The sequence below is a fragment of the Lathamus discolor genome, chromosome 4 (assembly GCF_037157495.1).
Source record: "Lathamus discolor isolate bLatDis1 chromosome 4, bLatDis1.hap1, whole genome shotgun sequence".
Classification (NCBI taxonomy): domain Eukaryota; kingdom Metazoa; phylum Chordata; class Aves; order Psittaciformes; family Psittacidae; genus Lathamus; species Lathamus discolor.
The window spans coordinates 98332265-98546212 of NC_088887.1; the positions used below are offsets into that span (position 1 = coordinate 98332265).

The 213948-nt window shown below is 39.7% G+C and overlaps 2 protein-coding genes and 1 long non-coding RNA gene across 7 annotated transcripts; 1 reads left to right on the top strand and 2 right to left on the bottom strand.

Moving 5' to 3' along the window:
• Positions 1-697: 697 nt before the first annotated feature.
• Positions 698-29021, bottom strand: RUBCNL (rubicon like autophagy enhancer). Of its 2 annotated transcripts, none has more exons than XM_065678230.1 (16): positions 28999-29021; positions 20598-20706; positions 18425-18533; positions 16019-16687; positions 12489-12574; positions 9153-9360; positions 8215-8319; positions 6608-6650; positions 6081-6213; positions 5414-5559; positions 4642-4706; positions 3318-3556; positions 2727-2788; positions 1882-2035; positions 1670-1760; positions 698-1177 (listed from the first exon to the last, which is right to left on the bottom strand). In XM_065678230.1, exons 2-16 carry the CDS (start codon positions 20667-20669, stop codon positions 1065-1067), a joined length of 2295 nt encoding a protein of 764 aa, XP_065534302.1. In that variant the 5' UTR covers positions 20670-20706; positions 28999-29021; the 3' UTR covers positions 698-1064. The 2 variants fall into 2 exon arrangements, with proteins under 2 accessions (XP_065534302.1, XP_065534301.1); XM_065678229.1 differs by lacking the exon at positions 28999-29021 and adding an exon at positions 21363-21460.
• Positions 29022-87703: 58682 nt separating this feature from the next.
• LRCH1 (leucine rich repeats and calponin homology domain containing 1) lies at positions 87704-211642 on the top strand. 4 transcript variants are annotated; one of them, XM_065678231.1, is made up of 20 exons: positions 87705-88145; positions 149817-149961; positions 152395-152521; positions 158210-158315; positions 158815-158951; positions 159461-159588; positions 161581-161665; positions 165587-165692; positions 166881-166993; positions 168631-168698; positions 169700-169786; positions 171713-171802; positions 171924-171960; positions 172649-172762; positions 175726-175773; positions 177170-177242; positions 187207-187316; positions 190000-190137; positions 192005-192082; positions 209068-211642. In XM_065678231.1, the coding sequence occupies exons 1-20, from the start codon at positions 87908-87910 to the stop codon at positions 209179-209181; spliced, it is 2142 nt and encodes a 713-aa protein (XP_065534303.1). In that variant the 5' UTR covers positions 87705-87907; the 3' UTR covers positions 209182-211642. The 4 variants fall into 4 exon arrangements, with proteins under 4 accessions (XP_065534304.1, XP_065534306.1, XP_065534303.1 ...); XM_065678232.1 differs by lacking the exon at positions 169700-169786 and having other exon boundaries at positions 87704-88145; XM_065678233.1 differs by lacking the exon at positions 171713-171802.
• On the bottom strand, positions 167547-198525 carry LOC136013814 (uncharacterized). Its single transcript, XR_010612398.1, has 4 exons — positions 198397-198525; positions 170356-170393; positions 170152-170268; positions 167547-167989 (listed from the first exon to the last, which is right to left on the bottom strand). It is a non-coding gene; the product is annotated as an uncharacterized LOC136013814 (long non-coding RNA).
• Positions 211643-213948: the final 2306 nt, after the last annotated feature.

Sequence of the window (213948 nt, forward strand, 5' to 3'; positions counted from 1 at the left end):
TGGTTTTAAGTACTCTGGAAAGAAACTTCTTGAGCAATGTACTGGGTGTAGGTGGCAAGGGGTTGGCAGTGGGGTGAGCTGCAGGGTGGCCTCCAACGGAAGTAGCCAGGACTGCCCCATGTCAAACACAACTGCTTCTAGCCAGCTCTAATGGACCAACTGCATGACACAGCTGAGCACCTCAGCTCTGAGAAAAGGTGCTTAAGAATAGAGAAACATCATGGAGGAGAAAGGGGAGTGAGAAACAGCAGTACAGGTGCCAATCAGTGAAGGCAGAGGGGAAAGAAGTGCCCCGGGCACCAGAGCAGAGATTCCCCTGCAGCCCATGGGAACTACCCCACTGGAGTATGTGGGTATTTCCTAAAGGAACTGCTTCTCCTGGACAGCCTGTACAGGAGCTTTATTTTCTCCCCATCACCCTTAGGAGGGGGAATGAGGGAGCCACTAGCAGCAGTGAGGTGAGCACCACCTAGTGAGGTGGGTATCTAGCAGCAGGCCAAGGTCAACCCACAACAAGTTGTTTCATACATACATTTAAAAGAAACTTAAAATTCATCAGTTTACATTAAGCATTTGCCAGAACAGAATTTCAGACCTGGATCTGCCTAAAGCTTGCAGAGAAGCTTAAAAGCTTCTGAGAGAATGATTTCATATTTTACCACTTCTTCCTATATCCAAAATGCGACACAGGCAAGGCTTTCGAACACTCATTTACTATCTATACGCTGTTTGCAGAATTACAGGGAAGAATAATTTTGAATGCAAAAATATAATATCAAAAATCTTACATACAAGAACAAAACCACACCAACAAAAGGCTGCTCACAAAATTAACATCCAGTCCTTCAGTCACCAGTTAAGAGGAAACTCCTTTAGAGTGAGTTTTCAATGATGATATTAAAGTCTTTTTTGCCTTCTTTTTTTTTTTACCCTTACCCCCCAAAAAGGAGACAACCATTAAAAATAGTAATGTCTAAAACAACATTATTTAATTCTTAGCCAGGCACCTGAAGATTTGGCTTTGAGTGTATTCTGAAATCAGCAGTCATCAGAGGAATCCAGCTTCATGGAGGCACCAGTGATGGAGTTTCTGAAAGTGTCCTTCGAGCTGCGACCCGCAGACATCTGGGGCAGCCTCCAGACTTGAAGCATGCTTTGTGAAAGCATGTTTTGCACTCTGTTCATACATACAACAGTTCAACATTCAGGAAAAATGAATAAAAATAAAAGAAGAATCAATGGCTGAGTTCCTTAAAGGATGTTCTATCTAGTTAACCCAAGTATAAAAAGTACACCAGGGACAACCACCACCACTGCAGTATCTATGATTAAACATTTTTGCAAGATTCACAGGATTTACAATGAACAAGATCTGATACAGCAGCAGTATAGCACTGTCCCATGCTCTCTCTCATGAACAGACCCAAAAAATTTAGCCTCCCCCTGAAGCCATAGCTATGTTCAGGCAAGTCCCTGGCTTTGCTCTCTGAATGCACTGACAAAAGACACCTGCCACAGTTTTCAAAGATACATGCTACCCATGGTATCCAAATACACATGCTTTCAGTGAAGCAAGTTCTCAATGTTTTCCTTCTGAAAACTTCTGAACAGTTTCACACACCAACATCCTCCCTAAGGAAGAAAGAAAAATGTTTGGTCCGGAACATACCTGTGCATCTTTTGCATTTGGCAATCTGATGGGGAAAGAGCAGATCTGCGCTCTGACAGAATTCACAGATAAACCCCTTCGCTTGACAGAGCTACAAGGACAGCAAAAGACTTGATTTATTTTTAATCAAAGACAAAAATTATTTGGGAATGTCGGCAGGAATATTCCTCACACTAGCAGCTGCAAGGACATCAAGAGCTTTGGCTTCTTACCTCACAGCCGTCCACATGGGAGGTGGAGCTCTTCAGAATGTCTTTAAGAAGAGGCAGTAACTGCCCTCGTTTGATCTTCACCAGATCATCCAGTGAGAAGAGATGCAGCTCCTCTGTCAGATGGCTGGGAATCTGTTCAAATTCTTTCAGTACACTGTAAAGAGAAAGGAAATTGAGTCACAAGAAGTTGCTTTTCTAGTATATTTGAAGAATAAGCCTCTTCTGCTTCTCCAGTCACCCAAGGATCACACAAAGCAAGTTCATGCTAAAGCCTACCTTACCTCCCAGTTCGAGATCACACATCTACCTATTAGTTATGCCCATAGTTTGGGGAGGTGAATACCACAAACCTTTAATTTACAGCAACAAGCATGGTCATGTTTTGGTATTTTCCACTTTTGGTCACTACTTTCATCTGAACATGTATATAAAATAAATTGAACTGAGCATTATGACTGATTTCCAGAAGAAAACTTTAAACCCTCAAGGAACACATTGGTTAATTTTCTTATTTTTTAAGACAAATCATCTTGCAGATATACAGGAGTACCTTTGAACTTTTAAGAATGAATGAAAACCTAAAAGAGACAGAGCAGGAAAGAAAATACACCTAAACAAAAAAAAACATTTAACATTTAAACCTAGATGTCTAAAATATGGTACAAGAAACAAAGCCACCACATACAACATGTTCTTCACTCAACATACGCATGTAATAGAAGGAAATTTTAATATCAGTAGAGAAAATTCTGACAACTCATTTAAATCTGCACTCAAATGTGTCTAGAGAAAAAGGCTACACATGCATTCTAACAAAATTTTTCATGCACAATCATGTCCCATACCTTTCTCCAAACCTGCAGGTTTTCAAAAGCTTTTTTAAATGAAAAAGCTGTTCTTGCACCTCCTACAAGATAAATGGGGAAAACAAAATTTTTAAATTACCAATGGCTCCATGTCAGCACACCAAGATGCTAGATCCAAACCTGTGTAAGAACAGGTGTCCCCTCAGCCAAAAAGAGAGCACATGACAACTTTAACCTTCAACAGAAACCCTTCCTCAGTTAGGAGGTACAATTCTTAGATGAGCCAAGGGTGTTTTCTCTAATGGCCCACAAACTTAAGAAGTCAATCAAAACTTCTGGAGCTTCCCAACAGCCAATCGCCAAGTAAATATTTATTGCAGAAGCCCAGCTCCCCTCATGAACTCAAATAGAAAACCAATGAGGAAACATCTCCCAACCTCTGGCATAAGTTGGAAACTTCTCCCTTCTTCTTCATCTGAGGGTGAGAGGGCAAATCCCAGCAGCTGTGACAAGTCTAAGTGCAGAGAACTCAACTTTGCATCTTTCCCACATACACCATGGCAAAGGACAACCTGCCCTAAGGAGTTCTCCCCACAGACCCACAAATTCCCAATAATAGGCCACACTTACCCTCACCCTGTCCATTTCTTTACTTTTTGTGTAGAGGGCTTTGTTAATACATGACACATTGAAAATTGGGTGCTGCCATACGCTGTCCAGGAGATGTTTGGAGAAGTTGCATACATAGTATTTTTTGAAGTCCCACTTCAAAAGTATTCGGGCAGGAATGGGAGACTGGGCATAGCTGTGGCAGCAGTCACAGAAGTATTTCCCCAGGTAGTCACAATAGCGGAGTCTCCTGATATATTCTGCAGGTAAAGAGCAATGAAGTTGTGAATATTTCTAATACTTACAGACAAGAGGTATGTCCTGTATGCCTATTCTGCCTAAATAACTCTGATAAACTGGACTGAGGGGCTAGGGATTATTTTTATAAGTAGGGGGTTTTATTATAGTAATAAACGCATGCACAAGGTCTGTACTGTGCATTAGAAGAGAAAGCTTTCCTCATTTCCACATCTGTCAAACTGATTATCAACATGAGATCAGAGAAACCATTGTCGCTTTACCTGCAAAAAGGAGATAAGATAAAACACACAACAAAACACTTCCACCAAACGGAAAGACAAGACAATCCTGGAGTCACACTTGTGTAATACTTTTCATGTAAAGAGTTTGTGGATTTTTCCCAGCTATATCAGCATCCAAGGTTGCTGACACTACGCAGGCCATCACAAATGCTGCTTTTTTGTGGCGGCAGCACAGGAAGTGTTGAAAGCCACTTCAAAGATTTCTTAGGTAAGATCTGGCTCTCAGACCTGTAAGTCATCATGCTTTCAAGCAGTTCTCACAAAATATCACAAATAAAATGTGATTAGAATTTTGTGATCAAGATCTAAAGGGAAAAAAAAAAAAAAAACATTTTCAAAAAGAGCAAAAGCACACTTCCTGTAAGCCTGCATAAAACTTCCTTAAAGTCTCTCAAAATATATCTTTGGAAATATGTAAATTGGCACAGAAAAGGATTATAAAAAGAAAACTTTAGAAGATATAACACCAGCACTATCCAGCCTGGAAGCTGGAGGCCTGGAAGCTGGAGGTTTTATTTCTTTTTTTTTTTTTTTAATAGCTTTTCCTGTTTTGTTGTCAATCGTCCTGAATTTTCACTGTGTATGAGAAGGACATTTATCAAGTACTGCATTCTGTCCGCAAGGAGAAATTCCAGGCAGTGGCAAGACCCCACTGCCTGTTTTACTGCAGGCACATCTAACAATGAGATTTTCCATTAGCTCAGATGATTATACAATGGTGATACATCTGTTGGTGAAGATTACAGCCTGATTAATAGCAATGGATTTATTAGGGGTTTTTAATTCCTTTCAGTAATACTTACTGCTTTCTATTGGGGTTCCACAGCCAACACACGTAAAGTTTTGGGCAGCCACCACTGCATCTCTCCTGAATACAGAGGCAAAGAGTTACACCTTTCAGCATGCAAAACACAGTTTAGTTAACATTCTCCCAAAGTGCAAGAGAACTAAACCGGCACCAGTGAAAGTGTCTAAATTATCATCAATTACAGCTTCTAAATGTGGCTTCTTGCAAAAATTAGATTATTTTCCATTTCTTAAGTTGGTGTCCAAACCAAGGAGGGGGTACAAGGGGGAAATCCACCTCTGCAACCAAAAAAGCAACCTGACCTGCAGCCAACAGGGAATTAGCCAGTTTGCCTACTGCGTGCATTCGACAGCACTTTATGCAGTGAGACAGTAGTTTCCCCAAACATGACCCATTTTCTCCTCACTTTCTGAAAACCTACTACCCATAAAATATCAGCAGGCAAGTGGAGAAACTCTGAAGAATATTCTCCAGATAGTCTCACACAATGAGATTAAGCATGCTGCCATTGTAACACCGCACAGTTATGTACTATCACATGTAAAAGTGCACATGCCACATTAATCAGGACGTGCCAAGAGAAGGGAAAAAAGATGCCATCTGCTTTCTAGCAAAGCTGGTGACAGACACTGCAGAAGGCTGTGCCATGCACTAGATCTAATCTTAGGCTCTATTCAATCACCCAGGCTCCCTCCATCAACTTCAGCAGATTTCAGACAAATCCCCATGCTGTACTAAATGATAATGCTCAGATGCCCTAAACTTACTTGAGTGAAGGGTGAATATTAAATATAATCTGTGATCTCGGTGGGGCCCAGCCAGAAGATCCTCTTAATTTGGATACAATCTTTATTTCTTCAGCCAGATTCAAACTGGACTCAAGCTCTCTTGGAATCTCTTCTTTCAGCATAGACTGTTGGAAGAGACAGACTGTTGAAGGTGAGCAGCCCATCAGTTGGACATGTGTTAAATGTTTAATACCCCAAGATTTTAAAGTTCAAGTTTCACTTGCACATAGTCTCCTCTCAGTTAAACCCCCTTGTATCATAGAATGATTAGGGATGGAAAGGACCTTAAGATCATCTAGTTCCAACCCCCCTGCAATGGGCAGGGACGCCTTACACTAGACTGTGTCACTCGAGGCTCTGTCCAGCCTGGCACTGAACATTGCCAGGGATGAAGCATTTACCACTTTCTCTGGGCAACCCATTCCAGTGCCTCACCACCCTCACAGTAATGAAATGTTCTAAAAATTTAGCTAAAGTAAATGAATAAACTGTAAGTACTCGAGGGTTTTGGTTTGTTGGTTTTGGTTTCTTTTGTTTAGTTTTTAAATGCAGCTTCCCCCTTTCCCTAACAGTGCAGCAGCTGCAGTGAGACAATGATTATTTGGAGAACCAAATAAAGAGCCTGCTGTTTTCAGCTAAGACTCACTCTCTGCTTCGATGAGCTCAGGCAACTAGATAGTTGAACTGCAGAGTCTGTCTGCAACCAGTGTCTTCTGAAAGCTCTGCACAACTCCTGGGCTGTTGCTTCAGCAGAATTGCTGACTGGTTCAAAAGATGATCTGAAAGTGAAGGAATACAGACAACACAGTGAAATACAATACAAGCAATACAGTGAGAAGTAGCAGCATGTCATCAGCAGCTCCGCTGCCTCTCCTGCATCCCTGAAGAGTTTTCTCCCATCCCTTCACTCCCATGCCCTTGCTTTGATACACCCACGTGCTCATATAGCCACAGCCACCAGCCTCCAGGGAGACCCAGGGACCAGAGAAACACTCTGCTAAGCCAAGCACCACAGACATTTGCCGTCAAGCAGCATTCCTTCCCCTTCCTTGGGAGGGCCAAATTTACCACTCCCACACCTTTCACCACCCCAGCCAGAAGAGCCACCGGGAAGCTGGCGCAGCAGAAAAGGTAGTGCCACCAGGCTATTACAGAAAAGATACACAGCAGTACCTTTCATCTGGGGTGACAGACAGATTTTCAAGGTCTTCAAGTTCTGTGGTAAAGGAGAAAATTTTATCACGCCATCTAAGAAACAAAGCTTCTGTTACTCAGCATTGTTTTACATCTACCTTCTGTGTTACCACAGTGTCAGCTTCAAATATATTCAGCTTTACAACACTCTTGCTGGCTATGGGAAATAACCTCAGGCCTAGATGTAAACAGGCATAAGAAGTCTATCCCCCCTGCAGATCTCTGACATCTGCTGATGAAGAGTACTCCCTGACAGCTATGCATCGTATCGTCACCTTAACCTCCCTTCAAGAGAAGGAGAAATGGTAAGGAGAGACTAAGTGCCTGCTAGTCCAGGTCCAACCAGAAGGCACTCAATATAAGTAATCACACACACAACTAGCAGAGTGCACACTGTTTTTTTCAGACACTGACAGATATTTGGAGACACCAATCACAAACATGCCAGCTAACGCAAGAAACAAGTTAATAACAGGTGAGATGAATGGAATTAAAGCATACACTTCTTAATTATGTTTATACAGACAAAATATGCTGATGCAGACAAAGTGTTCACATTGGCAGCATTATTTCTGGCCATGCATACTGTTCTCAAGACAAACGCTTCTCCATTCATACACATCAAAATAATGTGTGCTACTGGAAGTGCAGTTTTGGGACCTAGTTATTCATTATTAGAGTGGGGAATAAGGAGGTGAAAAAAACCCAACCCTCAAAAAAACCCACAACAAAACCCCCTCAACCTCTGAAATCAAAGGGAGCAATAAGAACACATTTGTTAACAGGACAAAATAAGATGGAGGTTAAATGTTGCTCAAGCTACTTTTAACAGTTTCTATTTTTGTAATATGTAAAAACCAGAAGCTAACCGAAGAAACTCAGGACTGTCCTGCACAGAAGCAGAGCACTGGTGACTGTAAGGGGATATAGACAACATTCTGCTCTAGTCTCAAAGCAGAGATAGGGCTGCCTAAAACCTAACCAACCTGTTTAATTTGGAAATAATCATGTCCTAAATTCTCTCAAACAATGCTGCTGTAGTTGGCTGAAGCTGTGCCTGTTTTACACTTTGCTCACACACATTCACTGGGTTTAATCCTTAAATATAATTTCAGTCCCTACATCGAGTTTGCATGACAAGGTTTGGCAGTGGGGGGCAACAATGGTGGCTTCTGTGAAGAGATGGCAGAAGCCTCCCCTATGCCCCAAGTCAAGTCTGTTTTGCGCATAACGGTAATTGGCGAGTGATCTCTCCGTCCTTATCTCAACCCACAACCTTTTCGTCATATTTTCTCTCCTGTGTCCAGCTGAGGGTGGCAGTGACAGACCAGCTCTGGCGGGACCCTGGCATCCAGCCAGGGTCAAGCCACAACACCCTCAAACCAGCAAAGATATTCTTTTATAGAAAGGAAATCCTGCAGTAGTCTGGTGTTTCTGCATGTGTTCTAGTAAGGAGTCACGCATACGTTGTTCTGTCCGTTTTCTCATGTTACTTCTCCTGCAGTAACATCTACTAAGTCAACAGATTTTTCCAAACAATGAAATAGATTCAGTTGAACAATAGAGTTACAATTTTAAAGTCTTACCAATAATTACATATTCATCCTCTGAGTCACTGTGGCAATGATATCTGGTAACCCCATGATGTGATGGTAGATGCACTGGGGAGGTGACAGGAAGCAGAGCACAGCCTGTTCAGAACAAAGACAACACCAGTTAAACTTCTCCAGCATTTATAGAGTAGCTGCCTCAAGTTATACTTGTATTTTACTGCACTTAACAAAACTTTAGCACGCAGCCTGTATTTACAGAGCCATTTTTACGTACACACAGAAAGCCAGTTCTGTCATACAGCATATCCCTCGGTTTCTTTAGCTAAGAAGCTTCTAGAGACTAAACCAAAAGCTTTCACACTATCAATGATGTCTCTCCTTCCACATACAAGCACACCACTCCTTTTTGCCCAGAAGTTATGTCACTTAGACTTCAGACTTATGTTGCATCTCAAAGACCCATATTACTCATGTCCTGACTGAGGCATTACAATGCCAGGAGCATTTACTATCTTGCTTCAAACTACATGCGAATGAATACTCCAGGCAGTTTCACTCAAATCAGTTACGTGGCCTGATCTGCATACTGCAGAATAAAGCACAGAAACAGCAAGCCAAGCTTCAAATCCTGCAAAAAGGGATTAAGCAGGAAGAAAACCAGCCAACTACAGGAACTTTTATGTGGAAAGTTGTGCTTGGCATGCGGCACTGAAACCTTCCATCTACGTTTTATTTATTATAATTAAGATTTTTTTGTAACATGAAAATGTGAGCATTCAACAGGAATAATTTGACATACAGGGAAAACTCTTGTGGCATAATGATCCCCAGGGCACAGAGCTCTCAAGAGACTCAAAGATAACAGAGGATTTGGTTCCAAGCAATGCCCAAATTCATTTATTTTTTTTCTTGCACAAAAATAAATGGCAGAGGCTGTCAGACAAGACTGCATTACAGACTAAGCAACTTGCCTTCATAACCACTGTCTGAAGAAGCAACAGAGGAATCGGACTTCTTCACTCCAGGGTAAGACGAGAACTCTGAATCAGTGTGATAGCTGCCATCTGATCCACTTGCTTCCTCCACACCCCAGGACTCTGCTTGTTGGCTTAGGATATTACATTTCATTTTTTCTAATGATGCTATAATCATATCTGCAACAAAAAAGTGTGCGTTTTCCTGGAAGCAGGATTGGAACCCTCATTAGTACACAGCATATTTTATACTTGTTCAAGAGAAAGTGAAATATACTTTTTCGGTGCAAGAAATAAAAAGGTAAGGCTATCTCACCTTTCATGCAAACACCAACAAACCCCAACCAACCAACCATCGCTCCAAGGGCAATTCAGAGACAACATGTAAAATGCTCAGATAAAAGTAAATTGTGTTTTCTAATCAAGGGCGAGACAATTATCTTACCCATCTATTAGATAAAAAGAAACTTGATTACATGCCTAATTGATGAATATGCATGCATTTCGGAGATACAATCTCCTAGTTACACTGCATTATTTAGCATGCAAGTGTGAATCCTGTTAACAGGATTTAATTTCAAGTCAGTGCGTATGAGCAGTTTTGCACACATGCTTAACATGGATGGGGCCAGAAGTGGCAAGTTTTGGAAAGACTGTAGATATTCAGGTGTTGGGTACTAGAGAAGTTAGTAAAATGCTTTCATGTGCTAAGAGTTAAGGCAGAGAAGTAGGGAATATGCAGTGAAATAGCTTACACTGTCAACTCGAGGCTGCATAGAAAGTCTGTGACAAGGGTAAACATAAGCAGAGCTCCCCTGGGATTCATACTGCATTAAATATGAAGTGCTTTCAAAGCTGCATTTCCCTGCTGGAAATCCCCTCCCCATGGCACCCCTTTCTATGTTGCCTGCCTGGATCACCCATTCTCCAGGAAAAGGGAATTAGTAAAAACCCATCTCTGGTACCACTGAGACATCCAGACAAACCTGGGGTCCCTGCTCCAATCCCTTGCTCCCTGTGATCTAACAGAGCATCCCACCAGCCCCACCTGAGCTACTGCTGCTGGCCTGGGCACATCTTCCCAGCCCAGGCTCAGCTCAAAAGTCGATGCATGTTGGAGAGATAGGTGCACTCAAGTGCATGGATGGAAACCCTGAGAGGGCCAGGATACTCCCCCACTCTCCCCTCAACTGCATGTGTTTTCATTGTGCGAAGCTAAACCTCCATCTAAAAAAAACCTGCAGTACCTAAGGCTAGAGATTCTGAATACAGAATAATTAAGGCTTTTTATAAAGTGGCTTACCCTCAGAAAATTGTATCATGCAACATCAGTATCCATGGTACCCTACAAGCATGAAGCTTGTAGAAGAGTAGCATAAAGACAAACATCAGGGTTTAGAAATAGCTAAAACTTAAAAAGCACAACAGACACCACTGCTTTCTTATCACTGTTTTATTTTTCTCAAAGCGAAAATGTACAGTGTTCTATTTTTGTCCATAGCCAAATGCATTTAGAAGAGATTGATTTCAACATTAGAGAGATCCCACAAGTCCCTGTGGGTGTTTCAAGAGACTTTCCCTTAACACCGACTAACAGCACTTGCTTGGTGCACAGTTTCTCCAGAGACAACTTTCATTGAACTTCAGGACACACTATTAGAAAAGTAAAGAATTAAGGAGCCTTTTTCCTTTTGGCAAATAAAAGAGACACATCCTACCCTGAAGATTAAAAAAAAAAGCCCATGTGGCACTGGTTAACCCCAAGACAGTGGCAGAGCCCCGCATATCCTGCTGATAGAAGCAATTATGAGTGTATCTGAGCATGCTGCATTGCAAGAAGATGGAACAGGATACAGGCACTCCTGTACTTAGCATGATTATCAGCTTTCAGCTCTGCCTGCTGGTAAGCCTGTCACCCTAGGAAGTAGTCCCACTGTGAAGCTCAGCTGTGACACACCAACAACCTTCTCACTTCTCTCCCACTTGCATCAGTGGGAAGTCCCTCCTGATTATCAGGCCCATTTCCTTCCTGGCACACAACTACAATTCTCAGACTTGCTGACACTAGTTTACCTTAAGTTTTCAGCCTTATAAATTTCAAAGAGATTATTTTACAACCAAAAGTGTTTGGTTTTGTTTCAGATGATTGGTTTTGTTTTTTTAAAAGGTAGCCTCACTCATAACTCACTGAGCTGTTGGTGTCTCTTAACCTGTAATCATGTCAGTCCCCAGTCATCCGCACAAGAGAGGTAGTTGATGTGAACTTGCCTCACTCAGTAGTTCTCACTCTGTGGTTTCTAATACACACACCCACCTTCATTGGTCTCCTGGGGCTGAAAGCATATTATTTTTGGTTCACACATCATAGAGAAACATCAACTCCTTTCTGAAACACCTTTTCACAAGAAGCAGTATCTAAAGGTAGTTTACAAATTTGTTGGTTTTGGTGTGCGATTTACCAGGTATTTTTTGTTTTAAAATGCACTTTAGGGACACCGAAAGCTTCATATCAAACGCAGAACTTCCCATTCAGCAAAACCAATGCTGCGCACGTTTTTGAAGCTCTTTTGTATTAAATGCTACTCTTTGCAGTAACTATAATATTAACTCCTCTTTTCAAACTTTTCAAAAAGATTAACATTTAGCACACACAGTTATGCGTGACAGCGCTATCTTCTCAACTTTATCTTTGTTTATAAGCTCAAGTGGACTGCCTATCTGGCCACACACCTAGTGTCATTTGGGTCCCTTCTCCAACTTAAAAACTATGAGAAACTGCTTAAATCACTGCAGATGTTACAGTTACTGTGCTTGTTATGTATATTGTCATTTGTTTTTTTTTTTTTTTTTTTACAGCAAACTCACAGGATCATAAGCACACACACAAAAAACCCCAACACCTCTCCCTATCTCCTGATAGTAAAAGCATGAGGTAAATCCCACCCATAAGCATGCAGTTGCAACAAATTCCACATAAATTCTAATGTAACTTTAAAGTGTCTATAATGACTGTAAAGTTTGGTCTCGAAGAATGTGTTGGAAAATGACAGAATAAAAAGTGGAAGTGTAGTGTTCTAAAATACTTCCATTCTTTTAAAATAATTAAAATATTTAACTAATGGATTAAGACCCGATGTAAGTGAAGCAGTAGGCATTCTAGGTTTGCAGGTTCACCCACAGAGGGGAAGAAGAGGGGAAATACAGGATTTCTAAAGATAGATCTAAAGATCTATCGGAAATTTCTGTTATTGAGAAACACCTCCTGTCATTTGGCTTTGCCACTATAAAATGGAAAAAAAACGACATTATGACAATAGTCTTTGATGTCCTCACCTTCTCCACATCTTCTGGAAGCATGCACATGTCCTGCAACGAACGATTCAAGGGTATAACACTGATGTTCAAAAGTGAAGTAGAACCTGGGGGTGTAACAAGAACTTTTATTAGTTATTTCTTTCTCTGCAGCTTCCAGGATTTGTACAGGGTGATTTCCAGAAAGCAAAGCAAACTTTCTTTCGCAAAACTTAACACCACTGGGCCTGGAGGTTGTAGTGGAAGTTAAGAAAAGAGATATCTGGGGAACATGTTGGCATTTGAGCTGCCCTGGCAGTCCGAAGCATGAGTAACTACCAGGGAAGCATGGTTTAAATGCCATGTTGTGACACCACCATCGTGCTCCCAACACCAGCCTTTTCCCCACTACAGCCTGGACTGCTCCTGACAAGCACAGTCAGAACGTCAGGCTGGGATTACAGTGACGCTCTGCAGTTCGCAACAGAGCCAGCTAACACTGCTCTCTGCTCATTCACAACTGCTGGAAGAAAAAAGAGCTGTCTGGGCTTGCAGAGATGCTTGAGCCTTAAAAGATTCCCTAAATCACTGCTGGCATCATGTGACTATAGCAAGTTTGGAAAAAACTTTGCCATTCTGTTTTCATACGTCTAGGAAATCTCCCTCCTGCATCCAAATGGATCCCATACTGCATGGCAATATGTACAACTGGGGCAGACATTAGCCACAGTACTCCCAGCTTTCCAGAATGGTACTTTTCCTGGCATTCGCTGCCAAGTAGGATGAGCATATGAAACAAAACTCAGGTCTGGGTCTGACGCAAAAATGGTCTGGTTGCCCTTCTGCTCCTGAGCACTGTTGCCTGGAGGCTGCTGGGGCTGGCGAAAGAACTCTCAAGAGCCACAGAAAGAGGTTACCTTGATGCATGTGCAGGTTAAAAGCAAGAACAAACCTTATTAACTGCCAGTGACACACCAGCCACAACAAAGCCCCCAGAAAACATCCAATTCAGACACAGGCTCTTCATTAACAATAACGAAAGCATTTCCAGAAGGTTGCATGAGGCCACTGGAGAAAGGTCTTTTTCATACTTCTAAAGGTCAAACAGGACCAAAAAACCCCAAACTATTAAACACCACTGAAAAAAATTTCTTCTGATTTAAGTCATTTTATGTTACTTTCTTATGTCTAACCAATTTTCTACAAGAAACAAAAGTGAGAGACCACCATCTGTGAGACAGCAATGGAAAGGATGACAAGTCAAGAGGTGCTCTTGTATAATTCCTGCCTTAAAATGAAGCATTTTATTTCTTTTTCAGTTTGCTATTTGCTTTTCCCATCCTCATAGTCCTGCACAATGAGACCTCACTCCCCTTTGCTCCAGGCTAAGCAGTGGTGAGTTAAATGGTTGGAAGGAAGAAGAAATGATGTAATGCATTAATTTTCACTTTGTACAGAACACAGACCAAAGTCTAATGCAGACAGAGCCCACCACACAGCACAGTGTCTAACAGGATCCTGGCTTATGTGAAGAGCACTCTTAGAAAAACCAAGGGCAAGACTTCTCCAGTCATCTGGCTGCCATATTCCTCCATTTGCTTCCTGAAGAGCCAGCAGCATTACTGACCCAGTGCAAGCTTGTGATGCATCCTATTTGTGCCAGAAGGTCGAGTCATGCACAGTTTATTTGCTCTTACACACGTGCCTCAGGGTCCCCTCTGACACTGGGAGCTTGGTCTGTGTTCTCCAGACCTGGCTAACCAAACCTGTGTGACTGGCCCCAGCCAGCTCCAACTGCCAGGTGCTGTTTCCTTCTCCCTGATGGGCACCTCTTAAATGCAGGGACCTGACACAACACCTAGCATAACAAAACCACTATAATCATAGCCATAGTAACTGCTGACGAAAGCCTATCCCAGATGACAAAGCTGTTGTTATTAAGAGCTCCCAGTTCTGCAATAGCACGTGCCTATTTCAGATCTTGTAGCCAACACGAGGTATTGGAGGAGCTATGAGTGAAGGAAGGACCAGAGTGAAGGAAGGAGCTAGGAAGGACCAGAGCTTGGAAGTGGAGCTCACTGGAGTGTCACCACTAGGACTAAAATTGACCAAAGGGGGAAGACAAAATGAAAAACCAAAACAAATCAAAACAAAACAACCACCCAGGCTTTGCCATTTTCATTCATAATACAAAGGACAGGCTAACTATTCTCTGCTGTTTGCCTTCTTCCCAGTAGAAAATCAGCTGCATCATCCTTCCAAGGCTCAGTATCTAGGAAGAGTACCAACCTTCTGATACCTGAAGGGGGTCTACAGGAAATCAGAAAAGGGCCTTTTTACAAAAGCATGTAGTGACAGGACAAGGGGGAATGGCTTTAAGCCGAGAGAGTAGATTTAGATTAGATACTTAGAAAAAATTCTTCACTATGAGGGTGCTGAGGCACTGCACAGGTTGCCCAAAGAAGCTGCAGGTGCCCCATCCCTGGCAGTGTTCAAGGTCAGGCTGGACCAGGCTTTGAGCAACCTGGTTTAGCAGAAGGGGGATTGGAACTAGATGATCTTTCAGGTAGGTCCCTTTCAACCCAAGCCATTCTGTAATTCTATGAATAATCCCTTAAATACTGATAACACCCTTTACAAAACAAAGATGCTTCATCTCACTGTAGCAAAGGCTGTTAGGTATTAAACACGACAGGATTGTTCCCTTATCCTAGCCAAGGGGCAAGGGCCCTGCCCTGCAGCCCAGAAAGGCCGGCACACCTCATGGAGACACACACAGCCCCAGGGCCCAGCCAGCTGCTCCAGGAAGTCTTGGGGGCACCATGCTGAACATCCCCACTGAACATGACCTCGCCTATAGGCCTGCGCCACCCTGAGCCGCCTGCCACTGCATCAACAGGAGGCACCCTTTGCCAGCAGCCCCCAGTTTGCGTCTCTTTGCCAAGAACATGTGGGTTATCCGTATGCTTGGTAAAAGATCCTGACCTGTATTGGATGGAGCTATGTGTCTCTGAGACTCTGGACACACTTGGAATGGGGAAGAGGAAAAATAGTCCTGCACTGGCACAAGCCAGTTTAATACTAATGAGAATGGATGTTAAAGCCCTGCCTCCAAATTCCCAGAATCAAAGGCCTCCCTCTCCTTCAGCTCAGACCAAACACAAGATGACCCAGCAAGCCCCCACGCCCCAATTAATCACTAGCGAACAACCAGATCCACACTGTGTGCTTCTGGGAAAAGGGTAATATTGAAAACAGGATGAAGGTGGTGCAAGCTTCATCCAGTGGATGTTCTACATTGCTCACAGCTCAGCAATTTTTACATTTCACTAAAGATTCTATATTACAGACGCATTTCTACATCATGAGACAGACTACTGCAAGCATGCGTGTTTCCTGTTTCAGGAACCACAGTCCAACTCTCTAGTTCTCCTTTGGTTTTTAAGCTCTTTCTCCCCTCTCAAATGACAACATTTATCTAATTCACAATCACCATAACCAAAGCCCATTTCAGTTACAGTTGTCTTTCCTAGCACAGAAATCTTAAAACAAAAATGGACTTGTAAAGTTACCTGTTTGATTGACTGGCTCTGACTGGGAACGTCTACTGGGAGAATTGCTGTCACTGTTGCTGATAGGCGCAGGATCCAAAGCATCAGGGTATGTCAACAGATCTGCTGGCTTATCAACAGTTGAATCAGAAAGAAATCCTGTGAAAGTCAGCTCCTGTTTGGGGGAGGTATAACGTTCTCTACCAGAATGCAAAACAGCCGATGTGACAGTGCCTCCTGTTAACGTCACCTGGGTAAAGCAGTCCTGCCTCAGAGGAGACATGTCTGAAAGACTGAAACTATTCAAGGAGGAAGCAGCAGGATCATCATCAGAGGAATGGGAACTAAAGAAAGTATCCAGTGAAGGTTTAGAGGAATCACAGCATGTGTTGTCCCAACATGCCTGGTGCCTTGTAAACCGAATGTCTGTTTGTGTACAGGCAGCGCTGTAACGTGCAGAATCACTGTCACTGTCATCATGGCTATCCCCAGCACTGCTTTCTTCCCACTGTTCCACATCACTGTCTGGATGTTTGGCTCCTTGCATTGTGGTCTGCTCCAGCACCAAAGAGGGCTTCAAACCAGATGCAGTTAAAACAGACACTAGAATGTCTTTGATAGCTTCAGCACTGGTTGGGTATGATCCAAAATTTCCAGCATGTCCGATCACTGCTGGCCTTGAATATTTGTCTGTTCAGGAAAGGGAAGAATGGAAAGATTAGGAAACAATCCTAAGAAAAGGTTAATTTAAAACGTAAAATACACATTTTTTACATATGTGAGGAGACAGGAAAGAGCTGAATTCAAACGCTATTCCTGCTGCCTCTTCCTGCAAGAAAGCTCGTCTTCTGCAGTCTGGAAGCAGTTCTGTCATTGATAAGGCTAGGTAATAAACAAACAGTAAATATGTCGCTGCTAGCCAAACACAATTAGTTAAGCTTTAATGGTGACTGGCATGCTCAAAAACATGATTGTTCTAAAAAACTGGATGAGTTACAGCTACTGGTACTGGTTCCACTGCCAGTAAAAGAGAAGGTCACATTATAGCAAGATATATAGAGGATCAATACAGCAGGAAGAAAACAAAAAATAGACAAAGCCTCACAGGAACTGCCATCATCCAGACAATGGAGAGATTAGACACAAAGTCTGTGTTCAAGAAGAAGCTATTGACCACATAACAATGAAGTTAACAACTGTCTAAGGAAGATAAGCAGGTTGTAAAACTCTAAGAATAGATACAATCAAGAGGATGCACTTCCAGGGCAAAGAACTCCTAGTCAGGTCCAGGAGGAACGATAAACACTGCTGGTGAAAAAAAACCCACAAAAAGCTATCAAGTCTTGCAGCCTACAGACTTTGCCCACAGACTGCTCCCCCGGATATCTCTCAATGGAAATCAGTAAACCTCTCCACAAGTTACTCATCTGGAAGCCAGCATGCACTCAAATTATATGATAAGAAAGTTTACTAATGAAGGTATCTAAACAAAAATCCCACATACTTGGGAAAAGCAAGTCTATATAAAGAGCAGTCCCTGTCAAAAGGCAGCTGAAAAAGTTATTACCAACATCACACATCAGCTATACTGCACAAGCTGCTAGCAATTCTGCTGTAGTAAAGCCAAGCCAAAATTAGCTGAGTTCATCAGCAACTGGGATCAGCCCCCTGCCAGATCAGGAGAAAGCTCTTGCAGAAATAGCAACAAAACTGCTATTTCACTGGCTGCATTTGCAAAGAAACACCTTGCCAAAGTAGCCAGCCATAGCAGTGTAAGAGCAGGAATAGGAAAATAAGAGCTAGCTGGCTTTAAAATATATTTTGATGTTTTCATTAAAATAAAGCAATTTTGGTAGCTATTGATATTTAAATTTCAGAGGAATACCTTAACCTGGGCTGCAGACTGCATGTTTTCTGTGCAAGGCAAAACATTTAGTCTTACTGTCTTCAACTTTTCTGTTCTGCTCTCCTACTGCAAAGCCAAATCCACCAAAACCCTAATTTTAAGCTACCCTCCAGAAATAGGTTAGCTCCAACAAAGAAAAAAATAAATCTTAAATTGTTTTGTAACTGATATTCATGTGAATAAATGCCATAATCTATTAAAATCTGAGAAACTACTTCTTGAATGAACAAAGATTTAAACTGCCAAGAAACATCTGAATGGTTCAGGTATTTTACTCTCAAGCATGCAAAATGCCAACATAACTAAAATGGCCAAACTACCATCTGAAAGGCAAAAACACCCATACTTTCAAATTGTATAAATACACCTTGATGTTGCCCCATCTTCAAAGCCAGTAAGCAAGGTTCTCTCTCGAACCAGACTATACTTGTTTAGTAGCACAACCATTGATAGCTTTTGCTACCACTACAAGTACCAGCAAAGCTCCCCAGAGGGAGGCATTTTAGAACAAACTGGCATACCTGAGAGAACAGATATTTGAGGTGTCCGAGCGAGGCAGCTAATCCTTGCTGAAGAATTTGAAGAATTTGCTGTCTCAGTGAAAGGCACCTTCAGGCATTCATGGTTTAACTAGAACAAGAACACAGAGGCAGACATTTGGTTATAAGACTGCAGTAGTCTGGTAATGACACTCACAGTCATCCCAGCAGGAAGAATATCATGCTAAGGTATGCTGACAGTCACCTAAACACTGCCTGTATTTCTCTTTGTCTGCAAATTCTCCCAGAAGCATGCACCATCTGAAAGAGCACTGGCATCTCAACTCTGCATGTGCATTTCACTCCAGAAGGTGGGTGACCAAAGAAAGTCTCCACCATAGGAGAGCCATGCATATGTTTAAGGCATATAGGAGATACAAATGCTGAATCATATGCCTATATATCTTTCAAAACAGCAATCATGAAGTAGAAAAGAATTCAAGGAATCACCAATCTGCAGCTGGAAAAAAGGGCCCATTTAGATGTATGCAAAACTAAACCTGTGAGGCCCAGACTCCACAAACACCTGATGCATGTGCTGCTTGATCTCCCAGCTGTATCGACTGGTGCAAGTGTGGTCACATAATCACATCTGCCTAATTTGGTAGCACATGCACGTCAGCAACACAGCTGACCCAGAACAAAGCAAGAAGTGACACAAATAGATAATACTTGACCTGGCATAGAGCCTGACGGTAGAAGCCGACAAAAATTCTCAATGCATTTGAACTGACTGAGCAGGTTTATACCAGATCAGAATTTCACTTAGTACGGACATGACGCTTACTGCTTGGTATTTCTAACCCCAAAGCCGGATTTACCATATTGTCAAACCAAGTTAAGCTGAACTAGAGCAAGCAGTTTAGCACAGATACCAAGGGGCTTATTCCAGCAAGAGAGTAGGATACACTCAGGACAGCAAAGCAACAGGTCTCCTCCCCAAGCTCACAAAACCTTGTGAGGGTCACATATTTGTTGGGCACGCCATCAAAAGGTGCATTAACTAACCTCCTGCCTTCTCCCCACTCATGACATGGGTGAGATGTCTCTATGCAGAAGCATCTCCAGGATGCCTCTCACCCTCCCCTGCACCCTGTGGTCTCACACAAAGAGAAGGGAGTTAAAAGGTGTGCTGTCCTCTGCCACTCTGTGCTCATCTCTACATTCCATCCGTGGGAGAGTGAGGAGACTCTGCAAGCAGATCTAGTCCAGATACCCTTCAGACTCATGGAAAGCAGAAGAAATTAAAACCAACAAAGAACTCCCCTTTTAACTGAAAAAAAACATTTCAAGCCAAAAATAGTATACTGAATTTCAAATATCTAGTGTTTGATTATGCCAGTGCTTAGAAAATACGCTCTTCAGTATCAGCACTTTTTCTCCCCCTCCATGCACTCATTTGGAGAAATGGCTTTATATATATAAATATCATATAGTTAGTATCACTGGGTAAAGTAGTTCTTACAGGAATTCGGTTCTTATCCATTACTTTTATTTTCTTTTTAATGGTCTTAATACCAGTTATTAATAAACTCTACTTCTTAGGACGTATCAAATATCACAACTTGACACCAGGGTACATGCAACTACTTTATCAGTAAATGTTGAAAGAGTCTTAAGATTTTATCTTTTTTCTTTTTAAAACAGTGCTCCCACCCCTTAGATCTTATCAGAAGCAATTAGTGTTCTGAGAATTTGGATAGAAAGATTCCCATTTACTTTCAAGATTGGAACTAGATTATCTTTAAGGTCCCTTTCAACACAAATCTCTCTATGATTTTATGTTACAATTTCAACGATATCACAGATTATGAAAGAGCTCCTGTAGTATTTAATTATCAAAATTAAAAAAAAAATCACAAACCAAGAAATTAAGGAGCACTTATAAGTAAATATTACAACAGAGGTGAGTGAAAAGTACCACAACATGCTGCCATAACTTTTAAACCCCACTTTGACGTCTTTCATAGCACAAACGAGTTAGCCTTTCCCCCCGTCAACATTGGGAATGTCTTTCCAACATTAACTCTAAAATGAAACCTCCAGCATTTAAAGTATTTACCACAAACCCTGACAAGTAAAAGCTCTTTCTTGCAAGAAGCTCCCGCAGTTAAGGGAAAACACTGAGCCTCCACTGCGTTGCCCTCTTCCTTACCTTTTCAGCGCTGGGGTGCTTGAAGACTCCCGATCTGCTATAGCTGGCCAGAGGTACCGCATGGAGAGACATGATGGGGCAGCATTCCTGGTTTGTTGTTTTTCAGCGCCTGGAAGCGACAGAGAGAAAGAATTACAATCGCCGCCACGTTAACCGCGATTCTCCATGTGTTTTCCAGGCTGTACATTTCATACTGGGAACTGTTTGCGGTCTTGGCTTTGGCACGCTTATAAGCTTACAGAAAAGCAGAGCTCAGCAGCAATGGAATTCCATGTTAAAGAAACAAGAATTTCCAAGGGGAAAAAAAAAAAAAACAACAAAAAAACCCACAAACAAACAGGAATGCCTACCACAGGCATCAAGGAAGGTATTGATCCCCTTGTTGTGAAAGGAAGAGAGGGAGCGGACTTGGCAGCGTCGGGCTCGGTAGCAGCAGAGCTGCTCCCTCCCCTCCACCGGTAACTGGGCAAGGGAAGGCACCGGCAGTGAACAAAACCCGGGCGCCGTCGTCCCAGCACGGCACTGGGAAGCCGCTTATCCCTTACCACGGAAGCGCCCAGTCCACCGGGCAGCTTCGGAGAGCATTAAACCCTGAGAGAAGCACCCCAACACGAACAACACCCCAACACGAACAACACCCCAACACGAACAACACCCCAACACGAACAACAACACCCCAACACGAACAACAACACCCCAACAGCATCCCGCCGCCCGCACCAAGCTCCCTGCCAGGTACCGGCCTCCCACCCGCAGCCGCCGTACCTGGCTCCCCCAGTATGCGAGCAGGGCTCCCGTACCCGCCCCTCACAGCACAGCTCCCGCAGCCTGCACTGCCCCAGAGCAGCCAGCCGCCCTCTCGAGACAAGAAACGGAGGCAGGCCCCGGGGCGGGGCCTCCGAGGGAGGGCGGGGCTCTGCCCGCAGCCCTGGCAGTGGTGAGGGGCGGTGCGGCCTGGCTGGGGGTGGGTGGCTCAGCTGGCCCGCCCCTCTGGTAAGGGGAGGGCAGCCCTCGGTGCCGCAGCGCAGCTTGGAAAGAACAAACCCAAACCACAACGAAAAGTGCGGCTCGGGACTCTGTTCGTCGAGTTTGGAGCAGAGGAGGCTGAGGTGCCGCCTCAGTGCGCCCTACAGCTGCCTGAGGAGGGGAAGGGCACTTGGTGACAGGACAAGGGGGGATGGCTTTAAACTGACAGAGAGGAGATTTACATTACACATTAGGAAGTTCTTAGTGTGAGGGTGGTGGGGCACTGGCACAGGGTGCCCGCAGAAGCTGTGGCTGCCCCATCCCTGGCAGTGTTCAAGGCCAGGTTGGACGGGGCTTGGAGCAACCTGCTCCAGTGGAAGGTGTCCCTGCCCGTGGCATGGGAGTTGGAACTGAATGCACTTTAAGGTCCCTTGAAACCCAAACTATTCTGTGATTCTATGAAACACTAGAACAGGGTTTCTGGAGAGGTGATCGATGCCCCAAGCCTGTTAGTGTTTAAGAGGTATCTGAACATGCTTTAACTTTTGGTCAGCCCTGCAGTAGTCACGCAGTTGGACTAGGTGATTGTCATAGGTCCCTTCCAACTAAATAGTATATTCTACTCTATTCTAAACCCAAACAAGTCAAAGATAAGACAACTGGGAGTGAATGGAGGGTGTTTCCTCAAGCTGGTGGGGGATAGAGGCCCGCAGACAACATGTGCAGGAACACCTCAAGGATCAGCTGTACGTGAGGATCTGCAACCAGCTGGCATATTAGAAATGACAGATCTAGTCTCATTTAGCTTTTAGAAAGGAATTGAGCCACCTGCCAGGCCTGTCTGTGAGTCAGCTGCCTTAGAGGGCTCACAGTGAGTAAGCTTCAGTTCCTAGTAGTTAGTTCAGGATAAAAATAAAGTGAAAGAATGCTGAGCTGTATTTGTGGAGCTGAAAAACTTGCTGATTGTCCATAAAATGGAATACACACACACACACACATATATATATATATATATATATACACATGTGCAGGAACTTAGGAAGTTGCAAACCATGAGGAAGTAGAAAGGAGGTAGAGTCCAGATGGTGCCATGCAGAAATAAGCAGAAGCAGTAAACAGAATGCAAAGCAGAGTTGCAGCTGACAATCTGGCTTTCAGATGCTCTGGAGTAATTGCCTACCTTTTTAAGCACAGATGATGACTTAGCCGGTAAATGGGGCAGTGGATTTGGACTGTGGAAACCTAGAGGTAGTTGTTGGCCAAGCTGTACAGTTGTTGCCTGAACTTGGTCTGGATGTGACTCTAAGCAACCTGATCAAGCTGAAGATGTTCCTCCTCCTTGCAGGGAGGTTGGACTAGATGACCTTTGACGGTGCCTGCCAACCAAACCTATTCTATGATTCTGTGTTATTCTCTGGTGTGTGTTTCTAATTCCCAGCTATGTAATGGTAATTTGTGAAAATGAACTCTACTTTTGGGATATACATTAATGTGGGGAAGAGCAGGCAGTAAGGTGGAAAAGCCTATAGGTTTATCTGTAGTACTTACTGAAACCTGGCAAAAATCCAGCTAGGGAATTTGTGCTTTATTCCCATAAAGTTTTCAAAAATCCTTGCATGAGAAGAATTATACAAATGGAAAATACTAAATATGTCAAAAATGCTGCACAGAAAGAACATTTTCATTTCTGCTTGGTGCTTTTTTTTCTCCATGCTGCGCTCTTTGTGTATATGTGTATTGCCAGGAACCCTCATATTGTGTCAGACGCTTTGCCTGGAATGTGATTAAAAACTTCTCTACTTTTTGCAGATAGCACCAACAGAAATCCTAGAAAACTGGACAGATACAGAATGACAAGGGAAAAGAGGAAAGAAATGCTGGACTGTTTTTAAAGTTGACAAGGGGGAAAACTCAACTAGGCCAGGGTACACCCAACTGGTATCTTGCCCTAATACCTGAATAACCCACACTGACGTAGGAAAACCGAGCCATTTTGCCTAGTGTATGCCAAAATAAAAAGCATCAGCAAAAACCTGCCCAAAACCTTCCAGCAGAATGTCAAAAACCAGAAGAGAGCTGTTGGAAGAAGAAAGGATTAAAAGCTCGCATTGTTGGGCTTCTGTGGAGGAATCTTCCTACTTCCCGTATCTTAGGCATGGAAGTAGCTTGGAAACTTCGGCAGTAGCCAAGATATACACCACAGTGAGATCTTTGAGCTATAAAAGAATAACTGAGGAGAACTGAAAGCAAATATCGCTGGTGTCTCTAATACAGATAATTTAAGTATGTTCAAGACATTGTTCCTGATGGAGGGCTAAGACTTCATGTTTGCATCAGACTGCCTGAAGGTAACAGGCCTTCTTTTTAAATCAAGGAGAGGAGTATTTTTTTATCACACAATTAAAATATTTCAACTTGGCAATTATTTAGAAAACTTTCTACAGAGAAGCCCCCAAAAGTGCTTTTTTGTTTGGTTGGGTTTTAAGTTTTAAGGCCAATGTTGCATAATGACTGAATTTTACCATTTGAAAGGAGTCATTATTCCTAATTCTCCAGGAAAGAGCTACTTGGAATGGGCTCAAAGTTAAAAATATCATCAATATGCTAAAAGAAGGAAGTCTAAAATAATTGCATGTAAAAACAAAATAATTACAAGGATAGGATCATTATCCCAAGCCAAAAATATACCCAGGAAATGGGTGGTCAGCTGACCCTCTAAAGAATTCCAGACATGCATCCAGTCAAAATACAAAACATGTCTGAAGATACTGGAACCCTGTCAGAGAATGACATCTTGTGACAGTGTCCTCAGCTTTCCCCACAGCTACTGGGCTGCTGGCCGTGCTGCTTCTGAGTGAGCTACCATAGCCTCTGTTTGCTGGTCAACCTTACAGTGCTGAGGCACATCTCCATCAGAGCAATGCACATCCTGGGTATTTCTTTACATTAGTAAGTTACATTAGTAAATGCTACTACAGCCAAAGACCATAATATCTTTGACAACTCATTTAATCCTAGTAGTCAACTTTTTTTATTGGGGATGGGAAGTATGGTACTTAGTAGCCAGATGGGGTTAAACCATGACATGGTAGTACTATGCAGCTGCCATAATTAACACCCATTCATGGTTTAGATGAGATTAAGCCTTTTTTAAAGACCCTATAGTGAGTGAAATGATTGTCATTAGAAGACAGAATCAAGTGTCCATCCACACATTCTTTTAAGCAGTGGAAATTGTGGAGTGGAGAAAAGGACAGAATGGAGCTGATCTCATGAGGAGTATAGCTGGGCTTGGGAGGTTAAGGAAAGAAAAATTAAAAGGCCTTGCAGTTTTCCATTAAAATCAGACTCAAAGGCTTTCCAGTACTGTCCATTTCAAGGCAGATGGGAAGACTTGGCATCTTGGGAAAAGGCTAATCCTTACAGCTATGAACCAAACATGAGAAACAGTTAAAAAAAACATCATTTTTGGATGTTTTTAATAGTAAACTCTGTACCAGTATAACTGCTGAGGCAAGGATTATACAGGTCATGTAAAAGTCAGTAGAATGCCGTATGAACATGTATATTTAAGTAACTTCTGGTTTTAACCTGCTGTGTAGCTCAGGAAGCAACTATTCCATATGTACAGCTAAACCGCCCTGCTCCCCCTCAAAAAAACCAAAACCAAAACCAAACCAAACCAAACCAATAAAAAAAACACCCCCATAAAAAAAACCACGCACAAAAAAAACCCGCAAACAAAACAAAAACCAAACAAAAAGCACACACACACAAAAAACCAAACACAAAACAAAGCCAGACCCCACAATAATCTGGAAACACAATTTGCAGAGCAATTTCCAAAGTGAAGTGTGTGTGGAAGGGTGGATTATGTAGAACAAGGGAGAAGGGTGAATCACACAGAAGATTAAAGACAGAGGAAATGGAAACACTTAAGAGCTAACTCTCAAATGTGCAAAGTCCTCTTTATGTGGGGTAGAGAGCCAAGCTCACACCCTGCTTGCCAGTGAGGGTGGTTTCCTGGCACAAATGTGTAACAGAGAGAAAAGACACTTAACACCGAATGTACTGCTCCATATCCCAGATGAGTAGATAGGTCGTGTATTTTCTTGGATTGCAAAACTGGCTTAAGAAGTCCTTGCCCTTGCTGCCAACTGTCATGTCTCATAATCATGTGTTCCCACATTTACACTGGAGCTTATTGCTCCTTCAGTTGCCAGTGCCACTGTAATTCAGACTACACATTAAAATGAAAAAGAAAAAGGTATTATAGCTTATTATTAAATTACATTACTTGGCAATCCAGTGTACAGCACAACTCCACAAGACTGAGACAGATGAGGAAGTGTGCATGTGAGAAGGAACAGCAGATGGGGCAAAACATGGGGCTGGTTGCTTGTTAAACCAGCTTTGTCATTAAAGAAAATGGATCAAGAAGCTACAGCTGGATTAATAGACTAGTCCCTTCTAGAAAGATGTTTTTTTCCTTCTTTGTTTTGCATATCACAGATACTGAATAACAGTACTGGGAAATAATTTACTCCTCTGACAAAGCTGAAGTAGCATATCAAATTATTTCACCTGCACTAAATAATGCAGGAAGTCACCCTAAGTAAAAACACTGAGAACAGTAGCTGCAAATAGAGAAAGTAGAAGATCAGGCAGGATTAGTCACTGCAAGTCATTAAAGTAGGCAAGCCTGATAGACACAGATTCTTTTCCTCTAGTCTTTGCTGGGAGGACTATGTGAAAATGTGAAGTCAGTGCACCAAACTTACATTAAAGTGTCTCCTTCATTTAAACAGCACAAAAGGACAGACATAGCTCTTTTTGATTCAAATGTTCAGCACTCAACAGGTAAGTGACAAATGTTTTATTGCCAGAGTCACAAGTTTGACTTCTGACGTCTGAACTGTGTAACTCCTGCATCGAAGAGCTGCATGATGAGGAAGTGACGCTTCATCTGTTCTAGTGAGAAGCAGTTCCCAGGCAACGTGCTGGAAGTATTTTCACAGGATCTCTTACGCTGCGAAATGTTAGAACGGCTGCTGAGAGAGTCCACTTGTCAGAAGCAGACCCTCAAAAGCTTCTGTGTCATAATGCTGGCAAGCATGCTGTAGAGTGTTCTCATGCCACTTCTTAAGTCTGAAGGGCTGCTCCTAAAAAAAATCAGTTTCTAAGATATGTCCTGGTGACATCTGCTGCTCATTATGGAAAAAAAAAAAAAAAAGAGGTAGCTAGGAAAGAGACTGTTGAGTGATGGAGCAGAAGCAAGAAAAGTGACATCAGACTGCAAAGTATTTTCAGTTGCTTCAGCTTATTTGCTGTTGCCTCTGTCATCAAGCTTCTAGTCATTATCTACATGGATAAGTACACAAAACATGAACCAGTTCAAGAAAATGTTCTTTTTTTTTTTCTTTTCTCCAGGCATTTTAGCCTCCAGGCTATTCTTCACAGTAGATGGTAAAGTAATTACAGTCCGTACATTTTATTTTGGTTAGCAATGTTGATGGAAATGCAGATGTTCACAGTTCAGTTCTCTGAAACAGATGACTAGTCATTTGCTTACTTCTCCCTTCCATTTTTAAACAGGAGTTCTGTTATTTAGACATGTACTGTCCTTTCAAATGTAACACGGACCAATCTGTGTGTCAAGCTTATTTTATTAACTTCTGCTTTACAGTATTTGCACCATTAAATTGTTTAACTAACCAAGTCTTTCAAAAGCAGGTGAAATTTTCTCCATTTGTTTAATTAGACTGGCTTATGAGCTGATGCAGTGTTTGTGCTGCAGGCAGAGTCAAGAAGTCTCACTTTTGTAACAGTGTTCACATACATAGAGACCCCTAGAAATTGTGAGGAGTGTATGGAGATATGGCTGTCCACCCAGACAAACCCGGTGGGAACAATCCAGTCAAAGGCTCCTTCCCAGAGAAGTTTTCCTGTTGTGATAGAACCGTCTCATTTATGTAATGAACATACTCTGCTCACACAATATTCTGGTGCTAAAGAGAACATAGAAATGTCAAGAAGCTCTTTCAGAGAGAGAAACTTTTGAACTCTCAAGTGCTTAAAAAGAGGCAGTGCCTACAGTGAGAAATAATATCTATTATTAGACCAGATGATGCATTGGTGAAGAACAGGTTGGCTTTTTATGGACACAAGAAGCCCTTCATCTTATTGAGTTGGTGGCCCAGTTCACAGAGCCTGAATTTCTTCCAAGGCCATGATTGCACAAGATGAAAACTGCATCTAAAGCCCAAGTTACAGGATCAAAACCGCTGCAGGCACTTGACACAAAGTGGTACAAACTCATAATCCTAGCTGAAGTGTAATACATGTTTTGCAGAGACAATTTTGTCCAAACAGATTTTATGGTCTATCAGACACCAACTCTCAGCCCCCTGGGAGCACAGCACTGGAATAAACACCATCTCCTATGCTCTAACATGATAGAAGTGGTAATGTGTGTTTGCACTTCATGTGGATGAAGTTTGTACTCTTGGGTGATACTGCAGCACAAATCCTGCACCAATGAATGAGAAAACACAGTCTAAAACCAAAGTGCTTGTGGTATTTATGAAAGGTTTTTCATTCTAAACAAAGATGAATTGTGCACGTGCACACACTGAAATCCTGTGCTATTTCTCAATGAAGTGCTGGTTTTAAAAAAGGTAAACGAACCCGGCAGTAGTATGCTGAAACTTTGTACTTCTGACTAGAGATGAAAAAACAGCCTTGTGACCATCACTGAATTTAGTAATAACAGAGAAAGACAGTTTTGGGTGTGAAAAAAAAAAGAAACACATTTAGTGAAGCTCACATCTGATAATGATACTTTTCTACACAGGGAAATTTATCAGAACATCCAAACAGGCCCTGCTGTATTTCTACAAATATCGGGGTAAATGCAATAGAAGAGCATTATCAGTATTGCTACAGAGCTAAATTCCTCCCCCATAGATGCATTTGCATGATCTGGGCTAATGAATATGCTCCTCTCTGCCTTGAATGGCAGTGAAATGCTGCTGGAGGAGGAGAAGAAGAAAAATCCAGAATTATGAAGGAATTCAGAATTCCAGGAAGTTTGTCTCAGGGAAGAACTGTATGAATACCCCTGTATTTAAGGTCTGTATTTTTGCCAGTGGGAGAAAGGTAGAATTTGCTAGCTCCCATCACAGCAAAAATCTGCTCAACCCACAAGGTTTTACTCACAGGGATTCATTAACAGTTGGCCAATGATTTATTAATGTCACTTAATCACCTGACAGTCGGTGCACTTATACATTCAGGATCAGTATCAGCAATACAACAGATAACCTAGAATATTAACAAATACCTGCAAATGCCTGAACACCCTTCTATGAACAATCCCCCAAGTTTCAACCCCCTCCCAGTTTCACAGAGCTACAGGCACCCATCACTCACATACCCCGTGCTGATGATGTCTCTCCCTGTCGGGCCAGGTTTCTCTTCCCTCACCATGAACTTGCATGCTTTGTTTAGACTTCTTTGTGAAGTTGACTGCCGTTTGTTGGGTTTTTTTTTTTCCTCCAGAAGTCTCTTGGTAATTTCCTGGTTACTATTTAATCCAGCTGATGGCCCTCTCTTAAGCAAACTTGATTATTGTTATTTTCCTCTTCAGCACAACTTGCTTTGGGGCAAACTCCCCTTGCAGGTGTTTTAAGGGACTCTGTTCATCCACGTTTTTCCCACTCGTGTCCTGTATCACTTCAGCAGCTGTTACCCACCTCATAGCGTTGAGATAGGGGCCATGCACATTGCCCCCACCTCCCAGATGAGGAGCCACACATTTCACCTATCACCTCCATCACCATTTCTGAGCCACTGGTCCCCAGCCAAGCTGGCACTCATGCACACATAGGATGCAATTCTGTTTCCCCTAAGAGGAAATAGCTAAAAGAAATCAGAAACCTACACTGTAGACATCTAAATTAGGCTCCCAGTTCTAGCCTTTAAAGAATGAATACTTTGTTTAAAGCGTTTTACTAAATGGGAAAGCAGAAATGAGGCTGGCCTGGTTTGTCATGCATGGATAAAGCTAATTGCAAGTGTGTGAGCTGCATACTTCATGCTGTCTCTCCCTTACCAAGATGCACCATGAGAACTTGCTTTCCTGGTGGCTTATATAGTGACCCAACTTCAATGAATTTAGTTACAGCTCTGATTTCCTTCCACTTTTCATTTTGTGCCCCAACAACTTCTGTAACAGCTATTTGAGGGATCTAGGGTTTGGTCTTAAAGCATCCTGCAGATGGTTGCCAGGGGTCTGTAAGCCAGTGCTTGCTTGCACTCTATTGGGCTCCCTTAATTTCCTTGCGAAACATACAGCCTCAGACCCTAGTTTCACATTTGGTAGTAGCACTGCCTAAGCTGCTTTACCAGCTTGGTTCTTGCCTCTCTGTTCATGAGTACTCGTTCCCACCTCCTCCCCGAACTACTTTTTTAGCAGGTTGTACATCTAGGTAGTGAACCAAGTGGTGGAATGCAGACAGCTTGGAATGATTCATGAAAATGGGGTTGTTTTCCAGCCAGATCAGTTTACCATGTGGCTGCACACACACGCCTGATTTGGCTCAATAAAGGAATAACATGCGTGAGAATTTGCAAGGTGAACAGGAGATCCATAAGGCACTATTACCATTCAAAACAGTGTCTTCGGGACCATGTCCTCTGAGGCCATAAATTTACTTATATGAATGAGAAAATCTTGCTAGGGATATTTCTCAGGTGTTGCAGCCCTGCTAGTGAAGCTCCAGCCGTGCCTGTGGGATGAACTGCACAGGACTTTTCAACTCCCAGACATTTGGAAGGGCCACTGGAGAGGTCTGGCCCTGCACAGCTCTTGAGCTTCTCAGTCCTGCTGCTTTCAGGAGGAGGTGACATCTGGCAGCACTGCATGGGTGGTCACTATCTTCTCAGGGTTCTAAATGTAAATTCTAATTCTATGTATTCTATGTATAAATGTAATTCTAATTCTATTAATGCTAAAAGTAATTTCTGGGAGCACACAGCCACCAGGTAGCATGCTGCATACCTAGTTCATGTGATCTGGTAAAAAAGGATGTAGTGGTATATAGCAAATGACCATTGCAGCAGCCACACACTTACGTAAGCAACCCAGGGCCTGAGCATTTACTGTTTAACAGCTTCTTCTGAGATGTATTTTATAACAGTTGCCTCAGTATTTACTCTTGTTTAACCCCATTACGACCATTGGAGAGCTGAGCTGTAACTCCAAATTGTCACATGCCCTGTAAAAGGTAGACCACTTTTTTTTTTAATGTATCACTGACATTTCCACTTAAATACAGAGCTAAACGTCAGGGGATAAATATTTAGCAGCAGCAGCCTTCTGCTTTCCTCCCTTAAATATCGATACTGTTTTGTTGCTAATTTGAGCAGGTCATAGTGATTTTCCATATGTATTATTTTCTTTCAAAACTGCCCTCTGTCAAAAGAAAACCATTTCCATGAAATCATGGTAATTTTGCTAACAAATTAGTGGCCTCTTTTCTTGCTTGTTGAAGGAAAAAGAATGACAAAGAATGTCCAAATTTCAATTTAATTTTAATTTCATTTAATTGAGATAGCATATTAGGCACTACTGTTCTTAGTACCAAATCAAATCATTTTCTTTTTCTTCTGCTGCACAAATGAGAATATCAGCTGCTTCTAATATTGCTGCATGAGGCTACATTGCTTTTCCAAGATATTAAAACCAGCTGGTTTTCAGGCCAGGTCTGTAGCTGAAAAATTCTGCTGATATTAGATGGATACAGCTAAACTGAAAGAAAACCTTCCTACTGTGTATGTAGTTTATACCAGTGAAACCAAACCCTGGAACCCACCACCTACTTCAGACCCTAAAAATCACCGAACCAGTTGCATCCTGATCTGGTATAAACTAAATTTAAGAAATCAGGTTTCGGACTGTCCCACCCTAGTGTAGTTTTTCACTCTTGTGTGTTAAACTGTGTGAGTCTCGCTAGATATCATGGCCACATCTCCTATCTTCACTCTCCACAGCTGCTTCAAGATCCCTTTCTGGGCAGCTTTTCAAAACCACCGTCAGAAACCTGTGCTAGCAGGACTTCAGCTGGCAAAATCCTTCAGTCCAGATAAAAGCTAAAGTGCCTGTAAGATGTAGGACAACCAGTTAGGAGAGAGGTTCTTTCACAACACAGAAGAGGGAATCCAAGTGTCTACTTAGTTATTTGCCAATTAGACATCAATTTGTAAATCCGCGGTGGGTGGTGCATGGCAGAAGTTGGAGGAGTAAAATACCGGGTGTGCCCAGGTTGCCAGATGAGTTTGGCTTTGAAGTTGTTGTACAAGTACAGGCTTGTCACTGAGCTTCACTGTAGGGTTCATCCTGGCTGTGGAGTCTGCTGGAAACAAAATTTAAATAAATCCCAAGAGTCATTAATAAGACCTATGCAATGGCCAAAAGCCAAACCAAATCGGCTCTTCATTTCACAGCGCCAACCAGCACAGAAAAAGAGATGAGGGGAAGCTGATAGCTCTTCAGGGGAAACTTCATTCAAACTGTGTGTCTTGCAGTCTGGTTGTCTCCTTATTTACACTATCTGGATGCATGTAGGGATTCATGTAGGGATTCACGGAGACAGCTAGACCTATGTGGGTTGTAGCACTGAAAAGCAGCACCAGTAAATAGGGAAGAAAGCTTTGTGAAGGAGGGCTTGAGACTGTGTTATTTTCAGAGCATTTAACATTTAGAGTGTGTGAATTATGCTGAAGATTGGACTACTGGTAGGATTTTGTAGAATCACAGAATGTTTGGTGTCAGAAGTTACTTTTAAAGAACATTTAGCCCAACCAGCTCCAGTTTTTGGAAAGGGCAAGGTTGAAGGGAGTGGTATATTTCCTTGAGCTTAGGACAACTGGCATTAGCTGGAGAGAAAACAGGCCACCTTTTGCATTTGCAGTCTTTTAGCAGTTCTTAGAAATGTACTGCAGCACATTATTAAATACATTAACCACAAGTGGGTTTATGTCAATAACTAAAACCTTTGAATCTGCAAATTCACAGCTAATTGACACCTGGGTAGGACTACTTGAAAAAGTCGTATTTGCATTTGGTTGCCCATCTGAACAGCTGAAAAAACAAGAGCAACAGTCATACTTTGTTTGTCAAAATATTAAATGTTAATAGTTCAGGTTTGCTTTGCCTTTCTCCCCTCCCTGGGAACTGGAGAAAATGCTACCTTTCAGTTACAACGAAGCAAAGAGCCAGGCCATGTTCTCAGGTACGGATCTTACTGAGAAGGCTGCAGGTCTGGTGAGTGCAGTTTCTTCCTCTTTGTACAAGGTCTCACACTCTGTGCTTAGCTTGGAGTGGAAGGCCTTCAGCACCAGGGTCTGGGTTGCTCTCACCTGTATGTGCTTGGTCTCCTTCAAATGAAGAAGTAATGTGAAACAAAAATTCAATGAAAACTCCAAAACACAACAAGTTGAGTCTGTAGCTTAGCTGTCAGGGACGTCACATGAGGGAGGGGATACTGGGAGTCAGCGCTTGCTCTGAACCATACACAGTCTAAAATACTTTTAACAAGAATTCCTCTGTCAAGGATTTGTTTGCCTCTGCTGTATTAATGGCTGAACAGAGGAGAGACAAAAGATATCCTCAATTACTTGAGAGGGTATTAATCTGTTAATGAAGGATCCAACATTCGACAATGAATTTAGTGAAATCCAGTGACAGGACTTGTTTCAGTGTATCCTACTCTTGTCTTATTTATAATGCTGACCTGCTAGGAGAGCTGCCTCTCCTCATGAATCCTTCCCTCTCTCTCTCATTCCAGTTTAGTTTTGATTTGGTTTTCTACCTGGTTATGTCTGTAGTGCTTTTGAACAATTCTGATGTGCAGGCATCCTACACTTCTTTCAAAGGAGGAGTAATTTTATGTGGTGCATGGAAGGAAGCCTGCTCTTCATACGCTTGCTTTTCCTAGTTACCTCTTAAGGCTAAAACAGTCCACAGACTCCTCAAAGAAAACTAATGATCTAGTTTGAATACAGAGATCTTAATATTCATAAATAAGCCTAAAGACTTTACTCAGCTGGGAAAAGAGAAGCTACTTGGTTCTGATATGACTTCTGTGACCACTGAAGTCCTTGAAGCTGGAGGAAGTCCTGGCAGACGGCTGTGCTGCTTGAAGAGACCTGCACTGTGGTAGTGTCAGAAACATGGGAGGGTTTCATAGGTCACCAAACATCCCTGAAGTACAATTCAGAAACCACAAATCCCTCCATATGATGGAAAAAAATTGTTGGCAGTCAGGAGCTACGAAAGTGAAAAGTAGTGAATTGTCAGTATGCAGGGGTTATTTCAGGCGGAAAATATAGTTATGTTTTCTTGCAATCTCACAGGCATCAAGCCGAGGTATGATTCTGCTCTCAATGAAATCAGTGGATTTTTTTTCTGTATTTGAATACCACAAGTAAATGCAGGGTTTGTTCTCTTGCCTCTGCCATACAGTGTTTGCTACATCCTCTTTTGCCTATTTTTTCTATTCACTATTTATTTAAATTATTTATATTTATTTTCTTTCTTCCCTTTGCTTGACATTTTGATTCCTTTTAATAATCATAGAATAAACCAGGTTGGAAAAGACCATTGAGATCATCCAGTCCAACCCTTACCCCAGCACTGCCAAGGCCACCACTAATGGATGGCACTGAGGGCCTTGTCTGCACCATGTGTGATAACTAATAACATATGGGTGCACACAAAAGAGTCACTCTGACTTCATGGAATGAAGCCCTGAGTTACAAATCTTGATGTATGGAGTGAAATAACTATTCTGCAGCATGCTGCCAAGGCTGGTGTTGTGGGGAGGTTTGGTAACCTCACTCTTGGCCAAGGCTTCCTGCTATTTTGGTATTTTAGCTGTGGTGAACCATCCCCAGCAGACCAATATTTCAGAGAATGAGGTTGACGTATATTAAGATAAAAGCCTGGCCTCATGTCTGGCTTGCCTGTGCAAATGTTACCCCTCAGTCCTACCTCATATCCTGCAGAAAACCCCAACTCTTGTGACTCCGTGATAGATACCTCAGGTCACCTCCAGACCTGCTGGTGTCTCTGACAACCCTATCAGTTGTCACTGATGGCCAAAGACAAAAAGGCTCTTAGGCTTCATGGGAACAAAAGCCATCCCACAATACTGAATGGTTTGCATTATCAGCTGAGATCCTGAATGAAACAAATCACTGGGCATAATTAATATTGGAGGCAGTAGCAGCAGTATAGGCTGCTTCTTGTTGTGGAGGCATGTGAGTGCAGAGTTCCCCCATCAATTTTAAGCATTGCTTAGCAGCAGCGAGATACATGTTAATAGCTGAGAAAGAATGTGCTAGATTTAAGGAGCTGATAACTAAGCTAGTTTAGGCATTTATAGCAGTGAAAGGAGGAATTAATATTTGAATATTAAAATGAACTAGGTAGCTAGTTAAAATAGCATTTCCAATTACTGCTTTCCCAGAGAGGGTAATGAGTTCTCCAAAAGCCTTTCTGTTCTATTTTTGACAAACCCCACTTTGTACAGGTCAATTGACTTAGGTGCCTAATCAGTCTGTGCAATAAAATGCACTGGCATCCTGAGAATAGAAAGTATGCCAGTGTTTCCAATTTTATTTAGTTAAAGCACTAATTTAATCAGAGAGCACATAAAGAGAGCATTATGCAATGCTTTACCCGCTGTTGCAGATAACTTGATTGCAGTTGCAGAACAGCTGATGTCAGTGGGGTTAGTGTGAGATCATTAGAACGTCCATGTAAAAAAGCATACCCAAAAGCTGTTCCAGGGCCATGTCTAAACTAAACTGATATCTTCCTCAGACTCAGCTGGGTGACGGACGGAAGGAAAGGAGGGAGATGACCATGGCAGCCTCAGATGAGACAGATTTAAGCCATAGTGGAACGGTCACTTTTTATTTCATGCTGTGTCCACTTGCTTTGGTGGGTGAGCGCTTGGGAGTGCAGAGCTCTGGGTTCTAGCCCCATGCACGGACAGTGCACGGACTTCCCCAAATTGGAATTTTGAGGTTGAGAAAGGGGAAACATCTAAGAAGGAATCCTCATACAGACACAGAAATCATAGAATAGTTAGGGTTGGAAAGGACCTCAAGATCATCCAGTTCCAACCCCCCTGCCATGGGCAGGGACACCTCACACTAAACCATCCCACACAAGGCTTCATCCAACCTGGCCTTGAACAGTGCCCGGGATGGAGCACTCTCAACCTCCCTGGGCAACCCATTCCAGTGCCTCACCACCCTAGCAGGAAAGAATTTCCTCCTCATATCCAATCTAAACTTCCCTGTTTAAGTTTTAACCCGTTACCCCTTGTCCTGTCACTACAACACATCCTGACTTGTAGGTCATTAATAACATATGCTTTCAATTCCAGCAGCACAAGCAGAGTCTGCAAATACTGCCCTCTGATACTGACACAACATTTTATTTATTGTCCTACATTTCACACATTGCATTTTGCTTTCATCCAAAATACTGTTCTTTACCTATTCTAAAGTGGACATTGGATATTCATTTTCCCTAGAGAGGCTACTGGAGTTGAGATGCTGGTGGTACCTGGTTTGGTATCTTGTAGGCTGGCGAGTACATGGGTGGACAGCCCATTGGAGTTCTGCCCCGATTAGTTGCAGGGGAGTCAGAGGCAGTGCAATGAGCCGGGCACTGAAACCAACCCAGCCCATGTTGCTGCCCGGTGCCAGGACAGTCCGCTGTGTCCCAGACATCCCGTTCGGACACCCAGGGCGCGCACACCCCCCGCGTGACCGCCACCCTCCCCTCACCGCACGGCTGCCTGCGGACCCCCGACAGCTCCAGCGCGCCCTAACGGCACGCGACGTGCCTGACGGCCGTGACGCACTTACAACGTCACGGAAGAGACACCTCGTCGGCCGGCCGCGCTTGCAGCGGGGGAGCGCCCAGCAGAGGGAGGCAGAGCCCGGCCCTGCGGCGGCGCGGCGCGGCGCGGCGGGGGGTTCACAGAGCAACCGTGTGCTCTGCGGGGGAGAGCTTCGCTCTGCAGAGCAGCCCCAGCTACCGTCCGAATCCAGCAGCTTCAGCGTTCTGAGGCAGATCATAGAAACATAGAACAGTTAGGGATGGAAAGGACCTCAAGATCATCGAGTTCCAACCCCCCTGCCATGGGCAGGGACACGTCACACTAAACCATCCCACACAAGGCTTCATCCAACCTGGCCTTGAACACTGCCAGGGATGGAGCACTCACAACCTCCCTGGGCAACCCATTCCAGTGCCTCACCACCCTAACAGGAAAGAATTTCCTCCTTATATCCAATCTAAACTTCCCCTGTTTAAGTTTTAACCCATTACCCCTTGTCCTGTCTCTACAGTCCCTGACGAAGAGTCCCTCCCCAGCATCCCTATAGGCCCCCTTCAGGTACTGGAAGGCTGCTATGAGGTCTCCACACAGCCTTCTCTTCTCCAGGCTGAACAGCCCCAACTTCCTCAGCCTGTCTTCATACGGGAGGTGCTCCAGTCCCCTGATCATCCCCGTGGCCCTCCTCTGGACTTGTTCCAACAGTTCCATGTCCTTTTTATGTTGAGGACACCAGAACTGCACACAATACTCCAGGTGAGGTCTCACAAGAGCAGAGTAGAGGGGCAGGATCACCTCCTTCGACCTGCTGGTCACTCTCCTTCTGATGCAGCCCAGGATACGGTTGGCTTTCTGGGCTGCAAGCACACACTGAAGCCAGCTCATGTTCATTTTCTCATAAACCAGCACCCCCAAGTCCCTCTCCACAGGGCTGCTCTGAATCTCTTCTTTGCCCAGTCTGTAGCTGTGCCTGGGATTGCTCCGACCCAGGTGTAGGACCTTGCACTTGTCGTGGTTGAACTTCATAAGGTTGGCATCAGCCCACCTTACAAGCGTGTCGAGGTCCCTCTGGATGGCATCCCGAGGTCCTTGCCTTGGGAACCCGGGTGGTGAAAGCTTGCGAAGGTGCCAGAGTTGTCAATGCTCCTACATGTCCAGCAAACCAGCCTGTCCTCAACATGTAGCGCTTGAACTCAAGTCTCCTGTAGTGGCCCTCATGTTACTTCAAACCATCACTGAGATTGTTTCCAACCTGTGAGAAAGAGGAGTATGTTTGCCAAACCTCAGTTTTACCAGCTGCTCACATAGACCAAGATGTATCGTGCCAGTTTGGATTCTTTCATTATAGACAAAGATCTGCCCAAAGCCATTCAACTTCAGAAGTTTTGAATCTTGAGTACTGACATCTGCAAGATAAGGAAAGGGGGACGCATAATAACTGTGCTTTTTAAAGGCCAGCTAATAGCCTTTTTCCACTTTATGTCAGAGGAGGAGGTACGGAGATCAAGACTCAGTATTGTTATGGCCTGATATTGCAAGGGTGAATATGCAGAAGCCAATGCAAGGGTGAATATCCAAAAGCCCATAAGTAAGCAGGAGAATAGTGAGCCATTGTGCTGATATTACTGGCAGGCAGGAGAGAAATGAGGTCACCTGTTTCTTGTACCTCAGCTGCTCTGGCACAGTTTGCTGGAATCATTGCCATTTCCCAGTTAAAACTGTCATTCACATATGAAACTGGGATGTTTGCAGAAAATGTTACTCCCTCCAAATTTAGACTTGATCTACATCCTACCTAGACATTTTGTTTCAGTCACAAGTATGTTGAACTACATCATGATGTCAGCCTTATCAATACTGAATTTCAGGAGAAAAAAGCTTAAGAGGAGTTCAGGTGGAGTAAAGGAGAATATCCACAGGGATAAATACCTTTCTGAGCTGGCAATGGTGTAATAAGGAGATTTGACATTTGTAATGACAAATAAGGAGTGTTTTATGGGGAGTTATAAAGACAAAAGCAGCATTCAGATCATCCAAATCTGGTGCTTGCATTAAACTCAAGGCTTAAAAATAATGCACCTGGCCCCAGCAGGAAGATCTGGAACTCCTTATTTAGACTTACAGGCTCTCTTTTCCTGTTAATGGAGGATAACAGGTACCTCAGAAGCAATATCTAGAACGCTTGTGTGCAGGGAAGGCCCAAGGAAAGAATAGCTGTTAGGAAACACTCATCACATCGCCTTTCTGCAATGTAAGAATCAAACTCTTGGTGTCCTTTTGAGGAAGGTTTCCTCAGTTTTAAAATCAGAGTGAGATAACTAGAGAGGTGCAGGTGGCTGAGGATGTTGTCTGACTAGTTGAAGAGTAGACATTCATTTTAACAAGTTCCCTTCCTGCTTAAATGCAGTGCCCAGGGGTATCTGCTAATGTTCGAGTTAATGCTGTTGTCCTGTTCAACAGGGCAAAGCAACCAAGCTCAGGCCCCTCAGCTGAAAAAAAGGCAGAGAAAGTTTGGCTTTGGGTCACTAATCATTTAAGGGCTGCTTAAACACGAGGTCTCAGGCCCTTGGTTGGTTTGGATGGTACTGTGGTTACAATACCCACCCTCCTTAAGGTAACCACAAGTTCCAGTGGGACATCTGGCCTAGGGCAGTGTCATTTAACTTCCTCAGGGTAAGCTGTGCCTTGAGTCAAAATAGTTAAAATCAGTATAAAATATGTGTGAAGCAGGCTGTACTGTAAATCCAGTTTATGAATTTGCCTTGGCTCAGACTCAGATGCAAGGGCCCTGGCTACAGTGATGTTTTCAGGCAAATCAGAAAGTGGCCATCCTTTGGATAATGTTTGTTGCCTTGTTCCTATGAACAGAGTTATCTGAGTCCAGTGAAATATTTAATAAACTCAGTTATGTTATGAGTGGTAAAAAAGCACTTTTTTTTACATGTTCTGTGGGAAATAAACCATTAATCATTCTCAGATTCATGGAAAGTAGAAAGGGATGAAGACCAGTAAGCTTATCTCTCTGTCTCACGTGGCAAAAAATATTCTCTGTGCTTTGTTTTGATTATTTAGTCCAATCTTGTTGAATATTAGAAACACAGGGTATTATGCAAGATAGTACATAATCCAGCATATTTTTCTGCTAATGTAATTTTCTCTTTCTTTAGTTTAACTTCATTGCCTTGAGTTACACGTGTTTCCACCACTGAGAAATCCAAAACCATCCTGTGTTCCATGGGGTGGTGTATATGTGCATATAGTACATTTATTTACATGTTCATGTGTCCTTCTAGTGAGTAAACTTTCGATGGCTCTGCTGATATCTGTGGAAATGCCAAGTTTTGTGAGAAATCTAAACTGAGGTGCATTTGGCCTGGTTGTCACAGCTGAAGCTGAGCAGTGAGAAGTCTCCGATTGTGTAGGAGCTGGGGAGAGTAGGAGCAACAGGTCCATGCGATTCACTGAGGTTTATAACCTTGACTGAGCATGCTCTCCACAGCCGTGTACCAAGATGCCCAAGCTCATTTCTTACAGAGCTAGCCTCAGTGCAGCATGGTTTATCAAGCTCAGCTTTACACTAAATCAGCTGTATGTCTTCCAGATCCAAGGAAAGCTACATTTTCAGGTGTTGTGCCTCTAATCCAGTAAAACTGATTGGACCTGAGTTGTTGACACATGCAATCAAGTGCAGTTAATCCTTGAACCAGGTAAGTCACTCAGGAGTGCACAACAGCTGAGGACTTCCAGTATTAAGACTAGCAGCTAAATACACACTTCTTGTAGTTCAGGCTTGTTTTCATATGCAAGCTTTCATCTCCACCAATGCTTTCTACACCACACACTATTCAACTAATGCAGTCACTGGGCCCCAGACCATTTCCTTCCAGTTGTGACCTAAATGAACTGTTTTCTTCTTTCAGTAGTCAGGCAGGTCCTGCCTCTCCCTGCTCTTCCTGTCCGTGTCCCAACATCTGAGATCAGTCCTGTTTTAGTACTTCTGAGCATGGTATTTATATAGAGGAGGTCCAGGTGAGAGCTGCTACTTCTCCTCCTCCTTCTCCTTCTCCTCCTTCTCCTCCTCCTTCTTCTCACTATTATGTAGGCTGCCACAGATACAGCGAAATATCTTACTAGCACCTCTGGGCCTGACACTCAGGCACTTGAGCTTAAGACCAGCACATTCAAGCATGGGGTACTCCCCCCGCTTATAGATGCACCAAAACAGAAGCCACCAGTGCTGAATAGCTGTGGGTCTTCCAGTAGTGTCTCCTTGAAAAACACTAGGCTTGAATTAGGTGCTTAATTCTGCTCACTGAACTCCTTGCCAGAAAAGTGGGAATGTGTATAAGGGAACTTCATCCTTGGGGTCTTTACATGGGGAAAGGTATTGCTTTACTTCACATAAGATAAGGTCAGCATGAATACTGAAAGATGACACAGTCCATTCAGCAGACATGCAATGGTGTATCCATGTTTCACTGGGCATAAATTTATCCTGCTGCCTGACCAAACAGTGTATAGCTCAGTATTATTGGCCAAAGAGCCCTGTACACATTGGAGTATCCAGGTTGTACTGTAGGAACCTGATGAGAGAGCAGGGCTGTATTGCAGTGAAACAGGTCCTTAGCCACAGTTTCTCTTCCCAACACCACGTCTGTCTGCCTCCTCCTTTAAGCAACAAAACAGCTTGTGTGGCTGAAGTGCAGAGCAGATTATTAACATAATTTGAGTTAAAGAATAACTAAAAAAAAAAAGAAAAAGGTCTATTTTTAAACCGTGGTCATTGAGCTGATCCTGTTTGCAGCACAGTCCTTAAAGCAGCTGCCCTGGCACAACTGAGGGGAGCATGAGCTGCAGCATGTGAGTGGGAAGAAAGGGGTTGATATAGAGACAGAAGCAACATTTTTAACCAGTTTTGCATTGGCAGAGATGGTTTTCCTGACCAAGACCCTCAACTTCTAAGGGTTCAACTGCCTGCTCTACACTGATGCCTCTAAACTTTTCCCACACAACCTTGATTATTGTGAATTTGAGGAGATTTGCTGAACGGTGCAGTGCTGCCAGAACAAGCCATTGCTTTCCTTTCTGCAAGAGGAGTATTTTGAAGGGGAGGGTGAGAGAAAGGTGATCTGAGCTACTGCATTCCTTATATTCTCAGCTGTTGCTCTTGATAGGGGTTGCAGGGGGGGCAGGGATGTGGCAGCTCCCTGCCTCTGAACACAAATCATCTGGGAGCTGAGACTGTAGCTTGTTCACTGGTGACACTGGGGGCAGCCCAAGGGAGGAGAAGGAGGCTGTAAAGCTGAGGCTGTAAAGCCCTGTCTGTTCCTTTCCTCGTGTTCTGTGCTTGACACAACTGATTTTAAAAAACTGGACAGGCCCAGGAAGCCTTGAGTTCACATTCCTTAACTTCAGGAAGAGCAGCTCTGCTGTGATTGCACCACATGTTATCCCTCAGCCTGGCCTTTTCAGAGCACAAGATGCACTCACAGTGTACAAGAGAAATGACTGAACAGGGAATTGCAAATAAAGAGAGGATCAAGCTCTGTGCACTAAATCCTGAATGCTGATGCTAAACACATTTTTCCTTAAATGGATCTCATTTGACTTTGTTGCCTGCAGGCACAGCTCTAAGGGTGAAATTAAGATATTAAGCAAAGTCTAGGATGCAACAATAAACTTTTCAGTCATGTTAGTGATAATCATGTGGTTAAGCCACTCTCCAAAGTCACCCTCAGTAATTAAGAAACATACTTAGCCCATAATGGAGAGCTAATGGATTAAAGTGATGCCTTGTTGCACAGTGGTTTGACTGTGTGCGGCTTCTTTCATCCTAAAATATTTCAAAATCCTTGGGCTTAAGCTTGTTACTATTGCAGTCAGTGCTGAAACTGTGACAGACTGTCCATCAGCAGAGAGACCTCATAATGCCAGCATTGCTGAAGGGGCCTCCCTTCTGGGATCCTCACTCCCCAAACCCATCAGAGCTGAATGCCTGAATGAAGACTGCTACTTTCATGCCAGTCCTTGTTCCAGAAGCAGCTTGCCTGTTTTGCATTCATCTGCATAAACAGTCCTCAAAGTAGGGATTAAATCGGTTTTCTTCCCTTCTGGGTGAGTCCCTTAATCCTTGGACCACAGCTACTCTTGTATTCCCTCTTTTGTTGTCCCCTTCAAGTCTCTAGTCTTTGCTGTAAAGCAGGACAGCTTCACAGGGCAAAGCAGGGTCTTCCTAACAGGTGGGTGGAGAGATGTGGGTCTGAACCCTCTGGCTTAGTCCTGTTGGAGAGAGATTTGGCTCCAAGTTCAGGACTCTGCTTTCTTCTCAAAAGCCTAGGGTCCTATAGACAAGATGTTGAAGCACTGAAGATCAGAGCACCTGAGGGCCATTGTGGTTCTCACTCCAGGTTAGTAGCTGCTTTTGCATCCTCAGCTTCTGTCTTCTCTGAATTAATCCCCAAAGCACACAGTGAGTCCATTTAATCTGGTCAAGAGTCACGCTGATTTCCAAAAAAATCTCTGTCATAATTTAGTCTTTTACAAATTTAAAAATCAAAAAGACACAGCATGAAATAACTGATTTTTTTTTTTTTTTAGGCTAAGAAATCTGGATTTTCCAACCTTATCTGCAGCTGAGCAAGTCTGCAAGAGGAAGACTTAATTTACCAGAGTCTTAAAACAGACAAACACTGCTGATCTTTCTTTATTATTCTATCTACATTTAACAATCTCATATAAATTAATTTTATAAAACTCTGGGTTAATAAGAACTTTGGAATTCTGCAGTGTTCACAGAAGCCCTCAACCACTTCTGAAAATGAGAGTAAATTAAACTTAATGGTTCATTTATCCTCAGTATTATCCACCCATTTCAAATACGACTTAATGTGGAGACAATGGAACTACAACACTAGATCATTACACAGGATGCTACGTGATCTTTCTCTCATTTTGCAAGTTGGCTTCCAGGCCCATGTGCCTCCACCCACATTTCTGAAGCAGATCAGAAGTGCTTGGAAGGCCCAGCCTGGGACCATGGACCACGGGCTTGCCCTGTTGAGGAAGGTGTATCACTGATGAGAGAAAAATCCATCATTTATTCGTGCTCAAATGCAATTTACTACCAGATGTGAAAGACTTATATACAGTAATTTATTAGTTAAACTCTAAAGGTGTTGATAGGTCAGCAAGGCCCTGCACAGTGATACGTCCCCAATAATAGCCAGAATTTATTAATAATGGCGTAAAGCCGAAACAGAATAGCCACATCCCATTCTGATTTACTAGTCTTCCAGTAAAGTTTAGAATCAGTTAATTTATGTATTATCTATTGAATCATTTGAATTCTCAATCGCCATAAATGCATATGCCCTTATCTACCAGTTTAATGAATCAGCATTCCAAAATCCTAATTTTAAAATGTCTCTTAGTTCCATTGTAGAAGAAGTAGAATTCTCACAAAGGATTTGCAAGCAGCTCCACAGATTTTGTGTTATTTCTCCTTCACCTCATCTTTAACAATGAATACAAGAAATACCATGTATCCAGGGAACAGGGTAATTCTAAACTTAACCAGATTGCTGTGGCTGTTTGCCGCTGCTGCTGTCATTCATAAAAAAGAGTACTTCAATGTGCGGATGGTGCCACTGAATTCAATGGGGCTGGTGATTTTGAGCAACAAGATACTCCAGGGGAGTGTGGCAGACTTTACCCAAGGATTGTCTCAGCTTCAGGACAGAGACAATGTCTAGCTAGACAGCACATACAGTCTCCATCTCAACTGGCAACTGTGGGCACTGCTGTAATACATATTAATAACAATTTTGTTGAAAGGTCTTATTGTAGTCTTTGATTTGCTTTGGCCCAGCCACATGAAAGGACATCCAAGTAAGAACAAAGAGTACAGACCATGGCCAGGGAAGGAGTCAGCTAGTTAGGAACATCTAGGGCCAAGAGCTGAGGGTGCCAGTAAACCAGTCTGGCATCTGATACACATGGCTCATTTGAAAGAGACTGTTAAAAACCACAGAGAGAGGAGAGCCAGAGAAATTTTGAGGAACTGGAAAACATACCTGAAATAAGGCAAAGAGAACACATCTTCTAGCATCACAGGAATAAAATGAAGACATGAGAGCATTGCACTGCCTAAGTATCCTGACTGAAAGAAAGCGCAAATCTTTAGGAGAGCAAGGCTTAACAGAAACAAATGGCTCTAATTTAACTAATTTAAACCAACAAGGGAAGTTTAAAAGTGAAGCAGGGGTTTTTACATGAGGTCTCTCACTATTGCAACAAGACACAAATGAAAGAGATTGATGCCTCTTTGCTGGGGTCTTGAAGTGAAGTCTGAAGTGTGAATTGCTTGTCTTCTGTGGAACCTAAAACATTTCCCAGGATTTCAAACATAAAGTTCAAAATGGATTCAAACAAAGGATCTTTTGTGTTTTGTGTTTTTGTGTGCAATGTGCACTAACCCACAGATATGTGAGTTATTTGACAGTGGAAACTCTTTCTTGTTTGCTCACAAAGACCTTTCCAGAATTAAGGGTCTTCCTGACCGAAGTTTCACTGAAACAGAAAGTTTTCATGAAAATATTAAATCTTTTTTTTTTTTTTTTTTTTTTTTTAATTAAAACAAAACAAAAATGAACCCTCCATTGAAATGTTCCCAATGTAATGAAATAAATCGATCTCAGCGTCTTGGATTTTCAGTCAAGAAGCACAATGGGGCAGATTTTATCATGATTTATGGTTTGTGTGCTTTCCCACTACCATAAACTAGTATTTGTGTACTAAATGACATCCTGATGTATTACACTGGGTTATGTTCAACAGCTTGACTTTTCTAACTTGCTTCATTTAAGTCTGAAGTTCTCGCTCATTCTCCAGAGCACAGATGTGGAATATCAGCTGAAGTTCTCTCCTTCCTCTGAGGAAAATTTAAATCAGGAAGAATATGCAGTATTTTAGTTATCTTTCTGAGATACAAATTGTTGCTGTTGAGGAAGACAGTATTGAAGGAGGATGTAAAGGGGCAGAAAGGTGATGAATGTTGTTTTAAGAGGTATCAAACAATGCCTAGAAGAGGAATGTTGCTTTTTAGCAGCTGCACTGATAAGCCTACACAAACTATACAGCTGGGAGATGACTCAAATTACAGTAATCCATCAGTTTGTTGCGATTTCACAGGCAGGCCATTTCCTACAGGACTCAACTGATCAGCCCTGCTCTATAGCTTGTTTGCAGAGACAGAAATGGATTCCCACCAGCCCTTGACCTCTACAGTCATGCAGGGGCTAAATTCTAGTGATCACAGCGCAGGGAGTCCATAAGAAAATGTCCAAGTAAAAATACGGTGGGAACCACAGGGAATAAGCAGCTGAACTCAAGTGCGATGCTGTGAATAAAAAACCTGGTATATGTACGTGCACTTAGGGCAACATTATGCAGGAGCAGGGAGGCTGTTTTCCTTTGAACTGATCCTGCTATGATCATCACTGAGCTTGGTTTGGCCTAGCAGGTAGAAGGTAAGCTGACACTAAACTGTAGAAGAGTCCCTGTTTTCAGGAGCAACAAGTCCCTAGCTGATTTTAATGGCTAGAAAATGTCAGTCTAACTGAAGGCATCTTTTAGGCTGTCCTGACTTACTGTGGTGGCAGGGAGGGTTTGTATTTTACATGCTTGTCTGGTGCATTTTGATCCAGGAGAGTATGGAGCAGGGCAGCTCCAGATGCACAGTCACGCATCTAGGGATATGAAACAAGAACCAGCCCAGGGAACACCATGACATTCAGAAGAAATGGTCACAGTGGTCTTAAATGTCATTGCTGCTGGGTGTTGATAACCTATGTTATCTGTGGGTGTTACCATAATGCCTCTTCCTGCATACCTGTTGTGTTTCTTTGGGGAAAGGTGGTGCTACAGCATGCCCCTATCCTGTGCAGGCATCTTCTGAAAACAGGCTTCCACCCTCACTATGATGGTGGAGCCATCTAAGACAGTGTGGCTAAGAAAAGGCCAAATCATGTTCCTGTGCACACAGTACCAAGAAGAATAACAACAGGTTACACATTCTGAGGGCTATTAAAAAATAAAAATTCAATCATTCCAGCTCTGCTTAAATTGCTTCAAATAATTTTAGCAAGAGGAGAAACACAATGCGGAGGATGTCAGAAGCCCTCCCTTACTGGGAAGAAACACACACACGCAATATGGGTAATGTGGGGTTTGACAGATAGAAATCTCAGATATAAATCATGTCTGGTCGACTGCTCAGTGTCGCCTTTCTGACAGACATGTTGATAGGGTTTATCTATAATCAGGAAGATATCCCCAGGCAGCGCCTCTGCAGGTCTCTCCTTCATTCTGAACAATTAGAAGAAAACAGTCCTCTTGCTTTACTAGTTAAAAGAAGAGAGTCTGGGAGAAATCTCTCTGAGAATATTTGCTGAGATATTCTGAGAATATCTTTGCACTTTAATGAACTTAAAAACTTCTTTTTGGTTCCTCTCAGGTGCGAGGATGATGCTGCAAGTTGGAGCCGAGTGAAAAATACGAAACACTCAGCTCCTCTACCAAATTCTCACTCTTGTTCCTGGCAATACTCTTGAAAATAGTCTCCCTGAGCCAGAACCTAACTTGGAGTGAGGTGAGAAGCAGAACTAGTGCACAGATGGGACGGGAGCTGTGGTCCGTGTGGCCTGTGTAGGCATCCTGTGTGTGGTGTGTGTAGGCATGTGATGATGAGTGTGGGGACATCAGTGTGAGAGGGAAATGGAGAAGGAAGAGCGATACCAGCCCTTTTGGTTCAGGTGAGCCCAGCTGGATGGTGGAGAGTCTCCCTTGGGAAACAATGCCCTCTTTCTTATGAGGAAGGTTTCAGTGCCGGAATGAGCAGAGCATCCCCCACCACTCTGAGTAATTCATCTGCTGTGGACTGCTGCAAGAGACTGCGCTGAAGGCACAACAACCCTGAAACCAAATCAGTATCCATGTTTTATACAGCAGCTTAGCATATAACCGAAGACCAGGCTAGCTTAAGTGAGCAAGGACACCTTGTATTGTTAGTGCTCTGCACACTTTCCCACTGTATTTTACAACAGCAGCATCCTCTGGAGTGCACAAAATGCAGTATTTCTGTATTTACAGTTGTGTAAACTCTATCTATTCAAATAGATTTCCTTGAAGCTTCTCCAGCTTTCACCGCACTGAGCTATAAAACAGAATAACACAACTAATCACAAAATCACTTAAGCTGGGAATGATTATAATTTACAAAAGGTGTATATCTTTCAACTTGCGTGTGTTTTGTGCCAGGACCATATATATTACTCATAATACCAAAATTAGCGCACAGTCACAGGCAAACAAGACAGTAGGTGTTCTAGATCCACATCGACATACACAGCCACAGAAAAGGCTGTGAAAGGTGCAGCAGCATCCTGATGGATTTAAGATTCTCGTAGAAACTGAATTTCCTGTGCACGTTAATTATCAGTGTTTCTCATATATGCTACTGGTAGCTTGAGATACTAAAGAAGGCGTGCCAGCATTAGAATGATTTACATCTCCTTTGATTTTCGTAGCACCCTGGTTATGTATAAATCACGTCATATAAACAAAACTGAGAAAAAATACGAGGAAGACCATATTCTGATGTAACAGACTTACAGCAAGAAATACTGTGATGATGACAGGTGGGTTGTTTTGGTTTGTTTTTTTTTTACTGTGTCAGTGACATGTGGGCTTTTATTAGGTTTGGACTCTGAACATTCAATTTGCCCAAGCCAAAGGGCATTTATAAATATATAGGCAGGCATTAGCCATGAGGTGGAGGAACATTTTTCTTGTATAGCACCAGCATAAGCATCAGGATGACAGATCTATTTAACATCATGCCAAAGGGGGAGCTAGTTTCTTCTGCTTTGACTGACTTCAGATGGGCCGATTTCAGCCCTCAGTTTATATAGTCACAACTCTGCTGAAGGAAACACAAATGCATAAATGTACCTTGAGGAGAGACCACAGATCGTCACCTCATCATAAAATGGCCTGGTGAGATCATCTGGTCTGCAGAGCCATTTGGGGCAGCTGAAAGCAAACACAGATTTCTCTTTCTCACAGACTAAGAGAAGACTATCACTGTAATGAGAGAGTCCATGTAATAAGAAATTGCTTTCCATTCTTTTCTTTCCATTCTTTTTCTGCATCACAAGTTTGTGGCTCCTTTCCAATGGTCTCATTATGTGTAATCCAACATTTTCCTTGCCACTGCTGTCCCAGGAAGGCAGCACACTGCTTGGTCAGCAAGCCTTGCATGTGAGTCTGTGTTACTGATGAACCAAAAATGACTGACTTTTTTGTGTGGGGAATCTATGTGGTTGTCAGATAGCCAGGACAGGTTGCAGCGCTGGGAACACTTCCCTCTAATTTGTCTGTCCCAGGCAGGTGCCTGGTTTGCTCTCAGAATGGACATAGTCCTTCTGTTCCTTTCAGTTGTACCACCTGTGGCTGTGGAGGGCCTCACATCTCTATTATGGGGGTTCGCTAAGCCCCCTCTCCAGAGGCAACACACATCTGGCTGGAGGTGCACATCTGGCTGGAGGCCACATGTCTGGCCAGTGGCACTTCTTTGCAGCTGTGTTTATAACCAGAAGAGTGCATCCTGGAACCTCTGAGGGAGGCTGAGCAGCTGTGGACATCACAAGCAAGGATCCATCCAACAAGAGACCGCACCAGATTTCATTCCTCTGCTCCCTGCCTTCACCAAGCCCTGACAATGCATAACACTCAGTTATATATTTTGTAAATATATAAAATGATATATTTATATCTCAGTGGCTTTGCTGTTGGAGCCTTATTAATGAAGCTAATGAACAACCGTAGGTTATCTTGACTGGAGACCACTTCATTTCCCACAGACTCTCCTGTTATAGCTCTGTGCACTTTATCTTGAACATACATTCATGTGTAAGCAGTACCCATGAAACCAAAGGGTCCTATGTTTCATCCTATGTTTATTTCTATTGTTCATATAGAACTGGTTTCAAGCACACAAAATGTGACAAGATCAGTTTGAAATACATTTCCAGGAGGCTTTACCTTACTTGAAAGAACAGCTAAGATTATCCTCCATACCTTGCCTTTTATTATCTAGAGATAATTTATCTTGTGCAATTATTAGGGGATAAATACTGGGGTGAATAAGGCACTATAACTGATATTGCTCCAATATGCATAGTGTATAGAGCAAATTAAGAGGTTGTAACCAGAGAGAAGACTGATAACAAGGAGAGATGATCACAAGAGGAATTATTAATGGGTGAAATTCTTGATTTTTTGTTGTTGCTAACAGTGAGGTAGCTGTGGCTGCTGCTATAAAAGTATTAGCTGTAGTTAACCGTGCACACCAGGCTGACATGACTGCAACTTAAATAATATTGGTTCCAAGGCTGTCCAGGAGTTGATATGATACAGTCTGAAAGGATAAAAGTTTTCTGTGTTGTCCTCAAATCTGAACTTCTTTTTCAACTGAGTAAACAGTGGAGATATGGTTGAATGCAGCTTCTTTTTCTCTATGCTTTCAACTAAAAATGTCCAATAGTTTTCCATACACCATTCCAGGTGTATCTTGATGGCGGTTATCTCCAGCTGCATTAAAATAATTTTGAAATACTTTCCTAGCTCTCTAAGCAAAGAAATTCTTTCTTTAGCTCTTAGAACGTTAGATAACCATTTCCCAGCCTCTCCTTCTTGAAGGATCACTTGGATGCAGTAAGTTTAATGTGTTTTTCACAATGTGCCACAAGAGTTTTTTATTATAATCTTAAAATAAATGATCGTACGATGCATGGCCTGAAGTTAATTGTATCATGCATTTATTGAGAGGTGAGTCACAAGATACAGTTGATAGATCTTCGATCTGAGTATAGATTTTATCTAAAATACTTTTTAGTGAATAAAAAAAAAATACTTTTCATTACATTTTAATTTCAGTCCTCGCTCTAAGATGCTTTATCTGAAAAAAACACCCAACCACTGACTTTCAGGACACTGTAAGTTCTGAGTGGCTTCAATCTGATGGAAAGCTGATATGGCATATTTGCATAAGATTTACTGTAATCTGAGAGTCTCAGCACACCTGCTTGAATGCGTTTCAGGAGTCTTGTATCAGGAGATAGGCTAAATCCTGCTCCTCTCATGATCTTAAACCTCTCAGAACTCATGATGCCATTTCTACTTCAGACACAGACACGCTTAACACTTTTCACAAGAGAACCCATTTAAACCTGCATAAACTTAAGGCTTCAAACTAAAATAATTTTAGCTTTTCTGGGAAGAATTGCATTAACTGATTTCAAGACACAGAGGATAAGTTGAAGTGTCTCAGAGCAGGTAAATGATGCCCTGAAGCTCATGGTAATTTAGCTGGATATTGGAGATTATTTGAAATGCGTGCTTGAGAGACACATCCATGATTGAAGGGAAAATATCATCTCCCTGAAGTAATCCTGTATCAGTCATGGATTGCTCACAAGAGATGAACACATGTGCCATGGAAACCTACACTCATCCCTGCCCCAAATGGGGCTCCCACATGTCTTGCTCCACCAAGGCCCCATTCCCCTTGCCTGCCTCCTGCCAAGCACATCTGACCCCAAAACCTCCTACAAAGCCCTAATCACTGCTCTCTGCTCACTTCCGCAGTGAAGGAAAGGGTTAAAGGAGGAGAAACCTTGCAGCAAGGGTTGGGTGAACCTCGGCAGCAGGATGCGGGTGGCCCAAAGCCACCGGATGCTGATGTGGGACCTTGAAGTGGCTGGCAGGACCGCCGGCTCACTTCCTATGCTGTGCTGCTTGCTGGGCTGCAGCGTTCAGCCGCTTGCCACTGCCAGAGCAGATCTTAAAATAAAAAGAGAAGCAAGGCTTTTTTAGTGTGCTTATGCAGTGCAGGGTGGCACTTGCTATGCAGCCGGGTTCTCTGCTGTGTGCAGTCAGCTTCTGCCCTGTACGAGCAGAATTTTCTCATAAGGAAAAATAACCTACAAGATATCAGTAAAATGCCATTTCTAAACAAAACTTGGCAGGGGATTCAGGATAAGGTACAGTGCTGCACTTAATCTTTTTTCCAAAAGAATGGGTTTGAAATTAATGACCCCTGAAGCACATTTATTGGCTCCGTAGGAACAACCAAAACATCCTTCTTTTTTCCTTTATTTGGAGACAAGGAGGGAGGTTTGCAGCACTGATTACTTCCATTTCACCACTTGAAAGACAATTCTGTGATTCATAGGAGATTATTTACATGCTTTTTTTATTTTCCTGACTTAGAAAATTTACTTTGGGCTACAGGGGCAGGAAGCAACTCCTGCAAATATTTTAGCAGAGGTTGTGGTTTGTTGGCATTGCCACAAGCACAGGTCCATCTGCAGGCAAGGGCTGTGCTGTTTGCAGCGTGACTTTATCTTGAAGTTGACATGTGACCTGCCCAACCAAGCCAAAGTGTGATAAGACTCTCAACGTGATTTAGCAGCGCAGGAAGAGGGAAAACAATGATTGTTTTTGAGAGTGTCAGGAAAAGAAACTCCGCTCCACTCAACTTTTTTCTTTTTGAAATTGTTTTCCAGAGCAACTCAAGCTTTAAAAAAAAAAAAAGCGCTTGTTCTCAGTGTGAATTTTTCCTGTGGGTAATTACCCAGACATACATAAAACTGGGTCAGTGGTTCCTGCCCTTTCCAAGCCATGTTTGCAGTTACTGCATTTCTGCCAAACTTTTCAACATTCCTCATTGCCTTCAAGTGGAAGAACTGTGGCAAATCAGACCTGTATAGCTCTGTCGCTCCCAGCAGCAGTCACACTGCAAACACAACTGTCTCAGCAGCTACTCCGACAGTTTTTGCTAATCTACAATTGCTGAGACATGGCTGAAAGCTTGGCCTCCAGTCTTTGTATCTGTCAGGGTGATGTGAAAATACATCCAGTCAAAGCTATGAATGCCGAATGATGGGTACTCACAGAACCCAGTGAATGGTCAGAACAAAATGTTGATGTCTCTTCACGATGACAGGTAGTGTCGCTCGATGAACTTGGAGTGCGTTGGTGAAGTATTTTAAGGCTTCTACAGCAACACGCTCCACTGAGTTTTAAGGACATTTTGCTAATGTTTCTCTGAACACAAAGAATAACTTTTCTACCCAACACTGGTCATACTTCTTGCTGGCTGAGGTTGTGATCATTCCTCTTAAAACTCTTTGGGCTCATTACACTCTAGGAAAGATGGTCAACATTCACCAAATTAGAAAACACTTGCCAAAGTCAAACTCAGCTCAGCAACAGCACTATTGCAAGAACAAGTCATAAGGGTGGGTGTCTATGGGTATGTATGTACATATGTATGTATGTGTGTGTCAAAAGAAGAGATGTCTGTAACTGTTAACATCATTGCAGGATAACAGCGGGTATATTACAACCTATAAAGCTGAACTCTGTAAGCTTTTCCCCTGACAAGATCAGTATCCTTTTAGGGCAAAGAGAAAGCAGTTTGGAAAAATGTATTTTCCACATCAGGACTTGAATCAGTTCTTCCATCAGTGATACATCATTCCTGCATGTGCCTTCTACTCTGGCTCTTTCAAGGAGGTCACCCAAATGATATGGTGTTCTCACATTATAGCTTCGATAAAATGATACAGCCTTGGAAAGCCAAAGAATATTTGGTTCCTTACAACAGCCCCATGGCCTTTTCCCGACTCTGCAGCCCTCCTCTGCAGAGGATCAGTCCCTTATGTGGTATGTGCGCCATTTGCTTCATATGCAGGGGGAAGCTGGATTCCCATTGCTCTCCAGTACAATGTATCACTCTTGTGCCAGTGTTGGGTTCACAGCTCTTCAGACAGACACGGAGTGAGCTTCCTATAAACCTTTGAAGTCATGATCTGAAGCATAATGCTGGCAGCAAAAGCCAGGATGTGGGAAGCAGGACCATGGGACACCGGCACCCTGCTTTTCTGTTTAACTAATAGGTCACTTCCTATTAACAGTAGGGTTACCTCCTACAAGCAAATCCATAAATTGTGCTGCCCAACAGACACCAAGTTGAGAAAGCCACCTCTGAATTTAAGAATTGAGTCTTCAGCTATGCCACCTATTGCTCCGTACGCTATTTGTTATGCTTGAATCTGTGGAATTTGTGAGCTCTTTTTAGCCCATCTCGTAAAAATAATGTCCTGGATGATCAAAGCTCTCCTTTGATCTGCAAACCCCTTCCTTTGTCCTGAGGCACCACTCTCAAACACCTCAAGGACATCTGCTAATGAGCTTGAAATGAGCCTGCGTTTTGCTGAGCAGAGCTAGATGGACAAGAACAAGCAACCCTCAAGCCAGTTTGTGTAGTAACACACTGGACAGTTTTTCATTTGCCTTAACCATAGTGAGGGCTCTCAGGTGCTGCAAGACATCTTGTCTCCAACCTGGCCTATCTGAAAGAGAGAAATTTGTCCCAGGATTTCTTCAGTTGTCTTCAGTTGTCTTCAGTCCTGACTGACAACTCCAGTTACTGTGATAGGAAACAGTTTTCTGTCCAGCAAATCTTGGAAACCCACCTTCATTATGGCCAGACTAACCTCAGACTATTCTTTCCCAACAGAGACCTCGGTATTACTCAGGCACAGGTTTCTGCTAGTCTTCAGCTTGGACTGGTGGAGGAAGCTTGGATCATGCACCAGGGTGTATGAATGCTCTGAGAATTCTCTGTCTTAGCTACTTCTATTGCTCTCCTGGTAGTCTGTCACATGTTGATGGGAAAGTCACATTCTTCCTGGGAAGCATCCTGACATTGCCTGTCAGGGATAACTAGGATTTTTAGATGCCTTAATCTGAGCTCTCTTTTGCATGTGGGTCCTTGCAGCTAAGCCGGATGCAGACTGTAAGTGTGCAGGGACTAGGTGTGAGGAAGCACACCAGGTTTTTCTAGCTTGGCCAGCTCAACTTGGGTTTAGGTTTGCCAAAAATTACCAGTCTTTGCTGCAACCTGACACCACCCCAGCATCTCCCTGTGGTGGCCTGAAGAGCATATGGTCCTCAGGGAGAACTGAACTGGGGACTTGCCATAGTCAACACTCTGGCATCTCTAAAGTCTAAGAACTGGGTTTCCTTCACCCAGTCTATAGAAATGACTGGGTGAAAGAAAGAACCCCAACTATGTGAGATTCTCACGTTATTTAATGCTGCAAGTAATAGGCAGACTTCTGGTGTAAATGTGTGGGGCACTAGCAGAGGGCTGGAGAGTTGCATGACCAGTAAATTCCCAAACTTGCAACATTAATGAGATTGAGAACCTGAATCAGGAAACAAAACTGAAGCTCAGAAGAAAACAAGAAGTAAAATTCTGTACCTACAATTTGGCTTTTTTGGTGCAAAGAAAAAAAAAGTGGGATCTTAGAGACTTTGCAATATCCTGATCATTCAGAGGGAACAAGTGCATGGTCTTATGGAAAAGTGCCCATGCACAGACATGTGGCCATCAGTGTGGCAGCAAATTAGTAGGGCACGTATGTCACATAAAGAGGTATCAGGCAGATTCCACGATTCCTGGAGTTTCCAAACAGACCATGGTCAAGACAGTAAATGGAAAAGAAAAAAATCAAAGTGTAGGTCAAAGGCCAAAGTCAAAGTAAAAATCAGACACCCCATCCTTTTGATGCAGAGACAGATATTGCAGTGCAGAAGAGAAACACCTGGAGATTCATTAATGACTCAGTCACCAAATCTAACGTGTTTCCAGTTCTTCATCTTCCGTGTCTTAAGGTTTTCTCAGTACCAATGAATGCCATTTTAGACATAAGGATGTGTAGCATTTAGGCACAGATATTTGTAGAATATTATTAAGCCTCTGTCACTAGTTTACATCACTTTCTCTCTTTGCTCTCAAATTTTAGGGGTGTCACAGATGTGAGAGTTTTCCTGGGAAGGAAAACTTGGAGTTAAGCCCAGGCTAAACAAGTGGCTTGGATATGAACAGTATTCCTGCTAGGTTTACAAGCAATTTATTCGATTAGTTAATGGATTAAATATGATGGTTTTGACTAGTCTGTATGGCAATCAATTAACATAATCCTATTCATATTTTCATCAATGACCTGGATGAGGGAACTGAGTGCACCATCAGCAAGTTTGCTGATGACACAAAACTGGGAGGAGTGGCTGACACACCAGAGGACTGTGCTGCCATTCAGCGAGACCTGGACAGGCTGGAGAGTTGGGCGGGGAGAAACTTGATGAAATTTAACAAGGGCAAGTGTAGAGTCTTGCATCTGGGGAAGAACAACCCCATGTACCAGTACAGGTTGGGGGGTGACCTGCTGGAAAGTAGCGAAGGGGAAAGGGACCTGGGGGTCCTGGTGGATAGGAGGATGACCATGAGCCAGCAATGTGCTCTTGCGGCCAAGAAGGCAAATGGCATCTTAGGGTGCATTAGAAAGGGAGTGGTTAGTAGGTCAAGAGAGGTTCTCCTCCCCCTCTACTCAGCCTTGGTGAGGCCGCATCTGGAATATTGCGTCCAGTTCTGGGCCCCTCTGTTCAAGAAGGACAGGGAATTGCTTGAAGGAGTCCAGCGCAGAGCCACAAAGATGATTAAGGGAGTGGAACATCTCCCTTATGAGGAGAGGCTGAGGGAGCTGGGTCTCTTTAGCTTGCAAAAGAGGAGACTGAGGGGTGACCTCATCAATGTTTACAAATATGTAAAGGGTAGGTGTCAGGATGATGGAGCTAGGCTTTTTTCAGTGATATCCAGTGATAGGACAAGGGGCAATGGGTGTAAACTGGAACATAGGAAGTTCCACGTTAACATCAGGAAGAACTTCTTTACTGTAAGAGTGACAGAGCACTGGAACAGGTTGCCCAGGGGGGTTGTGGAGTCTCCTACACTGGAGATATTCAAGGCCCGCCTGGACAAGTTCCTGTGTGATGTACTGTAGGTTACCCTGCTCTTGCAGGGGGGTTGGACTAGATGATCTTTTTAGGTCCCTTCCAACCCTTGGGATTCTGTGATTCTGTGATTCTGTGATTCATTTTGGTATGAGCTTATTTCTGTGTGTGTATTTGCACTTCACTGAGCAGCAGCTTCAAGTCCTGCTGAACCCTGGTTACTTGAGTCACATCAATCCATATACAGATCCCAAATCCAAGACAGACTGCTGAAATCAAGCATTTTAATGTTTGAGCAGTTAGGTGGTATTAGAAAACAGGTAAAAGGCCCAGTGGATATAGGCAAGTTTCCTCTAAAGACATATTTAATGTTTAGAGGGGAAATTCCTCCATCCCTGGTGGTGTTCAAGGCCAGGCTGGACACAGCCTTGGGTGAGATGGCTTAGTGTGAGGTGTCCCTGCCCATGGCAGGGGGATTGGAACTGGATGATCTTAAGGTCCTTTCCAACCCTAACTATTCTATGATTCTGTGAAATTATAATAAAATTGTAGATACCTGAACCTGATGAATAAAACATTATAGGAGCAGTTTATACACATATATACAAATACATACACATGTATACATACAGGTCCTTTATTGTTGGGGGTTTATATGTATGTACATATATGTGTCTATATGTCTATGTGTATGTGAGCAACCTCATCTAGTGGAAGGTGTCCCTGCCTGTGGTAGGGGGATTGGAACCAGATGATCTTTAAAGTCCCAAACCATTCCGTGATTCTGTGATTCGATGATTCTATGGTTTTATGGTTTTATGTGTATGTGTATACATATGGGGCAGTGTCTATGTCTTTGTTCTGCTGATGCTGTTAGGTAGGGGCTAGTGAGCAAGCACAACTTCTGCAGCATCCCACCCTGTGGGATTGGGAGGGGTTGGCAGAATGCCCCACTAAGGAAGCTGAACTGCTCTGGTGTGGCTCCAGTCTGCATCTGGGCAGCTGCAAGCACAAGCAGGTCAAGTCCTCTCTGTTTGATTCGGCCTCTGAGGCATGCCCTGAGTCACAGCATCTGAAGGGCCTAGAGATCTCTGCTTCTAGAAAGATCATGGGGCAAAACCCAGATGTCTGTGTTGGACTTAGGCCCCCCAAGGTGTCCTTTGCAGCCAGTGGAGGGTCCTTTCCAGCCGGTGGAGATCAATGGGCACTCCAACAGCACAACTTCTGACCTGTCTTAGGGTGAAATGACTCATTTTCTGAAAGTATGTGGTTCTCACCACTGAATAAATGGGAAGTGAGTGTAACTAGCTCGATTATTCGCTTCTTACATTTACTTTGGATTTGTCTACATTCGATCAGATGACAGAGAATTCTGTGGTGTTCCCTAAACAATCACTGGCTTTCTGCAGAGATGTGTCTGGAGACAGCAGCTGGAGAAAAGCATAATTGTTTGAGGGTACACAACAGATGAAGGCAGCCTGACCGTTTCATCTCTGCATCCACATAATTACATAAATTTAACCAGAAATGAAGCGGTTTATGTTTAATTTTGCTTTTCATTCATATACATAATCCACTGGTAGACAGGCTCTTCTAATCCTCTTGTCAGTGAGGGCTTTGTGGGTTTATGTTCTCTAAGATGATATATCCTAGCAACACCAGAATTAAACTAACTGCAGAGAGACAGGGAAGCTGCAGGAATGTCCAAGTTATTGGACATTTACCATCATCTGATTAACACATCAGCTGTATGTGAAATTTCAAAGAGGCCAGCGGCTCAAAGACGCATCCTACCATTTCTAACAGTCATATTTTCAGATCCCTTTGATGTTATGCTAATTGGTAAAGACACTCTAACATCATTACACAGGTAGCTCTGATAGTTTGAGGGAGGACATGTAAGTAGCTAACAGGGAGAGATGCTTCTATTTCTCTGAAGGCAAAGAGCTGCTCCACTCATGCTGATTGTTGCATATCTCTTGGTATGTGAGCTCACAGGGGAAGTTTTCATTTTAATAACACTACTTGTAACTCAGCTAACTCCTTTAATGCCAGCTCAGTTTTAAAGAAGGGGAGGCAGGGTGTCACGCTTCCCGGTGTGACATTCAGTCATGTTCACTGATAACCCCCAGGCATCCCTCCAAAAACATGTGTCACAGTTCCAGTCTCCTGGTGCCTCCTTTCTTTAGGGTGTTTCCAGCCCTCCCTCATCCCCAGGGCAGTGTAGGAGGGAGCTTGTCCTCCCTTACCCAAAGGGGTTTGGTGCATCCTGGTTTGCCTTCCTGCTCTGCCATCCTCCTGCTAACACTGGTGGCTCCACTGGCCTCTCCCTCACCCTCTCTTTTCCTTCCTGCTGCCTGTCATGATATTTCTGTTCACTTACAGTCTGTAAAGATGATGCCAACATTATTTGGGACTGAAGCCAGTGCTGAGTTAAGACAGAAGTTATCTTTCTGCTGGGAGGCAATAATTCCACCACCGATGAGCTGCTTTAATGCTGATCGGGGCAGTGGATATCATGTCACATGGCATTTGTCCCGTATTCTTTGCTAGGTCTCTGATTTCCCACTAAAGCAATGGTCTGTGCCCATGGTTGCATGTAAGACACCACATAGTTCTGGGACTGATTGACTTCTTCAGCATCCTTGGATGGCTGCAGAGAGGCAGAGACTTGTAGTTGAAAGGAGGGGTTTGCTTTGCTTTATATATATATGTGTGTGTGTGTGTGTATACATATATATATATATATATGTGTGTTTTATCTGAAAAATAAGAAAAAACCCAAACCATTCAAGCACAGTTACTTGCTTATTAGATTATATCTTCTGGAGGTCTGTGAAACACGTAGCCTGAGTTCACACAGCATTCCCTATATATATGCTCCAACCCCTGCTTGATGCCTTCTTATGGGGAGTCACAGGCTGAAATAAATGAATTTAAAAATAAAGGCCATATGAGAAGTTCACCAAATCAATGTAACTGTTCTTCATCATACGATTAAGTCCCAAATTTCAGAATACTGGGAGTCTATGCATACATTAATACTATCAGTTTTCTATATAACATCCTGCTGTATCTGCAACGTTACCAGACCACGCTTAGAGCACATATACAGCACATAAAACAGCATTCTGGTCAACAGTATTCTGGTCAACAACATATAAAAATGATTGATATAATCACTCTGTGAATGATTTGTTATTTATAAGAAAATTCTTATAAAATTTAGCTTGCTAATTTATCTCTACCATTACGATATTTGGCATTTTGCCACTACTTGGTATGGTCTGATTCTGAGAAAATCAGAGCTTTTAAAAGATCATTTTAAAAGGCTTGAAGCATTTCACGGGAAGATGTGAAAATGCAAATTAAATAGGAGCTAATGCCTCAGAAATGAGAAAGTAAATTGAAGAACCTACCATTTATTAAAAGACAACCAAACCCCAAAACCAAACAAAGAAAAACCTTTCATGGTTTTCAAGCCTGTTTCCTACTACGTGGGGGTCTGATACACGTGGTTTAAAATCCTGGGCCTGACGATTTTCGTAAACTCAAAACCTCAGAATTAAAACCTTCTGTTGTACTCCTTCACTGAGCCCCCTGCCTGCACCATGCTGGCAGCGTATTTTTTCCAGGAGTGTCACAACTCACTGTAACAGCATCACGCTTTCCTCAGTTCCTCACCTCTTGCTGCCTTCTTTTTCCTAGTGGTGTGAGATGCTGAGCACTCGCACTTCTCCTAACTCCTTCCCCTTTGCTTTTCACTTGTTTTTTTTTTTTTGTTTCTACAGTTGTTTGCTTGGACTTCTCCCTAGGATGTAGCTGCAAAGAAGCAACCAGTTGCAGAATTATGCTAAGGCAGCCCAAAAGGGGAAGGGATGTCACCAGCCCAGAAATCCCAGGGAGCTGCTGTGGCATTGTAGGCAATCCCCAATGCCCTTACCAGCTTCTCCTTCCCTGCCACAGCAGCCACCTCCTCCTCTTCTTCAGCTCTTTGCATTGTTACCTAGGCCTCACGGACAAAGTAGGCAGACCCCTCCTGGCCTGGTGGAGGGGCTGGCATGTTGGGGATTAGGGCTAGAGCTCTGAAGACCCCTCCAGAAAGCAGTGCTAGGACAGCTGTCCTGCTTGTGTTGCCATTTCTGTGTCCATGCAGGTAATAGCATACATCACATTTCCTCCTGCAGAGCCACAGTTGCCTTCCCACTGCCCATCCCCTTGCCCCTCCAGCAGGCAGCGCCATCCCTCCTCTCCCTGGGTCACATGCTTTTGTGTCCTGCTCTTGTTTGATAACAGTACTAAAAGCAAATGGTTAGACGGACATAGGGACAGATATAGGCAACTAATGCAACACTCCTGCAAATATTTGTCTTAGTTTTCTAAGGGAGTGGCTTTGTCCATACCAAGGTCTCTTTCTGTTACCAGTCAAACTGCCCTGCCAAAGAAAGCGTTCAGAGAGGTGGGAAGAGGTGCTGGCCCTGCATGACAAGCTCTCTCACCCTCACTGCTGCCAGAATTCTAATTTGATAGATGCTGTGAATCTAATTGCTACAGCACTGCACTGGCTTCTTAAAGCCTTTGTTGCAAGTTTTACAGCAGTGTTCCTGCCAGCATGTGCATATCACTAAAATGCTGTTTTCCTCTGATTTTCTGCTTTTCAAAGGAGGGCAAGACTGCCCTGCTGTGACTGGGAACAGACATGAAAAGCCCCAGATTCCTTCCTGAAATGAGGTTTGAGGACAAAACCAGATCTGACTACTCGTTACAGTGGAGCTGGCTTCTTAGCGCAGGATTTCCACAACTGAGCATACAAAGTGTGCTTTGTAAGGCCAAGGTGAAGGTAGTCTTAATGCAATACTGTTTAAAAGCACATCTCTACTGTTCCAGATGAAGTCCAGTCAAATAAACTGCACTAATGCAGCAGTCAGCAGTAAGGGAGTTTGGAGATGCATGTTCGTCTTCTATTTGAGTGGAAATCTATGACTATTTTCAGTTCAGTGCTTGGAAAATATCTGGATTAATCCCTGGCATATTCAGTGTGGGATACTGGAGGTCTGAGGAAAGATGTTCGATAGATGCTTCCATGCTCATTACCCCAATGGCAAAAAATTATTCAATCATCTCTGCAAACCTGTACCTGAGATGAACTCTTTGTACTCTGCTCTTGTGCCCTCAGCTCAGTCCCTCCACTCTTGCTCTGCTCAGGGGTGCCAGATCTGAGCAGCCCTACCTGTTTCATCCAGACATGGAAGATATTTGGGTAAGAGTGTAGCTCATCTCAATTGCACTCATTTTGCTTTCCAGTGTCTGTTCCTTGAAGGCAGGTTGTCATTTAGCTGTTGATCGCCACACCAGAAGGAGTTTCATTTCAGAGGTAGGAAGTTTCGTGCCTGCGTATTGAGCGTACATTGAAATCTCTGGAAATTAAAATCACCAACCAACTACAGTGTTATTTTCTAACTAAAATACATGAAATGAACTAAAATATCATCTCTCTGCACTGCAGATCTGTTTAATATTCCTCCCTTATCTGCAAGCAGAACTCCTACTGACATCAGTTGGAGCTTTATATGCAAAATACAGTAAATAGCAGTGTCCTCAGAATGCAAGCAGAGAGGAGCAAGAGGAAAAACTTGCAGGGTAGGCACCCAAGATCAAGGGTCACCACTGAAAACTTTGGATGTGACCTTTCTACGCACTGCTTTCTTCCTGTGACTAGGGTTTGCAGTAGCATACGGATAAATTCATTTAAACTGATTTGAATGTCTGGTTCATCCAGGTATAATAGAGCATCATATAATGGCTTGTGAATATATACATAAACTTATCCTAAAAGAAGGTCCCAACAGATGAGAGATTTGAATGCACACCTGACACTCAAAATGTATCCCATGGGATTTTGCTTGTGTTGACTCATGGTCTAGTCAAGTGTGCGAGTCATGATAGTGTGCATCATGCACCCCAGCACACAACCAGGATGACTGTTGTGTGTAAAAATAGCAGGAAAATGTGAATCTGCTTGTGAGCACGTGAATCAAGAGCTGTGTGTGAGGGGAGGTGGGAAGCAGCTGTGCCGGCGTGCCATGTAGGGACTGCTTTGGGGACCCCTGATCTGCACAGGAGGATTGCCTTTGAAGCACTGATGGGGCTCTGGAGGCAGCTGTGCAATTTCCTGCTGTTGAACACCTCTGACATGTCACAGCAAACTTCTGCATGAAATGCAGACGGAGTCTGTGTCAGCCTTAGCAAAAGATGATAAGAGGTGTTCTGGTAGGTGTATTAGCAGGGAGCTCCAAAACCCCTCCTTAAATGGCAGTCCTGGTGTCCTCTCTGCCCTGAGCTGAAAGGAGCAAGGTTGTTGATCCTAAGCCCTCGGCAGTGTGTGTGCTGGGTAGCGGGAGGAGAAATTACATTGATTCTTATAGGAGACTGCTACAGGGTCATTTTCTGTCTCTGCACATCACCACCTCTCAGACTTCACCCTTGAAATCCAGCAGCCCTTCCTGGTGGTCCCATGCCTGCTGACTGAATAGTGAGCCATGGTGAGGGTGGTCATCTGCTGTCCTTGTTGCTGCGCCTCTACCATGTGGTTGTTTCTGCCAGGCATGTGTGCAGGGGAAGACAGGCTCCAGCTGGGATAAGACCATGGCAGGTGTGAAGGCTGCACCATGGAGAACCAGCACCCCATACGTCAGATGCAGCCTGGGTATACTGAAGCTATTTGTTGAGATGTCAAGTCCATTTCCTGAAATAGAATAGTCATGGCAATGTCTATAGGTGTCTACAGCCATTTTCAATGCATATTTCACTCAGGTTTATTAAATAGGCCATTTTACTTCCACCCCTCTAAGTGGAGGACCTACACTGTGACTGCTGTGGGGTGGCACCTGCAGAGCTGATCCTTACTGACGAATGAGCCGTGTTGCAGCCATGGTGTCCTATCTCCAAGAAAATTGCCTGGAAGCCTTCCATTATCTCCTGATCCTGCCCTCCATCCCAGCAGCCAGCACAGCCCCAATCTGATCAGAGAAACAGGTTCTGCAACTGTGAGGCAGTAAGGACATGCCTGGAGTGCCTGTGTTCTTGTCCAGGAAATCCCATGGTTGCTAATGAGTCCATCCTTCTACATTTCAGGAATAAAATAATAGAGGGAAAGAAAACCAACTTTATGTTTTTCTCTCTCTGTTAGTTACATAAGATTGCCCCTGTGCCATCTGGGGTGAAGGAAGCATCTTTTTCTGGGATAAAAAGGTAGGCAGGAATGTTCTTTAGAGGAACACAGAGATTTTAGATTTCCCTACCCAGACCATTCTGGTTCAGCTGGGGCTAGATGAAGGTTTGCTTTGAAATTGGTTGGGAAGCTATGGAAAAACTCCTCTTTCTATAGGGAAAACTCCTGTTGGCTCTAGAGGGAGTTTTGCATAAATGTAGCCAACAGGACATGGTCCAGAGAAGATGAAAGTTGTATGCAAACAAATTGCATAGTATCCGTGAGACCCAGAGTGGCTTTCTCCATACCCTGTGACAGATGCAGTAGCTGCCCAACAGGATGCGAAGCTCATGGTTCACAGATGTATGTGATAGATCATGCTAAAACACCTGCTGCGATTAGTTGGCTTCTGATGGGAATGTAACAAAACTGGAAGAGCCAGATCAAAATCTGCCAGCACCAGGGAGCCGTGAGCCTCCTGGAGCATGCAGCACAGGGAGAAGCATCTTGGGAGGGAGTGTACAGCTGATGGAGGATAAGGGTAGGGGGAGTGGGGAAGTGTCCTGATTCCAGTTCCTATTTTGAGGGTAAACCTGGCCATTGCGATGCTCAATATGTCAGTTCCGAGCTGCACAAGCTCAGGATGGCTGTGTAGAGGTGTTTGGTGTGGTGAAGGACTGATGGGTGCTCTAGCTCCTGGCATCACCCCAGTGAAGTCAGTACCCTGCCAGTATGGGACGGAGCATAACCAAAGGGCCAGCTCTGAGAAGTCCCTGGGAAAGGCTGCTTCCCCATGCCTTGCATGGGACATCTGTGGTACCTGAGTACATACAAACCCTGCACCATTGCCTTAGTAAAGACCACTGCTCTTCCTATAAATTCAGTCATTTCTTTAAAAGGCACCTTTTCTGCCTGATCCAAGACCACACGGTGCCAGTGCTCAGTGGAGGGCAACATAAAATGTTTAAATAGCTCTGAGGATCACTTAGTGTCAAATACATTTTTGGCCCTGTTGGAGGAAAAACCCTTCCCATAGCTTTCCACCACCCTGGTCTGCTGGAGCTGGTGCTCTCCTGCTTCTGTGGGCTGCAGTAGGGGTGAGTGCAAAGCAGTCTTCCTCCTTGTCCTGTGATAGGTGTTCCTCACTATCACTCTTCCCCTTCATCAGCTCATTTGGAAAGACAGAGAGAAGCTGAAAATGCTTCTTCAATGATTTCTTTAGCTTGGAAGGGGCAGTAGCTGTCTGTGACCCTGTGGTTGCCCTTTTCTCCCTTCACCAGCCCTGGGGCAGAGTGTGCAGAGCCCCAGAAGCCATGGGGATGAGCTGGGTGATGTCGACTTGACAGAACATAGAGTTCATGTTGGGAGAAAAACCATTGTACAGAGTTGCTGACTATGTCAGAGCTGCTGCAGGGGCTTGAGTGGAGGAGGTGGGTGCACAGCACAGGGCAATGGGAGGATGGACTGGGGAGGATTCAGGGAGCAGAGCGGATATTGTGGCAAGTGTATTAGGTTGTCAGTTCCTTACTGGGCTCTTGAAATTAATTACCAGGTGAAAGAGTGAGCCAGTAAGGACAGCAATGTGCCAAGCCCTTCATACACACACACATTGTAAGAACAGGCTGGCAGTACCTTGGTCTTCAGAGAACACCAGATTCACCTTGTCTCTCATTTCTCATTTATACGTGACTTTCAATAGATGTGGTGGGCTTAGCAGGCAAAGGCAAGAGTTTTTCTTGCAATTTCATCCAATGTACTCCTCAAGATAGGCAATATAAATGCAAAGTGGGGAAGAATATCTGGGAAGGGAGTGACAAAATACACCCTCACAAGATGAAAAACAGGTTGTCAGCAACTGCTTAAACACAACTGGCTCCCACTAGACATTGGCAGCTACAGAAGGGAAAAAAATCCAGCGAGATTAAAAAGTGCAAAGAGTGAAGGGATTTAGGATGACAAGAATGATGGGGTGGGATAGGTGGCACTGGAAGCTATCAATAAATACTTTGACTTTATAATGGACAGCAGGCATAAGGAGGTTGTTTCAGGATGGATTTTCATGTTCTTACCATGATTAGTATTGGGCCCGATGTGCAAGTAGGGAATCCTGGAAGCTCTGGCTTTCCTGCTAGGCAGATCTAGAGGGATGGTGAGGGCTAGAAAGAGAGAGAGAATTGGGACGTACAGATGGCAGCATATAAAATGAGATCATCTCTGTCTTAGAAATGCCTTATTTTCTCCTTTGCTCATAGAGATGCCACTTCAGATATAAGCATCTCTCCATAAAGATGTCAACTCACACAATCCCAGAGGATGTGGCCCAGGCAGAGGTAGATGTGGCCCTGGTCTCACAACAGAGACCCACCAAAAGGTTTTGTCTTGCTTTGGTGTAGACAGAAACTTCTGACTGTTGCTGTGTCCTTGCCACCACTGGACAAATGGTTTGATTGCTTCTGCATTCACCCCCTTTCAGTTGAAGTGTGTCAGGCTTTAATAGGAAAGGCCTATTTATTATGTTTTTTAAACTAACACAGCTAATTTTGACTGAATTATGTTAAGGAACAAACTCATGGGCATATGAAACAGGCAGAGAAGGTGGTAAGCAAGTGCGACGAGGAGAGAGGAGTCACTTGGGGCCCAGTTCAATAAAGGCCATCCCACAAGCTCATGGAACAGCAAGGAGGACTTTCAGTCCCAGCTGCTCAGGGGAATTCCCTTCTCTGGGATGGTGGGTGTTCTCCAGCAAGTGTAGAGCACAGCCAAAATGCGCGGTTGATGCTTGCATACAGATGCAACACTTGTGTCAGCCAAGGAAGTTTTGAAATTGCAGTCTCTGTAGGCAGAGATCATACCAGGATGAATGGGGACTGACCAGTTGTTTCCAGCATTGCTGCTCTGGGTTTGGGTCACAAAGGCCAGTTTTAGACATCTGTGTCTCCTCTGGATCTATCATTTGGTAGATACATAATGATGCAATATGAGGGAGCCCAGCCTTTGTGCTCTGCTCCTGTTCTCCAGGAATGGCACGGTTTTCACTTTCTGTGTGTTTGTCAAGCAGATAGAACATGTTTTTGCAGTCGCTTGCAAAAATTAGGGGTTTCAACAAGTAAATTTTAATTTGTACTGAGCTGAGATTAGAGAAGATTAGATCTGTGCTGATTTGCCACTTCACAAACATAAATAAAGACCCACATTCTCGAGCTTTAGCCCATATGCAGCCAACAGTAGGGAAAAAAAAAAAAAGGAGCTTTTGATGAGTGAACTTCAGGAACTTTTAAGTACAAAATAAACCAGTAAAACGGCCCAAAACACCAGGATTTAAAGGAAAGATTTGGACAATAATTAGCTTTATGATCTGTCATTTCGTTATATAATTTTTCACTGTATCTCACAGACTGGAGTATGTTTTCAGTGGCCTCTAAACTTGCACACTTCAGTGGCAAAGCTTTTGAGGGTGAAGAAATAATGATGAGCAATGTAGGTTATCAGAAAGGTGGGTTTCAGTGAATGAGCTGGGACATGACCTGTTGTAGCCAATAGACCCCTCTGCTAAAATTATTACAGATCCAGTTTAGTTTACATTTACAGCAATGTTAATTCATGGAGATCAGTGGAGTTCAGTTAAAGTTCAGTGAAAGTGAAGGGAGAAAGAAGCCCTTTAAGTATCCTACATCTCATAGTCCTTTTATCTGACAGAGGCATAATAATATCATGGCACATTCTCGGTTTTTATGTTTGTTGAGCAGATGATAATACGTTCCCATAGCAGCCTGCAAAATTTAGGTATGAACCCTTGATTCAGCTTCAGCTGTGACTGAAGTTGTTTCAACATGGGCATATTATGATTTAATAAGCAGATCAGTACATCTCAGCTTTTTGAATTAGCTTGTGGTTGGCTTTAGAGAGGTGGGGCAAAGAGCAAGGAAAAGGCAAAATTATCTGTCATACCACAACATTCTTCGCTGAACCACTGCTTTGAACCAGTATCTAGATATTAGTTTTTTATCCTGGTTTCACTTCTGGTTCAAAAAAGACTTAATTAAAAATAAATAAATAAATCAGGTTTAAAAGCATCTTGAGAAAAGTACAAGCTTTTGGTTTTGCATTTTTTTTTGGGGGGGGGGGATCAATCTACAGCTCAAGTTTCTCAGTTCTGAGATTTTATTGCTATGCAATATATAAATATATATATGTAATATTATAATATAGGAATTTATGTTTATCTCTTTGGCAGTGCCACCACAGTACAAGGAATTACCTTTGATTTCCCAGCTAGTGCATTGCCTATGAGGGAGAACTTGCTACTGTAAGAGGTCCTGGTGTTTGGAGCTAGAAACAGTCTGGAGCCTAGCAAGAAAACTTCCCGGTGGGAGATCCCTAAGGCTGAAGTATAGCCCTGCCTCCTTGCATCACTGCTCCCCACCTCCAGTCCCACTGAGTGCCGCGGGAGCTCTCACAGTGTTGTTCCTGCCACCGGCACAAGGCCCTGGGGAAAAGCTGGAGCTGCCGGCTGGCAGTAGCTCCCATGTGTAATTGTAAACCTCCTAGAGTTCAGAAATGTTTCAATGAAACAAAGCAACTGGTTCTCTTTTGTTAAGTCCTGCATGTTTAAAAACAAACCAAAACAAAAATGAAAGGTGAACAAAGCTCAGAAAGCCTTTCACAGTCTGGCTGGGCATCCTTACTGCAGGGAGGTGATCCTTCCTCCTGTCTGCCAGCAAGTGTTTACAGGGCAGCATTCAGACGGAGGCAGTTCTTACTCCATATTCAGCCACCTGAAGCTATTCTAAGCAGGGTAATTTTTATTTGAATGTAAAGCTGAAAGTTGCTTGGAAAAAAGAAGCCAAACAGAAAACTAAGAATGAGATACATTTGAGGCAATGGTTGAGAATACAGATAGGTTACCAAGGGTTATAATGAAACACAGAGCTAATTTCCTTATTCACAAGTGTACACAGCAAACCAAGAAAATTCAAAGTAAAGAATCAACTCACCAGAAAACAACCTAAGCAAAACATGGCATTTTAAGGAATATTATAGCTAAGGCACCTAATTAATCTTACCTCTGTCCTTGTAGTGGGATTTGGCACTCCCTGTTCTTATGAATTATAAATGCAGCAACGCTTACCACAGGTCCACACCATTGGTCCAAGAAGCATCAAACTAGTTGTTAAGCAAAACAGACTGTTCCTTTCTTTGTTTCCTGTATATGTAATGCTAAGCTACGGCAGTTTTAAGTACTCATTTGGAGATTTTAAAGTGCTATAAGAATCCAGACTAAAAAAAATCCCTAACTCTGCTGATAAAATTAATCTGTTAGGGGGGCTACATGGCATTCCAGCCAGCAATAGTCACAGGGTAGATCTCTCACAGTCTCTTGCATGGCATAGTCGTGTGTGGAGGGCTAAACTGACAGCAGCTTTCTCATCCACCACCCTGCTAGCTATTTGTTCTTCCCTAAACCGTTTTTTCTATCTTCTCCTCCAGTCCAAACACCCAGTCTGACTTCCTTCCCTCAAACATGAAATGAAGAAAAAAACAAAGATTACTATAAACGTCAATCAACTCCCTTGTGTGGCTCAGTGCATGGCTGCACAGGTAACTTGGGGAAGGAAGGGTAGGACTAAGCTGTCACTTACACTGGAAGGAGCTGCTCTTCAAGTCACTCTGTCACTGTAATGGCTCTTTTTGGCATTGCAGCCAAAAGCAACCATTACAGGCTTTTAAGGCCAGAAAGTAGCTGGAATATCCCTGTCCCTTGGTGACGCTCGCTGTGCATTACATTAAATACAGGAGGAGATCACATTCCGTGGAGGCAGCCTTGCTGTATGTCTACCTGAGGGTTGATCTTTGCGGCTTTCCCTCCTCATGAGATATCAAATGAGCCTTGAGAGGCTGTAGATGAAGCATAGCTGGGGGAATGATTTAAAATGTCATTTAAATTGTAGCCATGCCTGGTATTGCTAAAGCCCAACGACAGTTGCTGTAAAGCTGAAGGCGGACAGGACATTTTATTTGCTTCTCAGTCCTGTAACTCCTCCCTTGAAAGCTGCCCTGAGCACCTTAATCGCCAGATAGGAGGTGCACTGTGGCTCAGGCTTAGCTCCACAGGGTAAAGCATCCTGCTTTCCTTACACCTGACTTGCATTACAACACTCAAAAGGTAATAAAACACTTTGATGTTGCCACATATTGGAGACATGCAAGGCTAGCATACAGTGCTGGTGTAAGAAAGATAAAGAGTTAGACAACTGCATGCAACTGCAAGATGCAGAGAGGCAGAAGGACTCGAAGCTGCTCTGCTCCTTTCTGGCAGTACTTGATTATGTGGTGTGTGGCAAAGTTTCCACAGATGCTTTGTATTGTATTGGAATCTCACAAAAATTTCTACTTCATGACTAAGCCATTTACTTCTCTTTATATTTAGAATTTCCTTCCTTAAAGCTCTTTACTGCTTGCATCTGATCCTAGTGGGGAGGTATTTTATGTGCCTTGCATTTTTGCTACACTTAAGGTTTCAAAGATCCATGAACTACTGAAACTATTTCTTCCGGAATGCCTTTAGCTTAAATTTCAAGCTAATATTTTTATGCAATTTGGAGATCATCACAAAAAGCAAGCTTATGGCTGTCTTGGACCTTGAAAAATGTACTGAACAATAATAAAAATAACCCTTTTATGGCCTTTCCCCATCCTACAGGCTGCTGCACAAAAAATAAAGGAATTACTTTCTTTGTTATGTGAGGGTTATTAAACCACTGTTGTCTTTTTATAAACAGGAATATGGAAACGGTGTTCTAGTTCTCAAAGCTGGAAGCAATATTGTTGATTCTGGCCAACAACATCAGCATCATTTTCTCTGCCTATATCTTGCTTGTGTTGACCTCACCTTTCTACTGGAGGCAAACAAAACCTGGGTGTTTTTCTCAAAGTACCTGATAGATGGTACTTAAAGGAGACTTTTATCATGTAAAGATGAGCCTAATCAGTCATACCTCAATACCTTTTCAAAAGCAGCACTAATTAAAAATATAGACAGACAAGCATTCAAAGGATGATAGAAGATAACTGCTTTTAAATTGCCCAATCTCTGCCATCATTTTCAGATTCTGATGCATTAAGCTATAACCTAGCATGCACATAATCCATCTTTTGCAAGATACCAAACATTGGAAAATCTATTTCTATAACCTCTTTTAAACTGCCTCATTTGAAACAAATGGGTTCTGAGTCACTTTCATTGAGGAATTAAATGCTATATTGTTGTCTCTGTTAAAAATTAACAAGAGATTATCAGTACCCAGGCTCACACTTCTATTGTTCAGAATGTATCTGTGTTCACACTTACTGATAAAAGACACAGACAGTGGAATTAAATATTATGGAAATACAAATGTTAAGCATCATTTCCATGTGTTTTGGCAGTAATTGACTCAGAGCTAAATTGCTATCTCTAGATGTCTTTCTGCTTGTATGCTATAAACTGTGCTCTGCAGTTCTGCTGTGATAGAAGTCCTGCTCTCTGACCTCCCATTTCTGCAGAAGGTGTTCAGCTCATGGACATCCGTACTGCTGGAGTGGGTGGGACATCACCTACATTTAGAGCTCCAGAGGTGGAAATGTAATGAGAAAGGAGTTATTGCAGGGAGGGCCGTTGTTTACTCTCATATCCTTGTGTCACTGGAGTAGCCAGGTAGTGGAAGAGCAGCACCTGACACCAGGGTTTGTCTTGAGGTGCTGGTAAGCAGCAGCTCTGCAAAAGGCCTAATCTATATAGACATGTCCAGCAAAACGGTATCGCTACAGACTTGTGCCCAATTGTTGTTGTTGTTGTTATTATCACTATTATTTCACACTAGACACTTGCCCTTTGTTAATAGCTGGAGACTGAATGCATTCCTAAAGTTTATGTAAAACTAATTGCTCTGGGACTACCTACATAACCAACTTTTTAATTTTTATACAGAAGGATAGCAGAGGCCAAGGAACATCATGCGCAGGAAGTCAATTATGAATCAGGAACATAAGTCACCTGTCTTGACTCCCAGCTCTTTCAACTAGTATTGCACAGTGTTTACTATTATATTTGAGTACCTCTTCTTTGTGCTTAAAGATTCTAAATGTCAAAGTACACTGTGAGTCTTAATGCAACAGATTAGATCCTGAGCATAATTGCTGTATGATTTAGATTTCATCATCTTACTATGACCCACTTTTAAAGCATATGCCTACACTGCATTCAGAGCGGTAAGTGCAATGCAGATGCACTGAAGTGACCTTGAATAGAAGCACTGAAGTGCTAAGAATAGCTTAGGTGCCTGCAATCACCCTGATACAGCATCAGCCAGCCCAAGCCAAATTACTTTGATCGTTGAGTGGGATTGTGGATCCTACTTAGTGGGCACAGCAGAGTTGGGCAGAGAAGAGCTTTCTCCTTCCATGAAAGACAGAATTTACTTTCTCACATATCTACATCAATATAAGATGCTCATCATGACTGGGCATCTTCTCACCGGTGGTGTGGGAGATAGAACACAATCTCAACTCAATCTCTTGTTTCTGACACCAACACTGTGGAGTCCTCACTGTTGTTCCAAGTTGAATTATTCAACCACTTTGTTCCAACTATTCTGAAGCAGTCTGAATTGCAAATTTTCTTCTTGCCACACTTTTTTTTTCTTTCCCAAAGAGAAAATCTTTTTTTTTTTTGATAAATCAACACACTTTCAAAAGAGGTTTTCATTCCTGAAGCTGAGCACTGTCAGCCTATGTGGAAATGCAGTGTCAGGGCACTGCCAATTGCATATGTTTTAAGGGAAGCCGGTCACTACAGCGTTAGGGTGGGACATATCAGAGCTGGGTTCTGCCACTTATTCTGTGTCTTTGGGCAAATCATTTCAGGAGAGAGAGAAAAATAGTACAGAAATGGTTGCTTAATTCCTGCTTAAGGACTCCTACTAGTACCTTTGTCTTGCTCTTCCAGATTTCTCTTTGTAAAATGAGACTTCCTGTCCTCACTGGGTTGCTATCAAGAACTCAAATATGGTGTGGAGTAAAAGGTAAAAGGTAGTTGAATTCCCAAGGTAGATAAATATAGTAAGTAAAATCAGGACAAAAACAACCTGGTAAATATTCTTGAGATTGTGGCTGCCTGAGAAGATGCTTCAGCTCTAGCTCTGGATTTGTATTTCATTTAGGAAGCAATTTCACAAAGGAGGCACAATAACATGAGCAGAATCTGATATCTTTGGATAAGCAACCTAGATCTATATTAATGGGTGGTTCAGACCATGGGAGGAAGCAGAGGGCTCTCTTGGATATAGTGTTAGAAAACAACAAACTCAAACAGCAGAAACAACTTTTACTCCAATAGCCAGTAAAACATAGTGGAAATACTACCATGCACACTGCCAAATATCTCTGTAACTTTTATGATCACTTCCTTAGGAGACCAAGGTGCATTTGTCATGAAACGACAAGGCTGATTTAGGAGCCTTGTCTGTTTGCTGCTGATATCTGATGAGCAGAGACACCATTGCCACAAGGCTGTTGTTCAGTGAGAGATTCGTTATTTCCAGCTCTTATCAAAACATAAGATTGGGTTTACTAAGTCAGACCTCAGGTCCACCTATGTCACTGTCGAATCTCCAACAATGTCTGTCAGTAGATACCTGGAGGAGAACATAAGAACAAGACAAATACAAAGGATACTTCTTGTCAATAATCTTCTGGCTATTTCCAACTCATAGACTTCCTTAAAGGGAAGTTTCCATATATTACAGCTAAAAGTATCTCTGCTCTTCCAGAAGAGTAACTGAGCTTCTAAGAGGAGGAAAGGTTTATAAAAAGTAAAAAGTGTTTCCGAAGAGGCAGACAGAAGAATCAATGTCATTGTGTGAGGATTTTTGTTACTGCTGTTGTTTAGAATTTGGGAAAGGGAGTTATCTAAAAATAAAAGCCTTTTGTGCTCAACTCACACAAAATGGGGCCTGAGCTGCACTTGGTCATGACTGGTACAATTCTCAGCTGGCTGAAGGAGCCCAGCTCTGATGCACTTGAGCATGTAAGAGAATTATATTGATGCACATCTGCTGCACCTTAATGCTGTTATTATTTAGTGACTACAGGAACATAGAAAGTGAACTTCCCATCCCTTCTTTTCTTCTCACTTTTGGATTTCTGTCCATCTGTGTAGTTACTGTAATAGAAATCTTAGAGTACAATGCTTTGTCCCAAGTTGATAATTTCTAAAAGTTTCTCTCATTTCCTATTCCCTGTTCGCTCTTTCTGTTCATAACCTTATAGTATTCTCATTGTTATTCATTTTCTTACATGTGTTAGAAATAGATTCTTGGTTACCATATTGGGGAGTGATATATAAACTCAACTAAAAGGTACTGAGGTTTTACTTCCCTTAGCTTTCTGGTGCATTTTATCTTTTCTTGAAGTATTTTTTAATTAGAAAGTCTCCTTTCATAACATCATATCTATTGTTACAAAGCTGTCTCCAAAAGCTCCTGAGCTTGTATTCATCTCAGCACTTCATCGGTGCTATTAGCTCTCCTCAGTTCCCCAGACCTTTGAGTCAAATGTCCATGTATATGCAGTGGGAAATAGAAGTAAAACAAATCTGTTAGATACTTAATAAAAAATTTATAGGAAAGCAAAAATTAAAATTATTTGTATTAATAGTGGCTGTGTCTATTGTTATTTGTCCAATGCTTTCCATGATGAGCTCCTGTTCTCTGTCGCTTATAACTTTGCCAAATGGTAACAATTGGGAATAAAAATTTCCCTGCAGGGCATCTGCTTATTTAGCTGAAATTTAAGTGCATAAATAAAACAGTTAAGTCACTTCCAAGAATGTGGCTAGAAAATATGTATTGTTTTGATGATGTTAATTTCTGTCTTTCATTTGGAAACTCTAGTTGGCCCCCATGGTTTATAGGAGGCACATGAAACTAACTGAATATGACTTCAGTATATTTTGTATCTTCAGAAAAATGAACCCAAATATGAGCAAGTTATAGACCTTTTAGGGGAAAAAAATGCAGTTATTATATGCCTTGTAGATCTCTGCTGCAGCTGTGAGCCAAATACCTTGGAGTGTCTGTCTGAACTGGACACTATTCCTCCTGGACTCTGTAGTTACAACTCCAAGCTACCATGGCCTTGGGTCCTGTTTTTCCTGGCCTCTCAGCATCCCTCTTTTTCTGGCTGTTGGTAGTTGTTTGGTTTAAATATAGGAAAGAGCAGAGCTAGAGCTTGGTGACTTGTGAGCAATTTTGGACAAGGAAAGAGGAATGGGAGAATAGTGAAATAAAGGGAGATTTGGACAGGGCAAGTAAATGTAGGAGGCTGGGACTGAACAAGGAGACAAGAATAAGAAGAGGTGAAGCTGGGAGGAGTGGGAGCAAAAGAGGTCAAATTTGAAAGGGGCTTGGGAGAAAAGCGTGTGGCTACCCACACATGATCCCCTGCAAAGTCCCAGGGAAAAATGTGAGAAGGGCCATAGACTTTGTATAGACCATGGATAGTTTTAACTCTCACCTGTCCTAGACAGTGAGAGTTGTCCCCTGAGAAGACAATCACCTATCAAAAACTCTGTAATGTTCTGCAGACTTGTTCTACCACTTGGTGAGCCAGTCAGCTCTAGCCCTGGTGCTGACCCTTCCTTGTGAACACAAAATCAGGGGGCAGGGAATCAGTATTTTCAGGTTGTTTTTTTGGTTGTTGTTTGTTTGTATTTTTTTTTAATAGTTAAAGAATTTCTCTGCTCTCCTACCTCCTCCCTTAAGCATTATTACAGAAGAACATGGGGTTTTGTTACAAAATCAAATATTCAAAAGGTATGAACTTCTAGAGTTAATATAATCTCTGTGACTTTAATTTAACTGTTGGCTCAGGCTTTATGTTGCAGTCTCTGTTTATAAAAAAGAATTAATGGCTACACTAGAAAGCTTCAGTTGCCTCAGGGCCAATGATCGGTATCTGATTACATTCAATATGGGCAAGCACTGCACACTTGCCACCAATAGAGTTTGTGTATTCACTATCCTGAAAATTAAATTCCTCAAGCAAGAGTAAATTATGAGCCAAGTGTAGAGAGGTAAAATATAGGTAGAAGAATGAAAATAAATACAGGAATTTATTTCAAAGAAGTTTATTTGGATGGAAAAATGTCAAATTTCCCCTTTTGTCAAGGAGGGACTAAACATCAACCCTGATTCAGTGGCAGAAGGAAATCAGCTGTTGAAAACACACAATTTCTATAGAAAAGAAATAAGAACAATCCATATAAGTAAGAAATTATCAACTGTTGAAAAGAGGCAATTAAAGATTTCAGGAAAAATATGCAAATGACAGCTAAGGATAACATGAAAGCATTCAATTATTAGGAACAATGATGACATCATGGCAATCGTGAAGATCCTGATGACTGGGAAAAGGGAAATATAACCCCCATTTTCAAGAAAAGGAAAATGGATGATCCAGGGAATTACAGACCAGTCAGTCTCACCTCTGTGTCTGGCAAAATCTTGGAGCACATTCTCCTGGAAGGCATGCTAAGGCACATGAAAAACAACAAGGTGCTTGGTGACAGCCAGCATGGCTTCACTAAGGGGAAATCCTGCCTGACCAATTTGGTGGCATTCTATGATGGGGCTTCAGAACTGATGGACAGGGGTAGAGCAGTTGACATCATCTACCTGGACTTGTGCAAAGCGTTTCACACTGTCCCACACAACATCCTTGCCTCTAAACTGGAGAGACATCAATTTGATAGGTGGACCACTCGGTGGATAAAGAACTGGCTGGATGGCCGCACACAAAGAGTTGTGGTCAATGGCTCAATGTCCGACTGGAGACTGGTAATGAGTGGTGTCCCTCAGGGATTGGTGTTGGGACCGGTCTTGTTTAACATCTTCATCGCTGACATGGACAGTGGGATTGAGTGTGCCCTCAGCAAGTTTGACGATGACACCAAGCTGTGTGGTCCGGTTGATACGCTGGAGGGAAGGAATGCCATCCAGAAGGACTGTGACACACTTGTGAGGTGGGCTGATGCCAACCTTATGAAGTTCAACCATGCCAAGTGCAAGGTCCTAGACCTGGGTTGGAGCAATGCCAGGCACAGCTGCAGGATGGGCAGAGAAAAGATCAAGAGCAGCCCAAGAAGGACTTGGGGGTGTTGGTCGATGAGAAAATGAACATGAGCCGGCTTCAGTGTGTGCTCGCAGCCCAGAAAGCCAACCGTATCCTGGGCTGCATCAAAAGGAATGTGACCAGCAGGTCGAGGGAGGTGATCCTGCCCCTCTACTCTGCCCTCGTGGGACCTCACCTGGAGTATTGTGTGCAGTTCTGGTGTCCTCAACATAAAAAGGACATGGAACTCCTGGAACAAGTCCAGAGGAGGGCCACAAGGGTGATCAGGGGACTGGAGTACCTCCTGTATGAAGCCAGGCTGAGAAAGTTGGGTCTGTTCATCCGGGAGAAGAGAAGGCTGCGTGGAGACCGCATAGCAGCCTTCCAGTATCTGAAGGGGGCCTATAGGGATGCTGGGGAGGGACTCTTCGTTACGGACTGTAGAGATAGGACAAGGGGTAATGGGTTTCAAAGTTAAACAGGGGGAGTTCAGATTAGATATAAAAGGAAGAAGTTCTTTACTGTAAGGGTGGTGAGGCACTGGAATGGGTTGCCCAGGGAAGCTGTGAATGCTCCATCCCTGGCAGTGTTCAAGGCGGGGTTGGACAGAGCCTTGGGTGGCATGGTTTAGTTGTTTAGTGGGAGGCGTCCATGCCCATGGCAGGGGGGTTGGAACCTGATGATCTTAAGGTCCTTTCCAACTATTCTGATTCTATTCTATGATTCTATGATTTTAGACCCATCACTAGAAACAGCAGGTAAATATGATATCCGTGATGCAGAACAGGCAGAAATACTACAAAAATTATTTATTCAAAATAGAGCAGGGTTTGTTCTTGCATCCTAGAAGAGTCATACAGAACCTTCAACACAAAAGCAATTAAAGCACCTTGGAATCAGAAATAAATTTCATTAGACTGGGAAAGTACTAAGTCCATGTCAGAATTCAGAGGGTGTTAAAAGCCACTAATTATAGGCTTGTTACATCAATTATAGGCAAAATGACAGAAAAATGACATGGGGCTTCAAAGAAACTGACATCTACAAATATAACCATTACCCATCAATATAGATTAATGAAAAGGAGTTATTGTAAAGCAAGCCTTATTCCACACTTCAGGAATTTATATAGTTGGCTGGTAAAAAGTACTGTAACTTATTTAGATTTATTAAGGCTTTTGACTTAATACTGGGTGGTGTTCTGTTGAAAACTGTGCTAGCCAATTTTCAGTTTTTATTTAATTTATGTTGCAAACACGAAGTGCATCTACTATGTAGCCTTTAAATACATGCTGGTCTTGAAGTTGGTCTTCTTCCTTAATCTGGTTAAACATCTGTGGCCTGACCAGTCAGTATGTATGTGAAGCACTAGGTAATTTGGAGATGCTGTGAATGGAAGGAAGATGCAGTGTTGCTGTGGATAAGTGCCCAGCATATGTAAGTAAATACCTCCAACACAGCCTGGGGAAAGCGTTTTGCAAGTTTTCTGTGTATTTTTCCCCCTCCCTGAATCCCAGTTTTAACAAACTGCAGTGATTGGAATCCGGCACACTCGGCATAACCATCCACAGAAAGGCAGTCCAAGGAGGTCCTATAGACGTGTAGAAATTTGTCCCATACAAAAGATAAAGCCATATGCACTTAAGAGTCTGGACCAAAAGCTCCCCGTGCTCCAATGCTGATGGGCAGTGCTTGCTCAGATCGATGTGGAGCCATGTGACTTGTCATGTAAGAGATGTTGCTGCAGTAGGACCTGCTGGCCTGAAGGACAACTAAATGGCCATAGATGAAAGGCATGAGGAGCTTGATGCTGGTTTGTGTGAGCCTGAGCTGTGCTGTGCTATACACACAAAAAGGTGATTTATGATTCAGACTAAAACTTATAAAATGGCTTATGAAAAATGCCTCATGGACTGTTATATTTATTAATTATAGAGAAAGGAATATATTACATATTGGGGAATATGTTATCTAGTAATTACAGAGAAGGGAATCTTGTCAGAGCAGAAGGTATTTGCATTACCATTGCAATGACCCTAACAACTTCACACCTAAATATGTTGGGAAAATGAATTGGTTCTTTGCAAGCATGGAAAATGCAGAATGTTTTCGGGAAAATACTTTGCTGGGGTATGGGGAAGTGCTGGTCACAATCTCTAATTTCTATTTTTTTTTCCTGTAAAAGTAATCTTTATCCCCTGACTGTCGTGTAAGAGCTTTCCTGTCCAGTGCTTTCCTTCTTACTTTTATTTTTCCTTTTCTTCAGAGTACTGAAAGCATTTATTTCACTTTGTTTGCTAGCTGGTTTCATCCTTTCTAAATAGCTCTCTAGGCTTCCATGAAACAGATAAAAGATATACCCTTGCTATCTATATGCTCAGATGAATTCAAGTAAAGGTAGCAAGATCCCCAAAACGGTTTTCTCAGGGGCTTCTGCTGTTTCTCTTTCATTTGTTAGAACCACTGAAGACCAGTAATCTTCATTACTGCTTGGGTGTTTTAGTAATAGCAGTGTTTTCAGTGCTATAGGCAACACATGGAAAAAACATCCCTGTTCTAACTGCTACATGTAATGTAGGCTGTACAGGCTGCTGTGTGTTTTACATATTAACAGAGATGTACAGATCACAGATGGGGGGATGGGTGGAAAATTGCTTTTCCTTCCCCTTCTCTCCAAGTATGTTTCACTTAGCTCTGCCATTTCACTGTTCAGCTCCTATTGTTAAAAATAGAGTGTGAAGCATTAATTCTAAGAAAGCACTCGGAGGCACAAGGCTCAAACAAAACTAGGAGAGAACAGAAAAGGACATTGAGGTAGGTGTCCTTAAATGAATGCACATTGAGAATATAAGGATGTGTGCCATTAAGGGTGGATTCTTTGTAAAGCTGAGCACCCTGCACTCATCAGCTTCTGCAGCAAGGGAGGACCTGCCAGAATCTCCCAGGAGCCAAAGTGTTGCAAGGATTTGCATCCCTGGGCACTTCTTTGGCCTTCACTACATGCAGGGTATGAAACTCTGCAGCTAACTGGATTGCCTCCATTTTGTCATGCCCAAAAGCAGGCTGTAACTTCACCTGCCACTGAGAAGGAAAAGCAATCCTGTTAGGTGTGCGTTGCCCAGTCCAAGAGTGTTTATCTGGAGGAAGAGAGGGAGCTAAAAGGAGGAGTGCTGCCTGCCCAGCACTGCAAGAACCTGGACTTACCCTATGTCAGCAATTTTTGAGCTGCCTTTGGCAGTCAGACTTAACTAGGAACATTGCATACTATTTCTTCCCAAGAGGAATCTATTATTTCTATTGTGCTCCTTGATACTATGCCTCTTACTTCATTGTATGCACTCAGTCACCAAACATGCAAACCTGTGTGTATAAAATATGATTTGATACTTATAATGCAAGACTTTCTGGCCAGTAGCTGTCTTCTTGCACAGAGTAGTGCAGTGACGCTCTTGTTTAATAAGTATATCCAGCATGTTTTGCTTTAATAAAAACAAGAGGAACTTGCCCTTAACAACAATCAGCTACTTTGGTTTTTACAAGTATCATCTTTGGCAAAGATTGTGATGCTCTCTTATAATGGTGTGCATTGAAAAAGGACAAGGAAAAGGGATAAGTCACGTGCCAGAGTTTGAAAGGAGGATGCAGAGAAGAGTGCCGTCTTTCTAGCAGGGCTCGTCTGAGCACTGGTGGCTCCCACCCAGCTCCTGTTGTGTTTGGGCAGTGATACATAACACATGAAGTTTTGGAATGGTAGAAGATTCACAGCCCATATTCTGATTGCAGGATCCAGATCTCACTGAAAGGCAGCAGGAGTCTGCTTTGTTAGGGTCCTGATCACTTCCCAGATGATGCAAGCCTGCAGCTCACTGCTGGGAAGTGCTTTCTGCTGCAGGTGGAGTAGCAAAGCCATGCATGGAAGAGCAGTTCTCACCTCTTCTCAGGTACCCTCAGTATACCCACTGCACTGCATCTCACTATGTGCTGCTCTCCAGGGACCCAGTTCACAAGTTGGGAGCTAATGTTATGTGACTACAGGATTGAGGTTTTGTTATGTGCTGGAAGAATACAAGACTGCTCTAAACAAAGTGTTGTATTTTGTAATAACTGGGAGTAAAAATACCTCTAGAATATTGTTTATAAACTGTATTGGTATAGAGTTATTATAGTTATTTCAGATGTGTTAGTGACTTTTGATGAAACAAGTCTTTTTTTTTCTCTCAAATAAACCAGACAGTGCTATATTTCTTGGTAGTTATGTTGAAATTATTGTTGTTGGGATGTTTAGTATGAATTGCTGAATGCCTTGATCTTTGTGAAAGAGATGAGTATAAAAGTTGCAGCTACACCATAGACTTTGATCTTGATTCTTTGCTGCTCTTTTTCAAGAGCCATCCCATAGTACTTGTAGCATAGCAGTCAAAAGGCAAATGTATATTTAAGTTACTTTTGAGCACCCTAGGATCTGACACTATCAGCTGCTCTAGCATCATGCATGAATTAGAACAGAATTGAAGGCTGCTCTAAGGCATTTTCTTTGTGTATCATACAGCCTACAGTTCTTGAAATATGAAGTATGTTGGGTATCCCCTTCCTAATCCAGCACTTCCCTTGGCTGCGTACCAAGGCAGCATTCCCCCATGGGCCAAACCCTGCCTATCTGTAGCATATACAGCTTCACTTCCATTAAAAGTGGTTGAAACAAAGTGATTAACACTGAGGGTCCACGTGACCTTGCTCTTCAACAGGCTGCTGCATACTGGCATACTGCTGATGGTCAGGGGCTGTTAGGACATTCAAGGAGGTTACTCTTTTGCTAGTATCCTGCTGGTGCTGTTATTGCACATAACCTTTGCTTCAGTGCGCCTCGGCGCATATTGGAAAGCAAAGATACCCCTTAGGAGTGAAATAATACCTTCTTGGTAAAGAGGTGGTGGTGGTTGCAATGATCCATATTTGTGTGCATTATCAAAGCATTATATCTGGCTATTAACATGTTCTTGGATACAATTCCTCACTTAGGAACTGCATGCATGCTTTTTTCCCCCTAGTAGCAAGTTTGTTTATATCAGAAAGGTGGCTTGTGTGGTTAGCAGGAAAAATATACGGACTTGTATTCTTTCGTTTCCACTGCTGCTTTCAGCTTTTAGGCCTTCATTTTCACCTTATATATCACAACCACTTACCAGGCAGTATTTCTTTTTGGTCCCAGTGTTTTTGCTGTTTCTAACAGGGACATGAAGCATTTTACCTGCTGTCTTTCCCATTATCATGAACATGGATCTTACAAAATCTTTGCCTTGTGTGCTCCACCTAGAAACCAGAGTTCAGCTGCTTGGCTGATGTCTTCTATCTTCTTCCATTTTCTGGATTTTGCAATAGACTGAGGACTCTGTATTTCTGTTTCAGTTCTGTGTTAATAATCTGCTGTGGGTAGGAAATCAGGTTTGCATAGTTTTGGGTTTTTGTTGGGTTTTTTTTTTTTTTTTTTTTTGAAACAGACATATAAACTGTAGTATTTCAACAGCATACTCTGGAGGCATTGTGAGACTGCCAACAGCGTTTCTCTCTGTAAATGCTGCATCATTGGTAGTGACAATAACCAATTGTCTCCTCTATTTTTATTAGAAGACAGGTTATTTCTTACTAGGGTAGCTTGTTCCTCTACCAGATACTGTTTCAAACTTTTGCAAAGGCAAACTCTTGCAAGACATTCATTTCCCATCTTAGGTATGTCTTTGTTTTACTGATCATGGTGCAAAAACCTACTGGCTCTTCCTGTTTCAAGAGCAAGGCTTCCACCCCAGTTACAGCCCCCTGAATGTCTGCTGAAGTTGTATTTCAGCAGTAGATTCAAGGTAAGCATTGACCCAGTTACCACTCTATCACATTGCATGTTTCAAGGTCATCAGAGAAACCCTGCCAGTTTACAACTGCTAATAGTCTTTGAAGTAAATTAATGCTTCAGGTATGGGCATGTTACTCTGTTGCCTTTAAATGTCTAGTCATGTCAAGTGTTTCAGGCTACTAAGCTTCATTTTGGTTTCAGTTTTTACCCTTTAGTCTATTTTCATGAGGTCTTGGCTGAGAGCTGAGCTTTTGGTCATGGTCTCTTGCAGCTTCTGTCCAGCTACATCTGCGCCTGTACAGCATCATCACTACCCTGAAAGTGAACTTGCCAAGACATCTAGCGCACACAGTTCTGTTCAGGATCCGTCTTGTGGCAGCTGACCCCCAACAACTATCACTCAGGTGTAATTTGAGCCTGACCGTCCATTGGGTCTCAAGACACAGCAAGGGAGATTTCCTGAGCTCCTAATGCTTGCCATGATCAGTCACCAAGACCAAGAAGGGCTCCTTTGTCCATAGCAATTAAATAATTGTGTCCCCTTATGTAATGAACTTGTTTGTGTCTATAAGAGAATGAGCCTTGTATGTTTTCTGAGCAGTGATCATGCTGCTTACCTACTGTCTGAGCTCCTGCTTTACATATAAGCTTCCCTCAGCTCCTGCCTCCTAGCAATTAATTGCTCTCTTCCTTTTTCCTCCTTTTTTTTTCCCCTGCTTGGTTGTCTGTGAGGCAGGTGCTATATAAATGGATTTTTCTGAGCTATTTCCTGATATAGCTTCCCCACTCTTCTAACTCTCTTCACCAGCTTTGCTGCAAGGAAACTGCAGAACATTGTCTGCCCTGTGTAGGCTACTCATTCTATTGGTGTGTCTGCTATGACCTGCTTGTCTGAGGCATGCTGTGAGCATGTTCAGAAGTCTGTGCTAGAATTGAAAGGAACATCTTCTGTGCCACATGAAGCTTCGGTCTACATGCTTTTTCTCTTGGGATTCATACAATATTTTCCCTTGTCCTGATGCTGTTATGGTCATGCTACCAGGGGTGTATGTGTCCTTTCTGAGTTCTGACTGCTGTTTTGTGTAGCACCAAATGGAGGTAGCCTTGCAAGTTGAGTGATGCCCACTTTCTGTTTGGCATTAGACTTAGTATTTGTGTGTTGTTTCTTTCTTTGCACCAGACAGCTTGTCCACCTTGGATATTCACTTACTTTGGTGTACCCTGACTGTGTATCAGCTACTCCATGCCATTGCCTCTTCAGGACTGTCTTGGAGTACACGGAGCATGAGGTACCTGTGTCTGTATGTTGAAGTAAAATGATGCTCTCCTACTCCACACTGTGAAAGTCCCATGTCCAGTGCAGCAGAGGTACTCCACACTGAGGTCGTGTGCTAACTCATGAGGCACCGGCTCCCTGCACTTAAGTCCTCACCCAGCCCTGATCTTCACAAGCCATGTGGGCCTTGTTGTTTGCCTCTTTTCTGAAAAATTCAATCTGACTCTAAGGCTCATGGTCTTCCTCAGGTATGGTACTTTCCGTACATCTCTGATAAGATTTTTCTAGTCACAGCCGCTATGTGTGACCCAGTTTGCAGAATGGTCACCCCTGCAGTCTTTTCCTTGTGATGCATCCGTAAGTCTTCCTTCTGCATTCCTTCTCTTGTCTGCTACACTTGTGTCTGCTCTCTGAAGAGCGTCCACTGTCTTCTTTTCCTTCCAGACTTATCTTTTAAACTCCTCTAGATCTCATTGAAGATTCAGACAAATGTAAATACCATCACATAGGAAGTAGGGGGATCAAGGATCAAGCTGGGGGCAAGGAATAGAAGGGCTGCTTGCAATGACAGCTTGCCACTAGCTCAGCTTAGCTGCTGTGCCAGGCTGTGTGCACACTGTGATCTGACCAAAGTCAACAGCGTGATCTTTTACATACATCTGCATGGGTAGGAAACCGGTGCTGCTGTGATTGATCTTTTTCTGTAGTGCTTCCAATTTCTTGTCCTTTGTATCTATAGGAACGGAGCTAGATCTGGCATAGCACTCTGGCAGAGAAACTCAAGGCAATACAGCTTCAGTGCTTCCTTTTTTTTTCTTTTTTTTTTTTTTTTTCCCCACAACCTTGATAATGTTAGCAGCCTTCAGAGTGCTACTTCCAGGACTTCCTACACAGTATCTGATAAGCATGGGTCATGCCTGTGTTGCACCTCAGCTGCTTAGATAAAAAAGAAGTTTAAAACAGACTGATTTATTGGTGTGTGCCCATGCATTGCTATAAGGGGGAACCTACAACTTTAACCCCTGCTAGACCACATACAACTGTAGCTGTAGCCTGTCTATACTAGCTGTCCTGATGTTGGTGTCTTAAGTGAGAATGCTGGGCTGATTTATCTGCCTCTGCCAGCCATGGGCCCTTCATGCTAACCCAATGGTATAGCTGAGTTGGGCAAGCTGTGCCTGCCTGCAAGCAGGGCAGCCTGATGGCTTCTTGGCACCTCAGGTGCCTCCTGCAAAGGAGGATAAGTTGTCCTTCAATGAGATTGAGAAAGGTATTGCTGCTAGCCCCCCTTACACAAGATGCTGTGAATCAAATCCCAGGACTAGTAGTATGGTGTGAAGACACCGAAGAGCAAAAAAAACCTCTTTGCTTTCATCAACATCAGCACTAGAAATAATTTTTTTCTTACCAGAAGTGGGGGAGAAAGGAGCATGGTGTTCCTGGTAGAAAACTTCCCAAACATTACCAATGACAGACCTGTTACCTGACTGTAAAGAGCTGATGGTGGAAGTTGAGTTCTGCAGATACGGTGTTTAGTTCTACGTTGCTAGTTTCAAAATAGAGTTCCATGATGTTGGATAATTTAATACACAGGAAATCTCATGTGCAAAGTCATTTACTAAGTTATAAACCCTATGATATTTCAGACTTTGCTAAGTGTAAAAGAATGTAGTACCTGTTTCATTAAACTTGCATTAAAAAAATTAATCCATTATAGGGAAAGCCTAGCAGTTACTCTTATTCACAGTTTACTCAACTTGAACTACTGCTCATCAACACTTTAAATGGCTGAGAAGATGTAGCCATTCATCTGTTTCTTTATGCTTTCCAGTAGCAACACCAAAATTGCACGCAAGCTGGAATTAAGCCTTTTAATAAATCCAAAATGTGCTGTGATTAGCGGAAATTTTTGGAGAATACTATCTTAATAACCCATAAAAAAGCTTTGCCAAAAGTAACCTGACATTGTGGCACCACTGTTGTGGTGATTTCCTCTTCAGCTAGGGGCTGTTCCAAAGAATGGTGTCAAGAATTGCTCTCTGGTGCACCCAACTTTTTCTTGAACTAGTAGGCCACTGAATTTGCCATTGCAAAACACAGGAGCTTCACACCAAACATGAATAACTAGCAGTTGTAGATGTGAGGGGAGTTTGGGCAGAAGTTTAAGCTCAAGGCCTATATTTTAGGTGCCTCTACTGAGAGCATATTGTAATCATAAAGGACAAGTTTTTAATGGATACTATGATACTGTTATGTGAGAAGACCTACCTCTAACACCCTTTTTCCTTTTGAACCAGTGCTGTTTCTTGTTCTGACTGTTAAACTCACTATGATCTCTCCTGCTTTTCAGAAACTGAGAGTTATTTCCTTATGGCAATCTGTCTTCCTTGTCCTTGTAGCACTCAGTGGCTGAACTTCCTGGAGCCAGGAAGGCTTTGGTTTAATGTCAGCCACTGATCACAACACAGGGTAACTGAGTGAAATGTAATGGCCTGTAAAATACAGGTCATGGGTGATGACGTACAAGGCCTTTTTTAGCTTCGAACTCTGTAAACCCTGTGGAAGCATGAGGCCTCACTCCTCTCCCACCCCTGGACTCAGCCTTGCAAAGCTGCGGAAGAGAGGGGGAGAATAAACCAAAACCAACACCCTCACCCACTCAGAAAACGTTATTCTATTGTAAAGTGATCATCATCCTGTGCATGGTTTTCTGCTACACATCACACCTCTGAGGATCTCTCTTTGGCAGACTGTCCCCGAGGGCCATGCACATGTGTAAGCCAGCCTGTGTGTGAGAAATGAGTCACAGAAAGGCCTTCTGCAGGGCAGATGCTCCCCAGGGCCCAGCTCAGTGGCAACAGCCACTGCAGCTTTTAATTTTCAAACAAGGCCTGCTGCCCGAGCACATGCATGCTTGCCTGCACATGTGCATGGTGGTTTCACGCCACCCAACCACAAATTGCCGGCACAGTCAGTGTGGTGAGCAGCTGCGGGCGATTTCAGGAGAAGGGGCCAAAGAAGGTGGTGGGCAGACCTCCCGGGCTAGGCTTTAAAAGGGAACGCTGCGGGGAATGTTGTGACAAGAAATAGTGTGGCCAGCAGGGCCAGGGCAGTGATCATCGCTTGTACTCAGCACTGCTAGGCTGCACCTCAAATACTGTGTTCAGTTCTGGGCCCCTCACTACAAGAAAGACATTGAGGTGCTGGAGCGGGTCCAGAGAAGGGCAAAGAAGTTGGTGAAGGGTCTGGAGCCCAAGTATGATGAGGAACGGCTGAGGGAACTGCGGTTGTTTAGTCTGGAGAAGGCTGCTCAGCTGAGAACTTATTGCTCTCTACAACTGCCTGAAAGGTGGATTGAATGAGGAGGCAGCTGGTTTCTTCTCCGAAGTAACAAAAGATTGGAAAAGAGGTAACGGCCTTAAGCTGCCCTAGCGGAGTTTAGATTGGAAAAGTTTCTTCACTGAAAGGGTGCTCAGGCATTGGAACAGGCTGCCCAGGGGAGTGATGGAATCACTGTCCCTGGAAGTGTTCAAAAACCGTGTAGGTGAGGCCTTTAGTGACATGGTTTAGCGGTGGCCTTGGCAGTGCTAAGGTAATGGTTGGACCTGATGATCTTAAACGTCTTTTCCAATCTAGGTAATTCTATGATCTTAAGAAACCACGGAGGGCCAGGGCATTGGCGTTTGCACCTGAAGCAGGAGGAGGCCGGGGGGTGCACTGCGCGCCGCCGCTAGGTGGCGCCGCTGTGCCCGCCCCCGCGCCGCCCGCGGGCGCGGTGTCGGTAAAACGGAGGGGGGGGGGAAAAGGGCGGTGTGAGTCGGAGCATGCGCAGTGGGCGCGCCTCTTCCAGGCTGTTCGCCTCCGCCCCCTGCCTGCGCCGCTGCTCCCCCTCGTCGTCACGACGGCGGTGCCGCCACTATAGCGAGCGGGAGGAGGAGGAGGAGGAAGAAGAGAGGGAGGCAGGCAGGCAGGCAGGTCCAACGGCCCTCTCGGGTACCCCCAGCGGCGAGGCGGGCGAGGGGAAAAATGGCGACGCTGGGAAGCGAGTCGCAGCCCTTCCCTGCCACGGCTCTGGCGGCGGCAACGGCCGGGGTGGGCGGTGGCGGGTCGCTGGGCTTGCAGGCGCCGCTGAACCGCGGTCTGGAGCGGGCGCTGGAGGAGGCGGCGCACTCCGGGGGGCTCAACCTGAGCGGCAGGAAGCTGAAGGAATTCCCGCGCAGCACCGCCGCCCTCAGCCACGATCTCTCCGATACAGTGCGGGCAGGTGAGGCCAGGGGAGGAACTGGGGGCGCGGAGGGGGGGGCCCGGCCGGCATCTGCTTGCGGGGCGGGACGGGAGGGGAAGGTGGTTTTAATAGCCGGGGACCCGCTTTCTCCCTCCCCGCCCCCTCAGTCATCCTAGTGTCTTCTGTCTCCCTGTGAGGGACCCGCTTCACCCCTCCCCACCCTTCCACTCGACCTCCGTGTCATGAGGCATTCGTCTTCCCCACGGCACGTCCCTACACGGAAACCGAGCCCACTCCCAGCTCTCCGTGGACCCTATGCTTTCTTTATTGCCCCCCCCCCCCCCCCCCCCCCGCCTTGGTGTGTGAGGTAGGTGTTTGCCTACCTCCCATATGGCTGGATTCCTCCATTTCCCCCCCCGCGTTTGGTGAGGCAGAGGTAGCTCTCCCAAGGCACACTGGGGAAATGTGCGTGTGCATGTGTGTGGGGAAAATTCTTGCTCGCACCTGTCTCCTTCTCCCTCTGGGGAATGTGCGTCTCTGTGACACCCTTCACTGATCACTGAGGTCTGAGGTGGCAGCCAGCCCACCTTGGCATCGGTAGCAGGAGGAATGCATACATGTGTTGGGGTGGATACCTGCTCTTGCCACCTGACTGCTTGTAGGCAAACCTACCTGGCATGGAGGGGATAGAAGCTGGTAATGTAACCACATTAAGACTCTCATGTACCTCTGAACATGTCGCCTATAGATGAGACATATTCATAGGAACACTTCTGTTCTGCAGCTACCCCAGGTAGTGTGCTGCCTTTCACAAATGACACTTGTTCAATACTGGGGTTGACATCCACTCTTGTATCCTTACAGTCAGATAAGTTCTGGCTCTGTATGCATTGCAATCTTCCAAGACAACTGTGGAGAGAAAACACTGTCTTCACAGGCACTCTACATATTCTACATTGGGGGACACCATCATTACATAAATCTGCAGAAGGGACAGGCTCTTGCGTGACAACTGGGCAGGCAAGAGTGGTGAGGGAAGGTATATCCAGTCTGCATTTACCCTGCCCTCACATTCTCTTTCCAACATGAAAAAGGGCACACTTGCTTCTCACCTAAGGAGGCAGACCCCTGAAGAAGGTTATATCTGTTTTCTTGTCCCTATATTGCTAGGGGTTGGAACCTAATCCACTCTTTAAATAGTGCCACTTGATAGAACAGTAAAAACCTGCACTAGAAGAATATATTAGTGTATTCCTAAGATCTTTAGTGTACCGCCTCCGCATGCCCTTTTGTGTCCCCATTTGCCTGCTGAAGATACTTGTGTTGTAACAGCAAAGCGGCAGACAAGTAGTCACTTGTTCTTGACCCACAAAACAGCAGGTGCTATACCTGTGTGCAAGCATGTGATAACATGAACCTAAGCTCTCAACTACTCCTGCTCATGAGGGTATTTGTGCCTCCCGGTATGTGGAGACATATGTGCTGACTGCATACTTGTATCTATCCCAGCTATAGGGAACAGAGTAATGTCTCACTTGTGTAGTAGACATTGTATGTAATTGTCCTTTAGAGCTGTTGCTTATTTGCTTTTGTTGAATGGAGTTCACAATGGTCCATGTGAACACCTGTATCATGGAATCATTAAAGGAGAAATATGAAGGAAATTTGATAAATGAAACTGCCATGAATTGGTAGTATGTATTGCTATACTTGCCACTGACCAACTCAGTAGCAGATGTGAAAGGGGTAAGGCATGGTAGTGGAGCTGTATGTGGTTTGGAAGAATGACTTTTAGCTTGGCTCCCTAGCAAGACGTTTATTTCTTTTTAAAAAGTTACAGTCTAATGAAAACATGCTGTGATGCAAAATAAATAGTTTGGAAATCCAGAGAGTTAGCTTGTTTGGTTTGCCCTAATATTGATCTAAACTGTTGTAAAACAAAATTATGTACTGGAAAAAACTTTGTTTGGTGACTATAACATGTTAGTGTTTGTATATCGTGTGTGGCCTGTACAACCATGAGCATTGAGTTGTATGTATAGGTAGCACATGCTTGTTACATGCTTACTACTTCTAGTGATTTTTATGTTCAGAGGAGAGCTTAGGGAAAAAGTAGTGTTTGCTTTCAAGCATTAATATGCTTTTGTCAGAGTTTTCATGGAAAATATTCAATATGAAATTAAATGTAGAATGGGATTTTCATTCTCTTTTTCTTTGGTATAAACAGCAGCATAGAGCAGTCCATGTCTCAATCTCGTAACAACAGCAGCCCTTTTTTCACAGTACGTTTTTGGGAGAACCATGTGTTAATCTATATTTTTGTTTTTAACAGCGTGTTGCAACTGTTTGAAGGGAAATGTTTGCCTTGTGAGTTGTCCTGTGTTGATGCATTTCTGGAAAAGCTGTATTCCTTTTCATTTGCTACATTACATAAGTAGAATATATAAACAGAAGAGAGGCTTGGCTTAAGCCCAGGTTTCTGAAGCTCTTGGGGCAAACTCTTGATGGGAATTTTCTCTCTAGCTTCCTCTCCATAAATGTGCATAGTATAAACCCAGTACTTTCTTGTACTACTTGGGCTGTGTCCTTGCAGTGAGTGGCTTTTTATTTTTAGGTTTTGATGTGCTGACATGTGTGAAGCCCTGAAACTTTGGTGTTTGGGGTCGGGAGAGCCTTTCACTGTTAAAGGGCTGTTTTTTTTTTTTTTTTGTTTTGTTAGTGGTTTTTGGTTTGGTTTTTTTTAATATACTGACAGTGTATTTGCATTCAGAAAATAACAATCTATAGCTACTGTCAAATAAAACATTAATAAGCTTGTTTTCTAGAAAAGTTTGGAGTGCTTTAGGCAGGCCTGAAGAAGACTAAAGTGTTAAACTGTAAATTCTCTGTTCATGCATTTACGTGTTCTTTTTTTCCCAGAATTTAGAAATCAGATTTTACATAGCATTTGATACACTTATAAAAGGGATGTACCTTGGTTGCCTTTAATATCTGGGAGTGAATGGTTTGACTTTTCTAGTTTTTGTTGCACATTCCATTCTTGGCATGCTTTTTCTTCTATGTCTTTACTTTGCATAAAACATATTTTGCTTATAGAGACATGATAGGATGCTTTTCCTCAGTCTTTGCAAGTTTTGCTCAAGAGCTGAGTGACCTGGTCAGATGAACTTTCAAGCAGTGTCTTTGCACACAGAGGGGAGTTTGAATGGTGTACAGTACTATAAGAAGAAAATAAAACCTCTATGTAAAGCATCCTGAGTTTAGTCAGATGTTTAAAACCACATCAGTGTGGATGTGTTGCAAAAACCATTTCAAAAATAATAAATGCTATTCTTATCACTCTTATTACAGACTGAGTTATGCAGAAGGCAGTGGCACAGTAATTACATAGTTCTTAAGTAATAGCATGCAATTATATTCCTCAAAACCACTGGGAATGCTGGAAGCATGTTAGTTTATAAAAGAGGAAGAAAAAGCTCCAAAGCTGTTACTTAAATGTGTAACCATGGCTCCCTGTGTCACTTCTGTAGACTTTGGCTGTTTTTCTGAAGACAGATGCTCTCAAACTTTACTGGTGAATACCTGTTCCACCCATTTCTATTGTGTGAGTTAGGCATAAAAGGAAGGATTACTTGCTGCTGCTTCTGATGACATGAAAGTGAAGCAATAATTTTGTTTTCATCAAGTGTTAGATTGAAAAGAAACACTAATTGAAGTATTTGATTGCTAGTTTGGACACTATGAAGTTCTGGGAGGATATATATTTATTTTTTTGTGCTTTAGTTTGCTCACTAGATGAAAGATCTCCTACCTTCTGTGTTTTAAAATGTTTGTAAAAGGCAGTGCAGTCAGTGGTGGATACACCTTAGCCTGGCAGCATCTTTGAAATAGTTGATTGAATTGTATAACCAAGTATTTGTTCTCAGAATTGTTGAAAAATTACAGTATCACCTGAACAGCCTGAGAACCTGTAGTTTTTGGGTGCACTTAGCTTGAGTTTTGACGTCTAAGTGCTTCCTATGGGATTATGTAAAGGGAAAAAGTGAAAAATTAATGAAGTTACAAGTTGTCTTCCATCACAATTAAGTCCAGGAATGCATTTATTTGTACCCAGCAGTTTGAATTCCTTTCTGCTTGTCTTTCTGAAAAAATTATTTCTTGTCTTGGGGATTGATGCTGGTTCAGGTGAGATCCATTCCTTTCAGGAAATAATGATAATAATATCTTATTTCCTTTTTTTTTTCTTTCCCTTTTTATTAAATAAACACCTATGTTTGTTTAATAAAAAGTTTAACCAAGCCACGTGCAGGGTCCTACACCTGGGTCGGAGCAATCCCAGGCACAGCTACAGGTTGGGCGGAGGAGAGATTCAGAGCAGCCCTGTGGAGAAGGACTTGGGGGTGTTGGTCGATGAGAAACTTAACGTGGACTGGCAGTGTGTGCTCGTAGCCCAGAAAGCCAACCGTGTACTGGGCTGCATCAAAAGGAGAGTGACCAGCAGGTCGAAGGAGGTGATCCTGTCCCTCTACTCTGCTCTCGTGAGGCCTCACTTGGAGTATTGTGTGCAGTTCTGGTGTCCTCAACTTAAAAAGGACATAGAACTGTTGGAACAAGTCCAGAGGAGGGCCACAAGGATGACCAGGGGGCTGGAGCACCTCTGTATGAAGACAGGCTGAGAAAGTTGGGGCTGTTCAGACTGGAGAAGGGAAGGCTGTGTGGAGACCTTATAGCAGCCTTCCAGTATCTGAAGGGGGGCTATAGGAATGGTGAGGAGGGACTCCTCGCTAGGGACTATAGTGACAGGACAAGGGGTAACGGGTTCAAATTTAAACAGGGAAGTTTAGATTGGATATAAGGAAGAAGTTCTTTACTGTGAGGGTGGTGAGGCACTGGAATGGGTTGCCCAGGGAAGTTGTGAATGCTCCATCTTTGGCAGTGTTCAAGACGGGGTTGGACAGAGCCTTGGGTGACATGGTTTAGTGTGAGGTGTCCCTGCCCATGGCAGGGGGGTTGCGACTAGATGATCTTAAGGTCCTTTCCAGCCGTAACTTTCTATGATTCTATGTGGCCAGGGCTCTGAGCAGCCTGGTGTAGTTGAAGTCCCTGCTCATCGCACGGGGCGTTGGACTAGATGGCCTTTAAAGGTCCCTTCCAACCCAAAGTATTCTATGTATATTAGATTGCCATAATTTATCCTCTGTGGTTTTCTCCAGCTCCTTTATTAATGTAATTCTTCCTTCACTTAAGAGAATTATCCTAATTATAGCAGTAGATGTGCAGTTGATTCTACTTATCGTAAATGGAGGTTGCATTGGGAAGAACGTCATAGATACAGGCTACTTTGTGCTACTGCACAATTTCATGAACTGCCAATTGGACTATTGTTTAGAATTTGGTTATTATTTGGTCACTAGGGGAAACAAAAGATTTTATAGGCCCCTCTGCTTTTGAGAATATTCTCTGATAATTACTGCTTTGAATAGTTCATCATCTTGAATTTGTATTTTGGTTACATTGTGGGTTTTTTATATGAAGCTTGTTGAAAATCTTTCATTTTGCTAATTTTATCTAAACTCATATCAATAAAAATAACATTTTTAGTTATGAAAAAAAACCCCAAACCTATGTTTCTTCTCTTTATTATATAGTCAGACTCTTCCTACAAGCTTCCTGTGTTTATTTGAAGATTTCTAGCTTTACTTATTCTATCTCTAACACCAGTAATGTCCCAAGTGTATTAGGACAAGGAGGGAGGAAGAAATAAGTTTGTTTATCCTCACAAATGAATTGATTATTACACTGCATCCAAAATTTACGGGATGTAACTTTTTAGAGATTACTATATAATGTGTCTTTACAAGGCTAAAAAAATTAAGATAAACCCACTTGTATTCATTATTATGTATACAACACCATAATGTGGTCCATCTGGGCACCTCTGTTAATATATTCTAGTTGTGGGGTTTTTTTTGTCCTTTTTTTTTTTTTGTGATAAACAGACTTTGTAAAAGAGCTCTAAACTAAATTAATTTCTTGGGAGCATAGATGTGCTTAGCAACTTACAGCTGCAGAATACACTTACAAGCCCCTTTGGCCCTTTTTCTTCCCCAGGTCCGGCAATGTTCTTGCTTGTGGATCGTCTAAACATCAAGGCTGTTAACTCCTGTTGGAAAGAGTGTATTAGTTCTTCTGCTGCATTGAGTCTAGTCAGTTGTGCTTTTGAAAGTTACCTCTTGTCTGGAGATTTATGCCCCCATACCTGAAATGCTGTCAGTGACTTTGCAGGTGCTGTTAGGCTCTTCTCAGAACAAAATGAAGTTAATTAGCTCAGAGTGCTTTTTGTTTCTTGAAACAAATTAGTACTCAATTGCCTGGTTACTGTGTCAGAATGTGGCTTGTGTAGATTGTCTTTCTACCACTGACTCTGTGTGCTTGTCCATCTCCTTCCCCAGTGTGGTTTTATGTTGTTTGTTTCTTTTTTGGCTAGCCTGCTTTGTTTGTAGAGAAGCTTCAAAACTAGTGCAAGAGCTAGGAGGTAGGAGAGATGACAGCCTAGAAATCACATAATAGGAGTGTGAAACACCTCAGTTTCAGCAGGAGTAACCTCAGCTGTTTATTGAACCTCTACCCTTAAAGTTAACTTTCAGTTTAGGGTGGCTTTTTTTTAAACAGCTTTACCTAGAACTGCCAAAACTATGCTTGACCATGCTGTGCATGTAAATGGATGAAAACCTGTTGATTCTGTAGAAGTGTTATCACTTTGTGTCTTTGTGTATTGGGTTTGTGTGGCAAAGTTTTGGCAGCAGGGGGACTACAGGGGTGGCTTCTGTGAGAAGCTGCCAAAAGTTTTCCTCATGTTTGCCAACTCAAAGACAGACCTACTGTTGACCAAGGCTGAGCCCATCAATGATGGTGGTAGCACACCTGGGATAACATATTTAAGAAGCATGGTGGGGAAACACTGTGCAAGGGTAACTGTTGCCAGAGAGAGGAGTGAGAATATATGAACAAAACAGCTCTGCAGACACCAAGGTCAGTGCAGAAGGAGGGGAGGAGGTGCTCCAGGCACTGGAGCAGAGATGCCTCTGCAGCCTGTCATGCAGACCATGTTGAGGCAGATCTCCAGCTGCAGCCCATGGAGAACCCCACACCATAGCAGGGGGATGCCCGAAGGAGGCTGTGACACCATGGGAAGCCTGCACTGGGCTTCCAGAGTGGGCTTCAGGTGGAGGAGGCTCCTGATGAACCTGTGACCTTGTAGAGAGAGGAGCCCATGCTGGAGCAGTCTGTTCCTACAGGACTGCATCCTGTGGAAGGGACCCATGCTGGAGCAGTTTGTGAAGACATCTGTAGAACAGCAGAGATGGTGTGAATCTTAATACAGTTACTACCTGTAGAGTTTTGAATACTTTTATGTGAGGGGAAAAGACCAGGGTATAGAATTTGGTATGACAAAGTAGAACTGTGACTTAGAAGAGGAAGGGAGCTAATGACAATGTAATATAGGTTTGAACAAGAAAATGGATGTATTGAGCATTTCATTTAAAAGCCAAAATGTCATAAAAAGTGAAGATTTATGAATTACTGAGTGAAAATATATGAAGTGGTAGAAGTGAAAGAAGGAAAAGTGTATAAGCAGGGATGTGAGCTGTATATTCTTGATTGAGTGTAATGGCTTGGAATACTATTCTGCTATCTGTAAAACTGAGGAAAATTTATTGAGCAGTTGCATTAATAATTGTTAGAATTTTTTGAACAGAGAATTAGATAAACAAGTCAAATGACTTGACTTTAATATAAATGATGTTTACAGGCTTTATGCTACAAACAGCAGTTTAGAATTTATACTTTAAAAGATTAACTCTTGAATGTAAGTTTGGGAAGCTTAGCAACCATTTGTCTGCTGCTTACAGAGTTAAAAGAGCAGCCAAGATGGAGGGATGGTGTTTTGCATGTTAAAATGACCATTCTAGGAAGGATGAATAACTTCCTCAGGCCACAGACTGTTCATTCTGACTGCTTGGTTGTTGCTGGCTCTGTTACTAAGCATCTACTAGATTTCTGAACGTTCCCAAGCTAGTTAGATCCCAAATTCACAACTAAAATCAATATGATTTAAATAATTTAAATGTCACTTCTGAAACCAGAGAGGTATCTGCAACATGTTCTCTGAGACCAGAATTATGAAAATAGCTACTTATCTCTTGGGTTGAAAACTAAAGAGCCAGAAATGTTATCACAATATTCAGCATGCAAATCACTGTCAAAAGTGGAAATGGGAATTATGTTTCCTGACTTCTAACTGTCCTCTGCTGACTGTAATTTGCAAGGTATAATGCACACATCAGAGTAGTTCTTTGGAAAGGTACTGAGGAGGTAGGCTTCTGGAAGAATAATTAATTTCCCCTAAATTTGTGGGTAGATGTATCCTTGTGGGAGGAGTTCACTTCTAAAATTCTAAGGCTTCTCCCCAGCCTCTTTCCCCTAGGGGCATCTTGCTGGCCAGCTTGCCTTTTTATCTCTTTTCTACCTTGTATGGTGCAGAACACCATAATATCTGTAAACCTCTTAACTATTTAAAAATAGAAATTACTATAACAGTCTCTCGTCCTGTCCCAATCCGTAGGGGAAATAGTTTTAAAGTACAAAAAACCCAAAAAAAGTCAAAACTTGTGAGGCGATGATCTTGGCAAAGCCAAAGGAGAGTTAGTTTTACATTTAATTTGGAGCCGGATGTTTGCACTCACTTTTGAAGCTGCTTGGAGTGTTTCATGTTCAGTTGAGCTTGTGGGAATTCTGACTTTAGTTAAAAGCTAGCTGATAACTTTCATGATGCCAGTGTGAGGTAACTTTTCTAAGTGTGGTTAGAGGAGTTACTGGTAGTAGCTGGAGGTTTTGAGTATCGCAGTAGAGTTCTTGAATTGATACTGAGAAGCAAAACAAGAACAAAAAGCCGAGCACTGTGTTAAGTGACCTGTGCTGCTGAATGGATAAGGTTTTTCTGTTGGTTTTCTGTTGCTGGGTGATTTTATTCCTTATTGCAAGATTCAGTAATTGTGATACTGAGTCTGGAGAATGTGAACTTGCACAGGTGGTTTGCTTTACCTTGGTTTGGAAATACTCTTTGTAGAGTAGAAAGAATTATTTGTGCTGAAAAATAGGAAAATATGTCAGTAGATACTTGTCTGTTACCTTTTCTGTTTTTCAATACATGAATGTATTGAAATACTTCAGTTGCTTCCATATATAAATTCCAAATGTTGTAAAGATTATAAATGTTTTGTGTCTCCCTACAATTGTTTCTACACTTTCTTGAAAATCCTTTTTGAAGTACATGTTGCCAATATCAAAGTAGGCTTGAAATGCCTGCTTTAAAAATAGAGTTTTTGTTTCCAAAACTGCAGTGCTGTAAAATGCAACATTGGTAACCAATGTAATGTCTTATTTTTGGATTTCACTATATAGAGTAGTTAGGTGTTTTCTACTAATGCAGTCCTATAAATATTTCTTTCTGATAGAAGGAGGCACTGCTGGGACAGCTGACATTAATATGTGGGTGGAGGATTTAAAGTCTATCACTTTTTGAATGAAACTAAATTCATTAAAAACCATCTTGGAAGTATATTTAAACACGGCACATGCCTTGATTTCTTTATACTGTAGTTTATATTATAAAGTAGCATCTTTCAAAAGTAGCAGAGTAACAAGTGACAATTTCACTTTGATTTATTGTGTGTTTACAGACATGTCAGATTTTCTTAACATCTGAAGTCTGCATCTTTGGTTGTGCTATTTATAGTGGCAGCACTACATTAGACAGGCAAAAAGTAAAAATGAAAAAAGTTAGATGATAAATAAAAAACCTTCCACATCTAAACATGAACAGAAGAGCATGCATGATAAGTTGGATCTGTTGTTTTTGGTGAACAGAGACAAATAGATTCATAAAATGTTTGTGCAAAGATAAGTGAGGGGTAAAACTATTGACTACTTGACAGGTCATATCATTTCCATTGTTACATTATTGTATGTTGGATAGTGAGGCCTAGCTGAATTTATTCAATTCAGTCTTTTCCAGGCATGGCAAGTGTAGTAACAACAAAGCTGTGCATTTGTTTGGTAGGGAAGAAGGAAGAACATGGTGTCATTCGTAAGTTACATAATTAAAAAAATACAGACAGTGATGCAGACTTCTGGGGTGGCATTTCTGGTCCATGGTGAAAGGAGATTTCTCAGCAGTTTGGGGGAAGGTGTCCTGGTTATTAAAGAGCAGCTGAGCATGGTTAAGGGGAGAAGCTTAAACCCCGGTTTCCCATGCTTGTTGTGTGTTGTGTTGCTAGGGTTTATTTTTACTTTTTCTCTGGAGTTCATCCCAGTTCAAGAAAATTTGTCTTTTTGCTTTCCACCATGTGCAGTGTCATTTCCCTACTCGTTAAGTTTTGCCTGTGATCCCTGTTCCGAGATTTGAATCGCAGTCTGGCTGAATGCCTATTCTTTGCCTTACCAGCCAGTTCAGATTGCTTTGTGTTAGTGACTTTTTTTCTGGTTTTTTTTTTTTTTTTTTTTTTTAACCCTCACTCATACATGTCCTGTCACTTGCAAGTTTTACCAGAGGTGGTATTTTCTCCTTTTTAGTAACGTTGTTGAAGAAAGATGTATGACCAATATTTTTTTTGGGGGGGGGGGGAGGTCCATCTAAAATGTTTTGTGTTTCCATACTTTGTCTTATTTTAAGACCTTATCAGTACTGGTACATAGTTGTACACAACATCAACATATTTTTTCATTATATATAGTTCTTGATAGCTTTTTTTTTTTTAATCTTTCATAGGAAAATGATGCAGTTTATTAGTTTCTGCACATTTTGACAAAGAGAATGCTTTATGGAATTACAGATGTATTATAATGGATGTTTCCATTATCTGAATTTTCAAATTTGATGGCAAACTATCATGTTAGTTTGACAATGTGTAGTTTCATCCATTATTTTTCTGGGATATTTTTGGGGGTTGAAAGAGGCTGCTTTAAAGAAATGATGTATTTCTTCCCTGTCTTTGGAACTGCCATCTTTATTTTTTCATGTGCTAAATCAAATTCAACAGGAAAAGTGAAGATGATCTATTGCACACTCTTCAAAAAAATCTTAGATGCATGTGGAATGGACATTATGATTTGAATGAAAAAGATGAGCTAAAATAAAATATCAAATTCAATTTGCTAAAATTTTTGTAAGAGAATTTAGAAATAAGAGAGGCACTTATTGGAGTGAGTTCAGAGCAGGGCCACAAATATGATCAGAAGGCTGGAACACCTTTCCTATGAAGGCAGGCTGAGAGACTTGAGGTTGTTCAGCCTGGAGAAAAGAAGGCTCTGGGGAGACCTCTAGAGCAGCTTCGGGTGCCTAGAGGGGCTGACAAGAAATCTGAAGAGGGACTTTTTTCAAGGGCACGTAGTGACAGGACAAGGGCAAATGGCTTTAGATTGAAAGAGGAGGGGTTTAGATTAGATATTAGGAATAAGCTCTGTACTGTGAGGGTGATGGAACACCAGACTTCAGGTGCCCTGTACCTGGCAGTGTTCAAGGCCAGGTTGGACTGTGGTTTGAGTAAACTGGTCTAGTAGAAGGTGTCCCTGCCCATGGCAGGTCAGGGGTGGGAATTAAATGGTCTTTAAGGTCCCTTCCAACCCAAACCATTCTATGATTATGATATTGCAGCTATTACTGCTATGTTAAAATGTGCTGTGTGTAACTTAGTTCAGTCAACCAGTAAGTCACTTCTAAGGGTAGAGAAAGTAATCTTACGAGTTTCTTGTGTTTTGATTAATTTAAAAGCCTTTTATAAAATTGAATTGAGTGTTAATATAATGACTTTTGAGATTATTTCTAGTTCTAGTTGGTCCTAGCAGAGACCTTGTTCTATGTTTCTGTTAAAAATTACCTTGTAAACTTTGCTGTTTTCAGTGAGTTATTTCATTGTTCTGTAATGATGCAGGTTCTAACTGGTTTTACAGATTGGAAGAACTAAGAAACAGAAATTTTGAATGGCTTAATCCAGATCTCATAAGAGATAGAGGATAGAACTGTGGAAGGAATCCAGCTTTGGTTCTCTGACTTTTATGTCTCCATGAGGACAGCATAAGATATATTGAAGAATGTGTGTTGAGACATTTGAATTGAAGCTTTGTTCTGGAAGATGTTGGGATAGTATTAAAGACCTAAACCTTTAAGCTTTCATTACGTTTTGAAGTCCTGAGAGTGATTCTAGATGCATTAACACAGAAACAAAGAGCTCATGTTATAGCAGCATCTGGCACAGAAGCATGATAGCATGATTCAGAAATACTCAGTCTCTAAAAGAATATCACTATAGATTTGCAATCAGTTAGGAATTAAATAATATGTGAGTATTAACTTGAAACACCAGCATTTTGGCAAGAAGTGCTGTATACCCTCTGTCAGTTTTTGTATCCTTGTACATCTGGCTTCCTAGAGAACTGAAAAGGTTATTTTTGGCCTAGTGCCCAGGGCTAAAAATGGCTTCTGGAATCTTATAGCTCAGTTTGGGGTTGAACTGTTCCGTGTGGTAGTAACATAACTGCAGTAACTGGTAGTCTCACTGAAGCATTTTAGTTATGCACTTAAATGTTAAGCTGTGGGAGATGTGGCCATGTGATCCCTCCAACATCCAGTTTATCAGAAAAATTTAAGCTGTGTTTATGAAGCAATGGTAGCCTGAAAAAACCCTCCAGGCTTTTCTACAAGTACTCGTTAAAGGGAAGAAAGAATGAGTATAAGGTTTAGCATCTGCAGGGCAAGCTTCTAAAATGAAGTAATAAATCCTTATATTATTATGGGAATTAGTGAAGCACAAGCATTGCAGTTGAGACTATACATATGGGGAATAGAATGAGTCTGTGAAGTTCCCTTATGTTTCTATCCAGTATAATAGGATTTGCCTTTAAAAGTGGAAGAAAACACCAACCAAACCAAACTCTTCACCCAAGAAACAAGTACACCAGTTACTATATGTGAATATGTGCTTACAATAAATGTAGGTTTCTGAATGATTTCTGCATAATTTGGATGATTACATAACTTGGAGTTTGGAACAGTCAGGAGAATATTGAGAGGCCCATTCTTTAAAGCTGAAAAATCTTACACCCATATAAGGGCTGAAAAGGAGACTTACGAAAAGGCTGCGTATTGCTTCCCTCTACATCGCTCTCAAATCTGTTAGCTGTTTCCCAAATTTTTTAGTTGGATCAATGAGAATAATGAATAGTGCTGAGGGAAAATCGCACTTTACTGACTAGAATTTGTGTAAAGTGACAATTATATTCATTTTTTGTGGGTGAAGTCAGCATGGACAAATTCTGTATGAAAAATCAGTGTTGCTCTAGGCATAGCTCAAATGTCTATAAAACATTTGTTCTAAAATCTCCTGAGAAATCAGCCTTGGGTTTCTGGGTTCTAAATTTGCAGTGTAAGGTTTTGTTAATACAGAAGTCTGGAAATATGCCAAAATCAAATGAGTTCCGATCAACCTCGTGATCGCACAAATTTGAGATGGCCAGACCAGTGAATCACTGCTAATGTTTGAGAGCTATCTACTTCCAAAATTACTGTTTCTAAAAGACATTAATAAAAAAATATTTATGTAAAAGAATCATTCCAGTTCACTTCCTGTAACATACCTGTGCTCCATCTGCAGGAATGTTGAGTTTTGCTTACCTGGATTAACCAGAAACTTTGCCAGCTGTCTTAAATACAGCCATCCCTCTAAAGCAGAATCTTTTGTTTCTTGTTTTCATGGCTAACTAGTCTAAGCTGTTTACATTTTTTCCTTATACCCTCTAGCCAAATAGTTTTACAGAATGTTAGCTATTAAAAAATTATTTTTGATATGTTACTTACTGAAGATAAATCACCTTCTCAAAGTATTTGAAGAAATGAGACTGTTTCAAAAAATTTTCCTTCCTTGTCTCTAACTAAACCATTTATTTTTGAAACGTTGTCATCATAGAGAAATAAAAATATTTGCAGTTAGAAGGTACTCTTCTGCTTGTAACTGATTCAGCTGGGAAAAACCCACAGGTGTTCTGTGCTCAGTGCATTTATGTTATGTCACTGTGTATTAAATATTAAATACATTATAGAGGAAAAAAATTTCACTTGCTCTGTGCATAGTATGGTCATTTCAATATGTTTCTAAATCCTTTGATGCATGAGATAGGTAGAGCTTGAGTCAAGATGTGTGAAAGTGGGGACATATGCAGAAAGATATTATTTTATTGGTAATTATTATGATCAACTTGTTAAATTAAGGTCATATGAGAATAACCACTGCTCTTTCCTGTGGAAGAGTGTAATTTATTCCCTGGGAAGCAGTGTTGCAAAGAAAATAGTAGAGCAATAAACTTGTTAAAGTATTTTGCCTTATTAATGGAATCTGCTTTCTTTTAGAGGAATTTGTCTAATATCTCAACAATATATAGTCACTTCTGTTGTTCTTTACCAGAGGTATCTCACCTTATTTCATGCTGCTGTTTTCATTCTTGAGCTAGTAGACTATACTTACTGAAGCATGGGGTAGTTGATTAGTCTTAACACTAAGAGACTTTCATGTTGATACAGTTTGACACTCTTCTTAATACTGGCCATAAATTTCCCTGAGTCTTTGTATCTAGATCAGAAATTTATGGCTTATATGTGCTGTCTTGATTTTAAAGCATGCCAGTGATAATAGTATGATTAATTATACATTTCCTTTGGGAATAAATAAATGACGCACACTGTTTTGTATTTTAGCTTCAACTTCTGATCATTTGATCTTTTTCAGCAAATCCCCTGTATCAGTGGATACAGTTTTGCAGTTGTTTATAAATTAATTTTTACCTTTGTCATTAATGAGGTAAGAGCTTTGGTTAATGAGGGATAATTCCTATTACTCTAATTTAAGATGCTACTGCAGTTGTCCATTTAGCTTCCTGCTGAAAGGTACTGCCCATCTAAGCAGGGTGACAAGACTAAATGGAGATGAAGGTGGATTTAAAATAACAGGACAAGCCCTGAATTGTGGTGTGGAGGAGCTGTCATGTGATTCTGCTGTCCCCGTTCTTGAGAAGGTAACCACCAACAGAGGAGTGGAGAGCAGAGTTGAGGTTGCTACTGTCTTACATTGCCATAGTCAATATTGCAAGGGCTTGTGAATCACTCCTGAACAGACAAACCTTACTGGTGTTCTACTGTGAAATATGATTTCAGATCCCAAATCTCATCATGTCATGAATCCTCATAGGTTTGTTTGGTTTTTTTTGTTTTTCTTTTGTTTTCTTTGGGTTTTTTTGGGTGCTTTAACCTTTTTATTGTCTTTCAGTTATTAACAGCTTGAACTTGCTGTTACTTATAGCACCATTAACATCAATCAGTGGCAGATTTTATCAGCAATGGCTTTGTGTTCTTGAATGGAGAGTCTCAAAAATCTTGACTGATGTTGGGTTGTGAGGAAATGCATCTAAAAATTCCCATACCAGACAACTTCCTTGAAGATACTGGTCAGTTTCTCTGAGTAGATGTCAGCTTAACACTGCAGCCAAATCAAAATGACTGATGTTCTGGTATGAACAAATCAAAAAGGCTCTTCAAGTAGGCAGTATATTCCCAGGAGATTGTAGAATATGATTTGTTTCAGTAGTGTACAAGTTTTAGCTCATGATGGTGGGTTTTTTTAAAGATGTCAAAGTAGTCTTTTCCTTGCAGCAATTTTACACTTGTGCCTCCTTTGGTATTTTGCTATATGAATTACAGACATAAAAATGAAGGTTATTTCTAATGTTGCATCAGGTTTTAAATCAAATACAGCAAAAGTTGCTTTTTAATTAGGAATTCTTCCTTGAGTAGCCGTTCAAGAATAGATTGCTTGACAATTCTGTTTATAGAAACAGGATGTTTTGGTTTTACGAAATGTGGATTTCTTGGGAACTCAATTTGAAAAAGTGTTCGTCTTGCCTCCACCCTTGGTGGAATGCAGATGACATCAGATTTTTTTATGTACTGGCGCTACGGCCAGCCAGTACATAAAGACCAGCTTAAGAAGTGTCAATGACATGAAAGGAATTGCATGCTAAACAGCCTTACTATTTAAAGTGAATTGGTGGTATTGATTTCCAGATGAAATCAATGGTGATATGGTGATCATATCTAAGGCAATAAAAATCGGTGGGTTGGATTTTTACGTATAACATTTTAAGTATTCTAACTGACTGTGGTGTAGGTTCCACTTTAGATAATTTTGTGATGTTCCTACAACATATGTTTTCAACTACATGTCTTGTCTGGCAAAGCTGTGTTGTTCACTTCTTCTGGATCTCTTATCTGTGGTTTTCTTTCACATGTGATAATTTTGGTTCAAATGTAATTTTATTTTAGTGGTAACTCTTCCCTTTGGAAACTTATGGTTAAGATCATGTAACAGCTCTAAAATCTAGCTTCTTTAAACTGAGTATTTGTAAATTAAAAAGGCAAGTGTCAGTTAATATATGCAGTTAATATAATAAGGCCTTATTCTAACTTTGTATCTAAATTTTATGGGAGCATAGGGTAACTCGGGGTGGAAGGGACCCCTGGAGGTCATCTAGTCCAACTACCTGTGCAAAGCTGTGTCAAGTATGAACTTGTTCAGTCTGTTCTTGCCAGCTGAGGCATATTTTGTTTCGCTGAGGTATTCCCAATTATCTTGAACTCCCACGTATTTCTCCTGTTGCGAATGCCCAACATTTTTTTTGGTAAAAGAATATCCAAGGTGATTAGATTTTGTTTAGACACCTTTTGTCTGCTGATGTATTTACCTGTAAACCTACTTGTAGAGTTTTGCTCCAGTTGTATATTGACATAAATTCTGACATGCTATGCATCTATTACCAAGTGCAGACTCTCATTGCTAGTCTGTGCACGGAATACTGAAGAAAGGACTTAGGTTAATGCATTTTGAAAGCATTTTTACACTTTTAAAGAGAATATGGTGATCTTGGTTATAATTTTAAACTATTCTGGGTACATTGGGGGTTCTGCATTTGAAAGATGTTAATGAGGAACTTGTAGCACTTGAGACTGAAATGCTTAGTAAGAATAGTAGGAGACAAATCTGTTTAGGTTGAGATACCATTTTGTTTAGTTCCTCCCTCCACCTTGCCCTTTAAGTTCTGATTGCAACTATGGAATGCCTGTGTTTTAAAATTACTGAACTGTTTAAGTAATGATGGTAAGTTTTATTTGTTCTGGGTTAACCCCAGTAGGCAGCTAAGCCTTTTGCAGCTGCTTGCTCTTTCACTCCTTCACAGTGAGATGGAGAAGAAAATTGGAAGAGTAAAAGTGTGAAAACTTATGGGTTGAGATAAAGACAGTTTAATAGGTAAAGAAAAAGCTGCATGTACAAGTTAAGCAAAGTAAGTTGTGATGTGGGTTCTGGTTTGTTTGGTTTTTATTGGGTTTTTTTGGGTGGTGGGAGGATTTTTTTTGTTTCTTTTTTTTTGTTTGTTTTTAATTTGCCAGTTGATGCACAAATGCAGGTAGAGCGAAAGGTAGGCATAACTGAAGTTACTGGCAAAATCCCTTCTGTCTGATGAATCTGGGATTTTCCCTGTTCTGAATTTCAGAAACAAATGATACTTTATAGGGCTACATTATAGCAGTGCAGGGTAGCTTAGTGTATTCTTTTATCTGGGTAAACATCAGCCCAGGTTTATTCAACCTGTTTCCTTGGCAAGGTCTCCTGTAACCCTGCTGTATTTAGCCTGCTGTCAGCACCTGAGCTTAGTTCAAAAGGAGTTTCAGTATGTCTGTGTCACTGTGATTATTGTAGTAGTGTGAGTGTCTATACAATGTGACTTAGCATTTGAAGCTGTTGAAAGAATTATTCTTGCACACTAGCTAGTATGTTGTCTACCCTGTTATGCCTCCTTTTAAATTCTTACTTTCAAACTGTCTTGGGGAAACTGTAGTGCTGTATCAGCAGTAATGTAAATAATATGAGGGGAATTTGTTCTTGTATTCCAGTATCTGATTGTCAGAAAATTATCTAATGATATTTATATTGACAGCAATATATATTTTCATTGTATGCATTGTTGCTACTGTGTAACTTCATTAAATATGGTTTTAATATGTGGAAGTTTTCCTCTCCTCCCCCACCCAACTGGAGGAAGAGTATGATAGAAGACAAATACTTGTTTTTCTTAGGTTTCTTCTCTTTAGTTTCTCTAGCAAGTCACCAAAAACTGTAGCTGTTAAAAGCAAGACAGTTAAAACCTGTTCTTTGAATTTAATCAGATTAAAATCTGCAGGAGAATTTATCTGTGGCAAGATGATACCAGACTACTTTTATTAGTCAGCTATATATTAGTATAAAATGGTTCAGTAATGAAATACTTGAAGGCTATTCAGCATCACTGTTCTTACGTGGAATTTTGTTTCTGTTGTTGTATGATACCATTCGCTTGAAAAGCAGTAACATTTAATCAAGTGGTGTCTTAGAATATAGTTCTCTCAAAACTCTCTTCCATTAATAGAATTTTCTACTCTTTAATGTGGTTACTGATACATTTTCTACCTCATAAAATATTAATGCAACATCTAGAAGTATTTCTATTTTTTTATTGTCATTTAGTGTAATAATATCCATGAAAGGCTATAAACTTTGAGCAGTAGATTTCAATCTGAGAAGTGAGAACCTTCATGTTATAAATGGAGAAGTTGATGAATGGAACAGGCAGGAGATATACTTTCTCACTAGCAAGTTTCTAAATAAAGTTTCATTTGAATTCAAATTCAGTTGTCCTTACAGTAAGCTGTAAGCTTGAATGGAAAAGGAAGCACAGCGAGGATAGCAATTTAGTTTATATCCTTCATTGCATTTATATAGTTTGGTAACATCAGTATTTTCCTTGAGGGAATTATTGCTCAGTGTTCCGTAGTTTTCATTTAAAATGTTTGTCAGTCAGTATACCTGGCAGTAAATTAATTGGAGGAAATATTTATACAGTATCATTTGACTGCACCATCTGCAGTGTTTTTCGGTACTTTCCACTGGATTTCCACTGTGGTAGTAGGTAGTTTTTTAGACACCTTTTTTTCTTAAAAAACAAAAGAAGCCTTTGCTCTTGGACTCACATAAAACTACTGTGTAAACACTGGAGTGCAGATACACCTTTAGCTATTTTTACAGCAGTTTACTAATTTGGAGAAAAAATTGTAAGTTAGGTAGCATATATCTGTTATTTTGCACAATCGCTTTAGTAGGTAACTTGGAATGGCACAATCAATACATCTGTGCTGTATGTGAGGAGTGAGATGAGATGGCAAGGCTTAATCTTAGGATATGTTTGGAAATGTATCTATCTTCCCCTTTTTTTTTTCCCTCCTCTTTTTTCTCTAGTCTCTGTTTAACAATAATAAAACTAGTTAATTAGAAGAAGACTCAAGTCTTACTGCAAATACCTACTGGCCTTCCTCTGAGGAAGAATGAAGGGAAAAGAAAATTGAGCCCACCTCTTTATGCAGAAAAACAAATTCTTAGGTGTAACCTTTTGAAAAGAGGGTTCTCTAAGAACTTTTCTTTTTTAGTTGTGCAAGACAGTGGATCTGTAATTTGGAATGGTTATTTAATAAAGAAAAGTCTACAAAACAAACGTGATCACCTTGTTTTCGTTTACTTTGTTTTCAGTGGCCTGTGTTACTTGGAACTGAAACTTGTAAAAACAATTTTTAATACCAAACAGTAACTTTCAGCTCCTAACTGAAGGACATTGCATTGCACAAATAAATACCTTCTTATTTGTGACGGAAGGTAGTAATTTAGGACTCTTTGGAAAAATCTTTTGCTATTTTTATGTACCTTTTCTGTATGGAGTGATCTGTAATTGCCTACCTGATATCTTCCCTCAAGTGAATGAGATGAGTGTGAAACTCAAAGATGAACTAGTCGAAGTTAACAAAACAACCTTATGTTGGATACCACAGCCCCAATATTTCTCTGACCAATGATTTACAATATTACATATTTCTAGCAAATGGCATGTGTTGTTGTATAATTATATTTCCTAGAATGCTAATTTTAATTTCAGAATAAATGAATTGGCCTGTTTGTGCTTGTGTTTTTATTCTTGTGAAAGCTTACTTTGCCAGGACTAGTTGAGTCAGAATTTCTGAAGCTTGTCAGATAAGTTTTCCTTGTTTTGGTGAGACCACTGAATATGTTTCTTATGTGCTTGTAAGACTTTGATGGAAATTTAATTTATAGATCACTGTTACTTTTTATCCTTTATTTGTATGTGTGTATATATATATATATGTAGGTGTATCTTACTCAAGCATAGGCTTTCTAAGCCTTTGTAGGGTAAGTAGGGTACTTATTTGCCAGATAAAGCCACAGTTAAGGCATAATAATATATTTCCTTAACAAACTACTCCCTGGGGTAACTATCCACATAGAAACACATTTGTTTTTAGTTTTATAATTCTATGCAGGCAAAATACTTCAAATTACATTGGCTATTGAAATTACTGCTTACAGAGTTTTGTATAAAGCAGTTTCTTAAACAAGGATGCACTTGAATAAAGAGCTGCCTGAGTCTTGTGCATTGTATTCTCTCGTTTGCAGGGGTGTTCAAGCACTTGCCCATAGCCATGTGGGAGAATTATGTATGCACATATACACACTTCAGGCATATAGACCTAAAATTTGGATTTCCATTTTCTTGTTGCTTCGAGGAAAAAAAAAAAAAAATAAAAGAACATTTTTATGTCCATAATTTGAGCAGTAGATGTCTTTTTAGTGTAGTCATGGGAGCTTTTCAGGATCAGTTTTAGGAACAATTTGTGATTTATGCAGAATTATTTAGATAAGTTGCATATATATTTAATTCTGGACTTGGTTGTTAGAATACATACTTATGGAAGTATGTTATTTTTACAGTAATTTCTGCATGGTCACATTTTTATGTGTGTGTGTGTATGTATGTGTGTATATATATATGTATATATATATATACATATATATATATATATATATATATATATATATATATATATATATATATATATATATATACATATATATATATATATATATATATACTACTACCACTAGCAGACTTCTGTCCTGTTGAGTCAGACCGGGAGCAGAATGAGGCTGTTGGTGCTGCCTGTGTTTGTATGTATGCTCTGTGTATGTCATCATTGTCTGTGTAGCCAGTTGTGTATATATGTATATATGTGCTTCTGCCTGCTGGGAATGCATTTTCCACCTGACTACTGGTTGGACCTGCTTGCATGGAGCTGCAGTAGCTTCTCTTCTCTCAGGTTGTCCAATCTGATGGATACTTTCCCTTAATACCTCTTAATTGTGATGTTTCAACATCAATGCTTTCTTAAGGTTTCTTAATATGGAAATTGGAGAATATTGATTATAGATACAAAGTATTTGATGGATCTTGTGTATCAGCATTTACTTAAAAAAACAAGTCTTCTGAAGGAAGTGAATGAAATCAGTGTCTTGCGTAGACACCCAACACTTGTAAAATACAAATTCCGGCATAGGTGAGCGTGTTGACATGGAAAATTACTCAGTGTGGAGAGACTTCGATTTTGCTAACTTCTGTTACCCATTCATTTTGAAGTGATATGTTTTATTAAATACAAAGTGATTTTGAGTCTTCAGCAGTACAACACTGTTTTCAATAAGCAGGAAGCACGCGCATGACTTCAGTGTTGTGTTATAAAGCAGAAGAAAAACAATGTCACTTGAGTATGTGACATCCTTTTAGCCATCACCACAGTATTTTAAAGTTAGATTGTGTATGTCTGACAGAATAGGCAAGAGAAAAATTCTGCCTTTCCAGGGCTGTCCCTTGGTTTTGTAACATTCAGTATCTGTCTTCTTAATAATTTAATGAAGTATAACAAAGGTTACAGAGAATCAGAGTGATACAGTGCTGATACAGGTGTATCCATAGCTATGGTGGCTACATATATAAAAAGTCTCTTTGGACAGTCCTGATGTTTTGGGGCTGCAGGAATGGGGAGTACTGCAATAACCACAATGTGCCTGTAGCTTTGTAAAAGCAAGATATATGTAGGCTATGCAATTGAAATAAAAGCCTTCAGTGTAGATTAAGGTAGGCAAAACATTAAAGAATTGTATCAGGTATGTAACATTTGAGGGTGTGTAAATGTTCACTCAGTTGTTCCTTATAAATTCTTACTGAAACAAAGGTGTAGAGAACCTTTCCTGTGAACTTGTGTTGCTGAACCTTTCATGTCAGAGGAACTTTTTGCAAGTGTTTTGGATTTGTTGGAATTGGAGGCAGAAGAGATCTTGCACTGATTTTTTTTTCACTTTGGACAGTTTCTCTGCAACAGCGGTTTCTAAAATGCAAAATATTAATTATGAAAGCTTGAAAGTTCTATTGCACTCAAACTATTTATGGATCTTTGACATGAAACCTGAGGATTTCCTGAAAGAACATCCTCTTTCCTTTGCAACTACTAAAAATACAAGCGATAGCCAGAAAACAAACTCTCAGTGTTAAGCTGTTTTCCAAAGGAGAGCTAGACTGCCTACTGCAGAGATTCTAGAATTAAAATGTTTGTTTAAGAACAGGACTTTTCCTTTTCTCGTCTTGCCATTTCAGATGGTGCTCAGAGATGAATGTAAAAGCAGTAGCTGAATCCTGGGTACAAAGAGACTAAGTTTATTCAGGTAGAATTAAAAAGTTTGTAGAAGAATGAAGTTCTTATGAAAGGAGCAAACAGTAAAGATGTCAATTCCCAGTTTTTAAAGAAAAGTTGACTTGATAGAAGCTCTGCAGACTGCTACTTGTGTAAACTTGGTTCAGAAAATTTGTGCTCTTCTTTAGGGGACTGAAAAACTTTAAGCACTTTATCTGTATACACTTTTATTCCTTCTCACATTTGCTTTAAACCCACTGAGTGGGGCTGCTTCTCTGTGCTCATCTAAACCTGCAGTTTTTCCTTCTTGCTGTACAAGGGTGATTATGGTTGCAAATTTTGCAAAGCTTGCTGCTTGCAGAATTGCAGGTGAACTTCCAACAAGATAAGCTTGTTGGACAGCAGATACATGAGAATGATAGTAAGCAAGCATATGACTTCTGGAAGAAATGAAAGACATCTATCAATTTAAAGGTGAGAGGTGGTAATATGAGCTCATTATGGTCCACAAATGAGCAATGTCACACAAAACTCCTGTTTTTCACAACTGACGAAAGAAGTCTGTCTCACAAAAAGAGAGCTCCTGTGAAAGACTGCTTCTGAGAATGTCCCTGCAGTGGTGATTGAACCTTCCTAAAAATGCTTCAAGTCCCTAGTAGTGTCAGGTTTAGAACATCTGGAACATATTTTGCTGCAGTGACTGTCTTTGTAGCCTGTTACCCTACAATAACTGAATGTAATTTGGGCATAAATGATGAAGTTATGCAAATTTTATCTGGAATAGTAGTGATTGTAACTGCTAGAATGTTACTGTTTCTTTAAGTTCCAAATTACCTAAGAATCTGTAAATACAGCTACCTTTTATGTATATTGAGAGTTTGAAGATTACGTATGTATCTCAGCTGGACTTGAGAGTTGAGAGAACTTTTAATTTCAGAACTCACATGATCTGTTTATTTTTATTATGCCTGGTAGTAGAAGAAGATACTTTATTATAATTAATTTAAGCAAGGATGGTTTTTAAATAGGGGTAAATACATTGTGTTTTCAAAGCGAAGATAAGCAAACAAAACAGGTTAGTCCAACTCTTCTGTGTTAATAGGAACTTAAGAAACTTGCTATCCAGGGCTGTGAGAGTACTGAGTTGTGACTAGCTTTTGAATTATGTCAGTAATCTTTTACATATGTGTATTTATAGACATCAGAAGCAGTTGTATCTTACACCATGAGACACTATTGTTATGTAAGAAATGAGCAACATATTTTTCTTTTGTAATTCTGAATATTTTATTTTCACAGCTAATTCTGAATATTTTATTTTCACAGCTCATAAGCATTTTTGTTAGTGTGACTAAATGTTACGCATTTAGGGTTGTACCTGTCATGCGGTCTTGTCCACTCAAATTCATAGAATCATAGAATCATAGAATAGTTAGGGTTGGAAAGGACCTCAAGATCATCTAGTTCCAACCCCCCTGCCATGGACAGGGACACCTCACACTAAACCATCCCACACAAGGCTTCATCCAACCTGGCCTTGAACACTGCCAGGGATGGAGCACTCACAACCTCCCTGGGCAACCCATTCCAGGGTCTCACCACCCTAACAGGAAAGAATTTCCTCCTTATATCCAATCTAAACTTCCCCTGTTTAAGTTTTAACCCATTACCCCTTGTCCTGTCACTACAGTCCCTGACGAAGAGTCCCTCCCCAGCATCCCTATAGGTCCCCTTCAGGTACTGGAAGGCTGCTATGAGGTCTCCACACAGCCTTCTCTTCTCCAGGCTGAGCAGCCCCAACTTCCTCAGCCTGTCTTCATACGGGAGGTGCTCCAGTCCTCTGATCATCCTCGTGGCCCTCCTCTGGACTTGTTCCAACAGTTCCATATCCTTTTTATGTTGAGGACACCAGAACTGCACACAATACTCCAGGTGAGGTCTCACAAGAGCAGAGTAGAGGGGCAGGATCACCTCCTTCGACCTGTTGGTCATGCTCCTTTTGATGCAGCCCAGGGTACGGTTGGCTTTCTGGGCTGCGAGTGCACACTGCCAGCTGATGTTCAGTATCTCATCGACCAGCACCCCCATGTCCTTCTCTGCAGGGCCGCTCTGAATCTCTTCTTTGCCCAGTCTGTAGCTGTGCCTGGGATTGCTCCAACCCAGGTGTAGGACCTTGCACTTCTCATGGTTGAACTTCATAAGGTTGGCATCAGCCCACCTCACAAGCGTGTCAAGGTCCCTCTGGATGGCATCCCTTCCCTCCAGCATCCCTTCCCTCCAGCATATCAACCGGACCACACAGCTTGGTGTCATCAGCAAACTTGCTGAGGGCACACTCAATCCTACTGTCCATGTCAGCGACGAAGATGTTAAACGAGACCGGTCCCAACACCCGTCCCTGAGGGACACCACTCGTTACCGGTCTCCAGCCGGACATCGAGCCATTGACCACAACTCTTTGTGTGCGGCCGTCCAGCCAGTTCTTTATCCACCGAGTGGTCCATCCATCAAATTGATATCTCTCCAAATTAGAGAGAAGGATGTGGTGTGGGACAGTGTCAAACGCTTTGCACAAGTCCAGGTAGATGACGTCAACTGCTTTACCCTTATCCATCAATTCTGTAGCCCCATCATAGATGGCCACCAAATTGGTCAGGCAGGATTTCCCCTTAGTGAAGCCATGCTGGCTGTCACCAAGCACCTTGTTGTTTTTCATGTGCCTTAGCAAATTCTATCACGTATGTAAAAGCAACCAATGATTAGAAAACTTATGCTGTTCAAATGTGGTTTAGAACATTAGTTTGTTTTATCGCTTAGGACAAAACTCAGAATATTTGTTAGGATGTTTATCTAGAGTAATATTCTAGAGGATCTTCTTATGGCTAAACCGGATGGTAAGCCATTTTACTATTTGATTGACTTTCTTTTAAGTGTATTAAAATTTTCCTGGCACCTCCTCACTTGATACAAATTTTGAAGTAGTTTTAAAAGCCCATCCATCTTGTCTTGACCTCATTTGACTGTACACAGGGGAGTATGTTAATTTAAAAGTAGAGTGTATTTTTACTATATGTTTGAAATACTTGCAATAAACTTTTTATTTTACAACTGGAAACAAGTTTAAAATTTTATTTTACTTTTTTTTTTCATGGCTTGTTGAGCTACTTCTGTGCCTTGCTAGTTGAGATGCTGAATTTGCAAGGTTTTGAGCAAAAGGAATGTAGGAAAGAAGGTGGGTTCTTAAAGGTTATGTTAAGGTCTCTGACTACTTGTGGTTTCCTTGTGGAATTGTCTGAAATGAAGGTGAATGAAGATGTGACCACTGTGGAAACAGGAAAAAGCAAATAAAGGCATATGTTAAAAAGGACAACAAAACCTTCAAATAGCATAGCAAATGAGTATCCTGTGGCTGGCCATAATGAACAGATGAACCACAGCATAGAAACAGTTTCTGGATGTTGTTGATAGCCAAGGCTAAAATAAACCCTTCCTTTTGACATGTGATTTTTTTTTTTTTTGTGTTATATCTAAATTCACAGTAGAACTGAGCCTTTTTTATTATTGAGTATAGTTTTTTAAGAGCACATCAGAAAAGCAGAGAGAAAAGCATTCATTTAATTAGTCACAATGCTTAGCTTTTGCTTATCTATAAAGCAATGCAAATGACTTTTTAATTCTGAAAGAAATAGCAAATAAAATATAATTATCTTAGAACTTGTGGCCTTATCTAAATATGGGGTGAAAATTTTCTGTTGGAACTAAAAGTGAAAGCTAAGCAAGGATGATGTTTATTCCCTAACTTTGTATATTGTCTGCCATAGCAAAATTGTCTATATTGGCACTAGTTTATGGTCTACATTATTACTGTGACCTTTTTTTGTTCATCTGAATCCTTTTACAGCCTCTCTGCCTGATACATTGCCCTTAGGAAATAAGATGTCATCTTAGAACATACATCTGGGGAAGAGACAAATCTTGATTTTTTCCACGATTAGTCTGGCTTTGCTGGCATGCATTACTTGTCAGACAGGGGTAATAGAAGTCCCCCTGCACTTGAAGCAAATAATCTGTGATATCTTTGAAAAGGTAATTTCAATCGGTCAGTTGCTCTGTCGCTAATCCCTGTCTTGTAAAATAGACATAACAGTAATTTTTACCTGGCAGGAGTATGTATGATAAGAGCAAGTGTGATAAAGGAGGATAAACCAGTACCTCAGCACTCATGAAAACGTGTCAGCAAAATATAAGAACAAGTGCTGGAATGAATAGGGAATGATGGAATAAAGGTTGGAACTAGGAGTGGGGGAAAGATGGGGGGTTGTATCATAGTAGGTAAGTGTAGCATTGTTCCTCACCACCAGCTGCTTTAACAGCTCAGTGTAATTTTCAGCTCCATTAAGCTGTCATTAAGTTTTTCTTCTCACCTCTGATTTTTGATTTTTAATGTTTACAGTGTATTGCAAATGTATTTATTTAATCATGCTTAAATGCTTTAAAAATATATATAATACAATAAAAATGCTAACATATTGCTGAAATAATAACTAAGCTGTCTCAAAAGCTTGTTGCTTTTTGAGATTTTTTGTGTAAGGGTGTCTGCTAATGGCTGTTCAGATAGGCAGATAATGACAAGGTGGAGCGCTGAGCCAGCTTAATCTGTTTGAATCATCTGCTCCTAAAACCAGCAAAGGTGACCAGTTAAGCCATTATCCCTGTTGCAAAACCTGCCGAGGTGATTCACTAGAAGAAACTCTCTGCAATGCCAGGGAAAATGGGGAAGGAGAGCTGTAGAATAAAGGCACATAGAATGTTTTGTAATTGGGAACAGAACAAAAGAATTTCAGGATTGTACAGATTTGTTATGGGATATTTGAGGTAAGGGCCAGAGGTGGAAAGCAGAAGGATCAAAGCAAAGTGGTGAGGAAGGTATGGGGGCAAAATGAGAGAAGGAAGGGACATAAGGGGCCAGTTGCATTTAAGCAGGCAACTGGTTAATACTTTTGTCTACTAGCCAGCAAGCAGGGTGAGATCTGATAGACAGCAGAGGGACTGAAGTTCTGGGAGGTAGCTATTAGAGATGCTAGTGAAGGTTGTTTTTTTTTTTTTTTTATCCCTGTACACTGATACTTAGGAACAGGACTATCTGTGCTGTTGTTCAATGTGGTACTGTTCCCTTTTATTCATCCATATTTTCCAGCTGTTTCTAGAAGTGCTGTTAATATAAAACCTGTTTGTGGTGAGCCATATTATCTATAGCATATGTCTCTGTCCATTTGGAATTACTGCTCTTTTCACCTTGCTGGTTGGAAAGGTTCGTTATGGAGCAGCAGCTCTTATTGGCCAGGCAAGGGGAGCAGGGAGTCTGTGAGCCTCTCAGTGTACCATGTTTGGCCACCCTGAGAAATAACCTGTGGGGGATCCTTTGCAGTGTTTGACACTGACTTCAAGGCAAGTTTTCTATATCAGGATTGTACTCAACAGCACAAACCAAAATTTTCTGTGCTGGAGGCCTGGTATTCAAGAAATGGTTAACACCCTGAACTCTGCTGGAATTTGATATGCTCTCTGGGTGATTACCACCTCTGAAAGTCAGGGTACTTTCACTTTTGTATTTTAATATGTGCAGAGTCCTAACAACTTTCTCTCCATGACAATGAATAAACACTGTTACTAATTAAAATGTACATTTTTTTTCAGCAAAACAACTGAGTATTTTGAGTATTATTTTTTTTTTGTAGTCCTCTGTTAGTGCTGTAAAATTACTTAGTAGAAATAGATATAAAGTAATAATGAGGGGGGGAAGGTTGGGTGATTTTTAGGTAAGAGCATAGGAGAAACTGTTGCAAAATTGCTTTAACATAAACGCTAGTAAATGTGTAAACATGAGTAGGTAAAAAGTCTGTTTTAGTACTACTTCTATTCCTAGTTCTTATTTTCCAGCTGTTTCCAGAAGTGCAGTTAATATAAAACCTGTTCTCTGATGAAAACTGCAGGAAGTAAGTTTTCTGTCCAGGTATGCATGTCTTCCTTGCAATTTGTTGTTCAGTTGTTCGCCATAAGGAGGGCAGCTGATGAAGCCAGTTATCCAGAGGGATTAACCTGCTGTACACCTGATTTATGAAGAGCCACATACTTCAGGGGAAATAAAATCTGCAAAATGTAATTGGATATGGGGGGGGGAGGAGGGAAGGGTTATGGTTTTCATGGTTTTATAGATGGATTCTTCAGGGGCAACTCTGAAAATCAGTTTTCTCTGAAGAGAAAATAGCAGTCATAATTTTTACATTATTTAATCATTATTACATTACTACATTAATTACATTATTACATTAATTTCATTGCAAACATTTCTGAAAATGGGAGATACTCTTTGTGTGAGAAAAGCTTGTCTCCACACTACAGGATGTGCTTAGAAGTAGTAGTAGTAAATTTCAAAAGGCATTGCTGCTTATTAGGTTCCTGTTTTATTTTAACAAAACTTACCTGGTACGTTTATGGTCATGATTAGTTTTGTTAATAAACACAACGGAAGAAGTAGAGACCTCCTACAACATGATTTTTATCTCGGAAGCCTGGACAGTTTGTTTTATACTAGCTTTATGTGAAGCAGTATTCTTAGAAAGCTGTTTCTGAATTCGTAGAGTACTTAGTCATCTGCTCCTTCTGTAGCTTAAAATATAATGCTCTCCTGCTCCATTTCACTGTTTACTTTCTCTTTGTTGACTGAGTGTTGGGTTGTCATTCAGTAATGGAGAGAGATTAACTCCTTTGTCATCTCTGGACTTATTAAGTAACTTTCTTGTTGCATACTGTGACTGGATAGTATGCGAGGCACCAGGTTGCTTCCTCTAGATTTAGACATTCCATAATAAACAAACTGATAGAACTTTGCCAAGTACTATTGCAAGACATGTGAGTCTTACTAGCTCTAGTTAAGACACAAAACACTGTTATGGATTTGACAGGGTAAATGTCATCTGTAAGCATTGTAGAAATATCTGACTGCCAAGATAAGAGAGCCTCTTCCTTGCACCTTACTGATTTAAGACAACTCCTTCTAAGAGCAATGCCATGTTTTGCAGTAATTTACCACTTGCAGCTCAAAGCAATGATTTTCAAAGAACTTGTTTGGAGCCATTCCTGATGGATGGTTATATTCTGTTTCGTATCTGGGAGGATAAAAATCTTGGTGTTAGTATCAAGTAGTTTGAAATTATCCATATCGTACCGTTCTGTACGAGATGTAACTTTGTTGTTTGAGTAAATTTTGCTATCAGTAAGTATTATCATTTACCTAAGCTTCTATTGCAAACTGCCCTGATTCCTGCATGGTGAAGAAAAGGATATATTACCCACTGCTAGTAATGACTTTGAAAAACTCAGTGTTGCTGGGGGGATTGTGTAGTCCACCACTTCTACCGTTAAAATATTTCTGTTGTGTGACTGCTGGACCATTTAAAGTTGTTAGGTTGAGAAATGCAATTGTTTTCTGTTAACTTGGTTTATAAAGAGTGTGAAAATTCACTAGTAGTAAAAGACACAAAATACTTCAGTCTCAAAAAGACCAATATATAGGCCATACAATCTGCAATAAAGCAGTAGGTGCAGCGGGTTTTATAAGCACCCAAAACATAATACTCATGTTAGGAAGTAGGTGATGGACAAACTGGGGTGGTTCAGTAACCCTGGAAGTGACTGCTATCCGGCCAGCTGGCTGAAGAAAAGAGGGTCCAAAAAGACAATGAGGAAAAAAGGCAATTAAAATCAAGCTGACACTTGTTGCCGTATTTAGAAAAAAACCCTTAACAGAAATGAACTTGACTTTTGACCAGGTTCTCACACAGCTATATTAGTTGTTGGCACTGACAGCAATGGACAATTCTAGCTGTTCCCTTTTCTCTTCCTAAAGGATGCACTCATCAGAGCATGCTTTTATGTAAACTGCAATTTGGCCTTCTGTAGTTCATGCAGTTGCACTGCACTTGATGAACTCTGCTTCATGATTATGTACTTTGTGACTTTCAGCCTTGCCTTAGGTTTTTCCCTCTGCAATTTCTCATCTTCTAGCAGGTGTGTAAACCCAAAGTTTGTCATATTTCCAGGATTATTCTTTTTGAAAAGTTTAAAATATAAATTGTGTTTAGGAAAGTTAAGAAAATATTAGGAAATCCTCTGTTAGCTTTTACTGCATGTGTGTGTGCTGTTTTAAGAAGCACGTGAATGTTTTATGAATTGATGGATCTTCTGTTCAGCAAAAACCAGTAAAGGTCATAGTATTAAAGCCTATAGTAGTTACTGACTTTGTAAATCATGTCAAAGGACGAGCCTTTAGAAGGGTTGAAATAGTGACTGGACGTATTTTATCTAAGCTGGTTTTGCTAAAAAGAATGGGAAAACCACAGAAAGGAAATTGTATGGCGTCAGAAGGCCAACCTTTGGTTTGTGATAATTACAGCTACCAAAAATGTACTGAGTATGGTTTGCTTTGAATTAAGAGGCTGTTATTAAAGGACTAAGCAGCTATTTTTATTAATAAGCACATTTATTGTTAATAATAGAACTATTATTAATAAGCAACTATAAACCCCCCAATGTTAAGCATGCTACACAAGCTTAATATTTGACCATTTGCTTTAAACCATGATTAACTGTAGAGCTGTTACATGTCTAAAAGTAACATTTCTTATCAAAGAAACCTAAATATAGCTTTTGGATGGATGCTTTGAATAGAAAGTTTTTGAAGGAGAAGGCAAACCAGAGATCACTAAATTTGTAGTCTGTGAGAAAATATGTGGTGACTGCTCTTTTAATTCTATATTTTTATTTTCTTTTTTGATCCTGGACTTTTTAGAGGGAAGTGTTTTACTTCCTTCTCTGGTCCACAGATTGTCTCTTTTAATACTGTAATCTCCTGCAAGAGCTCTGGAAGGGTCTTTTCTGGATGCAGTTCAAAGACCATCATTCGTTCCACTGTGCATATTGTTGGGCTACTTGTGTGTTTGCTCTTAGCTTTTCCCTATGGCATCTGAGTTCTGAGCTTCAGTTGTAGGGCATTTGTGGATTTAAGGCAAGCAAAGAGCTATATAAAACATCCCATATGGAATATGGGGAAACTGAAATTATGCTTGTGTGTTCATGGGCAAACATTTGAAAATAATGGGACGTTTTTTTAATGTGCTGCTGGATTTTGTTTGGATTTTTTTTTTTTCTGGAAGTCCACAGCATTGCAATACCAGCATTGCCTTAAGGCCCTGTCAGATCTTCCAAAGTTGTTCATAACTGTAAAACAGAAAAAAGGAAGAAAAAGCCTGTTTCTAAAATGCGTAGTGTGATGTTCTACTACATGGAAGGAAATTTAGGAGTCTATAGAAAGTGAACACAGGATGTAAAATTTTGTATCCTCGGAGTTAAGTATGTTGCTTGTATGATGAGATTACTGAATAACAATGCAACTAAAATATGGATGGAGTGAGTAGGACTAGTATAGAGGGGGAAGCCTGTTAGTGTAACTAAGGGAGTGTGATTGATGGTTTTGCTTATCTGTTTATCTCGGGGACTTAGTGTTTGCATACAGTTGCAAAATGCCAAGAATTAGGAACTTAGTTTCCATTGGTGTTTCTTTTGGGTGTGTTGTATTTAATGTATTGTATTTAATGTATTGTATTTAATGTATTTACTTTCTTGAATAGTTAGCAAAGTCTGTCAGTAACAGAACAAGCAACCCTAATGACCTCATAAAAATAAATTTTGTGGGTGTATTGTAGCTTGTTCAGTTGTACTCTGAAAGTACTTAAAATTCTAATGAATGAGTGACTCCGGTTTTCCTCTCACAGTGATCCTTTGTGTAATATACCCCGTGTTTTTGGAATAGTCATATTGTTATCATGTTGTCTTTTTACTTAGCAAAATAAAAAGTCTGACTCAGTTGGAATTTCAGAGTCAGAGTTTACTTGCACAAAAATCTGAATTTTATTTTGCTAGAACATAGTTTGTTTTACTTTTTGTATGCCCCAAAATTTCAAAAGTATATTTTAATTTGATAAAAACAAAGCCATGACCATTTTTTCATCAGAAATTACAAGACAAAAAAAAAAAAAAAAATCCACAGCCCATCGGGCACCCTAGAAACTACTGGGCTTGATCATTTTGTGAGATGTAAATAGTACATTTCTGTGGCATACCACAGATTCTTTGTGACTTTTTCTGTCTAATGGGAGATTAAACAGGGAATTTCTAAGGAATTGCAAAAAAATGGTTTCAGAATGGCTATGGATAATATCAGATTTTTAAGAAATTACTTTTAAAGAGTTCTTTTCAGAACAGTAATAGAAGTCTTAGTCCGCAGGACTGCTTTCAATATATAATGGTCATTAAGAACTTCTTGTACAGTAAATCTTTGAGGCTTTGTTTCTGCCTTTCAGTGAGTATTTTGTTACTTTTTTTTTCCCCAGGATACTGTCTTCTGCAACTCACAAGAGCAATTTGTCTCTAACTTACAGGGCTGAAAATTGAAATTACTACTGAATTTGATTCTTGTTTAACATTGGCGTGCAGCTATTTTTAACATAGTTTTAAAAATGCTTGTGAATCTTTGCAGTACCATATATATTTCTAGTAATTTATTCAGTTTTGTTTATAAAAGTCATTCTGCTGTGGTACAAGAATTCCACAACTTAATTATGTTCCTCAGGAAATGAGAATCTTATATTTGGAATGAGGTCAAGCACAAAATAATTAAATCATGACTTTCATCAACTTCTTTTACCTCACAAAAATCCCAGAATTCCAAAGCCTTAAGTATGTTCATTGTACAGCTATATTTGCTCTTGAAGGAATGGGGTTTGTTTAGTTGTTTTTTTTTGTTTTTTTTTTTTTTAACTAGCACTGGCGCTGAGGCTGTTTAGTTAAATTCAAACAAAGTTTGCAGGGAGCCTGTTGCACTAGTTGGAAAGAGTTGAAGGAGATGTCAAGATTTTTAGTGTGCAAGTCATACCCCAACTGTAAAACATAAAATACTGCATATATATTTTAATAGTTTACACACCTAGAGTTTATGTGCTTCTTCCAGATTTGCAAAGCAGTTATATGTTGTGAAATTAAATACTGCACATTTTGTGCAATATTAGAATCATAGAATAGTTAGGGTTGGAAAGGACCTCAAGATCATCTAGTTCCAACCCCCCTGCCATGGACAGGGACACCTCACACTAAACCATCCAACACAAGGCTTCATCCAACCTGGCCTTGAACACTGCCAGGGATGGAGCACTCACAACCTCCCTGGGCAACCCATTCCAGGGTCTCACCACCCTAACAGGAAAGAATTTCCTCCTTATATCCAATCTAAACTTCCCCTGTTTAAGTTTTAACCCGTTACCCCTTGTCCTGTCACTACAGTCCCTGACGAAGAGACCCTCCCCAGCATCCCTATAGGCCCCCTTCAGGTACTGGAAGGCTGCTATGAGGTCTCCACGCAGCCTTCTCTTCTCCAGGCTGAACAGCCCCAACTTCCTCAGCCTTTCTTCATACGTGAGGTGCTCCAGTCCTCTGATCATCCTCGTGGCCCTCCTCTGGACTTGTTCCAGCAGTTCCATGTCCTTTTTATGTTGAGGACACCAGAACTGCACACAGTACTCTAGGTGAGGTCTCACAAGAGCAGAGTAGAGGGGCAGGATCACCTCCTTCGACCTGTTGGTCACACTCCTTTTGATGCAGCCCAGGATACGGTTGGCTTTCTGGGCTGCGAGCACACACTGAAGCCGGCTCATGTTCATTTTCTCATCGACCAGCACCCCCAAGTCCTTCTCTGCAGGGCCGCTCTGAATCTCTTCTTTGCCCAGTCTGTAGCTGTGCCTGGGATTGCTCCGACCCAGGTGTAGGACCTTGCACTTGTCATGGTTGAACTTCATAAGGTTGGCATCAGCCCACCTCACAAGCGTGTCAAGGTCCCTCTGGATGGCATCCCTTCCCTCCAGCGTATCAACCGGACCACACAGCTTGGTGTCATCAGCAAACTTGCTGAGGGCACACTCAATCCCACTGTCCATGTCAGCGACGAAGATGTTAAACAAGACCGGTCCCAACACCCATCCCTGAGGGACACCACTCGTTACCGGTCTCCAGCCGGACATCGAGCCATTGACCGCAACTCTTTGTGTGCGGCCGTCCAGCCAGTTCTTTATCCACCGAGTGGTCCATCCATCAAATTGATATCTCTCCAATTTAGAGAGAAGGATGTGGTGTGGGACAGTGTCAAACGCTTTGCACAAGTCCAGGTAGATGACGTCAACTGCTTTACCCTTATCCATCAATTCTGTAGCCCCATCATAGAAGGCCACCAAATTGGTCAGGCAGGATTTCACCTTAGTGAAGCCATGCTGGCTGTCACCAAGCACCTTGTTGTTTTTCATGTGCCTTAGCATGCCATCCAGGAGAATGTGCTCCAAGATTTTACCAGGCACAGAGGTGAGACTGACTGGTCTGTAATTCCCCGGGTCTTCCATTTTCCCCTTCTTGAAAATGTGGGTTATATTTCCCTTTTTCCAGTCGTCGGGAACTTCACCTGACTGCCATGATTTTTCAAATATGATGGCCAGTGGCTTAGCAACTTCATTCGCCAGCTCCTTCAGGACCCGCGGATGGATTCCATCAGGTCCCACGGACTTGTGTGCGTTCAGATTTTGAAGATGGTCTTGAACCAGATCCTCTCCTACAGTGAGCCCAAGGTCTTCATTCTCACAGCCCCTGCATCTGCTTTCTAAGAACTGGGTGGTGCAGTCAGAGCCTTTGCCAGTGAAGACCAAGGCAAAGAAGTCATTTAGAACCTCAGCCTTCTCCAAATCCTGCGTAGCCAGTTCTCCCGAAAGCTTCCTCAGGGGGCCTATTTTGTCCCTAGTCTGTTTTTTGTTTGCTACGTACCTATAGAATCCCTTCCTGTTATCCTTAACATCCCTGGCTAGGTTTAATTCTAACTGGGCCTTAGCCTTCCTAACCTGGTCCCTAGCTTCCCGGACAACATCCCTGTACTCTACCCAGGCCGCCTGTCCTTGCTTCCATTTTTTATTAGCCTCTTTTTTCCTTTGAATTTTCCTCAGCAGCTCCTTATCCATCCAAGGAGGTCTCCTGGCCCTTCTGCCGCACTTCCTTCTAGTTGGGATGCAGCACTGCTGAGCTTGTAGCAGGTGATCCTTGAATATCAACCAGCAGTCTTGGGCCCCCCTGCCCTCCAGGGCTATATTTCATGGAACCTTACTAAGCAGGCTCCTGAACAGGCCAAAGTCTGCTCTTTTGAAGTCCAGGGCAGTGAGCTTGCTACACGCTCTTCTCACTGTCATGGGGATCTCAAATTCGGCCATCTCATGATCGCTGCATCCAAGGCTGCCCTGGAGTACCACATTCTCAACAAGCCCTTCCCTGTTGGTGAGCACAAGGTCAGGCATGGCACCTCTCCTTGTCGGCTCATCTATTACTTGCAGAAGGAAGTTGTCTTCCACACAATTGAGGAACCTCCTGGATTGCTTGTGCTGTGCAGTGCCATCGTTCCAACAGATGTCAGGGTGGTTGAAATCCCCCATGAGAACAAGGTCCTGCGAGCGTGAGGCTTTTCCTGTCTGTAGAGTGCTTCATCCACAGGTTCTCCTTGATCAGGTGGCCTGTAACAGATCCCCACAGTAATGTCTCCCACAGCTGTTTTCCCTTTAACCCTGACCCGCAAACTCTGTAAACTGCTCACCCGTCCCCAGACAGAGTTCCATACTCTCCAGCCTATCCCTAACATAAAGGGCAACTCCCCCTCCCCGCCTGCCAGGCCTGTCCTTTCTAAAGAGCCTGTAACCTTCCATTCCAACACTCCAGTCATAGGAGCCATCCCACCATGTTTCTGTGATACCTATTATATCATACCCCCATAGATGTGCACACATCTCTAATTCCTCTTGTTGGTTCCCCAAAACCGCTTCATGATTTCTCTCAACTAATTGCTTACTCCAGTAATTATTTAGAAATCTGAATGTGTAAACTATTAATAGCTTACAATGGCTTTTTGTTTCTTTAGTTCAATCAATCTAATGTAAAACTTGGAAATACCTCCCTATTTTTGCTTTAAATGATTTTTGTCCACCTGTCCTTCAGTCTTAATGTTAGAAATAGGTATATACAGGTATAGCCGTTTTTAGAAATAGGTATATGACAGGTACAAGCTTTTCTGAAAGGGTTTTGAAACAGTTGAGTTTGTAGGGTTATAATGTTAGAAGTACTAAGAGAGAATTCGGAAGGTAGTTGGACTGTTATTCAAGTCTCATGCACTTAAAATTTTTGCATCTGAGAAATTATTAGAGAGCTCCTTGTTAACAGAGTATGGCTTTGACTCTGAGTCTAGAGAAAAAAATTGTATGTATCAAAGACACTGCCTCTGTGGCATGTGAGGTGGGGCTGAGCATTTTACTTGAACCGGAAGATACAAAGCCAATAGTAAACCTGGGCTGCTTATTCTTATGCTGCTTTAGTTTTGGTTGTAAGATTCACCATACAGCACAAAGCGCAAAGAATATTGATTACTTCTGAAATAACATAGTCACCTACTGTCTTTTCTTTAGTTGAGGATTGGTTCCTGCATTTATGTCATAGTGTGTTTTTGCATAGAATTTTCTAATAATTTTGAACTCTCTGTTCCTGCCAGACACTTCTGAGACAGGAGACTATGAGTAATAAAACCTTGTGAGATCTGGGAGGTGGGGATTTTGCAACTGTCTGCCTTGTTGGCCTCACCAAGTTTGCATTTCTGGAGGTGTTAATTGAGAAAAGGTGATGTTAAGGATCATATATCCTTTTTTTAGTGCATGACTTTCTCAACATGTTATGTGTATAATAAGGTAGCTCTTCAGGGGAGGGACATTTTGATTCAGGTGACCTGAAGCAATCTGGCCAGACCGAGGCTTTGTTTTCATAATTAAGAGAGAAAATTAGTAGCAGGAGTGATATGGGTTTGGATTTTTTTAACCATGGTAACTGTGTGTAGGCAGTGCTGGCAAAGCAGCAAGGACAAGGTATTTCTGTTTTGTTAAGGTGCACTTGCTAAGGCAAAACCTGTATCTCTGTCTAAGACTGACCTTGTGGTTAGTTTCCCTAGAGGTAAAAATTTTTTTGCCTTACTCAGCAGTGCTGAACAAACCTGAAAACTTGCAGCTGAAAAACCAGCTTGGGACTAACTTGTTATAATGTAAGTGCTTTTAACTCTGTTTGTTTCTTCATTTGTGTCTATGAGCTGTTAATCACCAGTGTGAAGCAAAGGTATGTGGCTGTTGTCTAGTGATTTTCATTATATTTTCCCCCTTTTTTCTGTTTAATTAACATTCATGTGTGGCATTTCTGAATATTCTGGTTATGATGTCATCCTGTGAAATCAGAATCATAAATAGTTTGGGTTGGAAGGGACCTTCAAAGGTCATCTAGTCCATCCCTTCTGCAGTGAGCAGGGACATCTTCAACTAGGAAACCTGCTAGCATAAGACTGTAAAAGACTTAACTGATGGAGAAGCCCACTTAGAATTTTTTCAGAGGTGAAGGAATTTGGGGAGTTCATAAAGGTACGGAATGCCTGTTTAGGGTTGTATTCCTCAGCCTAAGTCTTGTTTAAAGATGTATCTTCCGAGTTAAATGTATGCAGCTCAATAATGAATCTTCTCCAAGGCAATGTTTTCTTATTTTTCTGTACAAAAAAGCTTGTTTGTTCTGTATTATATATGCAGAACTGCTAAGGAGCATTAGAAATGAATGTAAAGATGGATATACTCGAAGACTCATATTGTTGACTCTTGCAGGGGAAAACTGCTCAGATCATGTAGTTTATACCACAAAAAGCAATTTATTAATTTATTTATGTGATCAGCAATCAGGGAACTGTATGCTTAGGACTGCTATTGGGAGTAGAACAGATAAGCTGGAGAGTCAGACCATTAAAAATTTTAAGAAACATCTACAAATATCTACAGACTTTTCATGACTAATCATAAAAAGTTTTAAACCTCTCTTCCCGCAACAGATATTGGCATGCATGATCTTAAAGGTCTTTTCCAGCCTGATTCTGTGGTTCTTTTCTTGTTCAAATTTCTGTGCTTAGGTGATAATTTTGTTTTGAATATACTGAGTCCCGTATGTATAAGAAAGTGGTGATAGAATGGGGTTTCTGCAGACTTCACAAGAGAAGACTAAGGTGGGGGATCTTATTGCTGTCCCCATCTACTTAATGGTGGGATACAAAGAGATACTCAGAGGTATACAGTCACACAAGAGGCACGTGAGCACAAGTTGTAATGAAAAATTCCAGTGGCTGTGAGGCAATCAGTCATTGGAACAGGTAGCCCAGAGATACTGTGATACCTCCATCCTTGGAAGTACTCAGAAAGCTTTAGCTCCAGGACATGTACAGTATGATACAGTTGGCCTCACTTTAATCTGGAGGTTGTATCAGTTGACTCCAGGTCCTTTCCAATCTAAATTAGTCACTTGATTTTATGTAAAATATAGATGTGATAGATATGGAATTTTGTCTTTGTTTAATATAATGCCACATTTGTAAGTGGGTTTGAAATAGTTGTTATTTCACCTAAACCTATGATTTATGTATTTCTATAAAACATTTTATTCATTTTGTCATTATACGTGGTATAGTTTATTTAAACATCTCTTGGTTTTGTGAGTAAAAAGCCAATTGACATCTGGTTTGGAAAATTTTTTCTAGATTGCTAAATTTGCATGCCAGGTAGACTTAGTTTGACTCTGTTAGGTGTTTTCTTCTGTCAATCTGAAATAAAGTATGTATAAAAATTAATGTTATAGGTACATGCTGGGCAACGTTTTACCTGAAAATTGATTTGGCAACAGTTGAATTTATTTCATTCAAACCTTGTCAGCAGGTGACCTTGCTGAAAACTGGTTTTGATTTTTATACTTTAAATCAAATTTTTACCAACATTTTGCTCTTGAAAAGCTTTATAAAAATTTATCAGCCTTCATAGGGCTACTGTGAATTTACAGTTTGGTCACTTGTTGCTGTAAAAATTACTGCAGGGGATTGATAGACTTTGCCCCAAATTACTAAGCAGGTAGTCTTCTGCCAAACCAATTTCTTCTGTCAAGGTCGTGATCCCTCAGAAGAGCTTCATGGGACTAAATTATAATGGTTGAGCTAACAGAGGAAGCAGCTGACAACCGTTACTCTTGAGGTCTCTCATGTTTGCAGAATGGTGAATGTATGTACTAATGCAGTTGCAGTGAAATATAGTAATTAAGAGTTAAATGGCAGCCACAATAACATCAATGCATCTTTCCTTCTTCATAAGAACTCATTTTTTTCACCTGTTAAATTTGCTGTCAACATTGTGTGTGAAACCTGTGCTCCCTCAAGTATTAGATTCGGGGTCATCATCTTCATAGGTGAAATTGCTGAATTAATTGAATAAAACATTTTACCTTATCATGGGTAATTTAAGGGGAAGTTTGGAGAAAGCACCTCAACTGCTCAATCAGACGTTTGAACAAAGTGCGTGCTATTTTTTGTCTCAACTGCAGTTCTATGCTGGAGTCCCACAAAACTGGGAATTTTAGCATAGGATTTCATGTATTGCCGGATGTTAGATATGCATAGAATGTAAACAGTTCTTCTGTATGTGGATGTAGCATTTTTTTGTACTGATGTGCCTGTAAAACGATAATGCTTTTTATCTTATTAAATGAGCATATTGCTGGGATATGAAGGTCTTTTTCCAATCTGTTTTTTGGAGAGTGCATATATGTTCCATTCACACCAAAAGTGATCATTATGTTGACAAGAGTGGCTGCAACCGTTTTCCATTAGTTCTATTTATTTTCATTTATCTGTCCTCTTAAAATATCAAGCTGTCATGCATGCAAAATGTATTGTGTTTAAAGTCTTGAGTTATTATATGTCTCCTTTAACCTTAAAATACTTTTGACATTGAATTTTAAAGTGCTGTATACCCGGTTTGCAGTGTAGGTGGCATAGTGAAATGGCAAAAATATGTTCTGTACAATGAAATGGCAAGGAGTAGCTTTGCTTTCCATTGTTGTGCAGCAAAGATACTGTGGTAAATCAAAGAACATTAGTCAGTAATCATAACGTACTACACTCAGTTGGCAGTTTTAACAGAAGCATTGCCCTGAATTTTTGCAGGCTTTAATTTCATGTGAGCTTTTTATATCCTGATGAAAAAGAAGAGCTTGTAGCAGAAGCCCAGTAGCTTGTCTGAGCCCCTAGTGTGTGCCTAGGGAAGAGTACCAGTTAGTTTACTGTGTGTTCTAGCCTTCCCAGAGCACGTAGCGAATTTAAAAGATTTTGCAGTTGAAGGACTTAACGAGGCAGAAGTGTCGCCTTTGTTAAGTCCTCAGTGAGTATTTCTTTCAGAAAGTTTGGATATATTGGTTCCAGTCCTGACTTTAACAGCCATATGCTTTAAACAAGGTTATCTCCAGCCTAAAGAATCTTAAACAACTCAATCTTATCTTTTATGGAAATCGTTCCAAAGCTCATTATTTTTTCTCTTTGACATTTTTAGTTCTGACCATATTCTTTTGGTAAAGTAGCTGCTAGAACTACTTGTAGTCTTCGTAATAGACTGCTCCATAGATTTACTGGCGGCATAGTTGTCTGTTCCTGCTTCTTTCCTTCCTTGCTTGCTTTTCTGAATGTTTCAATTACTTTTACAATTGATATTAAGCACTCACTGTGCTGCTCTTTCTATTATAACTCAAAAACTCAATCCTCTGAAGCAACATAAAATTCAGGAAAAGAGTGAAAAAATGTCATCCAACTTTTCTTACTGAATACCTCTTTAAGGGTATAGAAAAACATTAAGCATACTGCAAATAATGCTAATGTTCTAACAATGTTTTCAATTTTTCTGGGAACTTTATATTCTGTTCTTATATTCTGCATTGTTGTATGAAGTCTTTATATTCCCGTGCCTTAAACACCATTATTTGATAAGTTAAACTCCTACCCCCATATCCCTTATTTTCATGCTTCATTCATATTCCTGTGTAGCACTGGTTGCTCAGTGTCATTTGAAAGTATTTCACTTGGTCTTTGTCTTTCCAGTCATGAGAAGTGTAGTATTATCAATTGTGTAGTTGCAGTGCTTATCGAAGTCATGATCTGGCCTGTCACTATTTTATTTAAAGAATGCAAACAGTATTATTGACTTACCGAGAACATACTATATATTTACAGTTGAACGGCTGCTCTTATGTTCTCCCTTTGATCAGGGTAGAATTACTTTACAGCTTGCAAAATAAACTTTAAAAGCTGCACTCACTTAGAAAGATAAAAGATTTTAAAACCTCTTCGATCTGACCCTGATAACTTTATCACACCTTTTCATTCAACTAATGCCCTTTTTTTCCTCTTCTTATTCTAGAGGAATAAAGCCTAGTGATCTGCTCTTTAATTGACTTGCATGTATGCACACACAAAATCCTCTTGCCAATTGGAACAGTTTCTAATAGGGGAATGTTGAGGCAATCCTAACTTACCACTTTTTTGGAACTAAGTTCATGGCGGATAAACGAAGTCTTTTTAATGTAGTGGTAAAAGACATTGCTGGAAATGATGTAGGTGGGAACTTTTCAGCTGTAAGATTAAACTGTGCTGGAATGATAAGAAAAAGCAATGTTATATGCAGCTTCTTCCTCTGATAATTATTTAAAAGTGTGTTTTATTTTTTAATTTGCATTCTTAAACATCTGTGGAACAATTTGTTTTAGATTTCTGTAATATTTTTAATTTCAGTACTGTAAAGTTTCAGTTTTACACAGACAATTCAGTAAATCAAAATGTTCTTTTTGGGATTCCCAATTAAAGCAATTTAGATGGTTGAGCACATTTGATGCCAATATGGTTTGAATTCATTCTACTTGATTCAGTTGTAATAAGTATTGTGTCTAAACAACTCCAAGCATACTGCCAGCAAGGGTAGGGATGCTGAAGTTTGTTTTCTCTAGGGAATAAATAGTATAGTACAGCGTTAATTTATGAAGTTCCTTGTTCAGTGTAAACTAAAAAGCAATATTTTTTTTTTTTTGTTTCTTCTTTGCATCTACTGAATCTAAGCAGTGTCAGGAGCTTCCATCTTCTTTACTTCTCTTGAGTTGTTGATTTGCCGTAAGTGTTTGCTTTGGATTATGTTCTTAAGCATTCAAAGCAACAGCTGAGACAGTTCAATGGTCTGTGAATAAATGTATTTACAGTATTACTGTTAATATCACAGTTAACATTTTTTCCCTCATGAACTCACCACTTTGAATGGACTTGCACAATAAGTCCAGAAATTTGAGTTGAAAACTATCTACCATAACAGTCTTGTTTTCATTCTTGTGTATCAGCTACTGATTTTAATCTAAAGTGAAGTCATTTACAACTACTTCTGAACTTTGTACAGTGTGTTCATATGGGCAGTCACTTTCATCTGTATATGATTTAGCAGTTTCTGGAAGCATAAAATAGCACATTTGTGAAGTTTTATGATTTTTTTTTAATATTTTGGACAACTTCTCTTGTCTTCAGACTTAGAATAGTTTGCAATGTTCTGTGAAAATATTAATGGACTATGTTGCTCTCTTGAAAATATTTGGGTTATCACTGATGAGTTAGAAACTATACTGGAGAGGAATCCCTCAGTGTAGTGCTGGTATGAAATGAAAAATGGAGTTCTGTAATCTGCAGACACTTACAAATCAAAATGCAGATTCTGGTTGGACCAAGAGTGGAATGAAGGACCCTTGACCTCTTACCCTGGCATATGTGTCCCTGCATGGTAGGGAGATATCAGAGTTTCAGACAAAGCATGAAAAGTAAATCCTGTGAGCCCTACACATTGGACTTGAAGAGGACACGTTAATCTTTTACAACTCTGGCCTTTCCAACCTACTTCAGTAATTTGTTTTTGGTTGGGGTTTCATTTATCAGTTACAAGGTTTTGATTATCATACTTCTTAAAATCAGTATATGACTTAAAATAGATGAAGGGCTTGTAGAAAAAGGCACTTTACAATACTGCTTCATTAGTTTAAATGAACTTCAAGGCTTAGAAGAGACCTTAAGCTCTCCAAATTGGGCTGTGAAAGCTGCTGTTGGCTGTCAAAGGAAGGCTTTATTTCTTATTTGTTATACTTTCTAATGACTGGGAGAGAGGTTTTGCATGTTTAGTTGTGGCTGGTCAGTGGCTAAGTTTCAATAAGCAGTACTGAAGTTTGTTATATGTTGACGTAAAACAGTAAGGACCAAAGAGCAGCTGGAAATGACATGAGTCTACCACATGCAAATTTGACAATCTGTATACAGAGAATGCAGAAACAATTTAAAAAATGTAGACTGCTCCCTCTGGCAATAAATTCTCGTCTACAACTAGGAGCAGCTTGAGGCAACTCAGTGATATGCTTTTTATCAGTTGCTTTATGTTCATATGCCAAAAGAAATGAAATTTATTTTAACAGAGACTTCATGTAATTATTTCTGTGCTTATTAAGGAGTGGGTTTTTTTTTTCATGCGAACAAATATGTATAATATTACTTGTGAAATAATAATACTTACAGTATTTAGGCTAAAAAGTTAGTGATACTGGTGCTTTTGAGAGGGTTTTTTTCACGTTTGTTTACAAGTGTAGTGTACGCAAGGATTAACATTTCCTCCCTTCTGTTTTCTTGTTCCAGTCTTTTTCCAGAGTGTTCTTGTAACAGTCAGTATCTGTGTTGAAATTTACTTTCTTTTTAAAGAAAACAAAAATGGTTTTAGTGCATTTAGACTATAGTAATATCTACTGTAGAAAAAGTATAATAATTATAAAGGGGTTAAAAAGCCCATACTTTGGACCAGCCTTCTTATAGCTATTTAAAATAATGAAGTCTTACTTGTAGAAGGCAATCTCTTTTGTTTGGGTTTTTGTTGGTTGGATTTTTTGGTTTGCTTGTTAAATTTGTTCAGGTTTCCCCTAAACCAGACACAGTTTACACTGTGATTGCCCTGGTGCAGGTGCAGGACATTGCACTTGGCCTTGTTGAATTTCATGAGGTTTGCACTGTTCCGTTTCTCAAGCCTGGCAAGATCCCTCTGGATGTTCTTGAAACGGGGCTGCAGTGTCTAGACTCATAATTTAAATTGCCTCCTTGCAGAGGCTTTTCTTGTTTCTTAGTAAAAAGAGAACAGTGGGATAACAAATGAACTTTCTGTAGCTGTTGAGGTGGTTTCTGTGCATTCTGTTGCATTGGGAATAACACAACATGAAATGAAAATGCTAGTGTGTACCTCAGAGTTGTTGACATTGACTGGGAGTTGCTGACAAATGACTGATATCATTTCACATCAGAAGACTGTTCCACAAGTGTAATACCCACATAATTTATTAAAGTAAGTTCAATCTCTTCATAATTGTTTCAAGAGTTTATATGCTGTAAAAGACATTTGTTTAAATAAACTTCTTTTTAGAGTTTCATTAACCACTAAAATAAACCCTAAAATAAGCCTAAACAACCTCATTTTTTAGAGGTTTATTTAACCTCTAAGAAGAGCTTTGATTGTGGGAAATAGAAAGAACTGCGGTATTTTTTTTTTGTTCATGCTTAAGATATGGCTGATGTATTAGTGGGAGGGAAGCGTGTGGGCAAGATTTTTAGATGCTTCCAAAAGTATACCTGGGCAAACTTGGTAACAAACGGCAATAAGCATATGTTTCCAAATAGTCCATTGATAAAAGTGGTCTTGTTATTGACTTAGTTTACTAAAGCATCATACCTTTTTTGTTTGGAAATAAAATAGAGAGTTGTAATGCCAGATATGCTTAAGCTTACATAGCATTTAACTGTTATGAGCGTGTAGTATAAATTGCTGGTGCTTAAAGAGTTCTTGTTAGCAAAAGCTTGTTTGTTTTTTTGTTTTTTTTTTTTTTTTTTTTTTTGGTGGTGGTTGTTTCTCTGATTTCTTCTTTAATTTCAGGTAACATTTCTGAGACAGGAAACTTTGTTATAGAAACAAACTTTTCTAATGTCAGGGGTATTTTTTCAGCTGTTTTTGTGTTTCTTAATCACTTTTATTTCTTTGTGGTGAGAACACAGACTTATGACAACATACAGTGTCGATTTAGTGTTGCTCTATGAAGAACAGTCCAGAAGAAAGGCAGCTAAAGATTTAAAGAGTCAGAAAGTGAGGTGCCTGCTGTAAGTTGAGTTCATCATCACTTGTGAAGGAAGAAACCCTGGATATGACACTTTTAAAGATGGTTCAAGCTGCCATTATGACAAATCTTAAGCATCTGATTTTGTCCTGAGGCTGTATCAGAAGATGCGTTTTAACAGGGTCTAGAAATCCTTAATGTGTTACATGCGACAGTGGTGTAACCTAATCCTCCTATAGAGAGTTACGTCCCATTTGTGGTCAAGGAAGATAGGACTGAAACAGGTGCAGAAAAGGTCTCCTTGCATGGTCAGGAAAACTGTACAAGAGGAAACTAGTAGAATCTGGCTTGTTTTTTAGTTTTGCAGAAAAATGTCTGGGAGAAGATACTGCTCTCATGAATATATCACAGGAAAAAAATAGGGGGAGGAACTATTAAAAGGGCAGTCTTTGTCCTTAGCCTTACATATTGTGAGTGGTTATATAGATAGAGGGCTGCTATAGACAGATGATACAGAAAGTAGGCTGCAGAATAAGAAACAAGCCTCTTGTGTGTAAGGCATTGGAGAGAGCTATAGGTGAATTCATTATCTACAAATTTTCCTGTCAAAAGACTTCAGATGATATAGCAGACCTTGGCAGAATATACCTTAAGCTTGCTAACATTCGGGCATTTTAAAATCTTAAGATACTTGCCTTAAAACCATAAATTAACCTTTTAACAAGGTTTTACTAACCCTTTAACCTTTTCCATTTGTTAAAAAAGCATGCTATACAATAGATATTTCTGTTCTCAGTCAGTGTTTAAAATTAGCTTTCTATGAAATCAAATGCTGTTGTATACAGAAAACAGATCAACTGGTAATTTATCGTGCAACAGTTGTGTAATATCTTACCCTGTATATAACTTTGTGATAATGTAGTCTTCCAAATAGCACTGTCAGGATATCTGCAGGTGTGCTGGCAAGAGGGCTCAGCACGAGCCACATTAGAAGCTTTTTGTTAGAGTTGATTTTCTGCTATCTGTGTCAATCTTGAATAAACAAACTTCAGAGTTGAGACTTCCATTAAGTAAGCATAGGAAGCACACGGGGTATGTGGTAATGCCATCTCTTCAGGGAAGGTGTTGCCTGTTGAAATGATTCATCATTTCTGGATGATCAGAATCTTTCTTTGTTGGCTTTTTTCCCCAGAAATAAGATGCATTTATAATTGTATATTTGCTAGTGCATCTCTAAGATTTCCTCCCAAAACAATGAATTTCCTATCCAAATTTTTCAAGAGGAAGAGAGAGAAGGCATGCGAGCTGAGAAGTATGCTTGTCAGTTGCAAAGAGTAGCCAGTTTTGGAAGAAGTCTGAATGAAAATTTTAGAGGTGGTTCTGAACTCTTGGACTTTTTTTCTTCCTTTTTTGAGTAAAAAGAGGCTGAATTGGGAGAGAAGGTAAGAATATAAGACTGGTAAGAATATAAGACTGTTGCTTTTCTTTTGCAGAAAAGAAATTGTAATCTCAGCAGAATGCTGTGCAATTTTTCTATTAAAACCACAGTTCTTTCAGAAGGTAGAACTTATTCTCACTGGGCATGACTCACTCAGTATTTGACACTCAAATACTGAGTCATGACAATGCATTTGGTAAGAGTCAAAATCCTGACTAGGAGTATTTTTAATATTGTCTGAAAGGTGACAAAATCGGCTAAATTAACAATGGACCACTTTACCCGTATAATAACGAACTTGATGAGGATACTGTTGAATAATATTTGTTGTTAAGTCAGAATATTTAAGGGGGTTCAATTAAAAATCTCAGTAATTAGTGAGTTTTGCAATGCGTTAATTACTTCAAAATTGAACTAACCTGGAATTGATGACTTGGATTTCACAATATGAGTGGAAGTTTAGCCATTGAGTAATAGCAGTGGTAGTACAAGATTAGCAGGTTCAGCATCCCTATTGGTGGAAAACTGTTAAAAATGAAGTTTGTCTTGTAGTAAAGGTTTTTTTTAAATGAATATGCTGGATAAGCAAGGCAAGCCAAGAAGTACTTAACATAATCTTTTGCACTTTGATCTCCCACAGTTGAAGATGTACTCTCCAAATCTCCAAGTTCTTGTTCTGAAGCTTTTGGCTTGATTCCTCTTTTCACAAAACCTGACCTGGATTGCAGTAGTATGTGTATCAAACTGTTATTTGTCACTGATTTGAGCAGGTTCACAGCTTGTATAGCAAAGACTATTTTTCTTTTGACAGGGTAATTTAACACCAACTGTTTCATTTTAATACGAGTGTGTGTATATATATATATCACTGCAGTTATTGGACTTCTTAAATCTAAGATCTAATAGATGCAACCTACACTTTTCTTCTACTCATCAGGCTGTGATAACTAAAGGAAAATAATGCTGTCCATCTGCTTTTCATAGAACTCCTTATTTATTATCTACCTGCACGGGTCTCGTTTGGGCCTGAATAGATTAGCCCTTGTAGGCTTTTCAGCATTAAACCTCAGAGAACTCAATCTGAAATGATTCTTAGGGAAAAACATCACTGTAACACTTAGCATGTGGAAATCCGGCTTCCTGAAAGGCAGTCTGAAAAATCAATGATTAAGGAAGTAGAAATGAATTTGCACCAGGAGCAGGAATTGTAGGCCAGACTCAGTAGACTGTATACATGAGCATTAGTCACTTTGTGCATCTCAGAAGGCTTTGTCCTTACCAAAAAATAAAACAAAATTAAAGAAAATTAGACCAGAAGGAAACATTCTTTTGTCCCTTCATAACGTGCATTACCACGCAGTTGTTACATACCAGTGGCACGGATGTTTACCTGTGGTTGCAGACTGACCCGTAAGTGCTATCGATGCCTACTGGCTTCTTCCCACCCAAGTCCCCTAGCAAGTATTATGGCAAATATCAAGTGGTTTCTGCCTGCCCAGTCACAGACGCTGGATTGTTTATAAGTAGAGGGTATGGGTGTGTGTTTTACTTCCTGCCACAGTTTTTTTGCAGTGTATATATTTGACATCTCTCATAAAGATGTCAGATTAAAATCCTGATTGAAGCTGTGACTTGTTAAAACAAGTAAAATAAAAATAAGTTGCATATGTTATCTGTCAAACATGGCCTCTCCCTGACCAGCAAGCAGCATACTGGCTGAGAAATCTGTTTTGGTTTTGCCTTCTCCAAAGAAGGCAAGGTTCTTTGATTCTGAAGGAAAGAAAATTAAAAGGCTGAGAAACGTTGTCTTAAACCTAAGAAGGAGCCATGGGAACCGTTACATAGGATAGAGATCTTGGTACAAAATTTATAGGTCTGTAGTTCTAGTGGCTCCAGCTAAGTGGTTTTCAGTTTGTTTGGGTCTTTTAAGGATAGAAACAGTATGTACTGTGCTTATTTTGCTTTTGCAAAGAAGCCTTTCTATTTTTGTTTGTTTGTTCTTCTTCCTTCTATATTTGGGAACAGCCATCCAAATTTTGGTTATTTATTACAATTTAATGTGTTTATTCCAGGTTTTTCTTTCTTGGTACCTTAGTCTCTAGTAATGTTTTCACAGATTCCTGTTTTGCTTGGAAGTCTGAAGTATTTCTTTCAAATGTTGTACCTCCTGTGTAATGGCCATATAATTAGTTCGTTGTTTAAAGATGTGCTCAATACTGTAAGTCAGCTTTGATGGCACAAAACAGATTTGTGTTGATAAACTGTTGCAATTATGTTGTGCTGACTTCAAGAACCATTGTGGGAGATGTGCATGAATAATGTGGATAAGGTAGATTAACCGTGGCATCTGTGGGAGTTGGGCAGCCAGAATGGGAAGTGATTAGATGAGTAATACTTGGCTTTCCATGTCACCGTAAATTAGCATCAGGTAGCTTTTTCATGTCTATGCCCACATGTCTTTGATATACCCAAAGATCAAATAACTTTTCTTCATTTCCCTGTTCATAGCATTTTCTTATAGAATGTGAGACAGTTCACTTATAAAAATGAATTAAAAATTAACAAATCTGGTATTTTAGTTTCTCAGGTGTGAAAAATAATCATCTCCATAATGAAGGCAAGTGGGCTGCTTCAGAGAAACTGGTTTATGTGCTACTTATACCAGATGGTAAATGCGAGGTAACTCCTTTTTGAGCAGGTCACTGAGGTAAATAATGCGTAGCATAAATAGTGTCCTCACTCCACAGCCTGAGGAAAAATAATAATGCCATTAAAATAGAGAATGAAGTGGAAAAAAAAACCTTTGACATTGCATTCAGCTTGTTCCTTCTGGTAGTGTTGTCTGGGGGCTGGAAGAGGTTTTAGACGGCTGTTTTCATTGCATCATGGGGGATTCCCCTGTGGAAGTGGAAGGTGTTGGTTTCCAAAGTAGACAGCTTTAAGAAAGATCTTTGTGGCTGAAATGAGAGATTCGTAATAGAGGAAACTAAGTCTGTGCAGTGAGTGGTTCACCACCATCTTTGGGGTAGAATGTAATTCATGTTTTTGTTTCACATCTTTCCCTGTTCTCCGATAGATGGGAGTAAGTCGATTGCTGGAAATAAGGTTGTGTGCCTGTGTGCTTATATACACACATTTACGATTTACACCTTTTTAAACTTTTATTTTGAATTTGGTGAAAACTGTGGTCACTATTCTTCTTTTAGGAAAGGATTTCATAATTCAAATTTCAGTCCTCTGAGAAGTCTCTAATATACCTGGCAGGCCCCTTATAGCCCGCATTCCATCTGAACACCATCTTTGGTGGCTGAAGCTAATCTTAAGGGCTTTTCAGTATGAAGGTATACTTTTAGGGTTTTTTTTTCCCTCCCAAAGGTGCTAGGGAAGGTCCTGCTTTCATATGGGTGGATGCTTGCCATCAAATTTTATTTAATGTGCCAGTTTGAACAGTTCATGCAGACAACTGAATTATAGCTTGATACAGTAAAGGTGTTCAGCTGGATAGTATATGATGTGAACACTTCAGTTTTGGTTTCTCCGGTGTTCTCCCTCAACCTAGTGAAGAGCAGTTTTTGAAGTTTTTAGAGTTTGGTGAACATTTCTTATTTCCACTGTGTCTGAGAAACCGCCTGGAGTATTTAAGTCCTGCTGAGGATGAGTGGTACAATACTGGAGTGATACAATCCATAGGTTTATTAAGGAGTGAAAATTAATGTCTTCTAACCTCCCTGTTGTGCAGAAGGCATGGGAGAAGGAATGCTTCATGGCCCATGAATTGGGTTTCATACCACGTGTTATTAAAGGTCATTCTGTTGATGAAGGTGTTTTCTACCTTATATTTTTTTCCATCTCGTGATACAAATAATTGGGTGCCTGCATTGGGTTTATGTGGCAGGATTTTAGTAACAGGAGCTGAAGGGGTGGCTTCTGTGAGAAGACACCAGAAGCTGCTCCCATATCAGAGTCAATTCCAGACGGCTCCAAGGCAGACCTGCCGCTGGCCAAAAGCAGAGCCCATCAGCGATGATGTGATAACATAGTTAAGAAAAAGTTAAAAAAGCTTTCTTGCATGCAGCTGCATGAGAAAGTAGCGTAAAAAATGTGGGGTAAACATCTCTACAGATGTCAGGGTCAGTGCAAAAGGGTGGGAGGAGGTGCTCCAGTTGCTGGAATAGAGATTACCCTGCAGCCTGTCAAGAAGACCATGGTGAAGCAGGTTGTTGTTCTGCAGCCTGTAGAAGACCCCACACTGTTGCAGATGGATGTGCACTGAAGGAAGCTGCATCCTGTAGAGACCTCACGCTACAGATCACATTCCTGGCAGGAACTGTGGTCTGTGGAGAGGAACTCATGCTGGAGCAGTTTTCTGGCAGGACCTGTGACCCTTGTGAGGGACCCCCACTGAAGCAGTCTGTTCTGGAAGCACTGCACCCCATGGGAAGGACTCATTCTGGAGCAGTTCTGAAAGAACTGCAGCCCATAGGAAGGACCCATATAGAAGTTTGTGAAAGACTAGCCCATGGCAGGGACCCATGTTGGAGCAGGGGAAGAGTGTGAGGAAGGAGTGGCAGCGATAGAGCACTTACTGAATGAGCACAACTTCCGTTCCTCTGTGCCAGTAGTGGAGGTGAGGCTGGGGGAGGAAGCAGGACAGTCATTGAGTGAAGGTGAGGCTGGGAAAAGGGGAATGGGGGAAGATGGGTTTAGTTTTGTTGCTATTTCTCAATATCCTACTCTCTTTTTAATTGCCAATAAATTAATTTTCCCAAGTTGAGCCTGTGTTGCCTGTCAATAGCTGATGAGTGAGCTCCCTGTCCTTACCGCTGCCCATGAGCTTTTTTGTTGTGTTAACTCCCCCTGTCTTACTGAAAGGGGGATGATAGAGCACCTGTATGGGCACCAAGATCAACCCACCACAGTCTCAAATCTGCTTGTACTTACATGGAGATCTGCAGGAAGAATACTATTGGTTTACAGTATAATTTTTAAGAACTCTCATGCACTTCCACACCAGGCTCATCTTCAGTATGTAAACAGAGTCCCTTCAGGACCCATTTTTTTTCTGCCAGTCTTAATGCCGAAGTGGTGTTGCCATAAAGAAGAAGAAATAGAAAATAAAGGAGAAATTTAGATGCATTACGTTGCCACCTAAAGTCAGGTGTAGTAACGAGGCATACTCTTGTATCAACCTTCTCTTTATTTTTCCAGGCTTGTATTATTGTTTCGACCATTTCCTGCAGAGAAATTTCCTTTGTCTCCTTGTAATTGGAGTGTGCCATGGAGCTTATCATGAGAACATGCTACCTTTTTGCTCCCTCCTTCACCCACCCTTATTTTACCCAGAGGAAGCAAAAGCCCCTGAACTGACATTTGCTCAAAGTTTTGGTAGCTGGGAGTTCTAACTTATGCTCTTGGCTTGCTTCAGGCTGGTTAGTGCACTACCTGAGAAGAAATGTAGAATGCACATTTCTTTGCTTGGCTGTGCTTTACTGGGAGGTTATGGGGCACTATGAAAAATAAAGCGGTGTATTCTGTGATGGAGTGATGGATGGAATAAAGTAGATGAAGTTGTTGAGGTGGAATGAGTTAGCTTTTAATTCCACTTGTGTTTGATATAGGCCAAATGGTGCTATTGCTGTACTATGGAGAGCTCAAGGATACATGAGATTCTTACATCATCTGAAGGAAGGTTGGAGAAAAATACTGAGTGTATACATTTGCTTCCTGCAGTTATGGCTGCAAATCAGTTGCCTCACTTGTCAAATTTTGAAAAACGCGTTGGGCAGTAGGTTCAGAGGAGTGCTGGGATGTGTGTGTTTGTAAAGTGTACTTTCCTATTTCTGCCGTTTTCATACCTTAAAAGAAGAAAGCAGTTGGAGAAACACCCTTACAGGGTGTTGGGCAAGTCTGTGAGATCAGGACCCCCTCTAGTGGTGACAGCTCTGCCAGGCTGTATGACATGCTGCTGTCAGCCTCTTGGTTTCCTTCTGTCCTGCTTTATTTCTTTCCTCTAAACACCACATTTAGGTCTCCTTGATAATCGTGGTGAGTATGTATGGTGGTTATTACAGTTGTAAGTTTGACGAGTAAGAAACTGTGTTTATTGTGACCATCAGTGACACAGAGAAGACAGTGTCATGTATCACTAGTGTTAGATCTTTCACTTGCCTGCGTATTACATGTACTGTAATGCCAAGATGTTGAATGGGGAAGAATTTGAGAACTCATCTACACAGTGGTAAAGGAGAATTTTTTAACATGTTAAATCATAGCAATGATAAGAAAAACCGGTACAAAAATAAATGATCACTGTGAATTTTGCTACATTTTGTCTGTGGCTTTGAGGTGGAGATATTTGATGTTAATTCTTAACAATGGAAGCAGATGGAAAAGGAAAGTATGCTAACAGTGCTCCAAAAAGTAGTGCTTAGCAAGTATGTGAAACAGCAGTGTCTTCAGACTCTGTTCAAAATATTATTCTTGCAGTATCTGTACATTTTTTTTTTTATGCCCAGCTGCCTGGGATAGATGCACTTTCTACATGTTTTGAGTCATCAGTCATACATCTAGACTCAGTAATGTTGATCAGTGTCTAAATGTTATTGTTTCATGTTATTGCGGTACTGTAACTTTCTTGGGAGTCAGCATCGGAGCTACTTTTTTCTCAGTCTGTTAGAAGTGGCAGTTTCAGAATGAAAAACCTTGAGTCCATGCACTACTATTTTTTTTTCTTATATGGAAGTAGAATTGTTTTAACTTTCTAGGGCATTTTTGTCTTCTCTTACATGTTCTTCTGTTTTCTAAATAACTTAAATAAAAATGTCTCTTAGTGAAGAAATGCCATGCATTCTTTGTGGCATAACTGCCATGTAAAAACCAGAATGCATTTGATGCCAGAGTCAGTGGAGGTCTCTGCTGACTCTTTTTTGTTCATGTAGCGTTATTGTCGGTAGAAATTGCTGACTGTAGTAAAAGCTGTACAGTAAAAATACATTCAGGACATTATTCATTGATATTGGCAGGTAGAGAGGGCAAGTAGTTGAGACAAGGTATGCTGTTATGCAAGGTAATGACAAGTTGTAGGGCAAATTTTAAAAGATATACCACTTTCTAATTGCATTACAGTGTCTTCATGACTAATATGTAGCATTTGTCTACAGAATGATGCATTTTCCTACCATTTAATGGGAGAAAAATGGGTAAAGGCTAGAATGAAATAATTACTTCCTAGAGAGCATTGACTGTTTCATGGTGATAAGCACAGTGACATTGATAATAGATCACTTGCCTCCTTTACCAAGGCAAGTATGGATACCATATAGTGTTGCCAAAGGTCAGAGGTGGGCTTAAGTAGATACTTCAAAACTTGTCTGAGATATAGTGCCATCAGTTTGTGGCTTCGGTGAAAATATACCTAGCTAATATGGAAATACAGGCTTCCTAAAAGCTTAATAAAAATATGGGTAACTTATAGTATAAAGGCAAAGCTCCATGCAGTTGTATCATTCGTGTATAGATGTCTCTGTATTTCCTAACATTCTCCCATGAAATTAGGGCTGAACTTACTATTTTTTAGTCTCTTACAGTGAATTGCTTCAGTCCTTTGTCAAATACAATTCAGACATCTCATTTGAATACCTTGAATAGTATGTTAATACAAATGAAAATAGCTTCTTCAAAATAATTCCTGTCTTTTATTCAGTAAGTGCTGAAGATTACAAAAATAGGAACTTGGTGGGCTGGAGCTGAGGTTGTTTGGGTGGCTTTTTTACCGTGTAATTTGCTTTCTGGACTCCAATTCAGATACAGATACTTCCTTTATACATCTATATGCACACACAGATATGTATGTACAAAATTTCCTGCTCAATAGTGGGTAAATTCTAACTTGCATAATTTCAACTTTTGTCTATTTAGGTTAGTGCTTTAGAAGTATGAATGTATAGTGAATTTTTCTCTGATCTGAAAATTGTAAATCACTGCTTTTTGATAATCTGCTTTCGTTAGATTTCTTGGCAAAAATTTGTGACGTAATAGTATATATGTATATTTATTTAATGAATGTTCTGACTTAAAGGCTTAAATTGTTTAGCTCTTCCATTAAAGTCTGACATTTTTACTTAAAATATTTATAACTTATATTTAATGTGTTAACTGTAAGGAACAAAAATTGGAGAACCTTAGTAACTACTGAAAGAAGCATAACTATATGACTTCTAACATTATTCTGGTTATTTTGACAATGCTATTTTGGGTTCTGCAGTAGCAGTGGTTTATACTTAGGCATATATTTATAGTGGCAGTTGGTAATCTGCCTGTAAAGCATGAGGTCAGAAAAGTCGTATCAGCAGTGGTAGAAAACATCAGAGCTCTATAGGAATTGAAAGCTTTTGCCCTGAGGATGGGGTCAGTTATTTACTGGTATGATGATAGTGTGGACCCTGACCATGTAGTGTATCAGTCACTTAAACAAGGCTTGGAGTCTTCTGTTAAATGCTAATTTACCAGTCTGAAGTTTTTGCTTTTTATTGTTCCCTCCCAGCTAAGGAAGTGCTTATTTTGTGTAGTTCCTGTCTAGTTTCCAACATAGTAACATTTCTCATACAAAAGCCATGTCATTACACCAGAATTGTGCTGACACTTTTAGAGATCAGGATTCTATCTAATATTTTTCTAAGCTGGCTGGCTTATTTTTTTGTGTTCTGTTACTTTATTTTGGAGTTTTAACGCTTATTCTTGGCAGAAAAAGATGAAGCAAAACCAGATGTAGTTTGAAAATGCCTTGATGTCACAAATAATGAATGAATAGTATATTTCATTTAAAACAAAAAGCTCACTCCAGTGTATGGGCCCTTAGTTAATATTTGCATTACCTGTTTTTCACCTTAGGTGAAAAGTACCTATGCTGTCTTGACAACCAGGAAACAAATTTCTGCTACCATAGATTCATTAATTCATTAGATCTTGTTTGTGTTAGGCACTATAAGCAAATTAATAAAAACTACTTAAAACACCAGCAAAGTCCATCTTTCTTTTCATTTCAGTTTCTGTATCAGTAACTTCATTGTTATGAATAACCCTGAAGCGTTATTCTTCAAATTAATGAAGCAAGGGGGATGCGTAGCTTAGTGATTTGGGAAGTGTAGAGTGAAAAAAAATTGCAGTATGTAAAGGTTTGCCAACAAACGTCTAGATTTTAAAAATACTTTCAGAAGTGATGTAAAATTTCAGTTTCTGTATTTTTCCCTAAATAATGAGGCCAAGAAAGCATTTGCAAAATTTTTTTTCCAGAAAGTTTATGAACTGTGACAGAAACAAGATACATGCCTACTGTTTTCCCAGTCTCTTCTCTTCTTCCCATTTGATCAGGAAAGTCTGGTATTTGGGGATAAAAAAAAAAAATAAATTGCTGCCCCTAGTTAAAAACTGTAGTGAGCATTCTGTATGTCAGATTCCATGCCAGCGTTGTTTCTTGAAGACATTCAGATTTGCTATTAATGATGCCTCTTATCAGTAAACTATAGTAGCAAACTTCCCCTTTTTCTGCTAAGTATAGTTTTTATTCCTCTGGTTTATTCTGTGACTATATTGTGGGGTTTTTAATCATTATTATTTAGGAAGAAACAATAGATGCCAGTGTTGAAATGATCTTAAACTAGACAGTAACAAATAATTGACTTCCTTTGTTGCATGTGTAGTGTATCCTGTAACACATGGTCCTGAGGAAGACAGGAAGGCATTTGTCTGTTATCATTTACAGGGTTTTTGTTTTGTCCTTCATCAGATTAATAGAGTTAAGGCCCTTGAGAACAAAGGATAGTAATAAAAAAATAATTAGAAGAACATTTTACTGTCACATTAATCTCAGTTATAGGAGCAGGGTCAATCTAGTTGCTGTTCCACTTCTTTAAGGCACTAGTATTTTTCAAGGGTCAGTCAAATGTTGTGTCAACAATTCCTTTTATTCAATAAGAAGATAAATGACAGCAGGCATGAAGGTGGAGTTAAGGTTGCCCATAGAGGTGGCAGATGTGCCTGTTCCTGGAGACATTCAAGGTCGGGCTGGATGTAGTTCTGGGCAACCTGGACTAGCTGAAGATGCTCAATGCAGGGAGGGTGGACTAGATGACCTTTAGAAGGTCGCTTCCAGCCCACACCTTTATACGATTCTAAGATGGCAGGCTGCAGTTTCAATAGCTGGAGAAGAAGTAACATTTTTGTGTTCTCAGTTTTTGATGTATGTATCACTTGAGAAGGATCACAAAGATGAGGTGTCACTCTCTTCTCCCTGTGCCATCCAGCACCATGGTGGGTTGTCTACAGCCTATAGGCCTAAAGTTCACTCTTCTGGATCTTGATGTTCATTCCCCTTTAAAGGAGGAAGCAAGAGCAGTATGAATGTGGCAGTGTCACAGAATCACAGAATCACAGAATCACAGAATCCCAAGGGTTGGAAGGGACCTAAAAAGATCATCTAGTCCAACCCCCCTGCAAGAGCAGGGTAACCTACAGTACATCACACAGGAACTTGTCCAGGCGGGCCTTGAATATCTCCAGTGTAGGAGACTCCACAACCCCCCTGGGCAGCCTGTTCCAGTGCTCTGTCACTCTTACAGTAAAGAAGTTCTTCCTGATGTTAACGTGGAACTTCCTATGCTCCAGTTTACACCCATTGCCCCTTGTCCTATCACTGGATATCACTGAAAAAAGCCTAGCTCCATCATCCTGACACCTACCCTTCACATATTTGTAAACATTGATGAGGTCACCCCTCAGTCTCCTCTTTTGCAAGCTAAAGAGACCCAGCTCCCTCAGCCTCTCCTCATAAGGGAGATGTTCCACTCCCTTAATCTGTCACTGCAGAAAAGTCTGGTTTAAAAAAAGGGAAGGTTTTCTTTGCAATTGAGCTGTAAAATATGAAGATACCCTGCATGGATGAAAATGTTATAATATTGCAGTCCTCTGATATCTGATAATAAACATAGCTTGGAAGGCAGCAGGAGAGAGAACCAGTGGCAATTGTTTTCTAATGCCATGTTAGTAAACAAATGCTCTCATAATAAACAGAAAACAGTAGAGGATTAAAGCACTAAAACAGAAGAACATTGAAAAGCTTTCCCCCCATTGAAACAGTAATAACATTGATTCAAATAGGGAATGCTTTAGTTTAATAGCAGAAGTGAAGGAAAGTAGAAGCTGAGTTAATGCTGCATCTAACTGCCACCAAAGCCTGGTAAGATGAAGCAGAGCAGAGCAAGCATTGCTATTGTATGGTAACTCAGAACTGAATAATTTTGGTTGAGATGATCAGTTTAATCAACACTGCTGTTTGTATCAGCAGGGCTGTTCTCAGTTACTGCACTCACAGGCTATTGCTGTTGTCTTGGCAGAGGATAAAATAATGAAACCAACTTCTTAGAATCATAGAATAGTTAGGGTTGGAAAGGACCTCAAGATCATCGAGTTCCAACCCCCCCGCCATGGGCAGGGACACCTCACACTAAACCATCTCACCCAAGGCTACGTCCAACCTGGCCTTGAACACTACCAGGGATGGAGCATTCACAACTTCCCTGGGCAACCCATTCCAGTGCCTCACCACCCTAACAGGAAAGAACTTCCTCCCTATATCTAATCTAAACTTCCCCTGTTTAAGTTTTAACCCATTACCCCTTGTCCTGTCACTACAGTCCCTGACGAAGAGTCCCTCCCCAGCATCCCTATAGGCCTCCTTCAGATACTGGAAGGCTGCTGTGAGGTCTCCACACAGTCTTCTCTTCTCCAGGCTGAACAGCCCCGACTTTCTCAGCCTATCGTCATACGGGAGATGCTCCAGTCCCCTGATCATCTTCGTGGCCCTTCTCTGGACTTGTTCCAACAGTTCCATGTCCTTTTTATGTTGAGGACACCAGAACTGCACACAATACTCCAAGTGACGTCTCACAAGAGCAGAGTAGAGGGGCAGGATCACCTCCTTCGACCTGCTGGTCACGCTCTTTTTGATGCAGACCAGGATACAGTTAGCTTTCTGGGCTGTGAGCGCACACTGCAGCTGGCTCATGTTCATTTTCTCATCGACCAACAGCCCTAAGTCCTTATCCGCAGGGCTGCTCTGAATCTCTTCTTTGCCCAACCTGGAGCTGTGCCTGGGATTGCTCCAACCCAGGTGTAGGACCTTGCATTTGTCGTGGTTAAACTTCATAAGGTTGGCATCAGCCCACCTTACAAGCATGTCAGGGTCCCTCTGGATGGCGTCCCTTCCCTCCAGCATATCAACCGAACCACACAGCTTGGTGTCATCTGCAAGCTTGCTGAGGGCACACTCAATCCCACTGTCCATGTCAGCGACAAAGATGTTGTACAAGACTAGTCCCAACACCGATCCCTGAGGGACACCACTCGTTACTGGTCTCCAGCCGGACATTGAGCCACTGATCACAACTCTTTGTGTGTGGCCATCCAGCCAGTTCTTTATCCACCGAGTGGTCCATCCATCAAATTGATGTCTCTCCAATGTAGAGACAAGGATGTGGTGTGGGACATTGTCGAGCGCTTTGCACAAGTCCAGGTAGATGACATCAACTGTTCTACCCCTGTCCATGAGTTCCGTTCTTCTTGTAAGCAATGTGATGAAGTAAAGTGGAAGCTGACAAAGTGAATAGTGCACTGAATTTCAGGTTGCATTGCAGGAGACAGGAACAAAAATAAAAATGATAAAACCTTTCTACTCGCAATACTTGTGCTCTCAAGCTATGCCTCTGCACAGCAAACTGATAAGTCTGGAACTGCCAAAGAAGTTAAAAAGATCGTCAGGTATCTGTCTGTTTTTCATAAAAGCTAAAAATTGCTTTATATCCCTAAAGAGAGGATGCAGATCATTGGTGCTCTGGTAATATGCATGGTATATTTTGGATGCTTCTCCTTTTACATATTTAAGAAAGTAAGCTTCAAAATAGGCTTTGAAGGATCAGGGAAGAAGCTTAATATAGCAGCAGTGAAGAAGTGAGGAGAACATTAAGTTCCGCTCTTTCCTTGTATCCTTCTCATCAGATGTTTCACTTTTTTGCCTAAGTACATTCCTGTTCCTTCCACATACAACAGGTGACCATTTTTCAGGTCGGGTGGTATGGGTAGGTGGCAGTTTTGTGGTTTGTGTTGATAGAAGATGCTTGTTCTGCAACACTTGTTTCAACATTTCTTTGAACCTAGTTAATTCATTTGAATGCTGGCATGTATTATTATTTTTATGACTTGAGCTCACGTAATTATTATGGTACCACAATTTTCATAGTGTGGTAGCAAGGGAACAAAGCTCAGTAATATTTCTTCCTTCTGATTTTCCTTATGTCTGTGTGCTCAAAATGAGAAAGAATGAATATCTGGTCAAAGCGAAATGAGAAAGAATGAATAACTGGTCAAAACCTTTCATTCTGTGGGTACAGGCATTCATTTGCAGGACTGGAATCCATTGTTTCTTGTATGTACTTAGTTCCATTCTTGAAGGTCTTCACCATTTTTATAGGTAACATTATGTTATAGTTGATTGAGATCTAGGAAATACAGGTCAGTTTGAAGAGTTACCCAAAAAACTTTTAATCTATTTATTTAAAGAAATTATTATTTACTTTAAAGAAATTAAGGATATAATCCTTGTTGTTTGTTTTCTCTAACCACTGTCATTATTTGCAGATGTCTAGCTCTATATCGACTGAAAGGGGCCTATAGGGATGCTGGGGAGGGACTCTTCGTCAGGGACTGTAGTGACAGGACAAGGGGTAATGGGTTAAAACTTAAACAGGGGAAGTTTAGATTGGATATAAGGAGGAAATTCTTTCCTGTTAGGGTGGTGAGACCCTGGAATGGGTTGCCCAGGGAGGTTGTGAGTATCTATCCGTGGCAGTGTTCAAGGCCGGGTTGGATGAAGCCTTGGGTGAGATGGTTTAGTGTGAGGTGTCCCTGTCCATGGCAGGGGGGTTGGTACTAGATGATCTTGAGGTCCTTTCCAACCCTAACTATTCTATGATTCTATGATTCTATATCTTTGGGTAAACTGTGCGAGCTTTAGAATCTGTACTTGGTTCTGTCTGCAAGTATGTCCTCAGCATATTTAGTCCTGCAAATAATTACTTTTTATTAGACTGAATGAATTTTAATTGAATGTTTGGTCTTTTATATTCAGTCTAATTCATTTCAAGATTGTAAAGGTTAGCAATAGTTTTATTTTGCATAATAAAAACACTGACTTAATTTGCTGTCTCATTGTAGGGTTGCATTTATTTCTTTCTTTTAATAAAGAAGCATAGCTTTTCAAAGTATATCTTTCAGATGATTCAGAAAATGTGCCTTCTTTTTTTTCTCTTTTCAGATTTATCCAAGAATAGATTAACAGAGGTTCCTACGGAGTTGTGCCATTTTGTGTCACTGGAAACACTAAATCTATACCACAATTGTATTAAAATTATACCAGATGCCATAGTAAACTTGCAAATGCTAACTTACTTAAATTTGAGGTAAGTTTAACTTTGCCACATTTTTTGTTTATTTGCAAATATGTAGAGCTTTTTTCTGTCTGCACTTTGTGTTTCTGGAAAAACTGACTACATTTTTCATTTTATTGGAAGGGTAATGCAAAAACATTGGCTGCAGATACAGCTCATTGTAAATGCCAAAATGGAAGCCTAATTATTTAAAGAAAGACCAAGTAATATTAATCTCTTTCTTTCCCTTATTCTTTTAGCAAATTCAGAATGCCAGTCACATCAGCAGTTTCTTTGCAGTAGAGTATATAAAAATTGTAATAGTGGAGCTATAATAATCTCATCTTTGGGGATGAGGTTTGAGCAGGGGGCAAAGTATCTCTTGGGCTTTTAAATTCAAGCTATGAAGGCTTGATCCTCAGTTTTGTGAACAACTGAGGATGTTTTTCGAGCCTTCCTTTATTGTTGCTATACTGCAGTTTTGGCCACTCTACAATGCTAATTATGGCTCTAGAAATTGAAACAGAATAGTGTGTTCTGAATATCTGCCACTATTCCTATAAGGAATAGGTTGTGGAAGTTTGAAATAATGTTTTAGATGTAAATAAAGAAACTAAGACTGGATTAAATTACTACGTTTGTATAAAACATCTTAGTAAATTTCTGAGTTAGAATGAACTCAATTAGAACTCAATGTGATGAACCAGTGAATTAGAACTCAATATAGTGATGGAATTGTGTGAATCATCACAAACCCAGAGTAGTTACAGAGTTAGTATCAGGTATCACAGGAAATCAGACAAAATAAAAGGAATTTTTTCAAGTTTTACTAAGTAAGATCATTTCACTCAGTTTAAAATCTTCTCTTCTCTTGGTTATGCCCTTCCCCCATGTTATTTGAACACAGTAAGTAGTACGTAGAAGAAGGAAATGTAACCTTGACTTTCTAACCATGTTGCTTCTTGGCAGGAAGAATTACAAATTTAAAATGCGTATTTTTCTGCCTATTACCAGCATTTAAACAGTGGTGCCAAGAGTTATACATAATCTTTGGGCTTTGGTGAATGATGTTCATCTTTTATTTAAAGAGATTTCTTTTTAACCAATGATGATTTATTACTCACTTGCCCTGGTTATGTGCTGTTCCTTATCTCCTGGTGGATTGCTTCTGAGTTCTGTAGATCTTGATAAAAAGTTATAACTTTTTTTTGTGTCTGATCGTCTGCACAGTGTAACTTTTTTAGATTCTAGGCTTTCTTGATTTGAGTTCTTTAGAACTTAAAAAAATATTTCTACCTATTTTTTTTAAATGACTTGTCTTGGTCTTCTGTAAAGACACTAGAATGGAGAATCCTGGCTCCACAATAAGCATTAATTCTTTTTTTCAACTACTGCTGAGTAGTTGGATTTCTCAGTTTTAATAAGCTTGGGTTTGTTATTTGCTACTTGTCTATCTCCTGGCTTATGCAGCAGTGATCTGATGATAGTTCGCTTTGTTAAACGTTATAAAGGCTGAATATATGTCTTTATATGCAGCTTTGTAGCAGACCGCTGGATCAGCAGCTGAAGAACTGGTTTGACACTTGTGGAACTTAAATTATTTATTTATTTGTTTGTTGATGTTTCTTTGTTTCCCTTTGTTCCAATTCAGTGTTGCAACTCTCCCTGAGATTACACAGGACAATTTTTGCTATCTGTTTTCAGAGTTCAGTCATGCATATTTGTTCTTTGAAGGCTTAACAGTCATGCAGAAGTTAAAATGGTTCTTAGTGAGGTGTCACTCTAAGTTACTGTTCATTGCTTTCCTACAGGCTAATTGCCATAAAAAAGAAAAAGATGTATTTTAAGAAAACCTAATATTCTAGGAAAGGCAGCAATTAGCATGTTATTCTGTTGATCTTAAAGTTTCTTCCCAGAATTGGTCCATAAATCAGAAGAAATTATTATTTTTAATCATCTGGAGATCACAAAAGGTCATTGCATTTGTCATCTTTTAAGTTCCAGCTTCCTGAATAATTGTTACTAGAATGAGAACCTAAATAGAAACTTGAAAGTTTTTTTTCCAAATTTTGCCTTTTCTTGCAACTCTTTCTCATGAAAATAATCTCACATTCTCTCTTCTCCCCCCATAAAATGGCACATGTCACTTCAAACATGCTTTAAAGAAATTGAGAAAAGAACCATTTTATCTGTAGTTCATTAACTTGTTTTCCAGTTGGAAAAAAAGACATCTACTTAAACTTATATAGTGCACTTTTTTTTCCAGTGGTAAATTCCATAATACTGTTTAGTCAGTAATGCAGGTATTTTTGATGTGCAAATGTTTTTGAAATGCTTGTCATTTGAAAATTAAATTTTAACTGCATGACCCATGGAAATGAAGGAATTTTGTAACTTTCACACTTTATGTGAGTATATACTAGAACATCACTGGTGGTTTTAATGTTTTGTTTTGTTTTGTTGCAGTCGAAATCAACTTTCTTCTTTGCCAGCTTGCCTGTGTGGTCTTCCTCTAAAAGTCTTAATTGCAAGTAACAATAAGCTAGGTTCACTTCCAGAAGAGATAGGTCAGCTAAAACAGTTAATGGAACTGGTATGTTACAGATACTTTTTTTTTTTTTTTTTCTTTTTATTTTAACTTCATTTGTATTTAACTAGAAACAGTAAAATTCATTTTACAAATAGATTTGAACAAATGCGTAATACTATAATGCGGGTTAAAAAATTTCTCAAGTGTGTTGAATAATAACACAATAATAGTTTCCTTTATGTTCCTCAGGACCCTTCTGAATAACATCACTGCCCTTGGTTCATTCAAAACTCACCTTCTAAGTTCACCACCTCTACCACTGGCTCCCTGTTTTGCTATATCAAGCTAATAGTTCTGGCATCAAGCTCTGTAAAGCTGTATCAGCCTCTGTAATACCTTCTTCTGCTTCCTTTCCTTCTGTTAGCACGTTGCATTCCACTACTGATACTGGTCTTATCAGTCTGTTTTCACTTTATTACACTATTTTTGTTGTGCAACCTTCCTTTCCTGGAATACCTATCTAAACAGATGTACAAAATTATTATATTACTGTTGTATTCAAAACTCTCCACATGACTACTGTTTCTGCAAGCAGTAGGTTATCTATAAAACATTATGTAGTAAATGAGAATATGAAAAAGCAAAAAATGTTTGGTAGCTTAGCTTAAAATTAATATAATTGGCAGATATTTTTGTGAAATTTGTATGTGCAATATGTATGTAAGAGAATGCTTCCCTTTCTCTCCGTTTCTCTTCATCTTTTGTATATTGTAGACTAAGACTGAATTTTCTATGGCATGTGTGTTACATTATTTCTGTTCACCTGGACCTCTTAAGATACAAATTGACAAATAAGCTACATTTTGACACTGCTAATTTATGCATAGTAAAAATTATATCTGAACTTTCTACCAACTGCTGATGTCTCCATTGACAGCATTTATCTTGCCCATCTTTCTGATATTGGAAAGTGCCCGATTATCATGTTGTTATTTATATAACAGTAGCCTCTCTAATAAATTATGTTTCAGAAATTGAGCTGACCTTTCTTTAGTCCCCAGTCCTGCTATTGGTTCTTTATATATGAAGTAGCAAGTGTGGGGCTGTTTTCCTTCTAGTATTTTTTTAGTACACAGCCTCCTGTGGTATCAGGCCTCTGTTGTTTATTACAACTAATCTGGCCATTGATGAGGATGGTGGGAGGTAGTTACTATTTCCTTTCTGGTTTATACCTTAGCTAAAGACTACCAAGTTTGTTTTGTTTAGTAAGCATTAGTAATTTATCTTATCAAATACTGTAATTTGTGTGTGTGTGTGATGCGTTTAGGTAGGTTATTGAAATGGTTTTGATTTACTTAACCTTCAAAAAAGGTATTAGGCTGTAGCATTGTTTCTGTTGTGCTTAAGATAGATACAATAAAAGATTATGGTTCCAGGTCTGTGTATAATTAAAGTCAGCAGTATTAAACACATTCTTATTTAGGGGATAGGATAACATTAATGGATAATAAACAACAGTTGGAACCTTTTAGTGCTTGATTGCTTCTAATTTAAATGCTGCCCAGCTTGCTGGGGGCTCATGTGAAATAATTGAAAGACTTGGCCTGAATTCTGTCTGGTGAAAATAACTCCTTTAATTTGTATTAACTGAGGTCTGTAATATTATTTTCAGTAAAGAGCTGCTGAAATGCTTTCATACCTAATTTCCTCTCCAGTTTCAAGTTTGAATCCTCCCAGTAAGGTGAACTGCACTGTAGTTGCTGAAAGTGTTTAATTTGTTAGTAAGAGTTTGTACACAGTTTAATAGTAGCCCTTATCCTTATTTTAGAATTTTGAGAAGTTAAAAACTAAAAGCTTGAAAATCAGTGTTGATTATGTTCAAATGAGATAGGATTTGTTTTGGCTTTTTTAAAAAATCACACATTTAATTAACTTCTGGAATACTGGATTTTCATATTGCTTTCCAGTTACAGTATAATTTCAGTGTTACTCTTTGGCATGATAAAAGCAACAATCCCTGCTCTAAAAAGATTTCAAATGAGAGGCTATTGCAACATTTCTCTTTGGCGGCCTGGAAGATTCATGTGATTAGAAGGGGGTAGGAGGGAAGTGAATAACAAGGTTTTGTTAAATTGGACATGGTTCTGTTCTGATGACCTGATTACTTAGTGTAATGCCACCATGAATGTTTGCTATATTTCTAGTGAAATAAGTTGCATTATTTAGCTGGAAATGACTAAACTGCGATGTATTGGAAGAAGCAGATAGTGGTAGGATTGAGAGGCAAGATCTGTGTTGGCATGTATGTTACAATGCAGTTTAGATAATAAGGTCATCATTGTTCTAAAATGAGTAAAAATGAAGAAAGAAAAAAAACCAAACAAACAATTAAGTCATTTTACAGTTGTTCCACAAAACATTCAGCTGTGTGAGACCTATGCCAGCCTCAACAGCATGTGGCCTCCAAGTAGGACTGTCACCCAGCCTTCTGGCAGGACACGCTGCTGTATTGGTACATACGCAGTGCTGGCATGAGGCTGGCCCAGGGGATTGATACTGAGAGGTAACAGATACCACCTGACTGCGGGCAATTCTTGTATCACTAGGACTTTGCCAAGCACCCTCACGTTCAAGTGTTTCATGAGTTGCATTCAGTAAAATCTGTGTACGTAGCAAATGGGTTTTATTTTTTGTTTTCACCTAACTTCTTGACATGAATTCTTTTAAATGTTAGAGTTTTGAGTTATATAGATCTGTCAGCTATCTTACAAGCATCAAAATAACATATACATGATTCTCCCTACAGATGTATTACAGTTATTTGCAAAATTTGGTTGGGAAACTTGCTTTTATTTGCAGCTGCATAATTAAAATCATACTTCTACTATCAACCAGGAAGATTAGTGCAAATCAGGTGTGAAGATAATCTGAAACTTACTTTCCATCGAAGTAGTTGGGTAGAGATGGCTCAGTAATTGTACCCCAGACTATCAAATGTACAGTAAAATTCTGTTCTCCATTCCATCAGGCAGTATTGCACTTCTGCCTTTTTCAGGTAGCAACCTTCTCCATCGCTGGGATCCTGCTGTCTCATTTTGAAAGCCTTTAAATCTCTCAGATGGGATTTATGTCCTTCATCTTATTCGTCTAACCTGGGCCAGCACCCTGACCAAGTGGGACCTTCTGCCTTCTGTTGCCTAAAAGGACTTTGTGCTCATGCACCTTGTAACTTTTTTACTGTTCAGTATAGCTTGTATGTGACAAGCTGTGACAGAATCCACCTGATTTTCAGGAATAACAGCTCAGTCAGGAGCCCAAAATTTAAAAATGGATGTAAGGAGGAAGCTTACATCACCATGGATGGTTTGGATATTCTTCTCTGTGTGTTAATAAATACATTAATACATTAATATTTATATTATGCTGACTTTCATTGGTTAAGACCATTTGAACTTTATCATGAACAAAAAAAAAGTTGATAATTTTAATTTGGTTTTACAACATTTTCCACAGAAATGTTGAACTGAAATACTCCTAGCATATCTCTAATCTTGAGAAATTATGTTGTCGTGACAGGAGATGACATAACTGATGAGAACAAAGTAGAATTAATCCAAGAAGTCTGACCTTCAGCAAGCACTAGCCCTTTAGAACTTGAATAGGTGTTTGCATTTCAGTTGGCTGCAGATGTCCATGAAGTGAAGTTCCAAACTCCTGATTGCATAGTTCCTTTAAGAAATTGTCTTGAAAGCCATTAGACATTTGACTTGATAGTATTGCTCCCATTAGTGCCAAAGTAATGGGAAAGATAAACGCTGTCACGTACACACACATGAAGTCTAGTAATGATCAAGAGCAGAAGTATTACTAGAAATAATGTTACAGGTCTTTGTTTTTCATGGCTATTCAAACTAATAAAAAAAGTTGGACTGCAGTGTATAGTAGGGTAAAGGATACTACTGTCTCTAGAGATCTTGTGAGTACTGACATGGTGTCATAACAGATCAGTTGTACTGAGGATGTTTTGAAAGGCTGTAAATTGACTTTGGTTTTGAGGCTATGCACTGCCAAGCTTTTTCCACTTCCTTTAAAATTCTCTTCCTCTGACTTGTTCTGATTTGTGTGCATAAGTGCACTTGGTTTAAAGTTTCTCTGCCACAAGGTGACTTTAAATTACGTGCTCTAAAAATTGAGTATCTAATTATGAAGTTGTTTAAAGTCCGTAAAGTAAAAATGGGACAGTAAAACTTTAAAAATAAATGATCTGGGATCACTGCAATTAACCATACTTCGTAGCAACTTGGGCAAAAGATACTCATTAACTGGGATTTTTAATTTCCTTGTCTAAAAGCTGAAATAATTTCCTGACTATTTTGACAAGGGAAGGAAGCTTTGGCAGCAGTGAGATTCTGTTACAAGAAGAATCTTGTTTGACACATCGAGCAGCGTTGCCAGATGACATTTCACTTTTACTGTCATTTTTCTATTAACTAGTTTTTAGGCTTGAAGATAGGGAGTTAATGCTTTTTTCTAGCATGAAAGCAACCATCTTCGCAAAGGTGACTTGGAAATCTGACTGACTTTTAGAATGTTTGTAGTCCAGGAGCTCCCCAGGACTGTAAAAATCCACTTGAAACAATCGAGAGTAGGAGTAAATGTCCTAAGAGTATTGCGTGGGCAATTGAGGAAAATTTGGCATAACCCACCTACTCTTATGCTATGAAATACTGTTTCCTTTTTTTCATTGCAGAAATGGAAGCATAATTGGGATAGTACTCAGATTTGCAGATTGCCTGGGATGTAAGCAGAGATTTCAATGTCCTTTTGGTTTCACATTGGGTTTCACATTTGGCAGCAAAAATGATAGCTACTGTCTGCAAACTATCTAATTTTAGACTGACTTGATTCAAGGAGTTGATCTTTAGTACACGTTAGTAGCAGTTTCTTCCTACAAATATTTATCACAGTAATACTACAGTGTATGAACTTTTTCCTTGAAATTGTGCTCCCTATAGCCAGACACCCAATACTTTCAATTTTATAGCAGTTACTCCTTTAGGAATGCTGAAATGAGGATGTCTTCCAATTTTATCCAGATTATTAAACCAGTTGTATTTAGTCATCAAAATCAGACCTACTTAGAATCTGTCTAGGCAGTTAAGAAATAACTTTTATAATAATACATTGAATATCTGTATAATATTAAGCAAGACCTGTCCAATTTTTTTATGACCTACTATATGATGTGACAATCAAATAGATATCTTTCCTGAGCATAAATACAGAATGATATTGCCATTTTATCTTTTATTTTGTTTAAATATTCCCTCCTGAAGAGCAAGAATGTTTTTTAAAAATCAGATCCACACGTTAGCAGTTCTATATTTTATCCAAATGTATTTGGTTATGTAATCATGGTACTGAGTTGTTCATATGAATAAAAGGGGAAGAAAAAGGTAGAACATCTTAAGCAAATGGTTTTGAATGTTTTGATAGAAGTTAAATTAACTTTCAAAAGTAATTTTACTCTTTTTGAATACGAATTCACTCTGAGTTTTAAGTAATGTGTAACCATTTTTTCATGTACCTAGTTTTGTATTGTGAAGACACGACTTAGATGGTTGCATGCTTTCAGGTTATTAAAATGCTAGAACGGTAATAGCAGATTAGCTACAATTTCACATCTGTATTATTTAACTTAACTTAGGAGCCAAAAGCTCATTTTTTTCTATTATTACTCTTTTGCTGTAGGATGTTAGCTGTAATGAAATCACAGCTTTGCCACAACAGATAGGCCAGCTGAAATCTTTAAAAGAACTAAATGTCAGAAGAAATTACCTCGAAGTTTTACCCCAAGGTAAAATCAAACAAATGAAAATTGCTAATATCTATGTGGTCTTTTTGTTAGCATTTTGAAAGCATTTTTTAATCATGTTAACAAATATGATTAAAAAGTAATTACTTTGATCAAATTTATTCCGTTTGAGTTTGCAGAATATAACATTCAGTGGTACTCACCAAATAACTGTGTGTGAGAGTTTTTAAATGAGTTATCTTTATTATTCTAGGCACCTTTTAAGTTGCACAAGTACTTACCTGTGAATGCAGGGTGAGAACTGTCAGCTGAGCTTCAGGAAAAAAATTTATTTCAAAGTATTTATTTTAAAATTTATCATCGCTTGTATAACAGTAACACTCTTTCCCTTCCTTGTATAAAGTAAATGTTGATGTCTGCCTGCATTTGTATTTTTTGTGAATGCAAAAGAAGGTTTATTGAAAAATATTATTTTATGACAAAAATAAAAGAATAAATACAGATATTACACCTTCTCTCTTTTTTTTTTTGTTACTTTTAGAACTTGTACAGCTTCCCTTAGTAAAGTTTGACTTTTCCTGCAATAAAGTGCTTGTGATTCCCATATGCTTTAGAAAGATGATGCAGTTACAAGTATTACTGCTTGAGAATAATCCTTTGCAGTCTCCACCAGCACAAGTAAGTAATCTGTAATTTATTTTGAGCCTTAATATTGGGTACAGTTACAGAAAAATAATTTAAAAATGCAGGTGAAACACATCATGAAGATGCTTGGGCGCTAGTGAAAAGCATGTCACTAAGTAGAAATGACATGATAAATTCATTATTGACTAATTTTGGAAAATGGTTATTCAATTTACACTTAGTAATAGGCCATGTGATATATCTTATAATTCTTTTTGAGTGTAAAGTTCACTTGGATTTTTTCTTTTTCAGTACTTTCTTTTCATGTTTTCTGTCTTACTTTCTGAGGGCATTTATATTAGTATGCACAGATAATTGATTGGGTAATTGAAGTAGTTCTTAGTAATATAAAAAAAAAAATCTATTTTCCTTTACATGATATCTATTGTGCTGATATCAACTGGTTTTCAGGTAGTTTTACACTAAGTGACATTTGGAATAAGTTATTTCTTTCATTTGAGCTATAAATTTAGGTTGTTTTGGTTTTGTTTGTTGTCTAACAGATTTGTACAAAGGGTAAGGTGCATATATTCAAATATCTGACCGTACAGGCCTGTCAGATTAAAACAGCAGACTCACTGTATCTTAATGCCATAGAACAACAGCATTTGCCACAACCCGTGGAAGAGAGGTATGTATGAAAATCTCACTTAAGTTTTTTTTCATGTAACACATAAATAAAGCAAAAAACCCTGTTATATCTTTAGCTGTCAGAGTTTTATTTGTTTAGGTGCTATTTAGAATGCACTTTTTTAAACAGAGATTTATTTTGCTGTGATACAGTTTATTGTGTGAATTACCTATAAGAGTTTATAACAAAATATTTTTAACAATCGATTCTGATTAAAGTTAGCAGCACATTAGGAAATTGCTTAGAAGTGAACCTTGGTTTAAATCTAACCTCTTACTCATTGCCTACTGGAATATATTCAAAGTAATTCAGGTGTATCACTAGGTGTTGGAAATTCTTGTAACTTTATTAGCACATTAAGTTTTATTTTCCTGTGTTGTTTTCTGATTTATATGGCACACAGTTGTTTCAAGCACTTTTACTCATGCAGAGGCTTATCTATCCAGCAAAGAGAACTGCATGAATGTGGAGACCCTTTTAAAATGAAATGTGATAATTTGCTAGCAAAGTGAAAGACAAAAATCTTTAATGTCCTGCACTAAATATGTAGAAAATGCCATCTAGTATTGTGGTTTAAGGACAGGAACTAGATTCGAAAGAATTTCTTTCTATGAGAATCTCCATAGCTAATTGGAAACCAGCTTTTACCCAGCTCTGTCTTTGCTAACATGGGAAGTCTCATGTAACCAATCAGAGAAAGAATGATCATGCCTTATTTTTATTTTTTTTCTTGAAAGAAAACAAAGTGTTGATGTAAATAAAAATAGATATCTTGCTGGCAAAACCCAGGGGAAGAAAAGAAAGAAAAAAGAATTGTTATGGAGTCTCTCTTTCAGTCATCTAGATCAGATTTCAAGTAAATTGTTTTCCTCCATGTATGTTTGAAGGCACCTCTGTGAAGTTCTATCAGATAAATACCAAAGTTAGGAAGAATCCAGGTTGAAGAGTAAGTTTTTCCATTTGGGAAACACCAGTGGGTTTTCTGTTTTGTTATTTTAGTGCACAAGAAAATTGACAGGAATGTCATATCCTGTAGGACATTTTTTTTCATACGCGAACATACAAGTCAGGGTAAGGGGGTATATACCGGTTGGTAGCTAACCACCTAATGCTTTATCACATAATAATTACCGAATCTTCTTTTTAGAGAATAACTTCACACATCTGAAATAAAAACATAGCATAGTTAGGATTTCCATAGGCAGTTTCTACAAAAAATTCCTTGACAGTTACTGATGAGAGATAAGGTAAGATTAGGACTAATCACATACCTTATTTGTGTAAAGGCTGATAAAGTTCTTTGTTTAAATTGCTGCGTCTGTCTGAATTCAGGACTAAACCTGTCAGGATTGCACATGAGGGGATAATAAATCATATTGAAAAAATACAAAGTAAGTTAATGAGAGTATTTAATCTACTAGTGTACTTTAAAATGAGTAGAGGTCATATTAGGTAATGAAACCAGAAGAGAGAGCAGCTGCCTTTGTTAGTGTAATTTTCTAAAAACCTAAATTTCAAACTCTATTTTAAAGCACTAAAAGGAGGTTTCTGTGTTAATAATTACTTCAAGCCACAGGGAGATAGCAGTTCAATTTTTAATGCATCAGTGGTTATAATTATATTAGTTGACTACAGTTTGAGTTCAGCTAGTTTAGTTGCTTATCACATGGCTAAATGACTTCAGCTGGACTCTTGAGCTACTTATGTAGCAACTAAGCATTTTTACTTAGTGTATAGACAAAAGCGAGCCTTATAGCAGATATCTGTGGTTTTTATTAATCCTGAGGCTAACCAGCCATTCCATCTCATCTATTTTCCTATCACCAGACTTCAGATTTGTAGTTTTTAACCATCCTGGGCTACTTCACCCTTTCCTATTAAGACTGGTTAGAATTTTGCTTTGTTTTAAATGAAACCAGGACAGAATTCTAACGGTAAATGCTATAATAGCTTTTTACTGATCTTTATTTATTTATTTTTGTTCACATCTAGCATTGATGACATCTATCCAAATAAAAAGGACTCAGATTCAGGTGTTGGTAGTGATAATGGTGATAAACGCTTGTCAGCAACAGAGGTAAGTTGCATCAATTTTGTGTTCAGCTGCCTTTCCCGTACCCTTATTTTGGCTATATTTGGGTAACAATGTGTTTGGCCATCAAAACTGCTGCAACCACATCCTTGGCATGAATTTCTTGCGAAGAAGTGGCTAAAGCAAAGATAAAAGGACACTTATGGTATTTTCGTGTGCGTGTGTCTGTGCGCTTTCTGGAGAGGGCAGTGAGATACTTGGTTTAAAATGGTCAACAATCTACCAACAGAGAAAATTCACGACAGTGTTCAGTTTATTTACATTATCTAGAGAATGAAGACCAAACTGGAATCCACATCTGCTGTTTCCAACAAAGTAGTAGATAGAGGTTACGCACCTGGCTTTTTCTCACATGTTTTCTCTCTGATGACTTTTTCCTGTTGCAAATTAACAGGAATTCAGCATGCCTAGCCCTGGTATGTTCTGTGATGTGATTATGAAGGTTTGTTGTAGTGTAGAAACTCCATAAAAGAATGAGCTTCTTGCTACTTAAAATAACTTTACACTGATTCTTTGGCGTTTCTCTCCTTTGAGGAAAATGAATTGTGTGGCTTTTGGAACAAATGTAGAAAGAATCAAGCTTAGAGACTGAATTTGTAGTTACCAAAAAGCAAATTAAAAATTATTCCACTTACACATTGATTGGTCTTTCAAATACAAAAGTGCTTAAAAAACAAACAAACCCCACAGGGATTTCCAAGCATTTGGCAAGTTTCTTACTAGATGGAAATGAAGTAGAATGATTTACAGGCAGACGTCTAATGCTTTCCCTCTAATTGTAGGAGTATGCAGTCCCTTCAGAGATGCTTACGAACTGTTTTGCCATTCTTACACTTCCTGAAGCTGAGTTAACTTGTTAATGAAACTGTTATTCCAGAACTTCCTCTTTAGCTATTAATAACATTTTTAGAAAATAGATCATCTTTCCTGTCATCAAAATGTAGCAATTGGAATGCTGCAAAAAACACTTTAAAGACAACCAACAGTGAACCAGTAAATTTTTACTAGCACAAAGATTTTCTTATATGAGAACTATTTGCTTATTCCATCCTGCCTGACTACTGCTCTACTATTAAGGAGAAAATAGCTGCTGAGATCAGTAATCCTAAATGTATTTAGTAGTAAATTCAGCACTCAACTTCTGATGTGACTTTTAGTAACCATGTTACACATGAGAATTGTGCAAGAAATATTAACATGTTGTGAATAAGGATTCACATACATTGTTCGTTACAGTCAGAAGTCTACATTTTTGAACACTAGATAAATATTAAATTATCAGACATGAAGTAATCATTATTTTTGGACCTTTTTTTTTTTTTTTATAAAGACATCAGGAACTGAAGGCATCTGGAGAGACGTTAAAGCAGTTTCCAGTGCCTAAAGGGCACTGAACTCTGGAGAGGGAAGTTTTGCAAGGGCACATAGCGATAGGACAAGGGAGAATGGTTTTGAACTGAAAGAGGAGAGATTTAGATATTAGATATTAGGAGGCTCTCTACTGTGCAGGTGGTGAGACACTGAATTCTGGTTGCCCTGTGAAGCTGTGGATGTCTCATCCCTAGCAGTATTCAAGGGCCAGGTTGGGTGGGCTTTGAGCAACCTGGTCTCTAGTAGAAGGTGTCTCTGCCCATGGCAGGGAGTTCAAACTAGATGAGCTTTAAGGTCCCTTCCAACCCAAGCCATTCTGTCGATTCTGTGAGATTATAGTTTAGTCTGAAGGACAGTGGCTGTTGGGTTTCAGCTCTTTCACAGAAACTACAATGTCATTTTGCATTTGTGTAACTTATGAACAGGAATTTAAGTGACTCACTTGTTTAAATGCTACTGTATTTTTTATGAAGCTTGCTAATTAGCTTGGGTCCATACACATAGGATGTAGTACTTGAAGAAATTAACAATTTGTGTGTTCTTGACTGGCTTGTTGGTAGGGTCATTACAGGGTCAATTCTTCAGAGCTGTAGTCATCTTGGGCATTTCAAGTCAAAGATACCATGTTGTGGTGTTGTTAAATTGATCATGGCAACTTGAAGGCAAACTCTGCTTTAAAGTAGTGTACCTTATTTTCAGATACAGTGTAGCATTTTGATTCATTTTCCACCACCGTTTGGGCTTTTCTTTTTTTTTTTTTTTTTCCCGCTTAAAATTCATTAAAACAAGAGGGTACTTGTTAAAATCCAGGCGTCCCTGTGTTATTACCCATGAGAGTGACGCGTCAGAACCAGCAACAATTTATATGAAAATTCTTTGAAAATGCATCATCTGAATTCATTGTTGGAATAATGTTAAGTATTTTTGATTCTTGTATGTCTGTTTCCTTCTGTTGCTAGCTGAAAAAAATTAAACTCTGAACGAAAGATGTGAGATACAGAGTTTCACCTGTGAAGGAGCAATAGTTTCATATTATCATGGGCTGCTTTGGATAGTTTCTGTTTCATAGTATACTGGCAGGAAACACCTGGAAAATCCATTTCAGAATTCTGTAGACCCTGAAAGTAAGAAATAGCCTGTTGAAAATATGATTTTCTGTTTCCAAATTGAATGGCCAATGGCTTTTTTTTACACCAGCATTCCAAAATGTTTTCTGAAAAACTGTGTGTTACTCTGCTGAGAAAAAAAATATCCTGCCAGTTTTAGTATTCAGAACTTGTAATAATGTGTGTAAGAACATTTTACTGTACTATTTTCTAATGATAGTTGCAACATTAACAAGACATGACTCTTTGATCTAGACTAACCAAATTTAGTGCTTAAATGTCACGTGAGATACAGCCTTGAAAGAGAAGAAACTTCAATGTAACCTTGGCTGTCTGGGTGGATTTATACCGTGATACTGTGCATGTGTCTCCCCTCTTCCCCCCACCTTTTTTTTTTTAAGCTGTTTGATTGTCATTATTTCAGGTCTAAAAGAACTACTGATTTTTGTGCTTAGAATACTTGGAGTGGGGTGGGTTTTTTTTGGGGGGGGGCGTGGTTTTGGTTTTGTTTTGGTTTTTTTTTGTTTGAGGTATTAGTTTATTTCATTTTAAAATAAAATTGATTTTAAAAAGTATGTTAAAATTGACAAATAAGAACAGTTATTACTCAATGTTAGTTCACTTCATTATAAAGCTTTATAATTTTGATAAGTATTTGTCAAAAATACTTGAATATCCTTTTGAATTATGTATCTTTAAGCAGAATACAGCCAGTGAATTCATAGAATTAATAATATGCAGATTATTCATAAAGAGGAAAATATATGGTGGTCCACATTTACAAAATGTGTGAAGTCCAGGGTAGTCTTGGCAAATAGGAATAACCACATGTATCTGGGTACAGTTTTTTAAAAGCAAAGATTTGCTCTGTCCTTTCTTATAAACCTTAACTTCACGATTTAAAAAAATTCTTTCTCTGTGGAATATGAACATATAAAGGTAGGAAGAATGGCATAATTCTACTAGAAGCTAGCCTACAAATGTAATCTTGCTTCCTTTTGGCATTAAATTAAAAAGCTGCATGGCAAAGTAGGGGAGAAGAATTTTGGAGGGAAAGAAAAAAAGGCTGTGGTACAAGGCTCAGTTTGTCTAGAGACATTGATCTCTAGAAGGAGCCTCTATTTTCAGTGGTCCCAGGAAAGCACACAGAGAGCTGCACAGTGCAGCCATACCACTGCAAGGAGAGAACTAGTGCAGTGAAGAAAAGAGAAAATGAGGATAGGTAAATTGCTCTGTTTTGCAAACCTGTTGTGAGGGGATATATTCAGCAAGGCTACAGCTTTCTACAACAGGATTTTGTCATGTTAGGTGCTCTGGTATCCTCTCCTCTATTAGTTTGTCACTCTTTTAGTGAGCACTCTTACTAATATGTACATTTTTATCCCTCTTGATTTGAGCTGAAACCGTTGTTTCTCTTATTTCTCTTTAGCCATCTGATGAAGACACTATCAGCTTTAATGTGCCAATGTCGGACATTGTGGAAGAAGATCATGTTGTAAAGGAAGATTCAAGTCACCATGTTAACTCAAGAAAAGGTTGGAATGTAAAGAAAATGGAAATTAAATACAAAGAAATTCTGTCAATAATTCCGTGTATAAGACTGTAAATTCAGTTGCGAAAATCATAGCCTAACTGGCATCAATCTCTCAGGAGTCTACAAACATTATCTTTGAATTAAATCTGTTTTATTCCCTGATATTTTCCTTTGGAAGTTTCAGTGTTTAATTTTGCACTGGATAAATGCCTTATTAAATTGATTTTTGTTGCTGATATCCTAGTTGAACAACAGGTATTTTCACTACCCTATGTATTTAAATTTTTTATAATAAACGCCTACCTACCCAAAAGGCTTTGATCATGTATATACAGTAATGTAAAATAGCACAAAAAAGCGTGCTGCTTAGGCCATTTTTAACCATACTGAATCAAGGTCCTTATAGTAATTTTCCATAGCAATTCCAATGAACATATTGCACCTTGTCTCCAGAGTTAAGTTCTGGTTCTAACTGGGGAAGAAAGTGAGAGTTGATTTAAACCATGCTTCCCAAACAGTAGTATCAATGTGTAATAACTTATCAAATGGTAACTCAGTTTCTGAGTTAGCAATGTATAAAAGTGGAGTCTATTTCTGTAGCTGGACTTAATACAAAGTGAAATAGTAAGAACATTACATCCTACAGTGTTTGTTAGCAAGCTGGAGAAGGTAAGTTATAGGATGAGACTACTTAAAACAGGAGAAAATTCCTACTGCCTCATACTCCTGCAAATAAGAGTATGGTATCGGCTGTAAAGGTTCTGAATCATTTTGAGTTCTGCAAAGAAACTCTTTGCTTGTTACAGCATTGCAACTGAAATTGCATTAAACTGCAAGGAACTGGCTGACACATCTGAATGTATTGTAACACTATGCAGCTGTCCAGCTGTGTCCTTGCACCACTGCTGGCAAGACATGCTTGATGTAGTTCAAAACTGACTCCATCAATGCTGGTTGTGGTGCTTCTGATCTATAACTGTATGATCGCAGGGTATTGATTTATTACAAGTTTGAAATGAGTTAACATCACTTGGTAAAATGCAAAGATATTAACTTGTTTGGAGTTTTTAATATGCTTTGAATTTAGACTTTGATTGGTTTTGAGTTCTGTTACTTAGTACACTTAAATTATGTTGAGTAACAAATGCTGAGCTGAACTAGAAATAATTCTATCTTTTTTTATTGTTAGTGGAATTCCATCAAGTATCTTCTCACTTGATTATCAGTGATAAGTCAAGAGAAATAGAAGACCAGTTTGATGAATCAGATACTCTTACTACTGAATTTATGAGTTACATTAAGGCAAGTTTATTACAATTTTATTATTATAAAATTTTATTATAATTATGTAATAACTATATTATGTATATGCTTTATAGTTGCCTGCCTCTTTATTCTCACTTCATCATCTGATTTTCAGTAGTCCATCATTTGAAGACTAGTCTCTTGGGAATGTCCTCTATAATAATAAGATAATTGCATCCAAAATGTGTTGCAGACACTGGTTCCTTAAAATACAAGTTACTATATTGAATTTCAGTATAAGGGTATTGACAGAGTGAGCAGTTTAATTTCTTTAGATTTTGATATCTTCTTTAACATTATGATGGTTGATATCAGCAACTTATGACTTTAACAGGTAGTACATCCATTTTATTCTGAGGGTTTTGAACTTGGATCATTTTCCTTCTTGTGCAGATTTCCAAGTCTGTTGTGTTCTTTGGTATACATTAAGTCATATAATAGAATATCTTTTGGGACAGTGGAGGGGGTCTTCTGGAATTGAAATTCTGGTTAACCAAACCATACATAAAATCAGTACAATGTACAGTGCAGAAGAGGAGCTTAGGTTTAGAGGAGTTTGTAGTTTTTCAAATGCTAGTCTTAATTTATATGGCTTTATCTTGTCTACATAGTTATGCCCAGAAACTGAGGATCACCTTCTACAATAAGTGCTGTGTTTTTGTCATCTTGTATGTGCCCTTCTTGGGGGAAAAAAATCAGATACTTCATTCCTCTAAGGAGAAGAAAAAGAAAAAGTAATGGCTTTATTCATTCTACTGAGGATTTGCACTGGAAAATGAGCCATCTTTGGGGAACGCTAGAGAAGCCAGAACACTCTTCAGTGACACATGTAGCAGGGCTGGATAGCAGGGTGATGTGACTGATGCGACAAACACATGACTCAAAAGAGCTTCTCTGTTTTCTGCTGATTGTTCTCTGCTAGTACAAATGCACATCCATTTAGAGACCTTCTGTCTTTACTGACAGCTGAACTACTTCAGTGTTCCTGTGTATCTGAGATGAGAGAGAAAATAAAATTACAAAACAGCAAAAGGAAGCATTAGAGAGTCACTTTTTCTGAAAAGTGGCACTTCATAGTCATAATTAGTTAGGACATTTTCAACTCGTATGTCTATATAACTGGTTGATTAATATGAATTCTTGCATGCATAGTTGTTTAAAAAACCCTGGCAAACATGACTGTTAAAATTGTCAGGTAGGAATGCAGTTAATTATGGGTGAAGTACGTAATTGCTACTGTTTGCATATTTGGAATTTCTTCGCTCTGTAAACAAATTTGGATCTGGTAGGAGGAGACTCAGGGTCGTGCTTAATTGAAGCATTGTTTGCATACACCAGAAAGCCATAAATAAAATCTGGGACATAGAATAAAGAATTCTCATGCTGCTTGACTTATTTTACTGTTAAAGGAGAATAAGGGCTATTGACCTCAATAAAATCTGAGCAGCGAATAGCAAATTTTGTAATCAGTATCTTAAAAGAGGTAGGGAGAGGAGTGGAGCAGAATTGTTGAATTGCTTCAACTAGCCACCCTAAACTGTTACATAAATTAGGTCAGTGCTGAATCTGAAAGCAATATTTATCTGCCTACTTAATTGCAAAGTTCAGTTCTCAATATCACTGTCTACTTGCAGAGTAGAGCAGCAGAGTGTGATGAATTGTTGAGAATAGAAGAGGACACACAATGGCACACAGACGATATGTAAGTATATTTTATGTGTCTATAAGTAATTAGCTATGTTATGTGCAAAGAATTGGCATTTTCTTCTCAATTGATAACTTTGTAGACTTGGAGGAATGATAGAAGTCCAGCCTTGCACTTCATGTGTGCTTGATGTTTTACACATTATTGCTGAATAGAGTGGATGTTATGCTAAAACTAATTAATTTGTATGCACCAGTAATGTTGTAATATTTTTACCTATGTAGAAACACGTTTTTTGAGGAGGTATTTAAATATTTGGTCTGTTAATAGCTTTGGTAAAAGACGATTATAATGTTTTCTTCTTTTTTAAAAAATTTAAGTGTAAAAAAATCCCTCAGTTGTCCCTCTTATTTTGTCATAATTTAACCCTAAAGCAATCGTTAATTTACAGACATTAATTCAGGAGCAGAGCAACTGCACATCAGTTGCTGAGGCTTGTGCGTAAGAAAATGGGATTTAATATGACAGTGTGCTGTGAAGTTGTCACTCATCAGGATGGTGGAGCCCTATATGGTTTAAAAATGAAAACTGAAGGAAGGGAAGAGTCAGTCCTTTCTGAAAGAGCCTTATTGGCAGAACTAACAGGAGATTTATAAGAATTATAGATCTTGAAAAGCAAAAGAAAGCATGCTGGTCCATTAAAAGAATCATTGTATTTAGTAATTACGTTAAAACAACTCACACAGTGAGTGCAGTTAAGAGTCAAATATTGGTTCAGTATCTTCAATTTTAGAAGTCAGTCTGTTTAATTGAACGCTGAATGTTATGTAAGTTCGCATTATGTATGTATTAGGTTGGGGGGCTTTGTTAAAGACAAGGTGCTGGGGAGGTTTTTCAGGAGAAACTGCATAAATTCAGCACATACTGGTGTGCAGAGAGGCTGTTTTTCCCATTTATATTGTTTGCACGCCACTTTGAAGATACAAAGTGAAATTTAGGCTACCCTTGATAATTGCTGTTGTACCTCTTTTCTTGAATGCTTTTGCTTTCTGTTATAGAATAAGTTTATCAGAAGAACAAACTATTGATATAGCAATGATAGAGCAACTAAGAGAAGCAGTAGATTTATTACAAGATCCCAACAGGTATGCTTACAATAGCTGATGTATTAATGTAATGTATTTAAAACCTTTGTGAATGAATTTAGAGTTCTTATTTAACCAATAATTGAAAAGTTCTCTGGAGTTATGAAGTGCTTTGTTAGCACACCAGTGTTTTTCAGGAGGTGTTTAGATAGTTAAGAAGGAAACTTGCGTTTTCTCTCTAGAATGCAGTGAGTACCTAGACATGATTCCCAGTAAATTAAAAAGGATTTCAGGTATGAAAGAAACCTAAATTTTGAGGTGGAGACACCTGTTAGCCATTCATCTTGTGTATGCTACTGTGATTTTCTGAAGTTTTGTCTCAAATTGTCATGTTTCTTCTAGGGATTATACACTCCTCTACTTACTCATGTTTGGTTTATTTTTTGGGAATGGAGAAGGTCTTTTGGCCCAGCTTCATCCCAGCTCAGTGGAGGACATAAAGGAGGTGCCTGAATTAGTGGTGGAGTTTCTGTAGTCTCTCTCTGAAATCAAAAAGAGGAAGAGGCAGCTAGAGAAAATTATTTAGATTTTCCCTGACTACAGAAGGCGAGTTTTTTTAATTTAGGTACCTGTTTTAAGTGGTTGAAGTCAAGGGATATGACTGGATCTGTGAATAAATAAAGGAATAACTATTTAATGGAAAACAAATGCTTGTCTTACTGAAAGAGACTGAAAGGGGTGGTGTAGGTAGTTCTGGCCAGATGCTTGCTATTGCTTTTCTTTGTGTAATTACCTTCAGAAACTGATTCAGTTAGTTTCGAAACTTTTTTCTTCATTACTTCTATGAGATAGCTGGTTTACAGCTTCATTTCTTGGAAGGCTGAAAACCTCCTTGTCACTTCCAATCTTAAATATCCTTGTATCTCCTTCCTTCCTTCTCTGCATTATCTTGTGACTACGCTGTTCTTTAGTTTAAATGCCTATTTTGATACAACTTTACCACCTAGCAGACCTTTGTACTTTTGAGGACAGAAATTCACTCCTGTTGGCATTTCTAGAGAAACAACCATCTGGCTTTATTTTGTATCATATACAGAATACTTAAATTCTTGACACTTACACCAAATACTTGAATCACAAGTATTTTTGCTTAATAAAAATCATACAAATTATGAAAGCTTTTTAATTCCTGTGGTTTCTGTGAGATAATATTCCATTGCTTCTGCACCTCATATGAAGTTTATTACTTGCTAACCTTACAGATTTTATCATTTTGCTTTTGCCAGGTATTGCCGCAAAATTTTCCACATATTTAGTTTTTCTTAATAAAATACAGAAAATTAGTCTTTCTCCATGCATATTCAGATGTGCTTTCATTAGTAACACTATAGTAAATTCAAAATGTGTCTTTTAGAAATGGCTGATCATGTCATGCATGTCTCTATTGTTCTACACAAACAGCATTTGGTTCTGGAAAGCAAAAATATTTCAGACTCAACCTCTTTCAGTATTTTCAGATGTTTGCTTCATATTCCTATATTCCCGTTCTTATATTCACTGCTTTCTTTCAGGTCATTGTCAGTTGTGAATTTATTGTTGTACTGCTTAATTTTCATCCACTATAATTAAATTTGAATATCTAACTAGGGCTGGGGCTTCTGTTTGAACACGGGGTTCTAGAGGTTATAGAAATCTACAGTATTCTAGATAATGGCGTCGTTGTTGGCAATAAACAGGTCCTTTTGATATACAAGCCATTGCTCAGGATGACATTTTGCAGATGAAAGCATTACTGTTGCTTTGATTCAACTGGTGACAGTGAAGCTTCAGGAGGCATTTCAAAAAGTTCTTGGGAGATAACACTGAGCAGGTTAAAACCATGGCTATGAAAGTATTTTATATATCCATTTGTTTGAAATTAAATACTGAGCAAAGTGGTTACCAAAGATATACCCCAGTGCAATGTTTCTATTTCAAACCTTGCAGATTAAGCATGGATATTTCAGAGAGCAGTGATGTGAATCTGTATCCCATGGAACCAGCAACAGCTTTAGAATTTCAGGAATCTACAGTAAAGTGTGTTTATCTACCTTTTTTTTTTTTTTATTTTTAATTGAGAAATTATTTGTTAGATTCATCATATTAAATTTTCTACATAATGAATTACATATTTGCATATGTTTATCTTTATACATAGCGGTCAAATGCAGATGGAGATGTCTTCCCTTGGTCAGGTACGTTAATGAGTGTATTATAACAAAATATTGGGGGGGAAGATGCGAAATAAGCCAACAGTTTTAACTGTTATTAATCTGCAAAGTAGGGAAGGAAAAGGTTTAGTAGGCTAGAGGACAAAACTGATTCTTCTTTAATGTATTTATGGATTTTTTTTATAGGTGTATGTATAACATTTTTCTAGGTTTGTCAGTTGCTTTTTTATCTCAGTGAGTTTTTTAATCTCCCTGTGTGCAAATTTCAATGTAAGCCAGTTCATTGCTCAGCTATGTGTGCTTGTCTACCATCCCACTCCACTATCTCCCTCTTCTGGTGCAGGAAAACAGTGCGTTCATTAAAGGTAACCACAACATATTTTGTAAACTGAAAATTAGTGTTTTGCCGGAACATTGTCACTATAGTTATAGAGAGTATAGAAAGTATGATTTGGAGTTTTACACTGTGATATATACTACTTATCATTTGATCTGTAACCTGGCTGGTAAGCAGGTGTTCTTTGTGTATTGCTTTGTTTAGATTTATGTTATCTAACTGTTAGCACTGGAACTGCAAGTATATAGTGCCTGCTTACTTTGTTTGCTTTTTATCACTGTATTTGTAAGAAATACTTCTGAGGCAATGTTATGCAAAAAAGGGTATAGTTCTATTTCCGGTGATGCACCGTCTAAAGAGCCATTTATCTTACAGAGAGAAAATGTTGAAGAGGAACTAGAATTTCAGAGAAGGAGGGAGTTGATTATGGAGAAAGCAAAGTCTGAAGTGAGACCTTGTGAACAGGCTGAAAAATGGTCATTGAGTCAGGTATGGAGGTGTCTAGATGCAATAAATGTGGAAACATTTCAAAAGGATCATTGCATTCTGTCTATTTGTGTGTGGAGACAATAGTGAGGTTAGGTTTTAGTGGTGGGGTTTGGGGGTTTTTTGTTTGTTTGTTTGTTTGATTTGGTTTGGTTTTTTTTTTGTTTTGTTTTTTTGCCTTATCATGGATCTCAACATTTGGCTATAAATGGGAAGTTGATTAAGACCAATCTCTTGGGTCAAAAAACTGATATAATGAAATTAATAAGACATGGAAGACTCTTTCCTTCTGATAAAAACTATAGTAGATGCAGTGATTGCATTTCCCTGCAAAAAATAGGGCACCTCAAGGTTAGATTTTCCATAAAATAAAACACCTGATTCATCATCCCATTCACCCTGGATACTCTTGTAACTATATATACTGCTATGTTGTTGTTAACAGCAGCAGTATTTTTAAAGTGTTTAATATTACAAACAGCTGATATATAGGTTGAGATTACAGTTTTAAAGTTTCAAAAAAAATTTAAGTTTTGTGTACCTTGGAATGATCTAGAAATAAAGGAACTATGAAAAAATTACTTTAAATATTTGGTGCATATGTTATTACTTCAGAACTTGATTGTATAGGGATTTTTGTGACTGTTCTTGCGAGAAGATTCTGAGAACAAAATTACATAATGTTCTTTCTGTATGGTAGTGCCTTAATACGTTCTACCTTATCCAGACATAGATTGAATTTGATGCTTTTCAAATATTATTATGTAATCATCATTACTATCAAATATTCCCATGATATCCTCGTGATTTTGTTAGTCTGAATGTATCTTTGTTTTTTCTTTAAGATACAAAATAAAAAAAAAATTGAGTTGGTTTATCTTTGTTATATCATTGTATGCTGGGGCTGCTACACTTTGTGGAACAGCTCTTACTGCATTACTGAGATTAACACATAAGGCTAATCCGGTATCAGAATATGTGTGGTCTCTGCATTTCGTTTAACAAGGACTCTGCTAATTCATTTTTTAAGAATTTCTTGAAAGGAAGAAATAAATCCTATTAAACACTTGTAGAGATCCTGATCTGGATTGTATTGTGTAAGTGGAATCACTAGGCATGTTCCAAGAAATGGGAACTGCTCTTGCAAGAGCAAGTTTTTAATAATGCTACATTTTATGTAATACAGTAAATGCTTGTGTTACTACTTGTGCAACTAAGATAGCTAAATCCATCATAAACTAAAAATTCTGACTAGTGACCTGCATGTTAATGGTTCTGGATCTGGTGATCTGGCCCAAAAATTATGGGGATTTTTGTTTACCTACAAGCCTGAATATGTAACTGTGCAGTCCTAACACTTTAGTTAAATTCCCATCTCATTTACCATCTGTGTTACATGGCCCAACTGTGCCGATACCTATAAGCCCTTCCCCCTAGGGAGCAACAGCTGATTAAAATAGTGACTGAAAATTGCATCTTCAAACAAAGCAGTATGTGATTTTGAAAGGGGATTTTTCATTTTCTGCTCTCATGAGACCTCACTTGGAGTATTGTGTACAGTTCTGGTGTCCTCAACATAAGAAGGACATGGAACTGTTGGAACAAGTCCAGAGGAGGGCCACGAGGTTGATCAGGGGACTGGAGCACCTCCCATATGAAGATAGGCTGAGAAAGTTGGGTCTGTTTAGCCTGGAGAAGTGAAGGCTGTGTGGAGACCTCATAGCAGCCTTCCAGTATCTGAAGGGGGCCTATAAGGATGCTGGGGAGGGACTCTTCATTAGGGACTGTAGTGATAAGACAAGGGGTAACAGGTTCAAACTTAAACAGGGGAAGTTTAGATTGGATATAAGGAGGAAATTCTTTACTGTGAGAGTGGTGAGGCACTGGAATGGGTTGCCTTGGGTGACATGGTTTAGTATGAGTTGTCCCTGCTTATGGCAGGGGGCTTGGAACTAGATGATCTTAAGGTCCTTTTCAACCCTAATTATTCTATGATTCTATGCTGTGAGAGAGATTAGACCTGCAATGTAGGCATAAAGAGCAAGAATTTAACAAGAATGTAATCGCTGAGCACAGGAGTGCTCAAGCGTGCAAGTCTACAGGTAGACTGGCTGAGATCAGATGAGTAAAATTTCTGTTTATCCTAGGTAATACAGTGGTTGAGATAATATTATGAAAGATGTCTAAAGCTGAAGAATTTCCTTTAATCTTGAAAAGTAGCCAAGAAAGGTCATAAAGCAAAATGGGTGTGTAATCCTACATCCCATCTTGCTAATTTTTGGAAAGCTCTTTGACTGTTGGGACCAAGTGTTCCAAGTACTGTCATTTATTTGTGTTTCCATTTTTTAGCTACTAAAAAAAAATGCCCCTAAGGAAGTGCTTTTGAATTGAGTTATGATTTGTTTTTACATATGCCATTGTACACATAGACTGTGTTTCTGCTGATTTATGATTGATGCAGAATTAATGATTGTATTTTATGTTTATTAATGTGATTTACGTGTTTCCAATTACAACAGAAGTAGTAACAAAAGGTATGTTATATTGCAGTTATAAAATGAATTTATTATGGAATACTTCCCTCTTCAAATATATATTAAAACATTTGCATATAAAATGCTTGATGATAGTTTAATTACACAAAAAATGCGTGAAACAAAATTGCATACTGCATTTGAACCAAGCATTAAATCTTATAAAAGCAGTTATAATTACTTAAGATTGAAACTAAAACATTAATGAAAAATCTTTGAGAATAATTTTAAAAGTCTTGTTCTACTAGCAATGAGTGTTTGTTATTCACAAAAATTAATTATTTCAGTAAAAATAAAAGAATTAATTTTTAATTTGTATCTGAGTATCATGAGTAAAATCTCCTGTTGTGATGTATCACTAATATAGTTGCTGAAATCTTCTTTTCTCCTTCCCCCCCTCCTCCCCTTCCCCCTTCTTTTCCAAATATGCAGAATGATCGAGTTGTTTGGAATACAAGTGGACAAACCTCTCATAATGAGGTAAGGTACTGGTGGTGCTTGTCTCTTACATGTTTCATATAAATAGTTCATATACTAAAAGAAACATGTAATCGACTATCACAGAAAATATGACTGAGCTCATCAGTAATGGTAATATGTCTTATTTGGCGTGTGGTTTATTGTCATCTTAAGGATTTACTAGGGTGTAAAATATACTTTCCAATAAACTTGTTTGAGTTACATAGTTTAGTATTCTTCGCTGCGAGGGTGGTGAGACACTGGCACAGGTTGCCCAGAGAAGCTGTGGCTGCCCCATCCCTGTCAGTGTTCAAAGCCAGGTTGGATGGGTCTTTGAGCAGCTGGGTCTAGTGGAAGTTGTCCCTGCCCATGACAGCGGGGGTTGGAACTAAATGTTCTTTAAGGTCCTTTCCAACCCAAACCATTCTGTGATTCTGTAATTTTCCTTTTTTTGACTCCTCCTTGTTGCACAAGAGTTTCTAGTGGTTTCGGTGCAGTTTCTTTGTGCACATTGTGTCATGTCCTTAATTAGTTTTCAGAGCGGAGCCTGATTTTATTGATGCTATCACTTTCACAATACAAATTTGAGCAGAAGGTCAAAAAGAGAAAGTGTAGGGAGCTCCTTATGGAGATTTTTTACCTTTTATTTCCTATTCAGAAAAAGGGCTTCTCGCTCTACGTCATACTGTGTATGAACAACTTGCAAATTCATGAGCAGCCAGCCACCTTCCACCAGTCTTGGTTATGGGACTCCTATAGATCCTAGCTTCTTGAGGGATCACTTTTTAACTAGTGAATAATTTTTTAAATAGGGTTCCCATTATGGAGTATAGTGATAGGTCCCTTTCTGTGTTACCATTGACAGTATCATTATCGTACCTCACCTTCTCCTCTATGCTGCTACTTGACTCTTCCTGCTGCAACTCAGCCTAGTTCCAGGTCAAGGGTGGTCCTGCTCTGAGTTGCATGTTTAAATTCCTCTTTTCTGCTCTTTAGCAGAAATTCAGTGTTGCATGGAAAAAATACCATGCAGAATGGTAATTAATTCTGTGAAAGAAATGAATGTATCTAAGGATAAATATGTCTTTGCTTTGTTTTTCTAAATGTACTGTGCCACAGAAATGTATGTTTGATGGAACCAAGTGAATACATGGGAGAAAACTGAGAAATAATTGAGCTTATTTGTAGTGAGGGGGAATATTTTGGAGTCTTTGGTCAGAAACTCATCCTTTCCAGTAAAGGAATAGGATACAGTAGAAAGGGGAGTTTATCATAGGCTTGAGGCTATATTGTGAACAGATTACAGTGGAATAATTATAGCATGCAGTATTGTTTACTTTTGTATTTTGTATAGTCTCTTGTGCTGAGATATTTTGGATGTTACTCTTACTTAGATTTCTGTTCTTGAATTACACAGAACAAGGATAGAAGTCCAGCAATGTCTCCTACTACAAACACCACAATCCCTTTTGGCTTGAAGCCACGATCAGGTAATGTGGGCAAGAAAATGAACCAATTTGTGTATACTTCTTGTGTGTGTGTGTGTGTGTGTGTGTATGTGTATGTGTATATATATATATATACACATACACACACATATGTCTTCTTAAGGGCAAAAGGCATCTATTAATAAGGCAGTGACAGAATATTTTCTGTACAAGTTAGAAGAAGATTAGAACATTTTAAGGTTATAGGTTTCAATCAAGATTGAATTTGTAACATGTATTTGGCACATTATATATGGATCAATTAGATATTTGATAAAATTATGTTTAAAAATGTACGTAGAGATATATATGTATTTTACACATACATACATATGTATCATCTGTGCTGCCATACTGACTGAAATACAGGTTTTTTGCTTAATTGGTATGTAGTGATACAATTTAGATTTTGTTGAATAATGTATGTGAACCCAGGATACTAGGTTTGTTTGGAAACTGTTTATGCATTGCTCTGAAAATTGTTCATTGCAGTGAGTTTTTCAGTAGTTTATGCTTGTGTAAGGATCAGGCATCGTAGGAAGATTAGATGTTTACTTCAGCCAGCAGCTGGGTTTAATGAATTTGCAGTGCACTAAATCTGCATAACCATCAATCTTTTAACAAGCAGCTGTTTATTAAAAGAAAACCCAACCGAATAACAAACCACCACCAACAGAAGTACAGATGTGTTTAAGGGCTTGGGATAACAGCTTCCTGTAAAAACAGGATTAGCTGCAGGATTAAACTCAGTTTTTATCTTTTCAGTGCTGAGGTAGTCAGTATTGTCGAGTCATCTCATATCACCTCTAAAGAATAACTGAAGGTTTTTCAGTATGTTTCAGCAACCTAACACTGTAATTCTGGTTTCTCGCATTCACCACAAATGCTTTTAATCAAATGCTGGTGAACCACTACAGGCTTGTAGTTTCCATAACAAAATGTCTTTGCAATAATAGGAACAATTTCACATTGGAATGTTTAAGAAACTGTACCCATAGACTTTTTTTTTTTCTTTAAGTTTTAAAAGTAAAGAAAATGGTATTGAATGTTGTTTCATGAAGAGGATATTTTAAATTTCCCATGTAGTTATGATATACAGTTTGATAGAGCTGTTTAGTTGCATTTCTTATTTTCTTGAGCTGTTACTCTGGCTCTATTACTGTATGCTTTAGAGATGTTATCTGTTGGAATCTTTGAAGCGTGGGGTTAACAATGGGTCCTTTCAGGATCTGGAAAAAAATAAAACATTGAGTAAGATTGCACAGTTCAGTGGCAACATTGCAGTAACACTGTTAGAAAGATGTGTGAAGGCAAGCAGGCCTGTGCCATGCTGCTGCTTTCATGAGATGTAGCCCGTGTTCTGCTGAGCTGCCAGTGAAATCTGTATCCAGGGACTTGAAGCAGTACTGTGGGAGAGAATGCAAGAATGTGACTTCCTGCTCAAGCGTTGTTTTAATGTGGACTCTCAAATCTTGGTATATCAGTGCACCAATATGGCCTATACTTAATGCCTACAAAGGTCAGGGCAAAATAGCCTAGTGAATCTTTTGGTTTGGAATGGTTGCAGTCCTTTGCAACAAGTCCTCCTAGTCACATGATGGAAGACCAGATGTGTGCAGCTCCTGCAGTTCTTTCCCTGTCTATATTGCAGTTGGGTATTGAGTCATTGAATACCAAAGTCAGTTGGTTATAATCTGTTAATTTTCTGCATTGTACCAATTCACATTCATATATTTGAATTGTTTCGAGTATGCTAATACTATAGTGTTTTCTAGTCACAGCTACAGGTTGCAAAAAACCTGATAATCTGAATTTATTTTCCTTTCCATATCCTACGCTACACAGTCACCAAGCTAGAACCATTACTGCACAGACTTTCACTTCATCGCATCCAATTTCAGTCATGTTACCTTAAATTTATACGCTAGTAAGACGGGGATTTTGGCAATAGTAAAACTTTAGGTCCAGCATAAGATAAAAAAGATGGTATATTATCTGTGTATCACTATGTAACAAAATGAAACTTTGCAAAGGAGTAGTGAAGCTTCATATTGTTTCCTCTCCTGCTCCCACCTTAGGATTATTCTAAAAGTAGTACTAAAATCATTTTTGCTAACACCTAAGAATAGTTTACAAGTAAAAGTAGTACATGACTGAAAATGCTGGCATGTTTGTGAAACTTGCATGTTTTTCCCATTAAAGTTGGTTAGCTCGCCGTGTCTCTAGTTTCTTCAATGTATTTCCTTTAAAACTTTGTGTGTTTTGTGTGAGTTTGAGCCATATCACTGTCTGAATTTGTACATGTTAATTATATACTGCTTTATTGCCCTAGAGCTGATCTAGTCTAGAGGTCCAGCAATTTGATAATCTGGGAAAGTTTTTCAGCTAAGTTTGTAGTTTATTTCAGTAGCGGTTTTCATGTAAGTTTTTGTGGCCTTAAGGGAAACCTTAAAACTCATTCTTCATTAACTTCATCAAAACTTCATTAGATCTTACATTTGAACTACTTTCTTGTATAGATCTTTTAACTCAGAGTGCAAGATTAAAAGAACATCATTGTAACTAAAATGTGAACAACATGCTCTGTGGAAAAACTAGTGGCAAATTTTCAATGAAAATACATGCAACCATACCTTTCTGAAATTTGAGAGTTTATTTTCGCTGTGTTTATTTTCCTCTATTTTAAATTAATATTGCTTTCTATTTGGCACCACTCCCTTCTCACCCCATCATTTCGTAATGATTTATGTCTCTTGGAAAGGTAAAAGTAAACTGTTCTACACTGGTAAGGAAGGATTCCAGGTTTTTGAAGTACCCACAGAAATGGAAGTGCTTCCAGAGGATAAACTACAGTGACTTAAACATCTGTGTTTTAGTACATACTGTGTTAGTATATACTGATATGTGTTTAGGACTGAAGATCCTTGCATTTTAAAGCTAGGCAAAACATTAGGAAAATTCGTATTTGATGGCTAACTTGGTACCCAAAGGAAATGTTTTGAAAGGTAATGAATGTTTTGACTTCTTGAGAAATTCTTTGTGAAGGTCAGATGTTTATATGGAAGGGAAAAAAAAGAGACAGGATTTCTTATTTTTTCCAGACTATTTGCTCCTGTATTTTAAATACTTTAATAGAGTTTAGCTTCTCAAAGTCACATTAATTTTGAAAACCTTAAAAAAATACTGTTGAAAAGAACGAATAATTAAAAAACAAGGTCTTGTAGAACTATAGTTTTGCCCTTGGGAAGTGCTTTTTCTGTCTGAAAAGGAATCACTCAAAATAGTTAATAAATGTAAAGTCTTTGTGCTTGATTTGTTAATTGATTACAATGCTTATAATGCTGCTAATTCTTGAAACTTGAGTGCAGCAAAAATTCTTGCCATGATATCTTTGTGTCAGATCTGCAAGCCTGAACACTTACTAATAAATCTTTCAGTACTTAGGAATACTTTTTGCCTTCGTTCTGGCCATTTTGAGGTCACTTTAACAAAGGAGTATTGAAGCTGCATATTGTTTCCTCTCCTGCTCCCACCCTAGAATTACTCTAAAGGTAGTGCTAAAATAATTTTTGTTAATACCTAAGTATAACAGGGTAACACAAAGTAACAGCAACACAAACAAAAAGTTATACCTTCAGAGGCTAGAAGCATCATTGACAAAACTCAAAATCAAGAAATAGTTTCTACTGTGAAGTGGAAAGTTGTTCCCTTGCAACTGTTTTCTAGGCATAATCTTGCTTGTGAATCCAGTGTCTTCATTTTTGGTAATTAGTAGAGGATTTGAAGCATAATGCTAGTGTCAGTGGATGTGCTTGCCTGACTGTCTTTCAAGTTGGCTGGAGCACACAGTGATCATTAGAACTTGACAGTATTTTTCCCTCTTTTGAGTGCTAACTTTTGAATTTTTCTAATCTCTGGATATTTATTCCTTCCATTTGTTTTCTTCCCTAACTGCATTATCCATGTATTTTGGAAAATAATGAGAATCCTAGCTGCCACCATAATTAAAGACTTTTATCATTTGCCATAAATCTGTATTCTGTTATCCAGTGTAGAGTCTGCTTAGAGGTTCAGTTGTGCTCTCAGATTCTGCTAATCTGGTGTCCTGATAGCCTGGAGTACACTAGGTTTGAAAAAAGACACGGCTAAAGAGAGTGAGCTCTTGAACAGCTGAATGTGAAGAAAAGCCTCAGGTGAAGTTTTATATGACACTATATGAATTATCATCATGTTAATACAGATTGTGGAATTGTGGGAAGGAGAAAGTCTGTGTGATTAAGTTCTTTATGATTATTAATTTGGAATGGTATAAAATAGGGACTTTCTGTGCTTACTGAAACTTTACCTTGGACTTTCTTCTAATATTAAATTGTTTTAGCTGCTTTCTGATTTTCACCTTAATTTTAAATTGATTTAGTGTTATGGTTTAGCATTTAGAGTAGGGGTAGTTCATAATCTGCAATTTCATTTGAGGAGCATGGATGTTGCTTGTGTGTAGTATTCAGTAGATAAAACATTGAAATGTATATAGGAAAACAAGAAGTGAGAGAGTTCATAATTTTTGTGGCAGAATTGGTAAGAAATGTGATCAGATATATAGGAAAAGTTTGTTAAGGAGTGACATCATTGTGAAGGGCAGAGGAGGAGATACTAAATTGTGTCAGAAAATAGAAAACCAGAGGGAAGCTTTGAAAACTGAAGAGAAGCAAGGGAGGAGGTCAGTGTCCAGTTCTGAAACACCTGTAGAATGGAGGTTTGAAGAAAACTTAGGCGGAAGTCCTTGCCACAGTCATGACAGGAGACAGGACTGTTGAGTAGGTGTGGTGAAGAAGGAATAAAAATGTCCACTAAAGGATTTGAGGAACAAATAAGAGCTGTTGTCAGGACTTGTTGAAAGGGAGAAGGCAGAATGGATGGAGAATAAGAAGTGTATTGCTCTACAGGTTTAGCTCTGTGATGAGCTGATGGGCCATCATGAACTGTAGGCATGACATGCACTTACAGTTATCTGTTAAATAGTCTCCAGACTCTGTTGCAGCTTCTGTGAAAATGTGCAATTTTACATGCTTTTGGGAGCCCAGTTGCATCATTACTGAATTTGTGTGTAAGACTGTCAGGTTTGCCTGTTAAACTGTGAAGGTTTGCCAAGGCTTGTGATGCAAACTCAGGATCACCCTTTGGAAGTTTTGTATGTGTGTTCTTGTTCCTGAAAGTCTGTAAAAGTTGTGGACCACCAGAAATTTCCTAGGGTGCTGGGCTCTGGTAGGTTTGGACTTACTGCTGCGGGAGTGAGCAAGAAGAAATAATAGTCCTGCAGGTACTATGAAGTGAATTATAACAAAAGTAAAACATCTGTTGTACATGTACTTACAGAATATGTTTCAACAGAATGAGAATCCAAGGGCTAATGTAGATGTTGCTTATCAAAATCAGCTAGAAAGTTGCAATGTAATAATATTTTCATATGGATATGTAATTTTTTCTTTGGGGGAGAAAGTGTTCTTCCCACATAGTTACAAAAAGTATCGAAGTTCTTATTCTCTGAACTTTTTTATTGCTGAAAGTCCAGAATTGCTGAAACTTCACAGTAAATATATCCAGCTGATATATTGACCTTCTGAATCACAGAGTCAAGGTTTTTGTCAGGCTATACTGTAAAATCTATGGGTACATTTTCTTAACACTTGGTTGTAAACAAGTTGTGTGAAGTGCTATGGTTACAATGATCTTGCTAAGCTTAACAGCCTTAACTGCACATAGAATGTATGATTTGCAAGTACTAACATATAACTTTTCGTTCTTTTTGTTCTGCACCATCTTTCATTCTTTTCTCAAAAATGATACATTTTTATATTAATCACCTTTAAATTACATCTTTGTCATTACCATACAATCCTAATGCCATATGAAATGCTGCTGCCCCTTTTATCCCCACTCCGGTCCATGATTGGACTGGTTATCACTCCCCTCCAGCAGACCCATCCCTCAGTCTTCCTCCTATCTCCTTCAACACACTTACACAGGCACAAACATGGGACAACTTTAGCTACAGTATCCCATCTGAAGGAGACAGTGACAATGGTAGGTGTTCCATATGTAATTTACTTAATTTTGTGTTTTTTGGAAACCTGAATATATGGCAAATGCCCAAGGTGGCTAAGGATGAGGGACAGTACTCTTGAGGGGACATCTGTAAGGCTACATACCTCAAAGGATGAGCATGAATTCACTGTAAAATGTGTGATATCAAAAGTAATTGAGTGAAGAGTGTCACTGCTTTCAAGTCCAGCAAAACAGCTTTTCCCGTGATATCTACTCCGAGAAGTATTTCCAGTATAGGTTTATTTACTTGCTTTACTTTCAGGGATTTATAGAAGTTGTACTCAAACAGCAAATATTTTTACTACTGTTTTTCTGCATTTTTTAAATTATTTTTTCATAGAGACTGACTGTTGATGAAAAGTAGAATCATAGAATAGTTAGGATTGGAAAGGACCTTAAGATCATCTAGTCGCAACCCTCCTGCCATGGGCAGGGACACCTCACACTAAACCATGTCACCCAAGTCTCTGTCCAGCCTGGACTTGAACACTGCCACGGATGGAGCATTCACAGCTTCCTTGGGCAACCCATTCCAGTGCCTCGCCACCCTTACAGTAAAGAACTTCTTCCTTATATCCAATCTAAACTTCCCCTGTTTAAGTTTTAACCCGTTACCCATTGTCCTGCCACTACAGTCCCTGATGAAGAGTCCTTCCCCAGCATCCCTATAGGCTCCCTTCAGATACTGGAAGGCTGCTATGAGGTCTCCACGCAGCCTTCTCTTCTCCAGGCTGAACAGCCCCAACTTTCTCAGCCTGTGTTCATACGGGAGGTGCTCCAGTCCCCTGATCATCCCCGTGGCCCTCCTCTGGACTTGTTCCAGCAGTTCCATGTCCTTTTTATGTTGAGGACACCAGAACTGCACACAGTACTCTAGGTGAGGTCTCACGAGAGCAGAGTAGAGGGGCAGGATCACCTCCTTTGACCTGCTGGTCATGCTTCCATCTGCAGTTATTGATGCAGGTGCTTAACTAACTGAATTAGAAAAGAAATCCATGAAAACACAAAGTTGGAACAATCAGCTAAGCAAAAGTAGTGATTTCTGTCTAACAGAAATCTGCATAGTGAAGGCCAGGTGTATTAGTGGACTTTGTTACTTATCCTTTTGTTTTGTTTTTCTCCAGGGCATGTGATTGTTTTAATTATTTAATTGCCATTGGATCATGGCACCAATATGCAAAATTGGCTCTGTTTATGCTGTGAGCGTCTTATACTGCATATAAATTATGCATATGAATTGTTAGATGGAAAAAACAGAACATAGACAATAAAACTGTTCATAAATATTTGATGGGTAGATGTATTTTTTTTTTTTATATAGGACCATTGTTCTTCCAGTTGCCCTAAATTGGAAGAGTATTTAGATATTTGAAGGCTGTGAAACTGTCAAAAGCATCAGATTGAAACCAAACCCACAAGTCTTGAATGATAAATGCCAACATTTAGCTTAGACTACCCATATTCTTAGTTCTACTAAGAATAGACTACCCATATTCTTCAGTTCATTAGTTAACAGTACTCGTTATTGCCACAATATTCTTGATTATAAAACCGTAAAAGACGGCATATGTGAGGAATAAGCTCCGTAAAGGAAATGAGTATGGAATATAAGAATTGTGATAATGGTAAGTTGAAAAGCTGATTTTACTTCATGATGGTATGAAGCTAGCTTGACGTTTTGCTGATGAATATTCTAACATGGAAAGCTAGAGATGCTTCTATCAGTGTACAATTTGATTTGTGTTTATCTGGATTTGTTACTATTTTACTTTTCTAAATGAAACAAGCAGTACAGACTAGTGTGTGCTTGTGCACTTGGGAGGGGTAGATGTCTTCATGTCATTCAAACCTTAAGCCATATGCAAATTATAGCGTTTATTACCTTGCACTCTTACAACAGAAAACGGCTTTTAACCAGGCCTGTTGCTGTTCTGTTTAGTTTTTTGCCTGAGGCTGTTTGTTACCTAAGGTGTATCTTCCTATAGTAGGAAGTTAATGGAACAGTGACCCTTCTCTGGCGCTGAGGCTGATTGGCCCAGTGTGATTCAAATCCATGCCTAAGCATTATGTTCCAGAACAGGATAGCTGCATTTAAGCTGCCTTTGGGGAATGTCTTTTTCCTGTTCTATTCCTTGAGCTATTCCTAAACACTGCATAGAAGAGAGGTGGGTTTGCACAAGCCAAGACTGTACCAGGAAGCAGCAACATTAACAACATCTATGTGTATAGGCCAGTCTGAGGATCCATGTGCTAGCCCTGTGTAGTCTAAGATAAGTAGCCTAAGAATATGTAAGGAGTTTGTTGCCTTAAGCTTTTTTCAGTAAATAAGGTAAAGAACTAGTGCGTGTTGGCTGAACTGCCATAGGTAGTGTCTGTCTGTACCTTTGGCTCAAGGATTAGTTTAGATTATTAATTTTGTTACTTAATTTACCTGTGTACAGCTGGGTGAGATTCCTGGTAACTAGCCTTGTCTGAGATTTCAAAGTATTTCTTGTGCAGAAACTTTGCTCTAAATGTCAGAGGGTACACTTTTGTATATTGACCCTGAACTGATTTGGGGACTTCATTAGTAGTTTACTTTTTGTCAGAATATAGATGAAAAATCCTTCTACCAAGGGTTCAATGTTTTATTTGTTAGATCTGTTGAGGACAGATTTTTAAAATTCAGCTCAAATCACAACCTAAATAAAATGACTGATGTGGCACAGTTTTTAATGCAAGATCAGAATTACAGTGATTACACCTATGTGTAACTTTCTTACAGTTAAGTGTAAGTAATCTGGTTTTACTCCTCTAGTAGGTGCTATTGGCAATTCATTCACTTCCAGTTTTCTGATGTGCCTTTTAAGAAGCAAAAGGCTCCTCTCTTCTATCCTGTTATGTATTGACCCATAAATTATCTTCTCTTTCTTTAATGGCCTTAAGTTAACAAAATCCAGACTGAGCAGTAGCTGTATGTAAAAACAGGTTTCTAGGCTTTGTACTTTACACCCCACTAATTGGTACTTAGGGTTTCATGTCACATTCAGGAGAGAGGTGGGAAAGTAAATAATACAAAACACTTCTTTCAAGTAGTATCGTTTTCCGTAATAATCAGGTTGGCCTATAATTTGAGTGACAAACAGGTGACAGGTGCATTCTGAGCATCCATGATCTTGTTCTTCCAAACCATTCAAAACAGTCACATAAAAGGAAACATAGAGGTGCATATACACAGAGATTTCATGTAATTATTTCAAGGAACTATATATGGGCAAAGTGATACAGTCCACAAGATTGGTGGGAGGGGAGTACTGTGAAGTGTTTGTGCAATGCTACATTTGCAATACAACTTTTTAATGTAGGTAGTTTTACTTAATGGCTAAGCATGCCTATGTTAGTTTTTATTTGGTGGGTGGGTGGGCTTGGTTTGTTGGGTGGTTTTTTGTTTGGTTTTTTTTTTTTTTTTTTTTTTTAGTATAAACTTATCTAGTAAGCAGTTTGTCCTGTGTAGGAAGATGCTTGTTACAATTCAGCATCTTGTAGGAGAGGGCTCTTTGTAGAAGAAGAGGTGTTCATGCCATGTTAGATACAAAGTTTTGTACAGATCAGAATCTCTAAGGGACAGTGTCGGTGCTTAATCATCTGACAAAATTTGTTCATTGAGATTAAGATTTGGTTGGAAAATTTTCCACTCCATTGGTAATACGGAATGCCATTGAGAGCAATATCCACAAAATACCCATTTATGATTGTAATCGAAGATCAGATTTTTCTGTCCTCCTGAGTTTTTGCTGGAGCAGTGCCTAAGGATTTTGATTAATTTAGAAATTAATAAATCAAGGTGTTTGTTTTTACACTAAATCTGCCTTTTTTTAAATCATAGTGTTCTTAAGACCACAAAGAAATTTGGAATCAATAGATCCACAATTTACAATTCGAAGGAAAATGGAACAGATGAGAGAAGAAAGAGAGCTTGTGGAACAGCTACGCGAGGTATGTGAGTGTTGGTAGAATTAATTTGTGTTAATAGAATGTATTTTTAATTTTTCTTTGGGAAAGTTGTCTAAGTACAAGAATATTAAAAAGGTTAAATGAGAAAATACTACTTCTACAGGATGAAATGCAGGAATTAGATGAGACAGACTTCTTGGTAATGGAGAGGAAAATGTTAGTATCAGTAATAAACTGCACTAGGAGGTAGTTCTTTTGAGCTTATTCTAGTCAGCAGCATCGGTGCAGCTTTTTACATTTCTTTTAAGAATTACAAGTATGTAGCAAGTCCCCAAGTAACTGTTCCTAAAAATAATGTCCCCAGAGTTACTGCCTTGGGCATTAGTTCTTGGACATTAGTTCAGTTAATCCTCACAGTGAAAAGTACAACAAGGTTATTCACCATGATCATGGGGACTTAATAAGATTTTTCTACACTGCATTAGTATTATCTATTACAAGTAACACTGATTTAATCTGTTATTGGTCTTCAGCTCCATGCACTATCCTTTGCCCTCACCCTGAAAGATTGTGTCCTGAAATGAAAGTTCTTTTGTCTCTTGTGAGAAGTTTGATTACAAGTCAAGGAGTGGTGACAGAAGCTAGACAGAGATTTTTTTGAATTAATAAAGTGTATTCTGGTATTCTGGGTCCTACAGTGAGTGAAGTAACCTCCAGACCATCTTACTAGGTCCTGCGCAAGAAAATAGCCCAGAACATGTAACTTACTAAGTTTATACTTACTGAATAAACATGCCTGTTAGTATATTTTGCTTTTGAAATGTTTCATAGTATGTTAAAATGTAGTGAGACTACTGCAACCTTAACAAAGTGGCACTAAACAAGAAGGAACAACTATTACAGTACTTGTTTTCCTTATTAAGGAAACAAATACAGTTGCCTTCAGCACAACCTCTTCAGCTGAGCTTCATATTGTGAGGACACTTCTTCTTTACATTCCCCCATTTTCTTTAGAATGGTGTGTTTTTACAGAAATTACTCCACTTCATACAACTTTTTGCTTCAGACAGAATTATTTTTCCTCCATTCAATTTTGTATACATCCATAGTCCCTTCAGACACCGACTGTCTTGAGAGTGATTTGCCACTTACACTTGAACAACAGTCTAGCAAGAAATACTGGTTGATTTTTTTTTTTTTTTTTTTTTGTCACTTAAAGGATAAACATTTAATGGTTTTAACATGATAAGTGGAACAAATTGGCTGCTGCTGTAGTGTGGATGTTTTCTGTTATCTACAAATTTATCCAAGGTAAAAAAAAAAACATTATATTAGTGCACATGATGCACTCCCCTGATTGGCAGTTGTGAGACTATGTATGTGAGTACTTGACTATGGTGTCTAGTAAAAGAAAATCTCGGAAAATATAATGAAACCCCAGAGTGAGTTCAGTGCAGGTTACTACATGGTGAGGGCACCCAAGCAAAGGATGTATGAGGAAGAAGAGCTGAATTTCTTTAGGGTGGAAAAGAGAGTGTTAGAATATCATATGATTGTCCTCAGCTGCCTCCCAGGTAGTAATAGAGAAAATAAAGTCAGGCTTTTCAAAGATGCACAGTCAAAGAGTGAGAGGTAGTGGAGGAAATTACAGAGAAATAAATTACAAGTAGCTGTAAGGAGAAAATTATTTGCAATAAGGTTGGTGAAACACTGAGCAAGGTTGCCTGGAGATGATGTTGGATCTCCTTCCTTGCAGATATCCAGAGCTTAACTAGCCAAGGCTCTGATCTCAATTCAGATTTGTTAGACCAGGCTACCTTCAGAAATACCTTTCTACCTACACTCTCCTTTGATTCTAAAGAGAAGAATCTATTTTTGTCTAAAACACCCAGCATAGATTGAGGTAATGTATTAATAGAGAGTACTGGCATTAAGGAGGTTCAACTAGGAATAAGAAATATCTGTTTTAAGATAATGGAAGTAATTACCTCCTGAAAGTTAAACTAAGAGTTATCTCTAAGTGTAGTGTTCAAGATTGGAGAACAATTTAGAAAACTCATCATATATAACAATCTTATTATAGGTTTTTTTCCTGGAATATTTTGAGTATTTTATTTTGCAATATTTCTATTCAGTGAGATTTCAGTTTTGCTTAACAATTACCCAAAATTTCTCATTTAAATCTGAATGGTTTACCTTACCTTGCTTCCATTTCTGATCGCACTAATGCTTCCTAAGTAATTTTTAGGCTAGTAGTTAAAGATTGCTGTTTACTCTCTGCTTGTGCAGTGCTTAACACAGCATAGTTCTGATTCAAAGTTCTGAATGATAAAGAAAATTTGAGATGGATAAGTAGAAGACTTGAGGGAATGGTGAAAGGAAGGAGCCACATGTAGTGCAATCACATGGCTATTTAATTACGTGCTTATATATTTTCATATGTATGTATAAAAATAAGTGCATATTATGAAAGCAGCATTTGAAATCTTTAATTCTTTTAAAAACATTTACATAATTCAGTGACAAACATATGGTAGAGGAGGTTAGGTTGTTTTTGTTTTTTTAAAGAATTAGTTATATAAAGGAAGTATGGTCCTCGGTGAACCAAAACCCTCAAATTGGCTGTGTGTCTACAGCATATGAGAAGATGAGAATATATATTCTGTTTCTTTTTTCCCTTTCATCCATTTCTGTATTAAAGTGCACTTGTGTTCTTCATTTGCAGAACATTGAAACAAGACTAAAAATTTGTTTGCCTGAAGACCTGGGGTCTGCTCTGATGGATGGTGTAGTTCTCTGCCATTTAGTAAATCATGTTCGTCCTCGGTCTGTAGCAAGTATTCATGTACCTTCACCAGCAGTAGTAAGTTAGATGTTTCTTGTTGCATTTTGGGGGAAGGAATAAAGGAAATTTTTAAAAATTACTGTTTTATATCCAAATTATATTTGGTTAGATAAACCAGGTTGCTGATCAGTGAATGTTCTGTGCTGTTAGGGGCAAAATGGATCTACTATATATATATATATTGCATGATATGCATGCGTATGTATATATATTATGTGTATACATACACATCTATAAGTGAATAAAATTATACTGCCTCTTTCTGATTTATCAACAGATCAGATTTTTTTCTTCGTAAGAGCTGTTTTGTTCAGTACAGTATGGAATTCTGTGATTGCAAGGTTTTAATCTAGGAGACCCTTTTTAAAACGAAATTAGCCCTTTGTTTGTAAATTGAAAAAATATGAGGTTAACTTCATTAATATTTGGCTTAGCAGTTGTCACGTTACTAAAACACCTATTAGCATGTTTAGTAGCATATTTTTCCTGTTGGGTTAAATGTAGAAATTATTCCTTCTATCTCCAAACAGGATGGAATAGAAAGATGCACTGTAGTGATTTAATGTTGGCTTGCCAAACCTTTGTACCTGATTATTTCATGATATAAGTGTTTTGATGTAATCTATGTGTGTTCATTTCTCAAAACTTAATTTTCTTAATGTTTTCTCTGTTTATTGATGTCTCTTTCTTGGACATATCATTGTTTCAGATTTCTGTTACCAGTCTGGTTCAGAAGATGTTTTGTATGTTTTCAGACTATCCGCCTTTTCTTTTTAACACACACATTGGTAAAAATTTGCCATGTGCAGCCTGATACTCGATTCTGAGAATAGCATGTGGATTTTTGAGCAATCTGTAAGAACTTCCAAGAAGAGAGATGTTAAAAAGACATTTTCTCAGATACTCTAGTGGAGTTTCTTTTGCTGTTCCTTGATTTTAGCTTACTTTCTGTCTTTGGTAAAATTGCCACATTGCTAAAATATGCAAACTTGAATTTTTGGGGTAAAACCTTTAAGTTTCGTTGTGGATTTTTTTTTTTGTTTGTTTATAAACACCTCGTGATGTTTTCTATAGCAAAAAAGCAAATACTTAAAATCCATTTTCATTTTGTTTCAACTTTATATTGATGGTGTTCTCTTTCGTGAGACATCTTTCAAATTACTTTAGCCTAGAAAATTAGTTCTTTAAAATCATGCTACTATAATGAATTCTTGGTTTAAGTGGATATTCTGGGAAGTACCATTTTTTCACTTCTTGCACTGAAAAAGTAATATGAGTTGGTTTTGGCGAGTTTTTAGTAGCATGATATTTCTGTAAGTATTTAATGAATAGTCCAGAGTGAGACAAATTATGGAAGTACATGAAATTCTACAGTAATAGAAGATTTCTTCTTCAGGGACAATTAAAATTGTGTGTAGTTACTATACATTTGTGAGTACATAAAGAAATTTAAAGAGAGCCTGTTAATTACAGTTAAGTGGCTTCTCCATAATGTATGCTGAAATCTTTCCTCTTACAGTGACTTGTGATAGGCAACATTGATTTTCTGGACAGCAAGTAAACTGATGAAAATTTTAGAACCTCACAAGCTAGATGTGAACAAGTAGGATATTATTCATGTCTAGCTTGTGATCTAAACATGCTCGTGATTGTAACAACTAAGTAAAGCACATGGTATCCACAATGTGTGTACTCAGATTTTGTTGGTAGGCATGATGTTTTAATAGTAGTAGAGAAACAAGTTGAGCAGAATTTCATGCATTGTTTTAAGAAGAATATGGAAATTAATGTTCTTATCAGTATAAGAATAATGCAGTAAGTGAATTGACTGAAAAAATGTTTTTGACTTCTTTTGCCATAAACTTATTTTTGTTTGCTTTTACAGCCTAAACTTAGCATGGCCAAATGCAGGAGAAATGTGGAAAACTTTCTGGATGCATGTAGAAAACTGGGAATACCAGAGGTAATTTAAGTCTGTCATTTCTAGATGATCAGAAATGCAAAACACAGGAATTACTTTAAATTCTAAAGGATAACTTTATGAACTACAATTTTTCAGTGATAAAGATGTAATGTAAAAAATTGATCTGAATGATTTGATTTAATCCTAGTTTAGCGCATTTAGGTTGTTTACGTCATAGCAGTTAAAAATTGTAACTTTTTTTCTTAAATTAGTAATTTGGTGTTATCCCTTCCTTATTTTTGGCATGGAAAAGGTAATTGATGAGGTAATATGTAATCAGGCAAAAGTTTACTAATTTTGTTTCTTATACAACATAACTGCATTTTTACCTGGTGCTTTTAGAATATGGGCTTCATGCTTTTTAATTATTGACTTTCCTTTTTTTTTTCAATATTAAGTATTGTATGCCTTGGAAAAGTGACTAATAACATGCTCATCTCTTGTACTGAAACACTGCTGCAGTGATATGAAGAAAACCATCGTGTGTTAAGTATGGAAAGTATATAGGAGTAAGGTTCTATAATGTGGATATAAGTGTTTCAGAAGTTGGAAACAGGGAAATTGCAGTGCTCAACATTTTGTTTTTCATTTAAGGATGGCAGCATCATCGTATAATTTATTCTTGTATTAATGAGGAAAAATATCATGACTATTGAATTGTGGAGTTGCATCAGGAATAATTTAAAGACTTCCTTATGGGCTAGAAGTGACTATTAAGAAAAAGTTAATTTCAAATACATTACCCTCGAAAGATGGTAAAACTGCTATACAAGGTCTTTTTAATCTGAATACATGATAACTGCATGATCTATTTTCACTGTTGCTTACATATGACAGTATACTAAAGACTGAGTTCTTCTTACTCTGTGTTTCAAGAATGCTGAAACAAAAGGTGATCTTGTGTGTATCTCCCGACCGCCCCCTTGGGAGCAGATGATAATGCCAAGATTTCACATTGGGAAAGAATTCTTGTTTGAGTTCTTTCTATTAAAGTTACATCTTAGCAGATTTTGAAGACAGCAGAAATAACATAATTTTTTCTATTTGTAGGGATTTTGAGGGGGAGACTTTATCTTACAGCTCCAATGAACAGTTCTTCATAAATTTAATTCGAGAATTCAGTGTAATGGGCTAACTTCTAAGTTGTAATGGTTGATTTAGTCTTTGTAATTATGTAATTTATTATGTTAGAACGATTTCAAGTTAAAGGGAAAAATTAACTTCAAAGATGATCAAAATCTCTGTGCTGTGGGCTTGTAGACATGAAGTGTTTGTTAAGCTGCCCTAAAATTCATTGTCTTATGATGCATCATAAATTATTCAGTGACTTATAATACAAGTCAGGCTTTTCTGGATATAGTCTATTGGGAAAGAAAAGGCCAAGAGCTGTTTTTATTGTTGTCAAGAGATCTTTCAGAAATGGAAATAGAACAGAAATATTTACAAAGATCTTTGCAGTGCTGTATTTAAGATGGGTAAGCTAAGCCTTTACTCCAAATGTTTTTTATCTTTGATTTCTACCAGTCAGCTTTCTGTAAAAATCCCTTTTTTGTTTTCTGTGGATAGACATTTTTATATAATTATTACCCCTCATCTTTAATGCTTTTAGTGAAATTAGTATAGATTTTTTTTTAGGATTTTATCTTATTAAAGTATATTTATTGCCAAGTGGTGCAGAGCCTTAAGCACAAGGCCAGATCCGACTTGTAAACTAATTACACTTATGAATCTAAATAAGCATTAACTTCTCTTGAGGGCAAAAATGCATTCACTGAAACTTTAAATGAATGGCTTGTAAATTTATGATAGGTTTGAAGTACTCTGAGGATGTTCTTTTTGATTAGCTGTTAGTACTTTGCAAGTGTGTATGTTTGCTATATATTGTAAAAGTCCTTCATGTTGTGAACTAGCTGGTAGATGACAGAACTTTGTTGTGTGTTGGAAGGACATGTACTAGCAATACAAAGTTGTATGATAGCAAGTTCAGCCGTATATTGTTGAAGTTTTTAAAGAATTACAGATGGTGTGCTTAATGTTGCTTCAGATTGTACATTGCCTAACTATCTCTGGACAAACCAGAGGAATGCAGGGAATTATTCCCTAAGCATCTTATAGGTTCCAGTTCTGGATCCCAACACCCATAGGTATTAGGCTTTTCTGTGATACTTCCGTCCATGCTTAGTTCCTGAGAATTAACTTGAAATTCTGCTGCATGGGTTTGGGTTTCGGTTGTTTGGTTTTCTTTAAGGGTTTAAAATTTTCATAGTTCCTGTTGCTTTGGTTTCAGTTAGTTATGGAATGGAATGGACCGCATTCTGTTTCCTGAACTCCACAGGTTTAGAATGATATCCTGTCAAATAATGTAAAATCAAACAAAAAAAATAGTTAAGTAATTACTGTGATGTGCTGATGTGCATGGTCTCTTACTTCTGTGGCTTTCAACATTCAATTCTTGGGTCAAAATTGCTTTCCCCAGAATGATCCTGGGAAACTTCTTCCAAGTGTGGAAAAAAAAAAGCAATTGGCATCTATATCCATATGTGTCGTAAGAGTTGGCAAAGAATCACAAACACAAAATTCAAGAACATGAGCATCTCTTTTATTATGACCTGACACATAGATGATTCTGAAAGCCATTACCTGCCAGGTGAGAATTTTGGTACAATGTGTGACATGTTAAAATTGCTTTAGTGGCCATATGATTCTCCTGATCATATGCAAAAGGAATGTTTTAAGCATTCAATTCTGACCTTTTAATAAGAAACTAAATAGCAAGGCTCTCAAAAGAATGAGAATTGTAGGACAGTCAGCTTGTGGCAAAACTGGACACTAACTTTTCCACTGGAGCCTAATCAGAGATCTTTGTAAATGATCATTTTTTTGAGACCCAAAAAAAGTTTTTGTTCGGTATGAAAAAGGGATGGTGGCAGGTAAGCATCTGAAAGCTTGAAGATTCAGAAAATGTCTACCGTGCCCCTCAGGAGGTATCTGATAGAAAAGGCCCAATCTTTGTCACCTAAAAAAGATGACTTCATTTTACACTGTTAATTAAAACTGTCAAATTGACTAATCTTCTCTGTAATAGCAATAGAATGACAAACACTCCTACCTTTTGGCTGATACAGATTGAATGAGCAAATGGCAGTAGATGTGTGGTAAGTAGGGGGTGCCTGTCCTACTGCATTTTTCAGAATGACAAGCAGTACTTGAATGATGCCATTCACTGGAGTAGGTTGTTAGTGTCATATGAACCTGCTACTGACTCAACCTATAATACTTACCCAGTCCACTTGTATTGCACCCACCCTTTCACACTTTCTGTGTTTAAAAAATAGAGCTACTTTTTTTATTTACTTCTCTTTGTAACTGTGGCCTCCAAAGCATCAAATGTACCAGTTCTAATGCAGTTTTACTCTTCCTAAGTGATGTCTCATCCCAAAGGTGATGATTGATAACTCAGTCTCCCCTGATCATTTTTATCACATGAGTATGTGTGTAAAGTTATGGAAATATTTTGGTTTTGACTGCTCTTTCATAAACCCAGCAACAGTATCTGTAAATCATGTCAAGAATATTCATATGCATTTCTTCAACTTGTCAGTTGCCACATTAGAATCAGTATTCATGCTAGCAGCAAAAAGAGTAGACTTTCCTATTTCAACCTGCAAATCAATAACTTTAAGCTTTAGCTTTCAAACTTGGTAACTGTTATTCTTCACAATCCAAATTACAGAGCATTTTTATTATGCATTTCAGTAGTGTTGTATTTTCCTTTTGACAGGAATATTTAACTCATTTGTGGTGGGCTGAATGATACTTTATCACAAGTGAGATTTAGACCAAAATGAAGCTGTAAGTGCAGTATGTTACTGGAACGGCAAAAGTTACCAGTTTTGGTCTGCATTTCTTCTAGTTCTCAATTATGGTCAAATATGGAATATTCAAAATAGAACCTTCTAAGTATTTTGTCAAAATATTAGAATGGCAATTTCTGTTGATAAAAGGTAGTGATAAAATGGTATTTTTCACAGCTGGTTGTTACAGTAGGTTTACTGAGCTTCTGTGTTCCAGCATAACAGTACTGGTGCAGCATGACTTAGTGGGACAAGCCATTTCTCAGGTGCAGATGAGAGACTTCTGCTACGTCTCTCAGGTTTTCAGTCAGCTACTTGGTGTACACATACTGAACAGAAAGGAGTGTCATGATAAAAAAAATGGCTTTTTTGGATCACATGATGATTCATATTACAAAACACTTGGCTGTGCCCCTTCTTGTGACTTAAAGTCCTGCAAACAAGAGCTATAACTGCATCTCACCTGCTCCTGAAAACTAGGTACACTATGTTGCAATGTCAGTCATAATTACTGTAAAATCAGTCTGATTTGTGTTAGTGTAGGAATTGCTAAATAAGTAAAACAGGAAAAAATAAAAGATTTTGGTATGCTAAAGCTGACAGAACAAAGTAAAAGAAGCAAACAAGCAGAGAGTGTCAAGTGTTTTATCTTCTTTTAGTTGTTCAACTGGTAATCATGTTTCTCAGATTAATGCAAGGTATATTTTCATTAACACTTATGCCTGTTTTCTGATCAACTCGCATAATCAGTTACTTCTCCATAGTTTCATCATGAAACATCCATGAAGTTGCAGTAAGTTTTATCAGGTATGACTTCTTTCTCCACCCTTTTGTTCTGGACTCGGTAATGCACACTATTTGGCCAACAGTATGGAGTCAAGTGGTTCTGTTTGTTTTCAGTTAGAGTGCTGAAAGAATAACTGAGGTTTTTTTTTCATTTGTGTTCGAGCACATGCACTACAGACTTCATTCTTTAATGCACTTCCGCAAACTTGCTCTTGACTTTTTTTACCAGAGTCAAAATTTGAGGAGGTTTTTTTCAAAATGCTGTCTTTCCCCACAGTCACTGCAGGAGCATGTAGAATGAGAGTGTTTTGCGTCCACAAAAAGCTGGTTATGCTTTTGTCATTCCACTTCTGTCTTACTGTATTTATTCTGCCTGCATGATTTTAGCATCTGTATGACTTTATCATGCCCTTTATGGACATAAAAAGTCAGTCCATAAATGTAATAACTTAAGTATATATATCTTTTTAGTTCTTACGTATAATAATTTGAGTCTCCCAAATGAGAAAGGCAGTGCTTGTGAGGGATGGGTGGTTGGTTGGTTGGTTGTCATTAAGACTTTCGGTGGTGGTCATGTGCTTTTCAGTATTTCATGAGGTCACATTTTAGTTCGGTATTTTAATTGCTCAGCATCTGTAAAATAATTTCAGTGGAAATTTGTTCACCATTACTGAAAAGCCATATTTTTCTTTTAAATCTAGAGTTACATTACGGAATTAAAATACATACAATGTAAACATTTTCCTTAACAAGGTGTGAGTGTAACACCAAACTATCCATTGTCACAGAACACACAAAAATAAACAAAAAATCAGACATTTCTGAGGCTTCCCCAGGTTTCACTGAATTTCACTAAACCACAGAATGGCAGTTCCCATAGGAAGTTTCTTCTGCATGTGTTGGCTGTTTTTGTATGCTTTGGCTTCTGTATACTGCTTAGTAGGTTAATCTCTGGTTAACAAGTTCTTCAGCCTCTGTAAAAATTCAACCTGTTACCAGTTCACATTCTCTCACTCTGAAATTACTTCCTTTTCCATTTGACTGCAGTAGGGACTCTTGGTTTGTTAGTTGGTGGAAGGTTGGGGGTGTTTTTGACAAAACAAAAAAAATAGTCCTTGTTTTAAGTTTATATTAAAAAAAAAAATCAAAACTTTAAGTTCAGTGTATCTTAGATGTTTATTTTGGGGATATATTTGCAGCAAGTATGCTGTTTTAAAATTAATGCAGTATTTGTTGGGTTTATTGATGGTTTTTGGTAAAAGTATAATGTATTATAGTTGAGAGTCTTGAGTAGTTTGTTTGCCCTGAAACTAGTTTCTCTGGTAAGCAGTTTGTGTTCTCAAATACAGTACTAGTCCTCTCCCATTTTTAAACATGACCAGTATGTTTGTTCTGAGTTTTCAGCCTTTCAGAAAAAGCCAAATACAATTACATTGAAGTTTATGATCACACTTGTCGTGGTTTAAACCGATCCACACAGCTTGTCCACTCGCCCCCCCCCCCCCCCCCCCCCCCCCCCCTCCCCACTCCCGGAGGGATGGGGAGGAGAATCAAGAGAATGTAACTCCCATGGGTTGAGATAAGAACAGCCCAGTAACTAAGGTACAACACAAATCACTACTGCTACCACCAATGATAATATTGATAAGAGAAAATAACAAGAGAATACGATACCATCGCCGAACGAGTTCGACCCCCCAAAGAGAGACTGTGCCCTTCCGGGTAGCTCCCAGTTACCTCCCTGGGCATGACGTGCTGTGGTATGGAATACCTCTTTGGCTAGTTTGGGTCAGGTGTCCTGTCTCTGCTTCCTCCCAGCCTCCTTTTGTCCCCGGCCTCCTTTTGTCCCCGGCCTCCTCTTGTCCCCAGCCTCCTTTTGTCCCCGGCCTCCTTTTGTCCCCGGCCTCCTTTTGTCCCCGGCAGAGCATGAGACTCACAAAGTCCTTGGCCAGAATAAACATTACTTAACAACAATTAAAAACAATTGGTGTTATCAGCTCTTTGCCCAGGCTGGAAGTCAAAACACAGAGCTTGCACCAGTTACTAAGAAGGAGCAAAGCGGCTCCTGGTAAACCCAGGACAACACTGGAATCTTGAGTTGAAAAAATTCTGCAAAATGACTGTAAAAATAGCAGTGTCATTGCTCGGCAGTGTGGTTTCCTTCTCTGTGTATCTACTTTCATAAGTAACAAAAACAGAATGAAAATTTTGATGCTTTTAACTCCCATTAGTGCTAGAACCAGTCATGGTAAGCAAAACAAGGGAAAAAAAAGTGTCACTTCACTTTTTTCGATGTGTATGAATGCCAGTTCTGACTTGCAGGTAGAAGGGCCTTCTAAAGTTTAATTTATTGCTTGTTAGACCTTGAAACTTTTCACTAGCAGAAACCAGACATCTGAATTTCCGTGTTTTTATTGGGTGTGTTGTCAGACTGAAAAGCTACTAAAGAAACATAGTGTTCCTTTGAAACAGGGGATCTCTTTCTTTCTTCGATATAATTTTATTCAGTAAGTATTCACCATCTTTACTGATAGTAAGGCCTCCTTTGCAATGTAATATGGTACATCTTGAGAGTGCATTTTGAAAGTACTAGTTATTGCTTGGTTTGATTTTAACATAAAATATTGTGTGTATATTGACATTGTTACATCTTGCACTTAATTTTACATAGCTAAATTGCTACATGAAGTCACTGATAACTTTCAAAAAAATGTCTGGGAATCTAACCTGCTGATAATTTCAAATGCTGCTTAAGGAATTTAGTGTCAAATTCTTCAGTTTAGGAACGTTATTAAGTCTAGTTAGTGCTACATTGACATTTTCAGTTTCCTTCCCAGGGTATCATTTAAGATGGTATTTGAATACCAAGTTTTAGGTTATTATGTTAGAGAATTTTGCACACTTCTAACAATTTCTTACAGTACTTTTTCTTGAATCTTTGTATTGCTGCTGCTGCTTGTGCTTTTAACAGCTTTCTAACCCACTGTTTGCTATTATTTAAGTTAGATTTTTACAACTGGTTCCATTTAAGCATTTGAATAATGCCCAGATGGACAAAGGTATGAAGATCTCAGTGTCATAAGTGGATCACATGCGTCTCCTCACCCTTGTGAATCTGGGCATAATTTTGGCAGGATTTGAAGGCCTGAACCCTTCTACCTTAACATTTTGATACTGTATGATAGCCTCGCTATTTAGAGGAGGTAAAAGAAATCTTGGATATCTAGTGACTAAAGGAATGCTAGGAGGAAACTATTCCTACAGTTTATGCTAGACTATTGTGATAATTTATCAATATCTTTCTATTTTTGTCTTTTTAATTTTATGCACTGTTTTTTTCTGTTCTAATGGCTGCCCTTCGGGATAGGCTGACCTCTGCTCTCCGTATGACATCCTGCAGTCGGATATTCGTCACATTCGAAAGACTGTTGACACTCTGCTCGCCCTCGGGGAGAAAACCCCACAATCAACTTCTTCTACCTTTCGCTCCTGGGATCTAATAGGCTTTTGTCTTTTCCACATACTTTTTATAGTCTTGATGTATATAACTTATCACTGGAATTTGCTAACAGCATAACCTGTTCGCATGTGCACACAAACTTTCTGCTTTGTCTCTGACAAATTACAGGTACTTAATTTCCTTCCTTTGTCTTGCAAACTTCTCCCTTTCCCTTGCTTCCCTTCCTTGTAATATCTTTATTAATCTCTTGAAATAGTAGAGAGGGAGTAGCATCTTGAAGGCAAGTCCCATCTCTTCTCTCCCCTCTAGCTCTAGCTTAAGAATTTATGTACCTCTTTATTTATAGTTTGTTTTCTTTTATGTTGCCTAGACTACATACTAAATGTGTTAAAGCAGTAAAGATACTCTTACCCCACTTTTGGGTGTAGGCTAGATGTGTATTACAAGCTAAACAGAACAGAGCTTCTTTACTTTTTGTGAAAATCCAAGAATGCTGCAGATATTGAAGCAACTAAGGTGGCACTCCAGTAGGCAATAGTATTTTCTGAGTTGGTGCCAATTATCTCAAACCTACATTGTATTAACAGCACTTCGAGAACTACCTTTCCTATTACTGTTACTTTTTTAATCCTTTAGATTAACTAGATTACTGTAATTTTAAAGATTGTTGGTCATCTCTACTGTTCCAATTAAATTCCGTACTGGAGTAGTTATGTTTTCCTACGCATGTTTTGTTTCCCTCCAGATTCCGTAGAATAATCTTCTGCCACATAAAGCAGCGTTGAACTGCTTTTAAACACTTGCTGTTACACCCCAAAGATGACTGTAAAATAGTAATGGGTATGAGCAACCCATAATATACAGGGGACTTTAGAATGTTTAAGGATGAAGATCATGGAGTACATTGTAATACAGTAAGATAGTTTGAGAATAAGGTGTTAGATTCCTGTATCTGCCATTCTTACGTGTGATGTCAAACAAGTCACATCACTATCTTGTCACTGTTTCATCACCTGTGAAAATGCAGGTAGTGTTTGTTTGTTTGTCTAACAAATGTAACAAGGACAATACAGCTAGGAAAGTAGATCATCTGGGCAAGGCTCCAGATTTTCCATCCTAGAAAGTGTTAAAGAATAATGTTTATTTAACATTACTCAGGAGGCATTCTGGCATGAGGGTGAGGGTGGTGAACTGTTGACCTCCATTTCCCTTCCACTTCTATGTTCTGTTCATCTATTGTAAAACTTGAATGAGACAAATTTGGTTTTGTCTTAATCCTTATCAACATGAGAGATCCAAATTGATTGAAAAATATAGAACCTCAGGTATAAGCCTGCGTTGACATTACAGTATTGGCCTAGATGCTGTTACCTAAACCTGTAATTCATTCTCAGGCTAGCTAACCAAAGGACCTCACCTTCATGACTGTGAGATAAATGCATTCATTTCTCACCGCCTAGTGATAAAATTACCTATGGAGTGTAAGAGGATAACTAGCATAAGGACTTGTATGTTACTGGTTATTCTGGCCATATGGTTATGATCTAGTGCCAACTACAAATATCTCTATTCCACAGATACATGTAAAATTTTATTAAGACTTCTAAACGCAGATCTAGTTTCTATGGCTCAAATTTATACATATAAAAAGTATGAAATGTATAATTAGATTAATATTTTAAGATGGAATCATTCATTTCAGACTATGGATAAATCCAATTTTTTTAAAGGGTTTAGTGTCTAGCAGATTCCAGTGCATGCATATAACAAACTCTATTCTAAAGAGCGTCTTCTGTGAACAGGCATTAGTTCAGGCTGTGCTTCTAGGTTCTTTATACTTGAGGAAAAGGTACTAGTTTGTTGAGTGTGTAGCTATAGATTTGTGCCCTCATCCTGCACAGGCCTGCCTTTTAACTGTGTGCCTCACTTCAGTGATTCCAACAGTGGACACTTCCTTACTCAAGAGTCAGAGCCTGACATTTAAGCTTCTTCTTTTACTGTATCTTTGTCTTGATTTTTAGTTGTCTTGCTTTAATGAGCTTTTCTACTGAAACTGAGAAAGTGGCATAAAGCTTGAATCAGTTCAGGATCTGTTAATTGTAAGATGTTGGTATTTGAGACAAAAGTGATGTCTTCTCTAAGGATAGGATTTTACTCCTGCTCCTCTAAGTGTCCTGTAAGGTCTCATGTCAATGGTTTGTGTTGTGTGCTTCTTATGTAGTACTGATCTACATGTGTGAGTGTATTTTAGCAGGTTTTAAAATCAGAAAATCAAGTAGGAAAAGCTGTTGCTACCATCCTATAGTACTCGTCTCTCTCACTTTATAACATCCACTGTATCTATTGTCTTCGGGAGGGAGGTAAGAGGGGTAGTTCATCAGTGCATTTTGTGTTTCCAGTGTGCAGAAATGGAAGTTCCTGTCTCCAGTGTTTTATCAGACTAAGCATTAGGTTAGAAACTGAACTGCCAATTACATTTTCACACTATTCACAACTATGACAGTATACAGTAATTAAAGTGGAACACTGCAAGCACTTACTTGTAGTTATGAGCTGAAGCCATCTTGAACCAGACTCTGAAAAAAAACCATACTTGCCTCATGACAGGCACAGCCTTACTACCACGCATGAAGCATGTATGGTTTTGTATTTTTTCAGGTTATTATTGATAACACTTCCAAATATACTTAAATCTTACAGGGAAAAGAATAGTAAATATAGCCTTACATTTCTGTAAGTGTGAATGTAATGACATCCCTCAAAATATATTTAAAACATAATGTAAATGTGAAAAATACCTGTCTGCCCATCCCCAAAGCCCATAATGCTCCCACTAAATGGGGAGGTGGAAACTAAAACATCTGTGTAGCTCATTAATCTACTTTAATGGGTTGTTTGCTGAATTCAGAGTCGTGGTTTTGTGCTGCTGTTCCTGTGGATTTACTGCTTGGGGAACCAATAGTTCAACAGACAGGTGGTTCCTCACCTTTTGAGGAAACCCCAATACTGAGACATTTGGTTATGTAAAACTGGTGCTGCTCACACCCAAGTCCCATGATGAAGCTGATAACCTTGGTTTTAAAACCAGTATACATCTTAGTTCACCCACACATTCACTGATAACATAAATTATATTTGCTCCCCCATTTCTTTCCCAATTCATTGTTTTGCATTGCAATGATCATCAGAGACTTTCAAACTGATTTCTCCATAAATTGATCTACTCCAGTCTGTACTGTGCCCATTTCTCTTTTATACTGTGGAGGCCATCTTATCCGTGCTGCAATAAAGTAATAAATACAACTTCTAGTGAATATACACGCAGGTAAAATGTACTTTCACTGGATTACAAGTGGCATTTTGATGTGAAGATTTGGCCCTTTTTCCATGAGCCGGAAAACATAAATATTTTCAAGTGCAGTGTAATGCACTGTAGTGGTCCTTCAGATGCCTTTTTCTTGTTTATTAACAAGCTTTTAGAGCTGAAAGCTGTATATTGATCCTATTGTGTTCCTAATAAGTTTTCTGGAAGTTACATTTAATGTGAATAGTGATTAAATTAGACCTGAGCAAATACTCAGTCCAGTTTTCTACTCCATATACACTGAGTTTCCAAATAATTGCCACATAGTTGTTTTTCACAAAAAGGAAGTATTCTCAGCAGTCATATATGCAGGCTTAGAAAAACAGTAGAGCAGGTTTTGTGAACCATTGCCATTTCCTTCATTTCCAGAACATAAGCTGCATTATACAGAAAAAGCAGGATAAAAATATTTTAAGGTACTGACCCATTCTACTTTGATTGAAAAACACACTAAGTCCTTCAGTTTTATCTCTCAGAACTGAATGTATAAGGTTATGGAATAATTGGTATTTCCCCTTTAAGTATGAATTTTCTCTTACTGTTTCACGTGTGTCTGTCTTTAAGTTTTTTATTCCTTGCAGTTTTCTTGTCACTGTTTTCTTAGTGTGTTAGAATGAAACTGTGAGGCATTTTGGCAAAATACATGGTTTACTTTTAAAATTTTCTGATTCAACGCCAGAATTTGTGAAAGGGTCCGAAGCCCACCCTCTGCAGATACAGTTTTATACGTAATTGAAATTTATTGCATGGTCAGAAGATGCACATATTTAGACATCTAACTGGCTAAGACTCCAAATACACAATTGCAGCTGCAGTATTGAAGGTCTGGTTTTGGTATTTTCTTTGTCAAAGTTGATCATAAGTGTATATACTTCAGAAAACACACCAATCTTTCCACTGGAAATTAAAAGAAGAAAAAAATTAAATACACCTATAACCTGAATTACTGTGCTTTTCTTCTGCTCTTCTGTACTTCAAATGGTAACTTCAGGGCATGTGGACACATGCAGACATCAACAGTAATACTGGATAAGGAAAAGGTATATAAAAAGGCATAAGTTCAAAGTGCCTTAGATATGTGAAAAAGTGAATATTTCCTATAGTTCATTTAACTCTTAAAAAAACCCACAAACTTGGCCTTGACCTAACAAGTGTCAAAGTTTTGTATATTTGACGTAAGTTTGCTTGAACATAAGGCCCTGATGTTTCTTTTTAGTGACTTTTCAGGCTACTTGACTCCAGACATTGTGCTGGGCATTACATGGATTTATTTTTATAATTTGTCCTTGGAGAAATGCACATCCCAGTACTTCATTATTTTGTGTATTATTTTTTTTTTCTGGATATCTGGAATTTCACATTCTAAAAATACAAGGAAGAAGGAGCCATTGCTCTTGCCAAAGTGTAGAATTCAATTTTTCTGTATTTTTACTACAACTGCAGCTGGGCCCTGTTATTATCATGATGTGGTAATTTCATTACTTGCCTATGGGATATGACAGCAGTTACATTTTTTGATAGATACTGTGAATTGCCAAGCTGCTTGCCCTAGCATAAACCAATTCAAACAGTTATCTTGACTCTGAAGTCATCTGATATCATAGAAAATAGATGTGTACGTGTAATGTGTCACGTATCCTTGTGGGATTCGCGTCCTTGTGTGTTACTGGTTTTCCTCTACATGGTCTAAATTAGACATGTTGTTCCAGGATTAGAAACTTGCTCTGGCCAGCACATGGATATGTCTGTGTTTGTGGGTACAACTGTTGTCCTGTCTTTTTGTGTTGCTTTGTGACTCAGCCTCCTGGCTGCTGCCTCCTTTTGTGCCTTTTGTTTCCATCCCATCAAAAGGGGTTTGTTCTTTTCCTTCATGATGAGTTTGTAATCATCTTTACCCATTCAAAATGGCTATGTGTCTGTAGAAAGTGGTTTGTTTGCAACATGTAATTAAGTTCCTCTGTGTTCTTGGGGGGAAAAAATACAGTAAAGTTTAGATCTTCATTTTTGTAGTAGAGAGCGATTCATGTTGCTGCAAGCAGAGTGGCAGCCCTTCTGTCCACAATTGTCTTTAAAGATTTTGAGACTGGTCTTGAGATGAGTAGTAGCCAGTTCTGTCTGTCTTTTTGGGTTTTGCTTGGTGATGGTTTCAACTTGGGTATTTTTAGAGGTGATTCGTACAATAATACTGAAGTTTTATGGGTTTGATGCTAATGTGAACAGGACAGAAATCTTATCGAAGTTGAGAAGTGGGTGAGATTGAGTCTCCTCAGTCATGGGTGTGTTCTTCTCTTGGTTAGTCAGGCATAAAGTCTCAGAATGCCAGGATGTAAGAGAAGTTTTGAAATCTTCATGGCTTGTAGCTTCCCAGCTCTACTGTCAGTGCTTTCCAGACAGCAGTTGTAGTGGTCAGAGGGTAAGAAAAAGCATGGAAAGTGGACTGTGCTGCAGGAACAGCGACCAACATAAGGACTGAGACACCCGGGATCTTGGCCCAAGCGTAACTGCTGCTGTGCAGAAAGCTGAAGTTGATTTGCAGGGTGTTCTGGATTCCATCCTTGGCAGGATTTGATTTTGCTTTTTCTGGGAAGAATTAAATACATTGCTCTAAAGCCGGGATTTGAAAAGTATGTGAGGCAGGGTTGATGGAAGCCATTTACAGAGCTTTGAAGACAGTGATTAAGGCTATAGATAAAAGAATTGATTTGTGACACACTAAGATGAAGTTTGTCAATTTGAGGAGAAGTCATAGATCTCATTGTCAGTTTTGGAAAGTTCATTATAGCTATATCTTTAACTGCAGAACTATGAATACTAACAAAGTTCCACATTCAACATAATAAGAGAAGGTCAGTTGTATATGTTTCAAGCACTAATATCAGAGTATTGTAGATTTTTATGTAAACTGTGGCCCAAGACATTAGATTGGCAAAACAAGTTTAGTAAAAATCATACATTTGAAGTAGAAATATTTTGAGGGGGGGTGTTCGGGTTTCTTTGGTTTGGTGTTTTTTTTTTTTTAGGGGGGGTGTTTTTTTTTGTTTGTTTGAATTTATTTTTATTTTATATTAATCTATCTTCTTTTGTAGCTATTTCAGTATGAATCAGGTATTAGTTTAAGAATTTGCATCCAAAAAGATATTTATATATTTCTCTGGAAAAGACACTTCTTTTCCAGAGACATAAAAAGTTGGAGAGAACCATCTCTGACAGCTTGCAAGCAGATATCTCAAAAGAACAAACGGGGAGGAGCTGCAGAACTGTCTCTTAACTTAAATGAGGAATTTAGGGTAGGTTTGGAATGGGAATGTGGGTGATCAACTGGAATGGCTGCAAGATGGGGATGTTCCTTTGTGCTGACTGGGCAAATAGCTCTGTCAAAGGTGACAGCAGGCAGGAGTGGCAGCTTGCTGCAGCCGTTTGGTCAATGTGAATTAGAATCCACAAACTCAGTGGAAGTGGAAACCCAGTGCTGGCAGATCCCCAGAATGCAGCATCTTCCATGTGGAGAAATGTAAGCTGTCCAGCAGGGAACTCAGCCAGCCTCCTTGAAAGTTATCCGTTAGAAACTGGGTTTTGGGTCTGTGTGTGCGGAAGGAGTCTGCAATATTTATTTGGGGTTCTTGGCTCTAACCATGAACCTTAAAAAAATAAATTACAAACATTAAAAAAATATTTTAAACATAAAATAATAAATATTGAAGCATCTTAAGTAGTAAATATAAAATATAAACATACAATACACATGAACTACAGTTGTCAGTATAAGACGCCATGATGGTGAATAAAGTTTGATGCTCACTTTTTAGATTTAGTAATTTAAAAACAAGTTTTGCAGTTTTTCCCTCATTGACGGGTGAGGAGCCTCACATAAAGTTTAAGCAAAGTGAAGTGTTGGTTGTGCATCAAGGAAATACTCATTAATGAAGTTGAAACAGAAGCAGCAAAGCAGCTGTTTAATGCTGGTACTGTTCTGATGGAGCTGTGGCCCACTGGAGGAGCAAACACTGGACAATGGTGGTGGAAACAGATAAAATCAATTAAAGAGGTGCATAACATGACAAAAACTGCATTAATTGTTCTTATGTGTACCAATTTCATCATCCTGAATATTGTATTGAGTTTTAAGGGTTCTGAGAGGTCAGGGAAGGGACGAGCTGAACAAAAAGCATCAGGAGAAGAGTGGTTGAAGAGATTAGTGATGTTTAAATTGCAGATATAATCAATATGAATATAAGGTGTTGAAAAGTACCATGAATTCCATAAAGATAAAATAAGAGGCCCTTAGGTGACATGATAGGATTAAGAAGAATGTTCAGTAGAAGACAAGCAGTTAATTAAAATATAATCTCAAATGCATAATTGGTTTTAGAAACTAGAAGTTTATTGAACAGCCGAGAGATTCAATACCAAGAATATCAAAAGAACCCTCTGAAGAATCAGTATCCCATGTCTGCTGGTGGTCATATGAGGATGGTCAGGGAAGGAAGGAACAAGTTAGATCACAGGTGGTGCCTTTTCAAACATAAAGCAACCTGCCATGCACAGTTTAAGGACTTGGTGAGCCAGATGCTGTATCCATGTGTTTGTGATTAATAGTGTCATTTGGGGTTCTTTTTTTCTATCTGTATTTTTTTGTCATCCCACCTACACTTTTGGCTTCTGTGTTGTGGTAATGAGTCTCACAGCTGTAATTATGGTTTATGTGATGTAGTCTAGCCTTTACACCTACTTATTATAAACCTCCTGCCTGATTTCATCATTTCACGGATTTCATCAACAAGAATACTCAGTTACATAAAGAAAATCCTTCTCTTAAAGAGAGCACCAACCATCATGACCCAAGGCTACCTCTTTAAGCGAGGCTTTCTGCAGTTATTCACTGGTGTCTTGTTGCCTGTGGGAGATGGAGTGTTCACTGTTCAACTGTCTTGTGGTGGAACAGCCTCTGTAGGCTTCATCCTGGCCATGATTTCCATGTCCTTACAGTGAATGAAGTTAATTTCTGGATATTTCAAAATAAGCTGCCAGTAACTCAGAATGAAACGCATCACCCCATGAATATACAACATTACACACACTCTTTTGTGGCTTTCAATGCACATATCCTGGGAGCAAGTCCTCCCTGTCTAGAGCTCAGGGTTAGAACCTTTTTTAACTGATAAAACCAGCTGTCCCAAACTAACTTGTATGTAATAACAGGCAAACACCATGTTACCTCACCTTGTAGGTGTAAGTTCAGTGTGTGCTTGCTGGTGCTCACACGTAGTGCAGATTACATACTGTAATGAAGAGAACAGGGTGGTTTCTGAGGCCCAGGATATTTCCAGATCTCTCGCTAGTTCATAGGTATAACAAGAGCAAAATCAGAGATGTTCTGTCAAAATCACAGAGGTTCTTCTTAACTGAAAATAGGAAATGGCTCCTGCTTGCTGGGCTCTGTGTTCCAATGGTGATCATGTAAAGCATTCTGCAGTGAGTATTAAGTATCCTAATCTATACTCCTTTGTTTTTCTCTTTCTAGGAGAAGCTCTGCCTGCCACATCACATCCTAGAAGAAAAGGGCTTGGTAAAAGTGAGCATAACAGTTCAAGCACTGCTAGATGTAACCACAACCAAACAAGCTTTATTCACATGAAATTCCTCTCTGCTGTTACCAGCTCCACTGTGCCATCAAAGAGTCAAAATACTGCCCAGCTTTTTAAACTGCATTGAAAACAACTCAGTGCTCCAAGAGTATTCTTGTAATTCTGATTTCAAAATCACCTGTCAGACTGTACCTGTGGATCGAACGACAAACCAGAAACTAAACTGAAACATTTTCTAGAGCAAATTGGCGCTTCACTGCTTTTTATAGCTCACTTTGTACAGTACTTACTGAAACGGTCACCTCTCTGCCACTTACAGATGTGTGGAGTCCACAGCTGTCTTGCAGCAAGATACCTTTGTATTATTAACCTAAGAATCACTGTAGTCATGGGGGGGAGGGAGAGTAAATCAGACTTGCACCACTTTAGGTTTTTCTGCAGTTGCTTCAGGCTATGATTGCCTTTTAAAAATATCCAGGCATCAAATATTTATATAAATATTATTTATTAGTGAGTTGTTATTCATCCTTTGGATGCAAAAATGTAAATTAGGAAACTGTATTTTATTACTGCTTTTTTGTGGTTAAACACTTTATTTTAATATAAATATTGAGTTATTTTTATTCTACTTGGTGTGCAGTAGCTCCAGATCTCCGTAAACTGTATTTTCTAATACATAAGAGAGAAAAAAGCAAACACAAGAGGTGCTTTTCCGAAAAGGACAGCTAGCTGGAATGCCATTCTTGATCTCTTGAATTTGTGGAACATTTTTGTCAGCATTCCATTGAGTTTCCTACATTCCAGTAGCACTTTTCCCCCCAACTAGTGAATTGGCTGACACTGAGAGCACACCCATTCTAGTTGTATATAGATGTTTAAAAAACACACACAAAAAAAAAGGAAAGATGTAAACTTGAAAAGTAAATGTGAATGAGTATTTTTGATCGCTTATTTTACTATGCACAAGACATTTAACTTTTTCCACAAGAAAATGAACGATGTGCATTAGGATCATGTGTCTTAAGATAGGATTTTGCACTGTAACTTGATTTCTTTTAAAGACTACAGCACTACAGAACAAATAGTAAGAAACAGCACAAGAACAGTAACAAGAGTCACCAGGTAGCCGAAACTGATTTGTTTTCTTCAGAGATTCCTTCGAGAGGAGATAAAGTTATTAAATTGCCAAAGGCAGACTCAAAGACCTGATCTTCCAGATCCATCCTGCTAGGTCCAGGGCTTCTCCTTATGGTCTCCATCAGTTCCCCACAGAACTAAGCACAATGTTCTGCAGTGGATGTTTTTGGGATCAGACCTCTTATCCCACATCAGCAATAGAAAATAAGGTTCTTATCAATACTTTAAAGTATCGTTTTATTATTAAAACATCACATATTTTAGATCAAGAAGTTCCATTCTTGCCATGCCTGGAACATCTGTTTTCCTTTCCTATGTGAAGCTTAGGGATGTAACTTCAGCAGGCGGGGCAGGAAAGCTGCATGTGGGGAAGAGAAGAGCTAGGGGTCAGTGGTGAATGCAGGCAGGGAGTTGGATATGTGTAATGACAAAAAAGAAGCAATGTGGTGGGAGGACTAAATATTTAAGCAAGAGAATGGGGAGAGGACTGTTGTATAAAGACTTCTGGGAAGGGTGATGCATACCTGTCACAGACACACTGTGCTTAAACACATCAGTATTCCAGCAGTAGGTTTAGAAGGGTTAATACAGTGTTTGAATGCAAACTTCTGTGATTTAATACCACAAATCGGGTATGTAGTGACAACAGTGTGTCAGGAGGAGGAAGGTGGGCTCACAGCCAGCGAAGCATAGGGTATGCATGGAATATCCAGTTACTTCAACCAAAGCAAAAGAGTTTATTTTACAGAGGGAACATTGACTTCAACTGTAATTTTCTGATTGGCAGCTAGCATATGGTTTCCTATAAAATGTACTGTGCACTTTAACACTAAATTAAAATGTATTTTAATATTTTACAGAGCTGCACAAATATCTGTTTTGTCAAAAAGCACGAGCAATGTAAAGAAAATAAGTTTTCAAGTCAGAGTTTATCAAATTTTAAATGCATTCACAGATCAAGTATAAAAAATAGGAGTATTGATTTCTGCATCTTGAGGGATAAAATGCAGGTTTCCTGAGTATTTTTCTACAATGTATATATGGCAACATGAAGCTTTGTAATTATTATTTTGACAAATCTTGTTTTTTTTCATAATTAAAATTTTGGTTTTCTCCTGATAGTGTCTTTCAGTATTTGCTTGAAGTTGGCTGTAAATAAAGAGCTCTAAATATTTTGTAATACAGCTTTTTTTTATGCAGTCTTAACCTGTACGGCTGAAAGGAGAACCTCCATCAACCTTTGTACCCTATTTGTATGTGCAATAAAACATGCATGGCAAAGCTCCACTACCCTAAGCAGCACACGTAATGTATATAGACGATCTCCACTGTAGCTACAATTAAACTCTATTATTTGTAGAAACCTTTTAACAACTGTCCCTCTGACTGACAGCTTCTTGTACAAGAGATGGTGCTGGGAGAGCTTAGCCCTGGGAATGATGGATGAGGGCTTGGGGATGGTTGCATTAACAGCCCTCTGCTTCTGGGGCTGGGTGTCGTGGTGGGCTCAGCTCAGGCAGACAGGAGCTTCCACCTTCAGTTTGCTCTTGCTCTTGTCACTGCGCAAGTGGTGTTCTGTACACTGTTTCCCTCTTCTTCCCATGGCGCAGCTGCTTCTCGTCCCTGCCCTCCTGAAATGCAGAGGTTATTCCATAGGCTTTTGCCAATGAAATCTGATGATTTCCTTAGTTTAGTGAATCCAAACAGTAACACAGTGCCACTTTCTGACCTGGGCATAGAGAACCCAGTGCCTGTGCCAGTGCTTCTCCTATCTGCAGAAACGGGCAGTAGAAACTACTGTTTGTAGGTCCTACTCCAGAGCCCGCTTCCCATCCAAGTGCAGATTTTGGTATTTTCTCATTTCTCTAACAAAGTGTCTTTACCTTAACCAGGTGGTTTTATGGCTGCATTTGCTCACTTTTGGTAGTGGATTGTGGAAGCTGGAGCTCTTTCTGCAACAATCATCTCCCTGGGAGATCCTGCTTTTGAGTGCTAAGGAGCTTTAAGTGCTTGTGTGGCTGTTGTGATGCAGAGCCGGGACAGACTGGTTGCTGTGTTAGACTCTGCATAGGGTGTTGAGGCACTGGCACAGGGTGCCCAGAGAAGCTGTGGCTGCCTCATCTTGGCAGTGTTCAAGGCCAGGCTGGACGGGGCTTGGGGCACAGCCTGGTTGAGTGGAAGGTGTCCCTGATCATGGCAGGGGAGTTGAAACTGGATGAGCTTTAAGGTCCCTTCCCCTGCAGACTATTCTATTATTCTGTAATTTAGGCAGGAGGAGTCCTACAGTGGTGGTCTGGTGCTGTCTTCATTGAAGATCATGTCCACCTGAGGCTTGTACACTGCCAGTAGCGGAGATCTGACAGCCTTGTGTAATTCCCATTACAGTGGTGCAGTGACACCAGGGGAGTGCAGCCATCTGCGCAACTGCTGCACATGCCCCAGCTTTTCTCATGCCCTGGCTCTTCTGATGGGTTTGTGCTGTTCTGGACTTGTGAAGCCCCTCAGAACCTCCCCTGCTCCTGCTCACAAGCCAGGCAACGGCAGTCCCGCCCAGGAAGTAAGGCGGCAGTGCCTGTGAATGCTGTTTTACCACGAAAGCAAATAGTGCATGAGAACAGCCAGTCATTAAGAGTGCCAAGCAAGCAATGTGACAGGTATTTGCAGCTCCAGAATTATAGCTGGGCAGGTGCTTGGGGAAGCTGACATGGTAATGCATCTCCTGCTAGACTGTAAATTAAGGATACAGATAACAAAGCTTCCCCCACACATCCACAATGTGCTGGGAAACTTAGAATTATGCCATATAAATTTATCAAATATACAAGAGGCCTTCCCCCCCCCCCCCCCATGAAGGGCAAGCTGCTTCCTACCATTAACCCAGCAGCTTTAAAATGGTGGTTAAAAGCACTTACAGTAAATTACAGGGTTAAATGGGCTTTTTAATCTCCTCTAATATAACACACAGGTGCGTAGACTCCCGTTAAGAAATGAAAAAAGTGGCATGCCCATTTCCCTTGGCTACAGTGAACAGAAATAGTGCCTTTGACAGATAATAAATGAAAATGTTTAGTGTTAGAAACACCTGCCCCAAGCTGAACTCCCCAACTGCTGCTGCTGTCCACAGTGCTACTGCCCAGGAACGCAACTGCTGGCCACAGCAGAGTCGTTGCCTGGTTGTGAGATGGAGAAGGAACAACTAGAAGAAGCTGCCATACATGAAACAAGCCTCTGAGCCTATTTTGCTGTTGTGGGAATGGAAATATCTAAACATTTAGCAGTTGTGGCTTAAAGTTTTTATGTCAATGTCCTGCTTTATAAGAAAGGGGGTAAATCCACGGTGTGGAAACCCTGCATTCAACATTTCAGAGAACTCTTGCAATACACGCAGCTGTATCTTCACAGAATAGTTTGGGTTGGAAGGGACTTTAAAATTCATCCAGTTCCAACCCCCTGCCATGGGCAGGGTCACCTTTCACTAGACCAGGCTGCTCCAAGCCCCATCCAACCTGGCCTTGAACACTGCCAGGGATGGGGCAGCCACAGCTCTCGACAATCTGTGCCAGTGCCTCACCAGCCAGCCTTCTAGGCTTGCTTCAGGAATTGCAGATGCAAGACCAATAGAAGTCAATACATAATTTAAGCCTGTCACCAGCAACAGAAATGGAGGTTCCCAGCATCAG

Bases quoted from the DNA above. Each gene is read 5' to 3' on its own strand.
- RUBCNL (XM_065678230.1), bottom strand. From the start codon at position 20,669: ATGTCTCTCCATGCGGTACCTCTGGCCAGCTATAGCAGATCGGGAGTC. The intron at 16,688-18,424 runs GTATGCCAGTTT...TTTCCTGAACAG, and splicing joins TCAAATATCTGTTCTCTCAG to ACAAATATTCAAGGCCAGCA. The intron at 2,789-3,317 runs GTAAGTGTGGCC...TTTATCTTGTAG, and splicing joins AAGAAATGGACAGGGTGAGG to GAGGTGCAAGAACAGCTTTT.
- LRCH1 (XM_065678231.1), top strand. From the start codon at position 87,908: ATGGCGACGCTGGGAAGCGAGTCGCAGCCCTTCCCTGCCACGGCTCTG. The intron at 171,803-171,923 runs GTGTGTTTATCT...CTTTATACATAG, and splicing joins TTTCAGGAATCTACAGTAAA to CGGTCAAATGCAGATGGAGA. The intron at 190,138-192,004 runs GTAAGTTAGATG...TTGCTTTTACAG, and splicing joins ATGTACCTTCACCAGCAGTA to CCTAAACTTAGCATGGCCAA.